The sequence below is a fragment of the Lonchura striata genome, chromosome 3 (genome assembly GCF_050655825.1).
Source record: "Lonchura striata isolate lonStrDom1 chromosome 3, ASM5065582v1, whole genome shotgun sequence".
In the NCBI taxonomy this organism is placed as follows: domain Eukaryota; kingdom Metazoa; phylum Chordata; class Aves; order Passeriformes; family Estrildidae; genus Lonchura; species Lonchura striata.
The window spans coordinates 54,195,922-54,484,279 of record NC_140705.1 but is presented as its reverse complement, the minus strand read 5'-3'; the positions used below and the strand labels follow the sequence as shown (position 1 = coordinate 54,484,279).

At 38.1% G+C, this 288,358-nt stretch overlaps 4 protein-coding genes across 39 annotated transcripts; 2 read left to right on the top strand and 2 right to left on the bottom strand.

Annotated features, from left to right (window-relative positions):
- Window positions 1-40,924: 40,924 nt before the first annotated feature.
- On the bottom strand, window positions 40,925-123,325 carry AKAP7 (A-kinase anchoring protein 7). Of its 3 annotated transcripts, none has more exons than XM_021540700.4 (8): window positions 123,028-123,325; window positions 116,302-116,451; window positions 115,131-115,276; window positions 110,439-110,575; window positions 106,090-106,250; window positions 99,474-99,586; window positions 89,408-89,552; window positions 40,925-43,160 (listed from the first exon to the last, which is right to left on the bottom strand). In XM_021540700.4, the coding sequence occupies exons 1-8, from the start codon at window positions 123,185-123,187 to the stop codon at window positions 42,958-42,960; spliced, it is 1,215 nt and encodes a 404-aa protein (XP_021396375.4). In that variant the 5' UTR covers window positions 123,188-123,325; the 3' UTR covers window positions 40,925-42,957. The 3 variants fall into 3 exon arrangements, with proteins under 3 accessions (XP_021396375.4, XP_021396376.4, XP_085431303.1); XM_021540701.4 differs by having other exon boundaries at window positions 40,925-42,202; XM_085575177.1 differs by lacking the exon at window positions 40,925-43,160 and adding an exon at window positions 43,167-48,578.
- Window positions 92,668-100,418, top strand: MSH5 (mutS homolog 5). The gene has a single exon (XM_021540699.4). It carries the CDS (start codon window positions 92,775-92,777, stop codon window positions 95,208-95,210), a length of 2,436 nt encoding a protein of 811 aa, XP_021396374.1. The 5' UTR covers window positions 92,668-92,774; the 3' UTR covers window positions 95,211-100,418.
- A 27,703-nt stretch (window positions 123,326-151,028) lies between the features above and the next one.
- EPB41L2 (erythrocyte membrane protein band 4.1 like 2) lies at window positions 151,029-262,272 on the top strand. 34 transcript variants are annotated; one of them, XM_085575149.1, is made up of 25 exons: window positions 151,029-151,078; window positions 154,744-154,822; window positions 198,371-198,846; window positions 199,854-200,060; window positions 212,924-213,028; window positions 217,398-217,440; window positions 223,405-223,480; window positions 224,962-225,180; window positions 225,626-225,713; window positions 227,571-227,723; window positions 228,778-228,875; window positions 233,411-233,583; window positions 236,427-236,590; window positions 238,086-238,730; window positions 240,654-240,686; window positions 243,701-243,847; window positions 245,216-245,320; window positions 247,993-248,136; window positions 249,091-249,144; window positions 249,347-249,904; window positions 251,741-251,863; window positions 252,348-252,446; window positions 254,479-254,559; window positions 257,137-257,275; window positions 261,008-262,272. In XM_085575149.1, exons 3-24 carry the CDS (start codon window positions 198,385-198,387, stop codon window positions 257,242-257,244), a joined length of 3,885 nt encoding a protein of 1,294 aa, XP_085431275.1. In that variant the 5' UTR covers window positions 151,029-151,078; window positions 154,744-154,822; window positions 198,371-198,384; the 3' UTR covers window positions 257,245-257,275; window positions 261,008-262,272. The 34 variants fall into 34 exon arrangements, with proteins under 34 accessions (XP_085431275.1, XP_021396379.3, XP_085431274.1 ...); XM_021540704.3 differs by having other exon boundaries at window positions 236,409-236,590; XM_085575148.1 differs by lacking the exon at window positions 154,744-154,822 and having other exon boundaries at window positions 236,409-236,590.
- A 3,410-nt stretch (window positions 262,273-265,682) lies between these two features.
- SMLR1 (small leucine rich protein 1) lies at window positions 265,683-270,287 on the bottom strand. The gene is made up of 2 exons (XM_021540561.4): window positions 270,034-270,287; window positions 265,683-266,746 (listed from the first exon to the last, which is right to left on the bottom strand). Exons 1-2 carry the CDS (start codon window positions 270,164-270,166, stop codon window positions 266,592-266,594), a joined length of 288 nt encoding a protein of 95 aa, XP_021396236.3. The 5' UTR covers window positions 270,167-270,287; the 3' UTR covers window positions 265,683-266,591.
- Window positions 270,288-288,358: the final 18,071 nt, after the last annotated feature.

The following is a 288,358-nucleotide window of genomic DNA, read 5'->3' as shown; positions in this document are numbered from 1 at the left end:
CACTTTGTAACCCAGTCTTGCACGGCTCCATGAAGAAAAGCCATGTACCCCCCAGCTGCCCAGTCACTGCTCCAGAAATGCAGTCCTGGAGACGCTGGGGCAGGATGAGCCCAGTGCAGAAATGTATCAACTCAGGCTTAGGCTAAGACATAAAATGTCAATTTTTGCACAGTGTAGCACCCCTGCTGATAAGGTAGCTCTTATTGCCAGGTGTTGAGCAAAAAACCAGCTGAGCCCTGAAGAATGGCAGGGTAGTTTTGTGTAACCTATTTTCTTGAATGTATTTTTTCCTACAAATGTACACATATGAATAGGGATTAGGAAAACTGCAAAAAGTTGTCTATTGCACTTGAAACACAGGAAGTTCACAGGGCCCTAGTGGGTAGGACAGTTTCTCCCAGTCTCTGGAGCAACCAGCTCAGTACAGGCATCTGCAGGCTGCTGCGGCCTCTGGGACGAACTTGGGGTGCAGCCCAAATTCTCCCACTTGGTGTAAAGCCTTTGCCACTCTTGTGTCTGTGGGACACCCCAGAGGCATAGTACAATTAAGCCTTGTTTCAAAAACTCATCAGCCTATGAAGGGGGACCCAGCAGACACCTTACAGAAGACTTGTGGGTACCACTGCTCCTGCTGCTTCTTTTTTCAGGCTACCCCTCTGCAGACACAACACTGAAGGTGTTGCTGACTCTTCCTGAGAAGACTACAGTTCAAAAGGCTTTGTGTCAGCCTAGTAAGCACAAGATAAAAAGAAGTCTTCAGGTTTTGTACATGGAGAAGAGGATATTCACAATGCCTATTGAGGGAAGGAAGAATAAAGCTCTGCAGGAGACACCTCTAAACACTAGAAATCTTTTAATAGCAGTATGCCTTCCTGAATGAGCACAGCCAATCAATAGTGTTACAGAGTTAAACATCACATTAACTTCCTTCATATCTTCCTCCTTATGGTCCTAACCTTTACTCTTCCATCTATGCTGCCTGTCTCCTGTGTTTCTTTCTCTTTCTGAATCTGTTCTGCCTTCCCTGACCAATGCAACATGTTCTCCATCAGTAAATAGCAGCTGCTCTTGAGAAGTCAGTGATGAATTAAACGGGGCGAAAATAAAAGTTGAAGCCAGATTTTCTCTGCTGGTTAAAAGGCACTAAATCTGACCCTAGGCTGACACTCCAGAGCTCCCTGATCAAGGCTGCTGGCCAAGGAAAACTTGTGTGTGGAAGGGAAAAGGCTGTGGGTTTGCCCATTGCTTGCAGCTGGGCTGGCATCAGGCTCTCTGTGAATTGCACAGAGCAGAGAAGGGAAGACTTGCTTAGAAAGCAGTCTTGCCTCCCCATGGACAGCCCAAAGGACACATCTCTTTCTGCCCTGAGATGTGTGCTAGTGAGGGATAGGACCAGACCTCTCTGACCTTTGCCCAAATTTGCATCTTCTTAACAATGTGGCCTTTTTTAAAATTTCATTAGCTTGAGCTTGACAAATACCTGTAATTGGCCTCAGAAAGGCTTTGGAGAAGAGGCTTTGACTGGATTTGAGCTGTACAGCATAAAGGAATTGCTTTTCACTTTGGCAGCATGGACAACACTGGTAGGTATTCCACTCAACAAGTCCTGCCAGCATTTAAGGATTCAGATACTCAATGGGGATTTATTATTCAGTCAAAAGCAGAGACAAAATTAGCAAGGATAAAACAGAATTTACAGCAGCTATGTGCAAAGCTCTATCAAACAGGCTTTTTGCTCAAAACTTAACGTACAAATATGCCATGTAGACCTGCTTTTCATTGTAGAACAAGTGTGTGATGTCTTTATAGTGGCAAGATCTAGCATAAGAATAAAGTCTTTTTGCATTCATTTTCAGTCCTACTGATACAAACATACAGAGATGTCTGTAATTGTGCTTAAAGTGAAGAGCTACAAAAACTGCCATTTATATATTTTTCCTAGACTCCCAGAAGCTGTGAGTCAATCACCACTATGATTATGCATAGAAAGTCCCAGATAACCTTATCAAAATTTCATTACAGGCACTGTGTAAAAATTGTGCAGAAATGCATAAGTTCAGGCAGTATTCAGAAATACTATATTTGACATGTTTAAAAACTGCTGGTAAATGCAGAGGGGTTTCCCAGCCAGCATTCATTAGTATAAAATATGGTTATGTTTTCTCCTGCTATTACAGTAATATTTTGCTTTTCTATTTTCATTTCTTCTAGTTGCACAGAACACCAGTGTCAGCAAAACCAGGCTTCTCTTGCTTTCTCAAGGGCATGCAATGAACGTGGCTCCTGATACCTGGCATATGGGTACATAAGAGTGGCAGTCTCCATGGGCTCCCCTGTCCCTGTGGGCACTGCTCACCCCAACTCCCAGGGCCACAGCAACTCCCAGGCTGCCCTGACACCTCCCACAGTAAAGACAGATGTGAAAAATCATGTCATGACAAAAATGGGATGGCATTAACTTAAGGACATCTTCATCCACATGATGGAAAGCTGTGCAAGGAAAAAGACTTGCTCTGCCAGCTTCTCAAAGGAGGCAGGCACAGAGGCAGCCCCCAGCTGCTCTGGAGCTGGCTTAGGAGGTTGTGTCGTGGTACCCTGGGCTGTAGCCAAAGGCACTCAGAAGTGGTCAGCCTTGCAGGCTGCTTGGATCATTTTCTCCTTTTTTGTTTTTCCTTGGTGCTAAGTACCATCCCTAAATAGCTTAATGAGGCTGAGACTGAAAACTCTGCTATTCATTTAGTTGAAAAATGTGCCAGCTTGACAAACCAGGGGTGTTTTAATTGAATAATTTATTTGGATATCAAGGCATGTGGATAAATAGATTTACAACTGAGCAAGAATTTAGAAAATATGCATAAAATTATTTATGCTCAGAGTGTTCATGTATATTTATCCTACCTTCTGCATAGAGATGTGCATATATTGTAATTAATATCTTCTATATTTTGATATTTTTTCACATGCATATGTATTGGGGATAAAGGAGTGGAAATACTTTTTGAGTATATATTTACTGTAGGTATTCTGCAACACTTTTTCCATCAAAAATATGGTTACATCACATGCTCAGTACAGGAAAGGCATGAGAATTTACCTGCATTTTTCTGTGCTTGGATAACCTTACCAGTGGTATATTCTTGAAGGTATGTATACAATTTCTTAAGATTGTTTTTTATCATGGAAAAATAGAAACTGAACATTTCCCGTATTTATTCTTTTGAACAATGATAGTGAAATTCAGAAATTAGCAAAGATACTATTTAGTTACTTATTGAGAACTGAGATGTTAAAAATACAGCATCATCACAGTAAAAGCAATAGTAGTGGTAAAAATAATGATATCAACACCAAAAATAATAATTCTAACAAATAATGCAGGAAGTCTTGGGGATCCCCTACAGTGTGATGGAGGGTGTTGTATCTCACTACCAGGGGACAACATACTGTGTCATATGGTTGCTCTGCAAAGAGAAGAGAGACAGTGACAGTCTGGTTTGCCAGAACCTCCTCCTATGACTTCAGGATAAAAAATTTCATCTTATACCTTTTCTGGTTAATCTCAGTGGATTTTTGAAAAACCATGAGTTTCATACCCTACATTGTCCATGTTCACACCACTGCTTCAGGGGTGTAAATGTAACTCAGCCTTGGTACCTCCTTCGGCTGTAAGAGATGAGATTTTACTCCTCATTTTTAAATTTTCCTCATCTTTGGCTTTGAATCAAAGACTAGAATGGCACTTCTTTTTTACAATTTCAGTGTTTCATTAACAATGGTTTCTTCTCTTACTACATTCAGGACAATTGACTGCCTGTGATAGCTCAGACACCTGTTACAACATGCAATAGAAAACAACTCGGGACAAGCTGTGCTTCAACAGGGGAGCTTCATGACTGCATTCACATTGCTTAGCTCAAGGTTCTGCTCTGTCATCCCTGAAAGCTGATTTAGGAGTGGGCTAGTGTCAAAAGAGGTGGTTTCATCTTTCCTCAGTCACCTTTCAGCCTGCCACTGGCCCCACATTGTTGTGGTGTCCCTCTAGCTGTACCAGTGCTCACATGGCCATGTAATGAGCTGGATCCCATCATTTATTTGCCTCGAAGTTGAACTTGACTTTTGCAACTGCCAGTGACAGGTTAATTTCCACCAGCTGACTGCACATAGGAAGGGCTAGGTCAAGGAAGGAATCAAAAAAAGCAAGAAGCTAGTGAGGTCTACAGGACCACCAGTTTAGTCAGAAACAGCTCATGTGTTGCTTTTAAGAGACTAAGAGTAAATAACACCCTTTCAGAGCATGGCTTGCAATTGGTAATATTGTTAAGGGGCATTTCTCCCTCTCTGTTAAGTCTGCACTTGCAAAATATGCTATTAAATAAAAAACTAAATGTACCATAAAATCGTTGACTGTTTTTCTACACTTTACTGTTCTTTGATTCTCAAATAAAGCACAAAACAGAAGACAGGGAGGGAATTAAGGAAAAGAAAGAGAAGATAAGGGAATTAAAAAATGGGTCTTTGACCTGAAAAGCAGTGACGAGAAGAGAATTTTCTCTTTAGTTTATGGAAATTACAGTCTGCTGCCTAGATAGAGATAACTCTGCAGTGCAACTTCATTCTTGCTGAGCTTTTCTTTCCTTTAATCCCGCTGACTAGGAACAGTCTATTTCTGTACTGTAAGCATCTTCAGCTGAAAAGCTTTAATTTAATTTTTCTAGACAGGAATCGTCTTGAGATTCATACGTGTGACTACTGCTTTCTGGCTCCATAGAGAGAACAAGATTTATAAATCAGATACTGCAGTTTGTCTGCATTTCATCTGCTGGGAAAGGGAGAATGAGAATGATTCCTCGTAGAGATTCATATAATAACAAAATTATAAATGAGGTGCTTGCATGGCAGCAGCAGTTGTGAGATGAGGAATGCAATGTGGAGTACAAAAATGCATAGCTAGCTCATTAACTAGTCATAGCTGGCTTAGTTTCACTGGAGTTGCTAGAATTGTGCTTGTATTTTCTTCCTGCTGAAGAGCAAAAAAGTAAAGATCTTGCATCAAAAACAGAGTAAGATGTATTTTGCAGACTTAGATATTGGGCTGACGTGCATGGAAGAGAAAAAAGAGACAACTGTAGATAGTTTTTCTCAGTTGTAGGGATTTACTGACACAGACTGACACACCACAGTCTATAGTAAAAAAGGCAACCCTGACTGGGAAGAAATGATGATGTTTGGCTCCATATCAGAAGGCTGAAGGATAGCTTTGTTAAAACTATACTAGTATTTAAAAAACTTAAAATTATTTTCTTTCTGCCCCCTCATGGCTTGTATTGTGCAGCCTTGATGTGTGCACACCCTGCTTTGGAGAGCAGCAGTTTAGACAGCCCCTACACTCCTTGTACCATGAAACCCTCCTGGAAAGCAGTGTCTCCCCCTTCCCCACAGGAGGCCATGGATGTTTGCCCTGCATTTGGCCACCTTCTCCTCCCCACCCACTGGGTCAGAGCAGAGCTGTCATCACCTTTAGAAATTCTGTGCCTCGGGCCCCTCTGTTAACTGCTCTAAGGTTGCTCCTATCAGATTGATACAATCACTTAAGCAGCAGGTGCAGAGTTTTAATTACATCCACGTCATGTTCAGCCTGCACAGCACACAGATGTGTTATTTTTCTTTTCGATATGTACATCTGCTCAAATTATTCTAAAGCAATGGAGTCAGTGCAAAGTATCACAGTATAACTTTTGGAATTTTTGTACAACTAGTGTTGAGGCACTAAACTTTGCCAGATCTCTCCATCATTCACTTTATCCCATAGAAGAAGCAGACCCCACCTCTCTTCTGGAAATATTTTCCACGTTCTACTCTAAGTCTAATGCCACCACTGGTAATAGCTCCACCACAATGTGCAGACACCTTCCACAAAACCAAGCAACAGAAAAGCCTAGGCTAACACATTCCTGTACCTGCTCCATTCTCTCCAGACCTGAGGAAAATTGGTCTGAGCATCTTGCTAAGTTCAGGAAGCAGGTCTGTCCTTCACAAGGGGCAAATCCTTTGGCTGTCATCAACCCTGGCTTTCTTCTTACATCACTTTGCAGCCTTCTGCTATTCTGTCTGCCAGCCCTAACCCTAGGAGTGAGCAGAACCTCAGTGACAGCCTGGAGAGAACTTAAAGCATCATTCACCCTTCTCTTGGCTTTCAGGGGTATTGTTTTGTGTAGGCTCCATGGGAAATCAATTTATGGGTATGACCTGTGCAAATGCTAAAGGTACTTGGCTATGCTCTGTGCCAGGGCTGTTCCTCACCCACTCAGCTCTAGAGGAGGCAGCCCTCACCATGGTTTCAGGATCCAATGGGTGAGAAGTGTCTGATTACCTTCAGGAGCAAGGGTTTTTAATTTCTTTCTGAGGAGATTTTGTGCCAAATCATGGTTTCTGTGAAGGTTATAAAGAAATTCTCACAAAGCCCAGACATTTTTCATGCATTCAGTAGGGTTTGACCACCACCAGGAGTGTGGCTAATGGCTAACTGAGGGATTTTGTTGTCTGCACCTTTGACTGGGCTTGTGGGCTGTTATTCAGATGAGGGCTAGGGCTTTATTTGGTGTTTGAATCAAGCAAACCAAAGCTTTCAAACACCTCACTGGAGACCTCACTGTGCAGGAGGCTGAGCTAGGAAGAAGGCTGGGATGACTTGTGTCAAAAGCCTTTTCTCACCTTTTTGCAGTCTGAGTGCTGGTACCTCAGGGATGCTTCTGTGAGGTGATAACAAATTTAGGGTCGAACCCCATGGGGACTAATGGCCTCACCAAATAGCCACACCTGCAATCCTCATAGCTGCTGATATCCTCTAAAATCCAATAACAAAGTGAGGCTGTTTGCTCTGGTCTGTAGCAGCTGAGAGGTTATGAAAGTGGCTGCCTTCAATTACAGTCTATCTTTTCTCTCTTTTCTCACGGGTAATTCTCTGCCTGGATGGCTTTAAGGGCAGGGTGCCGGGAAATCAATAGCCTCAGGAATGAAAGTCATTGTTGGCATTTATATAAACTGCAGTCTAGAGAAGGAAAGGAGCTGAAAGCATTAGTCAAGGCTTTGTTCTTTTCCTTTCTTGCTCTTCCTCAGTGTGTTACTCAGGCCAGGTTAGGATTCCTTCTAACTGGAAGTTCAGAAGCCTGCATGCCTGGGAAGGCAGATTGCTCCCCATTCTAATTGTGGGAATCAGAATCTTTGTCTGCTGGAGAGTTTCCTCCTAATTTATTCCAGGTTAATGTTGGAATTATTTTTCCCTGGAGTCAGGCAAACCTGGAAACATTGCAGAACAACTAAGTCCTCTCTACGACCTCTTTAAAACAACTTTTGTACCAAGGCAAAGCTAATGGTTGTGTTGCTCAGCCTATTAGAAAATAACAAGGCAAAGCAAGACTTCTGCTGTTGATGTTAAGGTTCAGAAAATATGCCTTGAAACTATTTTCCAGGAAAGGAAAATTTCATTTTTTTCTTCTTGAGAAGTATTTATGACAGGAGTTAAATTTGTAAAAATAATCTTTTGGCAGAGGTATTCAGTATCTTAGAAGAATAGTTTCAGTAGAGGACACTCAGGTAATACTCCAGTTTGTCTGACTACTTTCATGAGCAGTCAGCTTAATTTCTTGTTCATAATAGTAAAATGATAAACTTAGTCATTATCACATAAGGAACAGGCAAGATTCAGTCTCTTTGGATTTTAATTTAGCCATAAGAGAGTAACATTCCTTATGTTTAACAGCTTTTATGGATACCTCTATTTTAATGGCTGTATCATTAAAGAGAGTACCTTTTAGGTGAAAATATCAAAATCTGAAATTCTCTCAGAATGTCCTATTTGTCCTTTGTTTATAACATTTTTTTATGGCATATGTTAATAATTCATGGTGAAAAAAATAATTATGGTTAAAATTCTACTACTTCCTGCATAAAAGCAGTTTATTGACCTTTCTAAAGCCTTTTATTTCCATGTTTTTATTAGCTTACCCATGTGTTCTGTTGGAAGTTGAGGTTCAGCAATTCCCTGATGCAAAGCATAACTTTTTGTTTGTATGACCTGAATTGCCCTAAGTCCACTGAAAATTCAGGAGGGAGAAAACAGAAATAACAAAATAATGGTCTATCATTTCTCAGGTGCACAGAATATGCCTGGACCAGCAGGCAGTACAAATTAGTACACAGTAGAATATGTCTTTCTATCAATTATGTTTTGAGACTATTTCCACTGTGAAGAGGCATGTCATCAGAAAAAAAGGATGAACACTGACTGTGAATTCTGTCAAGAGATGTGTTCTCAGTGCCACTTTACATCCAGGAATGCACAAATACTTCATGTGCTTAAGCTCTTACAGCACTACCTGCACAGAAAAGTGGGGAAATGGAGTCATCAGAGCCATTGCCTGAAGTCTTCTGCTCTGTATTTCAGTTTCTGCTCACCCCTCCAGGAGTCAAAAAGGCAAATGGAGAAGACAGCTTGTAGGCACACAAACATTGTCCTGGTTTTGACAACTGCCACGTGCTGCCAGACACTCAGCCTGATGTATTTTCAACCATCTGATGTGTGTGACACAATGCCAGTTCTGCAGTCCCGCTCCTCTAGTTACAGCACCAGTTCCTGGGGATGATAAAATTATGGTGTTTTGTTTTATTTTTGCGACAACACATGCAGACAGAATTACCAGAAATGTCTGTGGTTTTTCTGATCACTTTTGTGGGATTTCTTTTCTCTTCTTTTCTCTTGCTTATGCCTTAAAAACAGAACAGTTTAAGGGCTAACTGTATGGAATTGGAGCCTAAGTAAAATATGTTGGTTTTTTTTCTAGAAAACTTCTAATTCTACTTCCAAATTATCATGCAGCTTTGTGTTTGAATCTGGCTGCAGTAAATAAGAACTTACTGTAAAGCAATCAATATTCTACTCAAACTGAGCCTGGAGGAAGAAAAGGGCCTGATGAGTCATTAACATCCATGGTGCCAGCAGAATTTATACTGTCTGATAATCCATCTTCTGCAGTCTGCTCTCAATTGTTGTATTTCTCATCCTGCCTTCCATTTCCCATGTTATTGAAGCCTTTCTTGGAAGAGGTCCAGCTCTCCCCCAGGATCTCAGCTTTGTGGTAGCAGATACACCAACACAGTCTTCAGAGTGCTGTGGACTCATTCTGAATGTAATGAAACTTCTTCCACTGTTGCATTTATAACAGATACTGAGGGATTTGGGTTAACAAGGACCCTGCTGGCCATGCTGGCTGCAAGCTGGTCACACCTGGAGAATAAATAAAAGCATTGTGGCCTCCTCAGCCTAGAGGTACAGCTGGTTGCTGTCATCAATTCAGCATCTCCCATTACAAGAACAAAGAATCACACACAGTGCCCCAGGGAATTCAGTTTCATTTGTAAAGCTGGGGATTAGCCACTGTAAATACACCAGACACAGCAGTCAAGTTGAATGTTGAAAGGCATGCTGTACCATTACTGCTTTATTCACCAAGCTCATCAGTATTTCAATCACCAGATCCAGGTGGCTTTTCAGAACCATGGGGCTGTTAAAGCTCAGTGGGATTCCATATATGTATTGCCATTTTATTCAGGAAGCAAATATTTTGCAGCAACAATAGATTTATTTCCTACAGCTGTCAAATGTTGAGAGCAATACATATTAATGTTTCTGAGGAGGATCTACTCCTCCTATCTGGAGTGCAAAGGGCATCTCAGAACTGCAGCCTGCAGTTCAGCAAGGCTGAGAAGCAGATTCTGAAATTAAGATATTAAAAACTAATTCATGTTTCTCATGGCCTGGGTAAAACCCACCATAGCTCACTGTGGGCCTCCCTCCACGTTGAATGTGCCAGCTGAAGAGGCTCAGGCTGGCGCAGGGACACGAGGAGGAGAGGCACAGGGACAGGTCTGCATGCTCAGCAGCTCCGGGGTGCTGCCCAGTGCCTCAGCTCTGCTGCGTCCCATGGCGTGGAGGTGCCATCAGGCTGAGGAGGAGGACAGGGAACATGGAATATGCTCTGGGATGTCAGCATCATACTGTGGCTTCTCCGAGCCCTGGACTACAGGACCACAGGGGAAAGGTAAGGCACACTAATTTAATGCTGCATGTGGACAAAGCCGTGGAAGTAGGCAGGGCCCAGCTGCGGGCAAATGATAAATGACAACACAACATTTTGCCTAGTCCTCTTTAGACTCAAATCATCAATTAACCTGCTGGTGTGAAGCACTGTGGACTGCTCATCCTTGAAGATATTCACAAATAGACTGCAGAAGGCTCTGGACAACATGATATAAGTCATGCTGTCCCAGGGACTCTTTCCATCTTCAATTATTTTATGACCCAATAGCTCAGGAAAATAAGTAGCTAGCAGGAAAAGCAACTCAAAACATTTGTAAGGAGACATTGTTATGGTCTCTATGGTAATAAATACTGATGTGAGCCCTGAAAGGTGACAGTGCTCCTACTTCCAGAAAGGAAATGTCAATTAGCAGCAGCACCATAAAAATGACAGCTTCTCAGTGTAGCATTTTAATAAGATGTATCCTGTACAGTATCTTTGAGAGATACTGTAAGTTTTTCTTCACATTCTTTGTGTACATATTTCATGGCTCTTCAATGATATCCAGTAATGAGTACTATTACATTAGATTAAGTAAATGTAAATTAGTATTTTAGCAAGAGAATAGTAAATGAGTGGTCATAGCATTTAATTTTCCTGGAAAACTCCTTTCTTAGAGAGAAAGCAGAAGTTTTACTGATTCTAATTAACCAATAGATGTGAACTGACTCAACTTTTTCCCTTGTTATGACAAAAAAAGTCACGTTTTCCTGCTGTGCTGCTAAAGACAGTTCACAGCTTGGCTACAGTCTAGTGGCATCAAGCTCCAGGGGATTCCTGAAGTGCTTTGTTGTTAAGTGTCAAAGGTTGTATTATAAACCTTAAATCTCCCATCTGCTCCTACTCCTCCTCTTTTAGTATATGCATGTACCTTTAGCCTTGGGGTCCCTATAGAGTTGAATATTTTTTATTGGCTTAGCACAGAGGAAAGTCTCTGTGAGTCGATTGCGTGGTCACAGGCTAAGCTGGCAAGCTGAGCTGCAGGACACAATGGCTTTGGGCACTGACATGCAGGAGCAGGCCCTGGGTGACCAAGACCTACAACAGGGCCTATTGCTGCTTCTGAAACCCAGATAAGCTATTATCAAGTATCTTTGTATATAAGAGAAATATTTTTTTACACCTAAGACATTTGCACATCTACTTTGGTATAATAAATATATTTGGTGATTTCTCATGTCAACATGAGAAATTCATGCCTGACCTTCCTTAAAACAACAAAAAAACCCCCACACTTCCTCTCCTGTTTGGTTCGTGGTATTATTCAGTTTGAGACAAGTTTAATATCCAGAAATCTCATATCTTCCTTTATTGCTTTTTTTTTTTTTTTCTCCTGCCCTGGAATACATCAAATGATTGCAGTTTCTTTAGAAGTGGAGAAGCTGAATTTTTTTTTATTTTATTTCTCTCTTCTGGCACCAAGAATGCCTCCCCCCCCTCCAACATCCTAACCTCAGAATTGCTATCACAGTCATTTGTCTTAGGCTTTAAAATGCAAAGAAATACCAGGTAGAGCTGTACTCAAAATCTTCCTCTGACCCTCAGCATCACGGAGCTTCCAAGCAGAGGCGGCTGTTGTGTGACAGGACACAGGTGAACAGTGGCAGCGTGGCCCTTGCATGTGAATGAGAAGCCAAAAGGCAGCAGTGACAGCTCAGCTTCCAGAAACACTGATGGGAAGCTGTGGCAGCCAGGAAGCATCCTGGCTCAAGCATCCCAACACTGCAGAAGTGCATTATAGTTGTAGTATAGAACTATTCATGCTGTTCCAGCTGTAGCTTTGAATGCCATGCTTCTTTCTTCCTGCTTTCCTATGCCATGTGGAAGGCCCTCAGACTAATTTCCCATCTTTTTCATTGAAAGATCTGTGGCAGCAGCAGCTTCTCAAACTCCCAAAAATCAAGGCAGAGAAAGGCAGAGGGGAAAGAGAAGAATAAGTGGTGCACTATCATCACAGTAAAAATCTCTAAAAGAAAACAGCAGCAAAAACAAAAGTTGCTTTAAAAAATACTTGGTTAGATTAAAAAAAAAAATAATGGGAACTGAGATCCTCCTCTTAATTCTGCCTCACTCTAGGCAGTCCAAGCATTAAAGAAACCACCACAGTGCTTGTGCCAGTGTTGCAAATCCCTGTTTCTAGAGCAAGGTGGGATAGGGAAAGGTAACACTGTGTTTACGCTCTGACACATTCCTGCACTCTCACTTTATGTCACTTTACACCACTTTAGAAAATCTTTCACTGGAAATTAATTTCTGCCTGTTTCAAAGCTAGGCACAACCTGATACAAAAACACAGGAGTTGAAATATCTGAGACCAGCTCTAAGTCACTTCCTTTTATGGAATGGGTCTAAATGAAAAAGAAATTCTCTGCTCATCCTTTTCCACTGCTCTTTTTAGTGGTATGAGAAGATGAATTAAAATATCAAGCTTGTTTTAGATTTGTATTTATGTTAAAAAATCTTGCCAGTCTATTAATTATGAAGAGTTTACTGTTTTCAGTCAAAATACCGATATAAAAAAAGGAGGAAGTAGGAACACACGGAGAGAAAACCTCACTCCACAGAAAACTGGAGACTTTCAATCAGTAACATTTCAATGAGTGACATGACTCTTATGTTGATAAGACAAGGATTGTAGGCAGACTTGACATTTTTACTGAATGAAGTAGCTTAGCTAGAAAAGAAATGAGGTTTTGGACACATAGATCTTCTCTGAAGATCACAGAGATTTGAGGGTTATTTAATTTGTTGATATATATTATTTTAGGAGAATTCTGTTGGACAAGCAATCAAACTGCCTCTTCGACTTAAGATGCCTCAGCTTGAACATTCAGAAACTCAGTTGAAAAACTGAGTTGTGAAAGATGTAAAATAGCCACAGTTGTGAAAGATGTAAAATAGCCACAGTCAAATGGATTAGTTATCTAAATAGTTAAGCTAAATTGTAGCTTCTTTGATTTCCAAGTCCTCATTAATTTCTGATGGAGCTTGGCAAATATATCTGAGGGCACAGTTTGAGTTTTGAAGTGTAAATTGGCCCTGCCCTATCCTAGTTTAAAACTCTAGCATATCAATTTGCAAAACCTAAGACTAATTTTTTCACACTGCCATTGTAATATATTCCACAAATTGAATCCACAGTGGCTGTGTTACTGCCACTACTACTAGCCAGTTAAACACAGCCTCTCCAGCACTGGCCTGGAGAATTTATCCCTGCCATCATCCCACTGGAGGTAACTCTGATTCCTTTGAAGTTCGGCAAAAAAAAACTTGAGAAATTCACCTTGGATTTCAGTGGATTCTGGGAATTGTGAGATCAAAAACATCTAGAGACATCCCTTGTGCCAAAGGGACTAATATAGAGTGTTGCTTTTGTAATTGCCACTTAATTAGACATGTAATGATTTCATGCCTGGAGAATTTGAAGGAACAATGTAGCAAATACGCATGCAAGCACACACCTTCTTTGCTCTCTTCTGCTAAAACTGCTTGTTCTGATAGTATTTCTGAACAGCTGAAGGATTAATAATCATTGATCTAGATTATTGAAAGATAGGCACATATCTTTCAATATGATAATAATATAGGCACACATCCAGCAAAGCACATATTCAGCAGCCAGGTCTGCATCTCGTTGGAGCAGCAAGACTCACAATGCAGGGGGACAAAGGGCATTTGGGAGACTGAAGGGAATACAGAGTTCATATGGGAGCACAGGAGCACTTTGATGTCCTTGGATAAAAGCATAACATACATTCTGACACACACAGCATAGGTCAAGGTGGGGTTAGTCTTTTTTCTCTAAAAGATGTCTTGTTATGTTTTGATGCTGTAAAAACAACTTTTTAAATTCACAGGTTTTTCAGAATGCAAAGCACGAATGACAACTCATGCTTTCCTTACTTGTGTTTTTCAGACTGAAACAGTGTCTTGTCTTACTTTCTCCTTCCTGAATGAAACCCACAATAACCTGCTATGAACATGTTCATAATAACTAGGAAAAAAAAATCACAAAAACATGCTCAGTGACCTGCTGATCAACTTTCTGTGGAAGCTAGCAGGGAAAGGGTGAGAGAGGGACATGGATTCCTTCCTTGCTCCAGGAGTTAGGAAGAAAGGTTGGGTTAGAAAATGAGTTGAAAGCCTCACAGGCAGCATCTCTGCTGAGGCTGGTGTCAGCACACAGCAAGTCCCTGAGGCTGGAGCAGAGTAAGGGAGAAACCAGTCTGGCTGGCTGCTTTTGTCTCCTTGCAACCTAATTGCACGGAAATGTTTTGGGAACACACAGCTGCCGTCACACATGGCACTGGCCCATATCTGAAAGCAGACAGAAATGGTGTTTAACCAACCTCAGGATTTCTGTGTAGCTGCAGGAAGATGTTCTTTTTCTAACACAGGCAGACAAGCCCCTGGCAATTTATCAACCCACAGCAGCATCTGTTTCAATAAGAACCATTTGCATGCAAGGACAGGTGGGACCCTAAATCTGCATGGCAAAGATAATATTTCCTCTCTGTCTCCTAAGACAAAGAGCTACCCAAGTGACACCTCTGCTGTCAGCAGCTTTTTAATAAGAATCAGTGATTGCTGCAGGTGTCTGGGAATCCAGTTAACATGTGGCCTCTTCTGTCCCCAAATCAACAACATTTTGCTCTTTGGCTCTAGCTGCTGCCTTCTCCATTTGTCCGTGCTGACCCCACCCCAGAAACACTCTCACTCCATTGGCACTGTGCTGCCCAAAGTGCCAGGCACCCACCAGCCCCACGGCATCCTGCAGCCCCTCCATGGGCATGCTGCACCCATCCACCCCTGTGCCCTCATCTGGGAGGCACACCCGGTCCTCAGCATCTTTTGCTCAGTGGTTCCTCCTGTCAGGGAGAGATTACTGAGCTCACATCACTTTCTTGGGTCTGTTTGTACTTTGCTTGCTTTGAATTATCCCCATCATCTTCCCACCAAGGCACTTTGGCAACAGTGCCTTTTTCCCATAGCTCATTTGGGTAAATGTGGGGAAGAAAACCAACTGGGATTGTGCTGGTGAAAAAGTGGCCCTGATTTTCTCCAGCCTGCTAAGCCCACTGTGACTCAGGGGAGACAGAGCAGTAGCTGGCTGCATGCAAATTTAATTGTGAGGCTTTTAAATGGATTTAAATGGGTTTAGCTATTCCAAAGCAGCTTTCATATGTGTCTCTCAGTTGCAGAGTGTTTAGACCTCCATGGAGAATTTGACTTCTCACAAACTAGCTTTGTGGGTTTGTTTATGCAAGGATCTGGGCATTTGGGGAGTTAGAGAAGATTTAAAACATTATTGGCTGCAAAGCAAAAGGAGCTGGTTGTCGGCCCAGGGCAGAGGCAGTAGCTGATCCATCTGATAAGAATGGATGCATCTGATAAGAATTGATAAAGTTAGATCTGTCACACTTCAGGCTTACCACAAAAAAGTGCTTTCCCTGAGCACATCATAAATTCTAAGTTATCCTATGCTCCGGGAAAAAGAGTATGCATAGAAACTAAGAATCTTTTACGTGGAGGCAGAGAACAATTGGATCACAGCCTGTCTCAAGATATTAAACCAGTTCAGTGCCTGAAAATTTTCAGTAATGCCAAGTCCTGCAGGGAGAATGCCCTTCTTGAATTGCAGCCACCGCTTAAGATGTGCACATGCTGTTCAGTCCCTAGAAATTGCAGTTTCACACTGGCTGCTCCATTTTCCATTTTCTCCCCGGGATAGCATCTCACTGGATTTACCTGAGAGGATCAGGTTATCTGGGTATAACTGCAATAGCTTTTTCATACCAAGCTTGCTACTTACAGCCACATGGAGCCTGGCAGCTGTGCTGACCTTTGGTACATTCGTTATTGCTCACGACTGAGGCAGACCCGTAATTGTGCCTGATGCCTTACAAACAAACACATCATTACTGCTACAAGGAAGGACCATATCAGTTTAAAAAGCGCTGTGCCAGGATAATGGCTGGAACAAGGCTAATGAGCTATTCAATTGTGATCAGGGAGAAGTGTAAGGATGTGGGGGAGTTTATTGATCTCAGCCTGGCAGAGCTCAAACTAATGCCTCTCTCACCTGGTATTGGCAGCAATAAGCGCTCGTTCAACACTTGAAGCAGCAATCATGAAGTCAAAATAACAGAGCATTAAACACCAGGCATTTTCCACCTCTGTTATTCTTCCTACAATAAAACCTGGCTTTGCATGAAGGAGGCTGCATGAGAAGTGAAAGCAGTGTGTACAGAAACAGTGATGCCAAGAGATGCACTTTGCACTGTATTTACAGCTGAGCAAAGTGGTCAAAATTATTGTATTTCTCCAGTTCATCAGGAGACCCAATTCACCAATTCACCTGTGCTACCTCTGCTCTCCTCACACCACACCTGCACTCACAGCAGAATATGTTTCTCCTTCACCAACCCTAAGGCTCCGAGAAGGGTACGAGGAAGAGGCTCAGTAGAAAACCTCTCCAATGGGAGGTGCTGAGTCCAGGTGACTTAGCCTGCCACAGCCCACAATGGTTGAAGAATTGAATCTATTTTGAAATTTTTTGTCTTTGGAATAATCTTGGTATAAAAAAACTGCTTGGAGCCACATCTTCCCAATACCTTTTTCTGGAGCAGAACAATGCATCCTGTTATGAGGCCTTTTCATCTTCTATCCAGAATTCTAAGTATTTGTGGAGTTTACCTCAGGTTTCAGAAACATGCAGTTTTTCTCTGAATGTTGAACAAACTGTAGTGCACAATTGACTACAAATTGCTATGAGATGGATGTTGATTACAGTAAACAAGAACTGAAAAGATCATACAGAAGGAACTTGAAAGCAACTAAAATGAAGCTCATTTATGTTTTCTCAGCCTGCCTTCAGTTGCTTTGTTGAGTATACACTACATTTTATACCCTGATTTAAATTCAAATTACTTTCTATGTTGGAAGGTCTATTGAGGACTAAGGATACCCTTGATCTGCAGTTTGGGGATCTTGTATTTAAAATGGAGTATTTAGCCAAAAGGCAGGTTGTCCAGCCAAGCAGCCTGACCTGAGCAAACAAAGGGAAAGTACTTCACTGAAGGGAAACCTTCATTACAGGGTTTGGGCAGAGTGAGACTCTTGCCCCCATCCCATCTGTCCCTTCACAAAAATCTCTGTTAGCACTGCTGGAATAGACTAGGCAGGCACTGCAGCAAGGGAGTCTTAGGGAAAGGCACAAGAAATTAGCTCCATGTTCAGCATATGTTATTCAGCAGGCCCCTATCTGCAATTAGCCCTTTTGTAGCACTGCCACTCCAGCACAGCAGGGCCTGCCCATGAACCAAGAGCCATTCAGACATTTTTTTCTCAGCTGCTTGCTGTGAAATTGCAGTGACATGGTAAAAAGGAAAAAAAGAGTGTAAAAAAGAGGAAAAAAAGGTCTGGTGTCACTGGTGAAAGCAATGAGATGCATCTTCAAATGAGAATGAAATTTTGTTTCTAAAGGAGAGCAAGCAAGACATAAAAAGCATCAATGGCTCCCACCACCTGATCCCACTTCAGCGGTGAGGGATGTCTGGATTTAGTGGATACTCTGTAGTATTTTCAGTGCCATATGTGAAAGAAGAAAAAGCCCAGAAGCACTTTGCTCTGTGTCACAGTCCCGGTCAGCAGCAGGGAAAAAGTCAAGTTCTCCCTGGCTTCTGAAGAAGGGTCTGGAGCACAAGTCTTATGAAACTTCTGAGGGAGTTTGGACTGGAGATAAGGAGGCTGAGGGGAGACCTTATCACTCTCTACAACTACCTGAAAGGAGGTTCTATCCAGGTGGGGTTGTGCCTCTTTTCCCAAAAAACAGACGATAGTATGAGAAGAAATGGCCTCAAACTGTGCTGGGGGGGTGTGGATTGGGTATTACAAAAATATCACCACTGGAAGAGTTGTCAAGCACTGGGACAGGCTGCCCAGGGAAGAGTTGAGTTACCAGTCTCAAAGGTATTTAAATGTGTGTAGTTGTGGCACCTGGGGACACAGTTTAGTGTTAGATTTGGCAGTGCTGGGTTAAGGGTTGGACTTGATAATCTTAGGTCTTTTCCAGCCTAACAAATGCTGCAATTCCACGTTTTTGTTTCCATAGCATGTTGGCTCTATCTGATACAGACCAAAAAAAACCCCAAAACAACCAACATCAACATTTTTCACAGGTACTTGTCTAATTGTCTTCCTGTCCCTAGAGAACACTTCCAGCTAAACCTACACAGCAGATGCAGAAGCAACACCATGATTGGAGTGTGGTTGTGAGAGACAATCTGCTTAATTCAATACTTTTCACTTGCTGAAAAATGTTGTATTTTTTTCCACTTTCACTCTTTGATTTTGAATGGTTGATGCAATAAATCAGCAGTAATTAGACTCTGTAGGTTTGCATTCTTCAACAGTCCCTAATTAGCCATGTAGCACACTGCATGACCAGCCTGGTCCCCAAGTGCTGTGGGAGGTAGCTCTCCTGGGGCACGCTGCATCCTTACCACATGGACTGGACTGCCGTGTCCTCCCTTCAGGGAGAGGCTCACCACAGAGGCTGCCTCTCCAGGGCCTGAACAGGGCTTTCTTCTTGTCAGAATTTACAGTTGTGTCCCTTGTCCCTGTTGAGGAGATGGAGCTTCGCAGCTATGACAGCTCCCCCCGGGGCTCTGCTCTCTTCCTACCTCCTCGTCCTCCTCATTCACAGCTGTCTCCAGCCAGCTTGGTGGTGAGCAAGAATACTGAAAATGTGGGAAAATGTAAAACTGTAGCAGACATCCTTGAGCAAAAATACCTCTGAAAGCTTTAGATGTGACTTGACAAGTATTAATTCCCTGTACTGAAAACTCAGATTTAAAGCGAAGGGTTTTAAAACAGCTTTTGGTTACAATTTTCAAGTTGGCCTGAGTCATATCTTTTTCTTTTTGGGTCATGATAAAGGCAAGAGTAATCTGGTGAATATGAGCAATCCTGATTCAGACTCCAGTAGAAATGAACCAGTTACCAAAGCTGAGCATACCTGACTAGAGATACTCCTGCCCTTTTCCTGAAAGTGAATAGAAATCTTCATGTATATGAATTAGGGTTTTGGGATTTTTCCTTTGTTTTGGTTGGGTTTTTTATTTTGTGTTGGGTTTTTTTTTTTTTTTTTGTATGATCACCTTCCTATGGTACACTGGAAACCTGCAGCTTGTGAAGAAATTACCTTTGTCCCATAGGTAAGAAGATACTTTTTCTATCTCAGTTACAGCAGCGATTCCTTCACTGCTACTCCTGCTGCCAGTATCCTCTTCCAGCATACCTGGATGTTCCAAACTCCCACTCAGTACATGCCCTTCTCTCTCAGGCACTTCTGCTGTTGAAGGGCAGCAAAGGTTGCACTACCCAGCATTAATGGTACTGCAAGTGCTGGGCAGCTGCTGCTGGTCCCCACCACAGGCAGAGCTAGAGAAAAAGCAGTGCTGTGGCTCAGGCTTCCCTCGTGCCACCACATGCCATGGGAGAGGATGAAGTGATGCAGCGACACAAGGGGTAACACAACCAGACAGGTCTGTCTGTCCTGGGAAATGCAACCTCGGCTTCATGTTCCAGCAACACCTTGGCAGAGTGCACTGAAATATGGCAGAAATATCTGATACAAATACAAACTGGTTCTGAGCCCAGGGAGAATGAGCAAACACAGAGAAAGCTTTGAAAAGAAGGACAATATGATGGATAGGAACACTCTTTGAGTGATAAATGTGACCACCCACATAGACAAGATGTACAAGTAGTGACAATTTCAACCCAGATGGACAGAGCTGTGCAGCAGTGCTTTCATGTGCTGCATCAATGAACTGGCAAGGCATCAGCTGGAGTCAGTCTGTGATAGCAAGGCCAGACCACCCCTGGCTACAGCAGCCATCCTCTCATCAAAGGGCTCTTTCCACAGTTCTTGCTTAGAGGATCAGCCTGTAATGCTAATAATTATGCCATCTGAGTATTGCTTTGTGAATTCAACAGTTTTCAGGCATTAGAGAGAAAGATCCACCCATTCTGCAGGGTCTGTGATAACTAGTGTGCTTTGGAAGAGGTATGTATTTTATGCAAATAATTACATATTCAGAATTTAAGAGTCCCACACACCCTTTGGGTTTGCAAAATCATAAGCAATATACATAACAAAATATTCCTGATGTGGGGTGACTGATGGGAAAGCCTTAAGATCTCATAACCCCCAGGTCAGAGCACAGATCTGCATTTTAACTACGAGTCTTCAGAGAGTAGTATTTGGAAACGTCCTCCAGTTTTTGGAAACCTTAATTGGTAACAAGTGACAGGACAAGAGGAAATGGCCTCAAGTTGTGCAGTGAAGATTTCAATTGGACTTTAGGCAAAATTTCTTCACTGAAAGATAGGTCAGGCAATGGAAAGACTGTCCAGGGAAGTGGCTGAGTCACCATCCCCAGAGATATTTAAAAGACATTTAGATGTGGCACTTGGGGACATGGTTTAGTGGTGGACTTGGCAGTGCTGGGTTAATGCTTGGATTCAATGATTTTAGAGGTCCTTTCCAAACTTAGCAATTCTATGATTCTGCGATCAGTGAGCTGTTAGCTCGCCCACGATTATTCAGATAAGGATTTCTTCATATATTATTTTTATGCTAGTACAGCTATTCTGTAGGCACACAGTTTATGCTACTTGGGAGTGGGGCTGCTGCCGAGCCTCATCCCCAGTGGGCTGCAGCTGTGAAAAGCAGGTGAGCAGCATTGACAGCAATGAGCCATGGAGTGCCAAGTGCACTGACCAATCACCAATGCAACAGAGGGCACACAGGTGCAATGCATGAAGATGAGAAGTATAAAAGGTTGGGCTAAAGAACAAGAGGTGTAGATGCTTGCAGCTTTCTGAGGTGATATGGTGTTGCTTGCTCTGCATGGGCAGACATGTGAAGCCTTCTGATGAGGTATGGTGTTATTCTGTATGGACTGAAGCTTTCTGAAATTGTATGGTTACACATATCGTGGCTGTCTCAACTGTGGCACTGTTCCACACCATTGTTCTTGTTACTGTTTTGAGGAAGTTCAGATGAGACTCCTTCAGTCTGAAGATTTTTCTCCTGCAAAGTATTTGCTGAGCAGACCAAATGGTCTTCATGTTTAAGTCTCAAAAGCCCAGTGGACACTGTGGTGATGGTATGACTGCATCTTTGTAATACATTCCTTGAGTGTCCAGGGAAAAGAGTTATTTCCCAGCTGGGAGGGTGGTATGGCACTGGGGCTGATTTAACTGGTGGTAACAAGCCATGGTGATGGGAAATGCCCCCAAAACTTTCAACAGCAAGCACAAATGACTTTTCTTACTTGGTGTAGATAAAATCTTTGCTACCCAAACCTGAGGTCTTGGCCCTGTATGACTGCTTCCTTTACATCACAGCCAGTCATGTGTACTCTTCTCGGGAAAAAGAGAGATATTCCTCAGCTCCCAAGCCAAGGCATTCCAACGCACTCAGCTGCCACAGCCTCCTCAGGGCTACCACTGAGGTGGTTTTCTTTACAATAGCAGCCATTGAATTAGTAACAGCAGGAATCCTGTCAGAGCAAACTCTTTTAATTGATATGTTTATGGCACTGTAATGATGGCAGTAAGGCAGAAATAATCTGACTTATCCTTGACTAATTCAATCATATGGAGCCTGTAGAAAACTGACCCAACTGATCTAATCATGCTGTGGGAGTAGATTAATGATCCATCAGAGGTTTCTGCATCTTTTTTTCCTACACTCCCAGTTTCTAACACAGGTGCTGGATATGGCTTTTTGTTCCTGTTCATGGCACCCCCTCTCCACTTGCCAGGGTAGCAGGCATCTCTGCTCTACCTGCTGGATACATGGGACTCTGGCATGTCTCTTCTCCAGCCTTTGAGCCTTACACATTTTTCAGATGCACAAAAACTATTTACCTGGAAGCATGGACAGCATGGTTGGAGATCTCCAATAGCAGGATTTCTCTGAAGAAGTTCCAAGCATTTTCTCTGCCATTGGTGTTAGCTGCTCACAAAAAGAGTTGGGATCACTCCTGGCAAAATGCATTTTCCTTTCACATTCAGGATAGAAGCATGTTGGTAAACATTTACAAAAATATGACTGCTGTTTCTTTAGATTGCACTATACTCATAACAATTAGAAAAGCTTCCCTTCCTGAATATACATTCTTTATGATAGTTGCACATGCTACTCAGCTGTACAATTGTGTGATCTTTGGGCAAACCTTGCATAGATTTTCTAATATGTGAAATAGACCGGGGGAAAAATCCAAAGGAATACATTTACACAGTGTCCCAGTAACTTAATTGTGCTTGCAGTATTTTCCTAACAATGCCTGAAGCAATGGTTTGGTGTAACAGAGATGTGCATGTTCAAAGATCTGTTTCTCCTTTGAAGTTGTTAAATATGCCTTCAAAATCTATCAACTGAATTGCAAAAAGCCTGATCAACTTTTATGGCCAATAGAATCTCTTCATTTTTTTAGTCTTCACATTGAGTCCAATTTCTTATTCTTATCAAATAAATAGGCTGAATTAATGAATGGTGAAATAACACAGTCTGGTTTAGATCTCTGCATTAAAGCAAAAAAAAACCCTCAACATCAGTCCAGAGCGGAGACTGAAACAAAACTGAGACAGTATACTGAGGGTTTGTTATTGGATTAACATAGATCTTATTTTGTTTGTGTTCTAGGCTGGTAGGACACAAGCCATCTCTGTGACTGAAAAAATGAGCCATAAGATGAAATTTGTTTACATGCTGTGCTGGACCTGCCTCGTGTTCAGTTAAGCTGGAATCCTCAGAGCAGTCTGTGTCTCTGAGCACACACCTCCCTGTGTGCTCTGGTGGGTGGTATCCATTAGCTATAAATAATTTTACTATTTTTAAATTATCTTTTACTTTAAAAGAAAACACATGATAAATAGCAGTAGCATCACTTCTGCTTGGTCTCCCAGGCACTGGCCATGCATGGCTGTGTTGCTCAAAGTGATGCAAACCCCACTGGTGGCATGCAATAAGTGATCTTAAAATTTCTGCCTGTTGTTAATGTTTCCACCTAATACCAAAAACTAGAGGGACTTACAGAAAAGTGGGTGCAGATACCTGTGAATCCTACTGAAAACTAATCAACCACTTTGTCTCCGTGAATATGTTAAAAATCTTGCATGTTTATTCCATGTTTTGTTCTGTATTTGGAATATTCCAAGCTGCCTGTATCCTATTAGAATGAATAAGGGTTTTGAGATTTTTGCTTTGTTTTGGTTGGGTTTTTTGTTTTGTATTTTTGATTTTGTTGGGTTTTTTTTGTATGATCGCCTTCCTATGGTACACTGGAAACCTGCAACTTGTGAAGAAATGACCTTTGTCCCATAGGTAAGAAGATACTTTTTCTATCTAGTAACTCCTAAGGAAGCTAAGAAAACTTGGGGAATAAATTGAAATCAGATATAATAAATTAAAATTAGATATAATCCACATCCTAAAAGAGTTTGGTGAGAAGGTGTTTCTGTATTAAGAGAACAGACGTTTCAGATGCTGTGGAAGGGTGATAATATAGTGCCAATAGTTTTAAAAATAATATCATTGTGAATAATGCAGTGCAATATATATAGAGCAGCTTGCCACAAGTTCTATGAAAAGTAGTAATTAAAAATAAAAATGGAGAATCACTTCTGATAGCATTTGTTCCGTTCATTTCAGTTACCAAGTGATAACTGTGGTAGTAATAGTGGCATGATTGCAGCATGAATGTTTCTTTCCAAGTGGAAACTAAAAGCTATAAAGAGCTTCCTTAAGCTATCAGAGGAAAAAAAAAAAAAAAAGAAAAAAGCTTCCTGGAATGCAAATCCAGAGAAATCCAATTAGCAATTAGGATCATATTTTTACCACCAAGGGCACTTAGTGGCACAAGCTGCTTACAGAAATGAAGAAATCTCTTGCTGTTTTCCAGAGAAAGCTGAATGTATTTTATTTGTAGGAAAACAGAGCAGGAATCCACAGTGCATGCTGGCCATGCAAGATGAGTGTGAGTGCAGGGGGCAGGGAGATAGAGCCGGTGACAGCAGTTCTGTCACACCACACTGCTGCTGGGCATGGGCAAGACCCCTCCACACCCTGGAGAGAGGAAAATAACTGCTCCCTAAAATCTGATCTGCTGCCTTTCAGCATAGATACTTTAGTCCAGATGGTGGCTGAAATGTAAAAGCTTTCAGATGTCTGACAGGTGTTATTTTGGTGATCTGCAGCCTACTTCAGATAAACAGTTTCCCCTTTTCAGGGGCTGTGCACCCAAAGGCAGGACACGGACATCCTGCAATTCTGTCACCTACAGCTGCCCACGTGCCAGAGTCATATACCCCAGCTGTCCATGCAAAACTGAACTGGTTTTGTCTGGGTGATCCTTCACCATGTCAGTGGGGCAGGACTGCATGCACTGAATGTTCTGGGCTTGTTTTCACTTGGTTATGATGCATTTTTTGTAATTGTCTAGAGGTTTCATTTAATGCAGTGAATCTGAAACCTGGGCAATGCCTATGAATCTCTGCTCTTCTCTCCAGCCCATAATACTTGCTGGCTTTGATCTCTTGCAGCAGGTTTTAAATCCGCTACAATTTGTTGGGTATGGTTTCTGTAAGTGTCCTTTTTATCCATCCATCACCTGTGTGCAAGCTGGTCTGCCTCAGTTGAGCACTCCTACAAAGCCAGTTCTTGCATGTGGTAACTGCAGCATTGTATTGTTACTGTTGTTTCAGCCTGTGTGAAAACATTTTGTTTCCAAGCTGCCTTATAGCTCTGGCTCTTCAAAACGTGATTATTTGGGTTCTTTGCTTGTTTAGTTCTGGTTTTGTCATCCCACTTCCAATAGGCACCCATGTGCACTGGATGAAAGTGGGATAGCACAACTTGCAGTCTGTAGCCCCTGAGTGGTGCTTTACCCCAGAGTCCAGGGGTTCATCCCATGCCAAATAAACTGTGATCATTTCTTCTGCTCTGTTTGCTCCTTCCCAAACCAACCACAAGACACTAAACCCTTGCCATGTTCAGCACTAGGTATATGGCAAGCCCGGAGCCATGTTTCCTTGGCTAAACCTCATCCACAGGGAGTTTGAGGACTTGTTTTATAAAGTGAAGTGAGGATGAAAAAAAGCAGAGGAGCTGAAGGAAAGGGCTTGTTCTGCAGAAACCTGAACTCTCAAGGCAGTAAGGATCATACTGTTTTTTCTCAGGACACAATTAAAACTTCCTCATTTGTGTAAGCTTTAGCAGAGAATTGTATTTGTTTTAAAGATTGGAAATGCAGAGGACTGTGTGGCTGTACGCAGTCCTTTTTGTTAGAATCATCTGGATTCCTTAAAGTACACCTAGGAGCAACCCCCAGGGTTCCAGATGCTACCAAGTACTTGGGTTCTTGGGCATTACTGGAATGTCATTTTAAATGATAGATGGCATAATGGGGCTCTGTAGGGAGGTGGTGAGTGCAACATGGGGCAGGGCTGGAGGGCCCTCAGCCAACTCAGGAACTCCTGTGGCTCATGAGACACTCAACTTCCCTGAGGGAAGATGAAGAACTTGTCCCAAGACCAGTTCAGTGACTTTGTTCCCACAGGCAGGTGCTTTGCACTGTATTAAGCCATCTCTGGACAACTCTGGATCTAAATGGGATGTCCCAGCCAGGGGGAAGGGTCTCCTGCCTCCAGGAAGCCCTCCCATGGTGGTCAAAACCACAGCATGCGGGCAGGGAAAGGAGATGTCCATCAGAGCTGGGTTCAGGATAAGGAGATACCCCAAGCACCCCAGGATGCTCTCTTGTGTCACTGGGGCAAAGCTGAAAAGGGGCTGGTGCTGGGGACCCTTCCCTAAGGCTTTCACTGTTTTTAACCCTGTTCTGGTAACTCCTCTTGCTCATCACTATCCGATATGGAACAGGACCCTGCAGCTGTGTGTCACACAGCTTGTCCCAGACAGTGGCTTTGCCACTGATGGCAGCAGGGAGAGGTTTTTTTCTGTGGCAGGAGGGAGCTTGGTTGCCCCTGCATGTGCTCACAGGTGGACAAAGCATAGCTCTGCCTGAACCACAGCAGGGGTTAGGGCTGAGGAAAAAGAAGAGGTCTGTGGAAACAAATTTAATGGATGAATGCAAATTTCTGGGAAGTGGTTGGCAACAGCCAGAAAAAAAAAAGATTGACAGTTTCTATATTGATATTTACTCTCAGGAATATATTACATGACACTTGGGATTTCCATGCTGGATCATGTGACTTTGGCAGGAGGATTTCCCTGCTGGAGACTGAGTCAGAAATTCAGCTGACATTTTCCAGTAGCACCAAGATAGGCCTTTGCAATGGAGGACTTCAATATCGGAGATTTTTCATGTCTTTCCTATTACTTTTTAGATTAAAAGAAAATTTGTAACAATTTAACTTTCAATATCTGATCTTTCATACCATAAATCAATGCCCATGCTTATTCCTATTTTTAGTTACACATCACATGGCTGAAGTTGAGTCATTCTGGCAGAAGGATTCAGCACTGATGAAATGGCATGTTGCCACTTCCAATGACTTTAGTCCTGTTCTGTGCAGGCTGGGGAACATGAAAACACACAGACCTGGAAGCTCAGTGTAGTTTTTCCTGTCTAGTAAAATCAGCTGTCCTCTGCCCCTAAGGTTTTTTGGGAGACCTCACAGCTTGTCACTGCTCAAGTAACTCACCTAAAGACCCTTGAATGCAAGCATCAACAATCTAAAAATAATATGTTTAAAAGATATGGTATGAATGTTAGGATTTACTGTAAAAAAAAAAAAAATAAGTGGAAGAAGTTATTTTTTCCTCTGTGCTAGTGAGCATTTAAACAACATGTTCTCCTAGACCTATAGATGTCCAAGCTGTTTCAAATGTTCAAAACCCCAATAAAAACAAAATTAATGTCATAAAAAAATATTGATGTAAATGAGAGTTTTAATTTGAAAACAGAAAGTCCTACTCTCTGATGGCCACAGAATGGGAGCAAAACACAAAACAGAAGGTAGATGTGTCCCCCATGGCAATCACAGCTGCCATAGGAACACTGCCTCCAAACTGGAGGTTCCCTTTTCTGTGGGTCAGCAAATGTCCTAGGACAGAAGGCACCAGCTGGAGAAATGGGATGGGGGTGCTGTGGCTTTACAGCATGAAAAAGAACTTGTTTTAAAGTAATTTATCATAGTAATCTTGTGTAACACCCCTGACTAGAACAAGGCAGGTCAGGGTTTTACCATGGCTGCTCTCTCCCCTGACTCCAGTGCGGTCACCTGGAAATGGCATCTTCTGTGAGACCTCAGAGGTCCCAGTGTCCCAGCTGATGGCACCCACAGTGTGTGAGGGTGCTGTGCTTCCCAGCATATGCTGGACAGCAGCCTTAGAGGGCATGCTGTGGTATTTGTCAGGAATGCCTTCAGCTAGGTGAGGAAAGCCTCCCACTTCTCAGCCCAGTACTCAGTTTAATAGATGCTGGGAGGGAGAAGTGATTGACTAAGAGTTCAGAGTAGAACTTCCAGGGCCATATAAAGTTGCTTCAAAGTTTGCTTTAAATAAAATATTAAATTAAAATGCTGCTTTAAGAATAACCAGGTTACTATCAAATACAATCAAAATGCAAAAAAACAGAGGGTTTTGTTAAACAGCAAATAGCAGCACGAAATGTGCTTTTCTGTGCACAGCAGGGAGGAAGAGGAACCGATCAATAGGAGACTAATGAAAGTACCAAACAATTGAATTGCCTCTGGCATTGCAAACAGCAGCTGTAGATCAGTATACATATAAACTCAATTTGCAAGGTCAGAAGAGGATTCATGCAGCCTGCAAAGAAGTGGCATCAGGTCACGCTTAAGAGATTAAGAATATTTTAGCTGAACAAAGCTGCCCAGATGGACAAACCTAGGGAAATCACATGTTTGTTTCTTGGTATTTTCAGAATTTTTCTGAGGGAAGAGACCTTTCCAAGAAAAGAAAACTATGAACAGCTCCTCCTTAAAGGAAGGTTTCTGCTTCAGATTTTAATTTCAAAATAGTAACTAATGCCAAAAAAATGTTATGGGATTTTTAGGACTTGCTAAGTTACTTCTTTTTCATGTTTTGTTCTCTGTTTTGCTGGTGCTGCTACAAATGAAACTGCTGCATAGTTGAGTGAAACTGTTCCCAAAGCAGTTTCAGCCCAAACGGAAGCAGGAAATCCAAGTAATCATAAGGAAAACTTTGTTCTAACGCAGGCACAAGGTTAAGGTGCTTTTTCAGTTGTGTGTCTGAACACCTACTGTTATCTCTAAGTGGATTTGCCAGGATAACTTCTGGCAGTTGTGATAACTGGAGGCATGAGACTGTTGCATTTGCTATGAATTTACTTTAAATATTTAGATGATAGATTCTGCGAATTGAAGTTCAAGCATTTGTACTCTTGCAAATGAGTTTTGTGCTGTGGACTGTGTCTAAATATATATATGTGTTTATATATGTATTTATAGATATATATATATTTAGATATATGTATAATATAAGTATATATAAGAAATCTTTTGTCTGGATATGTCTCTGTCATTGTGGAAAACATGATCTTAAATGTAAATTTTCAGGTAGGCTTGTCCTGATGTAAAATAAACTCAAGTCAATAAAACTACATCGGTATATCCCAAAGATCTTCCCTAGTGCTGAGTTCTAAACTTGAAAATGAAGACTTAAATTGCATTCTTGAATCTGTTACTCTTGCCACATCCCTCAAAGGCTTGATGGGACCTTGAGTCTTTCGAGTCTGCTTTCCTGTTAAAATCACAGGCAGCATTGCCAGTACACGTAGCAGATTTGGGCTTAAGCCATGGGTGAACAGGGTTCTGTTTCCATCACCAGCAGAAGGGAAAATGCTGTAATAGACTCCTTGCAAGGACAAAATAACTTGCACATTAAAGAAATGGAATCTCTGAAGAGAAAATCAATCTGGTATTTGATGCTTGATATTTAGTCTATTTTATACAATATCATTACTGTAGCTGAGTTTTAGAGATCACTGTAACTAAGATATGAAGGTTACACAGAAATGAAAACATCTCCTGCTTGAAAACTGCAACATAAGTCCAGATGGTGCAAAATGTCTAGCATTACAGGAAATTGAAAGCATCTTTCTTTTTGAAGGCCAGAAACAAAGTTTCTTGTATAAAATATCACCTTCAGCATGCAGGGTTTTTCTTTTTGTTAAATTATTTCTCTCTCAGAACCTTATTTTCTACCCCTCAAACTGATCAAATCTAAATACAGTAAAGAACTGTTATAATACTTGGAAGTTCTTCCGTTGCCTCCTTCCTACAATGAATGGCTGTCTGGATTTGTGCTGTAATTTCACTTGCATGAGCTTTGGCAGAAGTATGAAAGGAGAGAGCCATTGCCATTTTGCCTCCTCTAGGATCTCCGTTTTGTCTTCTGAGGTGAGCCCATTCTTGGGAGAATTTGTCAGCCACATTGTTCACCTGAAAGAGTAGAAGGACCCTCTTTCTTTTTGGTTGTGAGGATTTGTATGGTCCAAGTTTCTTCTGGTAATTGTTGATTTGAGAAGTAAGCAGTTGCACATGGACTCAACTCTTTGAGCTTCTCATACAGGAAAATTACCTTATCCATGCCAGTTTTATTACACTTGTATTGATAATGGATCTAGCACAGTTTTCATAGTACATTTTGGCACAGGGACCACTAAAATCTTCCAGCTGAAAGGGCACTCTACAGTCCACTGAGGTCACTGGCAGCAGGTGCTTATTCTTACTACTTCCTGTCATGACATTATAAGTAGTATGGCAAATCCAAAAGTCCTGGAATTGAAAGCAACAGATACAAGTGAAATGTGCTGCTCATCTGCAGGTGGATGAGGTGCTAAATCTGCACTGCTTTTCCTCCAAAATGAAGCAATACAGCAAAACATGCATGGTGAAATCCGTAACATGAGTAATTTCTGCACGACTCAGTTCTAGGATGGTTTGAAATGTCCACACTGTACCCCACTACTTAAAATTAGTTCAGATCCCAAGGACTTGAAAGTGGTAAATGTGGCATCAATATTTAATGAAACCCCAGGGGAAATTTTGAGAATTACAAGGAGATAAATGTGCCTTATCCACTGAGCAGATTAATGGGAAAACTTCAGAAAATAGATAAATATGTCATACATGGAATGAACCAACATGGCTTTTAGAGTAAAAGCTGTTGGAGCTATTTGAAGATACCAATGAGCATACAATTAAAGATGAGCTAATCATCAAGTCATTTTAGCAATGTCTCTTCTCAAAGTGCATTAAAGAAATTCAGCAATTATGATTATAAAATTAGTAGAGTAATAGGAAATGTTGTGTAAGAATGTAGTGAAAATAAAGTGAAGACCTAGAAGACACTTTTTGTTGGTAACATTGAATTAAATCACAGTAATCAAAGCTAAGTCTACCAAGACCTGTAAAAATATTTTGTGAGAATATCAATAAATAACACAGTGGCTGAATAAATTAAATACTGATAAATACAAATCAATGCAAAACCTACCTTAATTACACATTCACAATAATGGTCTGCCAACGAGCTATTGCTACCCAGGCGAAAGATCTTGCCATCATTGTGAGTATTTCTCTGAAAATTTCACGTTAGTTCAGGGCAATGATCAAAAAATTAACTGAATGTTAGGAATTATTAGGAAAAAAATAGGAAATATAAAAGAAAACATAATCATGCCAGACTATATATGAACCTGGAATGATAACAATGTCTTCAGTTCTAGTCACATCAGTCCAGAAGGTCTGTCCCAGGACACAAGAGGTGTAACAATGGGCCAGCAAGGATAAAAATACATAATATAAAATGGTTCCCATGTGAGAAAACATGCTCCCAAATAGAAGAGAAATAGAAAGTTTTTCTGTGTTAGTAAGGAGTTCTAAATTCAGGTAAGGTGCAAGAGATGAGGATAATTCCCTGTGCCAGGGGTGGGAAGAATACTGCTGAAGCACGAGAATCTCCTTGGGCTTTAATAGAGCAATCTGCACGTATTATCACCTTGAGTAGGCTCTTGTGAATTTACCAAGCTGACAATTGTAATTTTGTTGGTAATCCAATCTCAGCTTGATAACAATGTTTTTCCTGTATATGATCAAATGAATAGTACAGCAATTTTCCAAAGCCCAAGAAGTCAGGGTAAAAAAGGTCACATGTTTTGCAAACTGGCCAAATGAAACATTAATAAAATTTCATATTTTAAAAGACAGAGCTTTACAGCTGAGGCTTTGCTAAAGTGGCTGTGGTTTCAGTATCAACCCACAGTGTATTTTCTGTCATCCATTCACCCCCCAAGACTTGTAAAGGTTTTCCACCAACAAGAGCCTTCTGTAGTAGGTTCTGCAGGTTGATTATCTACTGTATACTAAACCCTTCTTCTGTTTGCACCCTGCCAGCTTCCTCTAATGTCCCTTAATGCAACACAATATTTTGATAGGATCCAGGCTGTTGAAGCACCGAGTGATAACACACACCCAGCCTGCTGGCATGTCTTCAAGAAGGACCATTATTTAACAGAAGATAAATAGGAAGGGAGCATAACAGAAAAGCAATATGAATTATACATTCTCTCCAGTTAGCAGCTTTGGTACACTAAGAAGAACCAGACTTTCTCCTAGCTCTGGCAATGCTACTTCACCCCCAAACCCCAGAGTGGAAAAACAAATCTGTAATTTCAATTGTAATTATTATTCAGGCAACATTTTGTCCTGATCTAATAGCACACTAAAAAGGTTTTCTTTCAAAATAAGTATTTATTTTCTGCAATAACAATCTATCATGCATTATCTATTTGGTCCAAAGTATTGCTTTGACTCTCTGGTCTAGTTGATGTACATTTGCCCTGGGAGGATGTAAATTACCCAGACTGCCTGCCTGTGGAGAGGTGATCTTCCCAAGGCACCACACCTATGCCAGGCACAACCACATGGCTGTTCTTTAGTTGGAGGCCATGGTGCCTCAGCTGGAGGCAAATCATCCCAGGGGGTGAGGATTTACAATATCCTACTGGAAAACAGAGCTGCCCACCAACCTTTTTCTGGGAACATCTCCCTGACCTTGGCAGCCAAACAGTTCAGATTTGGCACTGCAATACAGGGACAGCTGTTTAGTTTGAGCATCAAAGAGCTTTGAGGAAGCCTTGCTACAGGATGCTGAGAACCACAGTGCAGTATGAGCCTGGCCATTTCCTGTGCACACTGTGAGCCTAGCAGGGCATAAGAGCAACCCAACTCCACATTTTTCAGCCAATTTTTCTGTTTCTATGAGTGTTAGGACTATACCAAACAGCACTCAAAGTATTGTTGTGATATAGGCCTGAGTATTTCTTTTGCTCATTAATTCACTTACAACTTCAACTGCCTTTTATTACTATCTTATGTCTCTTCTCTGCTCTTTGGAAATAATTTTCATTTTTGCTAATCAGGCTAGTAATCACAGCCTCCAGTTCCAGATGCAACTTCCCACTCACCAAGTCCCTTAAGGGTTGATTGTTGGAAACTGGGAGGATGTGCCAGGGAAAGAAACACTTAGCTGAAGCAGCCACTGCTCCTACAAGTGGGAACATGGCTCTTTGTGCTATCTCTTACTTTGTGCTAGTTCTTACAGTCACATGAGTAAAGCGGGGGAGGAAATTTTTGGTTTAAAGAAATATTTTAATGCATGTAAGCTACAGCTATGTGTGCTACCTGTTAACTAGGTTTCCTAGTCTCATTTGGCTTTGAAACCACAGAATATTCTCAAGTGGAGTGGGCCCATAAGGGAAACAGTCAAAAACAGACAAAAAAAATATTGAGTTTCTCTAATATTTTTTTTGTCATAAAAAACTTGGCTGAATATCCTTGCATAATTTTTTGCATGACTTTTGATCTCAAAAAAAGCAACATTGTGACTTGTGGAATGAATTTGTACGCATGCTTAACAGTGTTTATCCCAGAGGCTCAGAACAAGGTTTCTAAGGCTATTCAGTATTTGCCTTAGTATACTTTAATTTCTATTAATGCAAATGTGACACGCTGGTTATTTTTCCTGTAGACTGCTGGGGAAATTTACCTCACTTGGGTAGCAAGGGCATTTTCCATTTCTAGACACACTCTAAAGTAGTCTGATTAAAAACAGGTCTATTTTAGACATAATGCCAGCAGCTCACTCTATAAACAAGTGCCTAATAAATACCTACTGGTTCTGGTTTGGGATTCTACTTCTCTCTCTGTCCTTTCAATGGAGAAATCTGGGTGATGAAAGTCCCTGATGATGATTACTTTGGTTTGAATTCAGATTCTCTAGATCTGGTGTCTCTTAGCCCAGGTTTGCTCAGCTTCTGGGTGTCTTGCTACTCTGAGCCTCTTTTTCTCTCCAATGAAGCACCTTATGGTGTTCATATGAATGAGCAAAACTCTTCTTGTCAAGTAACTTACATGACATAGACTTCTGCAGCAGCAGCACAAAGTGCATGCAAATGCTTTTTGCATAACCTGGTGTGTCTGCTTGTACAATTAATAAAACTTTGAGATAGCGGCTAAATCTACTCTAATTTCTTTTAAAAGCTTCTTAATATATTTGTGTGACTTCCAGGCTAAGCGTTGATAGAATTATGAAGTTTCTTTAATATCAGGAGAGTTTAACACAGGTGCTGCAACATGTTCACACCAGACTGTGCTAGGTCTACCTTGGGCTTGTGTTTATTTTTAAACTGGTCTTGCACAAACCTCCAAATCTAAATAACATGACTAGTGAAGGATGAATTTCACAAACAGCCAAACTGAGCATTCCCATGTAGCACAGCCCCCACCAAAGAAGCCCTGCAGGATGACTTCCAAGTAAACTAGAGGAAGGAGACGACTACATGCAATATGAAGATTTTATCTGTGTGTCAGTGTCCATTGCCATAGGGTTCCATTTGATTTTGTCCATAGGCTTCCTGTGCCTCTATGACTAATCCTCTGGGGCCAGCTGTGGCTAAAGCCAGCTTCTTTTTGGATTTCTCTGGAGCGAGGGAAGTAGACAGTGTGAGGAAAATGTCCAATATTTTGTCAGAGCCAAGTGGTCTGAGATTACATGCAAGAATAATGATTAACAAATGTTAGCTAACACTTCTCTGAAACCTCCTTCATCTAATTCTAGCAAGGACCAGTTTGAGTCTGGAATACAAATAATAACATTAATGCACCCATGCATAAGATAATGTAGTATTTGGATGGAAATGTCTGCTGCTGTGGAGAATAGCCCACATGACAGATGGGGATGTGGTGAGGCTGCTGGGCACGTTGTGGCTCCCCCCAACCTGGGAACAAGGTTTAATGTTGACAGCTGTCCTGCACAGCTCTGATGGAGGCTGGATGAAGGATGTGCAATGGGGTCCAGGAGGTCAGCAATGCAGGAATCTCTGGCTCTCATAGCTGGTGGACCAGCACTGCCAGAGGAGGTGGCAGATGGCAGCTCTGCACCATGGAGACTTTGGTCCAGGGGACTATGGAGACTGACCCCTCTCTTCCTAATTCATGGCCACCCAACCAGCAGAGAGATTTTGGGATGGGGAGCATGTTAAAGCTTAGCATAGTAGTTTGTAAAACCCCACTTTTTAATGTGTTAGGTAATAAACAGTCACTTTATGCTTTTGAGTTGTGCGTGTCCAGTTTGTGGAGTCTTTATTCCTGGTTAAAGATGCCCAAACAAACTGAGCTGAAAGAGAGGCCATAACATGTTTTGACCTATGCAACTTCACTGACTACAGAGAAGAACCTCCTTCCCTTTGATCCCATGGCCTTCAGCCTCTGTTACTCCATGACACTCACTAGTGTAAATTGTGAATGTATATAAATTATTAGTTAATGTGGATGATCTAGAAATACTACAGCAGTACAAAACCCAGAGAGTAAGTAACTATTAAGGAGCGTCTCTGCAGTTATGAGAGATGAAAATGGTCTTCCAAGAGTCTGAGGTTACAGGATGGCAACAAGACAAAACAAGACAAATCGATCTGTGGCTTCACTGTACTAATCTTTTCTGTAACTAAATCCATTACTAAATCCAGCGATGTTCCATAATGTACTTTCTCCATGTTATTTTCAAAATAGTCTCAAAATAGACTGTTATAGTCTGGAAGTACAAAAACTGTCTAGTATATAACTAAGAAAATTAATTTCTAGTCTCTCAAAAGATGTATTACTTAATTTCCTTTTCTGTAATCTTAAGGTACAAATTAAGTGGGTGTTCTCTGTATTTTGGTGCCTTTCCTGTATCTCTAGAAAAAGTATTATTATGTCTACATGGAAAATTATAGAATAAATATGTAACAGGCAGGTCACTGGCAATGCTACCTTGATGAGCAATGAATCTGTTTTTCTATGTTTTCAACATCTACCACCAAAAGCAGTTTCAGTTGTTTCCTTGATTAGCATATATTTATACTTTAAATTCAATGGAACTATATGTGTTAGACTTGTCCCTGCACTTGAAGTTTTACTGGGATGGATGGATGGAGTGGTTAAGATTAGCTATATTATTAATATTAATTAAATATTAATTTTAACTAAGAAATTAATGTTTTTTTTCTTTTTGCACCTTCACTTTTGAACCACCTTTCTTACCTCTGCAGAATTATAAATTTATGATGTTGCTTTAGCCATTCTCCACATATTCCCTTTATTAGCAATCATTCTACAAAAAAATAGGATCCATCCCAGTCCAGTGATACATCTAATTTTAGAGCACAATGGTAAAGAAGGTTCTAATTTATCAAGTTATCATAGTTACTTGATGATTCTGCCTGGTTTTGCAGGGACCCTTTTTGTTAATTAACCTAAATAAGTTTCCTGAGGTTTGTATTCCAATTTCCTGCACTTGGCAAGAACAGGGCTTGATGCTACAGCCATCACCTTGAGCCATTTGCAAACATTCAGTCATCCATTTGTTTCTGGAGGAGGGAGGTTTGTTGCTAACTCTGCTCTGCTGGCTGGCAGAGGGAATGCCTCAGAATTTAAGATTATTTGTAATTAATTCCCTGTAGCTCTCTGCACATTTAAGGACTTGACTACTTATTCCACTTTGCCAGAAGTTGGGCAAAGTAACTTGTGTTTTAGCTTCATGAAAATTGTTCCAAGCCATGGTCATGTACTAGTTTAATTTGTGAAAAACTTTTGAAATTTTGATTCTTCTGTAAGTTTTCACATAGTGACAAGGGGTAACCTCTGAAAATTATGAAGGTTTAGAGGGCCTACACAATGATAAATGGAGCTTCAAATGCACACTTTGTTCCTTTGCTTCTTCCTGCTCCTCCAGAGATTATCTCCCTGAGCTCTGCCTTGACTTTACCTTGACTTAGCCTCTATCCTGCAATATTTCTTGTAACCCTTCACTTCAGTGCTCTGCTAGAGTGACTGCATGCTCATTCAGCCTTCTTCCTTGGATGTATCTGGTTGGAAAATTTGACTGCAAAATGGGACATTTGCCTATACAGTACAGCAGAGTGACAAACAAAAGTGTTCATTATTTGACCAGATGCAAAGAATGATATTGTTTTTCTTAATTTCATCCTCTAGTCTTCTAAACATTTAGACTTACTAATTTTTTTCACACTGCCAGCTACCTTTGAATTTTATCATTAATTGCTGGTATTTCTTCTTTGTTTTGTTTTTCTGTTATGCTTTGTTTTTCTGAGTTATGATTAAAGTTAAATCATATCAGCATGTTTTCTTCTTATCTTCTGAGTGTTTCAGTGCCTGAAGTTCTCTGTATGGCTAAGAAAAGGAAAGAAAAAAAATAAAGTAAAAAGTATTCTGGAAATGCAATGCTTTCTCTGAGTATTAATTCGAACTGTAGTTTTGCTTAAAAAATCCCACCAGAATTTCTAGAGTCGATCTTGACCTCAAATCATCTCTGCCTTTCTTATATGAAAGAAAATCAACTTTTATCTCAGATAAGCTTCTACTGAAATCCCCATGTGTAATTTTTTAATTACCTCTTCTTAACTACCATAATTCTGCATTTTGGATTGGTTTAATCCTTAATCACCATGAGTAAAAAGGGACTTTTTTTTCCAGCAATGAGGAGAGTTCCTTGAAGAAACAGTTCCATGTCCCAGTCTCTCCTAATGCATTTTTCATCCAAGAGTCACTAAACAAAGAACATAAACAGCAGTGGGACCAGAGACCACAAACCAGCAGTCAAACTCCAGTCTCTTGCTGCAGAATTATTTGCTTATCAATGGCATAGTGCCCTTTTTGCTATGCCAGGAATGGCAGGCGTATCGCTTTTTGTTTTCCCTTGTACTGTTCTAATTATTGCTCCACTATGAGTGTGTTTTATTCCTCAGCCCAGCCGTCTCTTGGGACTGATTTTCATTCAGTACAAATGTTCTCATTATAAAGGCTTAACATGAGGAGAATACAAATGAGAAGATGAGTGCATGCTAAGAAGTTGCTTATACAGAAACTATTGATCAAAGGAACAGCAGAGTAAAACACATGTCAGCTCCTACTTCCATGGTTCAAAGTTTCCTTTCCCATAAGAATAGTGTGACTCCTTGCCTCTGAAACCAGGCCAGGAAAGACTTTGTTTAACTGAAATAAAAAGTACAAAGCATTTCTATAGAAGATTATGGTGTGATACTAAAGAGCTCTTTGAAAACATATGCACCTTCATCAGTCTCAGAGATTACCCCCTGTCACTATGTGAAAACTTACAGAAGAATCGAAATTCCAGAAGGCTTTCACAAATTATATTATTACATGATCATGGCTTGACACAACTTTCATGAAGCTAAAATCCAGCTGCTCACTAATCACACAGTTGACCCATTCACCATCCCAATTCTGGGAGGGTACATTCCTTGGGAGCTGCTTTTGTCCGGTGTTTTTGGGCTGGATCAGACAGCAGTCACTGCCAGATGAAGACTTCAGTGAACAGTCATGCAGGCCCCTCTTCAGCCTCTGGACCATTGAATGAAACCAGAGATGTCTCTGCAAAGGCATCAATCTCTTTGGGATTTCAGCAACAACAACTCCCCTCCTCCAGAGGGATGGAAACAGCTGAAAGCCACAGTAGAAATTCAGCCCCTCATTTTTTCAGGCCAAGACAATATACCCCTAACAGCTGAACAGAGGCAGAGGGCCTTCATTGATAAAATACCATTTTGAAAAAGATTGTGCAAAACCAAGTCTGTGAGGCTAAAAGCAGAGTGAAGCAACCCTCAGGTGCTTGGCTAGCAGGCTACACCTGAGGCAAACAGATTTCCTCCTGCCTTCCACTGGGCTGCAGGCAGCTGTGCAGGTAGAATTCCATCTGCAGTGAAAGAGTTTCAGTTTACATTTCATTCCATATTCTTGGGCATAACTGGAAAAAAATTAAATGTGTGTTTTTACTAAATTTCAACTTAAAAGTTCCACTGAGGGCAGCAGCCCTGCTCTTCTATTTTTCCTGCTTGCTGAATACATAAATGTGTAGGATATCTCTCAAGATTTTAAAAAGTCAGAATTCTAACAAGAATAGGTGAGTCATGTCTAGACTGACATAAAAATGAAACAGTATCATTCTTGTCACCAAAATGAAGCATGGCTCACACTCTGATCCATGACACACTCACATGGTCTATAGGCTAAAATAGCACACACAGAAGTGTGCACAGTTATAATCAGAAACTTCTATAAATATGTAATATGAAGCCTCTTGAATCCTAATTTACAGACTGTATAACCTTGCCAAGAAGTAGTATTTTACCAAATTCAGTAGACATAGGGCATTATCCAGCGTGGGTCTCAATACCTGTGTATCTGGATATACATAGCATTAAAATCTGACCTTAAGGTCCAATCCATTTTAGCTTTAGGTCACCTTCAGTCCATTCAGAAACACCATTCAGCTTCATTCTCACAAAGGCCTAGATGCACACTCAGCTGGTGTATTACCCCTTAGCTACCAGACTGAGCATCCTTATGCCACGTGCACCTGTGCTTGGAGACATGGGTTTCCACAAGAGCCTCCCTTGCTTCATCAGAGAATTGATGTCTGTTAGTCAGGACTTACATGGATTTACTGTCTCTCTGGTTACTCTGTCAACTCTTAAACAGCTCTCGTGCACAGCCCAACAGTGTAGGGAATTTATGGCATGGGTTGCTCAGATATCCAATGCATGCCTTAGGCAATTTTTTTCAATCTGTGTCTGGACCTAGATGTCAGGAAGTTTCTCAGCAGGTCATGGGCAGCTCCATCTAGATTAGTCCTGGAAGCTGAGCTACTGTTTTTAAATCTGTCATAGACAGCTCTACAATCAGCAGTGTAGAAATACTCTATGAGCAAACTGGAAGGTAGAACCGAAAACAAAACATGGACAAACTTGCACCATCTGCTTTGAAATGCCAACACTTTCCTAGAATAACCTGTGCATCACTACCTTAAGACATTCCTCAGAAGAAAAGCTTGTTTAAGAAACAGAATTGTTGTCTGAAAATGACTTGTAAGTGTGAGGAAGGCAACACATTCGTTCTGGTGGGTGCAGCTCTGAGCTTCACACCTGCCTATATTAGGTTCAGTCTTTATGTATCTGCGTTCTTCAGTGCTCATCTCACAGCTCCATAGAAGAGATGTATCCTTCAGTTTGGCAGTCAGGCTTCACTGCCAGTGGAAAAAAAAACTTTGAGAAAGCAAGAAGGGTTGTCATAAGGAAATGAATCCAGATGCAAGTTGTTTTAAATTTTGAGTAAATTAACAGTCTTTCTTGTCAAAACCAGAAGCAAAGGCTATATTAAGAGAATGTGAATGGCTCAGAAGCAAAAGCCCTGTTGATTTTCCTGTCTCAAAATATCTGAAAATTAAAGATGGGTTTGGGTTGCTTAAACATGTGTAGCTTAAACACAGGTATCCAGAGTCTTTTTAGAGGCTCTGGGGTGTCCCCTATCCCACAGTTCCTGATCCAGTAGAACTGTGCCATATCTGGCAGACTCACTCCAGTACATCTCTGATAATGCCTATGCTCAGGCCCTTGACTCTCCTAACCATTTTTCAGAGCTGTTATTCTTGATGCCATCTATAGGAACTGAATGAGCAAGCTCTCGAATAATGAGGTCACCTATCAAAGTGCCTGGACATAAATTTAGTGATTAATTTCCACAGTTTTACTTGAAACATAAGAACGTTACAAGCTGAATGATATAAAAAGGCCCTTAATGATGGAAATTACTTGTATAGAGGAATGGGAGATGACAATTCATTATTCAGATATAACACAATAAATTATTTTCCTGTTTTCACAACTGAGTGTCTGGTTTTGTGTTCTTATGTGCAAGTTGGATTTAAATGGCTTGACAGCCTATAAAAAGCTACCTCCCAATGATCTCCAGGGGTGATTTCAGACTGAGATTTTTTTTTTAATCTATCATTCTAGAGTATTTTGAGACTACTCCTTTAACTCACACTTCAAGAGTGGACCTCTAGGAATTTGTAATCAGTATTTATTTCTAAACCTGCCCTGCCCAGAACATAAATTAATCCCAAGAATTTTAAAGCTTTTTTCTTGAAAATAATAATAATTTGGGCCTAGTTTATCTGCATGATTTCAGTAGCCAAGCTCCAGAGTAGTATGTTGGCACAACACCCTATAGTCAACTTAATGGTGTGATTCACTGGAGCACTATTTCTCTCCTGTAACCCTGTTACTTGCAAGCACTTAATTTTATTCAAGTCCATTTGGAAACAGGTGAAAACATACAAAGAGTGCAAAGGAAAAATATTTTATTGTGAACATGGCATGTAAAAGATGCATTTCAGAATATACTGTTACATATCAAATGAGGAAAAAAAAGCTCTGACGTGAGATAAATGAACAGTGCTTGAGACAAATTAGGAACATGCACACAGCTGCTCTAACAGCACAACTCTGATACCAGTCACAACATATTATATAGCTTTTATGACAATGTTTATAAAAATTGCAAATATTGGACCTACTCCTGCATTGTTGTCCATCATCCAAATCTTCAGTCAATCTTGCAGGCGGTGTGGAGGGAACAATGAGAGCAAACTGACACCCCACCTCAGGCAGCAGAAGGTAGAGATGGAGGAACATCAAAAACAAAAGATAAAAACCCTGTTCTACAAAAGTAAAAAGGTAAATATTATCCCAAGGAATATTATTTGCACGAGAAATCTTAATTGCAGCATCCTGACTCCATTAAAGCCAATGAGAGTATGCCATTGAGATCAGTGGAGCCTGAATTTCATACTGAAATTTAAAACATTCTTGCTTTAGTGTAAACATCAGCAGAAACTAAATGCCAGCATCTATACAAGTATTCAAGTGCTGTTTAAAAAACAATAAAAAACATACAACGCTAACCCAAAATGCCAGTACGTATACAAAAGGCAGATAATTAAAAGAGGATTTTTTTCCCAAATATACATTTTGAAGTATTTAAAACCACCAATTTTTAGTACTTGTACATCATTGTTAGGGAAGGAGTATATGAGAAAAAACTGAATTATTTACAATGATAAAGGAAGGGCACAGTGTTTGCTCAGATCTATTTGAAACCAGTATTGTTCTACTTTGGAGTCATGACATATGCCTGCACACTCAAACAGGTTTCAATACAGTGTTGAGAAGCAGCTTTACTTCATTATTATGAAATATGATCCTTCTGTGCAAGTATTTCAGCATGCTTCTTCATGAACCATTTTATACCCATTCACATTTTCAGTTAAAAAAACCCAAACAAACCAACCTGAAAAATTTCTTGCCACAATATTTTGTCTTTAAAAAACCTGATGAGATTTTCCACAATGGCAATTTACAGTCATGCATTTGGAGACTCAGAGTCAATACAACTTTTCCATTTACTGTTACAGTTGTGCCTGTCTTCAAAGAGTTCTTTGCTGATTTTTGTACGGATCTCAGGACTCATTAACAGCTCCTTTATCTGATTCAGTCTGGGTAACAGGGCCTGCGTTTCTCTGCGTAAAGCTTCTTTTACTAAGTCTGCTTCATGGCTCTTTCCTAGAGGAAAACAACAATATAATACATTTTATAACAACTAATGTGATTTAGAATCATTAATGTACAGAGATAAAGAGATCATATCTGGTTTGGACAGTAGTAAGTGCTCAGTGTTTAACCCATACTGATTTTTTATAAAAAGGTATTTCATCAAAAAATATAATTTACATCAACAAATGCTACCAAAATGTAAAGAACAGTACAGCATCACATTTAAGGGAAACTCCTGCCTTATTACATACTGTGTAATAGTATCTGCAATGAGTATCTGCAGTGGTAATTTTTAGCTTGGTATTGACTGCTGTTGACTAGGAAACAGCACGTGCTCTCACATGGAGCAAGCAGCCCTGCAGTGCTGCCAAACCCTCAGGCACAGGGCATCGCTTCCACTTATGGCAAGGCTTCATCCACAACCATCCATGACAGTCCAAATGACAAATGCAAAATGTTCAGTTTCTCCTCAAAAGCAAGAAAGGGACTCTTGGTATCCAGAGCAAGACTGGAGCCGCCTGCTTCACCACTCTTGTCTTTTTTCCACTGTCCATCCCTCCCAGCATTCGACAGATTTTCAGTAGTGCAAGCACTTATTAAACCAGTAGACAGTGTCCTTTGATTCAGAACAAACTTTTGATAAGAGACTCACAATGCAGAACGCCTGACACCCAGCACCACTTTTCAAATTTCAGCAGGGAGCAGAACATGTTTTTGTAGCTATTCTTGGTGGGATATTTGCTCCCAGGCTTTTTGCACAGTGCTCACTTGCTGTTATCATTGTCACTCTCATTCTTGTTGCTGCTCACTGCTTCCTCAGTTTTTGCAGGGCTCCCATCAGTCTGCCTGCTTTTGTTTTGTGTTTCTTCTAAATATTGCTGCACAGCCTTCAGCACTGCGTTCTCCACCAGCCTTTTGCTGAGGCTCACCAGCTCTGCATCGTCTGGCTCTGCTGCTTGTTTTTCACCTATGCATCACAACAGACAAGAGAAGGAATTCATTGCATGCAAAGACAGTAGCTGTCATTGTATCAAAAGCTTCTGACTTGAGCTGGATTCTAAGTTATTAGCTGCCTCTTCCTGATTGTAAAAAGTGATTTTCCCCCCCACCTCAAGCTTCAAACCAAAAGTGTTCCACAAAGATGTGTACAGCATATTAGATCAAAGATACTTCACTGCTCATGTTTCTTATAATACTACAGCAAAAAACACTAGCTAACATTATAAATCTTCGTTCAGCTTAAAAGGGTTAAGTGTGCAAATTTATTTTTTTCTGGCCAATGGTCACCTGTGACATCTGAGCAAAGATCACAGTTGAAAAGGACCCATAAGGATCATCAAACCCAGCTCTTAGGTAAATGGCCCTTAAGGGAATAATACTTGCAAACTTGGCATTATCAGCCCCATGCTCTGACCAAATGAGCCAATCTCAGGATCAAGTATAGCATAAAGCATATTTACACTTCAGTAACATTCCTAAATTTAGGTGCCACCATTTTGTGATTTTGCTTAATAAATCTAAATCTATATATTTATTCATTGCTTGTAATTCAGGAGTTTCTCACGGGAAAAACTACTAAAACATTCCAAGCACAGGTTACATATATTTTTCTAAACAAAGCATAAAACCTAGAAAAACCATATAGTCCCTCCTCTCAAAGCTCTCTTCTGCCACTAGAGCTTTGATGTTAAAGCTCTAACATCAAAGGATTGCAAGTTCCAGCAGTCCATTCTTAAATATTTGCGGCTAAAAACAAGAAGCCAACATTTCCCTGTTTTGCTAAAACTTCATATGAATAACATATTCAACAAACCAACCGTATACATAGTGAGGATTCTCATACATCATAACATGTAACTTGAAATGGTACTTTTCCATGATACATTTTCCTAATAAACTATCAACCCTTCTGCAGAATCCTCCTTTTATGAAGAATTAGTTGCAGAAAAGGCAAATTTTATTGTCCAATTCTCATTGGCAATGCCATTTGCTATTTCACAGTCCCCTGCACTAGGTAAATAACTGTTTCCCTCCTGTATTTAAAGGTCATACATTTCGTGTCCTGTTTGGGCATTTGCATTCTGCAACCAGCAATAAGAGGCTGCTTAGTCACATGCATCTGGTGAAAGAGACATTATTGTATGCTCTCAGCACAAAGCTTTGTACTGTTCAATTACCTAAATTTGTCATTTTTCATATATGTAAATTTATTAAAGTTTTGCAGCACATTTAGATAACAGTTATGAAAGACTTCTATTAGTCTTCCTAGTGTACTGCACAACCTGGGAGTGATTTCACTGATAAAGCATAATTCATATGGGGATTCAAGGAGCAGAGAGAGAAGGAAACAAAAGCCTTCATATTCAGAGGCAGTGCCTCTATTAGCTGTTAATCTGATCATTCTGCTCTGGAACAGTAGCTCTTCCAGTTCTGGGCCTCCACAGCACTGTTAGTACAGGCAAGGAAGAACTGTGCTCTCCCCCTGAAGAATCATTAGACTACATCTTGGTAAAGCATTTCTTTACGTTTTGGAGAAAGTGTAGATAAATATTCTAAAGATATTAAAAAGAATATCTAAGGGCATAGTTTTGGTTAAAACCAAATATAAGAATACATGATAAGAATGTATTGTAACAGTACATTAAAAACAGAATTATCATTTCCAAGGAGAAATATTTCAGGCTCCAGTGCAACAGCGGCAGAGGCACTATTCCCAAACCCAAACAGCTACACACTCCACATTCTCTGACTCACTGCTTACCATATCACTCCTATCTCTAAATCCTGGGTCTAAGTTTATCCTTTAACTTACAGGAAGGAGGGGCTTAATTCAGGCTCTTCTCTCCCAGGGCACCCAAGGTATTTATGAGGAGCATCTCCTCACAGCTTTTCTGAATTGATCCCACACACTCCTCTGAAGGAAGCCCTTTGATTACGGATTTCCTTTGCTTCTAGTAAAGATGCTCAAAAATGTCTTGGTTGCCCTGGTCTATTTAATCACTAGAAAAAAATAATTAAAATACTTAATGATTATTTAAAATAAACCTGGTTTCAGGTTGCAGAATTTCTTGTTTTTCAGAATCACTTGTGGGTCACGGAAATTATTACTCACATAGTGCTAATGATCTATCCATGCAACTCAGAAAAAAAAATCAATGGGAAATATGGTGCTCAGCTACTCTTACACTTGACCCTCTAGTGCTTAATATGCAGAATATGACTAATCAGTCACAGAGGCCTCCAGATACCACACAACAGTACAGATTGTATTTACTCACAGTGTAATTTTAGTTGTAGTACATAATGTATTATGGTCTGAAAAAGGCCAGAGCTCTTCTCCCATTAATACTTTCTGCAGAACAGTTCTCATTTACAGATATATGTATAAAATCCATATAGCTACTATTGTGTTTATTATTTCAAAATAAGCAGGTAGCTCACTTATAGGTACTTTCTCAAGCATGAAAAACATCAGATTTTTATAGAATGGTACTTTTATAAGTTCAGTTTATATAGCTACAGAAGAATGGACTTGTGGTTTTTTTGTTTGTTTATTTTTAAATTTGAGATATTCAAGGCTCATCAAAAGTCTGGGGTGAAGACTGTAGCACCTCCTAAGAGCTCTGCACTCCCACTGGAAAGACATCTGACTGACATGTTAATGCAAATGCATGCACATCCTTGCACGAAGATTGTGCTTGGATTTATCTGTGCAGCCACCTTGGTGGGCAGGGACACAGGCCTATGTGATTCCCTGATGCTCTGTTTCTATTCTCATACTCCCAAAACAGCAGCTGTGGGAGTGTCTGCAATGCCATGGTTGGCTAGCAAGGTAGCTGGGTACCATCGTATCGCTCCTATTCATGACTGTTGATAAGATGAAACAGGTCATGTAATAAAAAATAAGTGTTGAGCATCTATATCTACTTGACAATTTAATACACATCTGTCCTTTTTACATATCTCCTCCCATGCTGCAGCTCCTGCTTGCCTGCTTCTTTGATGAAGACAATTCCTTTGCAGCAGTGCACTTCGAGTGCACTGTCTAAAATTATTGGAATTACTGGAATATCTGTAGAAGTCATTGCAGAGATGAATGTTTTAGATTCAAAAGGGAGGTTTAAAACTTCACATTTGCTCTGTTTGTAATCTCTGTTCTGAAAAGGGAACAGATATACCACAGCACTGGATTTGCATCAATATTGTGACACTACTTTAATTCTGTGCCTGTGAATAAAAAAAATTCCACTGTCTTCTCCTCAAGGTTGTTCAGAATAAACATGAAAAAACCTTTCATTTTGTTTATCCCAGAATTCTCTTTTATAATTTTCAAAATATGAAAACCAATTCACAGAGTGTGCTCTGTGAATGTACCTCAATGCATTCATGCTGAGCAGCTTTTTTATTACTAAAACTGAAGCATACCAGTCGTCCTGAAATGACCATAATTTTTTACAAAGGGAACTATCAGCTCCACGGAATTATTCAAAAGAGGCTTTATGATCCTACATCCTACTGCTAGCACTTATGGACATGAACCAGATGCCTGCAACCACAGCCAAATTTGGATTCAAATTCTCTGCAGTATCTTTCTACTGGACTAGATTTACTCTCCAAGTCTACATCCCCCTACACATTACAAGATTGTGAGCTGAATTTTAAAACACTGTATTGGAATAAATCACATATCATGGTCCTGGTACAGCATTTTCACAGCTCTGACATAGCCTGTTTAGAGTGCATGTAGGTGTCTCAGATTTGGAGAGAGGTAGGACAGTTTGAATCCCTCTATTGTTCATATGATTAGCCCATGGATTGTGATTTTTTTGTAACAGATTTAATTGAAGGAAGCAACAGGGGATCCCTTTTAGAGGAAAAGCCAGTTTTGCATTCTTTTACCAGCTATGCTCCAAGACAATGTTCTGCAGTCCTTTCCTTGTGGCCTCAACACACTGGGCTTTGTTCTTCCTTCCAACAACCTTTCTTGGCAACAAAACACTGATAACATGGGGAACATTATAAAAGAGACTCCTAGTATTTTGAATAGATGACCGAGACCTGCTGAGAAATTGGGTGGCAGAAGTTCTGTTCTGGGACCTGGGGAGGGCTGTGGTAGCAGACATGCCTCTATCTACCTTTTGGGTTATTCCAATAATTGTTTCTAATACAGTTTTTACAAACTATGAACACAAATATGAGCACATGCCCATATCTAATCAACATGGCAAGTAGCGACAGGAAAGTCACAACTCATTTCCTTGTTAATTAAGAAGGACTTGCATGAAAAGTCTCTTAAGTGGTCACTTTAGAAATTGACACAAGGCACTGGGAGGAAGGTGAAATTATAATCTCATTATGATATGAGGGTGATGACATTTCTGTTGCTGGATGTTCCCACCTTTGTTAGATGTGAGACATCTAACAAACTTCTTCAGGTTTACCTATATTGCTCTGTAAATACAGGACTGTCATAAAAGGCAACACCAATCTGTCCTTCATGCTGAATACATGGTTTCTAGTTTGCTGGAAAGGTTTTTTAATTTAATTTGGCACATGATGGAATACACCTGATAAAGGAGGAATTTCTACTAAAGAGGAAATTAAGGCTCTTGCAGCTATTCAGGGAAAGTGGTACTCTTGCCAGATTCAGTAATGACAACAGGAGTAGCTGCAGGACCCTTTGAACTGCAGACTTGGCAAACATGGCAAAAGTTTGTTTGGTTTCTCATAAAACCCTGTGAAGCTCTGATATAAATGTTCTGACCACCTCTAAATGAAGAAAGAGGATGTGATCTGCTAAACCTCTGCAAGCACTAAGGGATGTGATGCACAGGCAAGAGCCTCTAGAACAAACAAAATTTTAAAAGTTATGTAAGACTCTTATTCTGGCATACAGGGAGTTCTATTAAATATCTTGGGTTTATCTTGTCTATTAAAAGAGATCTGTTGACAGAGAAATTCCCGATTCCTTTAATATAGTTTAAAGCTTAAATTGAACAAATTTATAAGAAGTCTAGTGCAATAGGCAGGAAAGATAGCAAAGTGGCCAAAGGAAACAAGATGGTTTAAAAAGCTGTGAGTTTTACTTGATTGTTTGCACCAAAACTCTGGTAGAGAAAACAGGCCAAGTTACAGAAGTGGTTTCACATAGCCACAGTAACATCCACTGTGCAAGATGGCAATGGGACAACCAAATGATTGAGGCAGATTGTGATAGCAAACATCATGCAACATTATTCACTCCCCTTTGTGCTGCCCAGTGCCAGCAGCTCTCAGGAATAGGGAATAAGGCAGCTTGGGTCAGCAGGCTGATCAAGGAGAACAGAAGAGTTCCTCTGCCCTCTATGATGGTGCCAAGGGAGAAGCCTCTTGCTGTTTTCAGAGCCTAAGAGAGAGAGAGATCGATCAGGCTTCCCAGTTTTCCCAAGGAAAAGGTGAACTCTGGAACAGGAGTTCAGGAACATCAGTGCCTTGCCTTCAGTGGTCCTCCAGAAATAATACTGAGAATGTAACACACTATGGGTGACACATAGGCTGCTTCCCCATCAGCCTTGGTCACCATGACCACAGACAGAGCTGGATGGTCTTGAAGGCAGAAAATCACCCTGCTAGGTCACTGAGATGAGGGAGGCGTGAGCCCAAAAACACAGCCGCTAATGAAAAGGGTATATACAAAGATTTTAATTGCCACAGTCCAAATATTTTGGCAAAACCTTAAAGTCCCTGCTTATGGACCTGTCAGCCATGAAAATCAAACCATTACTAACCAGCATGCCAAGGCAAGTAATTTTATAAACATTAACTTCTTGTTACTGTTTCCTTATCCTTCCCATAGTCTATGGGACTATGGGAACAGTGTCATGTCTTTAGGATTCATTTGTTACTACACAGCTTCCAAAGGGATGCTATTTTGGCTGTGACTTTTCCATGCTGCTGTCAAGTATACTAGAAAAAGCAATCTTTTTTGGACTAAGACAGATTGTTAAACAAGTGTTAATAAGTGAATCTTAACAAGCTGAACCTGTGCTGTTTTTCCTTCTTAGCTCAGATAAAGGCTCCATACAAACTCATGTTATCACAATCTCTCACATAGTACATGTCTTTTCCTGGTGGAAGCAATTATGAATATACTTGTAAGTTATGGACAGAAAAGTCAAATTTTAATCAACATGCATTTTCATTTAATTATTTAAGTTGCAGAAGCATGAGTTGTCAAACACAGCTGCATACTGTTTGAACTGCAAAAGGAAGATGAAAACTTGTAAAAAAATATAATTGTAATTCAAAAGTATGTCCAACAGTGTCCATAAAATACTGTAATAATTTAAATTTTATTTAATAATTTTAAATACTGTATCATTATAATGAAAAAAATGTTATCTGCAAGGTGCTTTTAACATCTCTGTAAGCATACTAAATTAGATTCTGAATCTAATGGAAGCAGGTTAGAGTCCCCTCTCTTGGTATGACAATCTTAGGTAGGTTTGAACTGGTAGCATAACTGCACCCAAAGGCAGTCAAAATGATGGGTCTAATCCTTTTCCCCCAGGATCTTCCTTTGGAAGGAACTGAACCCACTTCATAAGCTTCTTAGGCAAACATGAAGTTATGTGTTTTTGAACATATGAGTAGTATTGCTGCTGTCTTTCCTTTCATGGATCAAGTCCACAGAATCTGACCAAATTTGCTAACAGCTTTGGGAAAACTAACAAGACACACTTAAATAAATTAAAATTGCATTTAAAAACACCCCCTAACATTAAGTACTTATCATGGCCTTTCCTATATGAATCCCCTTTATCTATCATAGATTTTGCCTTAAATAATGTATTTAGTTTTGTTCCTTCCTCCCTCCCTTTTGTTTGACTCCTAACTTCCACTTTAAATGGAAAGCTGGAATTTGCTATCAGTTTTTAAACTGATATTATGAGATGTAGCTGTATAAATATTCACTGCTCAACCACACAAAAGTTTGTAAACGTGAAGCTTTTGATACTTGGAGAATACTAGTACATAGAAGTGTAAGCCTCACTTTAAATGCTCTGGCCTTGAACCCATAAAACATTGTTTGGGATCATCTTCAGGACAAGCTCTTCCTCAACTTTTATCACTCTCTAAAAGCCCAAATATACCCACTTGCAAGAAGACTGAATCACAGAATGATATGGTTTGGAAGGAACCTTAAAACTCATCTAGTCCTACCCCTGCTGCGATGGGCAGGGACACCTTTCACTAGACCAGGCTGCTCAGAGCCCCATCACACTTGGCCTTGAACACTTCCAACTCCTCTGGACTCACCACCCTCTTTCAGTTTAAAGCCATTGTCCTTTCACCACATGACCTTGAAAAAAGTCCCACTTGATTTCTAAAGAAAAATATTACAAAGACAAGATAAGTAACAAATTCAGGCATGTGCTTAGTCATAATAAATTGCTCTGTGTCATGGTAGTTTTGATGACCTCAGACATGAAATCAGAAAAACTGTAGATAAAGAGTTAAGAATGCTGAAGGTATGACTACAGCTCACTTAATCTAATTTACAGAAATTTTAAAATTGTTGCTAGAGGATAGCAGAACAAAACCTATGGATGAAAAAAATCCTGAAACATTTACCATGCCATAGAACTAAATTTAATGCAATTAATCCTTCACATGAAAAAACAGACTATATAATCTTGGGCAAGAAATAATTGAAAGAATATGAGAAGACAGTACTAATTTTTTTCCATCCTATGTTCTTTATGAATAGAACAAATAACCTAATTTAGTGAACAAACACCTAATAATCAAAATTAATATTATTCTTGAGTCTGCATCACCATTAAAAATCAAGAATAGCTGAGCCCTAATTACTGTATTTAAACCACTGGACCTTACTTCCATATCCTTCCAATGTTAAATATCAAACAGTTATAAAACCATTTTCTTTCTGAAAACATAAAACTCCTTAAAAACCCCATTTCCCTACGTAATAGCAACATTTCTTTATTGAGAGTAAATCCCTACAGCTCTAACACTGCATTCTAGCAAAATAATAACTAATAACTCCCCCTCCCTTTCTTCCCCCATATTTCTACTTCCTCAAACTCAGTGAGTCAAAGACTATTCTAGCAACACTTCAATGAAATCAATCAAAAAAAATATGTCTGCTATGCCAAAAACTGAACTAATCATCACAATTTTTACCAATTTACTCTGTACCATAATGGATTGCTCATTACTATGCTTTAAAACTGATGGTTCTCATCTCTTTACATTCCTTTTTCCATTCACAAAAATTCTCTCTACCTACATAGTCTACAGAGCTCCACACCTTCCTCTTTAGCATCTCAATAATTCTAAATCTGTCCCATAATATCAGCATAAAACTGCTTATTTATGCCAGCTGGTCTTTTGGGCCTTTATTTCTATCAGGCTAAACAGTTCTGATTTGGAGTTTCATATATTTTCTTCATCCTCTTATTTGAAAGCAGTATTGTTCTCAGCCTTTCCTCAATTAAAGACTATAAGAATAAAGGGTGCATATTCATGCCATAACCAGTTTTTGCATTTCTTTTCATTCTATTCAGAACTGTGTGGTAAAAAGCTGGTACATTAGTTTACTTTGCCTTTATATTTTCCATACAGAAAAGTTCTCCTATTTCTTACCTGACTAGAGGGACCAAGAAAAGTTTGTTAAGGATGAGGAGAAGGAAAGAAATGGGCAATGGTTCTCCTCAAGAGCAGATTATGTCATTCATGATTTTGAGATTTCCTGAGACAGGAAAGCACATGCAACAGTTGCTCAGCACGATGCAACGTGGTTTGAATTCCATGAATGCAGGTGTAGCTATACACTGAGGGTTACTGTGTGGGGCACCAGCAGCAGTAACCTAGAGCTTTTGAGAACTGGCCTCCTCACAGCCTGGGTGCAGCACCACAGGCATCCACACATCCTGCTCCTGATGGAGAAGATTAAACTTGGACAGACTTTAACACATATCATGTTTTTATTTAAAGTATAATCCTGTACTATTTTCATATTTTATGCCTTCTTTAAAGATTATGGTTAAAAAAAGGCAAAGGGAATGAAATGGATCTTTCAAAGTAAAATGATGCACCTCTTTTAGAATGGACTTATTATTACTATTATTCACTTGTGCTGAAGCAAGGATTACAGGCAGTGACTCCATGATCCAGGCTGTATCACATGTGGCTCTTCTTACAAATGTTTCAGATTAATTGTAGCAGAGAACACACAAGCAATGTACGAATAGGGCACACAGGTGGGGGCCAACATAAATTAACATTTATGTCATTAAATCAGAGGATCAACTGTGCTTCAAAACACAAAAACACTACAGCAAATTTCATTTTAACAGAGAAAGGCAAACCCCGACTTTAGAAGGGGATTCAATCCCTAGAACTCATCAAAGGTTACAGTTTGTAGAACTGCATGACTAAACTCATCATTTTGTGCTGGAAAACCTTTCACAGTGTATTAATGAGGTGTATGTGAAAAGCAAAAGAGGATGTGAGAGAGAAAGAAAGGAAAACCTTTTTGACTGCATTAGGCTATAGTAGATGGTAATGGATTTTTAAGACAGAAAAAAATGTACATTTGCTGACTGCACTCAGCCACAGTAAGTAATACAGAAAACATAGCTGAGTCTTAATATGTTTTTGTTCAATCCCTGTGCTTTGCAGTAAAATGAAAGATTGAATAAAATGTCATTTAAAAATTATTGCTAGGATGTGAAACAGAATAACACAATAATACCAAAAACTTAGGGTAAGACAACTCACCTCTCAGCAAAAGGATACAATCTCTCTAGTGGGTGAAATGAATTATCCATGCCTGAAGATTTTAACTCACAGGAAACTTAGCAAGTGCCCAGATCAAATTCAACTGAGATTGGCAGATATTCAAAGGGATTAAGCCACCAGCAGAAAAGATAAAGCTAATGGTGTATTCTGAGATTTGGGGATTGGGATCCAGAGGGAATATCTAATAAGAAGTGAATTTTCCCTACACCAATTCAGGACAACAATTCAGGCAGGGTCAAGAGCCTGACAGAAGTTCAGCTGTGTATGCTAACATCAGAACTATAAGTCTAAAAGTACTCACTATTGTACAAGTTTGGCAGTCCCAAACTGGTCATTGGTACAGTGTGTTTCTAGCTCCTTAAGGCTCAAGGACAGCCTGCACCCTGTTCATTTTTCTTTTAAGACAATTTCCATCCTCATGCTCCACAGAATTACAAAATGATTAGGGTTGGAAGAGACCTTAAAGATCATCTAGTTCTAAGCCTTCTGCCATAGGCAGGGACATCATGCTAATTCACATAGGCTATACAACCATATACCTCTATTTCCTCTAAATCCTGGTAGCTTCTGTCAGTTCTCCAGCTTCTCGATGCTTATGGAAACAGGACCACGCAAATTTTAGGAATGGCAAAATGATTTGGCAAAAAACATTATTAAACCATCAGTAATCAGCTGCTGAACAAGGCATCAGTACGTCTTGCTATGATACTTTTCAAGGCATCTTGTTTTCCACTTTGCCTATAATAATTTCACAAATAATAACAGACCAATGTCATCTAAAGGACAACCCCTCACTCCACCAAGGACCTGTTGTTTGTCTTGCCTTCTTTGTTTGTCTGCATTAATCTCAAAATCTTGGTCACAACATTGCAAAATGTAGACTCTCTGCAGCCCAGCATCTGTCACTGACAGGAAGCTTTCCCTGAAATATATACAAAATGTTCTCTCTTGTTCTCATTTCACATGATGCAATAGAAGTAATCCCATGCTATACTAACAGTTGCTTAATCATGTTAACCATTCCTCCTCCTGCCTTCTGGCTTTGAAGATTTTATTTTCTTTTTTTTTTTTTTTTTTCCAAAACTAGCTACCTCCTGATCTCAGAGCTCCCCAGCCAGTTTCTAAAGCACAGCCTGAGCTCCTACTTCAAGTTATGAGCATTATATTCTTTTGGAAACACAGTCCTTCCTCCAAACATCTATTTCCTCTGCTCCATGAGCTTCTTGAGCTTCTAGGACAAAAGTTACTTTGATCTTCCCAGGACAGATTTAGCTAGCACTGCATGCATGCCATTTCTGCTAAAAGGTTATAGGTCTGGTGGAACACAACCTTGCTGGAGGGGAAAAGAGGTAGATTTTGGGGATTGTTTTTTACTTCCCAGAAGTGAACCTTTCCACAGATGAAATCTGTTTTCACCCCTTTTTGAAAGAAGACCAAGTACAGCTTCCCGATCATTCCAGATCAGTATAGAAATGTCAAAATTGAGAGTCTGATTATTAGTTCATATTCTAGTTTCTAGACACCTTTAATGAAACAAAATAACTAATTTTCTCTTTCTTAATTATATGGCATCTTTAATGGAGGCTGTGCAGATCAATTCTGTAATTTAAAAAAAAAAATTTTAATGGTTTCTGGAATTGAGGCTAGAACATGCCTGCCTGCTACCAGGAATACCACTCTCCACTGGCAAACAAAATACTCAATTACCTAGCATTAAACATCACAAATCAGACAGTACAAAGGGGAAAAAGTACATTTAAAATGTCAGCTTTGGAAGAAGCAGACAACTACAACATTTTGGTTGTTTAACAAATACTTTCCTACTCTCAAGTGTGGCTATTCTATTTCTTTTTTATAATACCTTTTTTATCCATATGCTACAATTTCTACATTGTGAGTGGCTCCACTCTAAGATCACAGGAATTAGGTTACAGTAGGACTTGTCATATAGCAAGACAATACTCAAAGAAAATGAGCTTCTAAATTGAAGGGGTAGGTGTTCACATATACTCACGTAAGACTCAACATGTTTAGCATGTTGCACTTTCTGTTTGGCTGTAACATGGATTTGCTTATGGATCACTTTTGAACAGAGAAGGAAAATTCAACTTGGGTTCTATGCTGACATTAGACAAACACCTGTTCTCACAGTACCATGAAAAACATCTCTGAAACCTGGTGTTTCATGCAGAGGCACCTGCCTATGTTTACACAGGTGAGCTCTAAAACACCAGTACTTGCCTCTAAGGCCAGTTAGCACAGAGCAAGTCAGGTCCATCCCATCCAGCAGGTCTCTGAAATGCTGTGGCTGTATCCAAACTGCCTACTGGGGAAGGACTTGGGTTGGTGCTAACTCCTAACCAGTGCCCAGGATGTTTGCCAGGCCCAGAACCATGCCAGAGTGGTGGCATGGGCAAGGCAGTGCCAGTGTACAGGTGCAGCCCCAGACACTCCGGCATGCAGTGCACTGGGGTCCAAGGCACCCAGAGCAGTCTCAGAGCTGGGCTGTGCCTGTAGGTAGCAAAGCTGAGAAGTACATTGAGCCAAACTCTACATTTGTGGAACAGTTACTTCTGTGGATTTCTCCTGGCAGAGGTTTTGAATCGTAACTCCAAAACAGGCCAGCACAAATGAAAACAGAAGTAAGAACTAAGAACAGTTTCAGAGAGTAATGCAGTAGTAGCTACAGTAATATGTATGCCAGAGGACAGGATTTGGCTCCTGACTCCAGTAAAGTTGTGGGAACAACAGAATTTCCATTTCCTCTTTTACTACAATGAAATCTCACTACTGTAGTTCTGCTTTAACCTGCAGAAGTAAGGAAATGGAAAAGCAAAATTCATAACTCTAAACATTTAGACAGAAAACCATGCAGCTCCTTCTACTGTTTGGTGTGTAAAGAGTGGCACAATTTGTACAGTGAACAGACAGAGGCACTGTGCCAGAGTACACACAAATCTCAGTAAACTGAGACAGGAGTATGCAATAATGAATGAGGGAAATAGTACTTCCATAATACAGAATAAGGTATTTGGATATTGTTCATTGGGAATACAGGGCAGCTTTTAAATTATCTGATAGCAACAACCTGTAATTTACCCTCTGAAAATCAATAAAAACATAATGCTGTAGCCTTTGCTTATTCAAATATATCTACAGTAAAGCAAACAGAGCTCCTCTGAGAACCCAGTCTTCCTTTTGCTGTGTCAATGTTGTTTCTAATGATCTATAAATCATTTTAACAGCTTAAAAGACTGAATATCTCATATCTAGGTGCATATGGTGGGGATACCAAACATATTTTCCACTAATGAGCAATAATGTTTAACCTGCATACTTATAGAAGTATGAGAAATCCATTACACTTTTTCTTCTTATGTTGAACATCTGCATACAGGGAAATTACGCTCTTCAACTCACCCACAACACGTTAATGTACATTTACCTTTTCTTTTGGCCTTTATTTTCCCTTTTAAACCCAAAAAGAATATGGGATGGCAGCAGACACATGGCTTGGAAAAACTAGTGTAAATGCAAATTTAAAAGTGATCTTAATTTCTTTCCAGACTCACTCTCTCTTAAAGAAATCGTGTTGGAAATCTCCTGCAAGAGCCAAGAGAGCAGATTACCAGTCTGATTTTTACTGCTCAGGGCTGCACAAACAGCATTTTACCCAGGCTCCTTCCCTTGCTACATATGTACTTAGAAAGAGGATTCCAGATGGAGTTGGCAATTTGTTGGCTTGCCATCTGAACCAATCTTTCTGGTATTATTTATAGAAGGTCTGCTTTTAAATGGGCTGGCAGATACTCTCATCCATCTCGCTGCAGCTCTGGACTCCAGGGGCTGCCAGTGGACTGTCACAGCCACGACACTTGGCAGGCCAGGTCCTTGCTGGGTATAAATCAGCAATATTCCTGCTTACTCCTGCTAAGGGTTTAACTTGGCATTTTCAGTACTGCTTGATTCATGCCCCAGTTAATCTGTTTCACTTTCATGGTTTTACTTGCATATTTAGCAAAAAATCCTTAAACACTGTTAGCTTGTTTCTAATTGAATATTCCAACTGAGCATCCTTTTAGACAGCTTTCAAGCATTGCAGTGCTAAATGGTATTTTATTATTGAAATTATCATTTTTAGTTAATATAAAAATTATTAAAATTGACAATTCAGTTACTGGAGATTAGAAATTTTTCTGAGATTTTACCACTACCAGAAAAATTACCTGTGTAGTTATTTTATTACGCAGAAATAAATTTTATGGGCAAAAGCAATATGTATTTTTATTTGTTATATTGCAAACTGATATTGTCAGTTATTACCAGTTTATAAAAGATTAAAAGCAATTAATCATTACAGTATATTTAAAAAGAGTTATTAATTGCTATTCAAGCTTTTTGTCTAACTTCATGCTGGAGATTTACAAAAAAAACTAATTGCATTTAAAATATTTAGCCCCATGAGAAATTGCACTTGCTATTCTTTGGTCTGTTTGGCTTTTTGAACCAAGAAGCAGCACAGTTTGGAATTTTAAATGCAACTTTCAGCTGTAATCTGCCACTGCAGCTGGTGGCCACAGTAATGCTCAGGGCTATATGAGTGTGATTGCAGCAGAATTTGCTCATATTCCAGACCATCATAAAGCTTCTTTTTTCCAATTGTCAGTGAAGTGTTCGGATATATTTTTGTGCCTTATCTCCCCTCCCCCACCCCCTTATAGGGCAAGGAAATCACCTATGGGACAGAATTTTAACTGATATCTATATAACCTAAGAAATACAGGACTCAATTCTGCCTCTATTGAAGCTTCCTGTCTCCTCACACTTTCATCAATCAATTTACCTGATGTAGCATCAATGTGCTCAGTAAGAAGCTTAAGAAAATACTACTGTTCCTTTGGAATTCGCTGGTTTTATTCAGGTGGTTTTTTGAATTAAATACTTTCCAGAAACAATGAACAAAACGTCTGGCTAATGTCATGGTTAGAAACTTCTCCACATAAGCAACTTTCCAGTGCATTACTTCTCTACATAGATTGACTTTGTAGCCAAGTGTACTAAAATGCTATTTGGCCATAAATTTTAAAATAGAGAGCAAAATCAAGAAAGCCAAACACAGAAATAATTAATTGCATCAACGTGCAGTAAAATAAACACTTTAAGAAAGGTTCCTCTGCTTGACAGAGGATTATTTTTTTTCCTTTACACATACAACAGCAGCAATACTGCATGGTACTCATCATCACCTCTTACTGTGATTAATTTCCACTCAGAAAACTGCATAACCATAGTATAACTAATAATGCAACCACAACCCCCTCAAGCCTGTGTCAGCCTGACAAGTATGCTGACTAGTTCCAGCAGTGGTGACCTTTGTATGGACTCACTGGGATCACAGGCTTGCTTCCCATATCAGCAAAGAAGCCTTCAGCTGTAAACAAAACAGTTTTAATGTTGTCTCTCATCTTCCCACAATGAAAAGTCCCATAACAGAGTTATCCACTGAAGTAATAACAGGACTAAACAGTGATTACCTAAATATCCACAGATGGCTCATACAATGCCCTTCACAGAAGAAAAAATTGCATCAGTTTTTAAGTTTTCTTTCATATTTCTTAATATTTTATGACCAGCATTAACTAACAATCATTTCTTTGTCAATAAACACATTTCTGAATTATAGCTTTGCAGATCAGAAGAGGATGGGAAAGCACACAAACATGAAGATAACCTTCCTGTGAAATACAAGCATGATAAATGTGACAGGACCTTGGAATTTGGCCGACCAATAAGAAGTACAGGACTTTACCCTGCGGAGCAGCAGCCATACGAGGCAATACAACTGAGAGGGTAGGCAGAAGGGAGAGACAGAGTCCATACACCTCTCAGAGCTTTGCCCTTCCAACTGGTTTTGCTGCAGTTTCTGAAAAGCACTTGGCTACAATCAGGCAGGTCTTCCTTGTTTTCTCCATCTGAGTCCAGGGCAGGTAGAGAGACACCATTTCACTATCCTGAGACTGCTACACTTAGCAGAAAGGCTGACACATCTGACATCTACATGATTTAATGTTTAATCCACGGTACCAATGGATCAATCAATTTTAAACATAGTAAAAACCCTTTCATTACACCAAGGGAGCAGTATACTCTGTTTGAGAAAGATGTCATAATCAGCTTTCCTGGTCAATGTCTCCTCTTCCACTCTGCTAGTCCTTTCCACATGCATCAGAAGCTTCAGCTCCTTGCCACTTCAGTGTGGTCTGCTGGCAGTAGGAAGCATCTGTGTGTGTGCTTGCAAGTGTTCACAAGGTATCAAAGCTGCTCAGCACTGTGCAAAACTAAGCCTGTGTATTTCTCCTGCGTATTACTCTTCACTAGATCCAGTCATACAATGGAAAAAGCTACTGTGGCTATGTGACCCTTACCATCAGCTGGTCCACGGTTTGTAAGAATTCCTTAATTTGCTTAAAACAAAATTATCCAGGTTAGTCAGCTAATAATGGAGAAACACTTAATCTCACTGAGGTGTTTTTGCCTTTATTAAAGGAGTGCTCACATAAAACCTGCTCTGCTATGGATCAGTCTACACAGCACAGATCACCAGTGCACACAAGCAGGGATGGCAGCAGCAATGCTTCTGTGGGATCTGCAACTTCTTCTGTCAGCACTTTTTAATCTAGAAGAGGATAGGGTTTTATGGTCATCAAACCATTATTGTTTTGCTTATTTTTGTTCCTACCAACATCTATCTGTAAGAAGCCAGGTTAACCTGTATTGCACACGATCACATATTTCTTGCTAGAACTCACTATGAAAGATGGCAGCAACATCCCACAAACTACAGGCAGGGTTATTAAAAGTGTAGCCAGCTTTCACCTTGGTAGTCTTATCCAAAAATCGCACAACTCCCCCATCAGGGTAAGGAAAACTGAATTACAGTGAGGGTGAGAGCAAAAAACAGTTAGGTTATGTATATCCTCTTCTGCCAGTCATTAAACTGATATAAAAAGACACTCTCTTTGTTGGGAGTGTTTGGGACCTAAGGCAGTTCCAGAGGTATTGACAGTAAAGTAATAGTAGCACATGAATGGAAGACAGAGAACATGACCTCAATGTAGAAAATAAATACAATTTCAATAATATAGGAGGATTCTGTGTAAATACTTTTGAACAATATGATGTGTCACCTGATAGCCAAAAAGGTACTTATTTTTTCCACCTATGCAGAGTGATGATTTGGCAATTAAGCTGAAGGGATGATAGCCCTTGAACACTTAAGCTAATGGACAGTCCAGATACAACACACAGTGGTGAAGTGCCCACAGAAACATCCTAGATGGAAGCTGAAAAAGGATCTTAACCAGACATTTTCTCCCACTGCCATCAGTGGAAGACAGGAAACAGTATTATAATGAGAATGGCTGCATGGTTGCCTGGGCAGTTCTCAGTCACAATTCACTGGAGATTGGTTCTCTGTTGACACACTTTTTACAAAAAGTGATCATTAAGTTCATTAAAGTTCCAACTCCATCAACATGGAGCCAGTTTTAGTGACCTCATCTCCATTTTGAAGTCTCTCATCAGGGTCTCCTGAACTTTCTTTTCTTTCTCATCCTCTCATACCAGGATCAAGTGTTGGTACCTGTCCCATCTAGCTAATCCTAGTCTTTGCTTGCTACAGCTAAAATGAAATATCTTCCTATCTTCTCATGAGTTATTCTTCAGGCCTTTTAATACAAACAGGTTTAGCCAAGACTTTCCCTGAAGTTTCTCAGCATAGTGTAGCTATGGATCACTGTGGCAAATAGTACTCCAAATAAGGCCTTCAGCCCCAGATACATCCTCATTTCAAACCTCATTGTATATTATATAAGGATTAGAATTTTAGCAGAATTTATAATGTTCAGTATTTTAGAACAGCTACAAATTAACCTTGACATTTTTTGTTTATGAACCACAGAGACATTTTAATTTCAAGGAGGATTGCCTAAGACATACAGAAACATCCAACAAAATTTTTAAAACTTCCCAATTTCACAGTCACCAGTATTTTTATCCTCTTTACTTCAAGATGACTATATTCTTCATTCTTGAGGCCACAAAAAGGCATCCACTTTCTGATGGATTTCTTAAATATCATTCCTCTGATTTAAGAGCTTGTCCTTCTATCATCCACTTGATACCTCTTCGCAGTGAAAGTGAACTTAATACCATATTATTTCTCCTAGATTAAAAAAAAAATCTCTATCTTCACTAGTGTGAAGATAATAAGGGTTCTCTCAGAAATCTAGCTGCATTATTTTTGACAGCCACTGTCAGACCCAAGAATAGACATACTTGTAAGATACTCATGATTCTACCGACATTAATTAATGTCAGTCTTCAGGCCCTGATTGGGCTTATTGTCTCGGTCATCAAACCTAATGTTGGTTGCAGGAGGGTGAATACTTGTGTAATTTTCAACTTTTACATGGTAAGTATTGAATACTTAGTTTTGGTTTAGACTGTTAAATTTCCTTTCTTTTCTTCCCATAGAGAATGGAAACAATGTTAGCAATCTAATCACAGGCACTGTGAAGTTCTATGAGGGAAAAAGACAACACCTAGAAGTTATTCAAAATGCCATTTTGAAGAATGCACCTTTCCTTCAAATTGTTTGTTTTTTGCATCTGCATCATGCACCTTTTTATGTGTAGGAGTGAAGAAACAACATCTCACAGGGAGATTGGCAAGACAGAATATAAGCACTGAAGAATTAGTATAAATAGGACGCACTGATGAGTGAATTTTCACATTTCAGGAAGAAGAAGGGAAAAGAATAGTGTCTTTATAGTACAACAGCAGGTATCACTTTGAACAAGTAAGAGTTAAAACCTCACAAAACAGAACTGAGAAGGACACAACACGCAGGACAGGGAGCAATCAGTATTGGACAACCTGGCAAATGTACAAGGCCTGCTCAACAACAGGGATTGACTTACTATTTGTGGTAGGCAAACCTGTCCTGTCTCTCATGACAGAAAGCCAGACAATGCAACTTTTGTACTACAGCTATGTAAATGCAAAACAAATCATAACTTACACCAAACTGCAAAGTTGACCAAGTCATTGATTTACAAATGTAACTTTCAGTATTTTCAGAATCAATCTAAGACTTATATAAAGTAGTTGGATTCTGTTCATTGAACTTTGCTTTACCCTCAAAAACAATCCCTAATTTGATACAGATGGGTTTTGGTCAGGCCCAAAAGATCTGGACTGCACATTGCTGGCCTGGCTGGATGTTGGAACTTGCCAGCTTGCTTGGTTCCTCCGTATAGGCTACACAGCCCCAGACCCTGTGTTTACTCATTTCCACAACTATTTACCCACTCTATGTTCAATATGCATTATGAGTATTAACATATAATAATAAAATCATAGAATGGTTTGGGTTGGAAGGGGCCTTAAAGATCATTTAGTTCCTACCATGGGCAGGGACACCTTTCACTAGACCAGGTTGTTTAAAGTCCCATCCAAACTGGCCTTGAACATTGCCAAGGAAGGAGCATCCACAGTTATTCTGGGCTCCACCACTGTCACAATAAAACATTTCTTCTTAATATCTGATCTAAACCTATGCTCTTTCAGATGAAGCCATTTCCTCTAGTTCTGGCACTACATGCCCTTGTAAAAGGTTTCTCTCCATCTTTCTTGCACGCCTCTTCAGGTACCAGAAGGCTGCAATAAGTTCACACCAAAGACATTTCTTCTCCAGGCTGAACCCCAATTCTCTCAAACTTTCCTCGAAGGACATGTGTTCTGATCATCTTGGCAGCCTCCTCTAGACTCATTTCAGCAGGTCCATGTCTTGCAGGGATGTGCTGGGATCCCAGAGCTGGATGCAGCACTGCAGGTGGGGTCTCACCAGAGCAGAGGGGCAGAATCCCCTCCCTCACCCTGCTGGCCACACTGCTTTTGAGACAGCCCAGGATACAACTGGATTTCTGGGCTGTGAGAGCACATTACTGAGTCATGTCCAGCCTCTCACCCACCAGCATCCCCAAGTCCTTCTGGGCGTGGCTGCTCTTGGTCCGTTTACAATAGCTATCAAACAACAAATTTTTAAATCTCATTAAATTAAAACAGGCAAAAGTGCTCACACTGCTATCCTCTGCCCTTTAAAGTTGAGAATCACATTTTTTAGAATGCAAATAAGTTTCATATGCTATTTTGATTTTATGACCAGCCTTCTTTCACATCAGTAGTTGTATAATATAGGGATTTTGTATGCATTCAATATTTAACAGTCTTTTTAAACAATTTCTGGCCAACACAACCAAGTCTGTTCCTTGGTTTGCTGTCAAGTAGTAAATGGGCTAGCACATATACAGCTATAATGATGTATAACAATGCTTATTTTGTAAAGTGCTTTCTTTTATGTCAGATTAAAAAGTGTCATGCTGTGAAGTTAAAACAAAGAACTTTAGACCAGAAATAAACTTGCAATTAGATGATTTCAAAAAGCAGTTAAAAATAATTTGAGACCATTTTCAAAATGAAAAAGCACTTATTGAGCATTGATATAACAAAATCAATACAAGGTCTAACTACAGGGTTATCATGCAGGCAATTCCTTCATGATCTCAGAAATATAAAGAATTGTTAGACTAAACACTAATCTTTATTTAAAATATATACTCTTTGAAAAGCTCCTCCTTACACACAGTGAGTCAAGTTTTGAAACTCCAACCAACTTCACTGGAACTTAACATGCTAAATTGAGTGTCTGTATCCTTGTAGAAAGCTTTCTCAGCCTTACAGTGGTTACATGACCATTCACTAAGACAACAGAAAGAACAGGTTGTGAAAGTCTTACATGTCTAAGTTTTAACAGTTTCTACTCAGGCTTTATTTGTGTCTATCCCACAATCAGTGGTGAGAATAGATACTTTTTTCCTTTCCTTCATTGCAGAATACCCTAGATCTACCCAGAGTACATTGTGGGAATTGATTTCTACCAAGTGTAGCAGAAAAACTAAGATAATAGTTCTTACTAAGATAATATTCAGTAAATGAAATTTTATAGGTCAGCATGGCTAGTAAGATTCTTTACAAAAACCATATTTAAGCCATAAAGCCTCTTGGCAGAAGATAGTACATGTATAGATTCAAGAGGAGACTGGAAAAAAAAAATTAAATACTCACGATTATCAAGGATGCCACCCCGCTTCACAAAGTCCACAAATCTTGAACTGCTGCAGCATTAGAACTTAATTTTGAGGAAACACCTTCTTACACACCTCCCCTTTTTAATGGCTTTAATGCATGTTAGGCACGTGTTAGGAAGACAGATCCTAAATGTGGTCCAGACAACCACTCTTATGATCTTACCATAACCACAAAACTTGGCTAAAAGCTTTCCATGGCTATACCTAAATTTGAAGAGACTAGAAAGGGATGTGAAATACCTAACTGTGTGTGGATACAAGATGTAAGCAAGTGGCTGTTAAAACGTAATAATACAACACAGCTTCTACTTGTCAGCACTTTGGTGTGTTTCAATCATAAGCACCTATTAATTACTAAAGTAAAATAGGTTATTTTTTTTTAACAATGTAGATTGAGTTGAAGCTAAATTCAATTCACACTTGCTGTGATCTAAACTTAAATTTTAAAAAGCACACTATGAAAGCACTAAGCTTTCACCTCACTCAACACAAAGATGTACAATGCAACAGTACCAGATAATACAATTACAACACTTTTTGAAATTATACTTTACATGAAATGAAAAAATTCCTTACTGCATAAGGAACAAACCTTCAAAGCTGAGGCACCTCAGCTAAAACAAAACTTATAGGAAAACCATAACTAAGTTCATACATTTTCACTGCAACTGAAATGAATCAAGTAGCATAGTGAGCTGCTGTTTACTGCACATGCTTGCACCTTTATAATGTACTTTTTGTTTCTTGTGTACAACAGCCACATGATTGTGATTTGCACCTGTGTGTTTCCTAACCAGGATAATTTAGTAATAAAAAGCCTGGGTTAATTTCTAAACACAATTAGTTTAGAGGTCACCATGATAGTATGATAAGAAGAGGAAAAATGGATGTGAGACACATTCCCTTCTGCCTGTTCCTCATGGCCAGCTTCAAACCACTTCTCTAGCTGGGGCCATGCCGGATGCCCAGCAGTGCTTCTTCTCAGCACACAGAGGGAGAAACAGATGTGGCAGAAGAGAGGGAGGGAGGCCAGATGAAAGGAAAGCAATTTCCCTTCTCTCCCTTTTCTTCAGTCAGTGCTGAATGAAGGGAAAAACCAATCACGTTCACCATACTCATCCTATATTTCCTCTGTCTTCCCCTTTTTAAGATTGCTCAGTCATGTTACTCTGCCATGAACACTGGGAAAACAGTGCCACATCTACTTTATTCTCTTCATTTCAGACACCACCTTCTTACCTCACCCATAGCCAGATCTCCTTGCTTCAGATTTTCTTCATCCTTTCACTACCCATTTCTTCCTTTCCACATTTTCAAGGGGTTATGCCACACCTTTCAGTTGCTACATGCCAAAAGCAGACATCTTTCAAAAGCCTTTGTGACTTTGCACATACATAATGACAACTCCTGAATGATTTTTTGATTTCATGTAGTTTGAGCTCATGCTGTGCTAAATGTTATATTCAGTATATGTTCCAGTCACTCACAAGAGCACACACAAAGAAAGCTGGTGCATGACAGGTGATGTCAGAAGAAAAGTTAAAAAGCAGTGAAGTGAGGGGACTGAGAGAAGCAGGATGCAGAAGATAGTGCTTTTCTCTTTCTCTTGTTTTCTGTCAACAGAACAATTTAAAAAACGCAATTTGTATTTATTGTCCATCTTCACCAATTCATATATTAGAAGTGAGATGTGCTACCTACTTGCTCTTCATATAAAGACATTCTGTACTGGCTAGATGACAAAAATAGTTTCAAAATATAAAATGTTCCTAGTCATTTCCCTAGTGCAAAATTTGTAACATTTACTCTCATACCATGACCTGGGAAAGAAAAACATTTTAAAATAACTGCCAACTCATCTTCTTGAGGCTGTTTTCTAGATTCTTGCACTGTTGGTAGACACATTTATTGTTTAGTTGATGATATAAATTCCCACTTTATTTATGCCTAGACAGCTTCCTGAGAAACAAGAATGGAATATAAACCAGATTAGAAAACTGGACTTTCTAGCCTACAGCTAATGAATTATGTGAATTTAGTTAAAACTGATTTCAGACACAATGTGACAGAAATTTGGCTGTATCTTCTAGAAGAAAGGTTGAAAGTATTTCACTGAGCAAGAAGTCGAGAGCAAGTATTTTATTGTGTAACCAAATTTAGGGCAAACATAATTTTCAGCACAGAATTTAACAGAAACAGCATTCCAGTCAAATTAGCTAGCTTGACTCAGTACACCAAAGGATACAGAGATCAGAATTGCTCCCTCTGATTCAACTTAGATATACTTAACTGAAAGCAAAACCAGATGCTACCAGATCCATACATAAAGTGTGACTTCACTTGGTCATCTTAAAACTACACATCCAACCAACACCCAAATGGAAATCCTTTGTCATCTGTCAACACTGACATCAACAGAATCTCCATTCTTTCTATCTGTCTCTAATGAGCTTTACCATCAACATACACATTCTTACAACATGAAAACCTTCTCATTTCTCACACTAAACTGCACTTGCCAAAAAGGAAAATCAAAATACTCACTTCGGCTACATCTGCTTGCAGAAATGGACTGACAGAATGCTCACAAACAAAATTATACCCGATCACTTATCTCTGTTAGAAAGAAATCTTCATCTACTTGGAGGAATTATTGCTTCATTTTTCTCAACCCCTTCTCTAAAAAGCAGCCAGTTAAATTTCCAAAAGGAAAAACCCCGCAGGAATGCTCCCGCAGCTCCCTCCCCGCGGCGGCGGCAGCCAGCGCCGCGCACAGCCGCGCACTTACTGATCTTCTCCTCCCCTCTGGAGAAGGGAAAGCAGCAGAGCTGGCCCATGGCACCGGCCGCCGCAGCCTCTCCCTCGTCCTCTCTGCTTGCACCTTAAGCAAAACCTGGAAGTCGGGCGGCGGTCCGTGCAAAAACTGCTTATTCCGCCCGGGAAGCGAGCGGGAGATGGGGACCGAGCGGCGGCCCCGCCCCGCCCCGCCCCCGGCACGGCACCACCAGCCCCCGCCCAGCACCAGCCCCAGCCCAAACCCCAGCCCCAGCCCAAACCCCAGCCCCAGCCCAAATCCCAGCCCAAACCCCAGCCCCAGCCCAAACCCCAGCCCCAGCCCAAACCCCAGCCCAAACCCCAGCCCCAGCCCAAACCCCAGCCCAAACCCCAGCCCAAATCCCAGCCCCAGCCCAAACCCCAGCCCCAGCCCAAACCCCAGCCCCAGCCCAAATCCCAACCCCATCCTCAGCCCCAGCCCCAGCGCCAGTCCAGCCCCAGCCCGCGGGGCCGGGGATCACTGGCATCCTGCACCTGTCTCCCTGACATCCAATCTGCTTAAAGAAAGCAAATTCCCTTTCCTTTGCTTAAAGACAGCAAAATCCTTCTTTGCTTAAAGACAGCAAATTCCTCCCTTTCCCGTCCTGATGTTACGGGAGGGATGGGCGCTAGAAAATCCAGGCGGCCGTCTGGCCACCCTAAATACGGCACCGGCCAGTGGGGCTGAGTGTCCCTGCCATCACTGCTCCCCTCCGCCCCACGGCCGTGTGCTGAGAAACGGGAGAAAATATTGTTAAGGACCTCTTATGTCAATATATATTAGTATTTATAGTTAATTTATGGACTCTCTTTCTTTCCCCCAATAAGGACAAATGAAGTTACAAGACTAAGGAAGGAAGCTGCTCAAGCATCTGGAGAAGCGGCACAGCAGCCCTAGCCTGAGATGCTGAGAAACAAACTGGGATTATGGCTCTGGGTGTGGTGGGGATTTGCCACCGACTTCAGAAGGAATAGAGCCGACCACCTTCACTCCAGGTTACTAGTTCTTTCTCAACGTGGTGTGTTACTGCAAGCATGGGTGATGAAGGTCACCTGGTGGGTGTATTAAGCTTAGGATTTTCTAAGGTAATAAAATACTAACAAAATGCAACCTCAGTGATTAAAGATAAAAAAGAATCAAAGGAAGTCCTACAAGGATTAGTATTAGTCCTAACATTACTCAACACAGTCATTATTGACTTGGAAGTAAACAAATGATAAAGCACCTAAGAGTGAAAGTTTGGCATACACCGTGAAAAAGGATAGTAAATGAGCACAGCCTGTACAGCTTTGGCAAACTGAGTCTATTCTGCCAAGTCAGTAAAAACAAATGATATGACACACATTTTGTTTAAGTATTCTTCCACTCACCAGAACCAAAACCACCCAGTTTTCTATTTATTTTGTCTTGTGATTCCTTTAATTTAGAGGAATCAAACATTGTTGGGGTGCTCATGCTCTTGAATATCAAAGCAACTTTGCAGGATAAGTCTATGTGAATATCCCAGTTTTTGCTGCAATTAGCTGTCAGCACAAGCTGTTCTGTTAAACAACAAGGAATGTACATGACATGTGGCTGAGAGGTAGCTCTCTGGTGTCCAATGAACTCGTATTGAAGACTGACCCATGGTCAGCCACTCATAATGGCAAAACTCCCTGATGCTCTGTGGCTCTTAAAACCCAAGCTCATACTGCAATTTTTCCTTCATTGTGGGAATTAATAAAATATCTCTCTCTTCTCTCTAGATGTGTATTTCTGCCAAAATACAGATATTTAATATTTCAAGATTTCTACATTTGATTAATTTACCAGAAACCTGGCAAAAAAGTTTATGTTGTAAAAGTTTTAAAGTTGATGTTGTAATGGGCAGATAGCATACATACATACACATAAGCAAAACACGATCCCACAGATCTATCATTTGGCTTATAATAAAGGAATGCATTCCATTCCATTTTCCAAAGAGTTCCATTTTCTTCTCTATAGCTGGCACAGTGCTGTATTTTGGATTTAGGATGAGAACAATGCTGGTAACACACTGATGTTTAAGTTGTTGCTGAGCAGTGTTCACTCTCAGTCAAGGACTTTTCAGTTTCCTATGCTCTGCCAGCGAGCAGGTACACAAGAAGCTGGGAGGGAGTGCAGCCAGGGGAGCTGACCTGAACTGGCCAAAGAGATATTGCAGACTGTAGAATGTTGTAACCTGTATCTGAAGCAGGGGGAGTTAGCTGGGAGGCGCCAATAGCTGCTTGGGGACAGGCTGATAACTCATTTATCATGGGTTTTATTATTCTCCTTTTGTATTATTATTATTTATTATTATTATTATCATCATCATCAACAATAACTTTATTTCCATTATTAAACTGTTCCTATCTCAACCCACAGCTTTTAATTTTTTTTTTTTTTTGTTTCTTCTCCCCACCTCACCATGGCTGGGGGTGGACAGGAAGTGAGTGTGGTACTTAGTTGCTGCTGTTAAACCACAACACAATTTCCTGTCCAGGAGATCCAGAAAAACCATGGTGCTTCATTGAGAGATCATCCATGTATACTTGAAAGAACAGCCTTTCGTTACTGCAGACAATTTGCTTTTGCAAGTAATTTTTTCTACATTCAAAAAGTAAAAATAAATCAGAAGAAACCAAATCCACAATTACTTTTCATTTAAAGACCTTATCTTGCATCTAAAATCTCCTCTGGTGACACCTGCAGTCACTGACACTTGAACACCATTACAGACCGCCTGTGACAGCAATGGTTCTTAACATTTGATATTAATATGAAGAATGCTAAAGCATGCAAGCTTCTTCTCATCATATTGATGAAATAAAACATAAGGCTTTTTTATTATTCTTGTTTATATTATAAAGATTAATATGAGCAAAGAATCCAGTTACCACACAGGTGAAGGTATTAATTCTGCTACTATTAATTTACACTTTTAAAATGTTCTAGTTCATATTACATGCTTTCCATAAAGCCAATAATTTAACCAGTGGCAGAAGTTCTTCACAAAAATGCCTACTACTTCACATTCAAACTACTATTTTATTCAATAAATTATATGTTTGTTTTCCCAAAAGTTAGAATCTCAGACTGGAAAATCCTTTGAATATTTATTATTTTTTACAGAGATAAGTCAGCTTATCTCAGAAGAACAAGTGTAATATATTTAACATATTTGTAAAGCATGGTTTTTCATAAAATTGGACAATTAGAATTGTCTTTAAGTGACATAATATTAAAAAAAACTAAATGTATAAGGTTGGTAGGTGACAATTTTTATTCTTTTCCATTACTACTATATTATTAACAATAATTAGATCATCTACTGCTTCAAGAATTATTATCTTCCAGTAGAAGAAATAAAAAATGAGGACAGTATACAAGTTTTTAAAGTAACTATAACAACTTTTACATTCTATAGTCAATGAAATTCCTTTGAGCTGTGTAGTTGCCTCAAGGGAGGAGATCCTGTCAGCCTAACCCAGAGCAAAAGGAAAAGAACATGACCCATATTCTACAACATAAATGAATTAAACATGAATACTAGAGGGCATAAGTAAAGACAGCCATCTAAGCATGGAGAAAGTATTTCTTAGAGTGTATTTCTAAGAGTATCTTCCAGTCAGCTCAGGATCAAACCAAGAACACAGACAACATTTTAGGCAAACCCCCCAAATATTCTCAACCAAAAAAACCTTAAAAAATAGAAAAAGCCCAAACAATCAAAAACATCCAAGTAACAAAACAAACATTAACATACAATTTTCAGTTTTATGTAAGCATAATCTCCTTCTATAGACACTATCTATAGTGCCTAAATGAATACAGAGCTCCTGGTGCTCTCATCTTTCCACAAGTATGTTTAACCAAAAAGTATGAGAAGCACCAAGTCCTCTTGTACTTTAACCCAAAATTTCTTCTGTCAAAATATGCAATAACCACAGTTCTTACCAATCACTTTTTAAGCAGTCCTGGCAATCCATGGATGTCAGGATAACAATAATCTATTCAGCAATTCTGGAATAGTCACAATCAGTGATAAACCACTTTCATCCATCTCTAAGCCATCTTTCAGCCAAAACTAACAAAATACAAAAGCATGAATGTGGGTAAAAGAAAGAAACAGAGGATTCAAGGAGGGCCCTGGCCTTTTAACACTAACTCCATCATTCTACAGGCATTCTAACTTCCAGGATGAGGGTAGGGACCATCAAGTCCATTGAAACCTCCAGAGCTGGGTAGGGTCCATCTTAAATATTTTAAATATGATATTAAATAACAAAAGTGGCTCTGATCACATATTCAGTGCTTTGATAGCTCAAGGCCTACCATTTGTTCTGTTTGGACAGCTCTTGAAATTTTGGTGAGGTATACAAAGTACATTTTTGACAGAAGTTACATCAGAGCAGCAAAGCTTTCAACTGTATCAGGCACATGTGACTGGATATAGAATTATGATAATTTTAGCCACATGAGGCCTAAACAGCCAAAGCATTATTAAAAATGAATAGGCCCCAAAAGATACTGGTATATATATTGTTGGGAGGCAGAGAAAATGAAGGACACCTTAGCATTGAAACAGAGGGGTAAAATTTTGCCAGGTAAGGAATGGCAAGATACCATCCTTTATCAAGGATGGCTGTTCAGATTAGCCAAAACAAAGTGGTTGAAACAAAACCAGTAAACAGAATTATCTGCCTCCCTGAGTAGAAATTATGGTTTTGAATCTTGAAAAGTCTCTCTCCTTACAGCAGATAAAGACTAAGAGAAACTAAAATGTATTTGTTTTAAGCAGAGGCAATTTCAGCCTTCTTAATGCTCCTGAATACTGTTCAGCTGATCAGAAGGAACCTAGCTTTTTTTAGATGATGCTTGTGGTGCAAATTATGTAAAAAGTGGGTGAGGAGGAAAAGCTGATCTGCATTTCAATTTAAAAGTATTTCTGCACTCAGAACCTAAGCTGTTCCCAAGCCTATCTATAAAACACACATACACACACACAGAGTGCAGAAGGCAGTATATCACTGTAAGTTTTGTTTTGGGAGCATGGACCAAATCAAAATTACAATCCCCATTTAGAAGAAAAAACAGGGATAAATAAATGATCTGTTGGACTTGCCAATATGCAAACATTTTCCTGTGTTTGACAGTGCAGACTATGCTCCCACTTCTTTCTGATACTTGGTTTGTAATGCATTGTATAATTCTAACAATTTTTCAATTGTGTCTTTCTGAAAACACTTCCAATTCTACTTTTTTGAGAAAACACTTAAATGATGAGCCTAAATTAAATTTAATGTATGTTATTTTCTTTCAATAGATTAAGAATATTCCTAGAAATATTAAAAACAAAAAGAAGATAATGAGTTGGCACTTGCATTATAAAATATGAGTGCATATTTTAGCTATGCTTTTTAAAACCACATTAAAATCCTCCAGGGAACTCTCACCACTAACATGTGTTTTACAACACTGCCTTCTAGAGAGAGAATCTTGCTCCTACTCACTGCAAATCGCTATTCCTGTGAGTTCCATTTCTGGAACACACTGTATCTTTCAGGAAAGGCTGGGATGCCAGCTACCAATGAGCCTGCCTTCTATTTTTAGTGGAACCTGAGGGCAAGGCTCAGGACCAAATCTGCAAACTGTACAGTTGTTACCCTCAGGAACGCATTCAGAGCTACGTTTAGAATAAGCCATACAGCACTTCTGGGAGCAAACCACAAACATATCATGGCACCTTCCTCTGCAGAGTGGATGTGACCACCTATAGTGTGTACATCTCAAGGTAGCCCATCTATTCCTGAAGTGATTTGGCCTCACTGAGAGGATGTGTATGAGAGGAACTTTCATACTGGCTTGCCAGTACAAGAATGCATTCCCTTTGACATATAAAGACTTGTAGATGAGTCCCATGACAATGACAACGTGAAAAACCAGGGCAAGGTCCTCCGCACACTTCAGGATCTCACCAAGGCTCAGTTTACAAGCCTAAGCCTCTGAGACCTCCTAAACATTAATTGCATTCAATATTCAGTTAGTTCCTGCCGTTTCTGTGGAAAAGAAAGATTATATACAAACATGAGGACCAGAAACTGAAGGATACATTCCTTATTGTGAGGGAAACGCCCTTTAAAATCCTGACTCTCTTAATGCAAATTATTAAATGCCACGTGTGCAAAAATTTGTAATAAAAGTCAAGGGGGCATTTTTGGTACTTACATGCTTTTTCCTTCTGAAATAAAGAAACTGAACAGCTGAGATAATAAGGCTTGAAAGGAGTTCTGTTCCTAGTATGCAGTCTCTCAATTCTATGAAGTGGTCACTGGCTACAGACAGCTATTATTGTCCAATGATGGTTTACTGAAAGTTAAACTGACTGTGAGGGCACCAAAGAAATTTTAAGGAGAATATAAAAGATTCCTCTTGTTTTCAAACTATTTACTCTAGCAAAATAATGATAGGTGGTTTTCCTATGTGTATAAAAATTAAACAAGAATAAGATGTGGCAGTTGCAAGGGTCTAATGACTATGTTCTGACATCTACATTGCTAAATCTTAATTTCCAACAAATTATCACTATGCAGTTTGCCTTGTTTTAAGACGACTTTGCTTTTTTCTCCAAATGTTGTTTTGAATATTTTATTTTCCTGATTACATATAGTGTTTCTGAATTATTATTTTTAAGAACTGGGAAACCCTGCTACCAAGAAAAAGAAGTTATAGATCTGTTGTTGTACATCTTTCTCTTGTTCTCCATTCAAACATGACAAATTTTTATATTTAAAATAAAATGCCTTATGCACACAGCACAGTGAGATATATTTTGCAATGAGCATATATTTTTGATCACATAATGTTAAAATTTTCTTTCTGAAATGCTGTGTTGTGCATAGACTAGAAGAACAACTCCTGTTAAAAAACCTGAAATGAGTTCTCCACTAAGAACAAGCAAATTGCATACACTTTTTTTCAAAAGGAAAAAAAAGAAATTACAATTAATTGTGACTACTAATATTCTTTGCCATCAAAGACTGTCATGAAAGTCACTGAAATGCACTGACACTGTACCGCAGTTCTGTGTATCCAATTTGCTCACTGACCGCAGTCAGTATTTTATTGCAGATGTGTTGCTCTTCATTACCATTCTTTACTAAAATTATTCTCAGGTCTGGAATACTTAAATACATAAATAATTCACTGAATGTGCCCAAAATTTAGCTGGAATAAGGTTACACAGGAAGGTCCTTATTGCAGTCCCCTTCTCACTCCTGTTGCAACACTCCTATTGCAGCTTTTCCCTACATCTGGCACTCCAGTGCCCATTTGTTAATTTTCTGAGAAATTACGAAGTTCCTTTTCCCCTGCTTTTAAAACTGCTGGCAAGAACACAAGTCAAGACAGTATTAATATTTAAGGTGGTCCTTTCTGTAAAAGTTTTCATTTATTTTAGAAGTACTTGATGGTAGAACTGCAGAAGGTTCCTTAAATATGTACATCTACAGTCTGAAGAAAAACTAAATGTTGAATAGATATCTGCCCTATGCTATTTGAAATTCTGGAAATCAGTAGTAAAAGGTTTTTTCCCTGACTTTCTAGTGAGAACAAATACCCTGTATTTTATGTAATTCTTCAACATTTTGCCATATTATTCCTGAATGCCAGTGAAAATGAGGTATTTCGTACTGTGCATTAAAATACAGTACTTAGCATTAAAATACAGAAATGCAGGGACCAATACTGATTATTATGCATTACAGCTATGTTTTTGGGGCTGTATCAAAGGCTTTTAATGATTGATGGGCGGGTGGGGGAAAGGAAAGTAGTATAAAGTCACTAAAGGAATCCATGTACAACTTGTATTTAAAAATCACAATTAATAAGGAAGGTTTTGATGTCATCAGTTAGATTGCATGTTAATATGGTTTACTGAAATGTGTTCATGTGCTACCTTTTGCTTTAGTAAACTGTACATGGAACACAGCATAACCAATCTCTTTGGTCAGATTATAAAGAAAATAAATAATCTGAAAGAAAAGAATTCATTATTTCCTTTGAAATTGCACATTTTACTTCAAAACCTTTCAGAAAATGAATTTCTAGATTTGAATAAATTCTTAAATAAAACCTTTTCTTCCACAGCCAACAGGCCTTCCACAGCCAACATGGCCTTCAAAAAGATAAGCCACAGTGGAAAGGTCTGTAAAAGGAGCAAGGAGGAAGAATGATGCTCTGACTAATGATCATGTTCAGTCCTAATCAATCCTCAATTTTAAGAGATTGACTGCCATGTACACACAAAATCGGCAAGAAGTCAGGCCAAAGTCAATGCCCAGAGAATTCTAGTTTCCTACATGCCAATGAGATGAGAAAGCAGCTCAGTCTCCCAAGCAATTAATTCTCCCCCAGTGCTCATGTTTTGGCCACTGGCAGCAGGCAAAATATTCCCATCTCACACTTGTACCACACATCTGTGAGATTCCTTCTGGAATATCATCTTTTTGGGCTATCTAAACCCATTCACCTCAGCAAAGGGCTCGCTATCTTGAGTTGCACATAAAAACCAAGTACGGATCCTTGAGGCCACCCTCTTGTTTGAATTGTCTTATCTGATTAATGTGCAGCACCATGGCTTTCATCTGACATGCACAATGTCACTTAAAGCAGTACATGCCAGATGAAGCTCAAATCTATGTTCAGCTAAAACTGATAAACAAAGAACAATCTTTTGCAGACAACAAATGCACTAAACTGTTATGCTCTCTTCTGAGTATACCAGTTAAAATAAAAATTATTTCAGGAAAACTTTACTCTCACTCCCTCCTAAAAAGACAAAAGATTGGAAATTGGAAAATATTTCAGGATCTAGCTCACATATTCTTGAATATTGTGAACATTTAGTCCAGCAATCATTTACTGACTGCACTTTTAAAAAGCTGTTTATTTCCTTTTGCATTTTTCTTAACACTGTTTAAATTTACACTATGAAAGGAAATGGGAAAAGACCATGGAATTTGAAATGTTCATCTCAAAAACAGGCACAAAAAATGCATTCATTATTAATATATCTTTGCAGTAAGCGTAGTGAATAATCTGCATTTATCACTTCCAGTTGACCCCTCAGCATATGGTTTACCAACACATCACAAACACACCAACGGATTGAAAGCTGGGTAAATGTTGCTGTAATTTTAACTAAAAGGCATTACACTGCCATGACTGCCTATGTGTGAATCTACCAGATTTATCATCACAAAGAGAAGTGCCAGATAAACTCTGCTAAAGGATCAGGACAGGCAGTAACACTGACTCATTTCTTACGCTATTCTCCTCCAAGATTTTCTTGAAACCAAAGCAGGAAACTCGTTCTAAATGGAAAGAAAAGGATAACTGGGAATGCCAGCCAGCTTTTGCTTTCTCAGATGACTGTGAACTCATTTTGGTTACTCATGCACAGAGTCTTGTTATTCCTTTCATACATTCTTCTCTAAACTCCCTAAGCAACAAAAAACTCAAGTCCTGTCCTAAAGTTAAAAGACACTTAATCTAGAACCCAGCCATTATTTTGCTACAGATCAACAGCCTCCTAATTTTGTTTTAAACAAATAGTTCTGCCAGTTTTTCACTGGCCTCCAATTACAGATGAGAAAAAATATTGGAGTTCACTAAAATAATGTATATGTAATTATAGGACTTACCCAAGAGACTCAGACATTAACAGAATATGCTTACAGATTTAAAATTAAAATATATGCATTTTTAAATAAATTGATACATTTCTTTGTAGTTCACATAAGATTACTGACAACAATTAATCTGAATGTTATGCATACTTGGAAGAAGTAAATTGTAAAGAAAGAAGAAGTGAAGCAAAGATTATGCATTGTGATTTTCTACCACATCTCTATAAAAAGATATAAAAGTGATACCTACGTAATATAAGATCTGGAACACTGAAAGTGCATAATTTCAAAGTTCTAGAAAACAATGAAGTCCAAACAGCTAGGAACAATTTACAATTTACTAGAAGGTTCTCAAAAATAAGCCAGTTAGGACTACAGCTTGAAGAACTTCCTGTATCTTCACCTGGAAATACGTTCATTGCCTTCCAATCTCAGTATTTAAGATTTATAAATATGAAGGGTGTTACGGAATTTTAGTTTCATATATGAACACCTATTACCTATTTGTACAAAAATTGTGCCATTTTAAGAAAAATATTTTAATTCTTAAAAAGGAATTTAAGAATTGGGAGACTGAGATACTTGTATTAACTGAGTAAAATGTAATTAACTGAGTAGGCATTCCTGCATATTTCTATACTCCAAGGACACAGTGGTATTTATAAAGGTCATAAAAAAGGCAATGTAATTCTGCATTTGCTCTGTGAACAAGAGGATACAAATCAACTCAGTGAAATAACAAATTCTTTCTTTTTACCTCGATGTATTGAAAGGTACTTCTTTACAAAATTTACTTGTGTAAGCAAGTATTAGATGAAATAAACAGTTTTTTTGTTTGGTGTCATTCTGATTATTTCCATAAAATTTCAGTGTAGTGTACAACTCCTTGAGAAGGGAAACAGACATTGTTTTCATCCTTAGCAATGACAAATATTTTGGGAGAGAGGAGAAATCACTGGTAATACCATCAGTATCTGTTCCGATTTTTAAATTGCCATTTTGTACTAATTGATAAAATAGGATTTATCTATGTATTTTAATTATGATGTTAAACATGAATTTTTAAAGTGCTAAGGAACCTTTTATGTAAGAATGCAAAAGCTAGCATAGCTTGAAAAATAAGCTCACATACAAAACATAACAACATGCAACATTCAAAAAATATGCGCCTTTAAATGTACATGCATGTATGAGATTCTCTGAACTGTCTCCAAAGAAAAGGCACATTTCAATGAAACATGTACTAACAATAGTACATGTTTCATCTACTGTGCAACTGGAAGGAAGCAGCTTGGATATATGTCAAGGTACCATACAAGTCCCATAGACAAAGGCTGTCCAAACCCACACATATTCAATGCTTTTCTGCTGTGCTTTTTTTAACCTCCTCCATGTGAACAAACATCACCCACTGCTATGTCTGAATTGATTACAGGGATTTCAGCAAGAAAAGAGCTGCTTAAAAGCAGTGTTTTGCATCACCTTACTGTAAGCATGCATGCATGTGCACTATATGCCAACATGCAAACATACACAGAGGGATATAAATATAATATGTATGTATATACATATGTATGTACGTATGAATCCTATATATCTATAATTTGTTTCTAATGAAAACCAAAAAAAGACAAGCACCAAACTGAGCATTTAGCCAGCAGTCATGCATCCGCATCCAGAAACTGAATAAACCCCACATATTCTCCTGTTGTCCAGTAGCAGAAATAGTCATGTTCAGAACTGGCTCTATTTGAACAGCCTGGGCTTAGGATCCAGAAACTGGACACTCCCTTTTCTAAATCAGTCACAAGATTAAGAGTTCAGTGAGTATTTTAGCACTGGGCTTGTGACCTCTGTAAGACTAGACACTGCAGGAAATAATCACAGCATAACAGTCTGATTTGGGGCAGTAGTGGGGCTCATTCTTTGGCTCTGTGATGTCTGAATTCTCTGCTGCTCTGGTGAAGCTCCTTGAAGAACACTGGTGCATCATTAAGCTTCCATGCTAAGCTGCCATTTGTGGCTATGCTAGTCTTTGGGAGCTTGGATTTCCCCAAGCTGAGAGAAGAAAACGTCCCAATGTCCAGTTTCATTTTCAAGTAAACTATGTATGGAAAAAGTACTTCCTCTCTAAAATAAAATGTGGAACCTGATTTAAGTACCATTGTATCATAAGCAGAGCTTTTGGATCCCAGTTGGGTGAGATGCCTAACTCAAAAATCAAAGTAAGACAAAGAGGTGCTGATGCCTGGCTTGATCAATGAAGCATACAGTTCAGCCTTTCTTGACTCTACTCTGGGATACTGGACTCCATACAACTGGAAATGGAGGCATCTCATTCTGGGCCTAATTCATAGATAGTAATCTAAAACCATTTTTTGACTTCTACATTTTATTTATACACAAGCATATGAAACAATTCCCTCCTTTAATACAAAACAGAAAAAATGTTCAATATACACCTATGAAAATATACAGAACTTTTCATAATACACCTATAAAATACACTTTTTACCCATGTAGATATCATGCATTCAGTATGTGCTGTATTTCATAATGCAAGAGACTGTGGGCCAACAATGTGGACCAAAATTTGTTTGGGAAAACAGCTCTTAAAAGAGAGTCTGAAGATTTGTAAATTTCTTATTGTATTTGCCCTACTAGAATAAAGTTATTAATATAACTGCACTGACAGATCATTACACTTGAATTTGCACAAATGTAAATTTATATTGAAAAAATGTATACATGTGACAAAACACAAACCCTTACAGATTGTTCCACTATATTAAATAAAGCATAAAGAAAAAAGTATTCAAATAAAAATTCAACAGTCAGAATAGCTACTACTACTATAAGAGAAACTTATCAGGTGTATACAGCTGACTAATTCCATGTATTTGTGCAACACAATTCATTTAGACAAGATCCTCCTCTAAACAAAAGGGATGCTAAATACTTCTAATATACTCAAACAATCAAAAAATTTTTGTACTTAGCTATTGCATTCTACTTTATAATTCTCACCTTTAAAATCTACTAGCACAAACCAATATTCTCCCTAGATAATTTTCTTTTCCTTGGAATGCCATTAGGTGAGCCTTACCACCTAAGATGTACTACTTAAGTCCCAAACAGATAAAGAAGTGAAGAAAAGGACTGAAAGTAAGTGGAGAGTTTAAAACTGAAAGTACAGATAACAGCAAGAAAGAACTAAATCTTTAAAACTTTAGTTCTTGATCCTCATAAGCACCTGGATTAACACAACATTGTTGAAGCTGTTCATATAAGCCAATAAAAGGCACCATGATACAGAAAATAAGTAAAAATACAGATGATTCTTTATCTGGGAAAAATTTGTAATAATTCGCAAATAACTAGGGCATTAAGGTTTACACATCTGTATTTCAAATTATAGATTTGGTTTGCTCTGAAATGCATAGGGTTTTATGCCTATATAGAAAGAGTTGTACTATAGTATTTTCAATATCCATTTGGAGACATAGCATACCTTCATGTGTTTTGTGTTCTCAGAAATTAAGCAAAGCTATCCCAACACTGGAGATAGCCACTAAGTGCATTCAAACCAATCCAAGTAATGAATTATGAATAAAGTTAAACCAGATATTTTTGTCTGGGAATAAAAATTAAAAAGAGAAGCTCTGACTAGTTAACTGCAAGTCAGCTGGAAAAAGACAGTATAACCATAATCTGGATTGTGGATGATATGTTATTTGAGATACTGTATACATCAGGAAAGGAAACTACAATGTATAGAAAGCTGAATTTACCAATAATAAAGGTAATAAAGAATTTAACATAATCATCTGAAAGAGTACATCCCATGCAAAATAATGATTGCTTTTACTTGCTTTAATGTGAAAATAATATTTCTAATATTAAAGATACACAAACAAATCCTCCTTTCTTTCAGACATAGTGTAACAACATAATCAAGTGATGAAAAATTTTAACATCCAGTATGTTTTGTGTCTGCAGAATGATAGGAATGGGGAAGAAAAACTATAGAGCTTGCCTGCATTTGAAAGATAAGACAGATTAGCATTGCCTGGGAATTTTAAAGTACTAAGAGCTGTTTCTGAATAATTCCATATGTGAACACTCTTATTTTGGAATAAGAGAGTGCTTTGTTCCTGTTCAGCTTGACCCACTTTCCAAAAGCATTTAATTAGGAGCATTTATATGTGTAAAAAAAGGCTTTTGTTTGTTCTCTTGATTAAACCAATAAAGTTCAGTATCTAAGGTTTCTGATTCAAAACATCTTAAATATTAAAAAAAAAAAAAAAAAAAAAAAAAAAAGCTAGGCAGCCTAGGTATTAAAATTCATTAGTGCCATTTTCACTGCTTCTCTAAATAAATGATTTAAAAGGCAAAAGGTTTTTCAAACAGTCAGCAATTACTTTCTGGTGAAATCCCTAGGCTATGGATGGCTACTCAGAATTCCATAAGTCAAATCTGCTCTTTGCAAAACATGAAGTAACAGCAGAGATTTTTAAAAGTATAGGTCAACTATAATGTCTTACGACTTCAGAAAGTAAACTATTTACCTAAAGTAAAGCCACACAGTCTAGAGAGGACACAGTGCTGTACCAATAGCTGAACCAAATCCAGGTGAATAGAAATCTGTGCTGCCAGCTGAAACTGTCAAGCTCCGTACTCTGGCTCAGTACCACATATGCCCAGATATTTGCTCAGAATGCAAGCAGTGTGAACCCACACTGTCTCAGAAAATAAAGAGAAGGCATGTTTAGAAAGTTAAAAAATTGGAAGCTTACCTTCAGATGTCTGTAAGTATGTCTGGTAAGTATGAGTATGTTTGCATGTTCAACCTATGCGTGGGTACCACAGCTTTGGCCATGAAAACCTCCTGAGCTGCTGGTACAGAAATTAGTACATAGCTAAAGATTATAGCATCAGCCTAGAGGTGGGCACCCACACTTGAGAAGCACTAAGAAAAGCTGCATTTAGCATTGTCATCTCCACGTGATCTCAAGTTCTCCCTGCCACTTCCATAGCATAAGTGAGTGAGGTACATCAAACACTGGAGTAATACCACATAGCTTATGCCATGGGTGGTTAGCACATTCAGTCCTGCAATGGAGCAGGTAAGGAATTGCCACTAGCATGAAAGACAGTGTAAAAACCCCACAACCTCTGGTATGTGTGGGGCAGGGGGATTATGTGCAATGCTGGACTGTCCCTGGGTGGATGGCTGACAAAACAGGGACCACACACAGACTCAGATATACTTCACTAAGAAGAAATGAAAACTCTTCACAAATGTAATGGAGCAACAAGTTTGTGAATTGCATGTTACACCCTCCCAGAAAAGTCTTTACTGCTTGAGTGACATCTCCAACCTTTTGTATCCAACATATCTGCCTAACTGTCCTATAAACAGAGAGGAGATTCAGGTCTCTTAGCTGTCATCAAATATTAATGCAGATCTTAAATATCTTCATTTAAAAAACAGAAGATCGCATACTACGTATTCAGCAGGTACTGTGACGACACTCTCTTTTGTGTTCAAGAACAGATTAAAACAAAGTAACTTGGCAGACTGTTGTTAAAACAATGATATTATGTCGTAGCCTGTGGTTGATGTAATCTTTCTCTTACATTCTACTGCTTCCATGAGAAACAGCACATTATGGCTTTGTTGGAAACAAGAAATGACACTACAAGCCACATTAACAATGCAACTTTAAAATCTATCACATTTTATCTTGAAATTATTTTCACTTAAAGAATGCACATTTAAAAATACTAGCGGCCTCGAAAATATTTTATGCACAGTCAGAATATGAAACCTATTGTTTCTATCCTAAAAACATCCATTTTCATAAATTGCTGAGTATTGTTGTGAAAGAGAAATGCAACTTGTGGTATTACTCAAAACAAGCCCTTTTTCCCAACACCTAAATTTTTATGTCAGCATTTGTCATAATCCCTGAGGTACAGACCTCTACTGAGCTGCAACCGTATCTTATTTAGAATACTCATAAGGATTAGGTAGGAAGCCTACAGACTCTGGAACCATGCTGCACACTGGGTAAGAGTTCTACACTAACCAGAAACACCTAAAAAATGGTGATATTTGAGCAGTGGAAAACTGGTTGTCCTTTCATTCCAGGTCCTTCAAACTACTGAAAAAGACTTCTCAGAAATTGCAGAAAGAGTGAAATTTGATTATGGTAAATCAAACATACCTTTTATTTGATGTCAACACTATACAAGTAATATGTATCAACAAAAGCACCTTGCTAGCTAGAAAAAATTTAAAAATATAAATTATCTTCTACTGATCCATTCAGTGAAAAAATATTATACATTTACTGATCCATTCAATAAAGAATATTACACCTAAGTGGTCTGTTTACTTTTTTGCAATTAAGGTATATTGAAATCAATGCTTTACACATTTTCAATGTATTTTTAATATATTAAATTTAGAAATAAATTAGTTGTTTGAACACCAAAGTCTGCTGAGGAAAATATCTTTAAAGCATAAGTACTTAAGACACTAAAAATCTGCTGGATGTTATTAAATTGTATTTTTATAGCACACTATGTTCTGTTATGAAAAATCAATTCTGCTTTTTTAACATACTCAACTGAATTTTCAGCTATGAATCACAATCTTACTGACATCAAATAAGACTTTGTGCTCTCCTGTTAGATTTAGTTCATCAGTTTTATCCCATTCTTTGCACATATTTTTAAAACCATTTTAGTAAATCTTATTTTGACTTATTTTCACCTACTGATAACAGCTCTGGCATAAAAACACATCACTACTTCAAATACTCTTGTTGAAAAACAAAGGAAATAAGTCTTTTGAACAGAATTGCATTGTGATATTTTGAAAGAGTGTAGCAAAAACGATCCTGTACAATAAAGTAAATCTCATAATCAAGTACAAAAAATAAATCTCACTATCATAGAAAGTGATGAGGTTTTTTCTTGTTTTCAGTACTAGGAGATGAATTATTGAATTCTAAACATCATGTTCCTGTCTTTGAAGCTCCCTTTCACTGTCTCATGAAGAATTTGTCATGCATTTGCCAACATTAAAGCTCAAATATTAGCATCTGCCTCAGAACAATGAAATATTACTTTGAAATGAAAACTTTAATTTTCCAACCATATTGGTTACCTCCCTCTTAACTAGCTTCTTCTCCTTATCCTGACACAGTAAGTATCCATACAGCTTTTAGGCTGCAACTGATATTACAAAACAAATATAAAAATGCTATCTCATTATGAAAAATGCGATACTAATGATTGATAGCAGAAAATTACCAAATACAGATGCAAGTGCCCAGTGTAGCAAGATGAGATAAATTGCTAGACCCCATTCATCAAGTTCTAATGCAGAAGTAGTGAAAAGGAATCAATGGGGCACCACTCTGCTGTCATTAGGAAAATATCTGATGTGTGTAAGAAACCTCTGGATCACAACTTTCTAGTTAGCATCCATAAAGAGCATGGCTTCTAGGTTAATAACCAATATGTTAATTTTTCTCTGCCATGTTTAAGAGAACCATTTTTTTATAAGTCAATATTCTACCACATGACTCAGCTGAGAAACAGTGCTTTAGGGAAAGACTTTACTGATTAGCATGCAATACCTGCTGCTTTTTATTTAGGCAAATACTTATTCAGCACCCTGCATACACAGGACTGCAGCAGTTCTGGATAAACTCAACACAAACAGTGATTTATTTATTAATTCCAAATGTTAAGAAACAGCCTCTGGGAAACCACCCAAGACATTTTTATCCAGAAGCACTATGTCTACCATATAATTAATTAAAATTTGGTAGAAGTGCCACAGATATGCATGAATCTCAAAAACAGTTAATCAAAACCTAATAGGTTGGAAAAAGTAGAAGCTAGGCTACAAATAGACTGTCAATAAAAGAAAATTAAGTGAAAGAAACAAGCCTAAGGGAATTTTGAAATTGCAAAGAGGAAAGAAGGGCAAATAACATGTAAAACTAAAGAATGCATCATTATTTACAAAAAGGGATTCACTGTCATGCAACTATAAAACCCTTTCAGACACTGTCATGCAACTACAAAAACCTTTCAGACAAACTGGCAAAACTTCATATTGCATACTTTATTATATATATTTCATACTGTATTTGAAACATCTTCATCCTTGATGATGAAGGTGAAATGCTACTGTATTTTTTGCTTGACACTGTAAGTGCATTTTTATCAAGAGCAGACTTATTCAACTATCAATTGATTTTCATTTCCTTTATTTTCAGTCTTCTGTTTCTTCTCAGTATTATTCAGAGTTCATAGAGTGACACTATCATGTCTATTTTCTGTTTCAGGTACAGATGAGTCTTTCTTCTGTTCTTTCTTCTGTAATTCTTTTTTCCCTGTGGGTATTCCCAAACCTATTGCTGACAAACTTATTTTCAGTCTGGAGGGCTCATATGAAACTTATTATCAGAAGTATCTTACTCTTTGTTTGAGACATGGGTGTTGAGCAGCTGCCATTGTACAGCTAGAATTGTAATGTGGAAGCATAAACTGCACCACGAAAGCCCAATTAATTTTATTAAAGGAACAAAAATGTTACTTAAAAGGTTTTAATAGCCTAACACCAGCAATTGGCAAGAATTAACTTTTTTTATAACATGTTATGCGCACAATGTTATTGATCTCTCTCAGAAATAAAGACTGCAAATATAATGCAAATTTTTGCTATTTTGTTGAAGACTTGTATCTTTATATATACACATATGTGTAATTAGCAAGCATGTCAATTAACAAATATTAACAACTGTTCACGCAGTGTATCTTATGCTCAGAGCTTGGCTATCACACTTTTTAGATCCTGACTTAGACACTCCATTTAGGATCAGAAGAATGACTTTCTACAGGTGTTTCCCATCTCAGAGAGACTGCAGAATGACCTTGGTGACAAGGTTAGAACTGGACACCAAACTTGTACATAAATCCACTGAAAAGCAAATTGATCCACCAGTGTTCTGCTACTTTAAAAGGCATCTCATTGAGTTATTACTTGACCAGAAAGAAGCATTACCTTTTACCATATGATTATGCCTTTATGCAGATAAACCAGATATTTGTAGTCTGATATTTTATTTTCCATATTGCTACTGCTAGATTGCAAGGATTAAGGGGGACTGTAAGAGTTCTTTAAACGTCCAGGTTGGTCCACATTCCAGAAATATGAATTTTGGCTGTGCAGAAAGTAACAGTAATCTGCTGGGTGGTTTCCACCCAGCAACACACTTCTTGCAGTTTCTCTTCCTCAGAGATAGCATGAGGGAAGTCTGATGTATAAGCTTCTTACAAGCCACTCAGAAGAAACATCACAGAAAACAGGTTGGCATGTGATAACTTTCTTTAATATGTATCATATAATTTTACATTATAATACTACAAACAAATTTTTTTTGAAACAAGTCTACAAAAATCTTCATTAATGGATCCTGAAAATATTTCAGAGAGATACTTAATGCTAAAGTTATATTTGACATAAGATTTACATAATGCTCCTCCTGACAGTCAGAGGATCTATTGAACATCTTTACCACAATATCAAAAACTGACCAATCATTTAGGTGAAAGAGCATATATTGAAAAGCTCAACTCATTCCAGCATTCACTCATCTTCTTTGGAATTTGAGGTGGCATACAACAGCTGCCATGAGGTGGGTGGTCCATAGAAGGGCACTTTGTTGCCTTGCTATTCTGTTTGCTTTAAACAGCAGACTGAACTCTGAAGATGAAGTTTCAAAATTACCTTCACTACCACACCAATTTTTAATTCCTGAACATATACCCTGTGGGGCTAGCACACAGATAGAGAAAGTTTTTGGTGCAGTTGTAGGCTCTGCTGAAGTTAATGGATGCTGCTCTGTAACATCCTGTCAAAGCCTGATTACCCACAGTGTATAATGATGCAGTTCAGCAAGTACTGTATTTCTGCCTTTTATTCATATCAATCTCTTTTGGTTCCCCTATTTTTAAACAGACTTTTAAATAAATGTGTAACTGATATGTGCTGTGACACTTATTAGCCACAGAATCATAGAATACGCTGAGCTGGAAGGGACCCATCAGGACCATCAAGTCCAACTCCTGGCCCTGCACAGAACACCCCAAGAGTCACACCATGTGCCTGAGAGCAGTGTCCAAACGCTTCTTGAACTCTGTCAGGCTGTGACCACTTCCCTGGGGAGCCTGTTCCAGTGCCCAACCACCCTCTGGGTAAAGAACCTTTTCCTGATCCAACCTAAACATCTCTCACCTCAGCTTTATGCCTTTTCCTCGAGTTCTGTCACCAGTCACCAGAGAGAAGAGATCAGTACCTACCCCTCTGCTTCCCTTCACAAGGAAGTTGTAACTGCAGTGGGGTCTCCCCTCCGTCTCCTCTTCTCCAGGCTGAATAGACAAAGTGACCTGAGCTGCTCCTCACATGGCTGCCTCTAAAGGCCCTTCACCATCTTTATTGCACCCCTTTGGACACTCTCTAATACTTTAATGTCTTTTTTATATTGTTTTTTATATTATATTTATATTATATTTTATATTTTATAATGTCTATTTTATTTTGTCTTCAGATCTTTTCATCTTATTAAATGCAAAACACTCAACTCTGACCAAACTCTAGGTAACAAGTAAATTCTGTTTCTGTAATTTCTGTGTGCTTCAAGGAAAAGATAAGTGCTTGAATACATGTACAGGTAGGAAGAACTAGACCTGGATACAGTACTTTGTCTCTATTAAGTAGTTTTCAAAATTCACTATTTTTGATGTATTAATAGAACTACATTACCTCCCCTGTTTTAATGCCCTAGCTATGTATAATTACTCAAAAACCCATCCAAATCACATTTTAAAACACATCAAAAGAAATTTTTTCAGAATTCTTTAAAATACAATTTCTTCTTCCCTGAAATTACAAAATAACTAATTTAAACTCCATCCCAATATGTTTTCCTTTACTTGTTGGTTTTAAATAAATATATATTAACATGTACAAAACCAAGAAATTAAATGCACATATTTCACTAAGATGCATCTAAATCCATATAGAACTGAAAAAATGGGAATAACAGTGCCCTTTCTTAATCTAATATCAGTGAAGAACATCCATTCTCTCTATTGCTAGAGAAAGTCAGATGTAATGCTCATGTAAAAATAATTCAAAGCAGAGTTCTGTTTGGCCTGTGAAAATGACACATAAATTCTTTATGCATGGTCATACTGGGATTGAATTAAAGCCAAACAAGCATCTGATTCTTGCTTTGAATACTGGTTGATTGACTGCTGTTGTAAACCATTTAATGGGACTCACATTCAAAACATTGCTGAAAAACTGTCTCATTTTAGCAATCTGAGACGTCAGTAACAGGACAAGTTCAAGAAGACAGATTTAAATAAATGTTTGGGAAAAATATATCTACCAAATATACTACTTAGTGGATTCTTTTTTTGTAATTAGTTATATACCAAATTCCTTAATCATATTCCAGAATAGCCTGAAAAATATTTGTAAATAGCAGAGTCTCAATTTCACCCAAATCAAAAATTTTATACCATTCTAAATGATGTTGTAATTTTTCTTTCTCAGTCATTTGGATGCATATAAATAATATTTAAACGCATAAACATTTACAGAAGACATATATATAGTTACAAACACAAAGATAAACATAACTATGAGACATACATAGCCCACGGTAATAAATGTGATAAGACAGATACATACATAAATAAATATGTATAAATGTATCTCATATTGATTTTGACTGATCTGGATTTTGCAATCGTTTTGCCACATCCTATACTTTTTTCCTCTGTACTGATTTTGATATTTTTGGTAATGATTTAGCCAAGCTAAATAAAGGTGACCCTAAGCACAAACAAAACATTACCAGCAGCTAGAATGTGAGAGGTGCCTGGCATGCTTAAGTATTTAATTTAAATCCTCAGAAGAATCCTCAAGACTAGTAAGCACTTCCAGCAGCAATGCTGCAGCACAAAGAAGTCACCACAAGGGAGAAACCAAATCGTCGCCAAAGCCCTACATGTAGTCCTGAAACCAGCACTAATTTTTAACAGTGGTATTTCTGTTCAGACAAAGCCTGAAGACATAATTCTGATTTCTAGCACTGTAATAACCTAGCAAGGTGTCTGTACAATGTTTAAAGTCTAATTCTGAAGACTTATTATCAAATCTGTGGTACCACTGCAATTCTCTCTGTACATGAATGTAGTACATGAAAGTAAGGTCACATCTCTGCCATACCAGAGACATTTCACTTAGCTTTAATCATCTATAAGCACTGTGTCTAATCTGACTTAGTCACACAGCCTGTCTTTAAAGTCAACAGAGAGATGAGCAGCTCCAGGGAGTGATACATCTCACTTATCTTAAACACTCATTTTAGGATGAAAAATGGAATGGGATTGTGGAGATGGATAATTGAACATAAACTTTAGCTGTCAGAGAGAACCACTGCACAGAGTTCCTGCAGAGCCAAGGATGAGGGAGAGATTTCTGTCAGACTCCATAGATCTTACAAGAATCAACTAACACACTCCAGAAAAAATGGCTTTTTGCACATATAACTCAGATATGTAACTGACGAGAAGAAAATTATTATGTACTTACCAAAAACAATGGAGGACTCACAGTAGTAGTAACCATTTGGCTGCTTTTTTTTCAACATGGAGCAAAGATCAAAGCGGTGCAAGATCTCATCTCCAAAATAATGGTTTTTGAAATCATCATACAGACTAGAGTCAATTTTTTTCACCTTTAAAAAGAAACATAAAATTCGGTTAGGCATTCTACTTGGACACTTTATTTTCATATTTAATTCCTATAGTTTTCATTTTAACCGTAAATAGTTAGTATGGAAAACTACTTCAAGATGCAAAAAAAAATATAGAAATAATCATATTCCAAATCTTCCGTTTTAGGGAAGAACTGTCTATTGCAGAAAATAACAATAAAATAAAAGTGTCATTAGTCCTCCTTTCTGCCACTTTCTTTTCAGTCTTGCGGGGAACAAATAGACATACATAATGCTACAACTGCTTTAACTTCCAATGGTTTGCAACAGTGTTCATGGAACATGGAACTGGAAATTATTCTTGCTGTCATCACTGGGCATGCTGCTACAAGGAACAATCTCAAATGGTCATAAAGGGCAGTTTTCTGAGTCATTAAAATCAGCCCACAGGAAAAAAATGGTTGTATTTTACTAGCACTAGACTTCTTTTATTTCAGTAAATCTAAAAACTTTCTGGGATTTACAATATTGGACTCATTAGCAGTTTTGCATATATGAAGCAGAATATAATAAATATTCTATGAGGCTATTTTCAGAAAACATAATTTCAGTAGTTATTTTAAGAATTACGGGGTCCTCATTGCATTGCATTGTCACTAAAACTATATGATCTCCATAGAAATTCAGTATTTTCTCCTTCAATCTACCGCCCAATAATGCTGTTTGCTATTTAAATATCATTATTCTATGCTAAGGAATATTAGGAGCTTTTAGCAGCTTCAGCTCCTATTGGTGTGTTCCCTACTGCCTGGCTGCTGGAGTCCAGTCCAGCATGTGGGATCCTCAGTCTTTGATGGATGTGCCTGCTGCTTTCATGTCCCAGAGACACATGCACAAGCTGAAAGAACAAGGACATGGCTGGCTAAATGGATGTCACTGTCTTCACCAGCACCTGCACATGGGGCTCACAGGAGACACAAGTGCAGATCCTTCTGGCAGGGACAGAAGGTCAGCAGTGTAGGATGGACATGACTTTCTCTCCATGTACATGTTTGTGCATTCCTGAAACACCGTCATGGCCCCTCTGTCCCCCAGCACTCCTGCCCAGATTGCTGGCCTCTTACTGAGCCCACAGGTCTCCCAGCTTGAGGTTTGGCAGTGAACACCTGCACTCCCCATACACAGTTGGGCAATCAGTTGGACAGGTGTCCCCATTAGCCTCATTTTAACCAGGGCTGGCTGCTCTGGCAGCCTGCACCTTCCTCTCCTCTGTTGTGCTCTTCTCCAACCTCTCCCCCTGCACACCCCCATGCATTTGCACAGACGACCTGCCAACATCCCGGACACTCGGCTTTACATCCCCAACAACTGCAAAGCCCCGGTTTGCCTGCAGTTTCTTGGCAGCTCATCAATGTGAAAAGTAAAGTCTGCTTTAGCGAAGGTCAAATGTCTTTCCATTTCCTTAATCTCTGAAATTATGACATCTAGTGGTGGATGGTTTTAATTTCAGGAAATAGAAATTTGGGAGTCTACATCTCCGTGGAAGTCTACATTTATTCCATCCTCACAGCAATTCCTTAATATTTTATATTCTATGGCTAGGCTAGTCCTTATGTACTAAGGTTATTGTCATTAAATCAGCATTCCTTGCTTTTTGGCTGACAGTTCTAGGAAATACAGTTAGACATCAATTAGTAATAAAAAAAGACCTTTTCAGCCAGAACACTTGTCAAAATGTGAAGCCCTGAGTTCTTCTGCAATGAAATGAAGAAAAGAGAAAAATCACAACTTCATGCTCCAATAAAAAAAACAACATTTACAAGAGGTTGGGATTTTGCTTGTCAAAGACAGGTTGCTAAGGTGTTAATCAAATGTTGAAGGCCCAGGAATTGAGCTGTGCTTGTGATGCACCACTGAAAGGTATTTGGAAAAGCAACCATGGGAAAACCATTATATTTTTAGTAACTGGAACAATTTCTGGAGTGCTGCTTGCAGTGAGATGTGAAAGGATGAAGCAATGCAGACACATGGAAAGGTCATGGCTCATTTCTTAACTGAAAGGGTCTGGAGCTGTAGAGATGCAAGAGAAAAGTTGTTACCACATGGGAATAGTACAGATGCTGATAATAAGATAAGCTATAATGGAGGAGGGTGAGAAACAAGAGTACTTGAGAGGACACTTCGAAGCATTTGGTGCTGGAAGGGGAAGGAGGAAAGACACCAGCCTCTCGAGGAAGCATTGTAATGGATGATGCCTGTGAAGGGCACGGCTGAGTAACGCGGGACTGCCAGAGCGCCAGGAGAATGCCTTTGGCAGCCCTGCAATGTCTGTTTTTTCTGCCCGTGTCTCTGGGAAGGTGCAGCCCGCGATGCCAGCAGTTCAACCGCACGCAGGCCCCGTAGCTGCTGCCACCCCCCAGGAGCAGGGAGGCTCCAGCGGCGGCAGCGCAGGTAGCGGAGCCGCAAGCACGGCCGGGCCCCGTGCGGCAGACGCACAGCCCAGCACAGCGCCAGGCGCCCGTCAGGCGGCCCCGGCCCGGCCGCAGAGGCGGCCCGGCCCCTGAGGGACCCGCCCGACAGAGCGCGGGGCTGCCCCGGAGAGGAGGGAAAGGGAACAGCACCGCGGCTCCGGGCCGCAGGGAGCCGCGCCGCTGCGACCAGCGGCCCGGCCGTGCTGAGCAGGGTGAGTAGCGAGCGAAGCGCGGGAGGTCGGGAAGTGGGAGAGCACTGGAAGTGAGGTGCTGACAGGGACTGGTACGTCCGATCTCTTATGTGCTTCCCCAGAAGCTGTCGCTGTGTGATGGTGCAGAATAAATATGGGGCTGCGACCCTGAAATGATGGCCAGGCTCTGGGGCTGCACTGCTGGGAGGAGCCATGGTCAGCGCAGCTGTGTGTCACGAACCTCTGAGAGAAGGTTTTGTGCATGGATATACATGTCCATGCATGTTACTGTATTTATGGGTACTTTTGTGTAGTACACCCAAGTACACCTATTTAAAAAAAATATAAAGGACACAAAGGAAAACTGTAATACTAATGCTGGTAGTTAGCTCTGTTACTCCTTCCTTGGAAGCCGATGGTGGCCATGTCTTTTCACTTGAACATTTATCGTTAATTCCTAGTAGCATCTCAGATTCCCCAGTGATGGAAGACTGACTTCCTGTTAACTTCCTGTTGTGATTTAAAGCTGCTTCTCAAGCCGTTTTGGACGAGTTGTGAATGAAAATACCTCTTGCCAACAGATGAGTGCCACATCAGCCACAAGCTGCGCCTTGCCACCGCCGCTTGGGCCCGAGCAAGAGGAGCAAGAGAGCTCAGAGACACATATGTCATTTCTGTGGTATGCAGGGCAGCTGGCAATTACTTACTATGATACAGAAGATTGCTCAGTCTACTTCATGCCTGACACACTTGATAATGAAGACCTCAAGCTATTGCAAAAAGTGATTGGGGAACTTAACCCTCAATGCATAGTGACAAGTGCAAAACAGGACCAGAATATTGCCAAATTCCTGACCAACCTAACAGCTACTGCTGATGATAAAGACATAGGAAAACCAGAAATTGTCCTGTTTCCCAACATAGATTTTGGTCTAGAAGTCAGCAAGCAACGGATCCTGTCTAGGCAATTTCCATTTATCCCATCCCATATGACTGCCACAGAGAAAATTCTCTATTTGTCCTCAATAATACCTTTTGAGAGTCCACTCATGATACGAGCCTTAGGGGGACTTCTTAAGTTTCTAGACAGAAGAAGGGTTGGAGTTGAACTCGAAGACAGCAGTATAGCAGTTCCTATTTTGGCCTTTAAAAAATTTGTGCTGTCAGATACTGTGAATCTGGACCAAGACACTTACTGTGTCCTGCAGATATTTAAAAGTGATATTCATCCTTCTGTGTACAAGCTATCCAGTGGACTTAAAGAAGGATTTAGCTTATTTGGAATTTTAAACCGCTGCAGATGCAAATGGGGAGAAAAACTGCTGAGGTTGTGGCTCACACGACCTACCCGGAACCTGGCAGAGCTGAACAAACGGCTGGATGTTATCAACTTCTTCCTGCTAGCTCAGAATCATGAAACCGTCCTCACTCTTCAAAACTGCCTCAAGAATATTAAAAATGTGCCTCTTATTTTGAAGAGAATGACTCTTTCCAACACAAAAGTTAGTGACTGGCAAGCACTGTATAAGACAGCATATAATGCAGTGTGCCTTAGAGACACATGTCGTTCTCTGCCCAACACTATTGAACTTTTTCAGACTATTTCATGTGTTTTCACTGATGATCTGCACTATATTGCTAACCTGATCAGCAAAGTGGTAGACTTTGAAGGCAGCCTCTTAGAGAACCGCTTCACTATTAGACCAAATGTAGATGCCGCAATTGATGAGAAGAAACGAAAGCTGATGGGACTCCCAGGCTTCCTTACAGAAGTGGCACAAAAAGAACTGGAGACTTTGGACAATCATATTCCCTCCTGTTCTGTGATCTACATTCCTTTGATTGGGTTCCTTCTCTCCATTCCACGCCTACCAAATATGGTGGATAAGACTGACTTTGAAATTGAAGGCTTGGACTTCATGTTCTTGTCAGACGATAAACTACACTACAGAAGTGCCCGGACCAAGGAGCTAGACAGCCTGCTGGGTGACTTGCACTGTGAGATCAGAGACCAGGAAACACTCATCATGCACCAGCTGCAGACAAAGATCTTGGAGAAGTCTGAAGTACTTAACAGCGTGATTGAGTACGCTGCACACCTGGATGTGCTGCTAGCCTTGGCAGCAATGGCCCGGGAGAACGCCTATTGTCGACCTTGCTTTACTCACCGCCACGGCTTCCACATCAAGGACGGAAGGCATCCACTCATGGAACTATGTGCAAAGACTTTCGTGGCCAATCCTGTGGACAGTGGCGAGGCTACCAGACGAATAAAGATCATCACAGGGCCCAACTCCTCTGGAAAGAGTGTTTACTTAAAGCAAGTAGGTCTTATAGTGTTCATGGCTCTAATCGGCAGTTACGTCCCGGCAGCAGAGGCAGAGATTGGAGTAATTGATGGGATTTACACAAGAATCCACAGCAGGGAATCAGTTTCTGTAGGGCTCTCCACGTTCATGATTGATCTTAACCAGGTTGCCAAGGCTGTAAACAATGCCACAGAGAGGTCCCTGGTACTTATTGATGAGTTTGGTAAAGGCACCAACACACTGGATGGCCTGTCCCTTCTGGCTGCTGTCCTGAGGTACTGGATCAGACAAGGAACACAGTGTCCACAGGTCTTTGTCTCCACTAATTTTCACAGTTTAATGCAGCTAGAACTCCTGCCTGACACACCTCTTCTGGAGTACTTGACCATGGAGACCCATCAGGATGGAGAGGAATTGATATTTTTCTATCAGATCAAACAGGGCATATCCACCATTAGTCATGCTGCCAATATTGCTGCATTAGCGGGAATGCCAGCAAAAATTATTGAAAGAGGAGTGGAAGTATCAGAACTGATTCGCAACGGAAAACCTATCAAACGTCTTGATAATCCTTCAAAATGTGATAGGATGGAAAAATGCAAGTCTGTTGTAGAAAAGTTTCTTTGCATAGACCTTGACGATCCCCAAGTGGACTTGGAAGAGTTCATGTCTAAAGAGGTGTTGCCTTCTGCAGCCTCAGTCCTGTAGCAAGGGTATGTGTAAATACATAGACTGCATCATATCTACCATGGACAGTCCAGTACTTCAAAGAATGATCACTATGACATGACACCTCACAGGACATTTAGCTTGTAACAAACTGTCTGCAGTTATGTCCTTCCTCCTTCTTGTTTAAATCAAGTACTTACATATCCCTGCAATATGGTGTATCATATGAGTGTATGAAGAAGAAGAATTTTAAGAACCTCCTCCAGCTGTTTGGTCACTCATTTTGTGCATTTTCTGTCCCTGTTGCTGGAACCTCAGATTAAAAGAATATACTGCAGAAAAATCACAACACATTTCTGCTGATCTTAGAAGACTACTAAAGGAACATGTTTCATATTGTGCCAAAGTGATGATTTCAGCCATTTTAGGATCAGCATAAAAGATTCCAGATAAATACATGGCTCAGACTCTTGTACCAACAATTAACAGTTGTCACAATACAAACCACTGACACAGAGGCTGGCATAAGTAGCAATGCAGAGGTATTTAATGGCTCTGTAGCTTTTCTTATACCACCTTTTCATGCCAGAGATCCCAGGAGTTAGTTATAAAAATAATGTTGGTTGTCAGATTCCGTGGGGACTGATAAATAGGAATACCTTAGTTTTACTGAGAACTATTCTCTTCTTTAAGGTCCTGTATGATACAGTTGTATCATGCATTCTATGTGTCAATGCCACATGGGTATAAATAAAGGCAAAATGACAAATCTCGTAATATAAGAGAGAAAATTTCTATTCTATTTTCAATTATTAACATTTGAGGATTAATACCACAAAGGGAGGATTCCCTTTCACTTCTCTTGTCATGCACAGGATCTTTACTGAATATAGTATTTTATGTATGCACATGCAAGAAAAATTCATTAACAAATTAATGATGCAAGAGCCATATCTAAACACTATCAAAGCAATAACCTCTGCTGCAGCCAGGCAAGTGCCTGATATTCCTCAGGTAAATAAGACAGAGGAGATATTAGATAGCTTATTGTCTGCCAAAACTTGCTCTAACCACTTACATTATGGCAAATAAAAGACATACTACATCTCTCATCTATATGTCATTTCAAGAAGCCAAAAATATTAATGTCACATAAACTGAGAGAAAATTTACATTAAAAAAAAATAAATCCCTTTGTAATTATCAGTGTTGAACATGTTATCTGGTATATCTGGCTGAAGATAGCAAAAAGATGAGTATCAGCATACATCAAAAAGATGTGTAATTAGAGGCACTGCTTTGGGTTTGTTTCAGCGTGGAATTTCCTCCTTGATGATAAAGGAAACTATTATTATTACCAAATAAGTACCTTATGCTATTTCTGTATGAAACTGGAAAGTGACAGAAGTTTAACATAATTTACATTTAAAAATACAATAATAAATTACTGAATTGTATATTTAATGCTATTTCCAGTGCAATCATAACAATACTGTCTACTTAATATCTGGTAATATGATGTTACCATTGAAGTGAATGGCAACACTGGATCAGGCCTTGAACAGGCCCCTGCAATACAAATATTTTTCTCAATAATATATTCTCTTTTACTACCTATACATGCAACATCTTAAAGATACACCATACAAAAGAATATAATATAAAAAAGATTCATGATTTATCATTTTGGCATTTCTTGTTGTCAACCACTGTCTAGGCTAGGGATATACTCTGCACTAATTAAGTAGATATCATCAGAGCAATTTAGCTGTCAGTCATCTTCTACTTATGAAATTTATTTCACAGCATTTGCAGTTCTGGCAGTATGAGGTATCAAAGGACCTTCAAACGTCCTACAGCATTTATGAAGTGCCTCACAACATACCCTGAAAGAAACAGGATTGTGGAAACATTATCTTCAACTGCAAAACTCCAGTTGCTTCTTTTATTGTGCTTCATTAAGTTATTTGCATAGAAGATAGTGATGTTAACCAGGATTCTTCTCATTCAAATTATTCTGGAAATAGCTGAACATGTACAAGAAAATTATATCCCTTTGTCTCCTTCTACAAGGACATCTAGGAGCACACTATACCTCCTGTTTTTGGGAAGTGTTCAGTGGCCCATCTGATCTGAGAAATGTCCAACTAAGCATGAAGAATGAGTTGGTCCCATTTCTGAGTAGGTAAATAAATCCTTTAATTTGAGAAGTGGAAGGGGGTACAGTAAGCAAGATAGCTCTTTTCTAATCTACTTTATTTCACACTTTCATCCTTTATTAATATCTTTTTCCAAGTTTTTTAGATTTACCATTGTTAGCTTAATTATGTGTCTTCAAAGTGAAAACCTTATTTCTTGAGATCTTTAATTCTGAATTCTCAAACTCTTTGCTTTGTAAACATAATTTTTAACTTTGGGAAAGTTAAAATCTCTACAGAATACATGCATTTCAAAATTATTGCAGTTATATTAAGGTTTAAAAAACAGATTTGTTTTCCCCCAAAATATAACTTTAGTGGAATTTAGATGTCATTGAGAAGAGTTATTGTTTCAAATAAGGAAGCTTACATTTAAAAAAAATTAATATAGTTGTATAAAGATATGGCTGAGAACTATACTCAACCACTTCAGTACTATTTGCTCTTTTATAAGCTTGCTCATGTAACCTTCATCCACTTCCCTTTTCTTACTTTTCATATTGCTGTATGACCTGAAAATGCAATTAGACATCATATTAAAATGTACTGCCAAATAATTACTCCTTTTATGATACGTATTTTTATTTACTGTTTTCTGTAAGTGCATGAAACTATCTAACTAAATGCAGGAACACAATGAAAGAAAAAATTGTAGTAAAGACTGATGTTTATACTTCACACTGAATTGACAGAAAAATGTACAGATTTTTAATACGTAGTATCTTTCTATGCAGTAGATCATATGCATTATCCAACATTATGGAGGGTTCAGGAAGATGATTTGGAATGACATTGACCTGGTTCTGTCAGCAGCAGTGAATATCAGAACACAGAAAGGATGTATCCTGGCTAGTATTTCATGGAAGGTAGATAAATGTAAATGAAACAACCAACCAGCCAAAACACAGTAAAAATACAGAATAGCAAAAATCCCACTCTGATTGTCTCAGATGTTTTAACCAGTTAAATCACTGAAGAGCTGATATTCTAGAAGATCTGTGGATTTTTAAAATTAGCATTTTAAAAACCCAACTGACATTTCAAGCAAAAGCTTCTGTGAGTTTACAAATATAACATCTATCATATACCACCTGCATCCAAAGGCTAAGTCTATTTCTATTTTAGAAAAGTATGCATACCCTCAAATTTTCTTGATGTATCTCAATTATCACTACCTTCTCTCAACTGATTTCAAAACACTACTTAATTAAAACATGCACCTTAAGCATTTTTAGACATATTTCTAATTAAAATTAAAAGTTTAATTATTAACTTTAACCCATTATTGAGGAAAAATTAGCTTAAGAGATTAGTTTTATGTTCTTTAATTCTTATTTAAAATATTTTTTCTGAAAATTATTTTCCTAGTCAATGTTAAAGAATCACATAAAACATTCTACACAATGTCAGCAAAAAATGTATGGATGTATACCTTGTGTTAAATAAGACAGTACTACAGTTAAATTAGTATGAAATAAAAAAAAAAGTACATTAGTATTGCTTCTATACATTTTTATCACAGTTATATCTTATCTTCATGTATTTGTGTATTTTGTCAAGAAAACCCCTAATAGGCAAGAAATAACTGCCTGCAAGAGAGAATATAGAAGATATATCAAATTATATTTTATATATTTATTAATATAGTTTTTCCTCATTACTCTGAAATTCACCAAACCATATTCAGTAGGGAACTAACAGTCTGCCTACTATGCATAATCCAAACAGAAATTCTACTGTTTATTTGCACATTTTCTCCTATACAGTAGCAAAACTCAGCAAACAAACTGCATGCGTACAATCTACCCCCTAATGAGAGTTCTGCAACTCTGAACAAGTACTTTAATCCTTTGGTCTTGTCTAATTTCCCAACAGAAAATAGACCATGATATTATTGCACCGAGAATATCAAGAGTGGTAAATTACAGTACAGGACTGTTTAAACAGTAGATACATTAATTATTTCTTTAAAAGACAAGTATTAAAGTCTAACCTCTTCAGCTGGTTCAAAGTAGCAAATATGATGCTACAGCATAAACAACACTGTCCATCTCCAAATTAAACTTTCTAGATTGCTTCTGAGCTATATGAAATGTGAGCTTACCTGCTTACGGAGCTCTGTTGATTTTGACAACTTCATAAAGGTGAGATGTGGTTTAAAAGCTCTTCCTTCTCCTGCCATGATACCCTTTTCTTGAAATATCTTTTTCATAGTCTCTGACAGGAGGAGAAAATTGCATAAACACAAAGGTATTACATACTGTAATGCTTAAAATGTGCTTTCAAATGTAATTTTTAGTCATGGGTTCTTCACATGAAAGAAACAAGATGATTAGTACAAAAAGGCAGGGAGATTTCTACTTAATTTCTAAGGTACATATTATTCCTTCAGAGGTCTATACAATTTCCCATGAAAATGGATATAATATTTCATGTGAAACATTTGCAGTTAATATCAGTTAAATAATGGCAATTAGAAAGGTTTTCATGCTGTCTGATTTTGCTATCAAAATAGAGACTCAACATTAGCACTGTTCAGCAGCCACTCTCACTAGAAGTGTGGGAATCTTCAGAAAAACTCTATAACAGAATTCATTGGTTCTAAGTATTGGCACTGGATTTACATGCCAGTATTAGAAAACATATTAGGTGTGCTGATGATTTTTACTTGTGTTTTAAAGCTTCACTGTTGCCTTCTGAGCTAATTTCCTACTTTTAATGTACTTTTCCTACTTTTATCTGTTTATCTGTTTACAGTCCAGGCCAAAACAACTTGACAACACTGACCTAGTTTACTATTTCACAACTCCTCTGCCTAATGTAATGTTTAATTTCTTGGAAATAAATTTCAGTGTAACTTTTGAATTATGTTCTATGCGTTTTTGTTAGATTAAATATTTTCAACTTTTGAATTATGTTCTATGGGGTTTTTTTAGATTAAATACTTTCAATGTGAAAAAAGGGTTTGATAAAATTGAAAAAACCTGTGATAAAAATAATACTGGCAAATAAAGTATTTCTATTGCTGAAAAACAGAAAAATTACAAAACCTTAAGCTTTTTTTTTCTTTGCAAGTAGAACTTCCAATTTTTCACTAGGTGTAGGTCTAGCTCACTCATACAATGAAACTAAAATCAAAATAGTGGAAAAATTATCAATCCTATCACATAAATTTAATTAGCCCTTAACAAAACAATGTATGTTCATTTAAATATATTATTTTTTTGCTTCATAGTTTAACAGTCGTTTTTCTGACACCTGGAAGAAACAGCATCACATCAGGAAGCAAGTAACACAAGTACAGCTGATCTACTTATATTATTTTAAATTCTGTTTGTGGGAGACATTTCTAAATTGACACTGAACCCCCACTAAGCTCTCTGGCTCCTGTATTTATTCTCTAAACAGCACAATTTGGGGACCCATTGACATTGATGTTCTAGCAAAAGGTAAATCTTATTTGACCCAGGTTTACCATTACCATGTGATGTTCTGACTCAGTCTTGTTCATAACAGTCTTTTTTTTTCCCCTCTGAAAACTCCATTTTTTTTCTGTCATCACATCTCAGGCCATGCAGTCTTATCTGACAGTCTGCAAATAGGATCTGTGCTGATGAAGAATTGCACCTCTCCAGGTGTCCCCTCCTAACTTCGGGAAGAGCTCAGTACCAGAGCAGAGGCTTGGCAATGTGCCTCTGATCTGTGACCTCAGGGATCTCAGCAGGACAGACCGATCACACAGTGCTGTGACTGTGTGGGAATTGGGTGGGACAGCTGGGCACCTGCACTTCACCCTGCTGAACAGAACCACTGGCCTGCCTGTCTTCGTTTTGTGCGAAATAGCTTTGTTCGATATCTGGTCAATTTATCTTTCCAAAATCCTCTTTCATACCTGGCAATTCCAATCAAGAAAAAACAAAGAAAACCTGAGTCAGAAGAGAAAAGCATGGCGAGGCAGACTGCATTTTTAAATTTAACAGTTTTACTCGTGTGTAGGTGTGTGTCTACACATGTTCTCAGGGGCATCAGACTTCACACACAGCTTTGTCACGGCACAGACATACTAAACATCACAGCTCAAGACATTGGGCTTGCTGGGACTAGATAGCCCCAGTTCTGTAGAATTTAACATGTACAGAAAGTACAGTGACATTTTACTGGTTAAGGTAACTTATGAACATAATTAACACAATGTTTCCTTCTTCAAAAATAATGAAAAATAGAATGAAATCTGAGTAAGTGGAGGGGAAAAAAAGAAATAAAGATAAATGTTTTCCTGAGAGCACAGAAATGTTACAAGACAATGTAATGCTATTAATATCCATTAAGCTCTTTGAAGAAGTGGCTACAAGAAGAGACTTAACAGAAACTGGAAAGGACACATGGATGCTGTGGGCAAGAGAAAGTTCTAGGCTTGTGAGACAGCAAAAAAGTGGATCTGTCGACTGGCAAATACACAAAAGTTAATGATGGGAATTACATTAGCTAAAAAAAATTAGAGGCCAGTGATGAGAAAAACAGAAAATGTCCAGGGGTTTTGACAAACAAGTATCCTCCATCTTACCTCCAGACATTATCATTACTACTTAGTGAAAAATCAAACAAAATCTATGTTTTCCTTTATTAGCCTCAGGCTGACTGATGTTTTCAGCTTCAAAGTATACCCAAAAAATGTTGAAGCTATTTTTAGAGCACAGTGACTTCCTGGAACAATTTTTTGGACAGTTTTCAGACTGCATTTCATGCAGTTTGAAGTATTCTGTAATATCATTTTGTACCTCATTTTTATAATGTCAAAATTACTGAATGTTATCTGCCACTTACGCTGAATGCAGCTGAATCCATTAGATAACTCTTTCACTATAATTAGGATGGAAATGTGATATATGAAGCTTACTCAGAACCACTTTACATGGGAAAAGCTCAAAAATCCAACAGCTAGATCAATACAGAACAATTCATAGTAAAATTGCTTATTCCATATTCCATAATACAAACGGCCATCTTCTTTCCAAAGAGTTCATTAGATTCAGAAACCTGCTACATATGTATACTTCCAGACTATTAATTTCTGCTTGTCTCAAAACCATGTTCATTCAATTAAAAGGTTTATAATTTAGAAACAGTATTCTGTCTTTTTATTGATTTTTTTTTTTACTTTACACTTGTAAATGAAGAAAAGCTGAGCAGAGATAACTTACCATTAGAACTATCATGTTAAGCCATGCTAAAATTATTAAGTTCTTAGGGTTTCTTAAGAGATGGGCCAAATGATAAGGCAGAGTCAGACCAGTTTCCCAGTAGTTCCTTGCTTGTGTATTAGACATTTCTACAGTGTCACTGTCCCAGACCACTGCCATGTATCAGCAAGCTATATTGTTATTTCAAGCACTTATCAGGAGTATGTGTGGGTTGTTGTTTCTCTCCATCACCACATACATATACATAAGAAAGATGAGCTTGTTCACAAAGTAGGATGCATGGGGCAGCTGGGCATAGCAATCCCCACTTCGTGCTCATGTCAGTACCTGAGCTAAGCCTTACAAGATAGTGACAATGTAAAGGTAAAGGCCTAAACTGAAAAAGAAACATAAGTAGAACTTCCTAATAAAACTTTCTTCTTATAATGGCTTCAATCCATTCTAATACTTCCTACAAGTTTGTTATGACCACAAAAAGATGGGAGCGATAGTACCTTCTTTTAAACCACAATAAGCATATTGCTTCATTTTAGTGAGTTATTTATCAGAGCTATTGTAATTCAGTGTTAGCACAATATGAAAAAGAGTGTAGATTAAAATCTAAAAGCATTTGCTGTCCTCATTTTCAGTATGAATTCAGAGAATCATTTCATCATTTCAGAGAATCATTTCATCATTTCAGAGAATCATTTCAGTCCCACCTAACTAAACAACAGCAATTTGGACTGCCATCTTTTTGTTCACTTCGTACAAATCAGTTCTTCTAATGGAAAATTACAATACTTTTGAGTTCCCAATTTTTTCATCATGTGAAATGACCTAAGAACAACTGACAAGAGGCAAAATTCATTTATCACAGCTTCAGCCATCTGTAACTAAAGTGAACTAAATTAACTGAATTAAACTATTTCCCTAGGCTGCCTGAAGGGAGGGCAATGCAATTCACCCTCAAATGGATGCTAAATGTGTGGATTCACAATTTTTAAAGAAGCTCATCTTTGATGAGCTTTAAACTATCATCCTTGTCAGAATAGACTGTTCCTCTCCAGCCCCATGCCTGACACTGCTCCTATCTTTTCTGCCAACAGTTATGTAGCTATACAATAAAATTCATGGGCAAGCTAAATAGGATAAAAATTAGCTGGCAAAGGTAAAAATGTTAATTTTATCACAGCTGAATTCTCCATGTGGTTGCATGAAGGGGTCAGATTGCTTTGGTATGGTGGCAATGTAAGTTCATGCTCAAGTAAAACTGCTATGTAACTAGAGAAGAAGATGGGCAGTATGACTCGTTTTCCTTTTCTCTCACTCTCTAGTGTGGACTGCTAGGAAATCAATTTGAAGAGATTAGACTAAATGGCATTTATACGCAACTAAAGTTAAAGAAAATTACAGTTAGTTGTACTGCATGTCAGCATGAGAGTTGTACTACAGTGTAGTCCTAACTATCAAAGTATTTAAGCCAACAAAACAGTATTTCTTAAACTCAAAAGATCAGAAGCAAATGAAACATTTGTATGTATAAACAGAAGAGTAGTTTTTCTGTTTGTGAAATACTAGCTCCCTCTCATGGTCAGACCATAACATGCATCATTAATTCATAAAATCAACATCTGCAAATCCTGTAGGTAAAAAAACAGGATTCACTTTTATCACCTGCAAGCAGCACTTACAATGTAGTTATCAAAATAAAAGCCACGCACTTGATTACTTTTTCCAAATGCACTTAGTATTTGTCCTGGTTTTGGCTGAGTACTTTTCTTCATAATACCTAGTATAGGGTTATTTTTTGGATTTATGCTGAACAGAGGCTAGATCGTTCAGGGATGCCTTGATTACTATTGAGCAGCACTTGCACAGAGCCAAGACCTTTCCTGTTTCTCAGCCCACCTCTCCAGCAAGCAGGCTGGAGATGCACAAGGAGCTGGGAGGGAACACAGCTGGGACAGCTGACCCCAGAGATATTCCATACTGTATGGTATCACTTTCAGCATCTATCGTGCTGTGCAAAGAAGAAGGAAGGAGGATGGCATTTATCTTCTCAAGTCACTCTTAGTGATGGAGCCCTGTTGAATCACTGAAGGGCTGAATATGTGCCTGCCCATGGGAAATGGTGAATGAATTCCTTGTTTTGCTCTGCTTGACTGCATGGTGTTCACTTTCCCTATTAAACTGTCTTTATGGCAGCCCACAAGTTTTCTCACTTTCACTCCTCCAACACTCTCCCTCAAATGGCTGGGGAAGAGTGAGCGAGTGGCTGTGCAGGACTGAGCTGTCAGCTGGGACTAAAACACAACAATCCTTCAAATAATCTGTGGTGCAGCAGTTTTTAAAAATGTTCTGGAATTGTAATATGTCATATAAGCGGACGATTTCTAAAAAGACTTTGACAAAGAGTTACTAAAATACTCTTCAAACCTCTGTCAGAACTGTTTAAGACTATTCCTGGTAGATAATTAAATGATGCTAATGTCTTTTAATGGGTTTTGGGAAATAACTAGGAAATCAGAACAAACAGAGGATTAACATTAGCTCTGCTTTTCCTGAACTTCCATCTCTGGCAAATGTACATCTACACTGGTATTAGCAGACATGCAGTGACCACATTCAGATGTCATTATCAAACAATTTTTCTGTATAATTTACAGAACTAAATGGCTTTCTATAATGTAGAAGCTAATTTAACTTCATCTATTTTCTATTGACTATGTTTTCAATATTTCTCCTTCATTCATGTACAACACAAAATAACAACATGAAATCAAAATTCACATTAGAACATACCAGAAGCCATACATAATCTTGAAGTACTGAAACAGTGATTCCTTAATAAATTCAACTGAGGTCTTTGTAAAAGGTCAAACCAGCTGCACTTCAGAAATTAAACTAATGAATTGCTAGAGAAAACACTGTATTAATAAAGACTTTTTCAATTTTTCCCTCTGTACTGGACTGCAAAGAGGTAGTGTGACAGCAGCAGTCCTTGCTACTCTGCAAAATGGGTTATTGCTCTATTAAAAAAATGGTGTGACCTCACATTCCTCAGAACACAAAAGATAATTCATCAATACTGAAAAACTCTTTTAAAGAATCTTTCCAAGGAATAGTTGGAATTGCTGGGATAGTTTCAAAGGACACCAATGAATTACAGACAGTACTGTTCTTTAAGAATTTTTATTAAATATCTATGTAAACAACATAGCTTAAGTATAGACTCATAAGCAGATAAAAATAGGACCAAAACAAGGTAGCATGGAGTCTTTACATCCCACTTACAGATCTGTACTATGTTTTTTACATATTCTAAGTAAAAAGTTATCAGAGAACAGTACTGTCTGTAATTCATTAACATCATTTTGAAATACACAAAGTAGGCTAGGAAATAAATTATGTAGCATTTACAGCTGTTAAAGGTAAATTAATTTTGACTAAATTAGCACCAACTTATCTTTGAGCTCCATTCTCATTGAGGTTGTTGAGAAGTCTTTGAAACACTTAAACTAGATTGGTAAGTTGTACCTGCTATTTCCTTAAGGAGCGTTGTATGATCATTTTCTGCCAAATTCACAAATCCAACTTGATTTCTGAAGTGATCAATTCCTTGAAAAGACAAATCCACTCTTTTTCCTTTCAGGAGATCATTTACAAAAACCTTGCTGTCAGAAAGAGCACCAACTGCTCTGTTGAGAGGAGAGAAAAGACCAATGTCAAGTGTATTTCTGGTGCTAATATTGCTATTAATCATTATATCAATAAATGTAGCAAAGATTTTCTAGTACCAATTTATTATCTACTGTGGTACTTTTTCACTAGTTTCTATCACTACAGTTTTATTACTACTATTATTACTACCACCTTTTTATAAAGTGGTACATACACTGTGCTGTAAAACCAAACAAATAATAAAAGCAGACTTAGCAGTGGGTGTAATTCCTCAAAAGAGTTTATCTCAGTCCTTGAGGCATCCAGATACTAACATGACAGTTTTCCCATTCACTTTGTGAATCCCATTGAAATAAGATGATTACTCAGAGGAATTTAGTTTTCAGTTCTTAAATTAATTTTTTTCCTCTCCTGATAACGTCAATTGAACTAAGATTCTTCTTCAGTCTAAGTTAGGACAGTTAAATTATAAACAGATGTAACATTACTTATATGTTACTTACATGATAAAATTACATGGAAATTATAATTAAGCTCATGGAGTACTGTTATTAAAAGACGTACAATCTCAATTTACATTTACTTTCTGTAAGAACTAAGAGGCACGCACACTATAACTGCAAAAACAGGGTACAAACATTTTAATAATCATCTTAATTAGCCACATCATGTGTATGTACAATTACATGAAATAATTGTTTTGACATGCACTTAAAATGATTTGAATTCTAAACAAAAACCACATAAACATTTTCAGTGTTTTCTAAAAGGTTTCTCACATCTCACAGTTTTAATTCTATTCAATTAACCTGAATTTAATCCCTTCCCCAAATCAATGCACACTTTATAAACACTAGATGGCAGTAATAGGTTAAAAATGGTCAGAAGAGGTATTGTTACTTTTTCTGTTTTAGCTGGATAAAAGCAATCACCAATCTCTACAGTAGGTTAAATAATTTCATTGAAGCCTGTACAATTCCAAGAATCTCTACACATTCCCATTGTGTTTAACAAGGTGGACTCTTGATCTGAACAGTGCATTAACTGGAACCTAGGCCAAGTTAAGAAACACATGAAGGTTGATTACATGACAGAATATTTTTCATTGATAGAGCCCTACTGTGGTCTTTTTAGAGGACTTTAATCTAGAAGCTAGAAGTACTTTAGCTCCTTTATAACCATTTCAAACACCAATGTTCCTTGTTCCTTGGCAAAGATATTTTACTGTAAGCGTAGTCTCTGTCACTTACCTACGCTCTTATCACTCTTAGACAAGCCTGTTCCTGTGTTTTCCTTATGTGCTGTACTTCAAAATCTTTCAAAAACACCATCTAATACTGGTTCTACCTGTCAGATTACTTCACATGTAAGCAGGCATAGATTTATTTACCAACACAAACCTAAAAATTGGTCCAAAACAAGTACAGATATTCCAAATACATTAAGTCAAATTAAGTTAAAGCTTGCAGAGGGCTTTTAAGTATTGATTAATGAATGTATCTAAAATCCATCTCTGGATTTTTTACATTTGAGAACTAGTGCACAGAAAGTTCATGGAAAGCTCTGTTCCTCAGCTGAACATAGATTTATATTTCCATACTGTAGGGTTTGCTGCAGAACTCACTGACCAGTCTAGGCCTACCCGACGAGTTCCATGACAGGTCAATCCACACAGTGCAGTGTGCTTTCAGTTTAGCACTGTTCCTGCAAAGATCTAGTTTTATTTTTTATTTTATTTATAATTTTGCAAATACTAAAATATGTAGAAAAACAGCTGTCATCTCACTCTAGCTATCTTGCCTTTTGTATTCCATCAACTACTTCATAACATCTAACAATAGCTTTGTAAGAATAATGCACAAGGACAAACATTTCTACTGAGTCAATAGCTAAAAACACAACAGTGGTATTTTCTTGTTATTCCATACCAAGTAGTATTTATAATACCAACTAGTAATTACACTCAGTGCAACTAATCCACAGAGATACTCAAAAAGTTCACAAGCACTTTGATCTAAAGTCAAAAAAGGAAAAAAAAAAAAAATTAAACAGCATATTCATTCTAAGTGAACACACGCTAGAATTATAGAAGCAGTGCCTGTTTTCTTCCTATATTGTTGTAATGTAAATAATGTAGCACCTAAAATATACCAAGTTTCTTTTTAGAAATTTCTGAGTCTTAATTTTATCACTTGTTAGAAAGAGAGATCTCTCAAACAAAGCCAAACTCAACTCCATAAAATCTGTTATTTGTAATGCAAAGGTGAGATTCACAGAATCTTTAACAGAAAACTAGCAAGAAAATCTTGACACTATAATATCATAATTAGGCATTTACTGCAAAGGCAGGCATCCTGATTTCTAGCACCTGATCCCATGACTATGGACAGTTAGCATAGAGTAGAACTTCCTGGCTTGAAGGGAGTGTAGTCATGAGTCTTGATTGCTTTCTTTCTTTCTAGTTTCAAAATCTCATATTCTTGATTTCCTACAGTCCTACAAAAAAGAGATGTATAGTGTATTCATGAAGGCTAGACCACAGTCAATCAGTTAGGAAACTGACATGAGAATTGCAGGTCTGGATTCCCTTAGAAAGAGCGGCCTAGAATACAGATCTTCCATTTTGAGGGTGAAAGCTGTATGTACTAAAATACCATACAAAGGGCTTTGTGCTGAATTGAATGTTATGTTTAGCACATTCTTATCACGCATTTGACTTCAAATAGCATTCAACACATTTCATTTCTGTATAGACAGAGGCACTATTGTGCAAACACAGTTGAAAAACTGTAGATATCTAAGCAACTCAATGGATCCAAACCTAAGGATCTGTGAATTCTCAGATGCCCAGCTGACTAGCTGCACTTTGTTTGAGAGATTACTCTCCCCTTACATTACACACAGGTTTGTTTACCAGCCTGGATCTTGTTTTCTTTCCATTAACCTTTCTTTCTATTAACCTTTCTTTCCATTAACCATATCAAAAATTGGTGAAGCAAAAAGAAGGCAAATTCAGCATTTTACTCTTTCAGATCTCCCAGAAAATTAAACAAAAAACATCAGTAATGATTTTTTTTTTTTTAAATCTCATTTAAAAGAACATGCAATCTAGAATACCTGAGGATAGCTGAGCTAGAAATCTATAGGAGGCATCTGGCCAGGGAAGGGGTGAATCTCTGAGGAAGCTGCTGCTGACTAGAGGACAGTTCTGAGTGCCTGGACTGTAGACTTCTGCTGGGAGAGGCAGAGAAGAACTCTGTAAGTCACTGCTTCGGTGGCATTCAGAGAGTGGAAACTGAGAAGGGGCTCACAGAGTAGAATATCATGAATTTGAGAATATTTGTTTTGGTATACAGTTTTGGGCTCTTAAAAAATACTCATGAAGAGGCACATGTGCTTTGAGGAACTATCCCATGCCCCTTTTTTTAAAAGTTTGTACTTCAAGCCCTTTAAAAAAAAAATTCACATAAACAGCTGGTGGTTGTTCTCACCAATTTTCAGGTGCTATTACAGTTTACTCATTAATCAGGCACATGGAGAGGGGAGGGATTCTACCAGATCTATATCCTTTGCTTGCCTTTTTATTCTCTGTCCCTGGTTGTTTCTTTCCCCTTAGATTAAACTGTTGATGCTGACAAATTTGCATCTTCACAGTAGAAGTATAGAGATCTCAAAGATATAACATTCAAAGAAAACAAGCATGTAAAAACAAGGCAACTGATTTAGATATACTGATCATTCATTATTTTTATATGTGTCAAATGCTTTCAGCCAAAATACTTCTACTTATGAGAAGCATGCCCTTGACTACCAAATGGTTCCTTGGTAGTTGCTTTCCTTGGATTCTTGCTTTCTTATGAGCAATCTGCACTTCAACAGATTTTTAATTCCCCTGCCCCCTATATAAAAACATTGTTTTAAAATAATTACTTTAGCAAACATGACATATGTGCATACAAGTTCAGTACACAGTAGGTAAAATGCAAGGGAAAACCACATACTTTGTTCAGAGCTTATGACATACCATAAGTTATGAAAATGGCTAATATTAAGATTACATTTTAAAAGCAACATTAAACATTCAATAACTCTAGTAAATAAGGGCTGTTAATGGCACAAAAAAGTGTCAGTTAACTCTGCTAGTCTCTTTATGAACACATTAAGCCAAAATACTAGTATATACTTAATTTCCATTAAATACCTACATGCTAATTTCTTCTTCACTGGATAAGTGCATCACTAACATGGTGACATGCAGTGAGCCAGAGCGAACCATTGCTTTGGAAAGCCTTTGATCCTTTTGTATTATTGCATCTTGGACAGCCTGAATACCGCCAGTAATCTGGGAAGACACAGAAACAACAGTTAGCCACTACAACAATTACTGTATCCCATCATGCAAGTGAACAAGAAAGCACACAATCTAAAAACAAATGTTTATGTAAAAACCTTTCTAGGGGAAGAAAGTTTTATCCTCTGACCTGAGTGAACCCAAACAGGGTATACAAATAGAATGATTAATAAATCACTGTACAGTCCTCATCACATCTTAATAGAAGCTTCCTTCCATACGTATTACTAACTGAAGCAAGTTAAGATCATCCAGTTTTACACTGCCAGTAATACCAACAAAAAGTTTCTTCAAGTAATTTCTCTGCCCACCCTGCTAAACATCTGTCTTGCTATGCGCAGGTAAATGACTGAAAAGAAACCTGATCTTTGCAGGACCAAGCACATACAAAACCAGAATATTTAGTAAATAATTTGTAGAGATATCTGATTTGCAATTCTGATTATATTATCCAATAGACATATATAATGTATATATTCCCTTCAAATGTATTTAGACAAATTTCCTTGCAACAGGTACAGAGTTCTAACTTCATCAGTCTTTCTCTTTAAAAATACTGGAATTACATTTTTTATTGAAAATTATTTATATGGTTATACATGCTCTATAAATTATATCCAAAATGTTTACTGTGCTAGACATTATACTAGTTGTACTGTAGCAATTTAAAAAACAAAGTACCAGAAACATGCAATAATTCTTGAGTACATTAGTGAAAATTAGATCAAGTCAAATAAACTGGACCATCTGACAAAATGAATTACTTCTTAAAGTGAACAATTCAAACAGTGAACAAAAACATTACAGTCAAATCATCTTTGGTTTATAAAGTCTTAAAGAAGCAGGTTGAAAACTTCAATCTCACTTTTTTGTTGTTTACTTATTTGAAATTCAGTAGTGAATACTTCACAAATGTACCGTACAGACTTGACTTTTATAAGATAAGCACAAGTAGCTCTTAGGTACAAAAAAAGCATTGATGTATATTGGTAGCTCTGTTAATCATAAAGAACACAAATTTGCTGGGGAAAAAAAAAATTCCTACAATCTAATGGGACTGTTCAGTATTTTTCTGACTGAATTTCTTAAAATGAGTTTTGCCATGCAGAAAGTTTTACCCAATAAGCCATAGATATCTAATAGTGTCATATAAATACAATTAAATTATAACTCAAAGGAACCGATGCTAGCGAGGGTAGGGAGAAGGATAGAAGGTAAAAGCTACTTGCCAGAAAAGGGGATATGACATTTACAAAACCACACGTGTCTTAAGTAGTGTAGGATGAATGAAGAAAATTCCACCAACATTTTATCATAAATCATGTTGTAATAAGACCACCCTTTCTTCATATGCCAGAACTGATCTCCTCCTGGATAAATAACAGTTTCATTGTCTCAGATACAGGAGGAATTCAATCCATATTTAAGCAAAGAACTGGTAGATGTGATTCCCATTAAGTACAATGTATTGTCTGAATATATAAGTTTATAAGCTCAATCAAAAAAAAAAAAGAAACAAAACTCAAAAATTAAATGTGTCATAGTAATTACAATTTTATTATTTTCAACTATTGCTTCTAAATTTAATTTGCACCTGTGAGCTGGAAAGGAAAAAATATAAATGTAAGCATACAATCCCTTCAGAGTACAGAAGACAGATGTGGCATTGTGTTATCAGAGCAGTAAAGACCATCCTAGCTCTGAAAGAGATCGATATTACTCAGCATTTAGTTTAGCAGCCAATACCCTACATCCCCATACTCCTACAGCTTCCTTAGTAGTACTTCCACAAAAGCATGCTCTTTCAAGGCTCACTCTTTTATGCAAGAACCAATGACACAAAAACTGTAGGAAATTAATACCTCCGAGATGTCAAATTTTCTGTCCAAAATTGGACAACAGGTTGAAAACCCAAAAAATCCCAATGGATAGGCTCATAGCTGCATAAACTCTATTAGGAAACAAAGCTAAAAACCTAAAATATAATATGGCTTTGGAATAAGATTAAGTCCAAAGACAGCCAGTTATCAGTTCCAAAGAAAAGTTATTGCTGAATCCATCAAGAAAGTATGAAAAAATCCTGCCCTTTGGATATAGGTAAAATAAAAATAAGGCTGAGCACATCCTCTTTTTCTCTCTCTCTCTCTAAATGACAATGCTCTACACAATCAACATAATCTGGAAAGAAAAAAAAGTTTTCAAGTAAGTTTTTCTGAATTTCAGAAACTTGTTTTTCAGATGTTTTCCCTAAAGTTATGCGATCAAAGTCTAACAAAAGAGCTATTAAACAGGTGTGCCATCACAATGCATATCACAATTTCAGATTTGTTCTGTTTTCTCCAATAAATCTAAGTTGCAATTAACATTTGAGTGTACTATTCTAATGAAGAAAACTAGGACTTTTCCAATGCTATATAATAAGCTTTGACCCACTTTATATTGCTATTAAACCTGTTATTTACATTACCTTACAAAGTATTGTTTTAGATTTCTACTGCTACCATGCTATTTATTTTTACTTAAATGTCCTAACATAATTCAAAAGCTTTTTCAAGGCTGACCACACTTAACAATTCCTCCCTCTGAATTTTTTAAAAAAAGTTAAAAAAAAAGGCCTCAACTACTGATTTCAAGATCTCCTTTCCCATTACTTGAAGTACATTATTCTGAGAAGCAATAGAATAACACCATTTTGCTTATTAGAAGGATACTACTAGTAAAGTAAATGTAAAGCTTTTAAGATTTAACAGATCAATAGCAATTATAGTCAAGACTGGAGAACCCTGAAAAGCTACCCTACCAAGTGATAACACATCATGTAAGTCATAACTTAAAAAAAAAAAACAAACCCAAACAAATAGAAAATAATACAATTATCATAATCTATTTAACTTGTTTTATACAAATAATAATGCAAAGTTCAATATAAATCAAAATTAATGGAACAATACTTTTCTAAAGATTCAAAACAATTAAAAAGAAAACAAGGAAACTGTTCATTTTCCAAGAGGAACAGCTGATTAAATGTTTCGGAAATATCCTTTATTAAAAAATTTCCTCTGTGTAAAGCTTAAATAACTACAGAAAATACAAATAAATGACACTAATGCTTAAAATACTTCATTGGAATAAAATAAACTCTTCAAAACATAAAGGTGTTTCATTACCAACTGAAATACTACCAGCAATTACCAGATTCACTCTGGCTATCAAGAAACAGGCATTTAAATTTTGGCTAATATTGCCTATAAAAATTCCAATGTGTATTTTCTAGTTTCAGAACAACTTTACCTCTAAGGCAAGTATAAACAAAACTGTCTAACAAAGTCCTGGAGCTCCCAAATGCTCTGAGGTTAAATTTAAAGAGTTGTTTCTTTACCTCTGTAAATGATATGAATAAATAATCACATATAAAAAACTGAGCATACTTAAGACCTTCCCAACCAGCTCTTGGGCATAGCAATGATTGTCAGCAGGAATTCTCAATTACAAGATTATATAACCCCTACATTGTTCTTGCACTTGTTAAATCATGGAATCTGTTAAACAGATCTTGAAGAAAAGATATTTTAAAATAAGGTGTCAAAAAAGATATCCTACAATATTTGTAACAGGCTATCCTGGATCTTATAAAACCAGGCTTTACAATCTCTTCTTCACATATTATGTTTTGAAGAATCAAAGACTGCAGTGTTGTTTTCAAACGTATTTTAGTGTCATTTCATATTTTCTTAATCTTATTTATTTTTTCAGAGAACTGATAATACAGATACAGGATGACTTAAAAATCATCTAAGATAGTTTCTGATACTAAAAAAAAAGACAAATGAAATTTGCAAATGCTGTTAAACTGTTGGGTTCAACTTTTTAAACATAAGGCACCTACTTTCCTTGTTTCAGACACAAAAGATATCAAAGATGTACCAGAGACAACCTGCAGCATGTAATAAATCATTTTCATTTACTGCCTAAATGAGACAACTCATGTGACTGCAAGGAAATACATTTGCTTAAAGAGCTCGTTGCATTTCCTGAATTAATGTGAACAACATCTCACTAAAACAACAGTTGTTCGAATTTTAAATAAGATGAACCATTTTACTGTAAAATGCTAAACTACAAACTGCCAAATTAAAACAGTAACAGATCCAAATAAAAATTTGTATCTATAAAGAAATCTAAAAATATAGCTAGAATTTTTCTTATTAAATTTAATAGGAATGTCCCCCTTATTCTATATGAATAACAAAATAGGCTATACTGAACACTGCAGAGAGGAAATCTCAGCAAGATTCAGTGAAATCCATAAGACTGACAAACTGAATAAAAATGTAAGTATCTTTCCTCCAGTCTTTTTTAGAAAAGCAATTTTACTCACAAAAAGATGTTACATAACACAGCATTACTCATTGAATAGACTGCAAATGTTTCTTTAAATGTACCTGAAAAAAAATGTTTTGCACAATATCAAACACTGTTCTTAGAAAAACATGCAGCTGTTGAAGTAATTCTGGTTATACCATATTAGTATAATAAAGAATATCACCTTTGGATTAGTAATTGGAAGAGAAATGAAATAATTTGGCTGATACTGTTTGTTCTTTTTCTTTTTTCTCTCAACATCTTCTTCAATTTCCCTTCCAATAGTCCGCTTTCTTTTCTTCTTAATACTTAGTTCAGAAGTTGCATGCACTGAAGAGGAAAAAAAAAAAGTCACTTTCAGCACACAGACATTTAAACAAAGACACTCTTAACCAACTGGAGCTGGACTTGAGTCAACTGACTGGAGCCTGTCTTCCCACTGACCTACTCTGCCCTTGCTCTGAACTGTCTGACTGGGATCCAACACTCACCTGAATTAATGTAGCCATACAAGTGAAGTACCACACCTGAACTAACAGCCTACACCTCTAAGCAGAGTTTATAAGCTGCTAACACAGACAGACACATGGCTTCCAAACCACCAAGCCTCCCTTACTCAACATATGCAGCAGGACAGCAGGCCTGCAAATTGTTCATACTTGAACACGGACATGACTGTAGAGCAGAAGTGCCAATATTAAACTTCAAAAATCCCATGCATTCTGCATTTTTAAATATAAAACACAGTAATATATAGGATTATCAAAACTAAAAGTTGTACTAGACTAAGAATAATCAACCAATAGCACAAATTAACCAAATCCAGCCCAGAAGAAAATGTAATCCCAGACAGATTTGCTCTCTACCTCCTCTGCTCCTAGAGATACCTTCTGATATAGTGAAAGAAATATGTGTGTCCTCAGTTCTTCCTTTACACATAATTGTGTTTCTCTTGGCTAATTTCCTTGAGCCTTTGCAGACCCTCTCCCACCAGGCTGCAGTCATCCACTGTCCAATTAGAAGTGTACTTCCAGTCTCATGCTGGGAATACACATATTGAAGGACAGCTCACACAACCCATCACCTCAGAAGCTCACATATATCAATGTGAATTGACATATGAAATTTCTTTATTCTGTAACTCATTGCTCAACAGGATAACAAAAGGCTGAATTCTTAACGTGCTCAAGTACTGCAGGACTGAATAGTAATAAGAGATGCTCTGGACTGTAACCTGTTTTCAGGGAGACTGTTCCATGTACATGACCCATGTGAGCCTGCCAACACAGGTAGGACCAAGAACTGAGTCCATGATGTGTCTATGCTTTCACATTACTTCTGTTTAATGTACTTACTAGCACATTCATCTTCAATATCTGTGTCCACAAATGGCATTTCTGCCATTAGAGAATCTATTGAATCAGCAGCACATGGCTCTTCACTCTGTTGTGTTTTTTCATTATTCTCTTTAAAGATTTTCTTTTGCTGTATATTTTCCAGCCCATCTGTAATATATTTAAAATAACACACTGGATCTTAGTTTTTGATATATAAAACAGCTAAGAGACATTACACATAAGCAATATACGAAGTAAACAGTTCATTAATTATCAGCAAAGAAATATTGACATATAACCCTGCAAGGATCCTGTTCTTCTTTCTCAACAGATCAGTAAAAATACCTCAACATTTTATATGAAGTAGCAAAAAAAAAGAGTTCTGCTTTCTATAATTTAATAACCTATGGTCTCATTTGGTTCCAAGTAAATGAAATTACTGAAAAAAACCAAAATTGTAACTGAGCATAAAAAATAATACCCTTCAAACATCACATAGCGTCACTTTAGATAACAGTAATGGCATATGAAACTCAGTGCAGACAAACATTGGCAAATTAATTCCAGTGTAAACATACTGAAAATGAGCCATGAAGAAGCAGCAGGAAGGGAATCCTAGCATTCCACATATAACAAAAGGTTCTCAGCTGACTTTGTCATTCAGGAATGAGATGATTACTGTATTCCTGCATCTCCCACTTAGTATAGCATGTTTTAGACAACAATTATCTGAATTTCATATTCTAAAAACTGACTTCTAGTATTTGAGCTATAGAAGGAAGTCAATGTAAATGAAAACACATCTTGCATGTACAAAAATATACATAAAGTTCTACCTTAGCGTAATACCACAATAACAGAATATTTTGAGTTAGACAGGACAGAATAATGTCCATTAACTAGTTTTTTAAAAAGTCTTTCTTCCCAAGATTACTAACTGAGCATGAGTCATTTCCTTATGTCTGCTTCACACTTCTGCATCAGTAAACCCCAACATTGGCATATTAAGTTATACCTTAAAATAAAAGAATAAGCAAAATCTTCTCTAGCATCAAACAATGGGCATATAATCAGGAACCCAGCAATACTCTTTTGGGACAACTCCACAATGGGATTACTGTAGTGGGAGGAGCTGTGTGTTAGACTTGCAGTTTATCCCAGGATAGCTCATTACTACAGACAACACACTTTCAAAGCTCCTCTCATGACTGGTGCAGATGGCCCAAATCTGGCCTAAGAGGAAAATTCAGCAGCAAAAGTGTACACTATGTGCTTAAGGCATGCAAGGATATACATGTAAAAAATCAATGTTTCAGAACCAGTGTGGGTGATTATCACCCTGTGGAATGTTTCTTACACATATAATTTTATGCTAGGGAAGATAAATAAAAGAACAACCTGATTAAATGCTAATTCACTCCAGGCTAAAGTATGGAAGCATAAATCACTCTCTGTTTGTAGCCTGACACCTAACTTTATCCCCACAGGCTATCCAAAGGAAACAAAGTATTTAGATTTGTTACTTGTTCCTCTGCAGACACTAAAGAACTATGCATAACAAACAGATGCTAAAGCAATAATAAAATTACTTAACATTTAGATTAAAGCTCACACACAACATTGTTTCTGGTATCCACAAGCATACAGAAAACTGTGGATCCAAAGAGATCTCAAAGTGAAGGACAAGACAGAGGTCCATGAAACTCACAAACAAGTAGGGGCAGGGGCAGAAAACCTCAAAATTCAGCAGTGCAGAATCACCAGCTGAGAGTAAAAGGGGTTTGTTAAGGTAGCATCAGCTACAGAACAAGGACTCGCATAAATCTGAGGGATGTCTATTGCAGATAACAGGTTTCCTTTGCTCTGTCTGCTCAAAAAGCAACCTACTTGCACCACTTTGCAAAATGCAGTCTGTTCACAATGGCAAAGGCACAGCTGAAGTAATTAACTATGCATTTTCAGTAAACTGACCTGAACAGGCACTGTGTCTAAAGCACAGGTCGTGCTTCTACAAAAAAAAAAAAAAAACTCCCACACTTTTTTGAAAATACTAAGTAAAGAAATCAGCAACAAAATTCAAGAGTTGCATTCTACTTACTAATACAACTTGAAAACAAGATTTTTCAGACTTCTTGACATAATGTTCATAATCTGAAGCCTAGAGTACAAAGCTAGCTTCTGTAGGAACTCCTTGACCATCAAGCTGTTATAGGATAAGCTCTTTTTCTCTTTTTTCTTAATTGCATGTTTAATTACATTTGCCTGAATTTCATATATGAGTAGGTATATCCATTATTCCTTTATTTGTATTTAAGTGACTGCTGATCTTCACCAGCATTTGCCATCTGTTCCAGCAGGAAAAAAAAAGATCACAATACATCTACCTCATAAAGGAGAGACCACAAAAACAAGGAGCAACAAACCATATCTGATCCCAGCTGCCTTCTCTACATATTCAGATTATTGTTTCAGATAGAACAATCTTCTATTATTTGACATGTAAGTATCACAGATCACAGTGAGACTTGATCTTCAGGCACTGTTCCCTGTTCACTATGTTTATGTGTTTAATAGGTTTATCACAGAATCAATTAGGTTGGAAAAGACCTCTGAGATCGAGCCCAGTGACTGAATACCACACTGTTAATAAGGCCATGGCACTAACTGCCATGTCCAGTCTTTCCTTAAACCAGAAACATGACTCCAATGTTTCTCTGAACAGTCCGTTCCAATAGCCAACCACTCTTTCCATGAAGAATTTCTTCTGAATGTCCAACATAAACCTCCCCTGGTGTAGCTTAAGTCTGTGTCCTTTTGTCCTGTTGCTGGTTCCCTGGGAGAAGAGGCCAATCCCCACCTGGGCAGGCTACAGCCTCCTTCCAGGTAGTTGTAGAGAGAGATAAGATCCCCCTGAGACTCTTGCTCCAGGCTAAACATCCTCAGCTCCCTCAGCTGCTCCTCATCAGACTTGTGCTCCTGACCCTTCACCAGTGCCATTGTCCTTCTCTGGACACGCTCCAGCAACTCAATATACTACCTTAATTGAGGGGCCATGAACTGGACACAAGAGTTGAGGTGTGGCCTCATCAGTGCCAAAAACATTGGGACAATCACTGCTTGAGTCCTGCTGGCTATTGACAGGATGCCATTGGCCTTCTTGGGCACCTGGGCAAACTGCTGGCTCATTCCCACTGGGCCACTTTCTAGCCACTCTGTCCCCAGCCTGTAGTACTGCAGGGGATTGTTGTGGCCAAAGTGCAGGACCAAGACTTGGTCTTGCTGAACCTCATATCACTGAAATCAGCCCATCGATCCAGGTCCTTCTGTAGAGCCTTTCTACCTTCCAGCAGATCAACCCAACTTGATCTTGTCTGTGAATTTGGTAGTAGAAGACTTGATCTCCGCATCCAGATTATCAATAAAGATATTGTACAGGACTGGACCAAACACTGATCCCTGGGGATACCACTAGTGACCAGCTGCCAACTGGATGCAGCACCATTCCCTACATCCCTCTGTGCCTGGCTGTCCAGCCAGTTCTTAACCCAGAGAAGAGTGCACCTGTCCAAGCCATGGGCTGACAGCTTTGCCAGGAGTGTGCTATGGGAGATGGTGTTGAAGGCTTTGCTGAAGTCCAGGTAGACAATATCCACAGCCTTATTCTCATCCACCAGGTGGGTCATCTGGTCATGGAAGGAGATCAGGTTGGTCAGGAATTATCTGCCTCTCCTAAACCTGTGCTTTGGTTGTCCTGCCTGTGCTGTATGCTCATACTTAAGATGACCTGCTCCATCACCTTGTTGGGCACTGTGGGCAGGCTGCTAGACCTGTAGCTCCCTAGATTCTTCTTCCAGCATTTCTTGTAGATGAGCATCACACTGGCCAGACTCCAGTTGCCTGGGACCTCCCTGGTTAGCCATGACTGATGATAGATGGATAATGGACATAGGCTTAATGAGCTCTTCTGCCAGTTCCTCATCACCCTAGGATGGATCCCATGCAGCTCCATACACTTGTGAGCATATAGGTGGTTAAGCAGGTTACTAACTACTTCCTCCTGGATTACAGGGGGTCCATTCTGATTCTCCTGTCTGTCTACCAGTTCAGCAGGGGCCAGCTGCCCCAAGGATAACAAGTTTTCCTGTTGAAAAATGAGACAAAGAAGGAGTTAAGTACTTCAGCCTTTTCCTCGTCTTTGGTGACTATAATCCCCTCCATGCCCAATAAAGAATGGAGGTTTTCCTTGGCCCCCTTCTGTTATGAATGTATTTATAAAAACACTTTTCATTTTCCCTAATAAAAGTAGCCAGAGTAAGTTCTGAGCTGTCACCTCTCTAATTTTCTCTCTACATGACCTAACAACACCCTGAAATACTTCTGAGTTGCCTGCCCCTTTTACCAAAGGTGATACACCCTCTGTTTTTCCTCCAAGTTCCTGTGAAAGCTCCCTGCTCAGCCAGGTTAGTCTCCTTCCCTACCAGCCTGTCTTTCAGCGCACAGGGACTGCCTGCTCCCACGTCTCCAAGATTTCTTTCTTAAAGTATGTCCTGTCTTCCTGGCCCCCTTTGTTTTTAAGAGCTGCTTCCCAAGGGACTCTCTAAATCAGTGTCCCGAATAGGCCAAAATCTGTCCTAGCAAAGTCCAAGATAGCGGTTTTGTTGATGCCCCTCCTTACTTCAGCAAGTACTGAAAATTCTTATCGCATTGTGGTTGCTCTGCCCAAAACAGCCTCTGACCACCACATCTCCCACCAGCCCTTCCCTGTTCATAAAAAGCAGGTATAGCAGGACACTGCCCCTGTAGGCTCCCTCACCAGCTGTGTCAGGAAGTTATCTTCCAAATGCTCCAGAAATTTCCTGGACTGACTCCTTTCCACTGCTGGGTCTCCAGCAGACACTGGCGGGTTAAAGTCTCCCACAAGAACAAGGTCTAGTGATGGTGTAACATCAGCCAGCTGCCTACAGAATATTCCATCTGCCTCTTTATCCTGGTTGGGTGGTCTGTAGTGGATTCCCACCAGGATATCTGGCTTACCAGCCTTTGCCCTGATTCTCAGCCCTAGGCACTCAAACTTATCACCACTATCCTCAAGCTCTGTGCTGTCAAAGCACTCCCTGAGGTACAGAGACACCCCCTCCCTCTTCTTCCTTGCCTGTCTCCTTGAAGAGCTTGTAGCCACCTGCTGCAGCACTCCAGTCATGACAGTCACCCCACCACATTTCCCTGATGGCAACTATATCATGGCTTTCCTGCTGCACGATGGCCTCTGGTTCCTCCTGTTTCTTACCCACACCGCCTGCACTGTGTCGATGCACTTCAGCTAGGTACTGATTTCATTCCTAACTCTGGCATGCAGCCCCTAGGCTTGTCCCTGGTGAGCCTGTCTCATCCCCTTCCCCCTTCAAACTTTCTCAGTCAGCTCTGCCAACTCATTGTTTAGAACACTTTTGCCCCTGTTAGACAGGTGAACACCATCTGCAGGCCTGGTGCCACATAATCTCCCCACAATAAAAAAAAAAAAACAAAACAAAACAAAAAAAAAATTCCACCAATGGCACCATCTTAAAGCCATCTGTTGATCACATGGGTTTTCCTGTTCTTTCTGGCCTTCATCTCTGATACCAAAGGAATCGAGGAAAACATCACCTATGCTCCTGTCCCTTAAACAAGACAACCCAGCACCTTGAACTCCTGTTTCATTACCTTGGTACATGTCTCATCAGCCTTGTCGCTGTCAACCTGGACAGCCAGCAGAGGGTTGTAACCAGTGGGCAGAATTAGCTCAGGGAATCTCTTGGTAATATCCCTTACCCGGGCCACAGGAAGTCATCAGACTTTCCTGTGGAATGGGTCCGACCAGCATACAGAGCCCTCAGTTCCCCTCAGAAGCAAGTCAGCCACTATAGCTGCCCTTCTTTTTTTTCTTAATAAGTGTATTTGTGATCTGCCTGGTTGACTGCATTGGTCTGGAAGACCCTCCAGATAAACCTTCTTTTCCACTGTTGTCTGCCTGACCCTCCAGATCCAGAGCCTCCTACCTATTCTGTAAGAGGACCTAGGGAAGTAATGGATGCCAGGAGCAGATTCTTCCACCTCTCTGAGAAGGGACCTTCTTCCATTCGCCCCATCTGCCTGATGGCAAGAGGGTTGGGGCTCCTTGACTCTTGCTGAGCTTTCACTCACTGCTTTCTATTCATACTTTTAACAACAAATAAATCATTTAGAGACAGTTTAACTGAGAGCTGCTGTAGAAGTAGATGGTCTTAGTGTCGATGCATTTTGAACCTCCGGTACTGGCACTACAGTTAACATAGCTAAGGAATTACTACTACTACTACTACTACTACTACTACTACTACTACTACTACTAATAATAATAATAATAATAATAATAATAATAATAAAAGCTTCTTGTGGAAAAAATGGCAGGGTTAGCATTCAGCCAGGTCACATACACAGGGAACTAAGAAGAAAAGGAGGAGTAGTAAACTTAGGGGTTAAAAAGATAGATTTAGTGTTCAGTCAGGTCGGATGTATACACTGTCGCCAAGTCTAGGGAGCGAGCGGGGCAGTCAGGAAAGCGCCAGAGCCTTATAAACAAGAGTCCTACTTAACAATTAATAACTTAATAATTAAGTTGAAAAGTTTTCCGCACGCCCCAGCGCCCGCCCGCAGCCCGGGGGGAGGCGGGCGCGGGGTGCCGCCCGCCCTGCCCTGCCCTGCCCGCTGCCCCGCGCCGCTCACCGTGCTCCGGGGCCGCGCTCCGGGCATCGCCTCCGACCCCTGCCGACTCCGCGGCTGCCTCCGCCGGCCGCAGCGCCATGGGCACGGCCCGCCGGGCGAGCAGGGCTCGGGCCGCCGCCGAGCACAGCGAGGGGAGAAGCCGCCGCAGCAGCGGCCGCATGCTCGGCCGGGGGGAACAGCGCTGCCCGCCGCGAAGCCGCGGGGCCGGAGCGCGTCTGGCGGAGCCGCCGCGCCCCTCGGGGAAGCGGCGGGGCAACGGGCCCGTGCGGCCGCGGAACTACAGCTCCCAGCACGCTCCGCGGCGGGCACGGCGGGAGGGCCTGCCCTCAGCCGGGCCGGGCGCGCTCCGGGCGGCGGGGCGCCCCTCGCGGCGGGCGGCGGGGCCGCGGCCGGGGAGGGCGGGTCGGGCGCGGCTCCCGCTCGGTGTCGCAGCGAGAAGCGGCTGCCCCAGCGCCAGCCCCGCGCACGGGATGTGGCGTCCCTCACAATAACCGGCTGTGGCTCAGGGCGGCAAAGCGGTGATTAACAGTGATTTAGCAGCGGAGAATGGACAGTCTTGCTCTGAATGTGCTCTGCTTCACGCAGCCCCGGCCACAGTGACCGCTGGCACTAAGGGCTCTGCTCTGACTGTGTATTCTCGTGTTGGAAATGGCCTCAAGGGTAATAAATTGCATAAATATAGAAATTTTGAAGTTACCGAATAGACTTTAAAAACTGGCTGGCAAAGAAAGATAAAAGGATGTAAAGGTATGCGCACAGGGTTATAAGAGTGGCTGGAACCGGTGGAGAGACAGATAAAAAGGGCTGTGTATGGGAGAGGCTGCTTGTCCGAAGGAAGGAAGGGGAGACGGTCTTTTCCTGCGTAAATAAAGACTTGGTGCCTCTTGGAAGCCAAATCCTGTCAGGGCGTTGGGTGGGAGAAGCCAAGCTAAATGCCACCTGGTGCTTTTGCTACTTGCTTTATCCATGTAAACCAGATCTGAGGGAACAGGTGATGTATATGCAGATAAAGATTCCTACTTTCATTTGTGAACACATAGTAAGGGGTAGTGTCATGACACATCACTAGATGTTAGTTGTAAATTGTCATCAGGCTGAACTCTTGCATTTTTAGCTTTGGCAACCAGCCCACTGTTGAGCCTCAAGTTGTTGGCTAACAAGCCCGTAAATTCCTTACAATACATTTCCACAAAAGTGTCCTTAATTTTATACCATACACTTTATTATGTTCTCAACTTGCAAAACAAACCACTCAAAGGTGCTGTCTCAGAAGGCCCAACGCACTTCACACTTCTGTGAGCTCCCTACACCCACAACAAAGTTCAGTATGGGAGGTAGAATATGCCTGGCTGTGGCTATGCTCTGCCAGGCAAAGCAAGGGCCGGGGGGGAAATAAAGAAAGAAAAGGGAAGGAGAGTACAAAGAATATCACCAGTCCTCAGATCCTGCACTGATCCTGCTGTGTTGGAGGGGCTGGAGCTGGGATCACGAGAAAGAAAGTGAAAGACAAAGAGAGGGAAAAGAGCAGGAGAGGGCATGACCTGCTTTCTTTTCTAGATAACCTGGTGCAAGCCTCTTACACAAACCATATCTTTTGCCCTGTTTTGTTGATGAGTGCACAGCCAGCCCTTGGAGCCCTCCCACAGGAGGTGAGTGGGGACAGGGACACTGAGCACAAGTGTCAAGGTGAAGCAGGAAGCTGGGTCAGAACAGTTCTGCCCCACCTCTACATCTTTAGATCACACCTTTCCCATTGTAACAGTCACAATGTTTGAGACAAAAAATGCTTATGTCCATTTCTCCAGAGATGGAAAAAGCAAATAAATAGGATGGTTGGAGGAAACAAGAGGATATAAATAAAATAGGATGGTTGGAGGAAACTGCTGGAGGTTAGAAGCTGGTTGAAAGAAGAGTGAAAAATGGGGCCAGTTCCTGTCTTTGGCTGCTCCTTTTGCCATTATTGTGATCCATTTTGAGCTGTGTTTGCCTTTCATATATATTTTTAATTTGATTTGCACAGTTCTGTAGAGGCCAAAGGATGGATGTGATGCAGAAGTCTAAGTTGTGTGGGATCCAAGAGAAGCTTTTGGATGAGTCTGCTGGCAATTTTTATTTCCATTTCATTTGAATATCAGCTATCATTAGGAGACTAAATGCATAAGTGTTCATGTCTTCCTAGCCCATTTCCATTGTCAAGTACAATACTTCCATCAAACTTTGATTCTAAACAGTTACAGATCAAATACTGGAAGAAAATATTTTTGGAATTAAGTGTCTTTTTGTAAATATGAATTTTAAAAGCAATTTGGATCTGAAACGGCTCCAAATCAATTCATTAAGTTTTTTGCAGAAATCTTCAGCAAGAAAACTTTAGGAAAAAACACTTCTGTTTGTAAAATTGACAGAAGAGACCAATGTGATGTTTAAATTAAGGTAGCATTTAATAGTGCTCTTAACAAATAAAAATGCAGTGCATTTTTATGGAGCTAAAATTGTCTGTAACCAGCACCCACTAGCCTGGCATTAAAATGATGCCTGTAGCTGTATTCTTTGGTCATACGACTTGCCTAAATATACTACCTCCAGGATGAGAGGAAGTGAGAAATGAAAAGTACCTCAGCTGGAGCTGGTAGCAGTTCCCATGAATTGTCCCTACAAATCACAGAAGTGGTGTTGGAGAGAAATGTTCAATTGAGGACTAGAAATATGAAGTAACAAGTTGTGATTTTTCTGCCTGCCCAAATACTAAATGCACAAGTTTCACTGAGGTCACTGACCTGGTGCCTGGCAGAAACTGCTTTTCATTACTGCTTAGGTTTGGCCTGAAGCCAGCACTTTATCAATTTTCTGTGGCCTTGCCTTTATTAAAGAAAGTTTCTGATTAACCTCTCAGCAGTACAGTTGTCCCTTCAAAGAAAAAAAATCACATTATGACAGCTGAGTGACGCTGACAGAAAGAGGAAGCAGGGTCAGCTCTGTGGTTGTATTTGCTTACACAACTGCATTGCCAGTGCCTGTTAGCCTCTCACCTACCTTTCCTCCTCTTATCCACCCACTAATTTTAGGCAAATTCTGTAGAGTATTAGAAGATTCAGAGGTATTATATTCCCACACCTTTCCTGAAAGTGGGTGGTTTGGGAGAAAAGAAAGATCCATTACGCTCCCAAATGAGGGAAAGAAGAAACAGTGCTGTGTGTCTTTTTTTCCAAGAGTGGCTGTCCATGAGTATTGGCCAGCTCCTTACACTGTAGGTCACGGCACATATTATCAATACGTATTATGTCTTATCTTAGTCAAGCAAGAGATACAGGGGAGCTATGAGCTAGGAGTATTTGGGGCATGACTCACTGAGGGAAGTTAGGTAGTAAAAAGGCAGGAACGGGATATGTTGCAGGGAGCCTAGAGGAGACATTGGGATATTGTATAGGACATGGGAGGGAGTTGAAGGTATTGTAATGAGAGGGCATGGAAGCTGTAGGGGAAGCTTGGGTTGTTGTGATAAGAAGGGAGTACGTAACTGATACAAAACAAGTCTTCATTACTGTTGCTGCTGATGCAGCATCTTGTATTCTGACAAGTAAGGATGAATAGCAGACCGTGACCTGATAGTAATTAGAGATTTGCCAGAGAAACAAAGAAAAGTTTGAGCTGCAGTACTACAGATGATGGAAAATGAGAGGTAGAGGGGTACCTAGGATAAGGTAATTTAATGCAAAGGTCAAAAAGCAAGTAGTCTGGAGTCTCTACAATAACTGATATAAAAGGAAGGAGTGCATGAAGGTGCTATCAGATGTAGTTAATAAATATAAAGTGTATTTGATTGACATCTGACATGAAAAAATAATATAAATGGATATTTTCATGATCTGTTGATCACAGGCAGTTCAGGGGGAGGGAACAGAACAGCAGAAAGCAGCTGATAAATTAACTGCTTACCAAGAGCAGCAGTTCGTCACTCGCTACCCTCTGAATAGCAACCTGTTATGAGGGACATGGGCTAAGGATCAGCATAGACAAACAAATGCTGTTAATGTCAATGTAGTATTTCAGACACTTCCAGGTTTTTCCAGGATTTTTGAGGAATGACATCTGTTGCTGCAGAAAGGATCCACCTAACAAAGTGGGGTCAGAATGTCTTTGCCAGCTGGCTTGCCACCCTCATAAGGATGGGTTTAAACTAGGTTTAGTTGAAGGATGGAGAAGCAGTCCCATCAGACTTAAGATGGAAGAGAACTGGAAGAGAACTGAAGAACTAGAAGCTGGTGTGCTGACAGAGAGGTAGTGGTAGATAATGGGAAAGGAGGTGCAGGATAGCATGATGGCAGAGATTGCCTGGCATTTAGAGGGACCCCAATAGGCTGGAAAAGTGGAACAGTACATGCTTGCTACATGATATTCAACAAAGACAATTGTAAAGCCTTGCATCTAGTGCCTCATGGGTTTTGGCAAAAATGGCTGGATGCGCATCTGCGCTAACTTAATGGTCCATTGGCATATTTTACCAACTTGGACTATTCACTTGGTGTTATTGTTAGGTGTAATCTCTATCATGAACTCCTACAGAATTTGCTCCCTGAGCATAGCATTTATTAAACCTAATTTATTGCTTTACCCATTCACCTTGCAAGTTTTATCTCATTGGCTAGTTTTAATATTTCGTCTTAAATACTTCAAGCAGCAGACATAGAATATGCTTTCCCAATCTATGTTTTTCCCAATTTAATCTTCCTTTCACTTTTCAACACAGAAAATCCACCAGAAATCATGTAGGTGAATCCTCATTCTGTACCAGAATTATATCATCCTTTTCTAGTCAACAAAATCAGTCTTCCCTATGTTGCTCCATTGTCAGTTTGACAGAAGATATTAATTTCTTTAATTTTATCTCAGAAGCACAAATTCCATCACTACATTTTCCAAAATGTGAGGTAATTCAAATACAAATAATAAAATGGAACATCTCCAGTAGTTCATCTTTTGTAATGTGAGTAAATATCTTTCTTTTTCATTTTTAAAAAAATATTTATATACATGCAAACAAAACTATAATATAGAAAATAACTATAAGTGATTTTGACTACCACAGTCTTGTTTTTCTGATTATTGACAAATATAATGTGGATTTAAGCAAAAGGTTGCCTGTCCTGGAGACCGTTAAGTATGCCAGTCAGCAGGGTGAAGACAACATTCAGTTTGATAGGAAACCTTCACACTCCTGCAATATGAGAGACTGTACACAGAAATAAAAACAGATTACACTTTTTAGAACTTTACTAAACCCACTTCACTTTTTAGCTCTAGAGGTCAAGTTAGGTTTGATCTGGAATGTTCAGTTTCCTGGAGCTGCTCTTTTTTTCTGACTGAAAAAGAGATTTGGAAAAAAGGCATGTGTAGGGAAAAAGTAGATGGAAAGTGTTTAAGTAAGAGAAGACACTGCCTGCAATTAAAAAGTTTGAGTGAATATGGCCAACTACATGCAGAAGTCATGCAGCTGAGACACTAACTAGATCCTGCATTCCTTGAGCAAAAGACACTTTACTGGGAGTCTTAAGCAAATAAAGAATGCAGTTTTGAATCCAGAATTCATATTATTCCAGATGTGGGTGGGGGAAATACGTATTTACTTACTAAACTGAAAATTCTTGATTTTACGCCACCGGTCTATTCTGTTTCTTGGTCTTCTCTTGTTCTTCTGTCTGTCTCTACCTTCAGATACTAGGTTTTTTTTTTAAGCTCTGGCTTCCTACCTTCTCGAGCTTCAGGTACTGCACAAACAGACTGCACTTATGACCACTATGCAGGCTTTGTATGTGGCTTTGTATCTATTTCCTTCTCTTATCCATGGATTTTCTATCAAGTTAGGATGCCTGTGGGGGAATAAAGGCAGTATCTTTCCTGCACCTATATGCAGCCTATTGTCCAATTAAGAAAAAACAAATCTATGTTCCTTATTTGCCAGAACATATTAGAATTCTTCCTGAAGTTCAGCTCACCATTCTCTTTTCATGCATTTCTGGTTTGTACCTGCTGTTTTTCTTAAGAGGAGCCCAGACATTAGTTCACAAGCACTATCAGAACTTCTGACAGTTGCTCATTTAGCTTAAGTTGTGAATGTATGACTCTTCACCAGTCAATAAAAACAGAGGCTTATGTGAACTGTAATTCATATAATAAGTAAACAGTTGTTCTAGACATGCTCTACTCTCCCTGAACAACCAGGATTGTGCCTTGCTTAGACACAACCTGTAATCCGCATGTTGTTTAAAAGGCTAAAGTTGGGTGAAATGGATCAAGACCTGAATTTTGTTATCACCTGGTTTAGAATTAGGAAAACCACTTTGTGTTTTAGCCCAGTACTTGTTCTGGCAAAGCCTTTTGAAGCCCAGATAATTAAATTCAACATCTGCTCTCTAAGTGGAAACACTTGAGTCAAAACAGCCTTTTTTGATTGTTATACTAACTCTCATCATGATGGAAGAACCTGCTATGGCTATGGCTAATGCTGCAAAGCTTGAGTGCTCAGAAAACGTCACGCAGTGTAGGTTTTATGATCCTGCCAAGCTAGAGCCTACTTAGGAAGAAATAATTAAGCGGTGTTGTTTTATGTTTCACATGAATTTTGAAATTGATTTACTCCTGGTGTTGCTGGGTGTAACCATGAAAAAAATCCTCCTCACCTCTCACATCAGCAGTCTCCTAAGATGTCTATTTATGTTTAACCTAATGTCTAAAACAAAAACCAGTGATGCTCAAAATACCTTTCCTACGAGATATTCAGGGAAACAGTAACTTATTGTTTGAAGAATAAAAGCACCCCTGACCTCAACAGAAATGAGAGATCTCAATTCTAACATTGGTTCAGCTACCACTCAGACTTGGAGCAATGTCACCTGGCATCCAGTTTTTGTCACTGAAATCTCTTAAGACTTATTGGATCCATCAGAATGTATGGATCTGAGGCTATTTGCTGATGGTGGAGTTTCTTGATCCTGTTCTTGAGGCTGAAGGTTTTAATCTATAAAATCACAAGGATGAACCAGTTCAAAGCTCCCTTATTTACAATAATTATTTTAACCTAGATCAATGACATTAATTTACTCTTGTCCACATTCTAGTGTGACAAAGCATGAAAAAAACAAATGCAATGAAAGAAAACACATTCTGACTAATGGGGAAAGAGACACTTTTTTAATTATCCAGATTAGCACACTGTTATGTCTTTAACAGATTATATCATACAGATCTTATTCAATACTGCAGACTTTTGTTGAGCCACATTTCCATTCACTTTCACACTCTGGCACTAGATGATCTTCAACAACTGAAAGGGAGGAAAACATTTACATTTCCAGTAGTACATCTAGCTTTCAATCCAGTCTAGAATGATGTTTTAAACAGCTCTATTGAAAGAACCATGTTTGGGTCATTTTGTCAGGCATCCAGTCTGTTTCCATAAGCCAATATGTGACTGATATAATGTATCTGTGATAGTGGTCTAACAGGTGTTTAATACAGCTAGTGTAAAGAGAGGAGATGGAGGGGAAAAACATCTCCCCAGGGTTCCAGACGAACTGTAGTTCATTTGGTCTGATCAAAACAGCTATTTGGTCTTACCACAAGAACTTGTACCCATGTAGGGAAAAAAAAAAAATTGTATTATTTGGTGTTATTTTTATTCACTTTCTGGATGGTTTTCATTTTAGGAGGGTCAGACTTGCTTATATGTAAGAGAATCAGTCTACAGTTTAAAAATCATGAAAGCTTTGAAACACTGAAAGGAAGGAGCTCAGGCACACATTAAAATACACTGTATCAAAAACTCTATTTTTGGTGGGCATCCAGGGAATCATCGAATTTTTTTGACATGTAACTCATACTCAGTTCAAAATATTCAGTATGAGATATACATGCATTGTGTTGTGGCCAAATGCTGTAACTCCCCATGTTCTGTCCCCCATGCATGACAGGGTGACAGAACTGCTGTCTTTCCTTCTAATTTGCACTGGTTCCTAAAAACATCATCAAGATTTTGAGCAAACATATAGGCATCAAAATTGAAAATAACAAGCAAATTGAAAATAGACAAATAATACTATGGGACATGTAGGTGTCTTTCTGCTATGTCTTGGCAAAGTGGTATCTACAATCCTAAGAATGACCTTCCTCACAATACAGTTCTCTAAGGCAGGTAAGGTGCATGGAGAGTTTCAAAAAGGGTGAAATCATGCTCAGAAAAAGGTTGCTTTATGCTTTTGCAGTTGGGAATGCAGTAATAGGATCCCTCACTTGAGCTACATTCAGTGAAAGAACTAATGCTTTCCTGAAGTGATGTAGTATAGCAAGGATCTGTTCCCTTAACTGATGAGGAGAAGGACCTGCAGAAAAACAAGGGGGGAAAAAAGCAAACTGAATTGCTGAAGGATATGTTGAGCTGCACATGTGTCAAATCTATGTGTGGGTCTACAGCAGGCTTTTCCAACTACATACTGTATTTGCAGGACTCCAGAGACTCATGGGAAGTACCACTGATGACAGTTGCCTTGTCATATCCATGTAATTAGAAAGATAATTAGGGAGATTTCAGAGCAAGGGAGTGCGATGAGGTAGAGTTCACTGATTTCTCATGGGATCTGTCAACCTAAGGGGCCTGTATGTACTTGCTTTTGTAATTGTTATGTCTTACATCTCCAGCCTCAGTCAATATTCTGTTTACATTTGTTGTTTAAGTTCTTTTAAAATTGCATGTTCTACAATCCATTGTCTACCTTGAATCTCTTTTCACTCAAGTCCCAAATGACCCAAGGCCCATAATTGCTCTTTGTGGTTAGTTGACATCTTTCAAATCAGGGTCAAACTTCTGCCATTGAAACCTTGTCTCACTTGATTTTTATGATAACATTGACTCATGATTATCCCACATTTCTGCATTGCCTTTGGAGGATTTGTTTTATTCCCTGACCCCTTTGTGTATACGTTTAATTTCTTCCATCTAATGAACAAGTTACTATCTTTATCAAATGCACTTTCAGGTTTTTCTCTTCTTCCTATTTTTCAGATTATGATCTCAGCCTGAATTTGACCATCTCCTTGTGGATGTCTGGCTTTCAGCCCATGTGCAGCATCATTAAACACGGTTTGTTCTCGTCCTTGCTCTCCATATTCCTTCCGTCACCTGGAGGCACAGCTACTGCCAGTCAGTTAGTGCTTATCACATAAGCTTTATGTTTGTCTCAAACCTCTCAAAGCTCTTTTCTCAATCTGTCATGTGTTAGGCACAAGTTAACTTTTTCCCTAAGATAGAGTCTTGTAAATGTAAACTGTAATGCTTACTATTGAAATTCTTGTCCAGATTTCACCTTATGTCTCAAGCACTGGAACTTTTTTTTTTCCTTTGGCCTTGAGAAATGCAATTTAATTCCCCTGTACAATAGTTTAGAAAGTCTTTGGAAAGGTAATTTTTTCTACAATTTCAACTTTTGCAGTGTAACCTATCTTAAATTCCTCTTCAGCTTCTGTTTTTTAGCACACAACTTAGATGTCTTGACTTTTATTCTTTATGGTTAATGCCTGCCTTAATTGTCTTGTACTTAATACTGGGAAGGTTGATTTCTTTTTCTGCAAGGTTTGTAATTTAAACAGGAGCTATTACTTGTGCCTGCATGGCTCAAGAGAAGCAGAGTCCAGATCTTAACAACTGGCCTTGGGTACTGGGACCTGGATGGCTGTGTTTACTGTGGCTGTGCATCTGGCTGAATATACTGGTCTTCTTAGCCAAGCAAACAGCCCAACGAGAATACTGCACTAATTAATTTGTTCTGCTCCCAGTGTGAATTTAAGTCATTCAAAAGCAGCTCAGATATCCGTGGGCAATGCTGTGTTAGTAGTGTGCAGACATGGAATCTCTGGTTTTTTCCTGCACTCCTTCTGTTTGGAAAAATACTGCTGTTAGCACCAGCAAAATGACTTTGTTGTTCTCCTTTAAACTGTTGTTTACTATGATATTGCCAGAAAAAAAAATCCCCAAACAACAACAGCAATAATCCTTACAACTGCTGAACTAATAATGCACTAAGACAATCTTCTAAGCCGTTTAATGCTAGTCATATGGCTCTCTGGTGTATATGCCAGTCTGTCTATCTCAGATGGAGCTTCTCTGCTTTACAACAAAAGAAATGGCCACCACAAAAATCTGTCTAATGAGAACTGGACAAAGTAACTTCTTGTTTGTGTGATAAGTATCAAGCCTTGGCAAAAGAGCTGGTATCCTTTGTAAACCTTCATTTTTAAATCTTATTTTAAACTACTAGTAGATAATTTCAGAAAAACACATAAGAATTCCAATAAATCATATGTCATAAAAGAATTGTCTTATTATAAATACCTATTACTGAATCTTTTAAAGTATTATTACTTGAAAAATTTACTGTCCCCCAGGTATATTTCATAAAGATTTCCAAGTGATTCTTTGCATCCAACACTGTTGAAAATGAGCCCGTTTAATTGCATGAGATGACATCTATGTTGGTAGAAATCTGGGATGTAAAGCTGTAATAAAAGCTGTACTAGAAGGAAAATTCTAGAGAATTATAAAATGGTTTATATTTTATTTTAATCTGCTTTTTTGAAAGTGGCATTTTTATATTCTTTCTCTAATTTACACCATAAAAAGGGAATGTATATATTGCCTCTCTATAATGAGGACAGTAGACTATTTGATAAGTTCTTTGCAGACAAAGGGGTATATGCTTACTGTGATTATGCTGTATAGAGATTTTACAGTTAATACAAGACCACTAGCACACTGGAGGGACACAGTAGTTTTTGGAATACCAAGGCAATTTCTGCCAAAAATACTGTCCTCTTAGGATCAGAAAAAAACACTGTTGCTGTTGTGTTCCTGCTTTCACCCATAGACTGTACATGCCTAACAATGAGTTAAAATTGAGAATAAATACATTTAACTGAGTTAGCTTATTACAATGTCTTGACTATGTTGATACTTCTGGGTGTAAACTGAAAATAAAGTATCTAAGTTGTTTGGGAAATGCATATTTCCATACCAAAATCTTTCTAGTTTTCTAGTGCTAGTTTTCATAGGCCTTGTTATCAAGTGTTCACTGTGTGGGTTGCTTTATGCTCCTTACTCAGGGGAAAGGAATCTTTGCCAGAAGTAGGACTTCATGAGCAGGTCCTGTACATTACAAACCAGACATGGAAAGTTATTAGGAACTGGCTGAACCCTGCACAGAGGCTGACAATTCTTCTCTCTCCTTATATATTCTGCCAGCACCTGATTATTTTTAGGTATGTGAAACTTGTGTCTTTAGTACTGTCAAACTGTGTGTCCCTGTCTGCCTTGTTAGTGCCAATTTTATGGAAAATGGGTCACAGTCTGTACTAATTGACACTGGCTTTTAAAAAATTATCAAAAAAATTTAAATTCTCTCTTAAAATATTTGCCTAAACTATGCATGCAAATGTAGGCACAGTAGAATTGAAAGTTATTTGTATCCTAAATAATTTCTGAAAAGATTGGGACAGTTAAGTATGGAGTAATTTTAATTGTATCTTTTGATCCTTTAGTAGTTTTTTCCATAGTTATGATTGGAATTTGTAATGGCAGGGCAGATTCAACTGACAGATAATGTTTCATAGATTTTACAGCTCTCCTAGAACAGAGTTGCAACTATTGGCATTTATTCAGTGCCACAACGTTGAATTCATGGGATATTTTACTCCTGATGTCAGTAGGGCCTGGATTCTTGCCCTGGTGCTGTGGCTGCCCAAGATGGAATTCTACCCACCCTGCAGTAAAAGACAAACTTTCTGTATCTTCAGTCAGAACAGAATTTCACACTTCAGGAATAACTCAAAATTATTCCACTTTGGTAGCTGATCTGCTTTAAAACTGATCTCCCAGCTCCTTTCCCCACTCCAGCAGTGCACATTTGCCCCTGCACTGCTGAAGCAGAAAAAATGAGAATGAGAATGCTGAAAAAAATTTGGATTAACAATACCTTAAAAAATTTATTCTGTAGAGTTTTTAATGTGTTTCATTTTAATGATCCACCTTATCCTAGAGTCCAGACACAGCTCTGTCTACACAACTTCTTTGTGGATGCAAAGTACGATGTAGATTTGATCAGACTGGAAGCAGTAAACAAAGCTCATCAACTTGACTTAAGCTGCCTTTGCTGCCAAAAGTAGTGCTACACAGTTCTACAGCCTTCATGTGTATAATAAATAGCTTGTAAACAAAGGGAAAAGATGCTGTGCTCTTTTCATGATACATAGAGAAGAAAGAGAAGTGAAATTTTGGACAAGAAGATGGTGTTTTGGTAGTTTTCTTACTTACTATGCTCCTTGGAATTAATGAAGAAGATAGCCAAAGGTCACAGAACTGTGGTCAAAAGCACTGAGAACATAAAATATAAAACCACATATTAGAAGTGATTTGATAGCCTAGTTTTCTTAGGCCCATGTGACTGCTGTCAGCCACTGCTCTTTATCATTTGAAGTCAGTGACCAATTTCAGCAATATGTGCAAGAGGATAGTAATCTTAAAGACAATTAATGCCTTACAAGCTTTGTAAAAAAAAACCCTACCATTAGCAAGAAGAGAAAGGAAAATAATTCTTTAGCAGAGGGAAAGTTTCTCAGCTCTGCTACTGTCCTTCCTCCAGGTTAGCTGCAGTTCATGCTGTCTTTTGTCTGAGGCAGGTGCCACGGAGGAGGACCTGAGATCACTGCAGTGGGGATGGAGATTTCAGAACCAAAAGACATAAATCTTTACCAAACCAGACTCTAACAGTTGTGCTGCTCAGCCAAACATTGTTTCCTCATAAGCAACTACAGCACTTTTGTGACATGAGTAGAAAGCCACTAGCTCAGGATTCTCTGGCAAGGCAAATAAACTGATTTTCATTGTGAGATAAAAATAAAACCATTTAAAAAGAAGTAAAGAAATAACTTCCTAAACAGCTTGAAGGAAACAGGAGAGAAGACCTCCCTTTTTTTCTTCTTTCCTCTTTGCCGGATACGGGGCTTACAATCCCCCGGAGCACAACACCTACAAATGAGTGGAATCTGATAACCCATTTTTAATTACCACCTTTATCTGCACTTCTGTAAAACAAACAAATTAAAAAACCTATAGCTGGGGTTGCACAGGGAAAACCTAGGTGTTTGTAGGACTAAATTCACCACACTTCTCTCTGCACTGTTTCTCTTTTTTTCATTCTGACTTTTGAATCTGCCCTGATGCCCTCATCTGACACAGCAACTACATCAGGGAGAGAGAAAACAGGATAGGCTTTCACTTTTGTCTGGCAGCACAAGCTTGCATTCTGTGCTTCAGAGGTTTTCAGAGGCTCTTTATTCCATGTAATGTTCCTGGAGTGGAGAAGCGTATCTTTTGTTCTTCCTTATAAAGGGATATTTTTATACACAAAGATATACAGTACACTGAATTACAAGAGTTTTTATGTATTGGATTGTGAGGCTTTAGTGCAGAAATTTCTGATGATTCTTTAATTCCGCCTTACCCAAAGCATTTAACTTCAAAACCTTTAAAGAATAGATGAATCAAAGCCTCAGAAACCTATCAACTAACTGAAGTGACATCACAACCAAAATGAGATGCTTAATTTAAACAGGTTTCACTCCTAGCATGCTAAACATGTAGCTTGCCTAAGTGTGCTAAGCTGCATTATCTCAGGTTACATATGTATGGCTTTATATACTTGCAAATAATTAAAATGAGGGAAGACAGACGTACGTCTTCCCTGCAAATAGAAATAATTCTTTTATGTTTAAGGATATCTTTTGTTGTTTTAAATGTAGCTTCCACATTTTTGCTGTGACATTGTGTACATCCAATGTGATGAAGCCTGTATAGGTCTTCTGATTCCTTTAATATCGTTTCCATATTAGATAGCCAGATGGTGGAGAGCGATAATACTCTGTACTAATCACTTAGGAAGTCTACAGAGTGGTGCTTTGAGATTTAGACCCACAGCCACTGCCATCACTCCTTTGATGGAAAGCTGCAGATACTATTCCAACCAATTGAATGTTTTTAAATATATCAACACTGAACAAATTATCTAAACAGGAAAAAGACTGACAAATACCATTCAGTGCTAATGAAGAGAGGGTTTTGTCCAAAGGAAATAATTGTGTTCACAAGGATCAGAGACCAACATGGCATTATGCAATAGTATTTATACACATTTAAAAAGCATTTTTGCATTTTTTTATAGCTATCACAAATAGAAGAGACTTGCATTGCTAAGTTACTTCCCCCTCCAAAAAGAAAAAAACCTAGGAGCACAAATCATCATCTCAATGAGTTCCTCAGTGTTTGATTTTTAATTCCACACTGAATTTAATTCCACACTGAATCTCTTCTGTCAGTTATAGAGTTTTGTAATTTCAACAGATCAACCAGCAGAAACCTCTTTTCCTACAGTAATATTCATTTATATACAGGAATGCTTTTTTGCTTATGTTTCTACCTTGAAATACTTGGTTTCTTTTCTGAATGATGCATTGTTAGTCTGTGGGCGCATTTTACAGGAATGAAATGTCAGATGTGCCCATTCCTAATGTCGTAGACTTTTTCATATTCTTGCTGAGATTTCTACATAAAAAAGGGGAAAATATTTCTCTGAATTTTACTTTCATTGTTAAGCATTTCATAAAAACCCACACTGTAGGCTCTACTCCAGGCTGGCAACCAGAGGCTCTGGAAAACGAGACTAAAGCAGCACTGATCAGCACTCAAATATGATAAGCAAGCAGACTAAACACGTAAACAAGTCCTGTGCTGAGCGCTGGTAGCACCCATTGTCATTTCAGTAGAGGAACAAACAACCCACTTCAGGCTATCTGGTTTATTAATTGTAGAACACTTTAAACAGTAAAAAGAAAACACAAAATAATGTTAAGCTAAAAGGCGTGTAAGATACTTCTCTGAACTGGGCAGCTCTAGTAACAATTTTCAAATTGCATGAATATTTTACTCCAGTCCTAGGGTAAAATAAGCATCTTCATCGTCCTGGTATTTGTACAACATTATACTAACATTGCAAAAATGGTGGACTTTACAGAAGTTCCCTCTCACCTATCCAACCTTATTTTTTAGTGCTACTGAACAAATATTTACTCAGCATTTCTGAAAGTCAGACTCTTTGATACCTGAGAACAAAAGACTGAAGATGTCATTATTTTAAAAAATTTATGTTTCTTCTTAATTCAGTGTACATTTTTCCTCTTATTATGCTTAGTAAAAAATTAGTAAAATAATATATTAATGTTTTGGATGACACTATTAAATTGCTAATTTTAATTAGATTTTCCTCTCCTATCCTAAATCCCCTACTCTGTATTACAGTATGTATCACTGTAGATTCATTAGATACATTACCATGCAATGTGGCATTTCGCAATGCTGCCCAGTCAGCCTGAAGCTAGAAAGCTTGATTTTAACCTTGAATGACTACATGGAGTTATTCTTCATACACACTAATACATTAAAAAACAAACACTGGATCATAAATTATATGAAACCAGCACTCAACACATACTACTCTTAGAACATGCAGTTGTGAAATGTACATGGGAAATAAACAAAACATTAAGGAATGCCTTTAAAATGAGGATGGAGCAAGCACACAGAGAGGAAGAACATGTAAACAAGTGGTGGAAAAGAACAGATGTGTGCTGTTTAGACACACAGGCAACTTGCCCGAGGGAAGTTTGGATTATTGAGCTAACATGGCAAAGATACATGGTCTGTTCACATTTAAATCATAAGAGGGTTTCTGCATGTTGTGTGAAGAGTGTTCCCACTACTTCTCTAAAGTAGATGCTTTCTTAGTGTATGCCAGAGTCACATATAAAGCAAATTTGCAGTTCATTTTGCCTAGAAATTTCCTCAGAAATGCTGGTAAATGCTGCATCTAGTAAAAAATTCAACAGAGATGCAGGTTACAGAAGCCTCTCCAAGATTGCTGCACAAAGTCAGCAAAAAAAAAACTTCAGTAAGGATGATAACTTCAACAGGCATTAATGGTTCTGATTCCACAGATACAGCATCCCAGTACATCCCTTTGCATTTTTCAAAGAGTAGAGAATACAGTTCAATTCTGTCATTACATGCTGCATGTGAGTTTTTCCTGATGCCAGCTCCCCAATTGTGCACAATAAAAATACCCCAAGTGTTGGGAATGAGAAGGGAAGAAGAAAGAGGTAATTATCACCAAACACTCTGATGAAGTAGTCCAGAGATTCATAGACCCCAAATCTCATTTGATTTTACTTTTCCTGCCTTCAGTGTAGTTACAATCCTGGTAAAAAGTAAGATGTACCAAAGAAGAAACGTAAAATTACATCCATATTAGAAGAGAAAGAAATATGCATCTCTTTTGGTTCTAGTTAAAGTTTGTTAATGAAAAACGGTACATACAGCACAGCAAGCCACCAGAGTACCTAGAGAAGGAATATATTCTATAGAAAAAGCAGCAATTTGTTCACAGTGAAATTAGCGTTAAAACTAAAGACTACAGCAATAGTCAGTAGTTTGTTGCCACAAAAATTAGTCATCCATGTGACTCAGGCTTGTACATCTTACCAGTGTCAGAATCTCCACTATGCTTGTCCTTGCCACATTTTATAACTTTGCTGAGGCTTTAGCAGAGTAGGGACTGAATACAGGGTCTTGCAGCAGTCAGACAGGAAAAGGAGGAGAAGGAGGAGGTTGCAGAGGAGAGAGATGATGTCAAGTGAGGTACAAAAGAAAAAGGGGTGCCCCATCTGGGCCCTGAAGGAATGGATAGACATGACTTTCTGAGAATCTCCAAGTATAGTATTTTTTCTTCTTATAGAAGGACAACTTAGGGAATGTGTAGTATAGGTTTTTGTGCAGTGCAGAGATGCAGAGCTGTTTGTGTGCCTATCCATAGTAACTTACTTACTTACAGCGGTAAGCAGACTTTTAGGAAGGCATTTTTTTACTCTTTCTTCTGGCATGGTTGCCCTACTGTCCTTCCCATAACACCCTATTACTCCTTGCTGGATCTTGCATGTTGCACCCCACTGCTTGGCTCTGGCCCTGCTTACTGAAAAGAGAAAACAGTTCAGTGCTGCCAGTCCTTCTATATGGCCTGTGGGCACAATTTTGCATTGGTGATGGCAACTGCATGTGGGAGCTATGCACAGAGAGACTGTGGACTGATGGGGTGGAAGGGGGAGGAGAGGGGCCACGGCCTTAGGTGCCAGACATCTGGCCCAGGAAGTTCAGAAGAAGTTTGAAAAGCCTAGCAAAGAACACTTCCAATTTTCCTGATCTTTCTACAGTAACTATTCTGTTGGGTCACCACAGGAAAATGAAGGAAAAGAGACAATATAATGGTGATGCATAGTGAAAAGAGAAAAAAAATGGTGAGATTAAGGAACTCAGTGCATCCTTTAAATTGCTTCTCCTTTTGAATTAGTCACAACTACTTTTGAACTGAGCCATGCTTGGCAGATGACTACTAGTAGACCTTAAAAACCAGGGTAATTGAAGCCTTCAGGAGCAGGGAGTCTAAGGCTGTCAGGCTTCCTGCAGGATAGAGGCTTACAGATTTTATTTGAGAGACGAAGAATAAGTAACACTGCTAGGCTGGAAGCCAAGCCACTAGAAAAGAGTTGTGGAGTAAAGGGGAATCCAGGCGAAGTCCCTGAACACCACTGCCTCCTGACAGATTTGTGAGAGGCTGCTGTTGTGCAAAGGAAAGGCTGAATGTGCCGAGTGATACTCAACCTCCCTTTCCAAGAATGTGAAAAGCTGGCTATGAAGTATACATGCAGTAGTTTGTATAAAACTCTCCTGTGAAGTAAGCATAACACTATTTATATCTATATTTTTATATTTGTACTAAACAAGGTTGACAGCACATGAGATTACAGACCCATGCTTGTCATGGGTTAAACTGCCCAGGGTTTGTAAACAGTGCGTAAATATGCTATATGATACAGCAGCACGTCACTAATCCACGGTAATGCAGGGAAGCCCCAGTGCAGATTAGTGGGGTTTGTGGATTACGGGCTGAGAGGGCATTTGAGGGGAAATCAGCCATGTCTCAGGGCAAGGCAAACTCCCCGCTCCGCTCAGTAGCGCAGCGGAACGCTTGTCTCTGGAAGGAGCTGCCAGGGGCACCTCCGCTCTGCTCGGCTCTAAAGGACATTGTGAGCAATGCTGACGCTGTTATTGCTTCTTTTTCAAATGCTGTAGCAGGCCTGCTCCAAACAGGGAATTGCACTCCTGGTCTCCCTTGAATCACTTTAAATACTTAGCACACACCTGCTGTGCAGACTCTTCAAATAAAGTGAAATTATGTAGTGCATATGGATTTTGCAAGGAATTCTAACCTGGTCTGTGCACAGCTTGCATGGACAGATGTTATTTTGTATGTACAATGCAAAAGTTAGTTTCTGAGAGTTTCTAGGCTGAACAGTAGTGATGTCAACAAATACATTGTTTCTGATTTTATATATATAATGGCTGTTTCACTCACCCAAAAGACAATGTCACTCCCTAATTCACAATAATCTAGAATTGCATACAGTAAAATAATTTTCATTAATAACAATAAACCAGTCACATAAACTTTTAAGTGTGAAAGATGCTTTTACTTGTATAAAACCGAAATACTTCTAAATGTCGTATAGATAATAGTCAAAGTTAGTGTCATGATAAAATATCAGTAGAGCAACCATGCTGATTAAACATTTTATTTCTAATAAAACAATCATGAAGTACTAAAAAATTGAAATTGGATATTTGGGCCCAATATTGATATTCATTGTAATTTCTTCCTTTCAAAAAACAAAATGAATAATGCATATCTAAAAAAGATGAGTGTGAAGTGTTTGGCTGTGTGTCGGACAAATTTTATGTTATCTGAAAATTGGGATATTCATTATTTTTTAAATAAGACATCACAGATGTCTTGGCAATGTCATGGCTATAGTGGTATGCTTTTGTAATGCTAAAAAGTTACCTGAGGCAAAGACTTGAGATAGATGATTTTAAAGGGATCAGCACTTCTTGAAGCACATTTTCCCCTTAGCAGTCTATAGGCTCAGACAATGAGTTTGTCCATTTTAAGCTTATTGGCATTTGTAATACAGTACTTGAAAAATGCTAACAGATTTCTTTGAAAATCAATGCCAGTTGTGAAGCTGTTTGTTATCTAGTCACCATGTCTTCTTGAGTGTGATTAATAAAAAAGAAAATTATATCAGCAAAATTGAAAAGTCAAATTAATTAAAAAGGAAACATTCATTCCATTCTCCTTTGGAAAAGCAAAATGAAGAAGAGACAGATATTTTATCTGAACCTACATATCTGAACTATATATATAATAATGTAGTTCACCACAGACCAATTAGGTTTCTAATAATCAATCCTGAGAAAAGATTGTGTGGAATTCTATGTCCATATTGTAGTGGGGAAAAATAATCAATTTGCTATTTTTGCTTCTTTAACTTATTTTGGCCAAAGCTCGCAGAAGTAAATTAGTTGATTCACACTGATGGCCATACTATGGGATAAAATAGAGGCCCCCTGTGCTGTCAAGAAAGGTTGATTTATAGTGATAGGGTGAATCCAGGATTGGACCTTGTTGGTTTCTTTTGTCACCATTAAGAGTCTTACATAGAATGCTGAGAATTAGAAACATCAGGGTAAGCACCAGTTTTTCTGCAAAACACATTTTTCTGACACATTTTCTGACAGCAGCACATAAGGCCTTTTCTCAACCAGTTTGCTGTAAAGGTAGCTAAGCCTAACTGGCTGCATGGGAAATCTCTTGTGGGCAAAACCAGTTTCCAGTTCTGCAAACAGACATAAATATGAACTAGGTACCAAACTGTCTGCAGGATCAATCAATATAAATGCTAACATTCAGTATAGGATAACTTGTCTGTAGACAGGTTCCCCAAATCAGCTGTGTTTGTAACATAGATGGGGCCCCACAAGCTATTCAAAGAAAACATTGCAAAAGCTGCTTGCCATTTAATGATTGCATTAACACCATTATCTACTATCTAATCAATGCTGTGATTGACAACTTTGCAAATCAGATTAGCTTTCAGTCTGGCTATGAGCATAGCATGGCTAGGAATGGAAAATTGTGTGGGCACCAATTTGTGGAAAATGAACAACATTCAAAGGTATGAAACAGAAAATCACTGATACTGCAGTTTAATTGCAACAACTATACCCCAAGATATACTAAAATCACTCCTGTAATTTTTTTTTCACATCTTGCATCGCATCACTCCGATGTTGCACGCATACAGTGAGGGGAAGTTCCCACCCAATGACATCATAGTTTGTCTTTGGCTAGAGCCAGCTACATATTTTTAAAGAGGTCCTGTTTGTTCCATAACTGAACTCTTCACCTTTTGATTATATGTTTTGGTAGGGGGGGGGGGGTTGGGTTTAAAAGGAAAAAGCCTGCTAGTAAATTTACTTGCACTTGGCATTCACAGTCTCAGACTTGGGTGGGCTGCATTTTCTCCTCCGGTTACACCCTACCTGAAATCCTCGTATGTTAAATCACTTGACTAGTTCAGCCTTAATGATTGGGTCATACCCTGGGAAGCAAGTTCAGAGATACTGGAAATGTGTGCTTACAAAAACACACATAATTGTAGAAAAATATGTGGACAAACTAAGAGAGAAACACTGAGACTGTGTAAAAAAAAACCTCACAGTTATTTGGAATAAAAAACTTATCTCTTAGTTGTGAAGAAGTGTCACAAAACCACATTATTGCTATCCTTCCAGTGACACATTTCTATGAAGAGAAGTGCCTCCTCACTCCCACCCTCCCTCCCAGTCAGGAAACTTTAAGCTATTTTTACATATTAACACCAACCTTAATATTCCTGTCTTCTTCAGCTGCTACAAATGCCTTCCCTATTAAAAACAAGTATGAGAAAAAGGTATTTCTGTAAATATCTGGATCTTCATAGTAGCGGATTGAGCTATTGATAAGCATGAACTATAAGTTTTATGTCACAATCAAGTGAAGTGGATTTATTCCCTAGCAGTAATCTCAAAGATGGAGTGAGCAGGCAATTTTCTAATGGTCTGTAGATAATTGATAGGATGCATAGAGCTGCTTTCTTGCTTCCAGTTACTTGGAGGAGTATCCAGGAAAAGTTATTTAACACTTGGAATGGGACAAATATAAGTATCTTAACTGCCTCTTGTATGCACTGTCCTCACAGAGAAAGTGAAGGCCAGAACCACAGCTGGAACACTTAGGAAAGACTGAATATTTTCGTAACACTACTTTTCCATTGGAGCAGTTTCTGTGGTTGGCCCTGTGTGTTCCACAAATGGAACCAGAAGTGATCCATGCCACCAGTACTCTGTCCTGGGAAAGCTTGCTTTAGAACATACTCAGCATATATCCTAAAGAAGAGAAGCAGAATGGATGCTGGATATGTTTTTTTATTTTGAAAAAGTTAAGTTATTGTTTCAGAAAACAGGTAAATGGTTGGTTATGATATCAAACATGTGAGTTTCCCCCTTTGCTATAATTGTGAGAAGAAATGGCTAAGTACCATAAGTACCATTGCTACTGGGGATTTTTGGTGTGGGTTTTTTTTGTTTGTTTTTTTTTTTTTTGGGGGTGGAAGTAAGTGTTGCTGATTTGATTTTGTACCTATGTTGTGAATTCCTATCCTTTTGCCATTGGAAAGTTTCAAAACATAGCAGGAAAATAGTCAGGGATGGTAGAAACTTAGAATTTTTGGAAAGTAAAGAAATATTCTGTTCAAAACTATTGCAGAAAATTGACTTTATTCCTTTACAAGTATTCTCATCTATATTCTGATTTGCCTGTATTGAAGTAGTGGTGCCAAGGCTTCCACTCAGTCATGAGGTTAGCATGGAACTCATCTAGTTAACCAATGTCCTCTTTCTCGTGGCGTGGTCTGCCACACTGTGATACACATTTTCCAAAGCGTTCTCAGTGAATGTCTTGGCTTCCTACCACAGGACACTGTGATAAAAAAACTTAAATAATCCTGGTAAATCTGATCCTACAAGGTGTTTAGTGATTTATACTGACTTACAATCATCCCCAGTTTCTTCAGTATTTGTAAGTGGCAAGGTTTCCCACATCTTGATCTCAGGATCTTAAGATGGATGATTTTAGGAATATGTACAATAGACACTATATTGGTGATGTAAATATCCATTTAACTGTTGAGGACAATGAGACCAGGGTGGGACCTTAACCTATTTGGCACAGCTGTCATGAGACTCCAATATAAATAAAAAACATCCCTCCCAGCTTACATTTTCCAAATTCTATTTATCAGCCCCATGAAAATACCTTTCAAATCTGATAGTTACCTACAGCTTTTTTCACCTAAGTGTGAATTTATTTTTCTCTCACAAAACTTGATTATGACACAAGCTCTCTCCAGCTGGAGTCCAGAAGCTTTCATCACTGCTTAGTATATTAGAATCAGAAACATTTTAGGCATATTAACAGAGATTGTATACTAATTGAGAAGATACACCTCCTTTGCTTGATTTAAGATGCCTCTGGAGTTTCTGTTGGTTGGTTTGGTACAGCTGTGAAATAAGTAACTTATTTTCTTCCTTAATGGCTTTCATCCTCTATTTTATTACCACACAATCATGTTTCAACTACATTTCTTTAGGCATAACTGATTTTGAGCCCTACTTGGCCTGCCAGGTTGGATCTTTCCATCTGTTGTGGATGTTTGCTCTACAAACAAAATCTAGGTCTTCAGCAACACTTGCCACTTACCCATGCCAATATTTGTTATCCGCTTCACTACCCAGTCGGTAGTGATGCCAAGCAGCAACATCAAGGGAACACAGGCTTTTCACATCAGCAGTCACTTTGAACTACTAGTTGTTTTTCTGCTGTTCAGTGGAATTTATGTTGTGGCTTTGATTTTGACACTTAACAATACTACAGAATCAAACAAATGGGCAATCTAAAGGCAAAAGAAAAGTATAACCTGTGGGTATTCATTTCATGACCAACGTGGTGTCCCATGTGATTATCTCCTCTCTTTCTACTCTTCCCCCAGCCTCCCCCTCCACCCCTTCACTCTAGTTGAATTAAAAGTTTAAATTAATTGTGTTTATCTTACATAAACTGCTCATCTTCAGGATTTTCTGGTATTTTGTGATTTTCCTTTAGCACTCCAGACTCCACAACTTCTATTGCTATGAAAGGTGCAAAGGCCCTTAAGGTGTGCCTTTTCTTCAGAGATAAATAGAGGCTTCTTTTCTTTAATGAAACAGTCCAACAGTGCACATCTACAGAGACATCTCCTAACTTGAGGCCAACTCTTAAGCCACTATAGCAGTAACCAAGAAGAATCTTAGCAATTCAGAAGATGCAGTCATAGGAATGAGTCCTTTAACCAGTAATGTCTGTAAGATCAGAACCTTACTAATTCCAAACCCCCACAATTACATTTATCAGCTTCTAATTACTATACAAGAGCTGTCAGAGTGGGATTGCTGCATTTGTCCTCCCTCACAGCTGGAGTGTGAGAAAAGTCATGCCTCCACACTGAAGCAATATAACTTGTCTCTTGTTTTGGGCTGTATCTTATATGTCAAATCTGGGGCCAGAAAGAATCTGCTGCACTGTTCTACTGCCAGAAGCACAAAGCAGAATCACACATTAAAAAAGTACCCAGTCAGAAGGGGCATTCCTTGACCAGCAATCAAATGTAGAGGCAGCATCCATTCCTGTGATGCCAAAGGGTACCTTTCACATCATGCATGTGCATAAATTGTGTAACTTTGAGCTCCAGATGCTGCATACAAATGATATTACTGGGCACATGAAGTGTCCTGTGCCAACAGATTGAAAATATTGTCCATGATAAGTGTCTTCATCAATTATGCATTTTTATCACAGTAAAATTGCAGGTAAAATGATCTTCCCTACCGTTCATTTTTATGCTGTAGCATACTTTCTTTTCATTATGGAAGATATTTTCAGCCATTAATCCAATGCCTTGGAACCTTGCTGAATGCCAATAGACTTGCCAGCAAACTAGCCTCTGGGCAAAAAATATATTTCCATTCCAGAAAACAGCCTCCTAGAAGCTTTCTTCTTTCCTATAAGAAAACTTCATGGAAGAAAGAGAGACAATTTTCAGGACCAGCTTCCAGACCACTCAGGAATCTACTCATCTTAGGAACCACTCAGGAATCTACTTAGAAACCACAATGATGTTGCTGAGTAACTGCAGTTAGTCACTAAATATAACTAACTGAATGTAACTAAACCAGTTATATTATTTTACCAGGAATAAATTAGGCAGTTTTCTTATGTTTACTTCAGCCATTTCTGGGATCTTTTTCTCATTCATTTTTTTCTTCAAAATCTCTGAAAAGGAGACATCTTTACATACAAGAAGGCAGCATAAGTATTTTTCCTTATGTCTTGTTTTCTGTTAACATCACATAGTTTATAATCAGCAATGGAGATTTCCCCTTATTTTCTTTTGTAACAGACACTGTTCATGGTTGTGCCAACAGATTAATGTGGAGACTACAGAACAAATATTATAAAAGTATCATTTAGGGAATGCCAAGAAGCAAAATGGTGCAAGAGTTGTTCAGACAGCCATTTTGATTATGGATTTATAGTCCATAGGCAGCAGTTCCTACACTGCAGCCTTTCTATCTCTTAAACAGCGTGTAGGTTGTATCAGCACTTTAAAGAAATTTTGCATATTGACTGCAACAACAGATTGGTAACAGTACTTATCACTGTGGCACCTACACAAAATTTAGATATAAACTCTGAGAAGTGAAAAGGAGATCAAGAAAAATACTTCAAACTATATTAATGGCTTTTGTGCTAGTACAGCACAGTACATGTTCCAAAAATGTTGTATGTTCCACTTGAATATGAGGAAAAACTTCGTTTCTGTGAGGGTGGCTCTGGAATCTTCTTCAATGGATATTCAAGAAATATCCTGGGCAATGTGCTCTAGGATGATCCTCTTTGACCAAGGAGGTTGGATCAGACACTGTGTTGAACTTCACCCATTCTGTGAAAATCAGAGGACTATGAAAATCACCACCTGACATGCTGCATACAGAATGACACAGACTTTATTTGGCCACCCAGATGTTCCATTACTCTGCTTAAGAAATTCTCTACATCCTTCTCCTCTTTAGAACGTGTTTGTCCCACAGTGAAAATTCAGGAAAAGCACACACACCAAAAATGTATTACATTTAATGTTGCTTAAAGAAAGGCAACATCGATTTCTAATTTAATGAAACTGCCAGATCAGAGAAGCAAAGTTTGTAATACGGCAGCAGATTTCTCCAGAAACAAATGTCCTAAAACCAGTGCGAGAAGAAATATGAGAGTAAATAAAGCTCCGGGAGGTACCTCTAATTGGGATTCTGAGCAAAAGTGTCCAAGTCTTGCTGACAAAAGAAGAAAAAAGAAGCAGTTCCTTTGAAGTCTTCCTGAATTTTCTAATCTAGGGAAAGTTCATTGCCGCCATTTACAGTTTTTGCAACATTGGAAACCTTAATGAAGACAAGGTTGTAGCAGGGGCAGTTGGTTTAGTACTGTGTCAAGTACATTTGCTCAGGCCAATGGTATTAAAGACTGGCAGCCACACAAGTACTGGCAATGGCAGACAGCAGCTGGGGTGGTGCAAACTTAGGAAGCCTCTGAAAGCAGCAGAGACCAAGTGTATCCTGTTGTACCCATAAGTCTTTTACAGTATAGTTACTGTTTTTAGGCATGCATGGGAAGATGCTGTATTATTTTCTTGAGAAACTGGCACATATTCTGCTATCACTCTTCATGCTTAGTGATGTTAGAGCATCTGCAGAATGAACCAGAAAATATCATTTTTAGAGTCTGCTCTGCATATAGAAATAATCTAGAGGTAAAACCCTAACCCAGTGGTGCTGTGGTAATTGTAGCATCTGCTCTATCAAATTAAAAAATGCAGTGATGGATTTTCCTGAAAAAGAAAAATGATACTCCATCACCTCCTCTTTGAAAGAGTCAAAAGGCTTTTTAATGCTGTTTTTGAATGTGGAGCAAGAGATACTAAAAATAATTCATCAGCTTTATTTAAATTATGCAGTGTAATACATAAAACATGAAGATTACAACATCAAGCAATATAGCTGGAACAAATCAAAACTGCTTGTGCATATGCATTATAATTCCTTCTTTAATTACTGGTCCCTAACCTCTTTCAGTGGATGCAGAATGAACATGTGGAATTAAGCACAGACACCTAATAGTGCCTGCTCTCTATTCAATGCCAACTCATTGCTTCTTTCTGCTTACATAAATTTCCTTTAAGAGCAACCTCCTATGAGCTGTATGGTTGCTTTTACTTATGAAGCACTTAGATTTAAGAAAAAATATTAATCGGTGTCAAATAGGACTTGATTTTTGACGTTCCACATTATCAAATATCTAAAATACATGGTGAATTGCCTGTTAACTTAATTTTCACTAGCAGACTACCCTAAATGAAACCCCAGCATCTTACGATTGGCATTGTGAAAACACATGCCTCAACCTCGTCACAAAAAAATCAGATTAAAGCTATGTTACATGACATCACACAGAGATTTTTGAGAAAGCAAACTTGGTATCTTACAATTTTTTCAAAATTCTGTAAGGAACAGTCAGCAACCTCAGTCATGATCATGTTCCCTGACTTCTAATTTTCCTAGAAATTACACAGGGATTACATATAAAATGACTCATTTTACTACACAGCTGTGCTCCATAGTAGAAAAATCTATTCTATGCACTGTAAAAAAGGCATGACCTGGTACACATGAAGGTTAGGCAAGAACTCTGTGGTTAACTTTAGGTTATAATGCAGGAAAGGGGTGAACTTGTACAGGCAACATATATGACGTGCTGGATTTTGCAAAATCAGTGTGACTGCACACAATGTAAATAATTTTCTGTTTCCATAGCACTCCCAGGGCCTGCAGCCTGTGCAGCACAGCAGTTGCCATGAGTTTTTCATATCCAGGCTTTTTAGCAGTCAGAATCCACAGACACATCCAAACACCATTAGAAAATGCAGGTTGTAAGGAGGCCTCTCACTTAACCTCCAGCTCAACACCAAGGCCAGCTGCGTGGTCAGTCCAGGTTGCTCAGGACTGTATCTGCTTGGGAGTGGAAATCCCTGTGGAACCCACTCCCACGGCCCAGCTGTCCGCAGCATGAGTAACTTTTTCCTTACGCCCTGCTCGATGCTCTCATTTCACCTCACTCCCGGTGTCCCTCAGGAGGACAGGGAAGCCCCTGGCCCCTGTTCTCGGCCAGGTCCCCACGCGTGCTGATCCTATCCCAGTCCGACCCTGCCCTTCCCGCACGGGAGGGTCGCTGCGGCCCCGCTCCCGGGCGATCCCGCGGGGCTCCCGGACGTGTCCGTCCCGACCGCGCGGGGCCGGCTGGCGGCGGCACCTGCCGGGGGCTGCGGAGAGCCGGGGGGGTCAGCGCCTCCCCTCCGCGCCCGCGGTGCCGCAGGAGCTCATTCCGCTCGGAGGCACCGCGGGACAGCGGCAGCGTGCCGCCCTGCCCGGACTCGCCCGGGGCCATGGCTCGCCGGCGGCGCTGCCGGACAGTGTCTCTCCGGTGCGAGGCCGGCGCTGCGGCGACGCCCCCGAACCCGTCCCGGCCCCGGGCTAGAGGCGCAGCCCCGACGGGCAGCGGCCGCTGGAAACGGCCCAGGAAGGGCGGGCGGGGGCGCTGCGCTCCCGCGGAGATTGACGGCTGCGCCAGCCAATGGCGGCGCGGGTAGCGCAGGGGCGGGGCCAGGGCGGCCCGGCCGGGAAGGGACGGGGCGGGGCGCGGGGGCGGGCGGGGCGCGGATTGGCCGGGGGGCGGGGCCGGCGGGGTTTTCTCCCGGGCTGGGCTGACGGCCGCGGCCGGGAACTTCGGGAGCGTGCGGGCGCCGGTGGCCGTGCGAGCGGCAGGTACTGGTGGGAACGGTCCCGAGCGAGCGCGGCTTACGCCGGCAATGGGGAGCGGGGGATGGCGGGGCGGAGGGGGTCGGGCAGCCACAGCGCTGCGCTGGGGGCCGCTTTGTCGCGTATCCGTCGCCGTTTTCACTGGTCCGCTCCGCTTGTTGTGGGATGCGGAGGCTGCGGGCGGGGCCGGCCCGGCCGATCGGGTAGAGCGGCCCCCTCCCTCCCTTCTTCCTTCCCTTCTTCTGTGCCGGCCCCGAGTGGCGGCGGGGCTGGCGGGTGGGGGCTGTCAGCGCGGCGGCCGGCAGGGGGCGGCAGCGGCCCCCAGGACGCGCGTCCGGGGGTGGCGGGGGCGAGCGGCCCCGAGCCGCAGCCCGTCCGCCCCGGGCGGGCAGCGGGGCGGCTGGCGGGGCCGGCTCCTCCCTCCCTTTTCCCGCAGCCTTGGGCGCTGGTCCCGGCGAGCCGAGCCGTGCAGGGCCGCGCCTCGCCGCTCGGTTCCAAGCCTCCCTCGCGGGGCTGCCGGCGCGGGCAGTGCCGCGCCCGCCGCCTCCGGCCGCGGCTCGGCGCACCCGGCCGGCGCTGCGCGGGTCCCGCGGTCCCTGCCGTGCCCGCAGCTGCCGCGCTCCCGGCTCGCCCGCCTCTCATCTGGGGCCACAAGGAGGGGGTGCTTTTCCCGACAAAATCTGTCCCGCTGGCTGTTGGTGCCTTTCCCGCACCCGTCGCGTGAATGCTGCGGGAAGAGAAGCGGTTGGTTTCCTAATTCCCGTCCTCTCGGAGCACCACTCCTCTCCTCCTGATAGCTTCATCTGTTTGCATCTTGGGCTGTGCCTTTCTTTCGTCTGGAAGTTAGCAACTGCAGAAAAATTAGCTAAATAGGCCCCCGCACTGAGGCTGTTTGCCAAGAATCGGGTAGGGAGTGAAATCGGGGAAGACTTCACATCCCTAATTTCCCTTCCCTTACGGATTAGGGTAAAAATAAGTGTAGAATCCTCTTACATGGTTTGTATCTACTGTTTTAAAATAAGGCTTCCTTTCAAGATGTGACGACTCAACCTCTGAGCATTATGCACTGAGATCTTTAAAAAAAGTTTTTTATTTATAAATTTAGGTCCAAAGTTCTTTTCCTATTATTGTTCTTTGTAAGGCTTTGATTACAATATTCTGAAGTCTGAATACACTCAAAACAGCTGTTAACAGTGTGGTAAAATTTTTTTAGTGTGCAGCGTTCTTCCCCAGGCAAAGATCCCACTGAGTTGAACTTAATCCCTTTTGATGTTAATAGTGCTGTCCACACATGTGTGTGGCTAGAAGGATTGTTGATTGACGTGAAGGGAGTTCTTTTGAAGGTTTGTCAGTGTAATGATTATGATTTCCACCTTCCAAAAAAAAAAAAAAATCACTGCCAGAGAACAAGTAATAGCCAGCTAAAGTAAACTTAAGGTGCTTTGATACCAGTAATAACTAGCAAGCAGTTGATTTGCTGTGTTTTTTACTTCTTGTAGAGCTCTCCAAGACTTTATTTAAATGACATATTCTATATTTGCTTTAAATTACATATATTAATTTTCTTAGCTTTATGGCCTTCTTTTCTGTCTGCTGTCATGGGTACTTCCAGAGTGTTAGCGAAATGCAACAAGTACGGCTCTACAGAATTTAGCCTTCAGCAAATTCTCATTAACTTGTGTGTGTCCAGTCCTGCAGAGGTTGAAGTGAGGAAATGCTTCTTTGCGAGACTGTCTAAAAGAAAAGCTATGTCCTTTAGCGTCATGCGTTGAAGAGCAGAAAAACGGAGTCCCTAAGTTACAGCGCCAACCAGTTACAGAACAGAAGCGGTTTGGTGGCACCCTGGGTTACGCAGCAGCAGCCCTGGAAGGGTATTCAGCAGAAGCGCTCTGCTTCAGCTGCTGCTCTCCTCCCTTACAAGTTTCCATTTCTGCTGGCCATGCTGCTTTCTGTCTGCTCTTGACCTCTTGGTGGGAAGTTGAGCTGCCTTCTTTTGACAAAACTGAAACATTCTGCTGAGTTTCATTACCTTTGGGCTTAGCAAATTACTTTCCCTTCAGTGTTTTCTGAGGGTATTGATCTCAAAAATTTCTGCCAACAGTTTGTGCCTGTGGTAGATGAGCTTGCAGTGTAAAAATATAATTTAAATGGTCTAGACAAGACTTCCATAAATATTCATATTCTCTTTGCGCATTTGTTGATAGTGGAGAAGAGGGGGAGTTCAAACTTCTTATAACATCCAGGGTTGTGTGAAATAAACTTCCAGGCTTCATTCATGTGGAAATAGACCTTTTGTTCCACTTCTACTTGGATAATTTTCCAGTAACTGCAGTCAATTAATACATTTTTTTTAGATTCAAGGGCCAACACAGGTAGCATTCTGAAGCTAGTTTGTCTTCCTGAATTTCTAATGGGGATTCAGTGTCAGCACTGAGGAGCTCTCATTTAGAGAAGGTAACCTGAAGAATAACTGTATTACTTCTAGTAGCCAGTATGATTGGAATCAGTTTGTGAGTGTGGATCTAGGCAGAATATTCCTTTTTCATGGGACCAGCTCCCACATTGTGCTTTAAAGATGAAGAATGTGGATCATAGGTGGAGAATAGAAAAGTGTTCTGGGAAGTACGGACATGTAGAGGAGGTATTTTGGGTTGTGATAAATAATTTGGACATACATTCTATTTAAGATGATGTTCAAAAAAATCAAACTAGGTTTATAAGCAATGTTTAAAATATATAACAAGGTAAAAAATTATGTAGTTGGTGGTTGTGGGGTTCCTTTTTGAACTGGCATTTCCTTTTGGCCTTAATCTGGGAAGTATGTTTTAATACAAAAGATTGATCTATTTTAGGATTAAAAAGAAAGAGAACAAAATAAAATGATGATAGGTATACTTGTTACATGGATGAGAGCTATGAAAGTATTCACTGGCAGAGAAAAAGGATCTAAATTGTTTATGTTTTTAATAGTTGTGCCTGTAATGTGTAGCTCTACTCTAATTTTTGAAAGATGAAGTTTTCTGCATTTTAGCTTACTGTGTGTAAGTTTCAGTAGGTTAAAAGTCATTTTACTAAAGATTGTAGGTTGTAATATATTTGCCACTAGATATTTCTAAAGCAAGATTGAATACTTTCCTGAGGAAGATGTACTAAGTCGAACTGTGGTTTCATTCTGGAGTTGGCCTTAAATAGGTGGAAGTGAGGAGAGGGAAGGTAGGCTGTCTTCCTCACTGCAAGCAAAATTAACCCAAGAAAAGCAGTGTTGGAAAACTCTTCATTGTGTACTCGCACAATGGGTGGACACAGGAAGGAGGATGGGAGCAAGAAAAGGGGATGTGGAAGCATCCGATTGTTGTAATCTTGGCTATACAAGAAGTCAAACTGCATTGTAAGGGGTTATTTCTGGCCTTCTATTTTGAAAGCAGACTACTTTAAAGTTTAAAGGGTGTTAGCTTTTAAAATAAACTGCCACACTTCTATTTTGTTAAGAGACGAAAATCAAAGTGCAAGTTAAATGATTTGGTGCAGGGTTTCTTTCTCTTTGTCAGGGTGTTAACATTTTTCAAAATGTTTATTATTTTATCACTGTTCAATTTCACTTATCTGGTTTTCTAATTTATTTGATGGGTTAATTTTTTGCTGTTAGGTGACTCTTAATTATTCCCTTACAGGAAAGCAAGATACTGTGCTGTTATCCCATTGTCATAGTTGATTTCACTCTACAAATCAAGATTCCTACTGAAGTGAAAGGTAATTTGTGGTTTATTTTTTTAGATCAGAAGGTTCATTGTATGAATTTACTGAATAGGCAGCCTTTTGTGTTCTGTTTTAGGTTCCCATTTACTTTAGCTATTGATGTGATAAATTTACATGGCCCGAGTTGTCAGTTTTGTGATAGTATATAGAAAAGAACATCTAGATGATACAGTAAATGTTTTGACTTCTACTTAAGAACTCTGTGGTGTGCACTCTTCCGTGAAGGTAATTTTGCTGGTAAAAATTTCTTCCATAGACTTCACCTTGTCTTTGAGAACTTTGTAAAGATTTACAGACTAAGTGAAGGCCATATCAACAGAATATTGGTAAATTACTATTGGTAATCCAAAAATAGCTGTTTTGTTTGGCTAGTGAAATAAGGAAGGTATGTTCCATGTATCCTATGAGATTATGGACTTGCAGGTAGTGCAGGTGGGACAACTCAGCAAGAATGCAGGTTTAATTATTTTAATAGACTTGGGGTAGAAGGTTTTTTCAACTTGCTGTAGTGTCTGATGTCTTAGAGGCACTACACAAACATTGCATTACAACTCTGGGTTGGTGTTGTAAAAGAGAATGTCGGATGCCAACCCTTTGCTGTGCACATCACAGCTGCCTTTGATGGCATAATGTTTTCATGACTGCACTAAAGTATGGGATGCTTTTGAGGCCTGACTTCAGTGAAGCTGTCCTCTTGTGTGAAAACTGATGTCTCTGCAGATTCTCAGAAGCAGGTAGTAGTAGTTTGCTCGTGTTTCTTATATTGAATTTTTTTTTTTCTCAAGGAGATAAGGTACTACTACTGTTCATCTCTGGAGTGTTTTTATTAATAGTAGTATGGCTCATCAGAGAGTTCTTGTAAGGAATTGCAGGAAGAGCCTCTCTTTTAAAACTGGTGACTTGTCAGTGTCTAGGGGGTTAACTGGGTGTTTTACTTGATATTATATCTACCATAGGACACATGTCTTTCTGTATCCTGGTTTCTCTTCCCTGTATTCTTTCTGAAGGGTGTGATAAAGCCTGTCTTTTAGCTTACCTTGCTATTACTAAGTCACGCAGCCTATGTGCTCTGTAAGATCATTTTTAGAAGATCTTGCCATTGAGTAGTAAAATAGGGTTAGCTAAGGACAGTTTGAAGAGAACTGTGGATTGCCATGGTCCTCCAGGCTTGAATCTTCCCTTTTACTTCTGACATTGTCTATGTGGTTTTCTGTTTGCTAAGCAGTAGCTCTGGAAAACTGTTTAATAGGAAAAGACACTCAGTAACCAGAAAATAAAAATAGACTCAAAAAAAACCCCCAAAAAACACCACAACAGAAAACCAAAACAACCCCACAGACTCTCTGAAAGATCAGTTTCATCTTAAATTGCTTGCACTGATGACAAAGCAGAGTTTAACCAAATATTTATTGTTGAAGTTACTCTCTAACTAGTAGTGTTGTACAGCTAAATGTAACACCAGATTTTACTGTAATTTGCTGCTATCCCCTTACTGTGGGTAGAGAAGTATAGACTATAACTGTGGTATTCTTTATAGTGGCCTGGATAAGAATTTGACTACAACATTTTAAGAACACAGAATGTTATTAAGAGTATGGAAAGCTTCAGTATGTATTTAAAATGCATGATGTGATGTGCTGTCTTACCACAATGGAAAATTAGAACAGCTTTTTCTAATTTGAAATACTCAATTATCCTGTATATGGGACTTAAAATATATATTCTTAATTCAAGCTTTTGAATTCATACTGGGCAGATCCTTGAATTCATACTGATTCAGCATGTATCCTCCTACTTCTGAAAATCAAACAAAAATTAAAATTTGGTGATAAAAATGTGCTTGGGTTTCACATTTGTTGAAACACTTTTATTGCTTCCAGTTACTCACAAAAGCAGGGATTCATCAATTAAAATATCTCAGAATATACTTAGTATGTCCTACAAACTTCTTTGAACATTTCAGTTTTGGATCTGAAACTTTCGATTTCCAAACAGTGTTTTGTACTTTGTAGACATTATTTGTAAACAATCTTATTTGCTGTTTCCTCAGCTGAAAGAAGTTGTTTTATCCCATTTGGCTTCTCCTTTTGAAGTTGTACTTAAAAGCTCTGTTTAAATAATACTTTAACTGCTGCTGTTTCATCATCAAGCAATTAAAGAAGTATGCCCCGTATATCATTGATCTTCTCTTCAAGGACTGAATCCTTTTTTCTTGTATGGCTTTTTTGAGACTTTTCCTGGTAGAGTATTTCATTATTTGACCACAAGTCTGAAATAAACCTAGTGGCTGGGAGGGAAGGAGGTGGAGGGAGGGTGGACAGAGTAGGGAACCTACAACCAGAACCCAAGAATGCTGTAGCATTAATTTTCAAGTCCATGTGTTGTCTTATGGCTGCCTTGTCCCCTCTGTAGAAAACACTTATCAAAGATTATAATATATTGTGGTTAGAGGCAGTTGCTTGAAACAAGGCTGGGATTGCTACATATCAGTGTTACTGCTCCTTCTTTACAAGCCCCAGTTGTAAGTGATTTTAGTATTAAACCTGTTTTGGACCTCTAATTATCTCATTAGTTAACTTAAACTATTGGGTATTTGGCCCCACTTTCCCAGTGTGCTTTCTTGACTCTATGTGTGCTTAAGAATATATTGCAGAGAGCAATTAATGCTTAATGAAACTTGTGCTCTCACAGATTTTTTTTTTTTTTTGTTCCCACCCCTCCCTGCTACCCTTGTATTTGCTTATACTGAGACCATTGTATTTCCAAGCATGTTGAATATTTTTTTATTCTGAAGTGTAAAACATGTTTCTGAAGGCTGATATTTCATAGTCTCCAGACTTTTTACTATTTTCAATTAGTAAGGTGAAACATGTAGCATATGAAAACATTATAGGTTTTTGTCACTTCTGGATTTAGTCCTAGTGTTCAGAAAGTAAGGATGCTATTTAAGTGCCATGGCATAAATGCAGAATAATGACTTGGTGTTGAGGCTGAATATTTGAGGGTTTTTTGGGGAAAAGTTTACACTATCACCAGCACATTGTTCTTGTACTGTAGAAGAAATTAAACTATGTAAAAGTGAAGTTAGGAATACTGCAACCCTGTGTTGTAGGTGAGAAAATTCTTGGACGAAAGGCGCCTTTTCCATAGAAGTGCTCTGTAAAATGAACTCTGTTGCGAGAGTTCTATGTTTAAAAACTTAATCCAAAACAAAAATGAAATTGTGGTACAGAACACAATAAGAAATGAGTGTTCCAACTTTGGCCACATCACCATGCCACTCCCCCCATCTTGTTTTAAAAAACGACACCTATAACATTGCTGCCCCATTCATGTTCCCTCATATGCTCATTGGTTTTAGCAAATTTAGTAAAAGGTACATGATTCTACATTCTGCTTTCATCCTTAGACCATTACAAGTTCAGGAATCCAAACAGAATATTTGCAGTCTTAACTAGACACCAGGTATTAAATGTGAGACAGTTACCACTGAAGGAGGAGTTTTTACAATTTTAGCCCTGATATGAAAGGATGACTAGAAGCTGCTTTAGTTCTTGTCTCTTGTGTATTCTGGACTTCTGTTCCTTTTGTTTCAAAAAAGTATAATGAAGCTCTATAGAGACACCCACACATTAACTGCAGCATACTTTGCCTGAGCTGATTTGTTTGAAACATCTAAGAAATCTAAGTCTATATCATGAGGAATCATGAGATTTGATATACTGGACTAAGAATTAAGAATTTCATTTATTGCTTGCAATTGGATTTTTAAAGGCTGGTGTGAGAAAGGTAAAATATGTTCCCAGTATATTGGGAGCAAGTTTGCTTCAACCATTTTCTTGCCTTGGTAAAAGTGCAGCTTTTTTGCATTTTTCAGATATTTTGCTCAATTTCCCTGATTTTTGATTAAAAAAATTCTTAAATTGTATTCCAAGGCAACACCTAGTATGAAACTCGTTGGCTTACCATAAAATTACTCAGTGGTGGTACATCATGTCTTGGATAAAGGGTGAGACGTGCTGTACATAGCATGTTAACACTTTGGAATGGGACCAGATGAAAACAGCTTTTATTGGGTGAACTGTTTAGTCACTGTCATGAGCCCTGATTTTCTGTCTTGAAATAACTTTTCTCCATAAACTGTTGAATGATGTGGGAAGATTAAATTGCCTGGTGTAGTCACTTGCAATAAAAGAGGCAAAAAAGCTAGTATGTTGTCCACATGTTAAGCCTATCGAAGTCAAAATCAACCTGCTTCATTCTTTTACTGCTGAATGACCTTTGCTTGTTTGTAAAGGATACTCAATTAGGAAGAAGTCTGTGGATCCTTCCTGTTCAGAAGCTCACAAGGGTCTTTTTATTTTACTCATATTTAAAACAAGTCAGATTTTCTTTAATGATTTTGGTTAAATGTTTTAAGACTTGAACTAGTTAAGCTACAGAGATTTTTCTGCAAGTGTTATTTTTAAAATTCTGAGTGGGTTTTCATGTTATATTATTCCCAAGGTTAACAACAGTACATGACTCTTGCTAGAAGGTTCAGTATGTAAGCAGTTAAACTAACAGCTTAAGACACAACAAATTATTTTATGTTCTGTGACTATTTTTAGATCTTTGGTTATGTCAAGAAGGTGAAAGCATAAGTACTTATTTTGAGAAAAATGTGGTTTTCCACTGCTAGTTAATTTTGGGTGTTAGATGATTTTTAAAATTTACCTGAAACAAAGCATTAGACAGGCATGTAAAAAAAAAAAAAGTAACTCGGGCAATATGTTTTTATGTGTGCCCTGGTAAACTGATCATGAAGGTAGCAACTCAAATTGAAAGAAAATAAAGTTAATATTATCAGAGATCTTATTTAATATAACTTTATTAATTGGTTAATTAAAATTAATTAAAAGTGGTTTCTGTAGCTTGTCAAATCTTGCTTGTTCTTTCATTGTACTCCTGATTTTCAGTAAAAAATGGAAGAAAGATGATCCCTGTGTTTTTGAGAAACAAAGTTGGTTTGTGTGGGTGTTTTTTATGGGTATAGAATTTTTGATTTCTTTAAGAGCAGCTTCTGCTGACTGATATCAGGTTATGCCTCCTACCAGTTTGTTGTAACCAGTCCCTTATCGCCTTTTATTGGCACTATATGTGATTATGGGCAGACTGTGATGTGGCTATGAGGCATTCTAAAGAAGGTCTAGGAAGGAAATTCCTCAGTTTTGTGTTCCCATTGGAAAACTCCAAACCATGTGCTGCTGCTCACTTACTTCCCCCCCCCCCCCCCCCTTTTCCCCTTTGTTGGATAGAGAGGCAAATTGGAAGCACAAAAGGTAGAGATTGTGGGTTGAGATAAGAACAATTTACTGGAAATAGCAATGAAATAAGAAAAGGAACAGTAAGAGCAAGAATATTAATAACGGTGTATGAGGGAGGTGAACGAGTCACATCTGAGTGCTCACCAGGCAGGGCCTGGTGAATACCTGACTGTACTACCATGCTACAGGATGCAGAAGGGATTCCTTCCCCTGTCCCCAGAGAATGATGTGAGGTGATATCGAATAGTCTTTGTCTCCTGGTGAGGCCTCCTCTTGGCTACTGTAAAACTTAACCCTGTTCTTGCTTGAACCAGAACATTATCCTCTCCTTAGTTGATACTATTTATGTCATGCACAAATCCTATATATGTACATATATATATACACACACACAAGAACAGATATAATTTCAGCAGTCAATGGCTGTCTCTCCAAGGTGTCCATTGAGTTAATTTGGTCCATGACTTTGGGATCTCTACAATCTAGATGTCTTCCAGGGCAGGAGGGCTGGTGTGCTGCTGGGTGGTTGTGAGCTGCATCAGGAGCCTCATGTATCTGGAGCAGACCATATTCATTGCCCATGGTAGTTATGGCAGTGTATAGAGTGGCAGTGCCATTCAGCAGCCTGTGTTATGAAAGTCAACATTACAGACTGTTCTCGCCCAAAAATCAAATCCCTTTGAGGTACACATTGTGTTTCCCCATCCCTCTGCATTACTCAGCAACTTCTCAAATGAAAACAGTCACACAGACAGGTTGCCTTTGCTATAGGCAATCCAAACTGATATTCCCCAAATGCACCACGGAGACTTCATCCCCTTCTATGGTAGGTGGGGGTTTTGGTTGGGCAGGACCTGCTTGATTGCTGGAGCCTCTGGAGTTAACTAAACCAGGCAGCCTTTGCTGAGTGTGGATTCCAGTGTTCGAAGGCCCCATCACCCACTGCTTTCAATGTGGTGTCTAACATCCATTGTTCTGTTCAATTTTCCCAGAGGCTGGCACATGATTGGGAATAGGGTGCACCCACTCAGTTCTGTGCTCTCTGGCCCAGGTGTCTGTCAGGCTAGTTTTGAAATGAGTCCTGTTGTCCGGGTCAGTTCTCTGTGGTGCTGTGTTGCCAAGGACAAGGCCGAAGATGGTGTTCGGGGAAGTAGCATCAGGCACAGAGTGTGTATCCAGCCATCCAGGGGTTGTTTCCACCACTGTAAGCATGTAGCACTTGCCTTAGTGGGTTTTTAGCAGTGTGATGTAGTTGACATGCAGGGCCTCTCCATATTTCTCTTTCAGCCATAGTCCACCACACCACAGAAGCCTTACCTGCTTGGTTGCAGCCCATATTTCACCATTATGGATTACTTGGGACATAGTGGTTAAGTCTACCCCTCAGTCACAAGCCCATATGTGTGTTGTATTGCTTCCCTGATGATGTGAGGCATGATGGACCCACTGAGCTAGAAATTACTCACCTTTTTGTTGCCAGTCCATATCCACCTGAGACTCTTTAATCTTGGCAGCTTGATCTACCTGTCTATTGTTGTAGTGTTCTTTGGTAGCCCAGCTCTGGGTACATGTGCATCTATGTGACATACTTTTATGGCCAACTTCTTCACCTAGGCAGTGATACCTTGGCAAGTTTCAGCAGCCCAGATGGGTTTCCCTCTGTGCTGCCACTTGACCTTTTTCCATCATTTGCTGCCATACATGAGTCAGTGTGGAGGTAGAACATTGGCCATTTCTCTTTCTGCAGTATCTAAAGCCTGCTGGATTGCTTTCAGCTCTGTTCTCTGGCTTGATCCACCTTGTTGCTCAATAGCTTCTACAGTTTGTTGTGTAGGATTTCATGTGGCAGCTTTCTGTTTTCAATGTGTGTCAGGAACTGACAATAAAGAGAGTGTGTTGCTTTTCATTTTCTGATGGTTGATTATATGATAGGGCTTCTTCAGCATGTGGTACCTTCTCCTTTGATGATGATAGTCTGAAATTTTTGTATTTGTGCCAGTTCTTGCTGACTTCCAAGATCCCTGGGTGATTGGGGATTCTTATTTCATCTTACTGTGTGATCAACACAGCTTGCCTACTTTATGTTGTGTCAGTGATATGATGTGTGACTGGGACTTTCCCTTTGAACATTCAACCCAGTGTTGGCAGCTGGGGTGCCAGAAGAAGCTGAGCTTCAGTGCCAGTCACTTCTGAGACAGCTCAAACTCTTCCATAAACTGTTGGTATCTCAGTTGGAGAGTAACAGGCCTGGGATCCTTGGCATCTCTGACTTCAGAAATCATGGCCTTATCCTGGGTGCTTTTTTGCCAGACACTTCAGGAAGGACCTTTCTCCCTGGCTGCAATGTAAAGCACATTTTTCACATCTTGTCCTTTCCTGGCTGACCCAAGGGCTACTGCATGAACAATCTCTTGTTTAATTTGTTCAAAAAGCTTGTTGTTGTTCAGGACTCCACTTGAAATCATTCTTTTTCTGGGTCACTTAATTGATAGGATTTACAATCTGTAATCTGGAATATGCATGTTCCAAAAATCCACAGTGCCTAGGAAAGCTTGTGTTTCCTTCTTGCTGCTTGGTGAGGATATAGCTACTATTTTGTTGATCACATCCACTGGAATCGGACAATGTCCATCTTGCTGTTTTACTCTTAAAAACTACTTTCTCAGATGGTTCAGGTATAATATTATATAGGTAAAGTATTAGTTCAAGTACCTAACTGGTACTTGAAAAGCTGTGTGGAAATTCTCTTACTGAGATTTTTGGGTGTTGCAGAGGCTTAAGTAGCTCTCTTTCATGACAGAACAGTTAACTTGGTTTTAATCCAGAAACAAAGTTGGAAAGTTTTGCAGTGTATATGTCTTTAATAAAACTAAAGAGAAACAATCATAGAATAGCAAATTTGTCATATGTCAAATCAATGCTTCATGAATTTTAAATATTAGAACAGCAAGATTCTGCTGTAATGGAAATTCTACCTTACCATTTTCCTAATTGTTTGCTTTTACTAGGGTATTAGCACTTTTATAAAAATGAACTGCCATTTGATTTTTTTACAAGCCTAAAGTTACAGTTATTTTCATTTTTTCAGTAACATAAAGTAAAATTACAGAATTTTTAAAACATGTGTTTGCAGAGCATTATTAGCCTGATATAGTATGTAAATTATGATAGCACAGAGGGAAGATGTAACACTGTGTAGGAGTGAATTGGAATTGGGGATACTTGGGATGTTTCTGACTATGATTCATTGTTTCTTTGTCTGGTTTGGAGAGCTTTGAGTGTGGCTTTTGTACCTTTGATCATGTCTATCTTATATGTGCAAACATTTGAACAGCAAATTTGGTCACTAGCTAGATAGTATTGAAGAAGAAAGAATTAATAATTTTGAGCTAATTGAAGTAGTCATATCAGTGGGCAGGTCTGTGTCCATGGATCATGCTTTTGAACTATTTGCTCCTATTGTGGAACCTTTAAAAAGAAAAATGCACTTAGGAGGCTGAGTATCTCTAGTCTGTATGGAGGTTGTGTTAAGCAACAAGTTGGGTTTTCATTTTCATCAGTAGATGTACTGTTGCATGGTTTTTTCCCTCTCTCCTCCAGTTTATAATCTAAAGGTGTGGTTCACTGTATTTTCTCCACTTCACCCTTTCAGCTCCAAACAAGCCTTTTGTAATCTCTTCTCCCCACTTGATTTTCTTCTGTTCTTTTTTGGTTTCCCCTTGAATTAAAGTAAACACTTGTTGTTTACAAAGTTCTGTGCTGCTAAAGAATTGAAGATGGCTTTTGCTCTGCTAGTTATCGCTAAAGAAACATTTGTAGTGAGTTAAGAGTGGTCTGATGGTTACATGCTGTGAAGTTATGCAAAGCTTTTGGTCTTTGATGCGAGTAGTAAAATGTTACTTGATCCACAGCTGTATTTCTAAAATACAGCGCTATTTTAGCATGGAAGGCTTCTTGTTGCTTTATGTGAAAGTGATCACATTCAGGGCTTTAGCTGGAATTGAAGCAGTCACCTCAGAATACATTTTGAATACATATTGATGTAATGAGATAATCTAATACAGGCCTTACATCAAGATGGTTGTAACATCTTATGTAGAATAAAGCTAAGCCTAATATACTCTCATATTCAGTCAGTCCTTCTGACCTGTTCTTCTGAAAAGAGCTGTTGCTCCTTTTACCCCCCTAGACTAAAGGAGTTGCCTGGCTGGCTATTAAGGTGTATCTTCCTTTGCATGAAAAATCTGTCAGTTTTCTGACCTGTCTTTGTACTTGAAAAGCACTGCCATAGGCTGTGCTTACTTATCAATAGTATACATCAGTTCACATGACAGAGCTGTCTTTGCTGATATCCTGAAGGTTGGTAATTCTGCAAAGGGCTTGAATAGCCTGCAAGGATTTTACCAATAATTCAGTGCTTTTCAGCCAATGGAGTACTACTGTATTCAGTTTTCAAGTTTTTTTCTCTGATTAGTTTGTAGTTATTGTTTGGAATTATTTTTGTGCTTTGTTGTATTGCTGCTCTTCTTCAAAATAACGCTTGCAAATTTTAGCATGGAAGTTTTGAAGAACTGAACAGAAAGATCAAACTCTTCAAACTCTTAGCTTGCTGTTACACAGGGAGAAGTGATAACAAGGGAAAAGTCACTGCATGTAGACTGCATAGTTACAGAGATCCTGGGCTTTGACTTCTACTAACTTTCCATTTCTGATTGCTAAAGAGGGCTTAACTTTTGGGCTGAGAACTACAAGAAAAGGAGGAATCTAAAGCAGCCTTTTTTTTCCTTTGGGTCACCTGGTTTTTTTCTGCAGCCTTTTGTACTCTGGTAGGATAAACTGTTCTTATTTTGCCTAATGGGTTAATGCCTGTAGTCCTTTTCTCTCACAGCTGGTGTGAGAGAAAAAGGCTTTGTGGCTGTTTTTCGAGCTTCATAGTACAAGTGGTGATACTTAAAGGTCTGACTCGGAGCTAGTTGCTGAAGAGCATAAAGAAGAGAAAGTGAGGAGTAATCAAACTTACAGTCTGAATAGAAGCAGCATTGCTGCAGGTTTGTGCTTGCAAGGCATTTGAGGCAGCATAGCAATGTGTGATCAGTGAAATATTGGTTTGTTTCCTGTAAATGGATTTTATTTCCTTTAATATCAGGATGTTTTGACTTAAACATTTAATTTTGTCTATAAAGCTATAATATTTCTAAAACATCTTCAGTGATTGTTGTTGGTGTTGACTTAATACTCCTGTTTTTCTTATACAGTATTTAATTAAAGGAATTAATCTCTTCTGATTATGATACCATCATTGCCTACAACAATACTGTATTTTTAAACTGATCTCTCAGTTAAATCAGTTCTTGCATCAAAATGGTTAGTGATTTTATAGAATCATTACTAGTGGTTCATACAAGGGAGGATGCTGAAATAAAGCAGTAAATAGGCATCTGGAAAATAACTTTTTGAGAGGAATTTAGTGTGATGAAAATTATGATTCTTTCATCCTCAAAATGTAGAGATGGGTATATTAAGAGATTTCTGAATGTTATATCATTATTTTCTTTTTGGTGGTCTTATGACTGTATTACCTATGTTTGCTCTGTAGTTTATATAAGCTCAGGACACCAGAGTGTTGTTAAGTGTGAGATGTCTCCTGACCTTTCAGAAGAGTTTGGGATGCCATTGAGAGTTCTAAATCAGATCTGGCAAATTCTTGTACTAAGATGTCAAAGACTCTTGACATTTTTCTCTTCCCCACAGAGTCTGAAAAATATCGTAACTTGATTTATATTTTTATTTTCTACCAAGTTAAGAGAATTAAGCAGCTTAAGTTCTACAAAGCCTGAAAGTGAACTTGTCTGATGTATTTTGTGTTAGATACTTCTAACATAGCCTACTGAACTTGGTATGTTCTTCAAAAGAATATATATGGAATTTGGCATAGTCAGTTCCCTGGGTGACACCAAAATGCTTTATATACTGTTTATATCTGAAGGTATTTCTGGCTAAGCCATAATTGCATTTTGAAACTGTCTGTTAGTGTGCAGATTGGAAGTAGACAGACTATCCAGCTGTGAGTAAAGGTTATATTTTGATTTAGGACATGATACTTCTGTTTCCATGCACAACTGATGTGTTTGCTTGCTCAGTAAACTGCCACAAATTCTCTGTGACAGAGGACTACAGAAATGATGTCATGAGTTATTTGTAATCTGAGGAGTTGTTGCTGCCAAAATTTCAGGGTGACTCTCTGAAGTTTTGTGTTAGGGTATATTCATAACCAGTGTAAGCAGACTCAGTTTGAATACTTGCAAAACCAGCATGACTATTTGACCAAAATGGTCAAACTAGCAATTTGGGAGACAGAGTTGGGTTTTTTCAATCTACATCATCTTTGCATTATTAGTTCATGCACCTGCAGCAGGCATAGCTTTCCAGCTCTATCTCTCTTTTTATGTTCAGCTAACTATTGACATGTTTGAGTTTCAGATTCTTTGGGTTTAAAGCACAAATTAGTTTGTTTTCTGAACATGTAATGGTGGTGGATAGGGAGGAGGTGGAAGAAACCCAAAATGCAAACTTGGAAGTCCTCAAAGATGAATGAACTGGATTTAGCCATCCCATCTAATATCCACTGAAATTGTCTTACATTGCTGGATTTTCTTCTGCGAACTTATTTCAAAAGACTTTTAATAACAATAATACAGTAGTGAAAACAAGAGACAAGCAGTAGAATTTTTAGGTAATAATAATTTTTTCATGTATTTGAAATATTGTTCTACTCATGTTCTTTCTCATTTCTCCTCTTTTCATGCTCTTATGCTCCACTATACAATATTCAGTAATAGTTAGAAGTAGTAATATGGGAATAATGGCTTTAAATTGGAAGAGGATAGGCGTAGCTTAGATGTTAGGAAGAAGTTCTTTACTGTGGGTATGATGAGGCACTGGAACTGGTGGCTGTTGCCCAAGGATGTTGGGCATGCCCATCCCCAGAAGTGTTCAAGGCCAGGTTGGATGTGGCACAGGGTAACTTGGTCTGGTGGGAGGTATCTCTGCCCATGGCAGAGGTTTGAAACTTGCTTTTATGTCCCTTCCAACCCAAATAATTCTGTGAATACTGGAATACTAGCCTTTCAAAGCTAGTGATAACAAACATGTTGTTGAGCTGCTTGTAATACTCCTCAGCATTCATTTCAGGTTTACCTGAAAGCATCAGATCTTTCAATATTTAAAACTGAGTTGCAGTGGAAGAACTTATAAGGCATGGTCTTCCATGACTTTTTCAGGCTCTCCTTCATAACAAAATATAGTTTTTTTCCCCTGTCACTTATAAATATTTGTTCTGTCAGTACCTCTTTTTTTCATTTTCTTATATTTTTCCCTGACTATACTTGATGCCAAACCATCCAAATTATCACTAGATAAGTATTTATTTTGTGTGGTGGTAGGTGCTGACAGTAAAGCTAGTAAGGCAAATAAAATAGGTTTACTTATGGATTTATACTAGACACTCTTCACTAATTGGGATTTCTTTCTTACCAAACTGGCTTTGCATGTCCTATATAAATTAAGTATTAAGCTAAATTTGGTTAAAATTGACCATTGATCTTAAACATTACTAAAGGAGAATAACAAACAGGTGAACAGGCAGTTTGATTGCATAGATCTTCTTTCTATTGGAAACCAGGCCAACAACTGTAATGTTTCAAACAGCATTCTTGTTAAGAGTTCAAAATAATCTTTTCCAATCTGTTCTTAACACATGTGGTGATGATTGATATTTCTTGTTCTCAGTTTGATTAGATTAATAGCAGGCTTTCTGAAATCTTTAGCCCTTTTGTCTGCTTTTTACTTCTAAAAATGCTTAATACTTCTGGTAAAAGTGAGTGTTTGTAGACTGCCTTTTGCTGTCAGATGAAGTTTTGCTGCTATATAAGCTCTGTTGTTCATTGGGTCATAACATGATTTGAGTTGGAAAAGACCTTTCAGATTATTAAATCCAACTGTTAGGTTAAAACTGCCAAATCCACCACTAAACCATGTCCCCAAGCACTACATCTCCAAGTCTTTTAAATACTTCCAGAGATGGTGACAACCATGTCCTTAGGCAGCCTGTTTCAGCGCTGGCCATCCTTTCAGTGAAGAGATTATCCCTTCTATCCAATGTAAACCTACCCTGATGCAGCCTGGGCCTGTATTGCTCCTGTCTTATTAGTTGTTATTTGGGAGGCAGATACTCATCTTGCTTGCAACCTCTGTTCCAAACACTACGTCAACTGTTTTCCTATATCCTCTCTAAGTTTTTATGTTCACACTGCTGAATATAATTTAGCAACTGAAGTTTCTGACAGCTTGTTATGAATGAAAGGTTTTATTTTCACCTTTCTTGCAAATAGGAAAAGATGTTAACTAGCAGAAGAATGTTTTAAGTAGGGAAAATACAGTTGTGATTATTACCTTAGTAACACTTAAGTAATTTGCTGGGTATCTTTCAGTACTTGGAACTCAACTCTGTTAGATCTAAATGACAACTGTTTCTTCTTTGAAATCCTTATTATGAAAGTAAGAGTTTTCTTAAGTGTTTTAATGCAGTTATCAGTATCTCCTTCACATTGTTTTTGCAACAGATCTGTTGAATGTGTTGTTAGCTACCTTTAGTTTTTCTTTAATGAAGAGTCTTTTGAAATTCTAGCCTTGGTTTGTGTAGTATTTTACAAGTATCACTCATAGTAGTATACTAAATAAATTACTGAACATTGCCATGCTACAGTAATGAAGTAAGCCTGAGAGTTTCAGCCCTGTACTGTTGTTATTACTTGGTTCCCAGATCCACAAATTTACTTTCCTACTACTTTGGCCTTTTTAAGCAAAAGAAGCTATCCCTCAACTTATATATATCCAGATTTCTAATTAGACTTTGACTGGAAATTTTGTAGCCAACTTCCCTACTCCTCATTTTAAGCAAGGCATGCTATGATTCAAGTGTAAAACACCCTAATCAGGTGTTCCCTTGCTGTTTCCACCCAGGAGAGAAGCTACTAGTACAGCACACTGTGGAGTGAGCCCAGCACCAACTGGGACCATGTCCACCAACAAATCCAGCCCTCCAACATGTTTTGAAGTGTTTCATGAGTAAGACGAGGCAGAGACTCTCTTAGATTCTAAAACTTGTCCTGGTGATTGTCATCTGAGTTGCTAAGAAAATACAGAATATGCTTGATCAAATGAACCTGAGTATTTCAGTCAGAGAATTAACTGAGCTTCTTTTAAATGTGAAAGGCATGCTGTTTCTTTTTTTCTGGCCTTAAGCATGTGGGAAAGAAGATCATTTCTAAGCAAAGGGGAAAGGAAATTGTCTCATATTTATTAAATCCTTTTCCTATCAGGAAGTATGCATTAGGATTATATGCTTGGCAAGCAAGAGTACATATTTTGGCACATTTTTCTCTTTGTAACTCTTAACAGCCTGCCAGCATTGCAGGCAACACTAGCAACAGTCTGTGTCCCAGACAGTTTTGATTATAAATCCCAGTCTCTGCAGCGGGGCTGAAAGGTCTATGGCAGTGGGTACTGTTTGGCCTCCTTGGCTCCTTTTCCTTCCCAAGTGCACTGGGGAAAGAGAGGGTAAGGGATAGATGGAGAAGGCAAGATTGTGGTCATGCTTCTGGTAAGTCCCTCTGCATCCTAGTTTAATAACCCCTGAATAAATATCCTGTGTAGGGTTGAGGAGAATCCAGGCTTGTTGTGATGGAGCCGATGGTCTGCAATCTAATTGTATCTGAAAGATCTCCAATAAACTATTGTTTGAGTGCACCAACCCCCAGAATTACAAATAGCATTGCCCACACAGGCATTCCAGAAATTGTGGACAGTCTTTTCTTGGTTATCAAATGAAAAGTTAAAGGGTAAATATCTATTAAAGTTTTGTTAGGACCAAACATAATGTTGTGAACTTTAATCTTCTGTCAGTGCTCAGACCTGTATTACTGATTGTGCCATTTGAGGTAGCAGCGGCTTCCCCATTTACACAAGAATGAGGAAAAAATAGTTGAGCATTGTTATGTTTGCTGTGAACATTTTCTGTGAGAGTGATGACCATGCTGCTGAAATAAATTTGCGTTGTTTAAATAAATAAAACTGAATTGTGAAGGGTGGTAAATGAAGAAGAGTAGATGTCCTTGTTTAGGAAATATTCTGAGGAAAAGGCTGGATGTGCAACTATCCTTTGATTTTCAAGAAGAATTTAGTACCTTTAGTGCTTGTTTCTTTCAGATACTCAAAGTGATTACATAAACATGCTTAATAAAGTAGCCAAAGTGTTATGTTAATGCAGTTCGAGTGTTATGTCAACTTCTTGTTCTTCTAAGTCATTTGAATAGAATACAGTTCTGAAATTTTATGGGAATATTCCATCTATAAATCCATTTTACCATCATTCTATGGAATGAATAGACAGAGTAGCAAATAATGGAATTTCATATGTCTTTCCAACTTATGCCTTCAAGCAACTTTTATTGCATTTAAAACTTGTTTTAAATGTGTAAAGCTTACATATTAAAATCTAGGGTATTCCCTTTAATATTGAAATTAATGTTTTTAATGAATGGGAGAGAAATGTAGAAGGAATATTTTGACTAATTTTTGGATTGTAAACTCCTTTTATGCAGCAGTTAAGTTACATATTCGGGTTTTGGTTAGGACGGAAATATTTTTTTTAAAGCCAGCCAGTTTCTTCTAACACTAAAGAGATCTAAAGTTAGTATCTTAAAAAATGGAAGCTTATCTACTGACATTCTTTTTAACCTCATGTAAGCTATGTATTGAGGTCTGTTTTTATGGCATGTAAATTTCCTGTCTACCTATTTAGTTTTGTGAAATGCCTGACAAAAATTGTTGGTGCTCCTAGCCTAGTTTTATTATATTTCTTGGTCTGTGTTTTGATCTCAGATGTAGCTTTTTAAGTCTGGAACAAGGAAAGCTGAAGTTAAAAAGAGTGAAAACTTTGGTTACTGTGCACATAGAAGCTACTCTTTGTAATGCAAAGGAATTGGTTTAACAAAACAAATTATTACTTTTACCTCAAGGGCAAACTGAAGTGCTGCCAATAAAAGGACTCTTGAAATAACTGCAGTTTTCCACACTTTCCCTGTATCTGCCTCATGTGAAGTGTTTTGTATCTTTTTATAATCAAGGTATTGAAGGAGACTTTGTCATGAAGATAAAGGAGGGTTGTTTTTTTTTTAATTTATTATGGAATCTGAAATTGAGTTCATAACATTGGAAACATGTCAAAGCTGTTTCCTGAAGATACTTTACAAGACTAGATTTCTCTGTACAGAGATTCAAGAAGTGGATTCCCAAAGGCAGTACCACAACTTGTCAAGATTGGCCTTTACCTCTAGGTATCTGTCTTGAGTCAAAGATCCTGAATCTCATTTCTAAGGATGTGGTATTTCACAAGAGATTGTAAGCATAGGCAGGGAAAGAAAATGACGTAATTTGTTACTATTTGCCTTAATTGTATCATATAGATAATTCAATGAGTTGGTGTTTATTAGGAGAAAAGTGTTATTGTGATTTCCCAGACTAAGTCTCTACTATGTGTATAGCATGAAAACAAACAGAAAGGTTTGATTGATTACTTCTTATAATTCTTTTGGCAGCTGCTCTCCATTTAGGAAGCTTTTGCCACTGTACCCAGTTCTGTATTCTGTCTTTTCCTTACCACATTAACAGACTGTTGCTTCAACTTTCTTCACACAGCCTACAGAAATACTGTCTCTTGTTTATTTCCATTTGCTGTTTAGGTGGCTTCTCCTTAAACAACATACCTGAAATAGTTCATTTTAGATATCAGCTGGGGAGTCACATATTAAACCAAAATTGTAATGAGCAGTTGTAGCCTTACTAGATGGTATGTAGTAGAAGAAGAAGGAACAGCCTTCTTCCAGGTAGGGAACTGCTGTTCATTCAGTTAGTTGAAAATTAGCTTGGTTAGGAATGGACACACTCTATGTGCACTGCAATGAAAAATTTAATGGAAGAGCACGGTAGAGCAATTTTTGGCGGAGGGGCACCAAATGGGGCTAGATTTAACCAGATGGATACCATAATTTAAAAAATGGTGCTATCCTATCTACCAATTCAACCATGCACTTGTTTGGTATTCCTGAATGAAGGTAACCATACTTACCACTATAATAATATACAAAAATAACTCTTTGAAGTTATTACTGAAAATACTTTATGCCTATGATATAATTCTGGCTAAGCTGCAAAGCTCTTAATGACTGACAGATTCTAGAGAATAGTGGAGTATGGTTTTTAAACTTCTAAACTTAAAGAATGAGCCTATGGCTAAGAAGTACTGTCAAGTTGTAGATATTGCAGATATCAAGAAGAGTGTTGAAGGAAAATGCAGATGTTATTACAATGGTTTTAAAAATATATATGTATGCTCCGAGTCTCTGTAAAATGCAGGTAGCTGATGGCAGCAGTTCAGGTAAGTATAGCTGTAAGCAGAGGGACAGCTGTAAAAGCATGAAGAATTTATAGTATAGCTTTGTAGAGTAATTGCAAGCTTAATACAGAAGAATGTCTCCTGAGGCACTTCAGGAGTTCAAGTAAAATAATTCACAGTGAATTTAGCAGTAGCTGGAAACAAACTAACTTCTTGTTTCAATAGTAGTATCAGCCTGCTTTCCTTCTGTATCCACCCTCACTCCCCTAAATAATGAAGTTTAACTGAAATGCTTAGTTTAAACCCCTGTGAGGGCTCATTGGAATGATTATACAGAAGTTTGCTGAACAGCTGGAGTTTTATAACCAAAATTAATGTTGAGGGCAAAGTCAGAGTTTTAATGTTTTTGGAAGGAGGAGGTATAAACAAAATTTGCCTTTGTTATATGCTTTGCTTAACAGTTTTTGTCACTGAATTATCTGTAGGTGGGGCTGATAAGGGCAGCAAAACTTCAGTCTAAAACCAAAGGATAAGATTCTCTGGGTGGAGGCTCTGTTTTGTCTGCTTTGGCACAAAAGCTACATGAACGGCTGAGAGTGCTAATGCTGAGGGTGTTCTGCAGCCCACTCCTCTGCCTCTGCGTCCTGCCCTGTCCTCTCCTGCCATTTATGATGGTGAGGGAGGGTAAGGCAACTGCGTGTTGTTGCAATAGCTCTCTGTTGCAAAAGGCAGAGGTAAGCTAGAGCAAAGCTTAATCCCTGTACTATCCTTAGCTCTGTTTCTGTTCTGGTTGAAGGTGGTCAGGTTTCTGGGAAGCTGTCAAAGGTTGGTAATTTGGGCAGAGAGAAGTCAGGAGCACAGTAACAGCAGTGAGGGTGGGGTTGTCACTAAACTATGGAAGAAAGGATGGAAGTTGGAGCTGGTACTGTGGCTGCAGCAAAAATGAATTTAACTGGTAAAAGAGTTTTCTCAGTACTGCTGGAAAGCCTTTAATTTGTGCTGCCTTGTCCCCAGACTTTCAGATGAATGGTGTTACTCAGTCATGTGGCTGGTGCCTCTTAACAGAATAGACAAAGAATAAATATCAGCTTAAAAGCATCCTTGTGATTTGTTTTTGAAAATGTATTCATAATAAGTGATATCACACAGCTCCTCTGATAGCTTTTCTTAAAATAAGCTTCCTTTTAATTCTTTGGCTTATCAGCCAAAGATGTTAGAAATAGGATAAAGGGTTGAAGGAACCTCGAAAAGCTTTAGTGTTCCAATAATGTGTACAAAACTTAAAGCTAAGGTAATTTGAGAAATGTAGTGCTTGACCTATGATACTGCTCTAGTTTGCTGTTAGAATTGGAGGAACTAGACAAACCAGTAAATCCACTGTGTAGAAAACTCTATTCTGGAAAAAACCTTCAAGAAGTCCTTTATAAATCAAATATGTTACCAACCATGAAAGTCTTCAGTTTCTCAAAATAAGGTCAATGCAGCGTAACCAGTCTTATACTGGAATATAGATGGTTATGTCATGGCTATAGAAAACTTTTTACTACTAAAGATTTAACTTCTCGGATTTGCCTCTTTCTAATATTTCTGGAGATATGAAATGTTCACCTTTTAGACTGTTTTCTACTTATTTTATAGTACAACCATTTAAAGATAATTTATCATTAATATTTATTGTACTTGACATGTTACTTGGATGCCAGTCTTGGAGTTGCCCTGACAATGACTTCTGAGATGATCAAATGTATCTCCTATATCTTCTAATGTATGTAGTGCCATAGAAGGATATTTCTCAGTTTCTGCGATACACTATGCTTCAAACTGGAACGGATTAATATTTATATTATAATATTATAATAGTATAATATTTATATGAATATTTATATTCCAAATGCCACAGGTTAGAGATATTGACTGAAGTCATTCATTGCAAAGTAGGGTGCTGTATGTACCTGGATGAAACAAGTTTTCCTTGAAAATTTTATTTCTGTGGAATAACTCATTGTTGTGTGTAGTCAGATACAAATCATTGTATTATGTCAGTCTATGCAAATTTTATAAAGGAGATAAGGAGAATCTCTCTTGAGTACAGATTTAGTCACTTTTTTTTTTTTCCTTATAGCAAGTATTCCTTTAATTATCTTGAAATTTTCAGAAATAGCCGTGATTTTAAATGGACGTTGAAATGCACCTGGTTTAAGTCAGTAGGAAACTAAATTGTTCATAGTTGTTTAGTGCCATCCTAAAGCAGCACTGCTGTTAAAGTGTCAGTAAACTTCATTGCCCCATGATTTCATACCAAGATTTTTGTTTGCTGAGAATCCAGGAGTTGCAGACTCTTTCTTGAGAGGGAAGGATCAGCAATAGTTCATGAGTGGGACTGCTGAGTTGAGGTGTGTCCACATGGTCACTGTTACCTCAGGATGATCCTGTGAGTTAGGTGACCCTGGCTACCATTGTGATAGCCTGATATTGATAATTAATTTGAAGAGGACCCTCTTCTAGGCTGCCAGAAGATATATTTACTGTAGTTGTGGACTGTCTGGGACCACTGTCCCAGCCAGTCTGTTGTCAAGGGTAAAAGTTAGTTAGCTTCTGTAAGTCTTGTTTATATAAATACATTTGTATTGCTTAAGTTCATAGAGAATATTTGAAAAACACATTACAGTTCAGACATTAATTCTCAAACTGAGGACTTCTATGAAAGTTACAACTGGCAGTTTCTGGGAGTTTATAGATAGCCTGTATTAAATATCTGTATAAGGGTATAAAGTGAGAGACATTGCCATCAGTGCTTTCTGATAGGAAACAGCTTGTAGACTGGGGAGGTAGCAGGGCACAAGTTAAACAGTTAACAAACCAATGATCGAACCACCTTTCTTTTGAAGAGAAGCCCAATAACCTTATTTTGTGGATGAGATTGCTGGAATGGACTTTTGTCTTGCTTTGTTTTGTTTAGAATTTAAATCTATTAATTGACAAGTGGCAGAATTACATTTTCAGTGCACGAGTCCTGTGAAATGTGAGCATTGCTTAGTTAGAGGTTCTAACTGTGGCAGGCTTAGTGTATTTGCTTATTGAGGCACTGGTGTGTCTGACCTAATTGGGTCATAAATTCCAGCTTTTGTTCTCAGCTTTTTTTTGAGGGCTCGTCAGACTTCAATACTGATTGCTGCATGAAAAATTGCTTCTCACTGGGTACTCTGGAAAATTCAACAATGGTAACCTTTAGAGCCTGAAAGGTATTGGCTTGAGTTCTGTTTTTTGGGGGAGTTGCAGTGCTGCTCTATTGCTTTGCTGTTTTGACACCTACAAGTTGAATGGTAACTTTCAACTTTAGTGGGAAGGCAACCAGATGTTTTGCAATACTAATATTTTTGTGCTTATAAATAGCTCAAAATTTGCAATTTTCATTTAACTGGAAAAAGTTGTATTTCATGATACAAAATATTTCTAGAGGCTAAATTAAATTTCTGTAAATGGGGGAATAGGCATGATGCTCTTCACACCAGTTTTTGTGTATATATACTCTTAGACAACTCTGATATACTGTGGGTTTCTTATGGAAGTCACTTATTAACTTTAATTGTAAAAGCAGTTTCATTCAAAGCACATTTGCTTCTGGCAGCCAAAAATTCACTTCAAGACAAGCAATGCTTTAGTAACTGCCTAATACATTGGCTCTGTTAATTAGCTGGAGTGCCTTGTATTACATGATTGTGTCCGTGTGGAGAATTAAATATACTCTGACTCTTAAGCAAATCTTGCTGCAATAAAAAAGAAGTTATCTATGATTTGTCTGGAAATCTTTTCTGTCAGAGTTAAAGAAATACCTAATCTCTCTATGTTGTGAGAATTGCAATGCTGGCTTGGTCAGGTGAATTGCAAAACACAATGTAATGCAAATCAGAGCATTCCAAATTGTCAGCATATGCAGTACTTCCACAATTTTTCTCAAGATAAATGTGTGATGCTTTGGCAGACTGTACAGTGATGTCTGCCACATCTCCCACATAGGTTGCCCTGTAGCATCCTACCGCTGCCAAAAGGATGGGTGGGTGAGGCTTCTGTACCTTGCCAAGGAGCTTAATGGCTGATTGCGTGAAGTGATACTTCTTTAGTTGGGTCTCTTTTTAAACTCAGTTGTAGATAATTTCTAGGTTTATCTGCATATCCTGACTGAAAATGTTAACACTGCAAATATGGGCTTTTTTAACCACTGCATTTTTAATTATATCCTGTTTTTAAACTGAAAGAGATGAGAAAACTGTAAGGCTGGATATTGTGCAAGTGTTCTGCACATGGCACACAAAAAAGCAGGATGCAATGAGTTTTTCTGATTAAAAATTTTTTTTACATATCAGTTTCAACAATTACCAGTTGAAATTTCTTAAAAGGCTTTAGCATTTATGATAATCGGAATGATTTTCTGACCAATCTTTATTATAATAGAAATTTAAATGATGTCACATGTAGGAGGGTATTTCCTGAGGAATCCTTGGCTGGATGGCAGATAAGACTATAGTACACAGAATTACAGAATGGCTGGGGTTGAAAGGAATGCCTGGTGATCACATAGTCCAATCCCCCTGCTAAAGCTGGTTCACCTACAGCAGGTTGTACAGGATTATGGACAGACAGGTTTTGAATGTCTCCAGAGCAGAAAACTCCACAACCTTTCTGGGTAGCCTGTTCCAATGCTTTGTCACCCTCACAGACACATTCCTCATACTCAGATGGAACTTCCTGTGTTTGAGTTTTTGTCCCTTCTCCTATCACTGCACACCACTGAAGAGTCTGGCTCCATCTTCTTGACACCTGTCCTTAACATATTTGTATGCATTGATAAGATCACTTCAGTTGCCTCTAGGCTAAACAGTCACAGCTCTGAGAGAGATGCTTCTGTCGCCTGATCACCTTCATATAGCCCTCACTTTAACTCTCCCCAGTAGTTCCTTGTCTTTTTTGAACTGGGAAGCTCAGAACACAGAACTTCAGGTGCAGCCTCATTAAAGATGAGTAGAGGGGCAGGATCACCTCCCTCCACCTGCTGGCAATGCTCTTTCTAATGCATCTGAGGATACCATTTGCCTTGTTGGCCACAAGGGCACACTGCTGGCTCATGGACAGCTTGCTGTCCACCAGGATCCCCAGGTCCTTGTCTGCAGATCTGCTGCAGGTTAACTCCTAACTTTTACTGATGCATGGGGTTATTCCTTGCTGGTCTTTGTTGAACTTAGTTGGGTTTCCCTCTGCCCAGCTCTCAAGCCTGTCCAGGTGCTGCTCAGTGGCACACATATATTTGTGCGCAAGTGTTTGAAGAAATATGTGTACTCACACCTAACTCCTCCATCTTGTTGTAACTCCTAATGCATAGTGACAGTTCTTGGATTAGCAATGTCTGGATCTCTTAGGGCTCATATATGTTACTTGCATTACTTCATTAACTTGGCATTGTGAGCAGGGCTTGTTAAATACATGCAAGTGTATTGATCTGGCTGCTATTTGACAACTCCTGATCATCCTATAGCCTGGTAGCTCCCAAGCCTTTTAGCATTCCTTCTACAGCTCCTGCACTTTGGATGGCAGCTGTGCTTTTGGTCTTTCAGCACAAAGAGCAGCTTCTGTCAGATGTCCTGTGAGCTACTCTGATGGGGTTAAAATGACATTTTCTTCCATAAGCACCTGATTTGGATGAGATATTATTAGTGTAATTTAATATTAAAATTTAAAGTTTTGATTAGCCTGCTATTGTGAGTGAACATGTTTTAAGGTATATACTACCACTTTTTCTTGAAGACTTTGTTTTGTTTTTCCTGTGAGGACTAGGATGATGGAAGACTGTGAGACTTCTAGATTTAGCCTATGGATAATCAGAGAAAAGCAATTTGTTTGTTCACAAGCTTTCCAGCAGCTCTGTAATGGATCTCTCGTGGCTGATGCATGTGACTGTTGCTTGTAAATTGACCACGCTTGAATGCACTGATGATAAAATAAATGAGTGGATTATTTTTCTCAATAGGCTGTTATGACTGACAGTGATTAAATGATGAGAGAGTTCAGAACACATTCCTAGAGTGGCTAAAAAGAGAGTTGTCTCTTCAAAGCAGCAGGGAAAGGACATTGGGTTTCTGTGTTCCTATTCTGAAAAATTAAAGTGGTGCATAAAGGAGATGCTGAGCGCTGTGATAGCAATGTAAATTGACAAAGTCATACTTTCAGTTTTGGTAAGTGTTAGGAGGTTTGAATTGTTAGATACTGAAGACTCAGAATAGGTCTCATGGGTCATCAAGAATTGAAAATAAACAACTATTTCAAGACCTTGCGAGTACCATTTGGCATATTAATCCTGTTGTGTTTTAGGGAAACTGGTCCCAAAATCTCATTTGAAAACCCAAACCACTTTACATGTATTTAATATAGTTGTAACCATTCATTTTTATATCAGATTTTCTCAATTGAATTGTTTACAATTTCTTTCCACTGTACTGTTACTATATAGTTCAGATTTCCTCATCCAGTGGGTAGGGGAACTCTGAAACTGTTGTAGCTTTTGCATTACAGCAAACAAATGAGCATAATATGTGTGTGCTTAAAACAAGCTTTCCTTCTGCTTACATAATATAAATTTTATTAATAAGTAATGTGTTACAGAATATTCAGTAAGTCAAGCATATATAGATACTTCATTAAGAATTGCTATTAATCACCCTAAATTTGAGCTCTTTTGATCTGTGCTGACCAGCATCTTGTCTTTCTTATGTTCCTGAGAAGTGGGGTTGTGTGGCTCTCCAGCAAAGTGCTTGGAGCAGAGAAGCTGCCAGCCTTGTGTAGAGCTGTGTTGGAGTTAGTATCATACAGTACTGAGGTATCATGAATGGAGGAAGGAGAGTAAGTAGTAAGTAGAGGAACACTTTTTGTATAAAATGCTTAATGTTATTGAGAGATCTGATGGTTAAACAATCTAGTTTGATATTGATGTTGGGAAAAATTCAAATTGTATTGCACATTGCCAGTAAAGACAGATTAATCTGGGTGGTCCCTCTGCACTGTGCAGAGCACTAAGCCACCTAGATTGTTGATTCATTTAGCTGTAGCTATTTCATCTGAAAAAAAAAAAAAACTACAAAAAAATCTTAATGGATAATGAGAAGTCAAGAAAATACAAGTTTAAAATAAAGGGTTGCTGATGTTCAGTCTTAAATTCATTGAGTAGTTATACAGCTCCAATACAAAGGCAGTAATTTGTTAGAAGTGTTTTGGCAAGGTGGAATTGCCATACATGGTTGTGGAAAAAATTGTTACTTTTGGTTTTATGCTATTCAGCTGCAGAGTTTGTATGAAAAGTTTCCTTGGAGGGCTCCTGATCCTGAAGTAGCAAAATACATTGAATAGTCATGTGGAAGTTGCATGAAGAGGCCCTAATTGGGAAATCAGTTTATAATTCTTTTGAAACTCAGCTCTGTTAATTGGGACACCTTAAGAATGGAAAGTTTGGTTCTATAATAGTTTAGTCATTATTTTTTCTTTAATGTTTCATTCTCCAAGAGTAAATACATGATTTCAAGCATGAAAAGAAATCCCTGTGTTTAGGGAAAAAATTATGGTGCTGTTCAATTTATTAAATTTACCTAAGATATGAACAGAATAATGCATATTATTCCAATAGCCTTGTTCTGTTAAAGTTTTTGTTAGAACAATATGATTTGGTAATATAGCCTCTAGGCATCAGAACTTGCTGTATCTTTTTTGGCACTGGTGATATCTAGGTTAAAGCTAGGGAGGGTGTGTTATTTATATAGTAGTCATACTTGTTCATACTGGAAATAAATCTGTTGGCTCACTAAGACCACCTTTGAGTTAAGATTTCAGTCAAAATACTCTTACTTCTGCCTAGAATTAGTCACTTTACCTACTTGCTGATTACATATTTGTAGTTCCACAAAGGTAAGGAATAGAGTTTAATAAGGGAGATTGAATTCGACAGACTTTCTTTCCAGTGCCTTTGTTTGCACTCTTTTTTGTATGTTTTCAGAATGTGTTTATCTTATGGTCAAAAATGAGACTGCAGCTACTCTTAGTGTATTTAAGTGAATTGGATGAGGTACCAAAAGTGCTGCAACTTGGGGTAGTAGCCCCAAAATATAATGGGTTTATGCCAAACCAATACACTGAGTATTACAGTTATTTCTTTTTTACTGCTGTTAGTTGCTGAAGTAGTTTGGGTGTATACAGACACATACTTGCTGCCTTGAGATCCTGGAGAAAAGCAGCTGTGACAACACACATTTTCTAGAGATTTGTGTTTTTAAAAAGGGAAATGTTGGATAAGAAGTCTGTGTTTTTCAGCAGTACCATTTTTTGTGATACAGTTACATCAGCAGAAGTAGTATGTCAAGTACTGGTGCTCTTTAGCATTTACCAATTTAACAACAAGTTTATGTGCCGATGGATGTGTCCAGAATAGCACTGTGAATTGTGATAGAGCATTCTGTCTTAAGCTGCATGTAGTTTTGTTTGGGAATTAAATGCTGCCTGTTAAAAATTTATGTAAATATAGATATTTGGACACCAAACTTAAATTCAAAAGAGGGATAGCTCAAACATCAGTTGGATACATTTGTACTATTATAGTAATCTATTGCAAGCTTCTACCATGCCTGGAAGAACTTACGATACATCTTCTTACTCTTCAAAATAGAGTGACAGACTGTTAGTGCCATAGCAGAGCTGTAAAGGATCACTGGAATTTTCTGATAGGTGTACAAGAGATTAGGGAGTAGGTTTGGGGAAAAGACCTTGCTTCTTTGTATACTGTAAGTGACCTTATGGGTTGACCATGTGTGTAATTGAGTATCATGACCGCAATGCCAAATGTATGATTACATTACTGCTGAAAAAAAATCCATTTTAATAACTATTGAACAAAAAGAACTAGAGGCTTTTGGAGAAAAATCCTGAAAATACTTATGTCCAGGCATATGCACATAGTTTGACAGAACAGTAAGGACTGCTAACCAATTAAAATCAGAGGATGTATTCTTTAAAATAGTTTTGTCATCAAATCAGTACAACCTGTGTGTTTAGAAATCCTCAGAAATAATACCCTTCTGCAGACTGTGCTGACCTTTTGATATAAAAGGTTTTTCACCCCCTTATTGATGGACTTGGTCAATGAATATGGGCTACAAGGCAACTGATTGAAGAGTAGTAGGATATGTAACACAGTGGGATACCTGTTCTAGTTGTTAGAGAAATACAACTTCTCTTTTTCAGTATGTGGTCAGTTCTAGCTCTATTTAGAATGTACCTAAAAGTTAGCATCTAACCTTGAGGGTTTTGTTGCTTTGCCATATGCAGAACTCAGGATTCCATGTTACTCTCTTTAGAAGAAAACTCTATTTATGAAAGATTAAACTGAATGCTTTAAAAGGGATTCACTGATGCCTTTAATAAAAACTGGAAACATCTTTAGAAAGTGGCTTTATGGAATCCTGCAGTCACTTCATTAATGAACTTGAAGATTTTAACGTTTTCAAACTAGTTGTCAGATCTGTTTGAGCATCTGTAATTAAAACAGCCTAAAAGAGGTTTTAAAACACAGGAATACAAATTTATTTACAAAACAGCCTATAAATGTTAGGTTTTTAATATTAATTTAGCTTTTAAATGTTAAAAACTTCTCTTGGATCATTCTCAAAGTGCTCAGAGCTAGAAGAAGAGAAACTTGCTGTAACAGAGCTTCTTAAAATTTGTTTGCATTCCTTTTATTCTTGCTGTGTTTCCTGGAGGGATTAAACACTAAGTAGAAGAAATATTGCACAGCTTCCAAGAAACTTCAGTATTCTTTCTTTTTCATCAGGGCCATAATGCTAGGCAGTAATGAAAAGACAAATGGCATCTTTCTGTCTTACAGGGGTTTTTTTTGATAATTGATTTTTGTTCCTGCTGGGTTTATTTTCATTTACTCAAGGATATATTTATTTTTATATACCAAAGGATTACTACGGATTAGTTAGAGCCAATTCTCAAAGTAGTGTCATGGTCAAAATTGAGAGAAGAAAAAGACTGTGATGTTTCTACCACCTCTGCAGGAGGTCTGCAAGCAGTAAAACCTGCTCCAAGTTGAACAATGAAGAATATATATTTTTTGATAATATTTTATATTTATTCTTTGAACTGGAAAATTTACTTCTTAAATAAGCATTGTACTCCTTCAGCATGAAGATGAGGGCTATTTGTCTGTTGGGCAGATTGCAGCTCTCTGTGTGCCTTAATGTGTACTGAGATTAATGTAGGCTGTGTAGCACAGCATGCGCTTAAACCCTGGCTCAGATTGAGCAGTCGTAAAATGGATTGGTGACTTAGGCTATTCATCCCAGCCATGACAGTTTAGAGGAGGTCGCTGACAACGTCAACAGAGCATGCAATCCTTTTCTTCTGCACAGGCTTTGCCTTGCGGTTTTTGTCAGGCAGAATCAGAACTATTTAGGTCTGCCACTTTCATCTCCATTACTCAGGAGCTGTTCTGGAAGAGATTCCATATGAAAGGAAGTTTGGTGTTCATTTCTGATATCTGTAAACCCTTCAGTTAGGGAACACGAAGGTCTGCATAGGCCACACATCAAGAACATAATCCATGGTTTTCAGAACAAGGTACTTTAAGAGATGTGAACAGGAAAATCTGGTAATTTATAACATTCTCAGATGTTATTACCACTTTGTTTAAAGAGTATTTCTGTCACTTCCCCAGTTATTTGGGATGTTGAAAATGCTCACTGGAACATACATTGTGTTGCTTAGAAGAAATAAAACAATCTCTTCAGCTTCTGAGGACATCTTTGTGATATGTTGGCTGAAATGGTTTCCAGTTGCTTTGGACAGAAAGAAAATCCTAATACTAGACTGTAGTAAAGTTCTCATTAAAAAATTAGCTGCAGAAAGCATTCTTATTTCTGAAGCTGTTTCATTCATATTATGTATTTGCCTGTGGCTTAATTTGTCATTTCTTAAATGGCTTTAAAGTACTACATTTGAATTTTTTTTGTTTTGATCAGTTGGCAAATAAGGAGATACACATAATTTTGTGAACAGCTTATTTTACTTATTCTTCTGTGGATAAGATTTGAAAGAAAAATCCAACTTGGATATTATATTGTTTATATTATTTTTGTTCAGGTGAGGCACAAACTGTCTGGGTGTAAGCCAGGCTCTTGATACAGTTTGGCACCCTGGCTTTCTAGCAATGGTGATGGAATTAAGAGTGGATAATCAGGAAGATTCTAAAAATAGCAAGTAAGGTTAAGTGAAGTTACTAGAGGGGAGGGAGAAGAAAATAGGATGAAAGAGATTCTTATACATGAAATAATATGAAGAAAGAAGAATTTTAGCATATTACTAATGGTGAAGCCCACATATCATATCTGAAAACAGCCTTATTGCCATGTCTTGGGAATTTTAGGGGATCTGTTTCCTATTACAGGATTATGGAACCATGTGCCCCAACATAGTTCTTTCTTTACTGTTTTTGTCTAAATATCTCTTGATTGTATGACCACAAATATATTTAAAAGACTTAAATGTTCATTTTAGTGTTGAGTAACATAAGGTGATAATACATTTTTAGAATAAGAATTATATAAATAATTTTGTTGAAACATTTTTGGGTAGTTTAGCATACTTTCCATTTTATGTGATGTATAGTACAATATTTTGTATATTTCACATAATCTTTGTTGGGCAAAATATATTTTTTTCTTTAAAAATTTGAAATTCTTACTTGGAAGTCACACCAAATGTGCTGTGTTACTTACCTGTATATCATAAAAGCAATGCCTTCAGTTCCATTCTCTGTTTCCCTTTTCCAGTAAATTTAGTATTTAAAATTTTTATCTCAAGTGTTAGTGTATTCTGTAGACTTTCACAGTCTAAAATTCATTCTCCTTTGTTAAAGAAGACAATGAAACACTGTTTTAATTGTCATGAGAAATGCTTCAGTTACTCTATGTGGAAAGAAGATTGCATATTCATTTTGCTTCAAGTATTGAATTGTTTCTGTGCAAATGTGGTCATGGTGATTAATGAAGTTACCAGGAATTATGTGATGACAGCAGTACATCATAGGAAGAATCTGCCCACACAGAATTCTTTACCTGATGAGCATTTGGTTCCTTTTGTACATAAATGTGGTGAGATTTAATTCTGTCGAATTGTACTGTATAGTTAATATTGTCTTTTTCCTCCAGACTTGAACTGCACTTCAGATTTTCAGTGATGTCATACAGCAGGAATTAGCTTGGAATATTCAACATGAAAATGTTGTCTCTTGATGTGCATAAACTTTTAGCTTGTGTGATAGTTTTCAGTAGAAATTAAGCTGGGGATACTTCTGTTCTTGTTTATAATTTTAAAAGTGAAAAAGCTAATTTCATAACTCCCTCATAAACCATTCTCTGTACATGTCATGCAATTTTTGAGCATGTTTAGATGACCTCATGATGTAAACAGGTCAAAAAGACTTGTCTCCACTTTTTCTCTGCTCTGTGAATTTACCAAGATTGCTTTTGTCTAGAGAAAACTAAGCTTCCCCTGTGGACTATCACCCTTATGTTTTAGTAGAGAAGTGACCTCAGGGTTTCAACTGAAAATAATTGAAAGGCTATAATTTTGGCTCCTTAAATGGAACAATTAGAAGTACTTGATGTCAGTGTTTGAGAACAGAGGCCTTGAGAACTATTTTTGGTTTAGTTCAACTACTGTCATAGTGAGCATGCCTTGTGTATCACTTTCTCCTCATACTGCTCAAGTTTGTCTGTTTCTAAAAACTTTTTACTAAAATCAGAAATATTTCTTTAGATGGGTCAATTTTATAGCCGCTGTAAGGCGTTTAGCTCATCTTCAGATGGATGTTTTACACAGGTGTTTGGTCTTGGAGATCTTCAACAGAAAGTAAATGAGATATAATTCCTAATCTGTTTTTAAACCAGAAAGAAGGAACTGGTGAGCCAAAGATGTAGTTGAATTGTTGAGGCAGTGTGCCTCTGATGTTGATGTTGAATGGAACTTAAGGATGTGTAGATAAGCCAGAAAAACAGAAGTGAACTAATCAAAATACTGTCATTTTATGGATTTAGAGATACAGTAACACAATTTTCCAGGAAGTACAACTTTTCATTTAGTTCATTAGGTAATCCAAAGCAAGCATTTGCTGCTTAAAAATAAATACACTAAATAATTACAAGTGCAAAGGAAGGCATATTCTTTTTTAAATCTTGCAACAGAGGAACAAATCTTGAGACTTGTCACAAAATTGATGTAAAAAAGTGAGGAAGCTACTCTGGAAGAGCCTTAAAAGTGAGGTGTAGATACATGCTGGGTCTCCTACGGCCTAGCACTTGAAGGACCAAAGCTTGGAGATCTTGTGGGCTGACCAGCAGCATCTGTGATATAACATAGCCTGTGCCGGAATTCTGGTGTCTTCCCACCCTGCCCCCTTTCTGGCCTCACTGCAGCTTTTTGGCTATTAGACAAATCACGACCTTCTTTCCTGTTTTGTCTTCAGCGTCTGTTTCCTGTTTTTTCCTTCCCTCCGTCACCCCATTTTTTTTTTCCACTCCTGACTTTCTGTCCAGTGGTGTCTATTTAGTTTCATTTCTAGCTTGCTTTTTCCAAGTTCTGTCTTTATAAAAGAAAGAGAGCAAGAAAGAGTTGAGAGCTATAGCATCAATCCTTCCCTTTTAGAGAGTTTTTGTATCCACTTTTTAGTGAATTTATTAAATGTTAATTTGCATGGTATTCATATTCTCTCCCAAAACTCAAGTCTGTCACATGGATGTATTTCTCCCAGCCAGAGACACACATTTTCTAAGTTCTAGAGTTTTTCACACAATTTTGTTGATGTTCTTATGTTTTGGCAAAATTCTGAAAATAGCATGCCTCAGACTTCATCCAGACAAGAGCTCCAGTTCTTGATCTCTGACATCTCACTTTGAGGAAATAATCAAATTCTCCTGATCTGTGAAAGAACATGTCATTTTAAAGAGTCACAGGACTGTGACTCTTGTCCTTTCAGTTGATGCATGCTCTCTATTGCTTCCACACACATGCTTTCTCCTGCTTCCAGGAGTATGGTCTTGCAAAAACCCCCAGTTGTTAAACAGTATGCCATGGTAAAAAAAAACTTGAATTAAATTTTGTCTCTACGCTTCACCAATTTTAATTTTGTCATTGCTTTATATTTCAAAGTACTTTAGATTCTTAAACTCTAGATAGGACAAAGGAAATCAATGACTGTGAGCTCAAGCATGATTTTGGATTTAACATTCAGTGCATGAGAAGCATACCCATAGAGATCATCTGGGTAAATATGCTTTCAACCATTTCTTCAGTCAGCACATAAGCCAAAAGGAAGCAAGAAACCACTAAGCCAATGCAAATTGGGAGTGTCACTCAGTCTTTTCAGTGCAGAGTTCCTAGTATCATTCTGTATGTGTTTGGTATAATAAAATTGTAAGATGATAAATTACTGTCATCTTAAAGCTGTGTTTGCCTAGGACTGTTTCAAAACTCTGAAACTTCTCTTCATGTACAGAATGGGAACTGAAAGTACAGCCTAAGAAGGCAGAATAAAGCCTCTGCTTGGCCTGGAAGCTTACTGTGACACATCCCCATTTGTATGTGGTCATTAAAAAGCTTTTCTGCAATGGGTGAGGTTGCTTTGGTAGTTTGCAGTTTGTGATGTATGTTTATATGGGAGTGTAATTAAATTTGTGGTTTGACAGGACAACATTCTTTTTTCCTTTTCTGCAGGACAGTTCTAAATACTCCTCCCCACCTTGTTCTTGGGGTTCACAGATGAATTATTCTTTTAAATCATTCTTATCTATTGTCATTCCCTAACTCTCCAAAGAAAACTTTGTTTAAATAGTTACTCCCTTGGGGCTTTCATGCATATCCTGTTATCTGTTTTATATTACAATCTTTCATGCTGGGAATGTCCTTCCAAAAAGCACAAAACAGCCAAAGCACTTAGATGACTAATAAGCATGTTAAGTGTGGAAGTCTAGGCACAAAACCAGCATTATTAGCATTGTTTTTTTGCCTTTTTTATACATTAAATTTCTTTCTGACCTCTAGATTCAGACATGAACTAGGCTTCTTTCACATTGTCTCACCCAGAGATGTTGCAGTGGTTGCAGTGTTGCTAGTTGTGAAGCCACTGCCATGAAAAGTAGGAAACTTTTAGAAAGTTGCTCATGTTTTCACTTTTCTAATCAAATACCAGCATTCAGAAGAGCCCATGGGAGTGATGAAGTTTTGGCTGCCAGTTTTATTTGCTCAGCTAAGAGGCATCTCCACTGCTTTTTGTTGCTTGGGATTGGCAGAGCTAACTCCCACAGGAGCAATAGATGCATAGTTTATAGAAGAGCAGTGTTATCTTGAGTTTCAGTACTTATATATTCAGTAAACAAAAGTATGTAGGAAATAGTTCGCTGTGTTGTGCTTTACATATATCATGTGACCTGTATTATAATTATTTGAGTAGGTGGGAAACACTCGGTAAATTGGTTCTGCTTTTTCAAGGGAACACTTCTCTTCCAGTAGCACATGAAAGACACAGTTTGCTTGTGCTAGCTGCAAACAAAAACTAAAATACCGAAACACAACCTTTCAGGTGCCTAGCTGCTGTGGTTTGGGGAATGTGGAACAGTCAGGGAATATTGGATAGCTTTTATTCATTGTAGCAGGAGGTGAGAATTATCCTGATTTTAACTATTGTACTTTTTGTGGTAGCTGTCTTTGGTTTGTTTTGGGATTTTTAAAAATTATGTTATACAGTTAATAACCTGGCTATGCTTACTTGCATGTGCATTAAGCTCTCCACAGGTTCTTCAACAGATGATTCACATACTGGTAACAACTTACCCAGCAAAGACACAACTGCAACTTTCCAGAAGTCAAAAAATACTTAACCACATACCTCAAGACATTGCACTTACTTGGAATTTGGACTAAGCTTAAGATTAATTGCCAGGGATGTCATTTAATCAAGTATTTGGAATTGATTTTATTATTGGTAGAAAGTGTGGCAGCATCAATATCAGTATTATGACTTGAATCCTGGTTCAGAAAAACAGACACTAAAAAAAGAATAGTGGCAGGAGCTGATTCTCCTGTAATCTGCCTAAAAAGCTTTATAATTTTATTGTCACTTTTTCCAAATCTGTTTCCCTCAGTAATGACAAGCATCTACCAGTATTGTTCAAGTGGCTTGCCTAAGAGAACTGTGCCCTCTGTGGTGCTTATATGTGGCAATAGCAAAAATGAAATGACCTTTAAAATGGAAATATAGAACGGATGTTGCTGCCAAAGAAGTCACTTTTGTGGTTATGTTTAGACCCTAAAGCTTTGTAAACATTTGTCGATTGAACTCTGGTCTTGTACATGCCAGGGCAAACTGTCTTAATGCATTTGTCAGTTGTGTTTTGGCTTAGTGTTTTGTGGTTCCTAAGTTGGATGAGCTGAAATAAAAAGCTAGCAGGCATTTTGTATGTGATCTCAGTAACATCCGCATCTGTATGACATTCAGCCTTGATGTGCTTGTGAAAAAAAAATGTAATGGCTGAATCTGCTTATGAAAATTACTTTTAAATGTGTGTGTACTGGTCTCTCTCTCTCTACTGAAAGCATAGACATAGCTTCTCTTTTTTTCCCCTGACATTGAATTCTGGTACTGCAGAGATTTCTCTTTTTGCATGCTGTTGTACACTTCCTGAACATGTGAGAGGTAATAATTCTCTAAATGACTTCCACTGAAGAGGAAATAGATACTTTTAAAAACAAAGATGTGCATCTGGAATTCCACCATTCAGGAACTTTATTACGTTGAGGCCTTCCAGTTTGCAGTACAAAAAATTCTCAGGTACTAGTACATTATTTTTCACCAAGTTGGCAAGTGTTTTGATTAACTGTTATTGTAAGTGCCTTGTAAGCATACTGCATGCAAGAGTGAACATAATGTTGTCAGTATAAAAAGAACTTGTTTTTAATCTTACCAATACATTATAAATAGAAAGAATGATAGTTGGAAATGGAATTTTTTTGTGGCATCTACAAATCAATCAGCTCTGAATCAGAGCAATACAAATAATTTACAGAACCCAAATGGGGTTGTTACTGTCTGCCCTCACGCCTTAGAGCTTCTTTATTAAAAATTGGAAAAATGTAAATGTTTGCCTTTGCTTCAGTGAAATTGTGTGACTCTCATAGAACCAGCCATTTGGCAAGGCAGGATAGAATGGAAGGATAGGAATGGAGATTGGAGCGACAGCACTGCTTGGAACAAACAGTCACTGCTGGTTTTAATCTATGAAATTATGGGTATCATCAGGGTTTAATGTGAACAGCCAAAACCCACTGTAAACTTGCAGAGTTGATTTTAAAAGTAGGGCAGAGATTTTTCTCAGAATCTGTGTTGATCTTAGTTTGTTGGACAGATAACAGGAAAACGGAGATGTCTCTTGACCCATGTTCATTTTCTGTCTGCTGGAATGAATTTGGAACTAAATCCCATTTTTCCACTTGAGTATGTCCTTCTCTAGCAGTGTCAGGGCCTGGGTGGGGTCACTTGTTCAATACAGCTTTTCAAAATGACTGTTGGAGATTCTTATCAGATTACAACACTTTTTTCAGTGCTGGTGAAGAGCACAAAGCTATCTTGATAAACAGATTATATTTGTGCATAGGTACTCTGGCAAAGACAAATTTCTTGGTTCAAAATTAATTTTCTGTTTGAGACTTATTCTTTGTCTTGTTATAGCAGTGTATTTGTAGATTGAAAATACAGAAGGAACAGATTTCTGTTATCTCTGTGTATGGCAGAGATAGCACAAAGAGAGCTGCTGGATGTACATTTACTTAAATGTGATCCCAGTTTCCAATGTGGGCATTGCAACTTGGCTACGTGTGTAGTATTTATGTTCTGATTTTCTTAAGGCCTTGGGGTTGAGTTTTACATGGTCTGTAAGTGCTGCTACAAACATGATGCAGTTTTCACTGAATTTAATTTGGTCTGGAAAACAGCACTTTCCAACATTATTTTCTTAGGTTTGTTGCACATTTTTAGACTGCTGCACAGTGTCAGGAGATAAATTTTAACAAAAATAGCTTTTAAAGAATCCTCACTGGCTTTCATGTCTTGTAGGATTATCTTTCCTTTCTGGAGTTTTCCTTCAACTGACTTATCCATTAAAACTAAACCTTTAAAGTTATATATGGATTTCAGTAACCAAGTTATTCACCAGGCAAAATGGAGATGGCCTGTGGCACTTGGGTGATAAGTAGTAGGTATGTGTTGTGCTGCTTTAACAGGAAAAAGGATTTTGGGAAATAGTAATGTTCCAGGATATAGTTTGAGTTTACAGAGGGTAGAGATGATTTACCCAGAGCTGATTTACAGAAATTTGTCAGCATAAAAGTTTTATTGTGAAAATATTCTATCAAAACTATGAGTACTCACTTTGCGATTTCAGACAGAAGTCGATTTTTCTGTCACATTCAATTTACTGTCTATATCCTTGATTTTTTTTTTTGTCTTCACAGCAATCTTCAGAATTACACTGGTATTTGTCTTACATTGTTGTTTCAGAGCTACCTTATAAATTCTCACCATCTTATGTAGGAACTTGCCAGTGTTTTTATGATGAGCTTTCTATGTTCAGTGCATTGGAAGGAATGGTTACGCAACTGTAATAATTTTCTCACAGTATAAAAATGAGTTCTAGAAACTTCAATGTTTAAATAAGGACAAGAACGTGTTTGGGAGGGAAATATTACAAGTTTGCAAGTCATCAAGTGTATGATGGCGTTGATATAAACATGAAGGCTAATAAAACACTTGTTATTTTGAATAGTGACTTCATTACCTAGATAAAAGGATTCTTATGAATATAGTTTCTATTGGCTTAGGGGCTGCTAGCCACTGTGACATGCCTGTAATTCCCTGAAAACTAGATTGGATAGGCATAGGGTTCTTTGGGAGGACACCACTGTGTGCCATTTCTACTCTTGGAGATAAGCATAGATGTTATGTGAATGTGTATGTATTTAGACACACACGTGTTCATGTACATGTGTAACTGATTTATATTGTCATCGAGTTGTGATTCATTGTCTGGCTCTGAAGTTATATTTATTAAAATATGCTAATACTTCTATGAAAACATTCCATCACTTTTCATAATTGCACTTTAAAGTTTGGCCTCTGAAATGTGCTACTGACTTTCAGAACTATTATGGCACCATCTGCTGACCAACACACAGACTGGCAATGGCAGTTTGCTCACCTGTTTACCTCCCTGAGAATAAGCTCCCAGTTTAGGAGGAAGCTGAAGCAGAATCATGAGGGCAGTTTTTTCATGGGCTTACATTGACAAAAACTGTTACTAGGAGATGTTATTACAAAGGCAAAAGTCTGAATCAATACAGATTTAGTTGTCTACTCACCTGAATTATTCCTTAAGCTTCCTCCATGAACTGTGAAGCTTTAAAAGAAGGAATTGGGTTTTTTTTTTTTGTGTATATATGGCACAGAATTGTTCTTGGTAGTCTGTTTTTCAATGTGTTACCTTCTAAGCCTGCAGTGAAGTGCAGTGACAGCAGGAGATGTGTCCAGGCCCCAGCTCTGGTGGTCTTGTCACAGTCTGGGAAACCAATGGACTCTGACAAGCTTCTGCCCTGTGGCTACTGCAGAGACTCACAAAAAGCTGAGTCTGCAGTCTGTCTCTTCAGACCCTGCAGTTAACCTTGATTTTTGTGCACAGTGATCATCAGGGAAGGAGCAGACAGGAACAGTGCTTGTCATGTTCAGTGTGTGTAAATACCTAGGTTGGGATTCAGTTGCTAGGTATTGTCTTTGATTAATCATTTAAAAATAGGTGGATGGATTTCATATGTATAAAACATGAATCCATTTCCTCTGCTTTTTCTGTTGTATCTTTTTTATCATACTCACTAGTTTGCTGAACTTTGACTTTTGTATGATCTCTTTTGTTTTAGGAATGAACTTAATATAATTCAATTTATTAGATTCAGCTTTCAAAGTATGTGTGTATGTATAAACACTTGTGTATTTATACATAGAGAGAACTGAGGTGTTTAGGGTTGATATTTGACTGCAGAACAATATATAATTGGGGACTGTATGATGTGAGTGTTGCAAATTGACTTAAGCCAACTTTAGAGATGTTTTTGCTTTCTTAAGGATGTCAAAATTTAGCATTTAATTCTTTAGTAGAATTTATTCCTTGGTGTTCAGAGCACTCCACATCTTTTAAATTTTAGTAATCTATTTAAATAATTACTAAAATGAGAAATTAGATTTGCTTTTTGCTTTGTCTGCTAATAGAATATGTGCAGGTTATATTGGCACCTTCAGCAAAACAATGCTACACAGAATCATGGTATACCATGAGTTTTGTTGTTTACATACCAGTGATAAAATACAGGTTTTAAAATTAGCAGAAATCTAAAATAAAGTTTAGTCACTACTTTCAGCCAAATTTGCAATATAAATTACTGTACAAAAAAGAACTGATTTATATTTTTGAAAAAATACAGTTGTAGTATCAAGTTCTTCAGATATTACCTACTGTTTAAACCAGAGTCTTTTAAACTCTAAAATATAAATAACTGCTCCAGCTAGGATTTTACTTCTTTATAGCTTTTGTATCAACAAATCTTACATGTTGAAAGCAGCAAGCATGAATGATGTGGCCTAACCATCTGTAAAATGCAGATCAGGCTTCTGCTGAGCTTCAGATCAATAATATGACAAGAAATAAACCATTTTATTTGGGAGAGTTTTGCTTTGTTTTAGGCAGTTGAAATACACATAACCTTGCTTCAGATTTTCATGTATATTTTTTCAGATGTTAGAAGTATTGTGTGATATATTTTTGTGTGTAGTCCATGTGAGATAAATATTTGGAATACTGATGAAGATAGTGATTTAAAAAATACCTTTTTAATACTACGGTGATCCAGAAAATTACCTTACTTGAACAGACACACATTGGCTTTTAGTGCACTGAGCTGTAATTTATTTCTGTAAAAGTAGGTTGATTTTTTTCTTTTTGCTTCTATGACATGATGGTTGCTCTGTGAATCCTAGTAGACTGATGCAGATAAAACTATCAAAGTGGTTTTTATTTCTTGAGTTTGCTATGAATTTCAGTGACAAACTGAAAAAAAAAGAAACAAGTTTAGGGCTGCATTTTCTACTTCTATGTATTCAGAAAATAAGTAACATGAGATCCAGAAATGTATGGGAAAAGGATCTGGATTTGTTTGTCTTTGCTGATAAATAAAAAATACTGTAACAGAAGCAGTGAATTAAAACACGCATAATCAAAGAAAACTTAATTTTATTGCAGCTGGTTTTAATATTGTCTGTGATCTTTGAGGTACACTACTTTTTTTCTTTCCCTCTCTTTTTTGCTTTATTTTTTTTTTTAACTTCATTTTATATTTGATATGTCTTCTGTTTCTAGTTTATCGATGGTGGCAGGAATCCTTTTGGTCAGAAAACTACGTATCAAGAATTTGTGCTAGAAAGTGGAAGAAAGGTATCAACTAGCTGACCAATTTATACACCTGAGAGGAAGGAGTGTAAGGAAAGAATGTAGCATTCTTTTTTGCTTTCAGCTGGGAACTTGGGCCAGTGCTAAGTTCCTTCTCAGTACAATAAAAAGAGAGAGGAAGGGATGAATGGAGAGGAGTGAGAATATCTGTTGTCTTCAGTTGCTTCCTGGTCAGCACCCTTGCTTGGGGAAGCTGATGGAGTTATAAATGGAGTAGATCATCTGCTTCCTGTAAAAATGGGATTGGTTTTAATAAACTCAGCTTCTTGACAGAAATTGTGAAGTTTTTTGCAGTACTTTTTTCCATTCCACCCTCACTTTCATCCTTGCAGTTTAGGTAGTCATTCAGTTGGCATGAGCCAAGTTTTCGGGAGGATTACAAAAGATACAGCTGTTATCACTTGTGGTTTAATGTTCATGGGCTTAATGTCAATTGCAACATCTACCAAGATTATTCTTTTCTCTGTTCAGACATTGGAAAGCCTTTATTTGAGCATCACCCTAAGGTTTCTTCTCCTTAGTCTACTCTTGCTGCAACACTGTTATTCTCCTTTCTCAGTCCAAACGAAACAGATTTAATGTTACCTTGCAATACAAAAACTGTGAGATATGGAAAACCCTATCAACCCTATCCTGCTGCAGTTGTTACAGAGCTTACAAAAGATTATAGGGGCGAAAATATTCAGTATGCTCACGTACATAGTAGGAATAAATGAGAGTTGAAGACAGGAAATCAAAACATGCAGTTGAAGTTGAGAATTCTAAATTTGCAATATGATTTGATTAATTTTTTTATTATATCACTTCTGAGACAAATGCTGTCTGCTGCTTGTTTCCATTTGCTTTCTGGCACACTGTTGGCTGTTACACTAGAGCTGGGTGAGATCATGTGAGGTCTTCCCTATCAGGGCAGGAAGGAATCAGGAAAAAGCTACTTTCAGAAAACCTGGTTTCTTGATTGCTTGACTGTTCTGAAGGTAACATCAGAGACTTTACAAGCTGCAGTAATACAGAACTCCAGTGTTTTTTCCCCTCCCTATCTGTTTTTTTCTGTGAGCTACAAAACTGGAGGATCTGACAGAGCATTGAGCTAGGGAATGTGAGACCCAATTTTGTTTCTCAAGGGATAGCTAATTCTTGTACCAACATGCAACTCTGGAAAAGAAAAATGTATCAAGCTGATGTGGTAGAGAAGGTAGGTATTTTGGGAAGACTATAACTTACACTCTTGGTCAGTGTCCTTGTGTGGTTAACTCATCCACCTCTTCACAGTTAATTCAGAGACTACTGGGAGCATAAAGAAATATACAGGCTCAGCAGAGAGGTGTGCTTCCTTTTGTAGGGTTCTCCTGTCTAGTCCTCTTCTCTACCTCTCTCCTCCCCATCCCAAAAAGCACTGAAGTTACAAGCTTATAGGAAATTGAGCTCATGAAAGAAATGCCTCCTGCTGTGGGCATCAAGTAAAGGCATTAAGTGAACATGGACAGACAGGGGATGTAACAAGTTTCCCTTGCATCTGCAGTATAAAGTTATAAGTTTTCTTTATAACTTTGATTATGAAAACCTGGACACTTGGAGATGCAAAACCTTTCTTGTTTTGCATTAAGCAAGTTTGTGCCACCCACTGCTATTCTGTCTAAATTTAATCAGTTACAATGTGTAGCATGGTATCTTCAGTTTCTTTTATTGTTAGAACAATATCATAGAGATGCATTTACAGGATGATTTATTTTGCTTACTTCTAAGGAATTTTCTGGTGATATCTCCTTTTTGACTATAATCAAATTGTGATATAAGTTTTGAGAGTGGTATATAATGATTTTTTATTAGTTTGTACATGTATTTAATGCATTTCTGCATATTTTGAAAAATAAAACAAAAAAGTGAAGGAAATATAGTGGCTTCCCTATAACTTCTTTGAAGATTGTATATCAAGTATTAGAAAATCCTTTTAGCTACTTTCTGAGAAAAAATTGGTTCTTTCTTAGAGATATATGAAAAAAAATCACCACCATCTCTGTTCCTTATGAAACCTCACTTATGAATTTATTAAGCAGATTGTTACTCTCTGATCAGCAGAAGTTTCAATTTTTCTCAGGGAAAGTTGAGTTTGGTTTCTAGATAGTGCTAATTTTTCATTTTGATAATGAAGTTTTTTACATTATTCTGTTAATAAGATAGCAACAATTTGGAAAGAACAGGAGTATTTCTGTGTGAGATACAAAGGTGATAGCAAAATGTAATTTGATGAATAGCAGCTTGAAAGCTTGCATACTAATATATACTTTAAATAGCAAGTTCTTTCATCTCAACAGTGAAATAGAAACCTGCCTTTCAGAGGCCTGTGACCTGAGATAAATAGTACTTACATAATGTTTAATACTTTATCACAATCTTTAATAGTATTGAAATAGTATTAATTAGTAGTATTGAAACTTGGAGGGTTTTATGAAAAGTGGTAGAAATGGCTACATAAGTGTAATATTTAAGCTAGACATGTATTCAGAAGTCTCTTGTGTAGCAGTAAAAGTACTAAATTTTAATTTAATTCCCCCTTGGGGAATGCTTTGATTTTAGACAGTGAAGTGTTAAGTGATGAACAGAAAAAAAAACCCCTACACACCATTGTAGCTGCTTTGGTCTCAAGATGCTTAATGTGAATTTGCCTGTAGACAGTTCAAGGCTCCCATGTCTCGGCTTCTTAGTAACTGTCAAGACGGTGTTTCCTTTGGCTCAGTGTTGCACATCTCTTTGGCCAGAATGGCTTCTCCTGTATATTTAGGTCTCTGTTAGCTTCCTTTTTTTCTTTCTTTCATATTAGGATTGGTTTAGTTTAACTAGTTCTGGCTGCCCATGGATGTGCTTTGGAAACCTGGAGGCAAAGTGTTGCTGCTGTCTTGTGGTCTAAACTAGTTCTCAGTTGGCTTCAAATGCAATTTAAAGTGCTGTGCAAGTTAATTGCATCAAGCCTGAGCTCAATAACCTTCTTGACTCCTTTTTGGGCATGGGTGAGAGCAGTGGAGTTCAGCAAGAGTCCTGAACCTAAGAGCCTCCTGCATCTAATGGCATGCAGTGAAGATAATCATAATGGAGAGGGTTCCCATGTTATAAAAATATAAATGTGGTTGTAACTCATTGCGAAACTCTAGGCCAGAGAAACAGACCATCAATTTAAAATTAATTGTTTACAGAAGACTGTAAGTAAATATCCATGATGAATAATGAAATCTAGCCATTATAAACTTTTGTTGGACCCTTGCATGCTTATGTATGTTGGCTCACTTCAATAAAGTGGAAAAAAGTACTTATACTACACTTTTAAAGCAATACAGCACAGTACAATGCCACACAAATAACAACTTTTTTTATTCTAGTTAATATTTTTTTGCAAAAATACCATTAATGTTATGTTGAAAGGTTGTTATTGCATATCCTGTTGTTACAGTATTGTGATTTATCTTCAATTTCACTGAAGGAAGAGTAAGCAGAAGTGATGAGAGTATGAGTTGTATATGATTTTGTGTTGATTGGTATAAACTTATTAAAACCCAATCTTAGCTTAATTAAAAATGTATGCTCCCCAGCATTATTAGCAATTTCAATAATATCACTGGCTTATAATTTCTCCATTTTTTATACTCACTATCATGCTCAACTTCCTTGTGTCCTGTTCTTTGGTAATCTTACTCTGTCACTTCCAATAATTTATTCTAAGTTGGTAAGCATCACCAAATAGTAGGGGGGCTGTACCTACCATTATTACTAGAGAAGGTGGTTGCTCTTCTGAAAATTCATTTTCTGGGTCTGCTGAGGAGCTCAGTAGAAAGAGAACTGAAGTTACTTCTGAAATAATCTTGACCAATAACATTAGGAGCACTTTATAATAAAACAAATGCCTTTCAGTGAGCATACTTGAAATTTTACCAAGGAGAAAGAACCCATAGATCTTTTATCTACAGAGCACTAAGTTTTAGCTTACTGGTCTTACTTGTGAACTCAAAATTCGAAAAGAAATATTTCTTTATCCCTAATAAGTTTAATAATCTACAAGAGTTTATGAATTACTACAAATTACTGCAAATAATTAGTCAATAAAAGTAGTGATGCTGCATATTAAAACTATTTTTATTGTTGCTTCTTTTAGTGTCAGTTGTGATAATGACAACTGAAGTTGGTTCAGAGACTGAAGTAAAGAAGGATTCTGAGCAGCTGGGGCCAGACAAAGCCAAGGACAAGCCTGAAGAAGCATCAGAGACTCCAGGAGATCAAAAGTCCAGGGAAACATCCTCTGGAGAAGCTCAAGATTCTTCTGTTCCAGCACCAACTAACCAAAGTAGTCCAAGTAGCCAGAAGAAGGAAAAATCTTCACCTGAAAGCAAGGGTATTTCTCGTTTCCTTCCCCCTTGGCTTAAGAAACAAAAGTCATACACCTTGGCAGAGCCCAAAGATGAGCCCAGGAAGAAGGCCACAGGGGAAGAGCAAGTAGTTGAAGAAAGTGAAAGCCAGGCACTAGAGGGGGTGGCTCAGCCAAGAAAGAGCTTGGAAGAAGCAACTGAAAACCGACAGAATGCTAAAGCAGGTGACAGAGAAAAACACTCCATTAGTAGTGCTGAAATACAGGTATGTGTGGGAAGGCTCATAGAAACTTTGGAGTAATTTTAATGAAACTTGATTAATGCATTATTTAATTAATGTAAAGCTTTGTTAAGGTCATACTGGGGAAAAAAATGACAACTATTCCAGTAGCTAGGTTCTAGTCCTGCTTTTTGTGAAGTTGCATGTCAGTTCTTAACATTCATATTCTAGAGTGGTGAAGGCACATAGAGAATGTTTTGTATGAGGAGGGGCTGAGACAGTTGGCACTGGTCAGCCTGAGGAAGAGAAGGAGGAAGGGGAACCTTAACAGTACGTATTAATACCTGAATGGAAGGAATGCAGAGTAGCCAGACCCTTCTCAGTGGTAGGCAGTTAGATGGCTTAAGGGAAGGGACCCAAATTAAACCCATGGAACTGCATTTCAAATTGCAAGAAAATCTTTTACTCTGATGGTGATAGGACCTTTCCTTGGGAAGGGACATGGCCAGGTGGTGCTGGTGCAGATGATAGGCCTCCTAGGGTGGTAAAGGGGTGAGTCAGGCAGCGAACAGGTTGACTAGAGATATTGTGGAGTCTTCCCCTATGAAGATATCCAAAACCCAAGTGGATATGGTCCTGGGCAAATTGCCCTCTGTGGCCCTTGGGGCATTGGACCAGATCTCAAGAGATCCCTTCCAACCTCAAGCATTCTATGATTCTGTATCACTTGGCTTTCGTAAACACTGGGGTTTAGTTTAGTATAATTCCTGGAGTTCTTAAAAAATTTGTTTCTCTTTGGAAGAAAGCCAATAACTCATATTAAAAAATTCCAAACCTCATTTCAAGGAAAGGGGAAAAAAGGCACCTTCTCTTGTTTGAGAGCAAGAATATCTGGTCCCTAAAAGAAGACCTTAGTATTTATGCTGGTTATTATCTTTCCAGTATGTGCATAATTTTAATGAATGGTTATTGACTTATTTATTAGTAGCTTATAAAAGGAATGAACAAGTTTAAAATATCCTCCTTTCTGAGTTTAACTGTATTTTATATAGCCTTCCAAAGAAGATGGTAAAGAAACAGAAGTAGAGGAAGTTGCAGAGAAAAAAGAAGAAAAACAAGAAGAAAAAAGGGAGACAAAAGAAGTGCAGACAGCTGAAATTAAAATAGATAATATTCCTCAGAAGTCTCCAAAGAAAATCAAAACTGTGCAGTGTAAAGTGATGCTTCTGGATGGCACAGAATACAGCTGTGACCTAGAGGTAAGGCTTCACATTGTTATATAAATAACTTTTTCTGTAGGGAAAAGAAAACTTGTTTTCACTGTACTGAATGTTAAATGCTATTGCTAGGAGTAAGTTAATGTTTCAGTTTAAAATTCTATCTTTAAAACCATATCAGCTTATTCTTAAAAATGCAATACACCTGCTGATTATTTGACAGCTCAAACTTGATTGTTTTTCTAAAACATTAAGGTTTTCCTGAAAGTAGTGGGACATGTGCTAATAATTAAGTTTTGTTGAGTTCATTATTTTTTTTTAAAGTTATCTCAACTGGGGATAAATTTAAACTTCTTTAAACTTTAAAGTTTAAAATAAATTTTCTCCAGAAATAAAAATTCCATTACAGCTATAAAACAAATATTTCTATTCAAAGTTCTCTTCTAGTTCCATATTTTCACAAAAATTGACTGCAGGGTAGTAACCCTGGAGTAGTTGTTGGTTTGGAACTTTATTTCCACATAAATCAAGGTGTTTAAATCTGAGTGGTATTTCTGTTTTAATTAAAGTCTATGTGAGTTTTATCTTCCTGGGCTTTTACCCCATCCTAAAAGGAGAGTTAAATGGTGGCTTACCACAGATCCAAGAATATGCCGTTTTGTATTTATAACTGCACTATTTTAAGCCTGTCATGATCCAGTTAAGTCATTTGCCAAGAAATAAGTTTTCTCATTATTTGCAATAAGAGTTTCCTGTAAGAACAATAGTAAAAGTCATTAAAGAGGAGAAAAAAAGTTGTGAAGAAACAATTTGTTTTCTATGTTCATTTGAATTATTTATAGGATGTGAGCAGTGCTGACTGCAATTTTATGGATGAATTCAGATTCTTAAATACATGTAGAGTTTTTTATGCTCTACTACCATATCAAAATACTTAAAGTCTTTGAAAGCTATATCAACTGATAACTGACGTTTCAGTTTGTGCTTTCTGCAAAATATCCTAGTAGATTTCTGATGCTCTTTTTTTAGTCTTCCTTCAATATTTAGTGTTTGGGTAAATGTTCATTTATTTCTGCTTTTACAAAGTTACTGAAATGATACACTAATGAAAAAGCAAAGAATCAATTTTTGCAGTCAAAGCCCAGTTTATCTTGGTTGACTTTCAAGAAAATCAGGTTTTAGTTTGGGGCACTTGTCATGATTTTCACATTCCTGATGCCTCTTCCAGTTTACTATGGACTGTAGACCAGCTTCTTTATATTTAAAGTATATACTTGCTAATGGCAAAATAAAAGTGAAAATACCTTGTTTTCATTACTGTTATTTAATGGCTTTTGGTAGAATCTTACCTTTTTCTAATAGCCATTCTAAACCTTCATGATAATCGGTAATAAAATCTGAGCTAATACACTATTGAAGGTTTTTCTGTTTGACTTGCAATCCTATTCCTTTTTTTCTTTTAGAACTGCATCAAATTGTATTCACATAAACTAAAAGGAGTGTGAAAGAAAACAAAATACAAAAACAAAATCTCATTAATTCAGTCTCTGTTAAATTTTGCCAGTTGTTCGTTCCTACTGTCTATAAGGCAATAGCTGGGAACAGGCATAAGTGGAAAGAAAGCCATGATGCAGTAGCTTCAGTTTCAGCACACAGATCAAGACTTATCAGGGTTTGCAGCAGTAACTAAATACTGAGAGTTTTGTGACATATTAGTAGATATAATATTATACAATTAACTAGTAACAGTGATGAATCATAATATGAGGACTTAATACTTGAGTTAAGCTATTGTATACCTTAGATTCACTAGAATCTAAATAGAAAATCTTGAATTAATAGTAATGCTTTGTTTGTTAAAAAATAAGTGTTGATGCATTATTCTTAGAACATAAGCTGTTTCAATCAGAAAAGCTTTATTCTTCCAGCTTGAGTATGTTCTAATCAGTAAAAGGTTAATGGCAAGAGCTTGAAGATGTGATTTGGAAACTAATGGAAAAAGGGAGGGTTATGGCTACATGTGGGAACATTTGAGATGTAGGGACAAGTCCCATGGGACCTTATAGAATACACCCACCAGTACTCAGTGAGCTGGCTGGTGTTCCTTCAAGGCCAAACTTGACCATATTGGAAATGTGCCAGCAGTTAGGGGAACTTATTTGGATTTTTTTGGGAGGATTGTAAAAGCAAATGTCATTCCTATTCTCAAGAAACTTTTTTTTTAATGCCATCTTAGGTTCTGAAAATTCATAGTTTTGTATGGCTTTTTTAGCAATATTAGGTTAGTGGTCACTTATTTGTGCTTGTAGGAAAAAGCACTTGCATAAAATCTCACATATTTGTCATGGTTGTCCAAGTACCTGTTTTTCTTTAGCTTTTTGGTGTTGCCTTTTTTTTTTTTGGTGGGGGGGGTTTGTTTGGGTTTTTTTTTGGTTGTTTTTTTTTTGTTTGTTTGTTTTTTTTAAGGAAGATAAATCCCTAAGTAATTAAGTACTCATAGGCTTGTTCTGCACATGCACAATTACAAGCCTGCACTTTAAGACTTCATACTGTCTAGAAGGGCAGATAAGTTCAGGTATAATAACCATAGCATTTCCTATTAACAGCTTCTAAAATAGCAGCTCTTTTGTTACTGCTCATTGAATTCCGTGATACATGCCAGTTGTTTAGTCTGACACCTCTCTCATAAATTCCTTCTATTTTTTCCTTACTTTAAAAAGCACTCTTAGGTATAGATTAAGATGCTAGATGAAGAGTTCTGACAGGTTTTTTAACTTTATTTCCATTCTATTTTCTGTCCATCCATCCTGTTCATAATTTTTCCTGAGAGAACAGAATATCCACTGACAATAGTCTGTGTGCTTAGGAAGAAATGCCATTTCAGTAGACCAGAAACTGCTGTCTAAATTCCTGTCCATGTGATAGTTAGATTTCTATCCTGCTTATATTCCCTTTTGCTTTGTGAGTTTAATTTTGTTTTAGACAGATTTGTGGCTATGTTTCTTCAGCTCCAGTGATTTAAAACATTTCAACATACTTAATTTTTTATAACATGATTTTGAATTTTGAATGGGGAAAGAAGGAAACATTGTTTCATATAATGTCTTGTACAAAACTCAGTTTTTACACATACACAACCACCCACTCCCCCACTTTCCATTCCCCTCTAACACTGAAGCTGATTTTGTTTCTTATTTTGCAAAACAACATTTGGTACATATTAAATCAGAATAATTTCTCAAAGATTACAGAAATAGATTTTTTTTCCAGCTTAAAAAATTGATATTTCAATTCAGGAAAGTATTGGTGAGCTGTTACAGAATATGTAAAATAGTTATATTAGAAAAGAGGCGGCTACAGTTTTTGCTTAAGGTTGATGTTTAATGACAGTTCATCTGGAATTAGCTTTTTTAAAAATGTGTCATCTCTGAGACTTAGACTAGGCAGCAAAAGCTCTGTAAAGGTTGTTCTGAACCAGGCTTTCCATGCTTCACTAAACATTTTTAGAAATTTCATATTTACCAAGTGGCAAGTGGATATCATAACTTGCTGTAAATTGAATTCGGCTATATTCTGAAACATTTAAGTTCTGTAGAATGAAGCTGAGGTAGGCAGAGGGATGAATTTAAGTGAATTGGTGAAGTCCTGTAATTGTAATGTGGCTGAAACAAATTTGTGTCTGTTGACTTACTTGTTTTCTGTCCTGGCTACCACAGGTTGGGTTTTGTAATAATAATCTTTATATTCTCAAGGATCTTCTTGTCTCAGTACAGCAAGATCCCCTGTAAGCAAGAGGTTAATGCTACATTATTATTGTCAGCTGAAAAAGTTACAGATGGAAGTAGGTTTTGCATAAAGAAATTGTATATCATGTTAACTTTTTTTATTGTTCTCTGGAATCTTCAGATGGGAGTTTTTGGAGCAAGTATATATAAGAAATTGAATATATATGTACTATTTAAGAAAAAAATTACAAACCAGCAAAAATTGCAATCCAGTTAATAATAATAGCCAAAAATTTTCATGTATGTGCATTTTGTTCTAACTTTAAGTAGATCAGTTTATTTTGGATGAATTGGGTATATGCACAAACTTAGCATCTATTATGTTCAATAAAAAAGGGATTTATTACAATTCAAATAGTTAATATGAAATTGATCTAACTTCTGCCTAAGGAGGTGTTTTCTTGGAATCTGTATTGAGTTAAAGCACCTCTTGGAAAAAAGAAGTCTATGTGAACATACAGGTTGCATTGAGAAATATATCGGAGTGAACAAAAACTGGTTTCTGTGACAAAATGTTCTGAAAGTGAATTCCTGTGGTGAGTGGTACAGATTAGAAATGGGTGGGAGGTGCTCATTTGGGAAGAATATAGCTTTAAGATGTTGAGATAGTATACATGAAATTATGGGGGAAAAAATTTCATTCCTGGTGAATTAGCATGTTTTTAATGGGATATTAAAACATATTTGCAAATGACTGTAATTTGATGCTGTTCTTCCATAGTTCAGAATTTGTCATTAAATATTGATGTAGGAGTACAGGTACATTTGAACCTTTCTTGTTTCTTTGCCACTTGGGTTTTTGTGTATTGATAATCACTTTAAGTTCTTTTTTTGAAGCCACCTAGCATTATTTGAAAGTGGAGTTATTTCTTCTGGCTTGTTTTTGCATGTCTTTCCCATTGCCCCAGGCATGCCTGACATGGTTGATCTTTAGATTTCATTATAAAGCAAATCTCAGATATTTGTCTTGTTTGGTGTTACTTTGTAAACTTAATTTATCACCTCTGAGAACTCTTAATTTTTCCCTGAGAACTCTTTATTTTGCCCTAGTAGATCTTCTGAGTGATGTGAACTTGACAGTTTAAACTTAAAGTCAATAATACTTTATCTGTGGAACTGTTTGAACAGATATTTCAGTTTCTTTTATTTTTACTTCTCATCTGTCTTTCTACTTTCTTTACTTTTAAAGATTTGAAGGACCTGGTTTGTAACCTTTCTGGAGTATAGCTTCTCCAAGTATACTTGTCTGAATGCCAGTATAGATGCAACACCTAAGGTACTTCTCTGTTGCCTAGAGAAGTTCATGATATGAGAGCTAAATCTTGTGCTAGGTGAAACCTGTTCTTCAGTTCTTTGTAGTTTGAAATTCTCACTGTAGTGTTTTGTGGTTTTTGGTCTTTCCCAGAAATGAATTGCATTCAGTTCACCAATGCAGAGATGCTGATTGTAATCTTGCATAGTTGATAAAATGTGGTCTGTAAATAATTACTGTGCATCTTGGCTACTTGCTCTGGGAACTTAAAATTTGAGTTGGAGTAGTGTTATAAAGATTTATACCAGCCACTCTTCAAACTTGCTTTATATTGTTATTTTGGAACCTGTAAAGTTTTATAAGGTAGCAAAATATCCTCCATTATAATGTTATATTAAATTCCTTTACCTTTAATATTTTAGTTCCTTAAGTCCATAGTTTCCATATTAATAAAATAGATTGATTTTCTGTGCTTTGTTACTTTAAAGGACTCTTCTGAAATAAATCACAAAATAATATTGCATGCAAGTACTGTACTAAAGCATGAGTTACATGTACACAATATGTGCATTCAGAGCATGAGCAATTATTTTCATTATTATAAGCTTAAAATTATTTTAACTCTTAAAGATAACACTTACTTAGCCTCAGAATCTTCAGAGTAATATGTGAATGCCTGGAGAGATGGAAGGAGGAAGAAGCTATTGTTGAATAGTTCTGGAGGAGCATGACTTAAAACACTTTCACAGGCTGTGAACTGTTAAAAAACTTTCAGTTACCTTTCATTACTTTAAAGAGAGCTGAAGGAATGACAGCCTGTAAGTTTATCACAGACAGTTCTCAAGGTACTGAGGATGAAAGCTAATGAGTGGAATTTGCCAAAGACTGTGACTGCACATTTGTGCTTGCCTGAAATGACAGAACCATATTCAAGGATAAAATAACCTTGGTTCATGATCCAATAGTGTAATATTTGAGATGCAATGGCAGTTGAGTTTTAATAGCTTGAATGGGCAGCTTTTAATAACTTAAATGTTGGAATATTTAAGACTTAATTTTTAGGAGCAATTTTAATTTTTTTAACACAGTGCAAATGATGTAATTTTGACCTACTCCTTTACTGATAATTGATCTCTGTGGGAGGTATAAATTACTAGTATGTTACTGTGAACTATTTCTTGCTTTAGTGGAGGAAATAAACTTGCTTTTTTCCTCTCATTCTGTGGTTTTGTAGATGTGAAGAATTTCTGTCACTGAATTTGGAATCTGCAGTAAAGACTGTTTTCTCTACTAAGACAGTTTATATTTCAAACAGAAAATCACAGTTCAAAGAAACAAAAAGAAGTGCTAAGTGCATAATGATTGCTAGTTAGAAGCAAATTAAGATCCTATTTGGTTTGTTTACTGCATTCAGTCAGTGGTCTAATTAAATATTTATGACAAAAGGCATTTAAAGGATGCCAGCACTGACCGTATTTTATGCACGTATGAACAAGTGAAATATATCAGAGTTGACACGGACTCTGTGGTTACTTACAGTTTGCTAATACAAAGTAAAAATATGTTTGCTCAATGTACAATTAAGATCAGTCTTTAACCCTGAATTAAGAAAACTCAGAATTAAGCTGATATGGAACAGATGTTTAATTGTAGCTGAGTTTTGATTTGCAAATCTTTTTTCTGATTGCTCAGATGTCTAGTCTAGGTTTATTCAAGTACTTAGTGGTCTGTTTAAAGTATGACATCTTTTATTTAGAAAAGGGAAAATAGGGATGATGTTAAATTTGGTACATTCTTAAAATGTTTGTCTAGATTCAACAGACATCACTGAAAGTAATGTTTGAGTGAAGTCATCTCAGTCTCTGGGGATTTTCTGCCTTCCTCTGCAGCACTGAGCAGGGCTCCTTGCCAAGGGCTCCATAGCCATTCTGCCTGTGTTCTCTCCTGCTGCTTTTGTGCCTCCAAGGCACCACTCATGCCTTCCTCTCTGCCTTTCTTTGCCACTCCAAGTTTGTAGCAGGAATGAACTCCTGTATTCTCTTGGCTTGGTTTTCCCCAGGGTTCTTGTTTGTACAAGGCACTCTGATTTGCTGCAGCATCAGGAGCTGGCACTTCTCAGCTCTCCCTGCATGAAATACAAGTGCAGGCCAGGCATGAGAGCACTTTTTATGCATCACTGGCCAAGAAACACTGCAAAGCAATTTTTTTGTGGCCAAAAAATATGCTTGTCATTGATATGCATCATAATTTTGAAAACAACCCAGGGTGTTGCACATCTCCCCTTTTATGTGTGACCAGTACCAATCCTTATTTTTCAAGTCTCAGGAAACAGGGACTGCCTGGTTCATATTCTGGCTTCTCCTTTCTGTGGCCTTGCCTTTGCGGGACTGCAAGGGATGTTTTGATCTTTTAAACAAAACTGAAGAATGCATTAGCCTGGGCCTGGCTACAGAATTGCATTGTGTTAATGCCTGTGAGCATTGCCTCTTAAAGCGATTCAGAAAAATAAAATGAAATATAATCCTTTTTCCTCCTGTAAATATGTGTCTTTGGAAATGCTTTTGGAGCTGAAAAAATCCTGGCATTTCAGGCAAATACCAGTCTCATAGTTAATCAGCTTCTGGGTACTGCTCCTGTGCTTGCCTGTGGACACTTGTGGTTAGACACTTTGGAGATGATCCCTCGCTGTGATGAAGTACTGTTGTTCTCAAATGTTATAAAATGTTTTATTACATTTCTCCAAGGGAAATGGGTCAATCATTTCTAAAAATGAGTACAAGAAGTAAAAAAAAAAAAAAAAAAATCTCTAGGGAAATAACAGGTATTGCACACTTCTAAAGGTCACCCAGTTTGGAAGCATGTCCTGCATTTGGCTAAGAGTTTGATGTCTGAAGAGATATGTGGAATTTTGCAATTCTATGGAAACCCAGATTAACTGGATAAACCCAGAAAACTTAAAAACTCTTCTTGTTTTTGTTGGCTTCCCCCCCCCCCCCCCATTTCTTTAAATAGTTGAATTAGTTTGAGATAATCCACAGCTCTCGCACCCATCAGATGGAACATGCCTCCTTCCCACACAGAGACATTCACTGCCTAGGCTGGGGCATGATTGCCCATTCAATCCTTTTTGCTAGTGCAGGGCTGGGAAGAAATATTGAGATTTCCCTCTGCCTGTACTGCTACAGAAATGAGAATGAAGGAATAAGAATAGGATAGATTGTTTCAGGTGGAAAAGTCCTCCAGTGGTCATTTGGTTCAGCTGCCTCATGACCAACCCTTTAAGGGTAAGGAAGCGCTCATGCCACAAGGGCTGACCTAAAGGTCCAAATGACTTTTAAACACTTACATGCTTGGAGCATCAGCCACCTCCTAGGAAGCTATTACACTGATTGATCACCCTTGTGGTAAAGAAATGCTTCCTAATGTCACATCTAAACCTTCTGTGATGCAGCTTTGACCTGTTCCCACATGTATAATCACTGATCCCAGGGAGAAGAGCTCAGCACCTTCTTCTTAACCTTCCTCAGGAAGCTGCAGGGAGCAGTGAGGCCACTCCTCAGCCTCCTTTTCTCAAGACAAGCCCAAAGTCCTACGACAGTCCTCATAGGACATTCCTTCCAGGCCTTTCTGCAGCTTTGTTGGTGCCTTCTGGACATATTCAGGGACCTTCACATCCTTCTTAATTTGTGGGCCCCAGAACTGCTCACAGAACTCGAGGTGCAACCATACCAAAGCTGAGTGCAGCAGGATAATCACCTCTTTTGTGTGAATGTTGAATGGGTTTGATGCATCCCAGGATGGGATTTGCCCTCCTGGCTGCTTGGGCTCTCCGTGCTGGCTCGCACTGAGCTGCTGCTGACCAGCACTCCCAGATCCATTTCTGCAGGGCTGGTCTCCAGCCGCTCCTGTCCCAGTTTATACTTGTGCCTAACATTACTCTGTCCCAGGTACAGACTCTGGCATTTGCTAAATTTCATGCCACTGACTGCCTAATGCTCTGATCTATCCACATTGCTCTGTAGGGTTTCTCATCCCTTAAGGGAGTGAGTAGCACCTCCCACTTCAGTATCACCAGCAAACTTGCTAATAGTGCATTCAACTCCTGCATCCCTATAATAGATAAATGTATTGAACAGAACTGGTAGCTGTGAATGTTTATATTGCGTGAGTAGTTGGCAACTCTTATATAGGCAAACAGATCCATGATATCCTTATTCCCAGTTGCATAGAAATTTCCATTGTGTATGTCAGCTACAATTGTTTTGCTCTTGTTTTCTCTTTTTCTAAGGATATAAAGGACAGAAAAATGCTACCTCTGGTTTTATGAGGTGATTGCATTATGAGGTGGCATCTGCAGTGTCTAAGTACAGGCTTGAAATTGGTACTAGAATAACCTTGGTTACATGTGTTCTTTTTATGTTCTCACTTAAAAGAAAGCATAACTTGGCAGTAATACAGAATACTGCTGATTCAAGTACTCATGTGTTTTAACTGCTGGCTCTGTAAGCATCTCCTCACTTCTCAGTCTCTTGGTATATCTAGCTTGAATGTGCTCCCCTTCTTGTGAAAGCAAGGATGGACTTACACTTTTACTGATATTTCTGCATTCTAATTTGGAACACGAATATTTTTTGTGCTATGAACATGTATGTGTGTATATATAGATGCATAAGTGTGTACCTATGCATACATATAATAAGAATAGTGATTATAATTTACACATTGGTTGTGGTTATCAGTTGACATCTCAAACACCTGGTGGAAAATGAAATGGAATCCATTTTAAAAAGTAACAAACTGTGCAAACCATGATGAGGCCTTCTTAAGAGTGTCCTGCTCCATTAAACTATTTCTAGCTTCTGAACTGACTGGATCACAACAGTTATCTTCAGTTCATGTTTTGAGACATTCTACTAGGAGCATGAATTTTTCCAGAAAAGTTATGTAATCATATAATTTAAACTGTGTACTAATGCCCGTCCCCAAATGGTTTACAAAGAAATTGCACTTGAAAAGTTTGGTTTTGCAAATTAAATACTCTTTTAGAATTTTAAAACTCTATCACTCTATGGACACACACACACACACACACACATATATATATATATGAAATAACTCAGAGTCTTTCAATTCTACAAGTAGGATCTTATAATGAAAACCATTGCTGGTACTGAGAGGTTTCTTATCCTTTTGAATCCATAACAGAGCTCTATAAATACTAGTTGCTGATTATATAATGTCTTTTAATTTTGCTGCTGTGTAGAATGTAGGCTCACAGACTTGGGCTTTGTGACATGGTGGTGCTTTTCATTATATGGAAGAACCGTGAACTGACAAAAAGATGTTTAAAGATACAGTGGACATTGCTTAGTATATCCAAGTTCTTTTTGTTATGACTTCCTAATAAGAAACTGTGCAATATTTTACAGTTATACTTGCCATGTATTTCCTGTAAATGTGCCTGCTTTATGTTTCTGTATGTCAAAGACTTGATATTAACTGTGGGCTTTAGTGTATACACTTTATAAAAAAGCATCTGATTCCAGATGGGGGCTTGATATGATAGCATCTATTATTTTGCTCTAATCTATATGTTTCCTTTACTGAAATTTGTATAAATGCAGCTTGCATTTGCAAGATGTGATCACTGACCTGTACATTGACTTTGGAAAAAAAGTGGTATCTATCACATTCTAACATATCTAACATTCTTTGAACTCTTTCTTGCTTATACTTTTTCTGCTTTCAATTTACCGCTTTTCTATATTGGTGATTTTTCTTACTAAGCTGAAGGTAAAGCTGTCAAGAAAATTAAGTGGTTACTTCAGATGCCTAGAGGAAGTAGTAATCTTTCTTGAGGAGTAAGATTTTTTTGAAAATACCAAACTGGCTTAAATTCCCTATTCCTCATTTCAGAAGTCACTTGGACTTCTACTTTCTTGATTTAGCCTTGCTACTTGGGCTAAGAAAAGTGGTTGTTTTATAATTTTGCTTCTGTGAAAGCTTTCTGATTATCCTGAGTAGAATGTCTGCTGGACAATGCAATTGTGAATAAAGTTCTGGATTCTTGGGGAATAAATCAACAATGCCTTTACTCTGTGCTCAGTGCATACCTTCTTTTCTCCCGTCTCCCTCCGCTCTTGGCCTTTACCGCCCTGTGCTGTGGAGCCGAGCTGCGGGAGTGCCGGAATGGGGCCCGTGGAGCGTCTGCGGGGACAATGGCCACAGTGTCACCCAGGCCTACACAGGGGCTGCCGATGGCATTTCTGTGGAATGGCAGTGGTGTGTGGCATCTACTGAAATCTGTAGGATAAGCAAATGCAAAAAATTCCTATAAGCTGGCAGACCTTTGAAAAGGCCATGTTGTGGCCTCTATGATAAATGCCACAAATAGCAGAGCTGTCATGAAGCAGTTGGTTCAAACTGGAGACTGCATGCCAGTCATAGTCGGATTTGAACTGTGGAAAGAACTTCTCATCATCCCACCCCTAAGCATGTGGTGTAAGCAGTCTGCTCTAAGTCTTTGTCTCCTGTCAGCAGGAGGCAAAGTTTTTCCTTAAAACCTGGTGCAAAGAAGTACAGCCTGGACCTGTTTTCTCTACTGGCACTACAGACATATGGAATGTTTACATTCCCAGTTTCAGGTACAAGAATCACAGAGTGATAGAATGGTTTGGGTTGGAAGGTACCCTAAAGACCTTCTGATTTTTTAAAGCCCCTGCTTAGTCCAGGAAACCTTCCACCTGATCAGGTTGCTCAGAGCCCCATCCAACCTGGCCTTGAACATTTCCAGGGATGGGACATCCACAGCTTCACTGACCAACCTGTTCCAGTGCATCACCACCCTCACAGTAAAGGATTTCTTCCTAATCTCTAATCTGCACCTACTCTCTTTAAAGCCATTGTCCCTTATTCTGTCACTACATGCCCTTTCCTACCCTTCTCTCCTAAGCCTCCTCTAGGTACTGGAAGGCTGCTGGAAAGCTCACAAGAAGAACAGATAAGACTTCAGTACTGATTGCCATTTGCTTCAGCTCTTGTAATACTGAGATTACCAAGTGATCTTGAAAGTAGCCATTTTAAAATGCTTTTTAAGAATATGGTAAAATGATGATCAGTGTTCAGTTACTATATTTATAAAGCAGCAGACTATGATACGTAAACTAGCCTCAAATAAAACCTTTTTTCCTTTGTTACTGATTTCCACAAATCATACTTTTAGGAAAAATAAACTTCTTGAGAATTTCTTATTTTTGAGCATCTAATGAATTTCTTGGGTACTGAGATTTCAGAAATAGTATTTTGCTTGTTCTTTTTGTCTTTTGCAGATAACATTTTATTTTTCAGTACATTCATATAATGGGATTCATAAGTCACTGAGATGTATTCCAAAATGATAAAAATGCTAAGGTTAAATGCTAAAGTGTAGAAACAGTATTAATTTTTAGAAGATAATAGAGAAAAAATTGGCTCAAATAAAGAAGTCTTCTGTTATTTTAAGTATAAAAATCTAGAAAAGGCAAGACTATTTAGTGACACTTAACAGTTAAAAAATTTTAAATTTTTCAGGTACTGAATTTTCCTTGCGTATTTACTTTGTTGTTGTTTTGGGTTTTGAAAAAAACATTGAAATTCCTCTATTTTTTGTCAAGGATATGTATAGCTTTGAAGTATGGTGAACAGTCTTTGTAACAAAGCTTATAGTTTTATAATCTATTAAATATATATTTTAAATTTTCCTGAATAATATCATTGAATAATGGTACCTATAGTTAAGAACCTTACCGATTTACTTATCTTGATTTTATCCTTTTTCTTATTTTTCCTTTGTTTTTTTTTTCTTCTTTTCCTACCCTCCTACCCCTCAGAAAAGAGCCAGAGGACAAGTGCTGTTTGATAAAGTATGTGAACACCTCAATTTACTGGAAAAGGACTATTTTGGGCTGTTGTTTTATGAGAATTCAGAACAGAAGGTAAGCCTGTATGAGGGTTTTGTTTGTTTTTCATCACTGCCACTCACTTCAATAGTTCAGTGATGTATATTCTATTAAATGTTTACTGTTTCAAACACTTGAGTAAATTCTGCTGCCTTTTTTCATAGATGTGTAAGAATGCTTTGTTTGTGAGCATGAAAAGAATCTAGCCCATAAGTCTGTAATGACCTAAGTCTGTAAGGCCTTTGAGTTCCTTTATTATTAATTCGAAATTTAAAGGAAATTTTTGGCTTTTGTAAAGAGGCTGAAGCTGGTCCATCAATGGTATTGGATGCTAATTTTACAAATGAATGGCACTGGAGATGACTGCATTTGAAAGGATTTCTTAAATACCATGTGGTAACTTAGATCTTCATTTGCACTTGCTTTTATGTTGGATGGTTGAGCACACCTAGATTGCTCAGCTAAGAAAAATTTTAAATCGGTCACTGGCAAGTGCTCCATTAATTAGCAAAACCCAATTTATTTTTCTAACATCTTAACTTTTACAGTTTTGGTATGGGCTGCCTGTTTCTTCCTCCACCAACTAAAGATTATGTGTGGTCATCTTTTTCTTCAGAAAAAATAGCCCAGATAAATAATTACAAGTTGAAGCTGGAAAAATTGTATATCTTTTTAATCTGTATTTGTAGTAGAAGTATCTTTATATCATACTGCATCTAAAAGTTATTGGTTTTTTTCTGTCATCATCTTCTTATCACTTATTTTTAAAATTAAGTGTAATTTCATGATCGAATAAATCTGAATTTCTGAAAAACTTCCATTCTGATAAAGCTGTTTTCTAGAGTTAGTTGCTTTGGTGCAAAACTTTCTGTGCAGTATTGAGCAAAATACTCAACTCCTCTATATTAAAAATCCCTATATACAAAATGAGCTTGTTATAGTATTACTTAGATATTTAATTTTTGTTCTTGATTTGTAAACCATTTGCAGACATAAGAACTTCTTTGGTCTAGTGGTGAAGAAGATCTCTGTTGATCTTCTAAGTAATATCAATCTTATATGCTATTTTCACTTGTTGCTTTATTTGTGCTTCTCAGTATTGAAAAACTATACTGTATATATGCAACCAAACAACATAAAACAGCAGTCTGATCTCTGGCAAGAGAGAAAATGTCTAATACTAGACCTAGGATCCTTGACCTGTACCAGAAAATAGTCCATTGAGTAGATCCCAGGAGATAAAATAGGAAATTTTGGGTTTTTGAAAGTTAAACAAAAAAGTCTGGATTGGTGTAGGGTTATGTCTTTTTTTTTTTTCCTCCTATTTTTTTTTCCTTTTTTCTAGTTAGACTAAGACTTTCTTGGTGTTCTTCAGTCATTAGAATAGAGAAACTGAGGTCCACTCTTTAAAAAGACCCCATCTGTTTTTTCATATGTCTTTTTCCTTGGATATACTAAAAACTTGACTGGATCTGAACCTGGGCGACCTAACTTAATTCAAAACTGGCTCTTGAATCACACTTGAACCAGTTATGTCCAGAGGTCTCTTTCAGTGTGAATGAGTCCTTGAATTCCTTATCAGTTGACTGTGAGAGTGGTACTGTAGCTAGCAACACTCATAAGTATTTACAAAAATTTAGAGGTATTTACATAAATTGAGAAATATCTGATAATGGGGTCCTTATTCAAAAGTAGAATAGATCACTTCTCTCCTGAGTTATGGACAGGAGCAGGCTTTTATTTAAAAACTTCTGGGGAAATCTGGTTCTTTTTGTTATGAAGACTAAACAACCAGATTTGCTGAATTTTGTCTTTTTCATATAAATACATTCCTAGTGTTATTTGGAGAAACTTAAAAAAAACTCTTTCCTAGCAAATTTATGTTTAGGTCCCCCTTTTTTGATCACCTCTGTTACTTTTTAATTTTGGTACCAGTTCTTTTTTTTTTTTTCAGTTGCCTTTTTAGATTAAAATGCCACAAATCCCTTATCTCCAGGCCAGTCAGTACTAAATGCTGAATGATGTGTTTTTCCCATTCTTGTGCACTCATCACAGCCACCCATTTATGAGCCACGGCAGCTGTGGCGGGTGGCAGCTGAATGCCAGTGACTCTGTTGAATTAGAGCTGCTCCCCAATGCACCATCGGGGTACCATTGGAGGAAGAGTCCCATTAACTCTTCTCCATGGGTGTTCTGTGCAGCTGGGAGAGAGGTTGTGTCTTCCAATCAGACTGATTCTTGTTAGCTTTAATAAACATTTTAAAACTGTTTAGGCCAAATTAGTAATTAATGATTTCTTTCATTTTTTTGAAATGTTAAATTTACTAGCCTGAAGTTTAGTTACAGATTTCATTGCATTGCACCCTCAGAAGTTCATGAATGCTCCATTCACACTGTAATTGGTCTGCAGAAGTGTTAGAAAGCTTCTGCTCTTATGTTTTGGGCACCAGCTGGAAATACTGCTTTTCTGGATTTGTACAAAATACTTTTGTACTGGTAGAGAACATTTTGTTCTTTGACAGTACATTACTTTGTCTCATCTATAGCCTTACCATTCACAAATTAAACAAATAGATTTCTGCCTACTGGAGCAAAGTAGTGTGTACACATTTTGTCTTTTGTTTTGCAAGACACACCTGTATATTTTGCATTAAGAGCTCTAATTTAGGGTAAATTCTTCTGTGGTGTTTGTTTTTATCCATGACAAAAGGCACAGATGCAAAAAAACCCCACCTCTGTAATAGTGTTTATAAATGGAATATAACCATCTGATTTTATTTGACAGAGCAGTAATGAAACTTGGTGGCTAAGTCTGCTTCCAATAAGCTTATTTCAGGCTTGGAAAAATCAGAAAATGAACTGCATAACTGTGCAAAGAAGAGATTATTATCTTGCAGCATATTCAGTATTGTTCTTTTCTCCTGCTTTGTAGTGATGAAAGATGAAGCACTGAAAGTATTATGTACTCAGAAATCCTATTTTTCTGTTGTAGTTATTCCATGCTATATTCCTTATTGATGCTGTGTTTAAAATATAAGGATTTAAGATACTTCTGGTTATTGTAGTTGCAAGAATATGGCAGTGGGTAATTTCAGAATGGAATCCTTGCCAAAACTGCAAACCTAGGATGATAGCTGTAGCTGAAGTGAATCTCGGTTAAAATTATTAGAAGACTTATGTTGTCTTCCAAGGTCTTTCCATGTCAAGGTTCTTCTAACAGAAAGCAATTTTTCTGATTTAAGCATTATAAATGGTATCCAGGATGTTGGAGAAGTGCTTTCTAACTCTTCCTTTGTAAAAATGTTATGGACTTTGCCTTCTCTGGAAAAATTATGATAGCTATGGAAAAGTAGAGATCACAGATAAAGCAAGAAATGTGAAATTATTGTCTTTTTTAAAACATTGCAGTTGTAATAAATTATAAAAAGGGGGTTTGCTTTTAATTTGTAAATAATATTCATTAATATACACATGTTGCACTGGTGATGAAATCTAGTTGGATCAAGCTCATTTGCAACAGGGATCTTGGTGTGTTGGTCCATACTCATGGGAGACACATTCTCTGTCATGCAGGGGCAATCTATCTTAAAGGTTTGCACTGCTGCAGAAATGTTGTTCCGCATCCTCCTAATTCACACAGATCTGTGAAACTAGCCTAGCATTTTTGTCTTCTTGAAAGAGGATGAACTTTGGGTGCAAAGGCCCCTAGTATAGACAGAGATTTGGTATTGGGAAACAGTGCTGCAGCTGGAATTTGTTTGCTACCATAGCTTGAAAAAAGTGGGCCACATTATACCCAGGATGCTCTGCTTTGCTAAGGTAGGTGAGAAACACTGGTAGAAATAAGCCTTTGGCAACATTTGTGCTGCACTGAGGTATTCCCTCAGACTTTAAAACTGCAAGTACCTGCAGTGGCCTGTGAAAAAGAAGATATTTTCCTTGGCCTCCTAAGGCAGTGTCTAACTCTTCCCTGCATTTCACGTCTGTCTTTGAAACATTGCAAGACTTGCTGTCAGGCTGGATTTATGTGTGTTTCTTCCATGAATGTGCGTGTGTGTGTGTGTGGCCATGGGAAGTAAAGGTTCAAACTCAATGAAGGAAAGTCTCAGGTTTATGTTCCTAGTCTTTTAACCTTTTTTTTTTTTTTTTTTTTTTAACATGTATGGGTAAAACTAGTGAACAGAATTGCATGAGTTACTGATGAATATATGTTACAGATTCCTTAATCTCACTTCCAAAAGTTAATTCTTGGATGATCTCTCACAAAACAGTCTCTTTGCACATGTCAGTAGTAACTGAAATGTAAAAGCTAATTAATATGTTGCACAGATTATATTGAAGTATTTTTGGTATTGAGGATTTTAAATGCTGGCTGTGGCTTGCTTGTTTTTTTTTTTTTTTTCAGAACTGGCTAGATTCTTCAAAGGAAATTAAGAGACAAATTCGAAGTAAGTACTTTCGTATTCAAATGTTATTAAGCTCCTCTTTTTTTCTCATAGAAACATTCTTCATAAATTTAGTAGCCTGGATGTCAATTGCTTACAGCTTTAAAATAATTTATATCTGATAGTGATGTATTCACCTTAAAACAGGAAGCAAATCTTCTATCTCCCTCCCCTGTCTATGCAGGGCAGAGGGAGTCACTCAGCATTATGCTGTAGAAGTTAATGATTATACTATCTTATATGTTACTGTTATAGCACTATATTATAATGATTAATCATTATATTATATTAGAAACTAATCAAATATATTAGTGCCCCAAAATTTTCCCTTGTTTTGTGAGTAATAGTCGATATTTTTGCATCTTGAAACTGTAGATGTTTTTTAACTTTGTGCTGATGTTGGTGCTGATATTGGATGGAGAATGCGATCATGTAAAGATGGTCATGATTGTTGCCATGGATTTTCTTCCTTTAAAGAATCACCAGAAGAATATGAACCTACAAAAAGAGAATTAATGTTTTACAGAAAATTAATATTCTTCAATACTGATCAGTCCACAATTGACTTTTTCGATAATGTCCATCATTTTCAGAATGGAGGTAGAACAGAGAGCATAATCTTGGAATGTCTCACTACAGTACTTTCCAGACTGAATCTGCTTGAAATGTCTTTCTACTTCCTATACTTAGTACATGATAAGTAATTTATTTTACTCTGTTTGCAAAAAGTTCTGTCAAAGCTCTTCACTAGCTGGGTAGCTTTTGTAGTAAATGGGGAGTGTATGGAGAGTAAATCTAGGTGATACTCTGCCTGAGTCTACATATCACAAAATAAGTGGCCACTAAAACATGTTAGACAGCCCTTGCCTGTGCTGAACTTATTGCCGTTGCTTTACACATGTGTGTCCAAACTAGGGGTTTTGTTGTTGTTGTTTTGTTTTTAGTGGAAACCTTTTGGTAGTACCAGATAGGAAAGTGGGAAGAAGAGGGTGATGATAATATTTACAAGCCTAGACTTACAACACAAGAGTACAGTCAGCTAAGAAACTGACTGTACTTGTAATTAAGAACAGCAATGTGTTATTTATAATGACAAACAGATGGTTTGTTTGCTGCTGTTAACTCCACTGTTCTAAGGCAATACTATTTTTTTCCAGAAGTCACAGTGGTGTTAATTCCTTTTTCTTCACATCTCTGCCCATTGATGAAATCCCTTAAAAGGTGTGGTTTATATTCTCATTATAGAAATGAAAGTTATAGAAGCATCCTTGGAAGCTGTTTCTTTTATCCAACATGCTCTTGTGTTAGCAAAATAGACCTATTAAAATGGTGAATGTACTAATATGCAAATAGCACCCACACCTTTAATTAAGGAAAAGTTACTGGTATTGGAACTTCTGCAGGTCTTCAGTGAAAACCTATTAGTTGTCCAAAGCAGGCTACAGGCTGTTTGGTTTGGTTTTAATGGACAGCAAAACATGGAGGATGTTGATACTTTCTCTATCAACTTTGTTGATACAAATGTTGATATCTTTTTGTATTCTGTAGCAATTTGCATGATATATAGCCTACAAGTTAGTGTCACAAATTTGAAGTGTAAGAACTGACCTGAAATTGTTTTGGATGCACTAGACAAAGTTATTTTTAATACTATATCATATGCAATATATTAAGGGGTTTGATTTTCCATACAGCATGAAGACCTACATTTTATACTGGAGAGCAAGTCCAGCTATTGAATGAGAAATCATGATGTGATTTTTTTTTTTCCTCTGGTCTATAGTATTTCAGAGTTGATAGGCAGAATAAAACAAACAGTGAAGTAAGGACATGATTTTAAGGATTTTAAAATTATGCTTGCTTACACCAATATGCAAGTAATTAGCATACTGTTAATTTTGTTCCTCATCATTAGTCTATTAAAGTTTCCAGATATTGGAATCTTACTGCAGGGACATTTAATCCTCCAGCTACATAAGTATCAAGTAATGAGACTTTATTTTCAGACTTAGTTTTAAATATATTTGTCTTTATTCACTAATTGAAATCCTGTGTACAAAAGAACTCATTGAATTTAAGATAACTGTAAAACCTATTAGTCTGTTTGAAAGCTGGAAATGACCATTAACCAAATGAACTTTTGAACCTGAGATTAGCTCAGTTGGCTAGAGCCCAGTGCTAAAAAAACAAAAAAAGCCAAGGTTGTGGGTTCAATCCCCTCTATGGGCCATTCACCTAAGAGCTGGGCTTGCTGATCCTTGTGGGACCCTTTAAGCTCTGAATTATTTGGTGATTTCTTTTTCTGTGGTGTGGCTCAAACTGAAGCACTGGCATGCTAGATAAGTGTATTTGGACAAATATATTTATCTGAATACATAAAGGTGACACTTCCAGAAATGTAGTTCAACACATCAGTTTGCAACATAATATTTACAATCTCTGTCTCTCTCTTAAATGTGAGCAACACCAATACTCTGCACCTTGGGGATGTATGTACCACCTGTGATTGGGAAAGGCAAAATAAGAATCCTGTAGTCTCCCCCAGGTCATGTTCTGCAGGCTGTCTCTTGCTGTGTCACAGTCCTCAGCCCCTCTGTGCAGTATCTTACTTGTACAGGTTGGCCTTTGGCTGGGCAATTATGTTGGAGCTCAGCAATTACTGATGTTACTTCAGCTAATGAACATGATCCACAAATTACTGTCTCTGTTCTCAGGGCTACAAAGGTGACAAAAATCTTGTTTGCTTTCAGCCAGCCTGATCTCTTCAGGAAAATGAATTCTTGACTTTTTTTAACTCATATACTTGGCTATCCACTGGCATGTGTTAAAACCTCTAATTACTTCTTTCAGGGACAGGTAGGTAATTACATTTCTGTCACTATCTTTTTGAAAATTGGTACATCTCAAGTGGATTCAGGCTTTTGCAAAACTGAGAATCACAGCTAGAATATTGTGATGGTACAGGCAATAGCAAATGACCTTGAAATAGTCAAATCTCAGATGACACAGAGGGTGTGTTGGGTCACCCTTATATAGAATACAATTTGAATATCTATATTTTTAAACCAAAGGTAATTTTATGTCATTTTAATAGTTTCCTAGCCTGCAGTATAGTTAGTATTTTTACTGCAAAAAATACATCACATATTTTGTGGTTTATATCTTGTAAGAAATGTAGAGGGTTCACCTGTTCTGGGGATGGAATAGGCTGGAGAACTGAGAGAAGTTTTAATTAATTAATTAGGAAAGAGCTTGCATTTTAGGTGTGCAACTCTGGCTGTCTGATTTTAATGCTAAAAAATGTATGGGTATGCTCAGGCATCAAAATATGGTGGTCACTTTATGCAGGTTCACTTTATTTTATATCCTTCTATTTTATATATATTTAGCTATATATCTGTAAGAGTTGTAGCTGATTTTCATCTAAGCTGATTACACTGGAGTGTAGATTGTTATTGTTGAAGAGAACTAAGTACCTGTACCAAGAGAAGGGTTTTCTTGCAAAAGCTGACATACAAGAGATCACGAGTAAAAGCCAGAACAAGCCTTTACTGGAAAAAAAACCAAAAAACTCAAATATTTTTCCCAGTTTAAATGGGATGAATCTTGTTAATTGTATGCTGCTAGCTGGTTGGTTATATTGCATTCTTTTATCTAAGAATAGGCCTAAAGTTGCCACAGAAGCATTTTTGATGTAACAAGTTGTCTAGAAAAATTTTTGACATTTCTGTAGCCCATACTATTGAAAAACAAAACAGAGAGCCTTATCAGGGACAGAATGCTAGATACAATTTTAAATCAGCTTTGGGGTGGGTTTTTTTGTCTTGGCTACCAACTCTGTGAAGAGCCAGCAATAATTGTTATGTGAGTGCATTGTTATGTGAGGACAACTATGATTATATGCCTTGTTTGTGCAGCTATAAAATGTCTGCTTTAGTGTGAAGTGGAAATATAGACTGTGCATATTGTAATAAACTTGCTACTCGATATTTAGGGGATAAATGTGCTTTCAGTAATCAGGTAAAATACATGGTGACCAGCTGTCCAGAAAATATTTAGTACAAAATCAATCTCAATGTTTTTTCAATAAATTAGCAATTTAATCAGTGTAACTAGAGATATGATTTTTTTTTTTTTTTACCGAAAGACCCCACACTCAGAGGATTTATGCACTTTTTTATAGAGAATATAGTTTTTTCAGTTTTTTTTTTCTCCAACCCACACTTAAGTCTCCTGGCTGCAGTGCTTTCTGAAAGTTAGCTCTGAAAATGCTAACCAGAAAGGGCTACAGTTAAACAAGAATTCATATGTGACTAGTTTAACTGCAATTTTAGACCAGGAAAAGCTTGATAACTGGTTTAGTACCAGTGTGGAAGGACACATCCTTCATCCATTTCTCCAGCTCTGTTAGCATGACAGCTCTCCTTGAATGCTTTTTGTGTATATAGTTTGGCCCTAGTGCTCATATTCATCACTTTGGTTTACCCAATATCAGCATCTTTTCATTAAATTATGCTGATTCCCTGGGACATGATGGAAGTAGGTTAATCTATTCCATCATCAACTGCTTGTTATGGTGTATTCAGCATGTGTATTCATTATGTATTCATTACTGTTAGACTTTTTTTTCCCAAGGTATTTTTGTCTTAATTCTGTTTTACATTGCATTGCAGTAGGCAGTGCAATGGTAAATAAGACCTCATTTAAGGGTCCTACCTTATTTTTGTACACAAAATTGTACAAAAACTGGGTAACCTGGAATGTTAAGATACATGAAAACCTGGACCTCTCAAGAAGAAATAGTGGCTTAACAGCCAGGTGTAGAATGAGTTTCACACTTAAACATTGAATTTCTTCAGTGAATAGCCATGTCTGAAAAACCAAAATATTTTTTTAAACATTGGAAGACATTAGGAATTCTGATACACCTCTTTAACTTTAGTATACATGGAATTTCAGAACAGATTTTATTTTTTTAAGAAAGTAACCTTAAATAATGTCAGCACTTTTTTCTAGCATTGTGTTGAAAGTGGCATTTCAGTCTTTTTCTGTTGCTGTAGAAAGACATATTTTTCAAAGCATGATTTATCTGTGTAACACAGATCTCTAAAACACAGATTTCTAAACACAGATTTCTAAAATAATTTACTATCCAAAATACTAACCTTCTGAAAATGTATTTTAATTATTGATGTGTTACTTAGCTTTCAAATCGTGAAAATTTATTTAAAACAGAGCTATGACTAAATGCAATATTTTATGCTTTTTCAAATTACTAGTTTTAGGCATGCTTTTGCTTAAAAAAATGCATGTGTTATTAATAATTCTAACATTTGAGAATTTAAATATCACTGCTATTCTAGTTGTTTAATGTGATGTTTACCAGAAAAATATTTTCAAGTAGTAAAGGCTAATATTTTTGTCTTCCACACATTTTCATGAATATTTTAATGAAATATTTCATGTGAGTATTTTTCACAGTTTAAATGAATAATTTATTATCTTTCTGTTATATACAACAACACAGAGCTCATTTTGATATCTCATGTTTACAGTTACTGTACAGTCTCTCAAACTAAGTTTAGACAGGTGGAGACTGTTAGCCTTGGAGGAGCTGGAGATAAACACAAAATCAATGCAAGTGCCTTTGAATACATAGTGTCTTTGCAGTGTTAATATACTATGGTCTTTTTCAAATTAAAAATGTCTTCTGATATTTGTGTAACTTACTGTAAAACATTATTTAAAAATAATTTTACACTGATCTTTCATTATATCTGTGGGTCTCTACCTGCTAATGAAAATAATCTATGCTTCTTAATAATGTACAGTAAAAAAACAGAAAAACTTTCTTTGAAATTTCAGTGATTAGGATTTATTCTACATTCTAACATTTTTTAATAAAGTTTTTTCCTTTGCTTACTTGGACTTAATTGAGATTAACAATCAGATATTTCTCATGTTTAGGTTTACCTTGGATATTCACCTTTAATGTGAAGTTTTATCCCCCTGATCCGTCACAGTTGACTGAAGACATCACTAGGTATGCACAGGTCCTAATTTTAAACTTTAAATTACTGTTAGTCTGATTTAAAAGCCACATATAATTTCTTCTTCAGTTTCTGGGTACTGCCATTATAGATATTCTTACATACATCAACTGCTTTTTGGAACAAGGTTGGAAAGGTAAAATGAAAACTACTGGAAAAAAACTGTATCAAGAAGAATTTAATGATAAGTGGGGATATGATTTGGGCAGCAGGTAAGGTGTGAGTGATAGTATGGGAAAGAAGCCAGTGGTTTATTGTCAGACTGCTGCTTTGTTACGAAACAAATGAGGGCACAGGGGTCTTGAGCAAAGCTCAAGGGATCCAAGATACTTCAGTAATGATCTAGACTGGGTGGATGAAAATGTGGATTTACCCATGTGCTTTAAATAAAGCCATAAAACAGAATAAAACCTGTTAATAATTATCTTCCAAACTTCTTAGATAGAAAATACTTGGAATGTGGTGGATACTAAGCACCTAAAAGTAGCATTGCAAGGCTGATAACTGGGGATGGAGTGCAGGGAACTGATTCATTTTTCTCATGAATTACAGGAAACCTAAATATTTTTGTTTTAGTTAGCTGACTCTGCTGAGGCAGGATATGTGTTACTACCACATGTTGCATTGGATTAGTCTTCTGCACAAAATAAGATAACTATGCAAGTGTGCAGCTAAAATATTGCTACAGACAGGGATTTGTAGCATCATCAAAGACATTTAGTACAGAGTGTATTTACAAGAAGTTGTGTGTATTTTCTTCAAAAATTTTCAGCAAGTTGGTTGGTTTTTCAATTGCGTGTTCAACTCATAAAAACATTTTTTGATTGTATCTTCAATCCAAGTTTCACTCGTAAGACTTTATTTCACTTATATTTAAAAAAAAAAATCTCTGCTAAGGTGGGCATGTCTGTGGATGTTTAACTTGTTAAATTTGGTGGAAGGCTGTATACAGTACCTGAAAGACTGAATGCATACATGGTTTAAGAAAGGTAATTATGGTTTCAATACTAAACTAGATTTCTTTTGTGTATTACATGACGTGATTACCATGTGAACTGCAAGGGATACAGAAGTTCAGAGCCAAAGGGAAATGTCAAAGAAATGCATAGCTTATATTTTTAAACCATATTTACCTACAGGCTACAATATGAACTAAACAAGTTCCCAAGTCAGCTTTTGTTTAAAACTAGATAGCTTTTTACTCATTTCTATTGGAAGTCAGAATTTTTCCTGTTTTTCACAATTTTATGAAAGTAATACTGACCCTTAAAAATCAAGTGAAATTTACTGTGTGGTAATAAAGCTTAAATAATATAAGGTCATTATTAATGCATTCACTTACTTTAAAACACAGAACACAGCCAATTATATGGATTTTGATGAATTCTACCCTATGTCTCATTGTCTGCCATAGGTAACCCTTTCTTTCTTCTTCCTTCTCTTCGGTTGTTTTTTTTTCTCCTTTGTCTTGCAGGTATTTCTTGTGCCTACAGCTTCGACAGGATATTGTATCTGGCCGGCTGCCCTGTTCTTTTGTGACTCACGCCCTCCTTGGTTCATATACCCTGCAGGCTGAGCTGGGTGATCATGACCCAGAGGAGCACAGCAGTGATTATATCAGTGAATTCCAGTTTGCACCCAATCAGACTCAAGAAATGGAAGAGAAAGTGGCTGAGCTACACAAAACACACAGGTGTGTCAGATACAGTGGGATTAAAAGAAGTCATCATGCTTTGTCACATTTATGTCAGTTCTTCTAAGAGTGTATGTAAAACTGCTGAGGTAAACTTATTGTTACTTTGGAAATAATTTCTGATGTAACTGAAAGCTCTTAATGTAATGTGTTTAGACAGTTGAGTTTGAAAATAGTAGTCGCACTAAGGTCTTGATAGGGAACTTTTGGAAAAAAGTATTTTTATATGAAACAGTTTCAGCAACATACATACTGGAAAGAGTAAAGGTAGATATCTGTACTCAAGTAAAATAATATGCTGTGAAAGAACACATTTCCTGTAGAGCAAAAATGCTCTTGATACCTTATAAACTGAGGTTTTTCTATCAGTCTGATTCCAGGATTCCACTCAGTTTTGACACTCAGTTTCTTGCCAATAAACTCAAAGCTTGTTCAATGGTTTTAGGGGTTTGACTCCAGCACAGGCGGATTCCCAGTTCCTAGAAAATGCTAAGAGACTCTCCATGTATGGAGTGGATTTACATCATGCCAAGGTATTGGGGATTGGGTTTGTTTGGTTTTGTTTTAGGATAGACATGCTAAGTATTAAAGAAAATACTGTATATTCAGATTATTTTTTTAAGAGTCATATGCTTAATTTTTGGCTGTAGGCTTTTAACTCTTGGTTATAATAATTACTCAATTTACAACTCTAACATCAGTAGAATTTATATGTAAGTTTATTTAGTGCATGGACACGTGCAGCTTGGAAATATTTCACTCCTAAGAGCAAATAAAGACATTTAAAATGTCGTATTTTCTGTGCCAGGGAGATGCAGGGCCAATAAAGTAAAGCCTAAAGGAACATGTAATTTTTTTCATTGACATGATGTGAATTTGTGGGCCCCAAGTTGGGCAACTCCCTGGGAGCTCCCCTGGCAGAGGAGACCCTCCTGGAGCAGTTCTGTGTCAGGAATGAGAGACACATTGGACTTCTTCAGTTTTCAGCTTCTGTTTATTGTTGACTTATCAAAACTTCAGCACACAGTCTGCACAAGACTCTGTGTGCAGGAAAAACAGCACAAAAATGGCTAACAATCTCGTGTTACAAGAACTTTTAAGTCCAATCAAAAACTAAGCTACCCAATTAAGAAGTGACACCTAAATTATTTTCCTTTTTAACCCAATAACTGACCCCTTAAGAACTGCAACGCAGATTTTTCTACCCAATTACAAGATACCACCTAAACCCAAAAAGAAAGAGGAAGAAGAAAGAAGAAGGGAACTCAACACCCTATATCCTCCATCTTGAACCCATCTATAACATACTAAAAATCCTAAAATCTAAATTTCTCACCCATGTGGCATACTATGCTACTCTCTACAATCTATTTCACACTTTTGTGGTTTCTAGTTTACCTTGAGGCTTTGGAAGTTTTCTCCATGAAGAATGAAGGTCAAAGTCAGTGCTCCCCTGGGGGTCAGGATACCACATAGCAGACAGAGAAATATTCCCAGTGACCTGAGTTTTCACCATGAGAGTTAAAAAATATGGGGAGGAGGTCATGGGGGGGATTTTGGTGCTTTTTCCACTTCCTGGGATAGGTCAAATCAAGTTTTCCTTTCAAGTGTGATTTTTTTTTTTTTTTGTTAAAACCTCAAAAGACAAACTAATAACCTCCTCCCACTCCCTCTCATAAATCCAGAATCTCGAATCATTAGGAAACTTAAGGTATTGCAAGCATATCTGTTTTGTATTTAAAAAAGAAAACCAAGACTTTTAAGTACTGGAGAAGCATGGTTATATTTTGTTTTGTTAGTTCTGCCAGTGAAGCAACTCTGTAATGACAGTGTTGGCATTTGTTGGGGAGGACATGAGACTCTGCTGTATTGTGTAGTGTATCAGTAAGTGATTAGTTTTGTAGCCCATAAAACTAGCATCAAATGCTGTCAGTGAAAGAGAATGCTCAGAAACCTATCCATTACCTCCTCTATGTTTGCTGGAATAGTACATGACTGTAAAAGATCACCTTGATCACCAGCTTGTTCAGACTTACACTGACTGCTTTAAATGGGATAGTCTTGGTTGTCATTTTTCTTCTTTTAATATTTGTTGAAATTATTGCTAGCACACACACTGGCCATACCTTATCTTAGTCCCTATTACCAGGATATTGAAGAATTTCCCAGAACTGTGGCATATGAATGCCAAAATCATTACTTAGAGTCCAAAGTGCTTCCTATAAAATGAATATACTTGGCTATTTCTGTTTTAAGAATCTTATTGTGAGAGCCAGGTTTGCATATGAAACATGTCCCAGTTCTTATATTACTTCAAGGTATGTCAGCAATAATTACTTGTTTGGAATGTTGTTGAAGTGATTTTTATGAAATCATTTCATACTTGGTAGGATTCTGAAGGTGTGGATATCATGCTGGGTGTATGTGCTAATGGTCTGCTGATTTACAAAGACAGACTCCGGATCAACCGCTTCGCTTGGCCAAAAATTCTGAAGATTTCCTACAAGCGAAGTAATTTCTACATCAAAGTCAGGCCAGCAGAAGTAAGTAGCACCTTCCAGTTTTGTTTCTTTTGTGACATCATTTCTGTCCAGCAACAAGAAAACATCTTCATTTTTTCCACAGTTGTCCTCCTAAGGTTATGATATATTCAAGCAGAACTTATGAGGGTTTTTTCCTCTTCAGATTCTAATGATTGTATTAAACACCTGTCTTGATTAGTAAAGGCAAACCAAGAAGATCTATTTTATTTTTTTTTTCTTTATAGAAGCTGTCTTGTTATTTTATTGGGTTTTTTTAAGCAAAAAGCTAGTTACATTGGCCACATTGTGACTGTGCAAACTTGCAGTCTTGAGAGAGAGCCAGTTGCTTTTCCTCTTTGGGTGTAATTGTCCACTAAATGTCAGCACCTCAAAGACTTGAGTTATTCTGTAGATTGTTATAACTTTGTTAGCTGCTGTGGAAGTAGTGGATTCAACTTTCTCTTCAGTTACTGCTGAAGTTTCTGGGAATTGCTGAAGGGGCTGTGTGCATGTTTACATTTTGAACCCTTTGTTACAGGAAATTTAAAAAAACCCCAAAATGTCAAATATTCTAATGCTCTTTAAGTTTATCCTGTAAAGTGTTTAAGGTGGCTTTTATTGTGTGAATAAATAAAATAAAAGAGACATCCAAACATCAATTTTACAATGCTAACATTGTAGTTATGTAAGTTTTCTAATGCAGATGTATTGTTCTTGCATTCACTGCTGCTGTCATGGATTAAGTATTTTTGCTAAGTATTATATAGTGATACAGATCATATACATTTAACACTGCCATATAGATTTCAGATGTTTATTAAATCCAAGCAAAGTGCAAAGCACAACCTGCAGTACAATTACTTCATGCAATTTAGCCACCATGATATAGCCTACCAAGTATAATTCTTTTAAAAGGCTGGAAATTCTGACATTTAAAAGTAAATTTTAAAAATCTTATTATGTCTTATGGCAGGAATATTACAGCTTGATACAGTAATGGAACTATCTGAATTCTACCTCTTAATTAAAAGCCAGCTTAAGGAAATTGATTAATTTATTTGTGGATTCTTTCCAGCTGGAACAGTTTGAGAGCACTATTGGGTTCAAACTGCCAAACCATCGGGCTGCTAAAAGGTTATGGAAGGTTTGTGTGGAGCACCATACTTTCTTCAGGTAAATGATAATTCTCTCCTTCCCCCACTTTGCAAGGTATGCTCATATCTTTATTTTAAAGGGTGGAGGAAAGTAAAGATTTCCCCCTTCTTTGCCCCTTACAGTATCACCTCCTAGACAGAAGATAACCTGACAATAACTGATCCCAAATTACCAATTTCTAAAGTCTCAAGTACAATTAACTGCTTTATTCAAACTTCCAAGAGTGCTAAGAGGATGGAACTAAATAAGTGGTCATGGAGTACTGGAGGTATGCAAGAATTGCCTGGCCTCAGTCCTGTGCCATGTGCTCTGGAATGACCCTGCTTGAGCAGGGAGGTTGGACCAGATGACCCACAGTGGTCGCTTCCAACCTGATACATTCTGTGATTTGTGGTCTGTTTTCTTGAGAGACTGACTTTTCAGAATCACCATCTAAAAAGGCCTTATATATCATCACAAGATGGACTTGACAGTAATCTTCATTTAATTGATTTGAACATTCTGCTGAGTATAAATGCTTCTAGCTGAATTTTTCCTTATTTATGAACTAGGTTGAGTTCACAAATTCACAATCACTTTAAACAGACTACTTGTTTATGTAATAATCTGTAACATCCTCTGCATTTTTTTTCTCCAGCAATTGAGGAACACAGAACACTGAATTGGTCATTGAAACTATGATCTATTTGTTAATGAGCACCTTAACAACAGGCCTCAGAGCTGTTCCTCTGTCTACTTTCTCCACTGAAAAAGGATTTTGACATTGTTTAATTTTTACAAGAACACACATTCCATGAGGGTGTGCATGTGCTCCCTGCAGCCTAGGAGCCACAGATTTAGGTTGAATCTCCTATGAATTGGATAGGCATTGAATCCGAGTTTTTGCTTCAAAGCACAGTACCTAGGCACTGGTACCTGTGTAATGGTAAGCTTTCTCCTTCAGTAGCCTGTTTGTTTAAAAAAAGCAGTTGTGTTTTAAAGTAGATGCAATCCTATTGCTGAATATACTTACTAGATGGAACTTCAGAGAACTTGGGGACCAGGAGGTCTAAGCAGATGATTACTGGAACTGTCTCATTGGATGGTTTTCAGTATTCAGGTTTTCACTGAATGTAGCATGTTCTTGAATGCAAAGGTAGAATTTAGGCTGAAATTGCCAAATCTCAGCATAAATCGGTCTCCAAATGCTTAATTTAGAAGCACTTCTTTTTTAAATCCTGATCTGACTTTTTTTTTCATGTTGATGGGATTCATTTATTAACACAGTCCAGCATTCTATTCTTGAAAATTTGAAGTCTGCTTTGGCTGGTGGTCTCTATTGCCACAAATAGCATGCAGTTCTGTCTACAGTGAAGAGTTTATTAATACTCTTCAGATAACTCCTGCAGTGTTTTGCTTTGTTGGTAAGATGAATTTCCTAGTTTTGTAGTAATAAAATAGACCTGAATAAGGAAAAAGCAAGTGTTATGGAAGTCAAAAATCCTAAACTGACAACTCCCATTTGCAAGTCTGAAAGCTTTCAGGGGCATTAATAGCTATGAAATAACTTTACTACAGAAATTCTGACATAATAAAAATAATTGGATTTTATTCCAATTAGAAGTGGTTTTTCCTAACCAGGAATGACATTATAACAAGAATTATGTAACAAATACTTGAACCGTTCTGTAAATCCATATACTCCACTGATGTCATCAGAGACAAAATCCTTAGAATCTCTCATCCTGATTTAAAAACAGTAAAATAAAGCCAGCTCTATTTGCCTTCAAAGATAAAAAGCAAAAAGCAATTGCTACAGTCCAAGAGACTGTAGCTCATCCAGAGCATGTGTAAAGCTTGTGTATGATGCCACAGTGAATTGTATACAGTTTAGATGCATATTTTTAGCTTCCAAATCTCTTAGCATGTCCTATATAACACGGTGAGATTCCTTGTGTTGTCTTATGTAATGCTTCAGTTTGTCTCAAATAATCACAATAAGATCCATTCTGATAATGTATAGGAATTTCACTAGTATATGAAGCTATTTATAAAAATTGTAATGAACTGTATTGAAAAGGTCTACCAAAGGGCATTGTATTAACTTGTTATCAGCTCAAACTTAGAGGATTCCAGTAGCGTTTTCAAAGAGCAGCAATCTACTACTAAAAAATGCAGTCAAACCATATATCTACATAAAAGTTTTGAGATAAGCTTAGTTGACAGCTCTGGATCTTAAACAGTGTCTGCAGAAATGTGATTTTATTCCTGCTTTATGATATTTTATTTTATATTTGCATGATTTTTTCAGCATCTCCTCAGAATGTCTTAAAGTGTCTGCAGAAATGTGATTTTATTCCTGCTTTATGATATTTTATTTTATATTTGCATGATTTTTTCAGCATCTCCTCAGAATGTCTTAAAGTGGTAAAAACACAGTTTTCAGTTATTTTACGTAATTAAACCTGTAATACAAAAATCCATTCAAATGCCCTTAATGAGGAAGTAATTAGTTCTCTTGTTTTTTTCACATTAAAAGATTAAAAGTTTATCTCAGCAGGGTGGAAGATAAAAATGGCAGTTAATGCTGCAACCTTGCCAAGACTGGAAAATCAACAACTGAAGGAACCTTGGAAAAAACCCTTTTAGCCTTCTTTGTCCTAGTACATAATGCAGTCCCTCTTGGAAGTAATGGGGAGAAAGACTAGTCTTGAATTGTTTTCTTTATAAATGTTGGAACAGATTAAGATTTGCATTTTAGACATGGGGAATTGTATGCTTCTGGCTAGTGCCCCAATAAACATCCCCTCTTATGGAAAAGGGGGGGAAGGTGTTTTTAAGACTTAGGTTTACTTCTCATTTTCTATTCTGATTTGCTTGATAAGAAATTAAATTAATTTATTCACAAGTCTAGTCTGTTTTACTCATGAGGACAATTGATGAATGATGTCTCCCTGTCCTTATCTCACCCATAAGCTGCTTCTTACATCTCTCTCTTTTGTCCAGCTGAGAAAGGGGAGTGTCTTTGATAGGGCCCTGGTATTAGCCAGGGTCAGCTCACCACAGCTCACTGTTCTGTTTGCTAGCCATCTGAAAATTCTTCAGTTTTGCTGAAACTCATTTAGAATGATTGTTGCAGTCTTCAGAACCCAGTACTGGATAGTGCCTTTACGTATGTTGGATCGGATTTTGCTGACACAGATATTTCTGTGTAAGGGCTTCAGAAGAGGGGAACAAAGTCAAACAGTTTGAACTCTTGTTTGCCCATTTGTTCCATCCTCAGTACAAATGGCATTTGACTTACTGGTTATGCTTGAAAGAAGTTTATGTGCAGTGAGCTGCTCATTCTTTGCAAATTCTCAAATCAAGAAGCTTTGTCTGCAATAATCTGATAGTTTTATAGAGAGAGAGAGTAGGCCGTAATGGGTGAGCATGTATTGTAACATTACATTGATCCAGAAAACAACTTCAAAGGCCTTTCCAGAGCACTGGGGACTGGGAGGAGTTTCTTGCAGTGATGACTGTTTGCTTTATCAGCAAGGATAGCAGTGGACCCTCAGTGTTCCAGTTGATGATCAGATTTCAAAAACAAAATAGAGGCAGTAGGGTTAGATGAGTATGATCTAGAAGTCTGAAGTTACTGAAGGAAATTCAGGGATGTAGAAAGGATGGGATGTCTTCAAACTCACGTGATGGTGGTACAGAATCAACCAGGCTGGAAAAGACCTTAGAGATCATTAAGTCCAACCTATGACCTAACACCACCTTATCAACTAAACCATGGCATTAAGTGCCGCATCCAGTCTTTTTTTAAACACCTCCAGTGACAGTGACTCCACCAGCTCTCTGGGTAGCCCATTCTGGACTTTCTGGCAAGGACTCCAACACTTACTGTACAAACACACATACCTGGCATTAAGAGTACATATAACTCTCTTTCTCACCCTTTTCACAATATGCTTCTTCCCCCACTCCTTATATCCAGCAAACATCAACCTATATAATTTTATAAATGACATTGTAAAGAACATAGAGTCTGAATGTAGACTGTTAAACTTTTTGCTGTTGGGTAACAACTCTCCAGTCTTCTCAATCTTTTCACATGATATTCCCTTTTATACACCTTTGAGAAACCTTCCCTAACTTTAAGGAAGAGCAGCTGCTGTATTGGTACATCAAAATATAGGAAAGGCAGTGGAAGTGGGATGTATAGCTTTTGCCATAAGTAACACTCTAAGGCTGAGGTATTCTACATGACCTATAATGACTTCAGTTTTCAGGTTTTTCTACAAAAAATTAAAATGTAACCAAAATAGCACCAAAAGATAAGAGTCCCAGATGCTTGGTCATACTGTGGAAAAATGTGATGGTTACCAGCATTACTCCAACTGCAAACAATAAATAACATGCATTGTTTAAAAGATCTTTGAAGAGCTTACAGTAAATCCTTTCTTGGAGAGCACAAATTATGCACTGTGAACTGAAGCTGAAGTACAATAAGTAGCTTCAAATTAACTCATTAAATACTTAAAATAAAGCCTTTTAAACTGACTTAGTTCATATTTCCCTTTCAGACTTCTATCACCAGAACAGCCTCCCAAAGCGAAGTTCCTGACCTTGGGTTCCAAGTTCCGCTACAGCGGCCGTACGCAGGCGCAGACACGACAGGCCAGCAACCTCATAGACAGACCAGCTCCTTACTTTGAACGCACTTCCAGCAAACGTGTTTCCAGAAGCCTTGATGGAGGTATGAAATTTGAGTTATTTTTTCAGTGTTGTGATTACATTATGTGTTGTCACTCTGACCTGACCAACACTGGTAAATGTTAACGTTGCGGATGGCCAGAAGGTCATTTGACAGATTTATGAATTTCAATTTCTAAAGCCACTTTAGGTACTTGTCAGGGTTGGGTGACCTAAACATTAAGTTCAGTCACTGCCTAAATGATATGGCACTGCTGTGGGTATATGGAGTTCACTATATTGGGTATGTAGCATCTATGTACACTACTCATACCTTTTTGAAGGCATAGGCACACACTACAGGCTCTTAATAAAATTGTTTGGTCAGTAGCATCTTTTGAGATCTGGGTTGGTCTTGCACTTCTCTAAACAAAAAAGGCTGAACGAATTGTTCCTTAGAGTTTTCCATAATTTTGTTCAGTATATTGCTATCCTAGTATATTCAGTACCTCAGTGTTTAGTTAAACATTTTTACATTCACTTTGAATAGCTAAAGGGTTTTTTTCGTCATTACTGTATTTGGTCTTTTTGAGCACACATACCTTCTGGTTTCCTTTATTGGAAGCAGGCATTCTTTCCAAAGGCAGGTATAGCAACACTATGTGTGAGAGATGTAAAAGCACATGTCTTACTCAATTATATATAATGGAAAAAAACTATAGCAAAATAACATGAAGCTTGACTTAGATTCAGGCATGCACAACCTCACTAGAATAAAAGTGAACTATGACAGTGATGCGAGTTTAGCTACAACCGAGCTGTCAACTTTATCTTATTTTCTTAAAAAAAATCTTTTACTTAGGAAATTTTTACTTCAATATATGTTCATTCTCCGTACTATGACAAATGAACAAACTGTGACACTTCCTTGGGAAACGTACCAAATCTTACCTTCTGAGAACTAAAGTAAAAATATGAGGCAAAAGTCCTTGCACCAGTATAGCACATGATGACTTCTTGTGGCAACCAAAAGACCCAACACCACATCAGTGTTTTGTTCCTCTTCTTCTTTTGGCTAGAAACAATTTGAATTCTTCACAACTCTCAATGGTTTTATAATCAAGCCTCTCTGGCATCCCTTTTACATCATCTACAGAATACAGGCACACAGGCACGTATCTTCAGGTCCTAACTTTCACTCTTACAGAAGCATCAGGGTCAAAATTTTGACCATGATGAAACAATGTTCTGAAAGCAGCTTTGCACAAAAGGATCTGGAGAGTCCTGTGGAACAGGTTGAACACGAGTGAACATGAGAATGCTGACTGTATCCTGGGCTGTATTAGCAAAAGCGTAGCCAGCAGATCAGAAGAAATTATAGCTCCTCTTTATTCAGTACTTTCTGAGACTGTGCCTGAAATACTGTGTTCATCTTTGGGTTCCACAGTACTAGATGGGCAGTGACATATTACAATGAGCCCAGTAAGGAGCAGCAAGCTGGCTAGAGGGCTGGGGGCTGTGATATATCAGGAGAGGCTGAGGGAACTGTGGTCCTTCAGATTTAAAAGGAGAAGGCTGTAATGAGGTATTGCTGTCTACAGCTACTGACAGGGAACCTATAGAAAAAACAGACCCATGTGTTTCTCAGAGGCACCTGGTGATGAGGCAGTGAGGTGTGCCTGCAAGTTGAGACACAGCAGATTTCAGTTACAAGTAACAAATTTTTGCTTGTTTAAAAAGACCTTGAAGGTACTTAAAACTCAACTGGACAAGCCCTTGAGCAATCTGGTCTAATCTGACCTTCTCTGAGCAGGGGTTTGGACTAGCTGACCTCTGGATGTTCCTTCTGACCTAAGTTACTCTGACTTATCAAAACTTACTGAGCAATGTATACCCTAGAAATGCTCTATTTGCCACCCACAAAGGGATCAGAAGTTGAGGCTGCAGAACTTAGAGAGGTTTCCCAAAATCCTTAAATCCCAAATGCCACATTTCCCATTAGCTGAGCTTGGCTTCTTAGCATCTTAAGGGAGTCTCTGGTGTGAAGCTTAGACTTTTTGAAGGAGAATATCCCTCAAAGGTACTCCAAGAAACACCTCTTCCTCTCAGCTTTAATGGAGGTATTACATAACATTACTAAATGAATTAAGTTTATATCAAAGTTGTATTTATTAAAACTCCTTCTTTTAATGAATTCTCTTCTATTTCATTACTACTATTTTGATTAAGCCACTCATCATGATTTAAAAAAAGATCCATCCTTCTCATTAGTCCTGTTAGGCTGAGTCAAATAAGAGGAAGATAATTTAAGGCCTTTCACTCTCTTGTGCTTTGTCTATATTCAAGTATACATTATTAGTATTTCCCCCTTCCATTTTTTGCAAGCATATAGGGAGGAAAGTTCTTAGTTTCACTGAGTTGCTTGTGCAGTGTTGCTAAAGTTCCAGCAAAAAATACTGTGACAGTTATATGCATAACTGTTTCTAGATTGCATTAAAGTCGTCCTGTCAAATAGTGAATTTCCACAAAATGCTCTTCCATATTTCTCTCTCTTTTTCTAATGGTGATTTTTACACCCAAAAGATCATTACCTACAATTTATCTTCCAAGACTAATCAAGAAGTTGATAACTACTTGTCTGATACTGTGAGGGTATTTTCCATACAAAATATGTGCAAGTTTTATGATGGGTACTTTGCTATTCGTACCAGTGCAATGGGAACCACAGACTGTTTGTAAAGCTGAGAAGCTGAAAAATACTGTATCACTTAGTAACTAGCCTGTATTGATCATTGCTGACATCATCATAAAGTGTTTTTCGTAAGAAGATTTAAAACCAAAATGTTTCAGCTTCTCTAAATTAGCCGAAATTATTTTGTTCTCTAATAGCTCCCATGGGTATTTCAGACCAAAGTCTTGTAAGAGACTTCTCTGCTACTGGAGGGCAGGCTGCTGGAGATAAAATTATTGATCTTGAAGCTGCTGGTCGGGCCAAGTTAAAAGAAGGTGGCAGAGAAGAAGATGAAAGTCCACTCAAAACTCCACAATTAGAATTTACTCAGGATGGAAAGGTATGTCTGACTTTTACACCAAAATTATTTATTCATGTGAATGTCTGCATCCATGTGAGGTTTAGTGTCTATCAGTTCTGAGTATCATATAGAACACTATATTAAAATATTAAGGGAAAATTGTCAAGTGTTTTCTGTGTGTTTAATTTAATGTAAGTATATGTAAGCAAAAGAGAATACAAACTTTTAAATGGCACTGACCTAGATTTTTCTTTTATTGCTGTAAATATCATTTAAATGCTCAATAAGCTTCCATGAGTTTTTGAAAAAAATGTTTAAAAGGGTAAATCATGTTTTATTCACTTCCTTAGTTTGTTTAGACTTGAGTAAAAATGTTAATATACCATGGTTATGTACGGTCTACAGAGCTGGGCATATTATGATTGAGCTTTATTACCATGGGTAATGATTTTGTTTTAGTAGCCATTGCTGAACTTGTATTATGATGAAGGAATATGTTCCTGTGAAAAGTTAAGTACTGTGATCTGTTCCTGTTGCAATTGTTTGCTTGTCTTGTTTGTTTCAGCTACAGGGGGAATGTCAAAAAATTTAATCCATATTTTGTATGATTTGATGTAAAAGTTTCCTCCCAAAGTGCTTGTGCTGCTCATTCTCTCTTGGAGATCATTTCTATTTCAACAATTCTCCAGAACTTAGTTTAATATGTAAAGAGTAATTTTGTCCTCAAACATTTTTGCAAGTTAGCTACCCATTTTATTCTTGGTGAGACTGCTGAGTTTCTCTCTGCAGTTTATATGTTCCCACTGCATTCAAGTGTAGGAAGAGAGCAAATAACACAGCTGCATTTTTTTGCTTGCTGGCAAGTTCAAATAATTTTGAAATAGATGAAAAAAAAAGGCACACACAGTTTCTTTACGGGAGAAAAATGGTAAAATAAATTACTATGTTTTGCCTTTGGGCTTGGTTAAATGGTGATTCTCCCATGTTCTCAAAGTGGTGTATCTTTCAATATTTTCACCAAGGGAGGGGAAGGCAGTATTTTGGAAGGTTGTTCCAGGAAGCTGTTCAGTACGGTTTTGTTACATACACTTATTCTATGAACAGCTTTTCCTCTTTGCCCTAGTGGAGATGCTTCTTTTCCTTTTTGGTTCTCTTTAAGTCTTAGAGAAAACAGTTATAAACCCAAGAAGTGCCAGCTTGTCTTTTGTGTACTGCACTGTTCTCTGACCTTTCTGCCAAAGCTCTGAATGTCTGTCTGCTTCCATCTGTTTTAAGTGACTATTACAGTTCAAAAGTGCACAGTTCTTTACAGCCTAAGAAAAAAACATTTAGAATGTGTTCCTTTCATAATCCACAGAAGTAAACAAGTTGGCTGCTTGTAAAACACGGTGGGATTTTTATTTCTATTGCATTAGTAAAGCTATCCCTTCTTCTAAGTAAAAGTTTTCACTAACTAATAATTTCTCTTTTTCCCCCTCTTCATGTGCCTTCAAACTTGCATTTTTGTTGTGCTTTCATTTTCCACTGTGCACAGAATTCTTTTCTTCAGCTTACTCACATACACCCGTCATCACTGCCCATCCATTCTGTGTCATCCCATCTCACATACTTGTCACCTGTCCCGGAGATCGACATGCTTTCAGATATTTCAGAGGAAGATCCCTTTGAAGAGCCCCTCCTTACCATTCCAGACATTTCAGAGTGCAGTTCCATGGAACAAACATCAGATCATAAGAAAACCGGAACAGCTTCACCAATTAATTCCTTGGAATTGAGACCCCTAGCTAGTCAAGGCTCCCCTGCTGTTGAGGGAAAAATCCGTACAAATGACTACAAAAGCACTGAGTTGTGTGTGTCATTCAGCTTCTTCCGATGCCTTTCTTTTAGTTTTCGTTCTTTGCTTGATGAGGATGGCTATATTACTTTTCCTAGCCTTCCTGATGTTTGCATTTCTTTCCTCCCACCTGGCCTTCAGCACTATATTCCTATTACTTCTCCTTCCTTCATCCCCTCTTTTCTCCTTGTCTTTGTCCTGCTTCTGTCTGCTTTCCAGTCTATTCCTTTTTCACTCACATTTTCCCTTCCTCTCGCTCTGTCCCTCTGCTACCTGGAGCCTAAGGTGACTTCCTTTAGTAGCTCTAGTGGCAATGACCTGAATGACAAAGCAGAGGAAGAGGAGGTGTGTAATTTTGCTGCTTAAATGTTGACACTTGCACATTGCATTTATGCTTGTTCTCACGAGGCTTGCTCAGTTTTGCACACTTCCTAGTTTAGAGGTGTTTCTGTGTACATGCCTGTAAATACATCTATCAATACACAAATGCACATGTGTATATCTATATCTTTTTAGCATTTCTCATTTGTGAAAAATTGCCATTGTGGGATTTTTAGTCAATAGATAGCTTATGGTTTTTCTGCCTAATTTCCTATAGCATGCATAATCTCATTGAATTCCCCAGATACTGAGCTGCAGGTGGACTTGCATTGTAGCTCAAAGTGTTAATGAGGACATAAAACTGAATACTGAAAGTGCTCTGTGTAACAATAGATATGTTATTTGATACTATTTGCAAGTTCTATTTGCAATGTCAATTGGTTTTAAAATGCCTGTCCTCCCGCATGCATTGACTGGAATGTACATCTCTGAAGTTCTGTTTAGATCTGAAAAATGAAATTCCTAAAAGCTGAATTCAGAAAACTGAATACTTTAAAATCAGTGTTTTGATTTCAGATGTTTCAGCTCTACAAAGGTGTGTGCAAAGCTGAGTCTGTCCAAGGCACTTTTTCTTTTTTTACATGCTTTGATTAATCTCTAGCAGCAGTTGAGACTGATTTAGTTCATTAGCTGGGATGGCAGGTTATGTCAGACCGTGTCACTAGAATCTGAGCATTCTTTGGAATACACTGCTAAAATGTACAGAAGCCTCAGTCACACCAGTATGTTGCTCTGATCATCTGGAGTGGCTGACATACTGCCTCCTTTCCTTATGTCTGCTGCACATGTTACAGCAATACCACTAGAAAAAGGTCTTCTATTTTGATCCTCAAAGAAAATATTAAACCAATTATTATAGAATCAAAATGGAGGAGAGGATCTGTTTAGTGTTACATTTAACAAAGTTTGCTAAACCCATGAACATATTAAAGACCTGCTGAATAAGACACGATGCCATTATAATACCAGTCTAAGTATAAAATAATGAAAAACATGACTTCAAGATTTTCTCAATTTTTCCGTAGCCTAATCCAATCAATAATTTTTAGTGTAGTTACAGAAAATACAACCCCAGATAAGTCAGAAATTAATAAAAATGTTATATGTACTGTGTCATTCACACAGAATCCAAAATGCAATAGTATGAGCAGTAAATCCATCTTCAAATTTATGGATTTGCACAGTGTTGACTTGTAAATCTTTTACTAAGATTGTCAGTTGATATTTGTACTTGTCAAGAGACAACTGGGAAGTGGTTCAATTTTTAAAGAATGCTGTCCCTTAAGGCATTCAGAGTACTTGGAGATGAGATATGAAGATTACCTACAGAAAATTATCTACAGAATTAATTGCAGTTTAAAAATAAATATATTCACTTAACAAAAGGTGTATATGTATATGTGCAAATAGTTAATCCCAAGACAATAATGTTCCTAAAATTGAAGACAGTTTGTAAATAGTCTTTAAGTGTTTGACTTGAACCCTAAACTCTTTTCCCAAATGAACTCCTGGATTAGATTCCATTTTCCCATCAATTTGTTGCAGAATTTAAGTCACTTACCATATAAATTATGCATATCATTTTTGTTTGTTACTCATTCTTAAATTTTCACCTGGGAAACAATAAAAAGTTCAGCAAGAAAGGGACACAGTGTGAAACTTCCATTTTCCATGCCACTTATGCCAAAAGTTACTTCAGCCATTCTACAACAATGTAGGTGCAAGAAGACCCAAGTTGCTTAATTTCAACATCTGGGGCCGAAAAAGTCAAGGTCTGTAAAATCCAGCACGCTTTGCAGTATTTACAAAGAGGTGAAGCCTCTGTGTTAGTCTGTAAGCCAGTGTTAACTCTTCCTTTTCTTGATAATTTGTCATGCGCTTGCACAGGTGGAATACGAAGAGGAGGAAGCACAGCAGAAGGTGCTTGGTTGTTCTTTTACAATTGAACCTGGCTGTGGCTGCCTGCCTTGTTAGCATCCTAAATTTTCTGTTAAATTTTGTTTTGTCTGAATAGTGCCTTTTCACCTCACCATTTTATTTCCTTTATTTAACTGTCTGATTGTAAGGGTCCTTTTTTATTTACTTGCTGGTCCATTTTATGTTCTTTATGTTTTGTTTTTGTTTTCTTTCTGTTTATGTGGTTCAATTTCACAGATCAGTTCCTTGAGAGTAGACGGGGAAAATATTTATGTCAGACATAGCAATTTAATGTTGGAGGTTTGTATGTAATACAAAAAGTACTCTCCATTCTCACGGGCTGCCAGGCTGCATGGGATGGGAGGTCACCTGCAGGCTGTTACGGCCACACTGCATGAAGTGCATGGGGAAAACCAGCTTGGAAATGTTGCATGTTACTATTCTAGTTTCTGAGTTTAAACAAAAAACAAATGCAAAACACCCACAGCCAACCCTCAGCTTGAACACAGAATGTAAATTTGTGTATTTTTGCTAAATGTTTTCAAGGTGGCAACTGGGAATAATAGCCCTATTTAGATACAGCAGGCACATGGGTGCAATTCGTAATTCCAAATGGATTTTTGTACATTGTACCTCAATGTTTGCATATTCAGTTGAGTAGGGTTTCCAGCTTTTGCCAGTTTAATCAACCTTCCTCAAATACATGAGCTAAATAAATAAAGTTAGTAAGGGGCAAGCAGTAGAAGTATAGAAAACTAATTCTGGTTCTGACACTGGTTTTTAGGAACATTGAAAAATGATGCAAGGATCAGATATTCAAAGGGAATGTTTGAGTATCTTCTGAAATATTTGCTGTTTTTTTTTTTCCTTTTCAAATGGAAGTAAATTTTGCTTCTTGAAGGTTGGTTTTCATTGCAGATGAGCAACAGCAAAGAGCTTTGAACAGTGTGTTCACATGTAGTGCATTGTCACCAAAGTAGAGATTTTTATTATAAGAATTTTCATATAGATTGTTGATCTCAATTATTTTATCAGAGACTGTAGTTGTTATTAGTATCATTTAACTTGTGGTTAATAACTTAAGCTAGTAACTGAAGATATTTTTAAAAATCATACTGCTGTCTTTATTTCATTCATCCAGATGGGGCTATAAATAATTCCCTTTGTCACAAAACCAGTTTTTTTGAAAATCATTGGTTTTGTTCAGTAATAAGGAGATGTGTGGATCGCAGTAACCCAACTAATGTTTTATGGCTTTTTGCAGCTTTTTGATCACTATTGAAACTTTGCTTGTGTATAACTTACTGAAGCACTGAAAGTGTGCGTTGCATAACTGTGCTTTGATCAAGCCCAAGAAATGTGCCTTGTGTCAAGCCAAGACAGGTCTTAAAATGATTACAGGATTGTTACTAGCTTCAGTTGTGTAACAGAATGCCTTTGGCAAAAGATTTTATTTCACTCAAGAAATATAAACTTTAGGGGGGACATATTTAATGTCTCATTTGTTAGTCCAGGATGAAAAGTGGTCCTGTGACAATACAAACATACAGAGTTGCTGGAAGGGGAGAGGTTCAAATGTTCAAAATGCATGCAGGCTTATCCACAAGGTTAGGAAATAGATGTGCAGCACCAAACCCTTACTGGGGCTGAACACACAAATGAAAAGAAACTAGAACCTAAGGAGTTTGGGGTGTGGGTTTTTCATGATTTAATGTGAAGCATCTTTGCATTGTAATCACTGACAATAAAAATCCTAACCTAAATGGTAGATTTTAGAACATTCTACTAAAAAGTATTTAAAATCCTTGGAAAAATCCAGATTCTTTACCTATATAATTATATCTGATTATATTCTTTTGACAAAACTTAATTATGTCTGCATTGATAATATTTCATTTCAATCTTCAGTCTTTTAGTACTTTACTAAAAATGGATCTGAGGCTTAAACTTGACTATAACTGTAAAATACTAATGAAAAAATATTCTTGTGTTAGAGTGAGCATAAGCAATATGGGCTTTTCTTGAGACCTGGAATTCTGGAAGGAGGACAAATTGTGAAAGCAGGGTGAAATCTGCTTCTCCCACCAAATCCCAGCCATTGTATTTAGAAGACAATGAATTATCAAGAAAGCTAAGCATATATATTTTTGTCCAATTACTAGAGCAGTTACATTTTGACATAGCTTCTGAACCTTACCTCTGTCCTGTAGCTGATACAAAGTGAAAGAATACCTTGTAATTACTTGATCCAAGGTGCTGCAGTTTGGCCTCAATGGTCATGAGAAAATCCAATTCACACTGTGGTGTTTCCTTTGGCACTGAGGTGAAATTTAGATAATTTTCTTCGTACTGGCATGCACAAAAACTATTCCTACTTGTCTGTCTACTGTCAGGTTGCTAAAAGTAGAATTGGCACGTAACAGCTTTTAAGTCTTTAAATCTGATTCTTCCAGTAAGTTTTAAGCCTGCATGAGAGGCACAATGAGTTGTCTCTCTGAAGCTAAGTAGATATTAGCTGCTTGTATATTTGGCCTTGTAGTATTGTGTTCACAGATATAAGTATTTTTCATAGAGCTTGTAATATCATGAAAGATGCATTTTTATGCTCCTTGGGTTAACCTGTTCTTTCTTACAGCTACCTTCAGTAATGTTAGCTGTGCAGTATCCTGAAACATTTGTGTCTGTGGTTACAAATTTTACGTGAAAACAAACAGCTCCTGGAAATTTTTGGACTAAAGTAGCTCTTTGCAAAATCCATGTACAGCATTATTTTCCTTTGCTTTAAAATATGGACGAAACAGTGTATGAGTAAGACCTTTACTACAAAAACAAAACCAGAAAATCTTGGTCCCTTATAATATTAAACATTTGTATTTTGAGGTTCTACAAAGGAGGTCACCACACACAAGGCACTTTTCTTGGTTTGACTGCTTCTATTTCCTTTTTATTTTTTTTCAGTTAAGTTTGCTTTTGTTGTCGTGTTTTGTCCTACTTTGTTTTATGTTGCGGGTTGCTAGGACCTGGATAAGACCCAGGACGACTTACTGAAACACCAGGCTAGCATTAGTGAGCTCAAGCGCAATTTCATGGAATCCACACCCGAACCACGCCCAAATGAGTGGGAAAAGCGGCGTATCACACCTCTGTCCCTACAGACACAAGGGGTATGTCACTGCTCACACCTGTCTGCATGCCTTTCCATACAACCCTCTGTGTCATACAGCAAATGCAGTTTGTCCTTCAGGTTAACACTTTATTTGTCTGATATAATATTTGTTTATACTAAGTATACATTAACTTTTTTACCATTATTATTGGACCTGACTTTAAAGAGTGGGTGGAATTTTATTCTTCTACATGAACAACTGAATTAGAAGAAAACAGAAGTGATGGCAGCATTTTCCTGTATGTTAAGGATATTTTAAATTTCACTCTGATTTACACAGATTGATAGAAACGATTTTTCAGTGACAGTAGAAATCTTCCTTCCTTTTCTATATGTTATCTATATCTCTTCATAGACAGCTTGTGCATAATACACACACAATCTGTGTTTTGTTTCAGAAGGACTTTATGTGATCAGTTAATTTACAGTGTTGACTTCAGGACACATTTAATGTAGTTGTTAAAATTTACCTATCTTAGTCTTTAAAAGTCTGTAAAATGAATTTATCTACTTCTCTTACCTCTCCTTTCTGACTGAACCTTGAAGTAGCACTATGGAATACAGTTTTCTACAAATATCACCCTCAATGCCTGTAGCAAGAAACCTACCCAAATTTCTCATGCTGTTGTGAAACTTTTAGTTCTCTTGGGTTATTAACTATTTCTTCAATACAGTAGCTGAGTGCATTGGTCTTTCAAAGAAATCAGTTTGTTGTGTTGTTGTCCTTGTCTATCACCATGGTTCCTACCCTTCCTTCCTTAAATGTATTTTTGTCCTATCCCTTTAAATTCTTCAGGTTTTTTTTAGTCCACAGAAAGGTGAGCTTTCAATTAAGCAGGCCTGATGCTACAAAATTATTTTTGATAATAGGACATTATTTCAGTAAGATCTGTAAGTGATCTGAACTGTGAGTATGTGCATACAGAGAACACAGTGACTAACCATGCATCACTTCTTATTTTTTTAATTTGTGGTTACTGACAAGAAATTCCTCAAATTTCTGAGTAGTACCTTAATATTTCTACATATAATGGTATATGCACAGGTACAAATGTTGGTCATATTTTCAAACATTCATGATACAGTGATTCATTTAATAGCTATAAATATATTTTTGGTTGAAACAGACATTTATGTAAAAATGTAACTTATTTTTTAATATATGGTTTTGTATATTTTCTGTATTGATTTCTTCTCTTGAAATTGAGGGCCTTGCAAGTTACTCGATATTTGGTGGTTTCAGTTTTTTTGCTCATTTCATATGTTCTGTCACTTCCAAATAATTTGTTTTTATGTTGATGTATAGTGCATGTCTGTCTCATTGCTTGTTGATTTACATTGGCTTTATAAAATGAAAACCAAATAGAAAAAAGGAGACCACATTTTCCAAGTGAAAACACTGCCTGGGAAGGAGAAACAATGGATTCCAATGCCATGGATTGCTGGAGCAAAACCAGAGGAAACTGATAAGGTGGCTGCCCTGAAACCTGCTGCTTTTTTGCTGTTCTGCTGTGGGCTAGCTTGGTGGCTTTGGCACTTCTTTCTTTTTCTTTTTCTTTTTTTTTTTCCTTTAAGGAAATAACTGTTTAAAGCCAATAATGAAAGGATAATTTTGAGTTGTAAACCAGGATCTCTGTGTGTATATGTCAATACATACACATGTATGTGAATGCCAGCAATGTTTTGCTTAAACACCAGACTAACCATGAAGTTCTGAATGGCCACCGGAGAGAAACCCAGTGTTTCATTACTGTTCAATACTGGAAAATTACTGTATTTGATGTGACTAGGGTGATGGCAAAAACATGTATTTTCATTCTATATATAAATAATTGCTTGCAGTTATGTGACACTTGACACAAGAACTTTTGCTTTGTATGTTGACTATATAATGATTATTCAAATCAGTAATGCTGTGTAAGCAGCTTCATTTCAAAAGCAACCTGTTCTGAATACATCTGCACTTCTGTGCCTGTCTTTTCATTAAGGAAAAGAGGGAGGTTTTGTCCCTGATAACATCTATGTGATGAAAAGCACTCTAACCAGTGGGACTAGAAGCAGTATGATAGTGATGATGAGTAGCAATTGTGATGTTGCTTTTTTACATCACTTTTGGTCTATTAGGTTAATATGAAGCTGGCAATCCTATTTCACTAACATAGATATGACATTTGGGGAACTGTATTTCCATCCTGAATTATTTGTTGATGGATGCCTGTTGATCCTTGCCTGTCCTTTAGGATAGATAAATAATAGATGAGAATAAAGCAGGGATACCACTGCTAATATTCTTTTTTTGCTTCAGCAAAAATGCTTACAAGTAATTTTCTATTTCCTAGAAATGTTATTTTGGGTACATCTCATTTGTGTTACTATACTTCTAGATCCACCATACTCCTGCAAGTGCACAGCATCTGTGACTTAATTAAACAAAAACTGACACACTGATATAGATTGCAAATAGGAGAAACATTTCTATTTTATGGATACTCACAATACTTTTTTTTTTCTTTAAGCCATCCCCCACAGCTTGTAAACAGTATTTCATGTTAGAGTGTATGACTATGTACCAGAAGATTTTGCCAGGAATTTAAACACAGGCTGATACAAAATTAATTCTATCTATACATTTAATCCTTTCTAATAAATACTTCAGGGAACAGGGAGCATTATTAAATTAGTTGTGTGACTGAGGTTTTAATTTTAAAAGACTGGAAGACTCAAAATTTTGAAGGTGGGAAAGTGCTAAAAGATGGGTGTTATATGCCTGCCTTTAATTACATATATAAGGGGGAGCAGTGGTAGAGAGAGATGCACACAGACAGCCTACCACATAAAGATTTTGCATTTCCCCTTCATTTTTTTTTTTTTTTTTTTTCTGCTTTGAGCGGTCAGAAAACAAGTTACCAGACTACAATGAAAAGAGGATCATGAAAGTTTTTGCCTTTTGATGTAATCTGTTAATAGATGAATGTTTCTTGGGTGGGGTAATCTAGGGAAAGAAAGTAGGGGTAAGGAACACATTGCCCAATTGGAGATTCGATGTTGCATGAAGGCAGATTTAAAAACTTGCATTCCTGTTAACTCTTCTTAGCCACCATTGAAATAAACTTTGGATTTTAGTGTAGGAAAAGAAAAAAACGAGTTAGGGGTTCTTTTTCTTTTTCCTTCTCTGTTCTTCTGCATGCCATACGTGTCGTAGTGTCCCTACAGTAGCATGGTGTAACCTCTGTCAGTTCACACTCCCATCACCGCTCCCACGGTGAGTCCCCAGGGCTGCAGTTGTGTGCATGGCACCTCGGCTTTCTGCTTCTGGCATCATTCTCTGTAGTGCCCTTCGGGAAGGCTGAAATGTATCTCATGAAATGTTGTCAACATGTGTCTTATGTCCGCGTTATGTATTTGTATGTTATCGGCTTTTTATTTTAACCACTTTTACTTCTAACTTCTTACCAGAGCTTGTGGAGTGAAATCTGGAATAAAGAACTGTAGCCTTTTCAGAGGCTTGTACCCACTTGAACTTTCAAAGTTTGCTTAACCATACAGATTTATAGCCCTGCAGAAAATAGACCAGATTATGAACATATGCCTTAAAGCAATGTGTCATCTTTCATGTATGTTTGAAAGATACAAGTTTTCCCGCTGAAATGGGACTTCTTGAAAACAGATTTTTAATCAACATGAATTTGCTTAGGATATTTAAGTATTAAAAAATAGCATTTATTATAAAGAAATAAGAAATATTTAAACATTTCAGCACTGTGGGTATATATCCTAAGCAAATATCCCCAACAGCCCTAGAGCTCTGATCCAGCTGGGCTGTAGAAGGTGTCAAAAATGGATTTTAAAAGGGAAAAAAATCCCAGGCAGTAAATACGGAGTTACCAGCTAGGTAAACTGTGCTGTTTGGGAAGTCCGTGTCGGTGTCGGTGTGTAAGTAAGTGTCGGTGTGTAAGTAAGTGTCGGTGTGTAAGTAAGTGTCGGTGTGTTCGTTCGCGCGGTGTCCCCCTGTCCGTGCCCCCCGCTCCTGCCGAGCCGGTGCCTTTGTCACGTCTCTCTCTCGCCGAACCTCTCCCACTGTAGGTGGCTGCCGCTCCGCCCGCCGCTGTCTAATTCTTTCCTTTCCCTTCTCTGACCGTCTAGAGCCTGGAAGAGGAGATTGCGTCCATTTTGTTTAGTAAGGAGCGCTTCGGCGCCGGCACCAGCGGGCCCTTCGCCGCCGCCAGCCCGGGGCCAGCAGAGGGCGCTGCGGGGGAGCAGACGGGCGCCGCCGCGCCGGGGCCCCAGGTGCTGCTCGGGCGCGGGGCCGCGGCCCGCCGGGGACGGGACGGATCCCGCCGGGACGGGCACAGGGATAGGGACCGGGACCGGGCTGCTCCCGCCCGTCCCGGCCTGCCCCAGAGCTTAACTCTGCATCTGCAGCACGCCAGAAGCAGGGAGGAATCAGTGCTTGGCTAAACTTAGGCTGCATAGATGCTGCGCTAGGTAAACAGCAATAAAAGGTAGAATTAAGTCACAGATGGTGTGTTGGTTTTTGAATTCTTTTCATTTGGGCTATTAATTTTGCTGCAGACTGTTTGCTAAGTGTTCGATTAAAAAAAACCTGACATCCTAATACATCATTTACTGCAGGCTTTCAGATAGCCAACATTATTTTGTTATGGAACAAATCCTAGTAAAGCTGCTTTAATATAATTCTTTTGGCTCCAAACTAAATTCTTATAGGACCTTCTTTTGTAATCCTGTATTGCTATTCTGACAGCATACTACCCTAAGCAGTCTTCCTCTCATTATCTATTAAGTTGCATAAAATAAAAGACCAATGACAAACAACTAATAAAACCATGCAATAATGCCTTTCTTACTGTTTTTTAAATTATGGCAAACTGGTAGTAAAGCATTAGTTTTTCTCTTTACTGTTGTCTAATAATTCCTGATTTAACTGAGAGAAATTACTGCCTCGGTAGCATCACTGGCTACCAAGGCAGTTATTTTATTTTTTTAATTTTTTAAAATTTTTTATTTATTTTTAATTTTCAGATTCAATTCTTACACCATTCTTACACCTACTTTTGATTGAATATTTAGATTAAGTGTAAGGCAACTAGTATCTTGCAGAGAATATGTAGCATTTCTCTAGTCTCATGTGTATACATTCTTAAAAGCTTGCTTGGAGGATGTTGCACTGTTGAAAAGGGTTATGCATTGATTTGTGTCCTCTGATTGCTTTTTGTTTCACAGAGACATGCTTCCAGAGCAGAAGGTCCTTGTACTGGAGTCAGCGATGCTGATAAGGTTCTGCAGATTTTTTTCCATGACTAAATTTGGCTCTAACTCTTCCAATCCATCTTCATTCTTTCCTTCCTTCTTTTTTCAGTTAACCATCACAAACATCTTTTGTCTTCCATATGACATGAACCAGCTAATTTTATTTTCATCATTTTAATTTATTCATATACTCTTCTTTTGTTTATCCTCATCCATGTTTTTTGTGCAGAGTTCACATGAGACTCTGGACATAGTGGAGGAGAAGAAGCAGGCAGAGTTTGGGATAGAAGAAACACTAGTCGTAGACGAAACCAACAAAGGGAAAATGCAAGTTGCCACTGATGCTGGGGAGACATGTAAGGTGGAGCACGTGTCAAAAAAGGACTCTTCATCATTGCCATCAGATAGTAGCAGCAGCAGCAGTAGTAGTGAGAGTGAGGATGAAGAGGTGGGAGAATACCATCCACATCATAGGGCTATTGAGGAAGTCATCAGGGAAGAACAGGAAGACGAGGAAGACATGAAAAGGAAAGAACATGAAGAAAATACGCAGCATGTGGAAGCCATACCAGAAGGCAGTAAACCAGTACCAGTTGAGCACACACAAGTTACAGTTGAAGATTTGGTCCACGAAAATACAATTACTGTAGCTACAGAAGAGAAGAATTTGTCAGAGCAAATTAAGCAAGATGTAGGTGAAGAAAAAGAGGAGGAACAGCTGAAACTCAATGGAGATGTGTCTCATGTTGACATTGATGTTGCACCACAATTAATTTGTTGTTCTGAGGTAAATGGTAGAACAGTATGACAACTAGATTAAGCAGAGGTATTTCTTGGGGTGAAAATATACCTGCCTTTCTTCTTCTCCTATTCCTCCACGTCTTCTGGCATCCAACAAGATTCAGATCATTTGGAAGGGGAAACCATTGATGAGCAGTGAAATTCTGTCTCCCTCAGTTATGGTTTCTGACTTTTTGCTAGAACTGAGTGAAAATCACCAGTAAAGGCAAACCTTCCAAAGACTGAGATCTCTCTCTTTTTTTGAATCTCCTCCATATTTTATATGCACATACATAATGTGTATTTATTATTTGCATGTTCCCAGTGTTTTAGTCTTGTCTTGTTTATTTGTCAACTGTTTTTGACAAGTCCATGACATGTAATCGTGATTGGAAAACTAGTGCAAATTGGAATTAGAAGGCATCTGTCACAAATTTTTGTTCCTTTTTTCCTTGTACTCACTCAGTGCTTTTCTTCCCTTTTTTCCCTTCCGTTCAATAAAACATTATGGATTTGTAGGTTAGAATATGTATGGCTAGAAAATGCAGAGGTGAGAGCACTGCACTGTTAAGTGGTGAGGCTCTTATCACAATGTTTCTGTGAAGTCTTCTAGTGCAGTAGATACTTAGGAAGCATGCATGAGTTCCTATCACAACCAGTTGTTTTAAGCCAAACAAGGTTGAAGAGTTGATTACTGGGCAAATGATAAAGTAGAAGGGGAAAAAATGAAAGGCAGGCATGTATGTCTTTGTAAATTTGTCATGATCTTCTGCTAAGTTTTTCACCAGTTTGGTGAGTTTTTTGTAGTTCTCTACCTGCTTGTTCTTGTAATGGTGGCAATTTTTTTTTTCTGCACTTTTTAATCAAAACAACTCACATTTTTTCTTTTGCTGTCTTTTGCATGCACAGCTGTTCTGATTAGTGATGTGAAAGAATTAGTTTATTAGACTTTTAAAATTTGCAAGTTCCCACACTTCCTAAAAGCATAGATAGTTTGGAAGAAGGGGATGAAGGACTGCTGTGTGTGCAAGCATGAAAGGGTGTTTGGGATTTTTTCCAGGGATTTTTACCCTATGTGTATTCAAAATCAACATAAGATATAAGCTGATGCATCTAGAAAAATATCAAAAGGCTTTAGTTCTTAAATCTAATGAAAATCTGCTCCAATAAGATAAGTAATGAGTTCACTAGCTTACAGACCCCAGGTTAATTGCTTTATTTGTGATATTGCAGAGAACACCAATAGTTTACTCTAAATTGTTGAAGTAGCCTTTTAGAATTTTTGTCAACAGAAGTCATTGACTTCGAGAAAAATTTAGACTGCTTAAAATCTGGTTTGCAAAAGCTTTTATTGTTCAGAAGTAATGCATATTAAAAAGTTACATGTTTATGGAATTTTTAGTCCTGATTTGCAGATTTGACAAGTGATAGGTATTTTCCTGAATTAGTTCTAATACAAAGTTTATCTGTCTGACCTAGCTGTTAATTTCTTTCTGCAAACTAAGATTTTTATTTTTTTCATAGTGATGCTTTTACACATTTTCAGTACATGTGTTGCAGCTTTGTTTTAGCAATGCTCTTTGGTATGTACTGTTGGCTGAAACACTGAACTTTGACAAGGTTATTAGATTACATTTTCCTACAATGTTATGGATATTCTAGAGGGCTGATGTAGTAATCTTCATTTCATTTTGCTTATTTATTGCATGCTTTTTGTATGGGAAGTCAGTCAAATACTTATCTTACTGTTATGCTTTTATTGAGCTTTTGGTTGTGTTATCTTGGTCCACTTTACAGAACTTCTTCTGTCTTTTGAATTGATTGTTTATTTCTTGCATCACAGCCTCCAGTAGTGAAAACAGAGATGGTAACCATTTCAGATGCCACACAGAGAACTGAAATCTCAACTAAAGAAATTCCAATTGTTCAAACAGAAACTAAAACTATCACATATGAATCTTCACAGGTATGGTGACTGGTTCGTTTGCAATCTTATTTTTATTGCAGTTATGTAGATCAACATGGATAATATCAAAAAATGCTTTTCAAAAGCATATACTTTTTTTCCTAGCAGATAAGATTATACTTTAACTATGAATTAGATAAGTGAAATGTTACAAAACCATATTACTTAAGAAGTTTTAATTTCCTTTTGCTATATAAAGACTTAGTTGCCGACTGCAAAAGTATAACTCACTTTAATCCTGTTTTGGAAACTTGATTAAAATATCTCATTTCTCCTGAAAGGAATGCATAACAGTGAGTATGAATTCTCCACAGGAATGGGCCATAATAGCCTTACCTGACTCTGTAAACTTGGCTGGTTTCTATTTAGATCAGTTCTAGCTGAATTAAAGAATATGTTTAGTAAGAAAACTAGCCTTTTCTCCTGTGAAAACAAAGTTTTTTAAATGCCAATATACAATAATATATATATATTTTTTTAATAGCTTGATGGCAACGCTGTTGGTGATACTGGTGTGCTGGTGAGTGCACAGACAATTACATCAGAGTCCATTTCTACTACCACAACTACACACATCACAAAGGTAAATTATATTTCATGTCTTTCTTAATTAAAATACACTGGACCCTCCAAACACAATTTTACATGAAGTTTCTTGTACATCTGCTTATTCATAGAGGAAAACTAACTTGAAATGGAAGGGATTAATTCCAGGCATGTGTGAGAATTATATCATTCTGTACAGATTTTGAAGACAGAAATCCTAATAAGCAGGAATATCTGGGAATAGGACATGGAAAGGGGGAAAAATATGATTACTGGTCTTTCAGTAGTTCATATAGGTCTTATTTCAGTATTTGACAAATTAATATGTAACTAAATTTTTGCAGGTTCAGTCCTGTTGTCACTCACTGATGATATTCTGAGACATTTTCATTATATTCTGAGATTCTGATATCCTACAGAATCTTTGCTAGTGTAACTAACTTTTCTCAGGTGCACAGGAGCCCTGCATGATGAACTGAAACAATGGTTCCCAGACTTTGCGTTCATCATCCTTGTGCTTCAGGTTTAGGCTGCATTTAAAAAACAGATCATTCTTTTAGATTACTTTGCAAGTGCGCTTGGGTACTGAATTATTTCCTTTTCATTCCATGCTTGAAAAGGAAAGGAAAACTCAGTGTTAGCAGGACATCACATCTGTTTCATTGAAAACATGAAACCTACCATAGTGTGATGATTGTTATTGCTAATTTATGTAAACATTTGTCAAATTTTAGGCATGCCTAAACAACACATGCCTTTGAACCCTTAGCACTTTTTCTAAGAAAATTACAGAAAACATTGTTTAGGATAAAGAAAAATGGAAGAGGGAAGCAAAGTGTGAATTCAGGATTCTTCCCCCACCAAGATACAGAAGTTTTACAACATGACACAATTGAATAATTATTCACTGCTCACTGGATATATTTTCTAAAGATTGAAGATTGAAAGTCATATGCACAAAATGATAGTGGAAGAATAATGTTGGAAAGTGAGTCACATGAAATAAAGTAAGCTCAGAATTAAAAATGCATATGTTAAAAATCCATTGATTATAAAGACTAGTCAATAGATCCTTTTCAGACTCCTTCTCCTTTTTGGAACCATTAAGCCACCACCATTTAAAAAAAAAAAAAATCTTTATTCAATGAATTGAACCACAGTTTTGACAGGAAGTGTACATTTTCTTGTCAAATTCAGATGTCAAATAGTCTTGCTTCTTGGAAGGAACAATTGGAGAAAATGGTCTCAGTCTTGTCTTCTACTGAAAAATTACTGGAATTACCATGATGCAGCAGATCCTTATGTTTTTTGAATTTATGATAAACAGTCAGTAACAAGATTGTTTGAATTTTCTAAGCTGAGTTTTTATGTTGCATTGCAAACTGTTCATTACTGATAAAGGGACCTCCCAAAATAGTTTTAATATTCTAATGGTGTTATTAATGGAGTCATCTTGGCTCTTCCCTGGTCAGGGTATCTTTAGTAGTTTATTCTTTTCTCATACACAGGCTGATTTAAAAGGCAAATAATGTTATTTCTGTGAGAATTTTTTTATAAGCTGAAGTGTTTTAATCATTTGAATAAGAAATGAAGAAAAGCACAAAACTGTTCAGCAGTGTAAAATATGTTGGAAATATCTGATGAAGGTCCTTGAATGGCAGAACTGAAAATCAGATCATATTTGTATTTAATGGCACAGGATTATGACTATGGAGGGGCCCCTGATAGATGGGTTGGAATAAAAGCAAATACTGTTGGAATTCCTATGTTGCCAGATTAATATGGCAGAAGAAGCTGGAATTACAGTTTGCCAGACATGGGATCTAGTAACAGGAGTAATTCTCTATTGCTTGATTTTTATCAAGTTTAGCAATTGCTAGAGAGTGACCAACTGTATAGCTGAAAAGGGAGAGAATGATTAATGCTGAATGCATTTACTACTAATTGCAACTCAGACACAAAAATCTATTTGCTTCAGTGCAACAGAAGGTTGTGCTTTGTAGAAATATGGAATAATCACAGGGATATTTTTCTGTTTTTTTTTTTTTAAATTTTTCTGACTTCTGTAGATGGTAAAAGGTGGAGTATCAGAAACAAGAATTGAGAAACGCATTGTCATTACTGGAGATGCAGATATTGACCATGATGAGGTGAGTATGCAAATTTAACATTTAAAATGTGGATTTTGTAGTCTCTGGTGAGATCTAGATGGTGTTTCAGAAATATGAAGTAAGAGAAAGGTAGAAAAATTGAATAAAATTATATAGAAACTCCCTGAGACTGTTAATTGTGTCATAGTTTTTAAACAGTTGTGTTTTGCTATTAAGAAGCCTTTTGAATATATGTGAAAGAAAAACAGCATTTGCAAATTTGCATCATAGATCATGTGAATGGATTTCTGCTATTTTTAGAGGGATTACTCTTTTTGGAGAAGACCCAGTTTATTTAGTGCAGCTTTTGTACTGGGAGGAAAAACATTACTGAAATAATCTTACTTTGATACACTGATCTGGATAGATAGGAGTCTTTTCTGTATTGTTTTAGCAGCATCTGAATGCAGCACTCACTTTGATTGAAAGCTTTGAAATACATTAGAACATTAACTCCTTGAATTTAAAAATTAGGTTTTGGCCAGTATCTGTAGAATTATGTCTAACAAAAGTAATTGTTGATCTGCTGTAATTGTACATACCTTTTATCTCCATCAGTACAAAGTAGTATTTTACAATTACTTAGTAACTAAGGTTAAAATCACTTCTATGTTCCAAATTAATAAGGCTGAATTTGAGCACTACACAGGAAAATAATTGAGAAAAGTCATTATCTGGTCTTTGTAGTGATGATTACACAGGGTTTTTTTTCATCTAAGAAACTAGTAACAAAGGCAATCAACAGTCGTTAGTTAATACAAATAGAAAAGCCTACCTTGCAGTGAATACATTTCTAACTTCATGAAGGCTTCACAAATCAGCATAACAGGGTTCAGTTTAACTTATGAATTGTAATATATTGAGAGTTTTCAAAGAGTTTATTTTCACATTTTGATTTGTGTCCAAGAAGTGTCTTTGGCAAGTTGAATCTGTTCTTGAAACTCATAATCAGATGACACAGCTGCTTAGCATCAGGCATGGATGGCTCTTGTTTGCCTTGACACACATGGAGTGCACTTCAAATGTCTGGAAAGGTCACAAAATAGCTTTAGTACACCAGACAATTCTCAAAGCCCTTGTTTAACTTGTGATAACTGACTAATGAAGCAAAAACTGAAATTACAAAAAAGAAGTACAAAATGGAATTTTAATCACTGAAGTTTAAAACAGCAGTGAGCAGCTTTTAAGAGATTTAAGAAATATCTACCACATTTTCTAAGTGAATATGAATCTTCTTAAATGCCCAAACTACATGCTAGATGTTTATTTTTTCTATTAGCTCTCTATATTATTAAAACAGTTTTCAATAGGAAAACAATATTTTAGTGTCTTGTTTCAGAAGACAAATATTTGTATTACTTGTAATTTACCAGATAGAGTCTTAGGGTTTTTTCGTTGTTTATGGTTTCATTGCTCATAAACAACAAACATTGTACCAATGCACATCATTCCCTTAATAGGATTTCAAATACAGTGTCACATAATAATTAAGGTGCCTAATGCTGGTGTTTTCCATCTTTCTTCAGAGTTAGTTATATCTTCTCTCACTTAATACCTGTAGCTAGCTCAGGAAATAGTCACTTTTCTAAATTATGATAAACTTTTTTGTTGCATTATATTTTTCTTACTCCTTCTAGTATTTTGCGGGGGGTTAGTTGCATTTGGTACTAAGGAGAACAGGTCGACTTTTGCTTCTGAATACCTTCCCATGTCTTCAGGTTTTTTCTTGTATTAGGTTCCAGAAGTAATACAGCTCACTGAAAAAAGATGTGCACTAAGGTGTCAGCAAGAAAGAGAAGGGCCCAGGTGCTATTTCACCTGTGATGATTCAGAGTGTGCTCTTATGTGGTTGACTATGATGTAGAATAAAATATTACATTTCAGTTGGAAGGGACTTATGATGGTCATCATCTGATCCAACTGGGTATATCTGTACATCTCTTAAATGATAAAATTTCTTAAAATGGGGAGGGATTATTAGCATCTGAATGATACTTGCATTTACACTTCCCTGAATTAAGCTAGAGAAATTTCTCTTAAGCTAATACAAGGAGAAAAATGGGATTCTTGTGCTGAGAAATTTGTTATTATATTATTCCAGAGTTTCAGTACCACACACAGTATACATTCCAAAGTATCTTTCTGTTTTGTTCAGGAAACTTGAAGGGCACTCTTGATTTTCTGTACTATCTTAAACTCTTGTTATGGTGTATTTGTTAGATCTTTTGCAGAAGTTCACAAAGTTCTGGGAGATAGAAATACTTTTTTTTTTTTAACATAAGATGAGCTAGAAAGTTATCTTAAAAATTTCATGGTTACTTTGTGACTTCCTGGAAATCTTGGTAAATTTTTAACACGGGGGTGGGGAGGCAGTTTGGGGTCTTTTTCTTTCTTTTGGGTTTTTGGAATTGATTTGGTTTGGGGGTTAGTTGGCTTCTTTACTTTTGATCTCAGGTTCAGAAATTTGCAGTTCTGAAAAATTATAACCACATTTTCCAAAGGTACTCTCCTGTTCTCTGGCCCCACATGAATGTCCTCTTGATTTTGTTAAGTTCTGTATTTCCAATACATTTGCAGGCCCTAGCACAGGCAATCAAAGAAGCCAAAGAACAGCACCCTGACATGTCTGTGACAAGAGTGGTGGTGCACAAAGAAACTGAACTTGCTGAGGAAGATGAAGACTAAAATCAAAAATGCCCTCAAGCAAATACTTCAGGTAAGCTTATGTAGATAATTAACACAGGAAAATGTGGTATCTGTTTTCTGTTGCATTCATGTCTTTTTAGCTGAAAAATCTGGGGTGTCTTTAAGATAGGGATTCCCAGAAGGGTGAATTGAAACAGGTGCTAATAGAAGACTACTAGTATAAGATTTTTTTATCTTAGGTCTAATCTGACATTAATTTCTGTTGCAGATGTTCCTATATATGTCTCCCAGTTTTGTCACAATACTCTCACAGCATTTTCTACAATGTCTGGGCAAATTGTTATAGTTTATATTGAAGTGGATTTGGGCTATTTCTGCAACATATGAAGGATGTGTCACACTTTTCTGTTTACCTGAACAATTATAGTTCTTATAACATCTTCCTTGTTTAGTGGGAAGACTGTGTAGTTTTCAGTAATGAGAGGACACACTTGGACGTTTCAGTTTAGTCAGCTAATCCTTAATCCTAAACACACTGAGATTTTTGGCCTTTTATCATTTTCCCAGGCAAGAAGGTCAATGTAAAAGCTCAAGTTTTAAAGCCTTTTATCAGCTATTTGAAGTCATATTAGTTTATTAGGCCCTCCTTTCTAGGTTGAGAAAAAAAAGGAAAAAAACATGGTTCACCCTCATGTATTCAATATAAAAAGCAGGTTGAACACTGAATAAATCTGCTCTTGCACTTATTATAAACTGATATCTTAAAGCTCTGTAACCATTTGGGTGTGTAAATTTTCAGATTCCCAGTACTTGTCACATTGTTAGTATGAGACTTGAGCTTCAGGTTTTTTCAAAATTGATGGTTTTGTTATTGGTTAAATGGTTATCTCAATGGGAGAGTTTTATAAAGAAATGTAAAAACCAGGGGTTTAAGCTTTCATTAGGCTTCTGATTTTTTTACTGACTAGCCTCTGTATTTAGCTGGAAGGGCAGCAGTGTTATTGTGTTACATCTCAAGAAGGAAAATTGGTTTAGTACAACTTTGAGCTTTTAATATGCACTTTGATCAATGTTGATGAAGGGGGAGACAAGGTAAAAGCAATTCATTTTATATGTTTTAAAGAAATGAGAGTAGTCATGATTCTTATTTCCCCAGTTCAGTATTTTATACAAGGGTGGTTGTGGCCCAGGGACAAGAGACTTCTATGTCCTGTGCAGGCAGGCATTCCCTTAGTATTGAGCAAAATTATTTACCCAAGGAAACTAGCCATTATAAATTTCAGTCTGCAGCTTTAGCAAACTTGAGCACAGCCATGAAATGCCAGGAATATATGAAAAATGAGATACTGACTTGAATCCAAATTTGGTGTAAGGTACTAGAGGGGAGGGTGTTTTTCACATAATCCTGATAATCTGTCGTGTTAAAATGATCTATTTTATTGCTGTGCCTGAATTTCCTAAAAGATGAAGATATAACTGTTGAAGTATCACTTCTGGGATTCAGAAGAGCAAAGATTCAAGTATCAGTTGAGAGGTTATGAAATACATCTATTGAATACTGCTCCATGGAGCATGACCATTATCAAGGAATTGGACTCTTCCTGAGCTAGTCTGATCACAGATGCATGTTTTCAGCTGAAAGACATAGACTAAAGCCTTAGTTTATTTAATCTGCCTACAAGTGTCTTTTTTCTTAACATCTGGATCATAATGAGAGTGTGTGGCTTAGGAAGGGGAGAGCTAATATCCATTGCCAGATGTTTACATGGATATGGTCAGTTGAGAGACTGCCTGTGGTGGGCTGTTGGGGCAAGAGTTTTTCACATCTGCTGGCAGAATTGTTTGGTCTCATAGCTGTACACAACCCTGCTGGGAGCTTGTCCTGAACTCCTACTGTATGCATAGAGCAGCAATGTTGAGTGCCATGGGGAGTACGAGAGTAGGATGGCCTGCCCTCTACCTGCAGACAGGAAGTTTATCCATCTTTTCTGTCAAAGTGGTTCCAATTCCCTTCCTGACCTTGTACAGATTGTATTAGAACTACAATGCTTGTTATGGTCATGTGTGTTTAGACAGTATTTTCTGGCTAGTTTTTCTCTGAACTTCTCAGCATGTTAATTTGCATAATTTTTCAGGATGTAAAATACAGTAGAACTGAGTTTGGGCTGTCTACAGAAAATTTCTTCAGATTAGGTCAGATTATTCTGTTTGAAAAAGAAATTAATATTTTTTTGTTGATAAATATACAGACCAGGAAAAAATATGGATCATGTTTGGAAGTGCTGGATGAGCACTCACCTGGATATTCATGTTAGTATTAATACTTTTAAAAATTGACATAAGATAATGCTAGAAACTGAAAATAACACTGGATGTTGGGTTGCTTGTGAGGGACAGTTGGGGAAAAGCACCAAAAATAAGGAATATCACGCAAATGTCTGGTTTTTCATGTACCTTTATTTCAGCATTCAGTTGGGTTTGTTTCATGGCTTTGTTGCTTAGTGATACTGAAAATGAGTATAACATGTATACTCCAGTTTTGGTTTAAAAGCACAGGAGAGGACAGGGAACTGTACTGAATTCTGAGACAGGGAGGTGTTGATTAGTCCTCACATCACATAAATGTTCTAGAAGGCTTGAAAAAATGCACATCACTTTTGTGAGAGCTGTTTGCAGTAAGGAGAATGCCTATGCTCTGGGTGATTTCACTGGTCCCTTGGTACACAGCAACATCAAACATGAACACTCAAACCACCCCTTGCATATTTTCAGCACTTCCATCACAGGATCTAAGGTAGAAAGAGGCACTGAAACAGCAGAACAGATGGTTTGGATTTGCAGGGTTTTACTCTTCTATGTGCTACCATCACATTTTGAATTCATTATTAATCAGTGTGAATTTAAAGGTCTTGGAAGCAGGGATTGCCTCTTCTCTTACATGTGTGTAGAATGTGCCAGGTTCTTCATGCTACCTTAATCCAGAATCAGTGTTCAACACAATCTATCCCATAGAAGTAATTACATCTTTTTAGAGGGGCCTGGGTCACGGGAGGAAAAAATGACCTTGGCAGGTTTGCACCATGTCTCTACACTAGTGACATGCTGAAAAGTTGATTCTGTTCTTTCATCAATTTGTAAAATTTGTTCCTGGTCTTCAATGCCTGTGAGAGAATAAAAGAGGATATTTCTCCATGCTACTTTTGTGTCAGACCTGGAGACTTGTTTGACTGATGATTCCTTTCAGTTAAACTTTAGGGAAAAAATTTAGAAAGCTGCCACAACTGCCTTGAGTATCAGCCCAGAGCCTTTTGCTCTCCTGTGCTAAGTCAATGGAGTCATGCAATGAATTTTGCATAGTTGTTTCTGAGGCAATGAAAGCTCTGATGACTACAGCAGTATTCTTGGTGTAGACTTGTTTTCTCTAATAAAAGTAAAAGATACTGCATTCTAATTCTGAAGGATTGATGAATTGAACAAGTACCTTCCTTTTTTATTTATGCTCTAGGTTGTCGATTAAAATTTTCAGTAAACTGTACAAGTGGCTGCAATTAAAATGAGAATTTTGGGGTGGGAAGAAATGCTCTAAAGCAAGATGAGTACTTTGAGAAAGTGTAGTACAGTATGCCTAATGACTGAAGGGGGTTTTAGTCAATGCAACATTTTTTAAATTAAATAAACCTTCCCTTCTTGTTAAAAAATCAAAGAACCCTTCATAGATAGTTACTTTCTGACTATGATGTAACATTGACATGATATCTGTTATAAATGCTTATGTGACCTTCCATATAATTTTTTCTTCCAGAAATAGAAATGTCACTGACCACGAAGAACTGTAGTCATTCCAAGACATCATGACTCCGCTGAATCCACCAGGCCTAGCAACAATGACCAGATGTTCACGACTTCAATGCCAATACCAAACTCCATTTTAACATCTTTGGTCTATATTCCCTTACAGTCTATCTTGTTTTTTTATAACCACTTCTTAACAATCTTAGAGTTTTCGGGTTTTTTAAAATGAATTTCTAGAGGGTATGATCTTCTTTCGCACAAATACTTGTATTTTTGAAACTGATTCTTAATTATATGAAAGTGAACAAAAGAAGTCTGGAAATCATTGTTCACTGGAACAGGTGGTAATTGTGCAGGAAGGAGGATCTTTACTAATTTAGATATAGTTTTTTTCAGATATTTCAAGTGAAATCTCTTACTGGAGTAATTTACAGAATTTTTTTCAGATTATTCAGGTAAATATATGATATCACATAATGAAGTTTTTTATAAAAATAAAACATTTGCTAAAATTTGAAAAAATATATTTCTTTGGATAAATTTTATACTGGTATCTCTGTAACTCTTTCTTTTCCAAGGTTCTCCTCTCTGCGGAGCAGAGATGGTGTGGCAGTCTGTAGAGGAGAAGGAGTTGCAGACAGATTTCTTCTGACTGAGCACTGTGTTCTTTTTGCACTTTGGTGCCAATGCTCAACTTTTTGCAGACTTTTTGCTGTCTGCAGCATTCCAGATAAGGAAAGAAGGAAGAACAAAATATCTTTCTCTTTTTCCAACAAGAGATGATCTAGGCAGCTTAAAACCGTAGTGCTTTTTTGTTTTCTTACTGTGTCCCAGTTCCAATACTTCCACTATTTGGATACATGTGTAGAATGCTCGCTTGCTATTAAACCTCACTGTGTCTCCATGTTAGAACTGACATTTCTGTTACAGAGAAGGTATATGTTTCACATGCTTCCTCTAATGGTTAATGCAGGTTTTTAGGCTACTGAATAAAAGATGTAAGATGAACTCCACTTGTAAAGTAGTACGAGAGTACCATCAGTTGAGACTGCCATGGCAAAAACCTGTTAATTATATTGGGGTTTATTTTTCATTTGGTCTTGCTGCAGGGTTGTTTGGTTTTTTGGTTTTTGTTTGGTTTTTTTTTTTTTTTTTTGCTGTTGACTCTGTGTATAGTTAAAATGCCAAATTAGGTTTATAGTAGCTTGAAGTTGTATTAAGTGATATTTTGCTTTCTGTAATTCTGTTATAAAATAAAGTTGTTTATTCTCTGTATGACTTTTGGTACTCAGACTTAAGCTTGGAAGATATTTGACGTGTGCAGATTACTTCTGAGAACTGCAATTCTAGAGGTCACAGAACCTTAAAAAACGGATTATTGCAAGTGGTCTGCAAGGGTGCCAGAAGGGTGGCACAGTTGCATGGTACTTAAGTACCAGTGTTTTTTAAACATCTTCCAATAAACTCCTGATTTCTGTAGATTAGAGAAGAAATCTTCAGCTGCCAAAAAAGAGGAGATTTGAACATCACACTGGAAGTTGAAATGCCCCTTGGTCCCCAAGTGGTTCCACTGTGTTCATTGAGATGGAATCTACTGTGGTTTTCAGATAGCAAAACAAATCATAAAACTTCTCACTACATTCTCATTCACTTCTGAGCAATGTATTTTTGGTGCTATTCTCAGTTTAGATGGCTGCCATCTGTCAGCACACTTGTGTAACAGAAGTTCTCATTAGCTTTGGCTCTGCATATTTTGGATAACGTGTGACAACAGTAACAGAGATGTTAATTTCTATACATATGTAGGCATTCTCAACTGCATCCACATTACCTGGAGAATTAGCAGATAACAGTCTTACCTGCTTTCCTTCAAAACCAGAGGTATTCTGCTTTTCAAAAAGGGGAAGAGAACCCCATCCAGTGTCTGAGTAGGGAGGTTGTCAAAGAAGTGGCAAGTTTGGGATATGTAACTGTAGGTCACAATGGACATGCATGCATTTAGAAGGATGTCTAAGTGGATTTTTTCCTACAAAAGTGTAAGAAAAAGCTATATAAAAATATTTAAGGTATTTTTGATATGGTGTAGTATTAGTTGCAGATCTCGTTTGGTGGATAGCATGTTGCTTGAATTCATTGATTTTAGATTGGTCTGATTAGTTAGACAGTAGATCAATATTGGTTTAATTGCACTTGTATTTAATCCTTAAAACTGCATATATAATTTTGAAACAATATTACTTTCATTGAGATATGTCTTTCTTCAAATACTAATAGAACCTTTTGTCAGAAAAATTAATAGTATTTTCAGGTCAGCATAGCTTGTGCATCGCTGTCACTTGCATTGATTAAATATGTACTAATTAAACAGCCATTGTCATGCAGAAAAACATAAGCCCTACGTGTGATCAGTCATACAAATAGTCAAGGTTTAAAGATGCAGGTTGTATGTAATTAGTCAAATTATTTGGAATATTGTGCAATTCTGAAGTCTCATTGTTTCCTTTTTATATATAATATATCTACAGCAAAAACTACACATGCAAAAAAAAGAAAATTGTTCTCAAGGCACTTCACAAACCAGCTTTATAATACATGGGCAATTTCAAATATAATTACAGTAATTAATTCTGCTTAAATACTTAGAAAAGTGAGTCATGTGGGTCTTACAAAAAAAACACTTAATACATCTGCCTTTTTAATAATGATAACCTCAGGGTTCATAATAAATGTTGGACTCATTCCACAGATTATTTCCCAGATAAAGCTTTTGTAAAGGGTAGGCATGCAAATCCAATGAAAAACTTTAAACAAAAGATTTATTGTTCAAAGCAATGAGGAACTATAGTACAAAGTGTTTCTTGAAGTATTCTTCTATTTGACAGTCCAGCTGAATAGCAACTTTTAATTGGGCCACAGAAGACATCAAACAGATGGAATAAAATACTGACAACACCTCTGGAAGATCTGAAACTTCTGATTTTCAGGCTGCTCAGTTGTTTGGGGCTTTCATACTGCACTTGAAAAGATAGAGTAGTAATATTAATACAAATTACAAGCATTGGAAATGCTGTGATAATTCCTGTAGTGTTAAAATATTCTGTTTGGTTTGAGGCAAGTCCTACCAGAGTTTTTGGAGGTAAGTCTATATTAATGTCTCTGCTGGGCCAGTCTAAGTGACTAACTCTCCCAGATCTCTGTCTCTGAGGCTACTGGTATTTGCCTTGGGTGTGTGTAACTATGATTACTATATTAGAAAGTAGTACTTTCCCAAATAGTCTTCCAGCCTTGAGCAATTTTTGAATAATTACTGGTGTATCAGTCTTTATTTCTCTGCCTCTGGATTTTTAGCTAATCGCTTTTTAAAATTTCCTCTGGCAGGCATTTTAACCCTTCTGTGTGTCTTAAGGAAAAAAAGAGCCAAAAGCATTTTTTGTGTCTTTGAACCTGCTCTAGAATCCTTGGACAGCATCGCTGCAGACTTTGGAATAGACACCTGTCAATCAGTCTCTTCAGTCATTCCCCAGCCAAAAGTGCTTTGCCATCTCTCTCAGTACCTTTCCAACTTAAATGTTGAGGCTTGAAAAATTCTGTTCTGGGAAGCGAAGGGGAAGTGGTCACAGGCAAGAAGGTTTCAAATTATGTAGGTGGAGTAGAGTCTAACTTCACATTATTGCTAGAGACAGGAAGAGAGGACTCTTCAGTGACAGCAGTAATTGAAGATACATGTGTAGAATGCTTGCTTGCAACTGCTCTCCATATATATTTAGATAACTCCTGTATAATTTATGTAGACAAAGGTGTTGTTCTCCAGTGTTATTTAAATATGTCTTTTCGCTTTTTGAAGGAGTTGTATGGGATGCTATGGTGTGTTTCATGCTGGTACCATGAAAACATATTTCTTGACACTGTTCAGTAATGGAACTAAAAACAAGAAGGCAAAATGAGAATTTCCCTTGCATGTTACTAAGTCATGAATGTCAGATCCTCCTATATGTTAGCAGTTAGAGCTCAATAAGCAGTTCTCTCAAAGGCACAGAGTGTATGTATACAGCATTTTTGTTATCTGTACCACTAGTTTACAATGAAGTGCTGTTTAAGAGTTTTACCACTTCTTGACATTTCAAATCTCCCCATTTTCAGACACATTGTGAAATTTAAAAAATCAATTTTCATTCTGTATTTTTTACATGTGGTCTTGTCCAATCTTTTCTTGGGCAGTGAGAGAGTGAGTTTTTGACATTTTGTATGTTACAGTTTCTTTAGCATTTGATCAATCTCCCAGATCACTGCTTTAAGAAGGCAGCATCCTTCTTAAATGTAGAAAGTAAATTCTTTGCAGCAGCTGTCTCAACTTTCTTGTAAAAGATTATGTTTCCATTTCCAAGCAATTGCCCCTTCACCTGTGCAATGTATTCTGTTATTTGCATAGATGTAAATTAGTGTGATGAATTGTCTTTTTTTAATTTGGGTAGTGTTAAAATGGGAAAGAGTGTAAGGATGCTTGCTGTTTAAATTGTTTTTTTCTCCACAAACTTTGATAAATTATGTTTTTTTTTTTAAACCTGTGGTCATGACCTCATTAGTATTTCTATAAAATGATTCTAAGGAGTTCTTAGAAGTCTATGAGAACTGAAACTGTGCAAACCACACATAATCTCAGACAAGGCATTATCTACTCTTGCAGGATGAGTACTGACAAACAGCTTTAATGAAAGGTAATTGCAGACTGCAATCATTAGTGGGCAGGGACAGTTAAAACTGAGGACAGTAGTGATAGTCACTTCTCATTCCTTGCCTTGAGAGCAGAATCAGAGAAGCTAAAAGCCAGTTGTATTTGCAAACAACCTGAGTTGCATTGTTGTGGGCCATCTGCCACAGGCAATCTGAAATGCACTAAAAACTGTACATCTACAGCTACAAGGGAGCAGGCAGGAAGATTTTTTTTAAATGTGTCAATTGACACACTAAAAAGATAACTCCATGCTTCTGCAGTTTTTTATTTGCAAAAGTAATCCATTTGTCCTTGAAGGAGAGTAATAACTGCCTTACAGAATACTGACTAAATCTCTCCATGGTTTCAAAATTTGGCATTTTTGGTCAGCAGAGAGAAATCCTTTTTTTTTTCCCGCTACTGTTACATTTTGCTTCCAAATTCTGTGGAAAGGATACTTTACAAACCCCACAATCTTTCCCAAAGTGCACAAGCTAATAAATGTCAGTTCCCCTTCAAAACTCTTTTCAAATTCCAAGATGTCAGTGCTTGATACCAACTTGTTACTTATGCATCTCAATTTCATAAGGCTGCCTGCCTTGGATGCGCCAGCTCAGCTCTCTCAGGAGCTGGTTGTGTCCTTTCTCCCTGGTAGGCCAGGGAGGGGCTGGTGAGCAGGGTGCTGTCCCTCCCAGCAAATCCTGGGTCAGGCAAGGGAACCAACGCAGGTCATTGCAGGAGCTCTGAGCTGCAAGAACTCTGGATGGCGGCAGCTGTTTCTTTAGGACGGCACAGCACTGGCTTCTCCTCTCCAGCTTTGTTTTCCTGTGTGGTATTTATTTACAGCCATTTATTGTTAAACCTTCAGGGCTGAGTACTGGGTTTAAGCTTGCTTCCTGAGACGAGAAGCTCCCTTAAATGTCCTTGAGTTCTTGTATCTGTTCTCTTTTTGTCCGGATCTCCTGGGTTTCTTCCACTGGCCACGGTGATTCAGAAAGGCATTCCCAGAATCTTGTGCCATGGCCATTTCCTCCTCAACTGAAAAATAATCCAAACAACACAAGAATTCCATTAGAATATGCTGATTTCTTATGGTGAGTTTTTATAAAGAAAAAGAGCTGGCTTATATTAATAAAAACTAATCTTGCTAAGGTGAAGGTGTCTAAAGAGCATGCTGTTACTAGTTGGCCCATGATTCTAGAGAGTTGTCTTCCGAGTGTGAGTCTGGGGCTGTTACTATGCCCAGTGAAGCACTAACATGGACTATTGACATCAGCAGAAATGCTCTGTTTTCATTTGCCTCCACAGCTTTCAATCAGAATAAAAGTTTTAAACAACAGCAAAGAGCATATTTAGTTTATACTGGCAATTCGTGTTCTGCTTTACAGAACTGTGGCTGTGCTGTGAGAACTGTGAGCTGGCCTGATCCTCCTGATGCTGCCTGTGTTACAGACAAAGCAGAAAAATGCTTGCTGTGCACATAACTGGACATCTTCAGAACAAGACCATGCTGTTGGAGGCTTGGAGATTATTTGAAGAAGGATGGAGAAACAGAAAAAAAACCAAACTTAAAACCCCATTAAATACTTGTTATTGCTAGTTGTTCAGAAGAAATGTGGGCTGTTTGTGTTAGATGATTTCATTTTATTTATAAGGTATTTATATAGTGATATATTTATGCAGAGCTTCTTGCTACACAGAGAAAAATACTTATTTAACAACAAAGCAAAGCAGTCTTGATTTTAGTAATAAAAAGTTATCTCCTTTTTTCTTTTTTTCCTTTTTTTTTTTTTTAATAAAAGAGATCTAGGGAAATGGGAAGCTGAAACCTGCAGAATTTTTGTTGTGCTGTAGAAGAGACAGCATTTGAAGGACTCTGTTCTCAGGCTTATCTATTTCTCTCACCTGATGGTCTTAAGCTAAAGCCGTCTCCACTTGCTTGTACAGGGAGAGCTGCTCAGATCTTTTGTGTAAGTTGGCTGGAGGCCAAAACAGTAGGTTGGTCTCTGACAGTCTCAGCTTAAGAAAAAGATCTTGGAGACAGAGTTGGGTATGCAATGCCTGAAGTATTACATAGACAGGAATTCATCTCGCATCCTCTTGAGAATCCCAGCCAGAACACCTGTGATCTGCAAACTAAACTCTCTCCTGAGGCATTGAAAAGCCAGATGATTCCTTTCAAGCATCCTTGGTTTTGAAAGAGAAGCGCAGCAGCAATATTCCTTTGGCAAATTAGTCTGCCAACTACCTCATTCACCTCTCTTACACCCTTGATTACTAATCTCAGAAAATTTACGAAACCATTGCTTTGCTTAAACTCATTACAAATCCAAGGCTAAGTTTTCTGTGCTGTAAGAGAAGCAGAATTTAACATCTGTGCTGTAGATTATTTACAAACCTGCAGAAAGTGTGCATAAGGAGGATATGAGTGCTGTGAAAAAGAGGCAGGACAGTCTGTTTTAGCAGTTGATCATGCATCACGAATGCAAATGTCTGTGGGATTTTTTCAGATGTGTTAATCTGGCTTAATGAAAGTATTGTCTGAGCCCCAGCAAAATACCTGAACTGATGGGATCAGTAGCCCACCTGCTTTTACCTTCATCCTAGCTGGAATAGAAAAGTGAGAGTAGCACCAGCTAACAAGGAGTTCAGTAGCACTCTGTATTATAATTACTAATGTCTGACTTTATATTATATGAGCACAGACCTCATATTACTTTGCCTTATTTCCTCACAGATACTGAATTGCACAATGTTTTGGCATTGCACTGTTTTTGTTGTTGTTTTATTAGTGTGTGAAAAAGCATTAGCACCTTACTCTAAGAATAATCTATAACCTAATGCAGGTCTGGATTAGGCATGAGGAGCAGGCTGCCCTTGCAGATGATTTCAGCATCTGAAAGCACATCTTGACCAGGAAATGTTTGAGTTTTAGCAGCTTGAAGGTAACTTGAATTGTGTGCTCATATGCAAACAAACACCTTTCCTCTGTTAAAGCCTCAGATCTAAATGCCCAGGGATGTTACACAAAAGAGGAAGTTTGTTTATTTTACATTTCTGGCTGCATATGACCTTTCTTATGTTAAGCATCCAAATTTTCAGGATAGAGCAAAATCTGAGAGCCCAAATTACAGTGCTTGGCCTGGCATCTAAGAGAGATTTATTTCCTGTCCTTGCACTGGTGGGTAAATCCTCCTCCTGCTGGGCTGATGCACCCCAGGCCAGCTCGGTGCGAGGCTTCAGCTGATCTACAGAGCCCTGTGGACAGGACTGGCCTGTGTGCCCCAGCCTGCTCTGCTGGAGCTGAAACCTGCAGTGGGAGAGTTGTGAAATGTCATCCCAGGCAGGTTTTTTACCAAGCTGCATCAAGAAGCATCTGCAGTTTACAGAGAAAACCTCGGCTGTCCCCTTAGCTCTCCTGACACTCCATATGGAGAAAATGCTCAAAAGACAGATAATCTGAGGAACAAGCTTAGCCCAGTGTTAGCGAGTGTGCTTTCAAAGAGCTGAAGGAAAGAATGGCTGAGGCTTCAGGCTTCAAGCCAATGTGCCCCAAGGCTGGCTTTGGCAGCTGGAACCCTAAAGCAAGAGCATGTGGGAACCTCCCGCTGCAGCTGGGACCCAAATCTGGAGGGCATGAAGATCATCCCATCAAGACTGGATGGTCTGAGGTACAGGATGTTCCTGTCTAAAAGGAACTCCCTGCCTGCTACAAGTGTAGCTCAGTTGGGCCAGGTGAGCAGCCTTAATTCTCAGTACACAGATGTGTTGCAATCGCTGTACATTTGCATTGGGGTGGGTGTTTTTGTTTTACTCAGAAAATGGATTTTTGAAGTGAGTTTAAGCTGATTTTAAAATAGAAAAGGCAACATGGTAAATGTGCACTTAGGTACAAAATAAAAGCAAATAAATACTTCTGAAAGATCATAGACACATACTCAAAGCCCAATTACTTATAGGGTGTAACTTCTGCTACCTGTCTCACTGAAGACTTGCACAGTATAAGCACAGAAGAAACTGATCTGTGAAAATGTTGCTTTAACTGCCTTTTTTCATTCTGGTTGCCCTTTCTATAATGTAAAACAGTAAAATCTCCAATAATATAGTATATAAAACTATGACATTTTAAGTGAGAGGTCAATTCAAGTTCTAAACAAATACCTGTAGTCTTTTTCAAACAGAAAATGGTCTAAAATACAGTACAACTTAATAAAATTGTTTCTGATCATAGCTGTCTTCAGTTTAGTTAACGGTACAAGCCTAAGTCGTCTGTTGAATGAGAAGGTTTGCTTCCCTCCCGTCTTTGTCCCCAAGTCCTGACTCACCTTCTCTTAGTTTGATCCTGAAGTAGACAATTAGGAGCAGCAGGAGTAAAGCCACGGGCATAAAGATCCAAGCAAAGAGCACATAACCAGGCAGCTCCCTCACAAACACTGACAACACGTAACCTACGCTCATTTTCCTCTCTGGCAAATGTGCCAAGCCAGATCCTTAAGGTCTCCAAGGTTGGACCTTATTTATCCTGCTTTCTTCCTTTTTTCCCTGATGGACATTCTGACCTTTGCTCAGGCCATTATCTCTTTTTGGACTTTGGTTTGTTTGTGTAGGTCTGTGATCTCAGTAGTACTGGAATTCACCCACAAAGTTACTCAACAACAAAGTTTAAAAGTGTGTGCTGAAGTAATGTAGGGCTTTGAAACCTTTGGATGTTGGGCTGGGCAGGGCTCAATATGTGAGGCTGCTGCTGCCTTTTGAGCTGTGTGGGTTCTGTCATCTGCTAACAATGTACAGGCCATTCTGAATAATAAACACCTTCTTCCTAGATATATTATTAATTTTACAGTAGACCTCAAATGCTCACTCAGGGTTAGCATTCCACTCAGGATGGAATTTACAACCAGGTTGTACATTCTCACAGGCTCTGAAGAGTTTTCAGACCAAACCACTGAGTTAAGAAGCTGTGGTGATACGGTGCCGATAGCATTCTTTCCAAACAGCAGCTGTGGAACAGTGAAACTCAGGAAGGTTTCTTTCTCAGTAAGGTTGAAAATGTATGATTTTAGGGGCACAGATATGCCAAAGAATTCAAGAACCTTTTAAATGTTCACCTGGTCACCAGCCTATGGCAAAACTATGCCTTGCATGCATTGATCTTCTTAATCAATTTTTTAATTATTAGTTATTTTATAGTCTTCTACATCTTCAGATTTGCAACCATATTGTAAGCAGTTCTGTCCAAGAAAGACTGTACAAGGTTTGCTTCAGTAATTCAGTAGGTGGGTAGGCTAGAATCAAGGGAAAATGCAGTAGATTTTAAGACTTTCAGGGGAAAGAGGTACTTCTGTGTTCACCTTTTCTTCACCTATTGTTTTCTAGAGGCAAACAATCTCACCTAAAAGCTATTTGAATTTTTCTGAACTGTAAGATATTTGAGGACCTGTCTTTTTAGCAAGTGATGGAGAATGTAATGTTTACAGGCGAATTCCTTGTTTTGTTAATTACCTGCTGATGTAATTGATAAAAGAGCAAATGGAGCGTGTCTTATTTCTTGCTTATCCTTGTTCAGCTTCAGCTTCGTTATATCTTATTCTGACTTTTCCTACAAGATGTTTGACCTCATTCGTAAAGTGCTTTATGATCTACTGATGAAAAGCATGGATTAAAAGCCAGATGGTGAAGATATTAATATTATTATAGGCCCATCTGCTGCCAGGTAATTCCTTCCTTGAACAGATACCTGTCACCTGTGATCAATAAATTCCTTAGACTTTGTGCATGAAAAGTTAATACTTTTTTTTTAGACTATTGTGATTGTTATTGCTCGGGTTTGCAAAACAATTGTGGTATTTGATAAACACTCTTCTGGCATATTTTTTAAATTCCTCTCTAACTGATGTTCTTATAAAAATATCATGAGTAATCAGAGAGCTCAGTTTTTCAGAGTGAAGTCTGTGACTGAATTCTGAGCACTGTGTCATTACAAAATGAGCCGGGGGATACGTCTCTGATATGCTTGTTATGGACCTTAATGACATTTATGGGTGCTAAATACCTGCAGACTAGGGCAAAACACTCGTGTATTTTTTTAAATTGGGTTATTTTGTGCTCTTGTGATTACTATTCCTTTATGTCAAATGTGAGTCAGGGGAGTTGAAGTAAGTAGCTTGACTTGCTTGTCACACCTGCCTCTCATAGTTCCAGGCACCTGATAGATTGGAAGTGGTTAATTTTTGCTGAGGAAGAATAAGAAAATTCTCAGCTTTCCACATTTGCACAACCTCATTGAGAAATGGCATCTGCCTACTCTGGTCCCAGCAATGAGGAATAAAACTTGGCTCGTGTCTGCTCAGTGTGGCAGACATGTAATGCAAATGGACAAATGCCGTGGAAACGAGGTCAAACGCATTTTTGCCATGAAGGCAGTTGGTTTCCTGCCTGGTTTGGCCGGGAGGGTTTGTGTGAAGCCAAGGGCAGCTCTGCTGCTGGGCAGGCAGCGGTGATTGCAGCAGCAACGCCGCGCGTGTCGTCTGCCGCGGCCAGAGGAAAACTGGGAAACGTGGGCCAGGCGTGGATTACTAACACAGGAACATATGGTTTCCTGGCTGATCTGTGGAGCTTGGGTGTGCTTGGGAAAATAGATGGATTCATGGGCTTTTGTCATTGACTTTCACAACAGAACTGATTGCTTGTTACCCCTGCAGCACTGCAGGGTGGGCCTGCCCCAAGTTTGCTTTATGATTAACAGGGATTTCAGCTGTTTCCAAGTTTTTCTTTTGGCTTGAATCAGAAACCTAATTTCCTGTGAGAAGGAATTTAAGGAACATTAATTTTACAGCCAATAAAACTCTTATTTCAGCTTATATGCAAGAAATGTGAACACGAATGAATTAACTCAAACTTCAAATGACTTTCCATTTTCCAAACTTGCCAACCAATACCAGAAATTATGAACATCACACCTACCTTGTTGGAAGGAATTACTTTTACTGCTCATCCTCGTGTGTGCACATATTTTCACACATGCTTATTGAATATTTTGTTTCAATCACAGTTTCCAAAGGAAAATATTATCTTAAAATTTCTAGATAGCTTTAGTAGGTAATATAAAAAGGCAAAGAAGTACCTATTGGTGCTGAGGGGAAAGAGTAAGATGTGCCTGTGAAGACTGAACCACAATAAATAAAGAAAACCTAGTTATTGCAGGTGCTCAAGAGCCTTGGCAAAAGCCAAGATGCACATGTTTTGTACATGCAAATTGCCAACACGCACAGCAGATGATCTGGCACAGCTGAGGTTGCACTTTCTTAGAGAACACACTGTAAAATTCGCTGTAAGACTGAAACGTTTTGTAAAAAAATCAATATTTCTGTCATTATGGTAGAAAGAGGAAGCAGGAATTCAGTCCTGGCTCAGTAAAGACAGAGCGTTTCAGCACACACCAGTAGGTCAAAACTCTTGTTCCTCCCTGAGCAAGAGCTGGAACTGGTCCCAGAGGGCTGGCTTTTCCCAGAAGTGTCCCTAGCCCAGGATGGATGCTGGTGAGCTGGGTAAGGCTGTTGGTAAATTGGTAAGTTTATGCTGCTCAGAAAACACATTTTGGATGATAAAGAGCTTTAGTTCCTGGGGCTATCAAGGCACAAGGTTTCCTGAAATGTATATTAAGGTTATTAAATTTAAATGCTAAATGAGCATTTAGATCTATCTTTATCCTGGATGTTCTGATAGAACACCAAAATTGTTTGTTCTCCTTTCCAACATAAATTCAATAAAGGTTATTAGATCGGGTAGTTTGATATCTTTATTATTACAGGCAATTTCATTTCCTTCCATGTCCTTTGCAGAATCCAATAAATTGATTGAGGCTTGTTTTCCCAAAAAGCACTTAGCTTTTGTTTGAAAAGATCAGGAGACAGAGAATCATCTGTCTATTTCCATGCCTTATTCAGGATGTAGAACACCCGCTTCACGTCTGGTTTAGAGCTTGTCATGGTTCTGCTTTCAGCCACTTGTTCTGCCTGCACCTTCGTCAGGGCATCAGGGAGTTTTGGGAGACCTGTTATTTTTCTCCTGTGAAAGTATCTATGCCTTGCAGGGTCATGCCTCAGTCTCTTTCCTGTTAAGCTACCCATTCTGGTCTCTTAATTCTTTACAGCAGGAAATACAGGGGGTTTGCCCATCCTTGAAATTATTTTGCAGGTTTTCTGTTCTTTGTCTAATTTTTAAAGGTATCTTTTGAAATGTGAGCATCCTGACAGTTGCAATCTCATAACCTGAGACATTCCTAGGGGTAAATTCATGTCTCTATTCCCACTTGCTAATCAGTTTTTTACTAATTAGGTGGGCTTGTGAGACCCTGATTCCTAGAGCATTTGGATTACACACCTGCTCACTATCTCAGTCCTCTTCAGAATTGTGGTTGCCCAGGGCAAGTTTTAGAAACCTCTTTAAAATTTCTTTCTAGATGAAAAATTTTTGTTTGAAAATGTCATAATAGCTTGTGTCATGATAAACCAAACAAATTATCCAGATCACACAGCCTAGCTGCTTGATTCTTCCTTCTCCTTACTGCTTAGCATCAAGCCTTTGATTATCTGCACCTTTTAGAAATGCTGACTTTATACAAACTTCTACCTGATGTTTTTTTTTCCCCTCTCCTACTTTGCTAATTTTCTACCTTGTTACTTTTCTAATACAAGTATTTGTGTCTTCATAGTGTAAATTGCTTCAAATTATTGATCCAGCTGAAAAGCTGCAGAAGCTGTTTCTGGGTTTTGAGGGAAGGTGCTAATGACAATATTGTGAAACTGGATCCATTTTCTGGTTGAGTTTGGAGTCAGCTTTGCTGCCAGATGTGGAACCACTGCCTCACCAGAAGCACTGCAGTAGCTACCCTGTGGATATGACTTAAGATCCCTGCAGCAATTCCTAATTCATTGTGTGCTCTATTCATATAGAAAAGTGATTACTTTTTAATGAGCACATTTTGTGCTATTGATTCAAGTGCCTTAGAACTTCTAGGTGTATTGAAGCTGTGGTTGACGTTATCACAGACTTGTAATCTCATTAACAAAGAAGCATCTATTTTGCATAAACTATGCTAAGTAGCTTATTTATATTCTGATTTTCTATCTCTTTGAACAATCTTTGCATTCTTCATGGCTTGCATTTGGGTTTTTTTACCTATAACTAGGCCAGGTCATTTGAGCATTGACATGAAAATAATGGGTTTTTGGGCTTCTCAATATTATGATTAAGATTTATGAAAAATTAACTGAAGTGGAAAAAATGCCAAAACCTTCTTGGCCAACTTCCAGGCCTCTTTCAGGCTTCATGATTTTTCAGAGTTCAGTACAGGTTATTTAAATTTCAGCTTTGAAGTTAATCACCTGTACTGGTGAATAGTAATCTACATGTGCCCAAACATTTGGCAGTGGTACAAATGGATGAACCTTTTATTTGAGTACAAACCAAAATATTCATTGAGAGTAATACATTCTATACATTATTGCTTAAACCACCCTGATATGAGCTGCTGTCAACATATCTCTAGCTTCTGGTACAATTTTGAAAGAATAAAAAATCTGATTGTTCCATATCCTCTGACCACAGCATTTTCCATAGAATCCATTTTTTATATTCATGGCTTGTCATGCTTGTCCTTGACTTGAAATATGACTAGGCAGAGAGCCAGTAAATTTTTCTTTTGGAATTATTTGTGTTTCTGTTAAATACAAATTTTAAAATGTGTCAGATATTGTAAGTTAATAAATATTTACTTTCTCCTTTGAAGAATTTTGCTAAAAGTTTTGGAAATGGGTTGATTTCTATTACCATTTTAGTGTACGTGTGTGTACAGTTTCTTGTTCGAGCTGCCCACTGCTCACCTGTATCTGATGAGACTGTTTCCCAATGACTCTCTGCGACCAGCTGCTCTTCACCTGTTCCAGCACAGGGACTATTTCATCTGTACCTGGCAAAAACTAGTCCTGCAGCATCCCTCCTGAATCCCTCTCTGTTGGAAGATCGTGGATCTTTAGAAGCCGTACAATGAATGCTCTCTGCGTGAGACTTCAAGCAGTGTATTTAATTGAAGGGTATCTTTTTATTTTTAATTAAACACTTCAAAACAAATCCAATCTCTTTCTATCTATCTCTTAGAAAGCTCATGGCTGCCTGTCAATGTGCTTTTTCCTTGATTAGTAAAGATAAAATCAATGTAACCTTTAGGCAGTGTGGATAAGTGAGTGAGTGATGAAAATCGGTGCTGCTCTGATATGCTGAAAGGACAGAGCCAGGCTGACCTGGGAATGGCTGTACAGTGGTAGCACAGGGCTATCTTTTTGTCTTACCCATATCCCAAGGCCCCAGCTGTGATGGGAGTTTGCTGTATCACTGTTTGCTCAGTGCCAGCTCGCTTTTCACACAGCAAGAAAGTAAGAAGATGCGCTTCTAGAAACTAGGAGAGGCTCAAATTTTCATTTGGTGTCCTGATGTATAACTGATCCTGAAACCACTATGTAAAGGTCCAGAGAAGTGGTCACAGCAGTTGTAAAATCTAAGCTGACTTTTTTTAGCTGGCTTGATTTCTAATGGGTTATGCTGTTTGTTATGATTCAATTGAATTATGCCATTTGTCCCCTCTTGGTTACTGAATACCTCATGATATTACTTTATAACATGTCTGCTGCCTTAATGTTGCTACCCTACCATACCTCAGGGAGTTTTGAGTCACCATGTAGCTGTAAAGTAATGCACTGTTTCTTTTCCCACTTCTCCAAAGTAAAAGATGATTGATAGCAGGGTACCGTGGCAAGATTTACAGTTGTGCCCAGCCAGCCCAAGAGGCTGAAGTGGAAACGCCCCACGTTCTTCTACTTGGGCAGCCTGATCCCAGCCCCATCTGATTTTTGGGGTTGTCCTAGGAGCTCAGGATATTCTATGATTCCATGATCCAGCATGGGGCTAGGGCAGCTGCAGTGTGGGCAGTGAGGGAGGGTGCTCAGCACCACAGATAGGTTTTGAACCCTGTGAACAAACTATAGGGTGGGACTAATGCAGAAGCATTTCATTTGGTGGCTAAACATGCACAGATGTGTAGCTGTATTGAATTTGAAGCACAGCTCTGCAAAGTATTAAAGTGGCATCTTCCAGATCAGAGTGACTTCTAGGGCACATTGGCTTATTTGTTCCTACTTGTGTTCCCTAAGTGGCTTGAGCCACAACACTTCAGCTACTTTGCAGGACACCTGAGGATTTTGCAGTATCTCTGTGTCCTTATTAGACATACTTAAGAAACAGCCCAAGTTTCACAGAGGAGATAGAGCTGTAGACAACTCAAGATCCATCTTAAAATTGTCTGTGCCACTGTTTGCCAGTAAGCCAAGTTGTTTCAAGCTGCTCATTACAGGTTTGGCAGGCATTTAATGTGGGTTTTCCCTGCGAGATTCCCTCATAGGAAACTGAGCTGTGACCGCCTCCTGTAGCACAGGCTCCTTCTCTGGAGAAAAAGGGTTCTTCCATAGAGGGATCCGAGCTGGCTGAATAGGGGCAATCGAAAACTTGCTGGGCTAAGGCCTGATGTAACCCTGGGTGAAAATACCTGACAGTGAAGCGAACAGAGCAGCAAGTTTGTCAGCAGTGCTGGGGAAGTGTGTGTGCAAAGCTGCCTCTCCTCTGTCACAGCATCTGGAAGGAAAGGAAATCTCTGTGTGAGACAAATTTTCAGCTGCTGCCAGCAAAAGCTATGGTTAGTTTAACACATTTTGTCAGCTATCTAGTACTCAATTAATGTGACATGAAATGAAATGGCATGAGCACATATCATTCTCTGTTATGTATTTCTGGTGAGTGCTAATTGTCATTCCACTTTCCACACTGTACATTTACACAGTAATGAGTTGTAGCCATCTGCTGTCATGAAATGATCTTTTTTTCCTTCTCTCCCCAGAAAGGAGATAGACAGACCACCTTTCATGTTTTTCCTTATACTCTAACATATCCAGAAAACCTTATGCTTAATACTGACATTGGTATCAACAAATGCAAATTTACACATGCAACCATGTAAAACCAAGGAAAGAGTTTTTAACCCTTCCTTGTTTGATGATTTAAAATAATTATTGTGGATGTTCTTTCTTGGGGAGTTTCATGTAGTATTTTAAGAGGGCGACAACTGCATTTTTTCCCCTGAATGAGGAATGCATTCTAAGGTCTTTTACTTATGAGAATGATAAGGCAAAGATAGTCCATCCTCATCAGAAAACTACCCCATTCAGCTTCTCTAGTATAAATGTTAAGGCCTTCAGAGCCATGGAAGTAGAATAAAGGAGCTTCAAACTGGTAAAATAGAAACAGGGGGAAATTAGACAATAATTACTGTTTGGAAAAGGTATGGCTGCTCTGAGCATCTGCTGCCCCAGCTTGCTGACTTTTTACATTTTATTTAGAATGCTGATAGACCCTGTAAGATTTGGCTGACATGATGGCCATATGCCTGTAAGAGGGGAAAAAACTCTTAAGCTGATATGTACAAGTACCTCAAGACATTAATAGAATAGCTGATCCTGAAGTGAGAGAAAAAGAAATCTCTTTTGCTTAAAATAGCAATTTTACTGATTTGTCTTTTACACTGAAGTTCCCAATGTCTCTTATAAAACTCACTAGTTTTTACATCATCAAGCCCTGAGATGGCAAGACAGTTTTAAACAGTTATCCACTACTGTTGGTACTTCACCTACTTCATCCTTGCTTTCTCTTAGAAGTCCTCAGGGAATAACAGAGATATGTTAGTGTGCATTTTCACAGTTAGTTCAGTATCTTCATCTACAGCCACTTCAAATTTCAGATATTTGGTCCCCATTATTCTCCACCCAGGAATTCCAGCATGGGAGTCTCCCCAGTTTACTCCAAAGTGAGTTAATTAAAGGAATTAATTTAACTTCCCTGCAGGGGCTTTACCCTTGTACAGATGGTCCTTATTCAAAAAATACATTTAGTACTTTGACTCCTTGAAAAATAGAAGTCACAAATGTCAATAAAATAAAAATAAAGCAAATGGTTGGGAAGATCTGCAGGTATTTTAATGTTTTATGGTTTTTTAGCTGAGGATTCTACGTCCCAGTGTGCTATCAAACAAACTTTAGTTTGTTTGGACTGAAAAGTGTATGAACACAGAGTAGCACTCTGGCTACTCAGTGGGAATGTGCCCCCAAGCAGATTTTCACCTGCCCTGTCAACATGTGGTGGCTAATCATCTTCTGGTGAGCTTGTGCCTGCCTGGGCAGTAATCAGGGAGTAGCTGTGAACTCATAGACTACTCTGCCTGGCAACATATTTTTATGCTGTGGTGTGTGCGTGTGAGGATCTGAAGGCTATGATGTATCAGTCTTGAATATCTGGGCAGTGTTATTGTTTACAAAAACAGAAACAACATGGAATCTGCAGAGCTGAAATCATCTGTAAGAGTTTTTGCAGCCTGCTTCTTCTTTGGTAGGTTGAAAGGCTGGAGAGAAATTAGTGAAAATGCATTTTTTTAAAGTTTTTTGATTAATTTTCTTTTCCAATCACCCACACACTGTTTCTTCCATTCATGCTGTTTTTATCTTGGTGGCATTATCTGTTTTCACTTATAGTTACTTGTGTGACAGCGACCTGCTGATTTTTCAATGGCTTCCAACAGCACTTATTATCTAGCACTCTTCTTCAATCAGTGGATTGCAGAAGTACAGTGCACTCAGGGATACTCAGATAATGGGTTACAATCAAACAACGTTAGAGAGATGCGTTCTCCTGTCTTTCTGAAGTGCTTATTTGCACGTTTGGCAGAGCCATGGTACCGATATCTGAAGTTCTGATAGGGCTTTCTATCTGAGCATTGTGCAAAGCACTGATGGATTCACTCACTTAAAATGTGCTGGGACTTCAGCACCTCCCAGCAATGCTGGAACTCACAATTCTAATTTTACAGCAACAGAAGTAAAATTTTTACCCATCTTCACAAATTTTTAGTAAGAAAGGAACTGCTTTATCTTTTAAGCATTTCCTGAGGTCCCATTGCTGGAGGTCACACAGGGCAGCTGTAGTTGGCAGATTTCTCTGAGCTGGATGGAGGCAGACACTCATCTCATTGAATCAGTAGCAGAGTAACTTAGTGTATCTTCGTTCATACCCAAAGAACTAAGAAACGTCTCCCATATCACAAATCAGTGGGGAAAAGGTGGGATGGCACACAAAAGAGCTGGGACTTTTCTGGGCTCTAAACACAAGGGAAAGTAATGACTGTAGGTTACTGGGTCCTGCCTGCCTGAGTGAGGAAGAAGAAAAGCAGAAGGCAGTAGACAAACTAGGGAGATGAATTATAAGAAATTTTGGTGGTTTAAGTCTGAGAGAAATTGTGTTAATGGCACTGTTGGCTATTGAGAATTTGGAAAAGCAAAGTCCACTTATCTTTTGATTATTAAAAAGGGTCAGGTTTCTCAAAAGTAAAGAAACATTTCTATCCCTACTTCACTTCTCTAAATAATAATGTAGCTTGTCAGTGTTCACTACCAGCTGAAATGTGAAGAGACAGAAAGAATGTCTCCTATAACCTACTTGGTAAAAGAGGATAAGGAGCACACATGCTGTTCCTGTTAAATCTGCTTTCTGGGATTAAGGAAACAGAGTTTAAACCCTAGTAGCCAAAATGACAATGAAAAAAAGCAGGAAAATGAAAGCAAATCATTCAGTTTACTGCTCTAGCTGTTATTTGGAGTTACTGGGAGAAGTATTACCAAAAATATGGGGGGAGTATTCTGTTCCAGATATTAGCAATATTCCAGTACAACTTAGGGAAATTTACCTAAATACCAAGTCTTCTGTGACTGTTGATTGTGTTTAACAAAACTAAGTTAGCATTGTCAGGCTAAAAATAGACTTAATTGAAGTAATTTTCTGTACCATTATAAAAGTTCACCGAGTATTGAAAGACTTCCAGGCTACAAGAGTATCTTAGAGAAAAAAATTTACTAAGAAACATTAGGCTTATTTTGAAAACACTCTTAAAAGGCAGTCTTGTTACCTCCTCACTGGCTTGTTGTCTCAGTGAATATGAAATACTATTCTCTCTTTATAAATTTACTGGCGATGATGAAATAAAGATCAAGGACCCTTTCCCCTATTGCATTAACAATTTTATGGTACCTTCTGAAGGGAGGCTGAGATGGACATTCAGTTTCTCTAGTAACCATTTGGAGATCTGCTCCTTTTACTTGCTGAATTATTTTGTGCTGCCTAAGAATATTTCTTCTTTTAACTCCTTCACACACACCCCAGATGGTCTTTGTCATTCACTGTCCCTCTGCTATGATGACATAGATAACAACCTCTGGACAGCTATAATTCTCAGTGTGTATTTTCCAGCATTTGAAAGTAATACAGGAAATCAAAGGAATATCACTGGAAAAGTTTTCAGGAAGCTGTCTAGCCAATACCCCTCCTCTGAGGCAGGGTCAGGAGCAGCTGTGTCTCTTGAACATGTCAAAATAACCTATCCTTAAAAACCCCTGAGGCTGAGGTTCCAGTAAGCTCCTGAGATGCTGCTTCCCTGGGGTACCATGTAATGAGTGGTATGCTGACACTTCTAGACTGCTGTCTAGCCTAAGTGACTCTTACTGCAAATTAAGTGAATTATTGTTCTACCTTTCAGCAGCAGACTGCTCCTATCCCCTTTTTTTGACACCTTCTGTAACTTTGTCCTCTGGTTTATGCGTTCTTTCATTCCATTTATAGAAAAAGCTATTCTCCCCCCTCCACCACCATTTTTTGTTGTTATTTCCCTACCTTATTTTTGAAAGATTTATAGTTGTGTCTGTTCTTCCCTGAATTATGCCCAACTTTTTGAGAATAACCCTCTCAAACTCCAGCTGGAAGTCTCAAGTACTCTCCAGGCTGTAATGCTTTTCTCTGTCTGGCAATGTTTTATTCTCATATAGGACTTATCAGGACAGAGCTGTTCATTTAGGATATACCTTCAGTATATCCTTTTTTTGCAACTGTGTCTCTTAACTTTCAGGTTTTAAGCCACAAAAGCCACCAGGACTGGAACATATTTTGGCTATTTTCCACAGAGTATATGTATCATTCAGTTTTACTTGTGGTCCTTTGTACTTTGAATTTTATAATTCTCAGACTCGCTCCAATTGTTCACATTCATTTTAAAATCCTAATCTTTTCATCTTAGCATGACCTACATGCTAACTCATTACGCAAATCATTGATAAAGACATGAAATAGATTTGTCTTGGTTGAGACTGTGTGACCTGACTTGAATGACCCTCTCATTTAAAGCAGATAGTTTAACATATAAATGTGCATTTACCTTATAGGCTTTATTTCAAGCTCTTTTCTGAGAACAGCAATGGGGCTGTATCAAAGGTGTGCTAACATCAAGACATACTGCATCAGTAGTTTCTTTCCCTACATGAGACCATGTTCTCTTTTTTTCAGAGAAAAAGATGAAAAGGTTTCTTACAGCTTGTTCCTGACAAATGCAGTGTTGTTAAGGAAGGACCTGCTTTTGGGGTTGGAAACTCTGCAGTGACATCAGTCAAAATTGTAGAGCACCAGCTCCCTTGATAAAAAGATAGTGGGTTTTTTTATTCACTCATATCTTTAGACAGATGCAGTTTTGACATGCTCTTTCCATTTAATTTCTTGTCAAACACATATGCTAGCTGAACTACAACCATTTTGTGAATAAGTTAGCTAGCCTGTTGACATTAACAGGGGATTTTCTATTGCCATAATTGGCCAGGGGCCTAACTGGCTACAGCTGAAAGCAGTTTCCATGCCAGCACAAACAATAATTGTGCTCAGCAAATATTACATCCTGGCAGCTGCAGCTGAACCCTGTAGCTCAACTCTATTTTAGCCTGTATGGGTTCAGTTAATAGTTATTTTATCTTGCAGTAACTAAGGTGGTTTTAAAGCTATTTTGGCCTTGATATTAAACTACATAAATAATACAAATGAGCTGAAAATACATATTTTTATATTAGAGATATTCTAGCAATAAAAGCAAGTAAGCAAAGAATGGAAGTAACTTTACATGATTTTCCTGTTCTCCATTAGCCCATGTGATAGCATTGGCTGTTCAGTTTGCATGGCAGGATGCAACATCAAAGCCCAGGCAGTTTTTAAATATAACAAATTTGCTCAGATATTTTCCATTCACCTTTTTGTTGTTGTTGTTGTTGTTGTTGTTTGGGGGTTGCTTTGTTTTGTTTCTCTTCCCTTTTACTGTCTTCTCATCCTCTTGTTTTTCAGTTAAGTGGATTGGCTGCAGTCTGTTCCCAGTCTGGCACAGTAGCAGGAAAGGAAGTACCAGGAGCTGGAGGAATGGCTCAGCTGGCAGTAAGCTTGCAAAGTTTATCCTACAGCCAGTGGAGGGTGGAAGAGCCCAAATGCTCTTGTGCATGTTGGGGTGTGAGCTGCTCTCAAGAAGCTGGTGATTGCATGGTGCAACTTCTTCTGGACCCTCTGGTGCAGGAGCTGGCTTTTGGCTTCCCAGGAGCTTTTGGGGCTTTCTCATCATTCCTGGATGTAGGTGCCATCTGGCCAGGGTCTGTGTTGCCAGGGAGTGTGAATGGACTGGAATGATCTGATACGGGTCCTTAGCACTGAAAGTTAATTGAACATCTATTCAACCTCACTTTGGGGTGAAATATAAAGTCTTCAGTGTGTTTGTGTGCTTTGGAGGGCTACAGTGTCTATTTTCAAGATAGGCCTAAGGGATGAAGCTCAGATAGCTTGTGAAGTCTTCTAGGCAAGGCTGAATTCTAGAGCAAGCCTATATTCCTGCCAAAGAGCACGCTGCTGCTTGGAGTGCCTCGTTCCTCCTTTCCCAGTGGGTTGTGTTGCTGCTGTATCTTCCCATGTAGCATTTGCGTTTTGTCTGCAATCACAGTTGTTGGGAGGGACATTGCCCTGCCAGCAACACATTTGATGGCATAGGATGCTCTTAAATTAAGTGATAGTATTTGCAAGAACATAGAGTGTGCTCTAGTTTCTAGGCCTCCAGGTATCCCACATGGCTCCCTTTATTCACCCCTTCATCAGAAAACTGGAAGGTCTTTTTAGTAATACACTAGGAATGAAATTAAAAACAGAAAAATAAAAACAACTGAAAGTAATATAAGAGATTATATGATGTAGCTTGCGAAGTTCAGCGAATTTCAAACTTGGAATGGAAATGTGGCTTTCCCTGCAAATAAAAAAAAAATGATTAGGTATTTCTATATAGACAGATGGTCACCTTCTCCTAAAAGCCAAGTAGGAGACAGTTGTGAACTGAAACATGGCCATGGTATCCAACATCTGGTAAAATCATGAGCAGTAATGTAGTAATATTTTACTGTTTAATTTTCTTTATTGGATTGTTTTCTATGCATGGAGTGATTCTCTTCTCAGTTCTTAGTTTCATAATGATCCCCTTCTCAATTCTTGTTTTAATCTCTTTTTGAAATATGTGCTGTGGGAAATGGAGTGTTTTAGTTTTGCTGTCCAATACTGTAAAGAAAATATTCTTACCCAAAAATAGTGGAGCTTTACTTTTAAGGACTTCATAGGTGGGTCAAACTGCTTTTTTACACCAACACCAATAACACAGCTCACAATGTTAGTTAAAAACATTCTACTGTATTGCATTAATCTACTGCCCATCATAGATTATATATACATAGGTCTGGAAACTTTAAATTGAGCTAAAAAATAGAAAAAGCAGCCTTGGGGACTGTATAACCCAAGTACACAGCAAGAGGGAAAAAACACAAACATAGACCACAGTCGTCAACGTAATAATCAACAAACTTAGCACAGAGACCATGGCTTGCGGTAGGTGTCATAGCAAGGAAAGTTTCCAGAAGTAAATGAATGCAATAATTGAGGCCATTTTAAGTTTCTACTTTCTGGTCACCTCCTAGACATAAAAGTGTAGTAATTTGGATCTCAGTGGGTATGTGGTACAAACTGGCAGTGTGAGCCTCTCAGTCTCTTGGTGTTGTTCAGAAAAATAGGTCAGTCAGGCGGGGCAGAATATGGGAAGTCTTGGAAAAGAAAAGTAGTCAAGACTACTGTAGCATACAGAATCAGCAGCATGGAGAGATTGCAAAATGAGATTCCAAACTGATGATCTAGAAAAGCAGATTTTGCAGGTGTGCTCTGTGAAACGGGGAGCAGATGGGGAAGAGGGCCTGGCTGTGCCACTCTGAGCCAGGGAGGAGGAAGCTGCAGAAACAGAGGCACGGAAATGAAAGCCCTTCCTTCCAGTCCTGAACTTACAAATGGATTTTCATGGCTTAAAGTGCAGACTTCAGCTGTCTCAGTAATCTTTCATGGATTAAACTACTGTCACCAGAGAGACAATTAAAGCCAAGATGAGATCACAATGTTTTATTCACACTTTAAACCATAAACAAATTGAGATTTCATAGTGGGATATTTTGCACTTTACTCTTAAGAGATTCACAAAGAAAATATCTCTTGAAAAATGTAAATTTTGCACAATATCTACATTCTTCTGCAAGGCAAAATGCAAAGTTTCTGCTAGCTCTCTGTGTTACAGACTTCGTTTTCCCCAGAAGATACAATTTTTCTGAACAAAGTTCTAGTGACACTGTGGGTTTGGGGCTCCTCTAGAATGGGGAGAGTTAATATCACATTGCACTTGCTCCATAAAAGTTCACCAATTGCTGTGCTGTAAGGCAGCACATTTGGTAGCAAGGAAAAAAGCCCTCCATCTGCTCAATGAAGCTCCGTAAGCTGTGGAAAAACAAAATGCTTTGGGAATGAAACCCCAAGAATTAAAGAAAATTTGCTATTAAGTACAATTTCTGATTAAATTCCTGTTTTCATGCTTTTATTTGAGTAATTTTGCCAGCTCCCACATGATGTGCATATTGCTTTCAACCACCAGCAGAGCTTTTCATTGCCATGCAAAGAAGTTGGCGGTAAATTATAGAACTCTGACAATGTGCTTTTTTTCTTTATCCCAGTGGCATCAACCTACTTTACTGCCTCTAAAGTGAAAAATGCACCACAGTTAATAGAGAATTTCACACTCATACATACAATTGGTAAAAAAAGCTGGTTTTGCAATTTTTTTTTATTATGCTCTGCTAAGGTCTTGGCTTTAAAACAACCATCTGTCTGAAAATCTGCATTAACCTAATATTTCCAATTATGCATTTTTTATTTAATACATGTCCTGTCTCAGATTATTGACCTGGATAAGGTATAAAACAGGGGTTAGAAGCTGAAAGTTAAGACTTTATTTCATGGTATCCTTATGCCAAAATCTTGAATATATATATTGGAAAGCAGCTACTCCCATCATTGTCACATCTTAAAGGACATAATATCAGTCTGTTTTCCTATGACTATTGGAACACATGTCAAATCAAGAGGCAGTATGAAAGCTTAATGTTAAGCTCAGTTTAGCTTCAACTACTAGTTACTCTGCATGGGCTTCCAAAGCACTAAAATGTTTGGAACAGGAACAAAAAATAATCAGTAAAACTTGGTAGGAATTCAAAGACAGAGAAATTCAGCACATGTCTCTTCTAATTGATGCTCTCACAAGTCAGGCATTCAAACATATCTTTGGACTTTTCTAAATTTCTGACAACCACCACTTTGAGACATGAGCTTGCATATATGAAATGATCAGGTGACATTAAAAGACACTACACAATTTAGTGCCACTTTTCTGAGCATGTTTGATGTTTTCCTTTGAAAAAAAAAATCAGTGTCCAAAACTCTCAAGAATTTATTTCTAATTAAATATATAGTTCTAAAGTCTCTGCTAAATGTCATTATTAAGCATGGTTTGACACTTAAAAAAAAAAAGCATGGGAAGGAAATAAAGGAACTCCCCAAGGAAGGGAATGGTTTTGCAATTTTCCACACTGTTAATTAACTATGATTTTAATATTGCAACAATGTCTTCAGGAGGGTCCTACAGAGTTGGAGAATTCCCTATATTAAGCATTTAACAGCTGTCCTCTTCCAGCTGCATGAAGGACAGATAGCAGACCGCAATATTTGAAGGAAGAGGAAGCACTGCTATCTCCTTTTAAGTGCAGTGGATGGGGGGAGGGAGGCTACATGGCTGGCCAAAGGTCAGATGGGTGGACTTTAGTGAGAGCCAGATATAGAAGCACGATGGCTGAACCATCACATCTCAAGGCCATCTGTGCTCCCTTATAACCCTGACTGCAGCTAAGGTGCTTGTTTGTTACATGAAAAACCTCAGTAAGATTGGTTCAGATAAGCATTCGTTCCTCTGAGAGCTTATCTCAGCCTAACTCACACTTTCTGACTCCTCTAAGCCTGTAAAGGGGATGTCTTGCAAGAACTTTTAAAAAAATGTTTCTGTATTTTAAAATCCAGTTGGAAGCAAACTGGAGAGCAAGCTAACAGGGAGGAAAATTAAAGGTAATGTGAAGAGAATAAACTAAATTTCAAATCCCAGTATGATTTGGTCTGTCAGATTTTAGTGAAAGTCACGGTGGTTTCATTTTTTTTTACTTCTCCCCTTGCACTGGAAAGAAATTCAGCACTTCCTCTGCCTCTCTGGTGAGCTGTTGCCCTCCTTGGCTTTTAAAGAACTGTTGTCCAAGATGTCTTGGTGGGATGTGGGAGGAAAGGTTCTTTCACCCAATAAAGTCTGATTATAAGGCCAGCACGCACTAGGGGTCGGATCCTACTGCAGGATGCAGCAACCAGAGACAGTGATTTGCTGAACCTGTTCTATTCCAGCACAAAGCAAAGGCTCATGTCCTGCTCATTGGTGGGTTTAAACTTAACTTTCCTACCTTGTCTCAAAACACTCTCACCACTCATTTTAGGCATCAAAAATGCCATAACAAGGTCTGGAACACAGTCCTAAGGCAGACTGCCATAATGACAAGGGAGGCACAAGACAAAAAGCCTCTTATGAGAAAGATGCAGAGATGAGTTGCTGTGTTTGAGAGCATCTGCTGAAAGAGGCTGTCCAATATGAGCCATTTATTTTCCATTGCTGTTGTTCATTTTCAGCTGAACTGCTCCTGGCAGGAATTCCCTGAGGGATTCAGCATGACGGCACTGCATTCCTTCTCTCCCAGTCAAACTACAGGAAGAACTAGATGTCACTCTCTGATTTTTGGATAACACTGGCTCAGTCCAGTTGTCCAGTTATTATAGACCTCTTCCTCGTCACCCACTCGTTACCATTTGCATCATATTTAGTGATAACTAATGGAAGGCTACGAGTTTTCTTGGGTAGGGATGGGACTTTGAGGGATTTTTTTCTCTGCAAATCTCTCTTAGGGGAAGTGTCTTGGTCAGGGATGGTTTCTATACATAAAGAACAAGAATCTTCCTCCACAAAGCCTTTGGAGATATTGAACTGAGATGTGCTCTAATGATTGCTTTTTCTTTACTTACTGAACACTGGCCTTAAAAATAGCCTTAAAATGCTTCCTTGCCTTTTCTGTCCTTTGCCAACATCTCCTTTGATTATCTCTGAAGTATCTTATTTACTCGACAATTGTATTTCTGTATATCTGTGTACAGATTTATGGGATGTTAAATGCTCCTTCTCTGTGGTCAAGGCCCCATGGTTATTGTAAC

What these genes read in the sequence shown, in the direction of transcription:
- MSH5 (XM_021540699.4), top strand. Translation starts at nt 92,775, where the DNA reads ATGAGTGCCACATCAGCCACAAGCTGCGCCTTGCCACCGCCGCTTGGG.
- AKAP7 (XM_021540700.4), bottom strand. Translation starts at nt 123,187, where the DNA reads ATGCGGCCGCTGCTGCGGCGGCTTCTCCCCTCGCTGTGCTCGGCGGCG. An exon ending in TTCCAATTACTAATCCAAAG is followed by an intron (nt 110,576 to 115,130) that starts GTGATATTCTTT and finishes GTGTCTTCCCAG; the next exon opens with ATTACTGGCGGTATTCAGGC. An exon ending in GCTCCTTAAGGAAATAGCAG is followed by an intron (nt 99,587 to 106,089) that starts GTACAACTTACC and finishes TCCTCCTGTCAG; the next exon opens with AGACTATGAAAAAGATATTT.
- EPB41L2 (XM_085575148.1), top strand. Translation starts at nt 198,385, where the DNA reads ATGACAACTGAAGTTGGTTCAGAGACTGAAGTAAAGAAGGATTCTGAG. An exon ending in ATGAGAATTCAGAACAGAAG is followed by an intron (nt 213,029 to 217,397) that starts GTAAGCCTGTAT and finishes TTTTTTTTTCAG; the next exon opens with AACTGGCTAGATTCTTCAAA. An exon ending in ACAAAGCAGAGGAAGAGGAG is followed by an intron (nt 238,731 to 240,653) that starts GTGTGTAATTTT and finishes GCGCTTGCACAG; the next exon opens with GTGGAATACGAAGAGGAGGA.
- SMLR1 (XM_021540561.4), bottom strand. Translation starts at nt 270,166, where the DNA reads ATGAGCGTAGGTTACGTGTTGTCAGTGTTTGTGAGGGAGCTGCCTGGT. An exon ending in CAGGATCAAACTAAGAGAAG is followed by an intron (nt 266,747 to 270,033) that starts GTGAGTCAGGAC and finishes ATTATTTTTCAG; the next exon opens with TTGAGGAGGAAATGGCCATG.